The 277,647-nt window shown below is 48.7% G+C and overlaps 3 protein-coding genes and 1 pseudogene across 15 annotated transcripts; 3 read left to right on the forward strand and 1 right to left on the reverse strand.

Annotated features, from left to right (window-relative positions):
* Positions 1-2,049: 2,049 nt before the first annotated feature.
* Positions 2,050-60,167, forward strand: LOC149370682 (uncharacterized). 5 transcript variants are annotated; one of them, XM_089562816.1, is made up of 24 exons: positions 2,051-2,189; positions 2,519-2,660; positions 2,758-2,876; positions 7,122-7,227; positions 7,451-7,556; positions 11,171-11,285; positions 13,606-13,617; positions 13,888-14,018; positions 21,135-21,477; positions 27,551-28,324; positions 30,933-31,220; positions 32,056-32,132; positions 33,093-33,223; positions 35,760-35,817; positions 36,429-36,575; positions 36,945-37,115; positions 38,723-38,818; positions 39,550-39,662; positions 44,915-45,143; positions 46,351-46,470; positions 49,040-49,144; positions 51,337-51,453; positions 53,898-54,059; positions 57,851-60,167. In XM_089562816.1, exons 3-23 carry the CDS (start codon positions 2,783-2,785, stop codon positions 54,009-54,011), a joined length of 3,447 nt encoding a protein of 1,148 aa, XP_089418942.1. In that variant the 5' UTR covers positions 2,051-2,189; positions 2,519-2,660; positions 2,758-2,782; the 3' UTR covers positions 54,012-54,059; positions 57,851-60,167. The 5 variants fall into 5 exon arrangements, with proteins under 5 accessions (XP_089418946.1, XP_089418942.1, XP_089418939.1 ...); XM_089562813.1 differs by having other exon boundaries at positions 2,519-2,647; XM_089562820.1 differs by lacking the exon at positions 2,519-2,660 and having other exon boundaries at positions 2,050-2,189.
* Positions 2,067-241,363, forward strand: LOC149370683 (tudor domain-containing protein 7A-like). Of its 6 annotated transcripts, none has more exons than XM_089562860.1 (24): positions 2,067-2,189; positions 159,226-159,370; positions 159,468-159,587; positions 167,690-167,795; positions 168,019-168,124; positions 173,919-174,033; positions 175,003-175,014; positions 175,290-175,420; positions 182,653-182,968; positions 186,846-187,610; positions 191,438-191,725; positions 192,558-192,634; positions 197,005-197,135; positions 204,243-204,300; positions 205,794-205,940; positions 206,312-206,482; positions 211,912-212,007; positions 212,770-212,882; positions 216,554-216,782; positions 218,189-218,308; positions 234,093-234,197; positions 237,467-237,583; positions 239,962-240,123; positions 241,234-241,363. In XM_089562860.1, exons 3-23 carry the CDS (start codon positions 159,494-159,496, stop codon positions 240,073-240,075), a joined length of 3,411 nt encoding a protein of 1,136 aa, XP_089418986.1. In that variant the 5' UTR covers positions 2,067-2,189; positions 159,226-159,370; positions 159,468-159,493; the 3' UTR covers positions 240,076-240,123; positions 241,234-241,363. The 6 variants fall into 6 exon arrangements, 5 of the variants coding, with proteins under 5 accessions (XP_089418986.1, XP_089418990.1, XP_089418977.1 ...); XM_089562864.1 differs by lacking the exon at positions 2,067-2,189 and adding an exon at positions 158,353-158,890 and having other exon boundaries at positions 159,226-159,357; XM_089562851.1 differs by lacking the exon at positions 2,067-2,189 and adding an exon at positions 158,354-158,890.
* Positions 75,998-134,397, reverse strand: LOC149370684 (uncharacterized). Of its 4 annotated transcripts, none has more exons than XM_089562800.1 (23): positions 133,948-134,397; positions 133,476-133,620; positions 133,260-133,378; positions 124,001-124,106; positions 123,668-123,773; positions 121,254-121,368; positions 118,462-118,592; positions 111,103-111,445; positions 108,774-109,751; positions 102,634-102,921; positions 101,711-101,787; positions 100,619-100,749; positions 98,006-98,063; positions 97,249-97,395; positions 96,707-96,871; positions 92,350-92,445; positions 91,493-91,605; positions 88,391-88,619; positions 87,050-87,169; positions 85,949-86,053; positions 83,861-83,977; positions 81,286-81,446; positions 75,998-77,552 (listed from the first exon to the last, which is right to left on the reverse strand). In XM_089562800.1, the coding sequence occupies exons 3-22, from the start codon at positions 133,363-133,365 to the stop codon at positions 81,333-81,335; spliced, it is 3,645 nt and encodes a 1,214-aa protein (XP_089418926.1). In that variant the 5' UTR covers positions 133,366-133,378; positions 133,476-133,620; positions 133,948-134,397; the 3' UTR covers positions 75,998-77,552; positions 81,286-81,332. The 4 variants fall into 4 exon arrangements, with proteins under 4 accessions (XP_089418926.1, XP_089418920.1, XP_089418911.1 ...); XM_089562794.1 differs by having other exon boundaries at positions 96,707-96,877; positions 133,489-133,620; positions 133,948-134,396; XM_089562785.1 differs by having other exon boundaries at positions 96,707-96,877; positions 133,948-134,396.
* A 32,859-nt stretch (positions 241,364-274,222) lies between the features above and the next one.
* On the forward strand, positions 274,223-275,017 carry LOC149370685 (very long chain fatty acid elongase AAEL008004 pseudogene; annotated as a pseudogene).
* Positions 275,018-277,647: the final 2,630 nt, after the last annotated feature.

Genomic DNA, 277,647 nt, shown 5'->3' on the forward strand with positions numbered 1-277,647 from the left:
ACAGGCGAAGCTTAACATGTTAACCACACATCAGTAACACACGCAGACAGCCAATGGACGCGTCATTCGCTGGCAGCACTTGATTCATCATTCACAACCACATTCTTAATGTACGCTCCCTTGCCGCACATGCCAAGGACGTACACCACGATCACATTCTGCGCCATTCCTCTGTACTTTGCTTTGCTGAAACCTGGATGGATCCCGAAGAGCCTCTCGAAATCACAGATTTCCTATACTGCTGTGGTGCTCGCAGAGACCACAACAGAGCGGCGGGAGTCGCTATCTACTTGCGCACAGGTCTCTCTGCAATACCAGTCGAAATGCTTGGCACGTCACATGAAGTTGTCGAACTGTGCGCCGCAAAGTTGCCCAACGGCTTGCTGGTAGTAGCTGCCTACTTCGCCCCTACCGCACTCACGAAAGACGTCGTGCACTTCCTGCAACTCGCATTAACCGTCCATCGATCCACACCGATGTTAGTAGTGGGGGACTTTAATGTTGACATAAAGACAAACAGCAATTTCCTAACACTTATGCGGGAGAACATCCCGTTCCTCTCGCTCGTAACGCGTCCCACGGCTGTGACAACCTCGCGATGCACTTGTATAGATCTCGTCTTTGAGAATCAAGCATTGGTGTACCAAGTCGAACATATATCAGTCTATTTCTCCGACCACAAAGCTTCCTTCATGACTGTCAAGAACTGTTAGTGGAGTCTTTGTTAAAGGAATACGTGTGAAAAATAAAAAAAAAATTCTGTGATAGCGCGCATACATGTGTTGCTCGATTTCTTTGCCTCAATCTATCGAAAAGGTGAAACAGCTTATTTGCTGCGCTCAAATTTCGCATTAGGAAGTAACGTAATCGTCGGTAATTTTTTTTTTTTTTTCGACGCGCGGTGCCAACTGCGACGTCGTCGACGGCTTTTCGACCAAACGAGCAGTGTACGCGCTGTCGCATAAAACAAACGGTTTATAAGTTTGGAACGCTAATTGGAGAGAGCATTTAGCAGGGCATCCTTTCAGATGCAGAAATGAATTTGTGAAAAAGGGAGCGAATTCAGTCACAGAATTTTTTAGAACCTTGGTTGGTTTATTGGGGTTTAACGTCCCTAAGCGACTGAGGCTATGAGAGACGCCGTAGTGAAGGGCTCCGGAAGTTTCGACCACCCGGGGTTGTTTAGCTGTCATCGCATAGTACACGGGCTTCTAGAATTTCGCCTCCATCGAATTTCGACCGCCACTGCCAGGATCGAACCCGCGTCTCTCGGGTCAGCAGCCGAGTGCCATATAATCATTTGAGGCACCGCGGCGGACCATATCTGTGCAGATAAAAGGTTAGGAGAGGAATCCAGAAACACCTCGCATATATTGACGTGAAAGGTGCAGGACAGTGGGACAGTGCGGAAACCATCGATTCCGCTCATAAAATGCCGGAAGAGTAGTGCATCAGTCCATAAAGAAGGCGCCCGTAAAGGAACTACGGAATTAAGACGACGCGAGGAAGCCTGCCGCTCATTCATTGATATTGTGGCCAGGAACCCACACAAGCTAATTTCACAGATATGAGCAGGCACGGGATAAAAAAACTGGCGACGCAAAATCCAAAGTCAATGCAGCACAAACTGAAAAAGCGTCCGCCATTATACATAATCACGTGCTGAAGACTGCCGCGTCCATGGCCGCGTCCATGGAGGAAACCGCGTCCAAGTAGAAAGTTGGGCTATATAGTTGGTTGCTAGTACTATTATGAGACATTCCAGCGGCTAAAAAGAAGGCGTTCGTCCTGTCTCGTCTACCTTCGTCCCTTCTTTTTCGCCGCTGGAATGTCTCACAATAGTCCAAGCGTCTGATGCCGCGTCTCCTGTCAATGGCGAATTTTTATTTTTTTTTCTTTCCATGCATGTTCCTCATCTTTCCACGAGGGGGATTGGCTAGTTTCGTTTTCGATTGCGTTGGCTTGCACGTGCTCACGGCACGCGCACGCGCACGGGTCAAAAGAAGGAAGGGTCGCAGCCAGCCAGCCAGTCTGTTCCATTCTCTTCGAAAAGGTAGGCGGTCTGCGGCTGTGCACCATGGAACCTTCTAGTTCTGTCATGTCGTGAATTTAAGGGCTGGTTAGCGCTTTGCTCTTTTCCTCCCTGTAATTGAAGACAACTTCTCGTCCACTGTTGTGGTGAAGAAACGGTGAGTGCGTCTATATTTTTTGCGGTAGCGGCGATTTATGTCCAAAAGAACGTTTCACTGGTGGGGTCTTTCTCCCGCCGAAAGTTTCTTTTTTGCCAGTGGTGCGGCGTCTCAGTTTTTGGCTCAGGATATGTGCAGCACTGTGTGGATATCTAATTTTTTCCTGTTTTTCTGGTAGAAATAGCCGTTTGGCAATGACAGCCTACTCGTTCTGTGCTGCCCCTGAGCTCTCCCCGTGGAACGCCGCTCGCTGTTCTGTCATTTTGCTATGTGAACTTGAGACACCGTTCTGTAACAAGTGTGCGCTGACTTGTCGGTTTGCTTTTCAGGTGTGTTTTTGCTGCAGTAATTTTAGCCGATACTTGTCGGAGGGGGCCAAGCTACTGGTGAACGCTTCCCTGGCCGCGTTCGAACTAGTTCGAACACTTTCTGCGTGCAGCTTCGGCAGACCGTCCCCGGTAAAACTTGCACGTGTGTTCGAATAGTGTTCTAATTGCTTTTATATTCTCTTATTGCTTTTTCTCGTCTTTAATACTGTCTTGGTTTTTGTGTTCTTATGTCTTGGCAGCATGGGACGCTGATTGCACGGCGGCATGGGGGACGATTCCCTCAATGAAGAAGTAGGGACCATCCTTCGGTCCATTCTCACAAGTGAGAAGTTGGGAATACTATTGCGCCGGCTCGACGGTAAGCGTCCACGAGGTTTTTGCACTGAAGTAAAATTGTGCCGTTTGCGTCTTTCTGAGCAGTCGCTGTCGGGGACCGTTCGATTCGTGGCGTCGCGGTGATTTCGAACATTTTGTTCAGCTTACTTGACACGCTTGCGTGCGCTCTTGCAGAGGCTTGAAAGTTCTGAATTTAAGGCATCCTTGAATGACGGCGCAAAAGACGCCGACTTGAGACGCGCTCGCGTACGGTCCTTCTGACTGCGGCCAATGTCGAGTTTTCACGTACTGCATACGACATATCTTATTTGTCAAAACCTTTTCGGGGAGTTTCTTTTTTTTTTCATTTCATTTCATCTTTGCTTGCTTATCTGCAGTTGGCGCATACAGTTTAGTCTTGGTCATGCAGTGGTTCATTGTGGCAGGCTGTTGATAACAGTACAGGAAGTGATTTCTTTTTTGTTTTGTTGCTGTCTGGGCTCTGTGGATTGTGTATCTGAAGGTGAAAAAGATAATATACAGTGTAAATGAAAGCTTGCAGTGTTGTGTGTGCGTTTGCGGCTTTCATACTTTTTTGATCAGTTCATGGAAGCTAATAGGGGCCTGTTGGCTTGCATATAGTGTACTGCTTGGCTTGAAGCCAGCCTGTCTTGCTTTCTTGTCAGTACACTTGTCGAGCGCTATTCAGCACTTGGTGTGGCCACACCTAGACTACTCATAGTAGTCCATTTTGGTGGCTAGGTTGCTCTGACATTCGGCTGTTAATCCCAAGATCACAGAATCGAATTCTGGCTGCTGCGGCTGTGTTTTGATGGAGGTGAAGTGCAAAAATATCCTGTTGCGTGTGATGTCAGCGCAATAAATATCCCACAGATAACCTACATTAATCCAGAGCCCTCCACCACGGCGTCATTGCCCATGTGTTGCTTCGGAGTGTTATATCTGATATGCCGACCACTTTTGTCAGCATAAGTGTGTAATTAATTTGCAACTGTTGCGGGGCTTGTGCTTGTAATTCAGGCGACTAAAATAAAGACATTACATTCATAGCTGTTTGCTTCTTTCATTTTAGCAGTGTAGTTAGTTTCAAATGCCGTTTAACCACGCTACCCTTTCATTTAAAGGCTAGCTGAATAGGTTTTCGAATTCACCGAGCTTAAAGGGTTTGAATTCTCAAAGCTTTCCACCTTCCCTTCAAGGAAATGCAGTGAGTCTCTTCAATTCATCAACTTGACTGCCGCCGTGGTGGCTCAGTGGTTATAGCGCTCTGCTTCTGACCCGAAAGGCGTGGGTTTGATCCCGGCCGTGGTGGTCAAATTGTGTTGGAGGCGAAATCCTAGAGGCCAGTCTACTGTGTGATGTCAGCCAACATGCAGCTTTGAGACTTTATGTTGGCTGACGTACCATATGACGTATCATCTCTCTTAAGCCCCACGTCCGCACAAACTTGTTAGGGTACTCTCTTCTACTTACCATCTCTTAATAGAACAGCCTGTCAGACAAGCTGCCTATCAGTGGTCATGCGTCATTCATCAATTCACTCCATGTAGTACAGCCACCGCTGTGGCTCAGTGGTTATGGCGCTCAGCTGCTGACCCGTAAGACGTGGGTCCGATCCCAGTTGCTGCGGTCGCAATTCGATCGAGGCGAAATTCTAGAGGACCCGTGTACTGTGCGATGTCATTGCACGTTAAAGAACCCCAAGTGGTCGAAATTTCCGGAGCCCTTCACTACGGTGTCCCTCGTAGCCTTAGTCGCATTGGGACGTTAAGCCCTCATAAACCACTTCATGAAGCACATGAAGCTCATGAGGGTTTTTTGGCGCAAATACAAGCTGAAATTTCAGACAGGCTAATGCAATCATTTTGTTGACCTAATGTGAAAGGTTCTAGCTGTAGTACATAGGATTGGTTTTAATTGGGTTTAACGTCCCAAAGCGACTGAGGCTATGAGAGACGCCGTAGTGAAGGGCTCCGGAAATTTCGACCATCTGGGGTTCTTTAACGTGCACTGACATCGCACAGTACATGGGCCTCTAGAATTTCGCCTTCATCGAAATTCGACCGCCGCGGCCGGGATCGAACCCGCGTCTTTCGGGTCAGCAGCCGAGTACCGTAGCCACTGAGCAACCACGGTGGGTGTGTAGTACATAGATGGTTTGATACTCGGTGCTTGGTAATTGTGCACCCATATTGGTATGCAAGGCACACCTCTTCTGTTGAAAATGGCTGCTGAGTGGTGGTGCCTGTAGGTCTGCAAACTTGGTTCCTTAAGCTAATTAGAATATAACCTCAATATCAGTGCTATGGTCAGTGCTGTGATAATAGCTATGTCTGCAACCAACTATATGCATTTGCTTAGTTTAATGTATCGGGTACCCTTTAAGGGCATTCTATGTATGTGTAAACATTGTGGGCTCTTTTGACATTTGCTGCCGCGGTGGCTCGGTGTTTTTGGGGCTAGACTGCTGACCAGAAAGACTCAGGTTTGATTTGGTCGTGGTGGTTGCATTTTGATGGAGGTGACATGCTAGAGGCCCGTGTACTGTGCGATGTCAGTGCATGTTAAAAGAACCCCAGGTGGTCAAAATTACCCGGAGCCCTCCAGTACGACGCTCCTCATAGCCTCAGTCGCTTTGGGACATTAAGCCACATAGAACCAAACCCTGTTGACGCCTATGAAAAGCTCCTTGCTAGTTAATCAAAATTTAACTTCTCTATAAATGGAACTTTCACAGCCTGTGAGGGAAGGGTTTTACGGTGTCCTGTCACCACCTCTTGAAAGGACTGTGAGGAGGAACTGAAGTCTGCCTTTGTCGATAGATCACTGCGTTCTAATGCCAAGGACATTGCTTTCACCAAAAACAGCATTTTTTTTAAGCTATAAAAGGTAAAAAGAAAAAATGAGATTGAGGTATTGCCACCGCTGGCTCTGTCTGCAAGCAAACATCCCTGATGCTAGGTCACGTGGCCATCCATTTCCAAACGGTGGTCACCGCGTCTTGATGCCATAATTTCGAATGGAGTGGAGGGAGAATTTTAAAATCGCAATCTTCTCTGGAATAAATGTCTTGCTGCTGGACAGACATAGGAAGATCCATAGAGTCAATTTTCACTATGAAATAAAGTTGAATGGGGTTTTTATCATTGTGCCTTCCAAGGAGCCATCAATTGAAATTTGAAAGAATTCCATCTAGCTTTGGTACTGGTACTCGCTGAAAGCTGTTCATATCGTACCCGCACATTTTTGTCGGGGTTGCCGTTCTCCACAACTCTTGTGAGTGCCTCCTTTACCAGATGCCCGCTTCACCATCTGTACAGAGGCTGCCGTTCTTTCTGTTCCTCCTCTCCTTGGGAATGGTATTGAGTGGCGCATGCAACAGAGGGTTACATTCTGTATTGTATACAGAATTCAGCGCAAAAAAAAAACGGACAAGGGACGAAGTAAAGGACACGGAGACGTTCACGAGCGCTCGTGAATGTCTGTGTCCCTTACTTCGTCCCTTGTCCGTTTTTTTTTGCGCTGAGTTCTATATAACATGCTTCACCAACAAGCCCGGCAGCTTGCTCTCCTGAAGTACATTCTGTAGCCTGCAAGGTTATCTGATATTTCGGTTAGCATAGTACTGTTGCCACTGGTTTAGCTGCAGCCAGACATTCCATGTAAAGCAAGAGCATGTGCCATGAAAAACATGTTTTTCTTTTCCTCCGAGTTGAAAAAAAAAAACTGGAAAAAAAAGTTTATGCTGAGCTTGCTGCCAAGCGCCCCAAACGAGAACAAGAGACGTCGACATCAAGTCCTTGTTTGTGTGTGCTCGTGCGTGGTCACAAAGAAAAAGAAACGGCAACTCTGCCACCAGGCTGTGGTTTTATGCTGAGAATTTTTGCACGCGGGGCAGATGTGGAGGTATTATTCAGGGCATGTTGCTGGCATCCAGTAAGAGCCATTGGGGCCCGCATGCATCAGTGTTGCATGCGCACAGTGGCCGTCGTAAGGGGCAGCTTGTGCCTATTTGTCGCCGTCAATGTAATTCACTTAATTCAAACGGCACTTATTAGCTTTTGACCTGCACACAATCGGACTGTGTTCGACTGCACAAAACAAACCGCAAGGGTGCGGAGGCTGGGAGGAGACAGTGTTGTCTTGGCGCCTGTGTGGTCCTCCTGTCTTCTGGCATTTGTCGCACCCATGGCTTAATGGTTACCTTGCTTTGCCATAGTTTAATTAGCGGGTGCCTGTATGTCCTCCCTTTCCTTTATTTTTCTAGGCGAGTACCGGATGCTGACTGGCTCACACATCCCATACCAGAAGCTGGGATTTAGTACGTTGGAGGCATACCTAAAGAGTATCCCTGATGTGGCTAGATTTAGCAGGTGAGCTGATATGCTTTGTGCCCTTACGTTTAGCCTCCCTCTCTTGGCTGGGCAGCTTGTGGCCTTGCTCAGAAATTGGGGGGGGATTGATGTCTGTGTCTTTAGACAGTGGTCCGAGTGGCATGGTATAAGGATTGCTTTTGTGAGATGCTGGGTGTTTTTTCAGTCGGCACGTTTCCCTTTAAAAGGACTACAGACGCGTTCTTGCGCATTCTTTTTGCAGGAATGTGGAGGGAGAAATTGTGGTGCTCGCAGTGGCGAGCGAGTCAACCGCCCATGTAGCGCAAATGGTGCAGGGTCAGAAGACGACAAAGCCTAAGCCCGTCGTGGTGAGTGACTCCACCCCTTTCCAGCGGTCGAGATGCCTGTGTATCTCAATGCCTGTATTCCTGTGTGCAGAGAATAATGGTGTTTTCTGCATGACTGCGAATGCGATGTACCTCACGTAATTGGCTTGTGCATTTCTAGAAAGTACCTCTAAGGAGAGAGTCAAGGAATTATCTCGCGTTTAAGTCCAGTTATTACTGATATTGGCGAACCGTGAAATTTATTCAGAAGCAGCGAGCACTGCTTTCGGGTTCTTTTCATGCATCGGTTTTGATTGTGCAGTAATCTTTAATTTATTTTTATGTTGAATTTATATTATTTTGTGCTTGAGGAAAAAAAGCTTATTTATTGGGGCAACAAGTGAAGAGGAAATTACTATAAAGAACTATTAGTGGCCTTGTTTTCAGACAGTCTCTGTTGTACTGACCTATGTTAAGGTTGAGCTTGGTAATGGTAATTTACTAGGCACATGCAGATAATTTCGAATATTTGGTACAATGGTGTAGTATTTGATATCGATTTGATCCAGATGTTTCTTATTCGAAATCTCTCAAGTATTCCTCTCGAGCGAATAACATGTCTGGGACTTTTGCTGCGTGCTGTTACCTCCTCCGGGATGGCGCCTTGGCACGTGCGCAACCAAAGCCGCGACCACGTCACGTGCTTGTGCTCCCGTGCGTATGCCCTAGCTGGTCTGCGCACGGTTGCGCAGACAGATGCAAGCATGCTCGCCTGTATCTTTGAGGGGTTTGCGGCCGTGCTACCTACCTGCAGTGCGCACGTGCCCTAACCAGAACAAAATTTTGAAAGCCAGAGTAGCGGACGGGTTTATTACGTGAATGCTTCAGTTGTGCGAGATTTTCAAGTATACAACGGTTTCATTCTGTCTCCTGAAAGTCGTACAAAATATAAACGCATGTAAGGGCCGCACCCCGTTTTCTCGAAGAAAATGTTTAAAAAAAAAATCGGTTTAAGGGCTGTACCCGAACTTTCCATGACCCACGCGGGAATCGCCTCTAAATGCATGCGCCGTGGCCTCTGCGATCAGCTCCAGTTGCGAGAAACGGTGCGTTTGATCACGGAGGCCGCGCATGCGCACAGGAGCTTCCTAGTGCCATCCACAGATGGTGCCTGATGCCGCGTGTCATCATCATTGCCAACTTTTTCCTCTGCCGCGAGCTTCCGCTATCCACATTGGCATCAGTATCACCAGCTCCAGCTTTTTTTTGGCGCATTTGCGTGTTAGTTCGCCGCAGTTGCTACTTCGTGTGCTGCCGCCGAGTTTTAGAGTGATGCATTGGCAGTTTTAGCGTGATGGGCAAGTACCTTAATAGCTACACGGCTGGGAGCTAGCGCTCGAACACGGCAAGTGTACAGCGGGAAGGAAATTCGACGTTGCCAAGAAGTGCGTCCAGTGATGGTGCAACCAAAAGGATGCATTGAGAAACACAAGCTGCGAAAAGCGCGCTTTCCGAGGCAAGCCGGATGAGTTTCTTGATCTGGAAGAAGAGCTGCTCTGCTATGTGATGGATCATGTCGCTTCAGGTGTGCCACAGGGTTCAGTTTTGGGCCCCCTTCTTTTCTTAGTGTATGTTAACGACCTCCCTAAATGTGTTATCCCTATTAATTTGTTCGCAGACGACTGCGTCATTTATTGCGAAATAACTGGCCCTACCGATGTTTCTGTCTTACAAACTGACCTTAATAGCATAGCTGAATGGTGCGACACGTGGGCCATGGATTTAAATGTTAAAAAAATGTAAGGTCATGCGAGTGTCGCGCAGTAATATCATCCCTGCTTGCTATGTATTAAATAACATACCTTTGGATCAGACTTCTTATAAATACTTGTGTGTGCATATAAATAATAATCTTAGCTGGCAGCAACATATTGATTACATTAACAGTAGTTATCGCATGCTTGGATACTTGCGTCGCAACTTTTCTAAGGCTCCTGTTTCTTAACTAATTATGTACAAGACACTAGTTCGTTCTAAATTAGAATATGCTTCTGCAATTTGGCACCCTGGTTTGGCGCACCTAACATCCTAACTAGAGATGGTTCAGAATAATTCAGCACGTTTTATTCTTTCCAATTATAACCGCACAAGCAGCATCACTTCTATGAAACTAACACTGTCACTGCCGTCTCTTGAGATACGGAGGAAAGTGTCGCGTCTTTGCCTTTTTAAAAAAAATTTATCATCATAGTCACCTGAAGCATGCATTCATTGCTCAGCCATCTTATCGCTCGTCATGCATCGACCACCCTTGTAAAGTAAACGTCATCACTTGCAAGACCAACAACGCCCTTTATCATTCGTTTCTTCCTCGTACATCGGCAGAGTGGAATCGCCTTCCGTCTGACATCGCGTTAATAAAGCATCATGACTTATTTCATACAACACTTTCAAGGTACCTTAAAGCTGATTCTTGAGATCTCTCCTAGCATCCAGTTGTCTTGTCATGTTCCTTGTTTTTCTATGTGTGTACCTGTTCCGTTTACGGTTGTTTCATCTGCTGTGCTACTGTATACTTTTGCCGTTTATTTCCGTATTCAGTTAATACTCCTAACATGTATTTTTCTTTCTTTATTTATGTGCTTCTATTTGCTGTTCTGTATTAGCCTTTTCGTTTGGTTTACGTTTTATTGTGCTCTGTTATTCTCGCTATATAATGTATGTAACACTCTCCTCTGTAATGCTTTTGCGCTTGAGGGTAATAAAATGAAATGAAAGTGCGGAGCAACGGCTACGCATTGACAGTGGACATGCGTGCTGCGGCTTCTTGTGGGATGAGCGTGCACCAGAGCACAGCACCAGCTTGGAGCCGAGTACTCTGCGAGTGACGACTAATCGTGGAATAAATGCAGCTCATTCCCCGATTGGTGTTTTTGTTTAAAAAAAAAAGTGCGGTCCTTGCACGTGTTTATATGGTAATTGAGATTCTACTGCCTGTGAAGGAAGCCTGCAGTCAGTGTGGGGTGGTGTTCGGCTGGCCTGCTTTCTCTTACGAAGGCCTTGTGGAAAAATTGTCGCAGCCTCTGTAGCGGCTGATAAGGTGGAACCTTGCAGAAGCTGGCATAGATTGCAAAAAATGTGATGCTTTCCTTGTTCTAAGCTGGATGGGTACTTGCTTTAAAGCGCTATAGCGCAACCAAGCTGTTGCTAGCTATGCAAGCACCCAGCCAGGAGGCTCTACTGGCTGGTGTATTGCCTCATCTTGAAGGTGCGAAAGAGGAACTTGTGGGAGTGAGTCGGTATTCAGTGATGCTTTCTAATGGCATAGCGTGTTAAAATGCTGCAGCGATTGGCTTCAGAGGCAGCAAAAACTGTCCATCAGCGGCCTGTACGTGAAGATGTTTCCCAGTCCCCAGCTTGTTTAGCAAGAATTTCGAGTACAAAGTAGTGGAACTTTTCTGGGCTGCTCAGTAGCATAGGCTTCTGTTGAAAAGCGCTTTGCTTTACATGTGACTTGCGTAGTATTCTGGCTGCTCCTTTTGCTGCTATCTTTTGTGGCTAGGAACAGAACTGACAGTTGTTGCAATAGCGTGCTTGGCGGGTCATTGACGAATGCATTCAGAGATAGGTTATGGTTACTTTTGCTTGTCTTCCAGCGGAAAACGTACCGGCGACCAATATCTCAGCCACATTTTGGGTACCGGCCCAACAACCTCCTCGCCTCCTTGGCAAGAAATACAAATAGGCCACCAGCACCATACACATCTGGAGGCAAGTCCCTCACCTTCATTCGTCACCCTTCTCACCCTTTCACATCACTCACTGTAGTTCAGCGGGAGGTGCTACCCAATGGGCACCGAACTCCCCTGGACGTCCTATGGACATTCAGGATGTCCGAAGGATGTCCAGGAGAGGTTCAGTGCCAATTGGGTACGTCTGATTTGTTTGAACTCCTTTGAAATCCATGCTTTCTTACTTTTTTAGGTGAGAGCGTGCCAGATTAGTTACATTTGATTCCTGTTGTTGTTTTACCCACGTATGTCCACTATTAGGAGCAGTATTGTACTGTTGTACAGTCGAACCTCGTTATAACGAACACGGATACAACGAATTATCGGATATAACGAAGTGAAAGAAAAGTTTGGTTGGACATGCTTTATTTCTATGGGAGTTCTATCTGTATAACGAAACGAAAAATTCAAAATTTGACACTGTATCGGTTATAACGAAGCAGTTTTTGTATTCACGGGGCTCAAAATGCTCAAACAAGTAGGAAAAAAAACGCTAAATTTTGATCTTTTGAAGCGCGCGCACCTAAAATGTGTTTGAATCACCCGCGCTTCCGCACGCAACGCCATCTAGGGAGAGCGAATGAATCTAGCATCAGTGGCTGCCTAGCACGTGACTGGCACGTGATCGAACCGACGCCCGCTCCCCGGCCACCCCCGCCGTCGCAATTTCCGACCCGCGCCCCGCGCGCGCTATCTCTGCAGTTCAATCTGTAGTTTCGCTTGAAACGAAGATAAAGATATTCAGGGCAGAACACAAGCACAAGGCAGAAGATTGCAAACGCCCACTCTGCAGGCGCTGTGAAGAATGACAGCAAGACAGGATGTTGAAGATGCCTTGTTAACCTGCCTGTGTCTGGTGCCGCCCTTCAAATGAAGGCGAGAAGTCTCACTTCCGTCTGAGGCCACAATGACTTTCATGCAAGCAGTGGCTGGCTGCAGCGATTTAATGACCGCCATCGGATTGTTTGCCACGTCATGTCTGGCGAAGAAGCAGCCGTTGGCGCCGAGAACTGCGAGAAGTAGGCAGAAAGCTTCCGCATGCAACTGGGAGGCAAGCGGACAATTTTGGCGAGACGACATGGCGTCGGCTGGCGGTTCCGAACGTTATGTTCGAGGAATTCATCTGTGCAGATGACAACTTGGCTGTGGCGCCCGAACTGACCGACCAAGAAATTGCTGATCAGGTGGTTTCTGCAGATGATGCTAGAAACAGCGATGCATGTGAAGATGGCGAAGTGCGAGCTCTCAGCAGCGGCGAGGCCGCTGACATGGCCAGGAAGTTCAGGGGGTACCTCGGGAACCTACCTGTGGCCAAATCAGCTGGCATCGGGAAAGCTCTGCTCTGTGTTGATTTCGTCGAGAACTATAACCTGTCAAACAGTGTGAAGTGCCGCCAAACGAAGATTACGTCGTTTTTTAAATAACATAGTTTTCGCACCTGGCCAGCAGCCCGATTTGTGAGTTTCCTCTTGCTTTCCAGTGCGAAATGCAAGGCGAGGTTTCATATGCTTATACCACGCGTTAAATTCAAAGATAGTGCATTTTTTCAACCCTGTGCTGTCCATCTTAAAGTACTCTTTACTTGGGTTTATTAGCGACCTTTTCTGCGGGAATTTGAGTGCATACTTTTATAACGAATATTGGATATCACGAACGAATTTCCGCGCAAAATGCGACTTCGTTATAACGAGGTTGGACTGTATATAATGTGTAGCTGTGGATGACTATTTTAAATGAGCGACGTTCATTGAGAAACCGCAGTAAGCTGTAATTAATGAGAACCATTCAGGATGCTGTTACTTGTATACTTCTGTGGCATAGCCTACTGAGGAGCTTGCTGGGAATGGTTTGGGGTTAAATAACCTGAGTGTGCTCATTTAAAGGGACAGGGAGGACAAATTTCAGCTGGCCTGTACTGTTGGGGTCCTGCATCTTAATCGCGAAGAGACCGCTCTTGCCGAAAGCAGTTTATAAGCTAGAAAAGACTGAAAAAAGCTCTTTGCAGGATGGACTCTCTCCAGCACCTTCTTACTGCTGCTCCTCTAACACGGGATGTCCGTTAAATCGGAGAGGAGTGGCTGTTTAAAATTAATTCCTTTCTCTCTGCAAAGGCAGTCATTCTGTTTGGAGTGGTGGGACCTTTCCCATTCAGTTTCATGAGAGGGATTCCTGAACAGCGTCTTGAATTTTCCTCTATCTCGGCAAGGGCGCTCATCTTGTGTGAAACCATGTCACTTTTTGCAAAAGCCTCTTTTCTGCCTTCTCATTTTCTCTTTTCCTGCCAACAACAAACCCAACAGGGTATCGCATCCGTGAGTATCGCAGTCTGTTTCTATTCTCGTAACCTGTTAACTCAAAAAAGCACTAGTTAATCTGTGTGCACTCTTGACATTTGTGGTTGCTTTTGTAATTTTTCTGCAGCTAATAAAATCAGTCTGCCCTATCATTGGTTGCAAATAAGGATCTGTATAGAGGAAAGTCTTGCTGTGTTTACAGTCGCTGACCAGTTTTTTGGTGTTAGTCGCTTGTATGCCGTAAAACCTGAGTGAACAACAATTTCCTTGCTTTCTTCTTCCCTCCAGAGAGGCGGCGTTCTGGATACGAGGTCTACCGGCCGCCAGCTCAGAGGGGCGTTACAACTAGCCACACTAGACAGCCTGCCCCCGTAAACAAAGCAGCGACTGTCCAAAACGCAGGGACATCCTCTAAGAATGTGAGTGACGTGCTACTTTTCTTGGGCTTGCTTGAAGTTTGGTCACAGGGGCCGAGCACTAATGTAGAGCAGTGAATTCACGTTGCGCTTTAGAGGAGGTGCTAAGGTTGACCAAGAAAATGCGAGGACAAGTGTGTCTGAGCAACCACAGAAGCCTGTCTCATTTGGAAGCGCATCTCATTTGGAAAATACATCTGGAAGTATACCGTGTTTACTTGAATGTAATGCGAGGGTCGACTTTTCGGGTGTGAAAAGGGGGAAAAAAACAAGATCGTAACGAAAGGGTAGACTGCAGGCGTGTGACGGAAAAACAGAAAGAACACGAATGTGACGCGAGGTACCGGCCTTTCTTGTGCCCCTGAAAGCCCTTCCGCAGGCTGTTGCAGTTAAACAATTCCTCGTGATGTTTCCTCCATCCTCTGATCATCGATTCGTTGACGTCCAGACATATTGGAGCTGCTGAATTTTCGACTGTCTCAGCAAGCAGAATAGCGTTGCTTTTGAAGCCAGCTGTATACTGAACGCGCGAGCATGCTATTTTGCCATTTGCATTCCTATTATTAACGTCCTTAGCGTTTGGAGGCATCTTGACCGCATACACGCCCGGCGCAAAGACGCTGGCGCGGTTGCAGGCACAGAGACTGACGGCGGGCGCGCGCCGCCTCATCCCTGGCGTGACGTGGAGGCCTCCGCCGGGCGACATCCGACGGCGCGATATGAGGCCCCATCTGCAGCCGGTGTGCCTCATCACGTGACGTCACATCATGTGATCTCACTTCAAGGTCAATGGGTGGCCACCGCCGGGAGGCGACCGACGGCGCGATATGAGGCCCCATCTGCAGCCGGTGTGACGTCATCACGTGACGTCACATCATGTGATCTCACTTCAAGGTCAATGGGTAGCCACCGCCGGGAGGCGACTGACGGCGCGATATGAGGCCCCATCTGCAGCCGGTGTGACGTCATCACGTGACGTCATGTCACGTGACCTACTTGAAGGTCACTTGAAGGTCAATGGTGGCCACCGCCGGGCGTCGCGCGAAGGCCCGAAACCTACGTTAATATGCTTCGCATAAAAAGTGAACAAACCACTGGAGCTGCTGCTCCATGCGCTGCTGCCTGTCCGTTAGCCACGTGGCCATGTTTTTGCATCAGTTGTAAGGATTAACAGACAGGTGGAGGTGGGATCGCTCCTTTGCTGGCGTCTTGGCGGCGATCGCACGTGCTCGGTGCCTCTGAGATTGCTGATTTCTTTTTGCAATCACGGAGGCCACACAACCTTGCTTGTGAGCATTCGTCAAGAGATGGCGCCCTCTCATCGCGCCAGTTAAAGCCCCTCAATGAAACAAAAGTAGCGAAAAGCTTTGACCTTTCCGACACTCCTCCTCTCCTAGCGCGCCGCCGGGAAATCGAGCCTCTCATTGGCTGAGGCGCCATGGTCACGTGTTAGCGCGCGCTTTTTGGCTCCGCAGGAGACGCCGGCGCCATTGCCGGGGCTTCGTTTCCTCTTGCAACACAGCTTTGGCGGGAGCGTTTTCCCAGCTTCGATGGTGTCTACGCGCTGCGGCGACGATGAGCTTTTGTTGCGCTTGCGGGTGCAACAGCCGAGGAGGCAGTGGGAAAGGTTGTTCGTCATTCCGTCCGCAAAAAGCACTGCGGCTCGCCGAAAGGTTTGGCTGCGTAGGATCGGCCGGGAAAGCATTGATAATGAGCTGGATCCCTGTCTTCACGATGCGAGTGCCACTCTTTAGATGTCAGTCGCGTTTTTTTTTTTCTCGGAGGATTTCGTGTGAAGCGCGAGTGACTGCAGTCTTTCTTCGCACTTAATGCCGTCTGGCATGGTTGTAGATGGATTCGTTCGCTCGTGGGCTACGAAAGCCTTGCTTTTCGTTGTCTTAGCCCCGCCGTTCACGCTGCTGGCTCTGCTAGGCTCTGCAGGCGTAGCTTTGATGTAGCACGCGTTACGTGGCGTATTCGTGCTTGATGTCGGACTCGTTCACGGGCTCGACTCAGAACTTGCGCTTCATTTTGTTTGAAGTCTGCTGTTTATGCTGCTCGCGGTGCAGGTCTAGCTAGCTTTTGTGTTGCGCGCATCGCTGGACATATTTGTTTTGTTGCAGTTGGACTCCTTCGCGCACGAACTCGATTCCAAAGGGGCGGTTCTTGCTGTTGAAGCCCCCGCTGTTCATGCTGCTACAGTCGTGGCAGGTCAACAATTCCAATGTATATGATGATTCCAATGAACATCAGAATATCCAACAGATTGACGTCTTCCCATGAGCCGTCACGCCGAATTTGCTGAAGATCTTCATCCATGCATACTTATTAGTGTTTCCGCACACGGTCTTCATCATTTCCGCCGTGAAGAGTATAAAAAAAAAAGTCGAGAAGTCGAGCGAATCTCCGAGCGCCGCTCAACAGCGATGTGCCGATATGGACACCTAGCTGAAGTCTTGGTTGAAAAACGCGACGCGACCTTAAGCATTTGGCAAACTGTTTTCGTCATACGTTGTCAAGACCCTGAAGCACAAAAATAAACCACTGTCATCAATTACAAACCGTATGCACCGCAGAAAACACACAGCGAACGAAAACGGAACTTATATGCAAGTACGCGCTGACGTTCCAGGCCCCCGAGGCGAAATCTCGCTGTCGAAACCGAAATCCGACGTTTGTACATTGTTGCCCGACTAATAACCTCTGCTTTCATCGCAAAAAACGAAACCGAAACCGGCCGACGTGCTCGGTGTCAGCTTTCGCTTTCGAGGAGCGCGCGGCGACGCGGACGTCATTTTCTCCGGCTGGCTGCTGTGGCCGTTCAAAGTTTTGTTTTTCACGGCGCCCCCTCATGTCAAAACACTGAAACCAACGCTGCAATCGAAAGAGCAGTTGTTGTGCTCGCTAACTAGATGGCGTAGCACGTCCACGACGCTCCAAAATTAGCTTTTTTGCGCGGGCGATTTGAATCGATCATATGCGAACGATGGCCTATGGCACGGTAGCGAAAGAGTTAAAATGCTCTGTGCAGTTTATGGCCACGACCGCTGGTCAGGGACTATTGCAGATACCGTCGTAAGATGCAAAATAAGATACCGGAGCCAACTGTCATGTCGTGCTTGAAGTAACACTCAGAAGCATGACTATCCAGCTAGCACAAGATTGCTTCTCTACGCTGCGGTAGTTTTTGAGCATACAGAAAAGGCAAGCTGGAGTATTGAGCTTCAGGTCGCTAGTACAGTGCAATCTACCACGGCGCTATTCTTTGTTGTGGAACAAGCAGTTCCAGTTGCGCTGAGTGGCAGTGTAGTTGATGCTTAGTGCTGACTGGCCGTATTAACACTGTGGACGCGTCGGAAACTAAGGAACGAGTAGGAAGATTTGTATGTGTTTTCCAGGGGCTGGGAGAAATTGCATTGCCTACCACATGGAACTGAAACCCGAAGCTCGAGGTGCCGTCAGGCCAGCGAAGTGAAACTAATCAAATCTGTGTTTATTTCGCTTTGTACAAGGCACGAAGCTGGAGCAGCCGCAAAATTCTACTGCTGCCAACAATTTCACCATGCAACTGCGCCAGCTCATGACAGCAGCATAGGCCCAATTTGAACAGTCTTATTAAGCACAGATGTGGTTTACAAGAAAGAAAGCATTCGGCACAAAAGTCGCTAGTATGGCTGGACTGCACCGCTGCTCGAGCAAAGCATGGCTGGAAATGTAGAACCAAGTGCCCTGCATCCATATTGCTGCCGTTGCGGCGAGCTGAACGTCAAGGCCTGCTACTCAGGAGCAACAAAAATGGTCCTTCTTCCAGCCAAGCGACTGGAAATTCTCCACTTGCTGCACACCGCACATGGTGAAGAAAAAATGGAGGTAACAGCCAGAGAAGCAATGTTTGGCCCTGAACGAATGCAGACATCTCGGCTCTAAGTCATGTGCAGCATGTGAAAAATAATAGTGCAGGAACACTGGCGAGCCACGCGATGCCAGTTCTGCCACGGCAAGTCGTTGGGCTTGACATTTTCGACCACGATGACGCCTTGCCTAATCCTCGTGGATTCCTACTCGTTCTTTTTAGAGGTTCAAACACTATGTCAACGAACAACAGCAGCAGTAAACGGTGCGTGCATGCTCGTCTTCGTGACTCAGGAATGCAGGCTAAGCTTTGTAGTGACAATGGCTCGCCTTTCAACGACACATGCTTCTAGTCTTTTGCTGCGCAGCTTAGAATTGCCATGTGGAGAGTTGGGAGGGAGCAAAATATGTTTATTATCAGACAAGAGGCCACTTACTTGACACCGCTAGGGTACGCGTTAACACGACAGTGCGGACACTTGCATCTTTTTTTTTTTTGAAGGGAAAGAAAAATGAGGTAAAAAATAAAAGTTAGCATGTCAGGGACCTAATACTGCAGTCTCCCTGATAGGGGATAATGTGGTGCTGTACGTAGACGGTTACTTTCTACGAAGGGTGTCCTCAGGTTGTAAGATCTGCCATCTGGTCACGCTGGGACACCAACTGCAGAAACGGTCTCTTCCGGTTAGGGCCCAGGTGGCATTTCTTTGGAACTGAGATACTGTCTGTTGTCCTCTGCAGCTGTTGTCCGCTGTCTGTAAGTAGGGTGTACGAATGAAGTATGCTTGCACCTGTACCACCACAGCTGGAGGCCATGCTTGCTCGTCCGGTTGTAGGCGATCCGCTGCTTTTCTGTTGTCATGGAGGCGATTGCGCACGGATTGCGCAGTCCGCGGCTCAAAGTGCTGGGGGGAACCGGCCATTGCACCCTTAGCAGTCTGTCTACCTTTGAATGGGCGACTGCAGTTGCTCGTCCCTTGGCATGTTTCACTACTCCAGCAGGTCCCTGCAAAATTCAATGGTTGCGAAAGGGAACTTCATCAGCAGCTTTTTTGCCTCCTGCTCTGCGCTCTGTCATACTGTACCACGAGGATAGTATGGGCATCAGCAATTCCGAACTGCGCAGAAAGACCGGAAGCGTGTGCTGTTCAGTGGTGGGCCATTACTACTGCACAGTTTTGCTGGGATTCTATGAGTTATGAAGACAAGCATGCACATATTGTTTACCGCTGCCGCTGTTGTTTGACAGTTTTTGAACCTCTAGAACAAGTAGAAATCTACGACGACTGACTACATGAGTCGGGTCATCATGGTGGCAAATATCAAGCCCGACAACTTGCCATAGCAGGCCTGGTATCTCGTTGCTCAGCAATAGGCAGTCCAGTGTTCCTGCGCATGTACTTTTCGCATGCTGCACATGACTTACCTAGAGCTGACTGCATTCATTCTGGGCCAAAACATAACCTCTCTGGCTCTCATCTTAATTTTTTTTTATTTGGTATTGGCGGTGTGTAGCAAGCAGAGAATTTCCGGTTGCTTTTGCAGGAGGAATGACTACCATATAAACGTGTGTAAGGTCCGCACCCTGTTTCTCAAAGGAAATGTTGAAAAAGATCTAAGGGCTGCACCCAAGCTTTCCACGACGCACATACGAATACCGTATAAGCGCATGTAAGGGCCCCAGTTTTTTTTTCCAGATTCGAGGGCCAATTTTCGGGGTGCGGCCCATACACCTGATGTGCGGAAAAAAGAATGTAACAATGCACCAATCAGGGAATGAGCGCCATATATATTCCAAGTTCAGTCGTCACTCGCGGAATATTTAGACTCTGAGCTGGTGCTGTGCTCTGATGCATGCTCATCCCGAAAGAAGCCGTGCAGCATGTCTGCTGTCAACACGTAGCCATTGTTCCGCAATTCCATCACATAGCAGAGGAGCCCTTCTTCCTGTTCGGGAAACTCTCATGGCTTGCCTCGGAAAGCATGCTTTTTGCAGCTTGTTTCTCAATGCATCCTTTTGGTTGCATCATCATCGGATGCACTTCTCGGCCATGTCGAATTTCCTGCCCGCAGCACACTTGCCGTGTTCGAGAGCTAACTCTAGCAGTGTAGCTATTAAGGTGTTTGCCCATCGTGTTAAAACTGCAACGGTGGCAGCACGCGAAAGTTGCAACTACTGCGAACTAAGACGCTAATACGCCAAAAAAAGCTGGAGCTGGCGATACTGATGCTGATGTGGATAGCGGGAGCTCGCGGCGGAGGAAAAAGTTGGTGATGATGATGATGACCCGCGGCCTCAGACACCATCTGTGGATGGCAGTTGGAAGCTCCTGTGCACGTGCACGCCCTCTGCAATCAAACACACAGTTTCTCGCAGCTGGAGCTGATCGCAGAGGCCACGGCGCGTGCATTTAGAGGCTATTCCCACGTGGTTCTTGTAAAGTTCGGGTGCAGTTCTTACACGGATATTTTCGTTTTTTAAACATTTCCTTTCGGAAAAAGGGTGCGGCAATTACATGCGTTTATACGGTGTAGGACTTTCAGGAGACCGCATGAAACCGTTGTCCACAGATGGTGCCCGAGGCCACGGGTCATCATCATTGTCAACTTTTTCCTCTGCTGCGAGCTCCCGCTGTCCATATTGGCCTCGGTATCACCAGCTCTAGCTTTTTGTAGGCAGAGTAGTTTCGGTAGCATGTTAGTTCATAGTTGTTCATATGTTAGTTCGTAGTTAGTTCGTATTCCTTTTGGTGTACCTCCCTTTAATCTCATTCATGTCACTTCTAGTAAACCAAACAGCTAACGCTCATTACTTCGTCTTCCAGACGGTAACGGCGTTTTTTTTTTTTCAACCGATCGCAAAGTGGCGCTGACAAATGGATATGTTAGTGACAAAAACTTCATTACGAAGTTATTCATGGTGAGAAAAACATGCAGTTCCTTATGGTTGTGTTTGTGGTGGTGGCACTTGCATGATGTCAACTCTGCTGGGGCACAGCCCTTCTGGAGTCGAAATGTGGCCCATGTAGTGAACTCTAGGCTGCAGGAAATAGCGCTTGTTGTCTTCATTGACAGCAAAGCCAGCAAATTTGTCACTTTTCTCTCGCAACTGACTGTAAAAGGGGCACCCTTTTTTTTTTTTGTCATCCTGCGGTCATTGCACTATAGCTGAATTTTCCTTGCAGCCAAATTACCGGTCTTTTTTTTTTCTTTCTCGGACAAATGCAGCCAGCTTTAGACCTTACGCTGCTCTCATTTCCATTGCAGCCAGCCTACAGTGCCTTTGCACCCGAGCAACGCCACCTGTCCAGGTATGAGGCCCCTCCTCGGTTCCAGAAGACCGAGGCTCCCCACCGGTTCCAGAAGTCCGCAGGCACCGTGAGCAGCCACAAAGCCAATCCCAGCACTAGCGGGCGGCACGAGGAAACCAAGCCCAAGGCCGCGTCCTCCGTTGCGGAGCAGCCGTCGGTCAGTGAAAGCCCCAAGCCGTCGGAGGGCAGCAGTAAAAGTGGCTGGGGCGGGCTTAGCAACAGCTGGGTGCCTTGCGTTACGAGAACGGTGAAAAGTGCTGCCGAGCATTGGGAGTTCGACGTCGGTGGAGGAGACACAGGTATGCACCACCTTGCACTCTCTCTCTCTTGCTTGTAGCCGCGCTTGCAAACACAGCGAGTGGAGTAGTTAAACTGGTTCGCTTCGCACTGGGCTGTTGTTTCAGCATGCGACATGAAGAGCTTTAGCAGGTCGTGACATTGCGTAGCTCCTCTGGCCACAGTGAAACCTCGTTAGCTCCATCTCTGTTAGTTCTGAAATGTGAGCAATGCAGACTGCTGGCATGCTGCCATCCAGCGCCCACGGTCTGTGGCGTTTGAGCACCTCTGGGTTCATGGTGGTTAGGTAATTTTGCTGTGGTTTGGGGACTGTTCAGTAACTAATCTTTCGGATGATTCATACTTTTTCTTAATTAGCTGGGTTTTACTATACATTTACACGCTCGCAGAAATGGCAACGCATTTATTGTTTCACAAACACTGAAATGTAGCGACAGGTTTGGGTGCTTGCACCGGAAATGTTACCTTCACCATTGAGTTGTTGCTCGTTTTGATCGTTAAAAGTGGGTCTTTCTTTAGTGCTTGCGGGAAAACCAATAACTTGCTTTGCTTCAAGTAGTTGATTTGGCGAATGGCGGGCTGACTATGTCCTTTGTATGAGTTGCTGGAACTGTTGCATCTTGCTGGTCTGTTCAGTTGCGTTAGCTGTGATTGGAATGCTGCGGCGACCCGCGCCATTTCATTAAAGGGACCCTGAAAAGCTCTTTGCCAAGGTTAGCAAAAGCCCAGGAGAGATCGGTATTCCATCACTTGTCGCCGCGCCGCAAAAATTGTTAAGCGATCTCCATCAGCACCGAAGATATCGCCGATTAAAAATGATGTTCCTCCTCTCCCCCACATACCACCCTCAACTCATACACGCGGGGCTCGCTCCGATAAAAAAAAAGAAAAGACTGGCCGATGCTCCGCCCATGCATACGTCAAGCAATGGCGCTCTGCTTGTTTACTTCCGGTGGTCGTAGACACAGGTGCGAAAGTGAGTGCGATTCACTGCGGTGCGCTGTTGCGAACGGCGTCGCAACGTCCGATCGCAGCTCGTTGCCTGCGTGCAACTTGCTAGGTGTCAACGACGAGCCGCGCGCGGCAGACGCAACGATGGGAAGCGGGAGCCAAAGCGAGCGCGGAGAGCGGCAGCGTCGTGATGACGTACAGCGTGCTCCTCAGGGCGCTCGGGGCCGAGCCACGCCGGGCCAGCCTGCCAGCGTTGATGCCGGCCGCCGGCGAGTGAAAAACGCGCTAGTATTGTTTGTTCACGTTTATAGCAAGCCCTGGAATAGATGCATGTCAAAAATGCATCACTCTGACGGTCGTTGGCCAATACCGAGCTGATCGTAAAAGTGATGAATGCGATACTAGCAAATTTCATCCCATAGCTAGCCGCTTTGGTGCTGCTGCGGCGCTTCGCCTGCCGCCTGCTAGCTCCGTTGCTGAAGGCGTCGTGGAAATCGAGTATATATTCTATTATGGGACGAGTTCGCAGTAAAGCGATGTGAAGAGTAGGCCTTTTGATATAGCGCAAGCGACTTCTGAAGCGCTTGCTTCAATGCGAAACCATTAGGCCTAGCGACGACTAGGGCAGCCTGGGACCAGCGCGCAGTTCGTCGCCCGGCGTTGCCGCAGTCGGTGTCGTTGCCGAAAGATCCACTTTTGAACAGACATGTTGTCGTTGCTCGAATCTAGGAAGCATCATCTCTTGTAGAATGGCTGTTTCGGCCGGCGTCAAAAAATGAGCTCAAGAGTGTCCTTGACGTAAATAATAAACCCTAGGCCAAGAAATGTGAAAATTGTGTCATTTTTGAGGATCGCTGACCAATACTGAGCTGCTGGTAAAGGTAACAACTGTGATACGAGCAAATTTCTGGCCACAACCGCCTTGCAGCTGCGCTGGCCTGACGTTGGGGTCCGGCTCGCCTGGCGCCCGCTCGCTTCGAGGGCTGAAGGCGTCACGGAAAGTGACCATACTATTACTTTATTGTGAGATGATGCTGTTGACTGTAAAGCGATGTGTAGAGTAAGCCTTTTATTATAGCTCAGGTGACTTCCGAAGCGCCGGCCGCTGCGGCTTCATCGCGAAACGAGCTATAGGCCTAGCGACGACCACTGCAGCCAGGCAGCAGCAGAGCTCGTCGCTCGGAGAGCCCGCGAGCGGTGCCGTTGCCGATAGCTCCCAACATAAGCAGGCATGCTTTGTCGCTGCTCGAGTATAGCTGGCAGTCTTTCTGATGACGATCGGTGCGGCGCGCCGTCGAAGTTTTCGCACATGTGTCTCCTGATTGCTGCTCGAACGGCATGGATCCGGAGCTCGAAGCGCGGCTGCGTGCAGCCACCGCTGAGATGAGCTTCGAGCCTTTCAGTACACGCCATACCGAGACCCACAGGGCGACGACAGCAGCGATGTATATAATTCTAGTACACTATAGCAGCGACTCGTCGGCGCAGAAGGAAACTCGCAAAGGCGGGCGCCAAGATTTCACGAGAACACATGCTTTTGTGAGCAGACGGATTTCCTTCTTTACCGGAAGTACCACATTAATTTCAAGAAATGCGCTGGATTCTTACCTCTGTATACGTGTGTTTTAAAAAATAATAAGCAATCAATAAAATAGTATTTCAAGGAGCATCAGTGCTCAGTTTCAAATGAAATATTGCAAAAATTGCGCGTGACGTCATTTGGCAGAGCCAATGAGAAGGGTCGCCCAGTCCATGGCCAAGGCTGCCCAGTTTACGTCATGTGGTAGGGGCGGGTAAAAACGCGCAGTGAGGTGTCGCCCTAATCGGCTGTGAGCGGCAAGTTTGAAAAATTGTTTGTAAATTATTGGTCCCACGCGCAGCTTTCTGAATCAGACTAGAATACTCGCAGAGACCACCTCTACAGAGTTGTTGCATTAAAATATGATTGAAGAAACCATTTCAGGGTCCCTTTAAGCCTGCTACATGCAGCTAGGAGTCGGTGGTGTTTGATGAAATTGCGCCAATGCTGGGCCAAAATGCCATTCCAGCAACCACGAAATGTGGCGAATCTGAGGTGGCCGCAGGTTACCACTTATTATGCACGAGCATGACTCTGGTTTCTTCTCTCGATGTGCGGCAGGAAAGATGACCCTGGGAGTCTAGCTTCGCCCCCTTTCACTTGCTAGCCCTTTCTATCTACTGCTAGTACATGGGCCGCCGCGGTGGCTCAGCGGTTTTTTGTGCTCGGCTGCTGACCCAAAAGACGCGGGTTCGATCCCGGCCGCGGCGGCTAGAATTTCTTTGGAGGAGAAATTCTAGAGGCTCTTGTACTGTGCGATGTCAGTGCACGTTAAAGAACCCCAGGTGGTCGAAATTTCCGGAGCCCTCCACTACGGCGTCTCTCATAGCCTTAGTCGCTTTGGGACGTTAAACCCCGTAAACCAACCAACCAGCTAGTACATGGCGTGCATGCTTTTTGCACATCTGCCTCGATGATGCTGGCAATATTGTCTGAAACGAGCACAACGCAAGGACTTGCAAAAAAAAAAAGAAACAAAAAACAAACCAAATTTCTTCTGAAGCGCCTTATACAGCGTTGAATTTTACGCTTGTCAGTCTCTCACCATCATCACGAGTCCCATAGGGTATGACCGCAAATAGCGCACCTTGGTTGATAGCCATATTTCATGGAGCTCATTCACACTTGGGTAAATTTTTCTTCAGTGACGAGGTTTCTATAAAATGTGTTTAGCTTTCCTTTGTAGCCATGTGACGGACCGTGGATGGATGCTGAAGGGTAATTATTCCCTTAACTGGCACTGTCAATTCCGAGCTTCCGGTTTGCTTGCTCAGAACCACCACGTAATTTGGACTTTCGGGGCAGAAAATGTGTTTGTAATAACAGGATAGGTTTGTATAAATAGGCGCATTCCTGCTGCAGCACCGTAGTAGTACTATTGATGCAGACTGCCCTTGCTCATCGTAGAACGATCGCTGTGTCTGGCAGGCTGTTCATTCTTTGCAGCTTTCCGTAATTGACCTCCTCCAATCACAGCAGGTTTGAGGGGGCCAATTAAGAGGGGATGCGGCTTTCAAAAAACATCAGAAGCAGAGTTGCAGACGGACAACCCTTGTCACACGGGCGTGTAACCTGCGGTTACGCCGCTAAACGCGGTTATCGCGAATAGAGCTCTGCGATCTCGGCTTACGTCTTTAACAGAGAAGGTAGTGTGCGAAAAGCGCACCAGCTGGCCCGCTTCAAGAACGTACTTTCTTCACACTAAGTCACGTTCCAAGAGCAACGCATCAAAATAGGCAGTGTGTATAGTGCTGCCGTCGGCGACAGCGCTTTTATGCAGCCTTCGATGTCGTCTGATGGCGCAGCAACAGCGTACAACAGCAACATCCCGCAGTGCTCAAGCTACGCATTTTATCGCCGTTACGCCGAAAAATGTCCGGTCCAGACATATGGAAAGTACGATCATCGTTGGCTAGGCTCAAAATCGTCGACAAAGTGCAGCGGCAAGTTTGGTGTGCGATCATTATTAAATACGGTATATCCCAAAAGATTTCCCCTGAAAACAGCTCAAACGTGACGTTAACAAGTATTTTTTGTGATCGTAGGTAGCAAAGAATTGGCTGCGATCTTCGTGCAAATTCCAGTTTTCTCAAAAGTGCATTTTGACCAGACTGCCCTGCTTGCAAAAGGATACAATGACAGTGGCTTCATGGATTGGCATGCGGTTTGTTGCATTGTGTTCCTGGATAAATTGTTTATGTAATATCGTTCCTGTACGTCTCAATTACTTTCTTATTTTTTGTCTGTCACTAATTTGACATGATTGTAATGAGCGCATATGCAAGCATGGATATAATGTTCTGTGTAGAAGATACTGAGGTTGATAAATATATTTGGAGAATGTCATTGCATAAACCTTTGCTGTGGCTACAATTTAAGAGTGACTTTAGGCTCCTGCCAAGCTTTGTTGTCAGTCCAGGCTTTCTGCAAGCTTGTATCAATGACGCACATGAAAGTTTGTCAAAACTATTCAAGATATCTGAGTGAAAATTTGTAGTTATTCATTTAGTGCACTTTCCAATAAGCGTGCCAGATTTCGTCGCTATACACTAAAGAATAAAAAATTTGCCTCTGAAAGCCACATTCCCCCCCTAACACCATGATGCTAGATTGCAGTCTTGTCAAAATTTTTAAATCTCTCGGGCTTTATTTTAAGCTTAAAAAAAAAAGAACAGTGCTAAAGTGAAAGTGAAGAAAGCTGAAGTGGGCATTTGTCAACATTATCTGCAGCTTTCTGTAATAAAATTTTGCACCAAATTTAACGAAACAAAGGTTATCTAATTGTCTGCTCGGGTGATGTTACCAGGCATCTGATGATGTTACTGATGATGATGTTACCAGGCAGGTGATGTTACCAGGCAGGGTGAGCTACCAGGCATCTAGCCTGTCGGCACCGTAGTCCGTCACCTGAACAGCAGAGTAGCAGTGATGGGTATAGAGTACTTGTCCGGTGCCTGCTTTGTTTTGTCAGGTCCAATCCTTGCTGTTGTGGTCATGGTTGGATGGAGGTGAAATGCAGAGGGTGCCCGTGTGCATTGTCAGCGCATGTGGAAGGGGCTGCGAAACACTGCTAGAAGGGACGCCGGCTATACATCAGGTGGATCCTTTGTCATGCAGATGCAGACTCAAAAAGAATTGCAGGAATCAGCACATAGGAACTGGAGTTATTCAATGAGGAAATTTAAAAATACAAGCAAACAAAATGCTGCCCTCAACTCTATTTTGGCGGGGCTTCCCATTTCGCTCTCCCAATGACCGCATTGGGAGGGGACCTATCAAAGCAGCCTGTCTGAGCATGTCGCAAAAGTTTGCACATCATTGTTGCCTGTTCGCTCTAACTCATTATTGCCAAGGCTGGCAGCTTCGTTTCCATGGTTACAACAACTATGTGGACGCCCAGCTGTTGGGTGCACGCGCGCTTGCTCGTTGCAAAGTGAAGCTGTGAGGTGCATAGACCGGAGGTGAACACAGTTGCGCCATGTGTGTTTCGTGGTGGGCTGCGTGGGAAAGGCGGCGTTAGCGGTGACCACAACTTTCTTGCCCAGGGGACTCCCGTTGGAGCACTCCTGGACCATCAGCGGCAGCCGCACAGAGTGGCTGTGGGGAGCCAGCCCAGCCAGTGGCAACAGTCACGGCTGCCAAGAGCCTGGGCAGCACTCGGGCACCAGAGCCGCCTGCAGTGCCACCTACGCCGGCTGTCACACCACTAAGGCCAGCTGTCACATCCAAGCCAAGCAGGCCCACAGTAGAGCCGGTCCAGCATCGCTTCGACCCTTTTAGGCAGCCCTTGAAACTTGACTTGATCCCATCGTCCTCAATGCTGGAGGAAACGGCCAGCACAGTTCCTGTCCCTGTGGCTTCTACTTCGGCAGCCCCTGTGACTCGTACTTCAGCAGCCCCTGTGACTCGTACTTCAGCAGCCCCTGTGGCTTCTACTTCAACAGCCCCTGTGACTCCTCCTACACCTGTTTCCAGGGAACTCGGTATCTCATTGCGGTCATCAACGTCTTCTATCACGACGACAGCTGCCTCCCAGGAGCTCGGCATTACGTTGCATTCTCTTAAAGCTGCTGCTGACAGGGCGCTAGCCCACTCTACCTCGCAACAAGTCCACATGTCAGCCACACTGCCTGCCCTTGTGGCAGCTCCCTCTGTTTCCAGGGAACTTGGCATCGCGTTGCAGTCCCTCACATCTGCTCCGAAGTCATTGACTATCTCTACTATCTCTCCCTCTCTGCCGGTTCATGTGTCCGCTACAGCACCTGTGAACCAGTCGACACTGATGCCTTCTCCTTCGGGCCCTGTGAGAAAGTCGCCAAGTGAGTGTCGATATCCGCCGCCAGGTCGGCCGTGTTGCTTTAGCACGCTGGCTATGGCAAACTCGGGCTCTGTTTTTAACTCTCTTTTAGTGGTTGGCTTGACAGTGTGCCAATTCTCAACTGCAGTATGATGACTTGTGCCTTGAGCAAGTCACCTGGTTGTGGCTGGATTCTTACTTTGGATGTTGTAAATGTACAGAATGGCCAGGAGTAGTGGAATTTCTTTACTGAATTGGACAGTTCATGGCTGTAGATATGTTACTGTGAGCACATCCAGATGTGCTTGCCATTTGGCATTTGACATTGTTGCTGCTATTTTTGGAGGTGGGCACTATCCTGAAGCAATGTGTCGTTTTGAGTGTAAAGAGTGATGGGTAATAAGCTGCCGAAACATCACCCTGCATTCCATTTAGTATTAGCTTTCAACTCTGCCAAAGCTGGCATGCTTACGTGGGCTGCTATGTTTGCACCTAAATGGTAGGCAGCCAACAGGGTGAAATAGTTAACTGCAAAGTCTATCAAGTTAGGAGGAGCAATAGTTGCACCCGACTACCATGGCAAAGCTTGTTAGCTCGTGACAATGTCTATGCATTGCGAGTTGCGGCGTTTAGCATTTCGTTTTAAAACAGAACCTCACTGTTGCGGTTTTCATGGAACCGTGAACAAAGCAGCCTTGTAGCTTAGTAGCCGAATTCAGCGCGTGGAAAAACTTCTACATCATTGTCTACCGCTCATGCTTATTGGGAATTTGAGAGGCTTTGTGGCTCTCGCGAGCAGCTGTGGTGGAAGAGTCGGTGGCGAAAAGAGTGCGAGTGGAACAGGTGCAGGGGAAGCATGCGTGCCACTCTGCTTTAGAGGCTGCCGCTTCATTTGTGATGTACCATGCGGCAATGCTGTCAGAGTTGTTATGTAGCAGCCAAGTTTGTATAGTATTGATTTCCATGGGAGTTAGAGCAGGACTGGCTGCAGAACCCAGGAACTAACATTGGGGTTCTACTGTATGCTCGGATATATTTTTATCGCAGCCCACACCGAGGCTTCGACAAGTCCGGCTCAAAGTTCGGGGTGCGCCTATTACGCGGGGTAAAATTTCCGGAAATTTTCCGACTCGCAACATTGAACATACCGCATAAACGCACTCGTGTAAGGGCCGCACCCCGTTTTCCCAAGGAAAATATAAAAAAAAAATCCGTGTAAGGGCCGCACCGAAACTTTCCACGACCCTCGCGGGAATAGCCTTCGAAATGCACGCGCAGAGGCCTCCGCGATCAGCTCCGGCTGCGCGCAACGGACGCTAGATCGCGGAGGCCACACGCGCTCAGGAGTTTCCAGACGCCGCCCGCGGAGGGCGCCCGAGGCCAAGCTCATCGTTTTCCTCCGCCGCGAGCGCTCGCAATCTTCGCCATCATCACCAGCTCCAGTTTTTTTTTTTTTTTGTTGCTGTCAAGTGCCGGGATCTGCGGTAGCGCGTTAGTTCATCGTGGTTTGTGGCTTTGCCGCTGAGCGTTGCTGTTTTAGCTCGACAGGCAAGCACCTTAATAGCTACACGGCTGGGAGTTTGCTCTCGAGCACGGCAAGTGTGTGGCAGGTTGGAAATTCGACGTGGCCGAGAAGTGCGGCAGTTGCGACTGTGGCGTGCCTAAATTTTCATACGCGACTCAAGGCGGCGAGGTTTTCGCGGGCCTAAGTAGGGAATGTTTCCGGCTGGAGATATAGCTTTCCAAACAGACGTTTAAAGTGAGCATCCCTGAAAACTGTGTGCGGCTGTTCCACGCGATGTCGTATGTGCTGTGGGTCCGCAGCAGCTGCGACGGCAGCAGCACCAGTGAGGATAGTAGTCAGGTCAGCAAAAACTTTGTTAAAATAAAGATTGGGGGGCGGGCGGCGTCGAGGCGTCGGCTTGCAATCGTATAAATACACGATTGATCACTGTGCCGAGTTCGGGGTGCGCCTATTATGCGAGTGCGCCTATTATGCGAGTGCGCCTATTATGCGAGTGCGCCTATTATGCGAGTGCGCCTATTATGCGAGTGCGCCTATTATGCGAGTGCGCCTATTATGCGAGTGCGCCTATTATGCGAGTAAATACGGTAGTCGCCTGAAAGCAGCTGCTAGCAGTGGCCACGATTCAGCTTTCTGCTTGCAATACTAGGTTGTTGAGAGCCTTCATTGCACTGTTTAGAGGCCACTCTATTTTCTTTTGGGCTTGTTTCATTAGTCCGTGCTCTATACGTGCCACAACCAAGCACTTCGCAGCGTGAAGCTGGTGTGAAACATTGGCAGTGTGTCAGTCTCTGCAGCACAGGTGCAAGCGCAACAAAACTGGCACAGTATGTCAAGGCCCAGCGGTGTTGGCTTTTGGCTTGGCACCATGAAAACAAATGCCCCCTGGGCTGGAGGTTCATTCTTCCTTGGTGGCTTGCAGCAGTTGCTTCTGGATGCAGCAAAAATGCGGCTTGGCTCCGTTGCAAGTGTTTCGGTTGCTCACGGCACTTGGCGCACGGGCCATTGAAAAGTAGTCGCATGCTCTGCCGCACCAGCTTCAGCATAGTCTTGGTGCCAGCGTTGCTGCTCCCCCCTCTCACGATTCTTCCCCGTGCCATGCCAGCATCTGCAGACGCGCTGCAGCCGAGCCGACGGAGTTCGATTGAGCCGGACCCGCTGACGCCCAACTGCCAGCTGGTTCTGGCGTATGCGCGCCGCGAGGGCCTTCAGCACATGTACAGCACCATGCAGCACCGGAGCCAGCACAAGAAGGGCCCCCTGGTGTGGCTGGCCGTGCTGCATCTGGGGGACCAGAGGTTTGTGTCATATCCCGAGGAGACGGCCACACCCGAGGAGGCCAAGGAGATCGCAGCTGCGCGGGCTGTGGTGGAGCTTCGACTGCACCCTCAAGGTGGGTGGTCTGGGCAGTCTTTTCGGGGGAGAAGTGGCTTATTGAGAAGGGGTTCTTTGTGAACAATAACAGTAAACCTCTTTTCAACCAGGTAATGTGGGTACTATTGGGGGACGCTCACGTGGTGTGTACCGTGTGTGTTACAGGCCACTGCCATGCCACTTATCAGCAGCACCTGCTTTTGAGGTGGGCATGTAGGAGACCATTTTATCTTGTGGCATGTTTGTTGGGTCATTTCAATCCATGGTGCTCCTGCTTGGCAAAGATGCCGAGGGGCGCTGTGCACCCTCTTTTGCTCCCAGCCAGGTAACATGGCGTAAACAAGGTGCATATTGAGACTCTAGTAGGTGTGGGACTTCGCGTCATGGAATTCAAACCATCGTCGCTGTGCGGAAGGAACCCCTTTAGAAATCGGCACCCTAAAGGTGGTAAAGTGCACAAGCAGTTCGCTTTGCAGCAGTCAAGCGCCTCTAGCATGGGAGCGTCACCCAGCCGCTTAAACACCATCATATCGTAGCAAGGCTTCTGCTTTTGTCTATTTCTGTGTTTTTTGAATGTACAGTGGAAACTCATCGATACATTCCTTGTTCATATGCACAGAATTTAACCCAACTCGGTGAAAACCTGCAGTTGCCAGGCACCCACTTCACTTGCGATTCATGCTTGCCCTGCCACTTGCTTGTGCAAGTGTTTAGTAGGTATAGCGAGGCTTTGTGAGCTGCTGCTGGCAGGTATTTCAGTTTGAGGTGGTAATGCTTGCTACTTTCATCACTGGTGCTGCGCTGTGCGATTGGATGGTGTCATGTACAGTCATTTGCTTCCATGTCCTGCGCAGCTGCTGCACAAGTCTACCCAGTCACACCGGCCTCGTCTGCTGAGGAGGTGGCCGCCCTGGTGAACAATATAGCAAGTGTAAGTGTGGTGGTCCACAAAGCTAAGAGTAGTACTTGTAATTATATAACGGATTTCAGCACTGGCTTGCATACGAGTTGTTTCCTCTTGAAACTTGTCAACAGCCTCCTTGCCCCGCTCTTCTTGCCCTACAGAGTAGGCTTCTTGTGGGGAGGTCTCTGATTGATTGGGGCCCAGTGCATCTCTAATGCACATCGTGAGACGTTTTCTGAACCTGATGTGGTGGCTTGGTGGATAACTTGGTCGAGTTGTAGTTCCTGAAATGCAGTAGGCCATGTGCACATTTAAGAGCCCCGTCATCATCTTCAGCCTAACTACCATATTTACTAGCGTAATTTGTGCACTTATTTTATTCTTTAATGATTCAAAAAGGGGATGCCCAAGTTAGCAAAAATTTTGTGAACACGTCCTAAAGAACGCTACGAAGGTCATAACGTGCAGTTCATATTGTATATTGCTTCCGGGCAAAAAAAGTTGACTCCAGATATGACTCATACCCCCTCCCGCCCCGCCCTATTGCGCAGCTCAAGGCAATAAACATGTGACAATACAATCGCGAAGCCAGCAGTCGAAGACGAATGGCTGGCTGAATAGGAGCAAACCGAGCAGTGGACTGTACGGTAGTTTCGGAGTCCGGCACGCGCACAATTGTTCTTAGGAGAATAGCGACCGCCAGTGCTAGCGAGCCGGGTACACTGCACGCAGTTTGTCCCCTCGCCACTCTCAGGTTTTGCAACTGCACGTAGCGAGGCGGCTGCGCAGATCTTCCCAAGGCTGCCTTTTGAGCTTTTTTTTATAAACCCTGTTAAAGAATTAAGGGTGCGCAAATTACGAGAGTGCATATGGTAATCTCTCCACATCAGGACGTAGGCCTCTCTCTCCCTTGCCCCTCTAATTAACCCTTTCTGTGCAAGCTTTTGCGTATAATCCAGACATTCAATGCCACTCTCTCTCCTGCAGTTGGTAATTGCCAAGCCGATGGGGATTCTGAAAGAAGGCGTCGGAATCCTGTATGAACAGACGTTTGGGGAGCAGCTGCCTGCGGGATGGTTTGAGCACGTCGCCAATTCAGGGCGTGTCCAGATTGAGAGGTGCGTTTCCGGTGGTGGTGTGTGCCAGTCTGTGTGGCATGGACTGTTGTCTGTTGTGCCCTTTTGTCAGACTGCAGGTGAATGCCCTGAGAAAGAGACGAGTGTGGTGTGAAGGTCTGATGTCATGTGCGAAACATGGGCACCAGTGCTTGGGGTCACGATTCGTACCTGCGTCTCACAGGGAAGGCATCCGACATTAAATGCCGTGGGACAGTAAATGAGTCTCACTGAGCAGATTGTAAGTGAAATGCAAAGTAGCCATTGTCAATTTAGCTTGGGCACTAAATTCGAATTGGTACTTGCTCAGTGAACAAACTGTGGTAGAGTGGTTTAGGTTCATAAATGTTAATGCAGCTTCTAAAAGCAATAAATTCGAATTGGTACTTGCTCAGTGAACAAACTGTGGTAGAGTGTGTTTTAGGTTCATAAATGTTAATGCAGCTTCTAAAAGCACTAAATTCGAATTGGTACTTGCTCAGTGAACAAACTGTGGTAGAGTGTGTTTTAGGTTCATAAATGTTAATGCAGCTTCTAAAAGCACTTTCGCTTCCTGTGCCTGATGACATGCTAGTGTTGGCAGCTTCAAATGAAAATCGTTATGGCTTTGGTACTGTCGTAATGACTGTTCTCGTAGCTTTGGGCATGTGCTAAGCCAGACTTGTTAAATGCCTCGCCATGACTAAGATGACTTGTAAAGCTTCAGTGATTGTGAAAGTGCAGTATGGTCGAAACAGTGGCCGGGTCTTTCTGTGCTGGCTGAGTGTGTCCGTGGAATACAAAAACCAACGTGGTCATCATTCAACGGTGGAAGTGCTAGCAATGCCTCTAATGCTTGTCATGTTGGAATGGCTGTTAAAGGCGTGGGTGAAGGGATCTGCAACACAGCTATGTATAAATTGGGGAGAATTTGTTAGATGTGTTTGGTGAGGCTATACCCGATGGGTGCAAGCTGTACTTGTGAAGAGACAAAGCGTTTGGCAAACTATTTTTCAAATTGCCAATCTCAGCTCATGAAGCTTGTGTTTTCATGTTCATGGCATAGCTGCGATTTTTTTGTGTTGACTAAGGAAGGTTTGTTGTGACATGAATACTGAGATATTTGCAAGATGATGGTATTGTAGCTGGATAATTCAGCGAGTAGGTTTCAGCAGGAGTTGATGTGATTGTTGCATGTTAAGTAAAATCTCGTTACAAGAGACATGGTTACTAGAGAGACTTGGTTATAACAGACATTTGAAAGTGGTTTGGTTGGCTTTCCTATATTTGCCGCGTTAACATCATCGCATACAAGAGACATGGTTGCAAGAGACGCTCTGTTACTAAGGGCAACTGTTTTTGGGTCTGTAAATTCTTCACTATTTAGAAGACACCCATGCAACGCGGCCGACATTGTACCAACTCGTATGCGCTGCAGTTTTCATTTCCTTGCCTCGATTCATGTCACACATCACGTAGTTGAGATTACTGTCTCGCTGCACCAAAATTGCTATATCACAGACTGTCCTCATTGAGAGATCGTGAACTTCCTCCTCAGCTACTTCACTGTTACAGCCCCGACGATGTATTCAACGCGAATGAACTTATTTAATCCAACTCCGCAGTGTTTTTAGAATTTTTGGTGACGAGAGACCTTGGTTATAAGACAACCTGTCTCGAGTCCCTTGAGTGTCTCTTGTAGCGAGGTCTTACACAGCTATTTGTTCATGAAGTAGGGCAGGAAGTTTAGCCGTCAATTTTTGTTCCCCCGCTTAATACCTTAGTGCATCCACTACAGTTAAACCTGGATGTAACGAACCTCCGTATATGGAACTCCTCGATATTACAATGTTTCTCAATTCGCCAACGCAGCCCCCATTGAAGCGCGTGTATTTGAGACCTCCATGTGACGAGGGTGTTGCGGCAGTTGACTCTGATATCAAGAAGTGGCTACGCCATCTATATGTTAAGTAGTGCTCAGTTACTCGGCATTTGGTAGAACCACGCGAATGTTTCGCGACTGTAGAGCACAAACTGACATGCGAGGAACGCCGATCACAACGAGCGACCGTAGTTGACACAACGCAATGTGCTCCAGCGCCGTCGGTGCATCTCCGGCGCTTTCTCTTTTAAAACGCCGTACAACGTGTCATTACGACAGTTCACGCTCAGGAGCAGTGAAAAATGATAGGGCAAAGCAAATAAAACGACGGAGAGAGGGAACATGCTGGTAGAAAGAAGCACATGCCTCCTCAGTCGGTCGTCGGCGGTGGTGCAGCGGCACGCGTTCTCTAGCCCAGCCGTGGCATTGCGCGAGTCGCGGTGGAGGTGGCGATCCCGAACGTTTCTCCGTGTTTATGATATTGAGTGATGCTGTTTTCTGTTGGTTTCCGTTCTGCAGTGTTCTTTCAACTCTTCTCGCGAAAACTGCCTGTAATGAAAACGTGGATGTAACGAAAAACTTTTTTCAATTCCGTTACAACCAGGATTAACTGTACATGCCGTAGCGCACACCTGTGCAGCAATTTTCTTTGCTTATGATTTCCATTACCGCATCCAGAGGACACCACCTCATCCTTTACCCATTGGATGACGTCAACCGGAGTTGTCCCGCCCAGGTAACTGACCACCTGTTCTGTGTAGACTACTGAAGTGTCATGACTTGTTTTCTGATGGCTGGCTGAGCTGAACCATTTCATTGAATGAGGAACACGATGACAGGTTGTCAGATAGGTACTAACCGTATAAAATCGTGTGAGGGCCGCACTCTTTTATTTAAATTCTGGCGTTAAATTTGAAGGTGCAGCCAATCTGTTTTATATTTGAAACAGGGGATGCGGCCATTGCAAGAGATCATATGGTCGTCTCACCATTTTTGTGCTTTGCTGGTTGCTGGTAAAGGGAGCTTGCCGATAAAACAGGTTCACACTTTATTGTTCTGCAAATCTCATTACCTCGCTGTGGACTACTGCTGCCCCCGGAGATTTAATGCATGCTCTTACTTCCTGGTGATGTTGGCTTGGTGCCTGTGTGCATGTTTTAATGCTGGTGTTAGAGCAGAGATAGGCCACTTGTTCTTGTGTGTATTTGCTGATGGCATTAACGGGAAGTGCGTTTGCTGTAGCTTAATGGGAGTCACCACGCAGGGCGGTGTACCATTAGGTGCATGCTTGTGTGTCCTGGGCACCACCGGATCGAGATGACTTCGTATCTCTGAAAATTTCCGCAGAATGGTGACGGCGTGCTGAGCGACCTCAGCAGCAGCTCTGCAAGCAGCTCTACAGGGGAGCCAGGCACAGCCGCCGACTATGTCGACGTGTTTGTGACCTGTGTCACGAGTACCGACAGCGTGTTCTTCAGGTTCGTCGACTACGACGTAAGTGCAACTTGGAGTTCTCTCTGTAGTACGTGATGTTGATCTGAGCTGTACGTAACTTGGCCGAAAAGGGTTGCCGCGAGCTTTATTTTGCAATAAATGTAAAGGACTGGGTGGTGGTTTGTGTTGCTATGTACTGAAGGTGCAGTTTGGCCTTCAGGCCTGCTTGCTCGTCATGTGAAGGTGTTACTTTTACCCCAAGCTTGCATCTTGCAGTGTGCTTGAGAAAGACTTGTGTGTGGTGTGTTCACACGTGATGTGCAGGCATCGCCACTGGCGTGGCAGTGTTTTGTCTTGCAAAGGTCAACTGACAGCCAGTCGGTGTCGCAAAGAGCATGTGCATTTTGTTAATCTGCCGTTCTTGGACAGGCGCAGTACAACCAGCTTCTTGACGACATGGCTGCCTTCTACAATGGCCCCGCGGGAGCAACAGTCATCCGAGGCGCCGTCGAAGTTGGTGAGGGGAAGCTGTACGCCGCATTGCACGAGGGGCGCTGGCTGCGAGCGCAGGCTGTTGCTCTGCACGACGAAGGACAGAGGGTGAGAGAGCTTCTCTTGGGCGGCTTGGCTGCTCTTCTCTGTTGTTCCTTAAAGATGTGCTGAAGTCAGGGGCCAGGGCGGCTTACTGTCGTCCATTGGTTTGAGTGGCTTGCATGTTGTGCTGCTATCAGCAACTGTCCCTCAGCATGCTGCAATGCGCTGGCTTCCCCTCTGTAGCGTGATCTCACCGCTGCGTTGATAGCAAAGGCGTTGACTCTACTGCCCACTTTGTTGGTAGCTTGGTGAATTTACAGTGGGACATGAGGAGAGTCCATTTAGGCAATGGGGGTGGGGGCAAGGTTTGTGTGGTGAGCGCCCCCCCCCTCAGTCTCTTCCTCAAGATTGCGGCTACAATCGCCTTAACAATTTGATTGCAAGCCCAAAGCAGATGTGTTTTCTTCGTCGGCTGTGTTTCATATGGGCTGTGCCACTGCATTCCGGTTCCTTTTGTTATAATTAATGGCTTGGCTTGTGTTACGAAGGCTGCTCTGCAGTAAAATGATAGAGAAGGCTTAAGTTTTAATTCTTGATCAGTACACTGAAATTTTCGTTGCTTACCTCTGAGCGCCATTTATTGAAATGTTTCTCTGGTTTTGCTACTTTTAGTCACTGAGCGCTTACTACCTTTCTGCAGCAAATTGATGCAAGGAAGCTTGTTAGCATATGTGCAGCTGCAGTGCGGTTGGAAGTTGGTTTGTTCACACGAGCGCCGTGCGTCAAGAAGACAAAAAAAAAGAAGGCAGCTATTTTTTCTGCTAATAGGCTTGGGCAACATGCTTGTAGCCTTCAGTTATAAAAGTGTCGCTGGGCGTCAATGTTAGTGTAGGAGCTCGTCAGTAAGTAAGACTGACCATTGCTATGTGTCGGTTGTAAAGGGGTTCAACTGGATTTAGAATATGCACAAAGAGGAAAAGTGCCCGCTGAAGATATCAAAATTGTGACTTAATAATGTTGCTGAGACCCGCTTCCCCTTTAGTTTTTCATGTTTCTTATTTTGTGAAGTGGCTGTGCAGTTCTCATCATCATTGCTCATGCTCGCTAGTGGCCCTCAGTTTACAAGCCAGCTGTGTTGGCCTTACTAGCCCAAAGCAGACATGGCGTCCCATGTTGGAGATAAATATTGCTATAAGTCTACAAGAACGTGTCATTCCTTCCTGGAAGCGGCACTTGATTGCTTTCGAAAACATTCCCAGGACCGATAGTGATTGGACATACTGGAGCATATTGCCACACTGCTGGCACTCTGCCGGCGCCACCTGGTGGCCGAACCTTGGCTCCAGGCGCGTGGCCACGCGTCGTCTTCGTTCGGCATGAGCTCGGCAGTTCGGCGGGCTTCGTCCTAGGAAACGCTGTGCTTCCCGCTTTTCTGCTGCGTGTGTCGGTGACATTTGGGTGGTTTCGTAGTTTAACTGAAAAAATAAAGTATTTGAAAGTGATGTTCACTCAAGCGGCATTTTCCTGCACTACAAGACATCCTTTACTGTTTTTTTTTTTTTGCATAGCTGGCTTGTCGTGAGCGAAAAATGTGGTCCTGGCGTTTTTTTTAAACAGGGCAGCGCTTAAATGAGTGTTGGACTGGTTGACATTCCGCTCATCTGGGCTTGCAGGTCGAGTGTTATTTTGTTGACGACGGCATCACCAGCTTCCTCACCCCAGGAGCCCTCTTGGAGTTGGATGATGCCTTTACCTCTCTTGCTTATCAGGTGAGGGTAATGAACGTGGTGACAGTGTCTTCTCTCGGCGAGTCGAGCCCAAAGGGGACCGAAAATATGTTCGAATGTTGCAATTTACAAGAGCCTTTACAAACCTTTTGCAGTTCGCAGGACCAAAGCATCAGTTGTATTGTTGTATTGACTGGGTTGCAGGGAAAGGCTTTGGTTCTGCCCTTGAAGGGCTTTTGGGGTTCCCCTGGCACTCAAGTATACATGCATACCTCAACCCTTGCCCTTTCTTTTACCTACTTTATTTTGGGGCTGACTGTTTTGAAATGGCTCATAGCAAACTGTTGCAGTGTACAGCCAGTCATTGAATTTGGGCATTTGTTGAGGGGCCATGCAGCTCTGTGTATGTTAAACAGAAAGGGATAGAAGCCAGGAGGGTTGCCTAAGGTCAGAAAAGATTCAGAACGCCTGGCATGTAACAAGCTTTATTACGTGACACCTTTTCGTGTTTGACTTGTCGAATTTTCAGTTAGGATGTTTAACTACAGTTGGAGCATCTGGCGGTCAAACATACCTGGTGTGGCTATTGCAGCTAAGCAGATTAAGAGACCGACTGCATGTTGTTCTGCGAATTTACTGTTTGTCTACTTAAACGATGTGCTCCATGGGCTAGCTCCGAGAGGCCGACCTTTGTGTGAGAGTGGGATTTTGTGCTGACGTGGGTAGTGGTGGAAAGTTTTGACATTTCGCCATGTTCTCTTTGTTGCTTGCAGGCCATTCCATGCCAACTTGACGGGCTTGTTGAGTACGCAGACTGCGACGGTGTGGCTGACATTGTCAGTGATGTGCTCCTGGGAAAATCTCTGGTTGCGGAGATCATAAATATGTGAGTCAGGGACTGTGGGCAATATGCATTTGTGCATGTGTTTGATATGTTATTTACATAGACATGTGACCTCTGTGTGCCGCGATAGCTTAAAAAAAAAAAAATCAATCTCTACTGTTGTGGTGTTTGCTGTTAAGTTTCTAGAAGTAATTGGATTGTGGGATGCACTGTGTGCTGTTGTCTTTATGGCGAGGAGGAAAGGGGTGTGGGGGGGGGAGAGAATAAGGTCTTGGACCAAAAATATTTATCAATGGCTGCACTGTTCATTCAGCGAACATGCATTTTTTTTTGTGTGTGTGGAGATTCCAAATTATGCTATTTAATGCCTAGACCTGTGCGAATATTCGATGATTTCAAATATTCGGTCAAATAACAAAGTATTAGATATTTGATTCGATCCGAATGTTTGGCATTCGAAATCTCGAAGTATTCGTCTCGAGCGAATAATGTTTCTGGACTGCTTGCTTCGCGTCGTTTCAGTTTAATCTACCGTCCTCCGGGATTGCACCGCGGTGCACACAGGCCTACGTATTAATGCTAAGCAAGTCCTTGTGCAGTTATGCAGTGTGTTGTGTAACATTTTTGTCACGAGCTTTTGAAATTTTGCAGCAGGGAACTTGATTATTAGTATGCTGCATGTTTTACCTTGTACAGTAAAAGCTCGTTAATTCGAAATCGCTTAATTAGAACCGCCGGTTAATTCGTACTGATGCCCGGGTCCCTGCAAAGCCCTATGTATATCAATGGGCCAGAACGCCCGATAATTCGAACGTACCGGTACTCAAGTCGGTTAATTCGAACTAGGAGCCGGCAGCCGACATTGCATCTCGTAAATAGAAGTCGCCTCGTAACGAGTACAATGCATTGAAATGTTTTTGTTTTTTTTTAATATGAACAGCGATGAGAATAAATAAGCCAGCGCGCATTTTTGCGCGCACGAGGCGAGCCGCCAATTTCCTTGCTGGAGCCTCCGGCGTTGTTGTTGTTGCGACTGAGGGAAGGATGAAAAGGAAAGTGCACGGGCCTGCCGATTGGCTCAGGCCGAGCGATCACCGCTGCCGCGTGCAGATAGAGGAGAGTTCAAAGATAAGAGGAAAGAAAGAAAAGAAAAGACGCACGTACGCCGCAGCGGACGCTGGCTGAAAAAACAGATAAGCGGCCGAAGCCGCGCTCGCTCATTGCTCGCTGCACACCACTCTCCGGCGCATGCTGTAGCTGGTTTCAGCAAGCCGTTTCAGGTTTTCGTTGCGCTGAGGCGGCTGCGATCGGTGGAATGCACGAGTAGTCTTGTCGCATTTTGCATCAGCTTGCTCGTTTGTGTGGTGTCTCGCCGCTGACGTCTCATCGACTGTGCCGATCATGGCGAGCCGTGGAAAATACTCGGCAAAGGATTTAAAGACTAAAGTTGAAATATTGCAGGCGGTCGAACGTGGTCTCTTAACGAAGACAGCGATTGCCGAGAAGTATGGCATCAAAAAAGCACGTTGTCTACCTACATCAAGAACAAGGACTCTATCATCGATGCTTACCAAAAGGAGATTGAGCCCTCGCAGAAAAGACTTAGGACGTCAGCTCACCCCGAGATGGAGACTGCTGTCATTACGTGGATAAAGGATGTTCGCAGCAGGAATATTCCATTAAGTGGACCCATAATTGCTGCGAATGCAGCGGACTTCGCCGACCAAATGGGCATCAGCGACTTCAATGCATCGGAAGGCTGGCTGTCTCGTTTTAAGGCCCGCCACGGGCTGACGTTTAAGAACGTCTGCGGAGAGGCAGCCGCAATCGACAAAGAAAGCTGCGAAAATTGGGTCTCAGGTGAATTGAAGGAGTACCTTGCCGATTACCCGCTCAGCGATGTTTTCAATGGTGATGAAACCGCACTTTATTTTAAGTTGCTCCCAAGCAAGACTGTGAGCTATAAAGGTGATACGTGCTCGGGCGGAAAGCGAAGCAAGGAAAGAGTTACCGTGCTAGTGTGCGCGAATGTGACGGGCACGGAACGGTGCCGCTTGCTCGTGATAGGCAAAGCAGCGAAGCCTCGTTGCTTTAAAGGCGTGAAGACTCTCCCTGTTGAGTACACTTCGAACAAGAAGTCGTGGATGACGCGAGCAATATTCACGGACTGGTTGCGCACACTAGACAGAAAGTTCGCGGCACAGAATAGAAATATTCTTTTGTTCGTCGACAACTGTTCGGCGCATTGTGACATCAACGGACTAAAGGCGATTCGTCTGGCATTTTTGCCAAAAAACACTACTGCTGTGCTGCAGCCTATGGACCTCGGGATTATTAAAAATCTAAAGACTCTGTACAGGCGCCACCTCCTAGAGCGGATTCTTGTATGCATGGAAAGCGGGAAGCCGTATGATGTCAACCTGCTCGGAGCTTCCCACATGCTGGCAACATCGTGGAACGCCGTCAAGGCAGACACTATCGCTAACTGTTTCCGCAAGTGTGGCTTCAGTGAAACCACAGAAGCCTGCTGTGTCACAGCCGACTTGGATGTTCAAGTGGATCAAGGTGATTGCTCCATCGTGCTGGACCCTGCCTACTCTGTTTTATCGGAGGGTGTGGACTTCGAGAGCTTTGTCGACGTAGACAACGGCGTGGAGACAACGGGGCCTTTAACTGACGCCGAGATTATCGAGGCTGCGTCCAGTCAGCAGCACGACTCACGCGCGGCGAGCACGCCTGACAGCGACGACGAGTCCGACAAAGAGGACGATCCGTTGCCTCCTCCGAGCGCATGTGAAGCAGCATCGGGACTCGATCTGGCTGCGCGCTATTTCTCCACCGATGAGAATTCGGATGCTGCGCTGGAGATGTTGGGCAAGCTGCAGACAATGCTTCTCGAGTCGCGGCGAAGAAAGCGCAAACAAATGCAAATCACCGATTATTTTTCATGTTGATATGCTTCGATCATTATTCTTTTGTTAATAAACATGTTTTTGAAGCATAAATAGTGTCATATTTCATCATTAAGCCTGACGCTCACGTGGGTACATTTATCATTAGTTCCAGGCGCATAAATTGATTGGATATCTTTATTTCCTTTGGTGTTTGGACTCGCATGATTTTAATACCCGCAATCGCCGACCTCAAAGAGTAGTAGTGCGTATTCCTCGATAACGATCCCAGATATGGCTATTTTGGCTTCGGCCCTAGCAGCCAAATGCAATGGCCATTTTTTTTTTTTTTGCCGCCCGCTCGTTAATTCAAACTCCGCTTAATTCGAACAATTTTTCAGTCCCCCACGAGTTCGAATTAACGAGCTTTTACTGTACAATTAAACCTGGATATGACGAAACTGAAGAGAGTTAGAGATTATTCGTTAAATTCAGGTTTTCGTTACTTGCTGTTTTCGCGAGAAGAGTTGAAAGTGCAGTGCAGAACGCAAACCAAAGTAAGAAATAAATGTAGGTGAAATCACCTTGAAAATGTGTACAGAAAACAGCGTTACTCGATGTCGTAAACGCGGAGAAACGTTTCGGGATCGCCGCTGCTGCCTCTGCCGTGACTCGTGCAACACCGCTACGAGTGGGGTGGGGAAGGCGGGGGTGCCGCGGCTGAGCTAGAGAACACTCACATCCGCGCCACCTGCGTAGTTGCATTTTTTTTAAATTTTTTTTTTTTGCCACGTGCTGTGTGCCAAACCGACCAGACGCGGCGGCGCATAGTTCGAATTATCTGAAGCGGAATGGACTCGCTTTCAAATTAATGGGCTTTTTTATACACAGATCCCTATAGAGCTTGACGGGGCAATTAGTGTAGTTCGAATTGTCCGAAAATTTGAATTATTGAGGTTCGAATTAACGAGCTTTCACTGTATGACATTCCAAAAGAGAAGGCGCCAGAAATGCGCCGACGACACTGGAGCACGGCACGACGTGTCAACTATTATCACTCGTTGCTATCGGCGTTCCTCTCATGTGAGTTCGTGCTTTACCGTCACGAAACTTTCGCGTGGTTCTACCAAATCCTGTGTGGCTCAGAACTGACAGATAGTGTAGCCAATTCATTGCATCAAGGTCAACCACCGCAACACCTTCGCTACATGAAGGTCTAAAATACATGCGCTTCAATGGGAGTGGCGTTGAGGAATTGAGGAACTTTGTAATATCAAGAAGTTCGCTATATGGAGGTTTGCTACATCCAGGTTTAACTGTAGCATTCCATCTGTTCAGGATGGAATGCAAGCAGTTCCTAGTCACAATGGCAAAGAAGGTCCTTGAGAAGATCTCCGTGAGGTTCTAAGCGGTTGGAGGTCTTTCTTTGCTTGACCCGTTTCAAATGTGCTGCACGCCTGATGAGTGCCTGGCAGGCCTGACGAAAGTGTTGGTGCCATGGTCGGGGATGTCATACTGTTTGCTAAGGGAAGCTGAAGGCACAATGTGTGCAATAATCGAAGCAGATTTGTCCATTCGCACTTCAAAAATTTATAATTTCGCAAAGTTTATCGATGCATTACATTCACACCTGGAATATTGATATTCCAAGTGCTGTAAAATTACTAATGAGTGTAAAATGGAAGAGTGGTTTTGATTATTCCACTCTTTACTGACCATACTATGTAGCCATGGATTAAAAACTATTTATTGAGCAGTTTTTTCTTGCACTGAGATACTAATGAATGACTATTTAAAATTATCTTGTGAACAGACTAATTTATGAGAAAGGTAATTGCATAGCTGAAATCGGCATAAAAAACTGAGCATGGTGATATACTTTCTTTAGGATTGGGCTAAAAATAAGGAAAATAGGTCAAAGACCAGTGCCCCCCCCCCCCCCCCCCCCCCCTAAATATACTGTGTCGCAAGGGCCTTGAAAGACTTTGAGTATCCTTGAAATTTTTTTCTGTGTACCCTGTGCGAACCCTGCTTGTGATTTCTTTTAGTTACCTCCAGTATTTGTGTTTTAGTATTTGTGTCACCCCGTTGTGGTGGCTGAGTGGTTACGGCGCTCGGCTGCTGGTCCGAAAGACGCGGGTTCGATCCTGACCGTGGCTGCTGGATTTCGATGGAGGTGAAATTCTAGAGGCCCATGTGCTGTGCGATGTCACTGCACATTGAAGAACCCCAGGGGGTCGAAATTTCCGGAGCCCTTCACTACGGTGTCCCTCATAGCCAGAGTCTCTTTGGGACGTTAAACCTCAATAAACCAATAAACCAACCCAGTATTTGTGTCAGTGACATGAGTGTAGTAGCTGCCTCCTCCTTGCGAACCCTTTCTCGTTCTTTCTGGTGCTGCAGAGAGGAGCCGATGTCCGTCGTCATGCACGACACGTGGGGTGCGGACGACTTGGATCTCAACGATGTCATCTTCCAGCGGCTCACGGGTCCCAAGCTCCCTGAAAAGGGATGCGTGGGCCGCTGCCACCTGAGCCACATCCGAGGGGATGGGCTGATCTGCATCCAGATGTGTGGCCCAGGTCTGAAAGTGCTGAACAAATTCATGAGCGCAGTCAACGAGTACTGCAAGGTGAGGGTTCCATGCGTCTTGGCGCTTTCTAGGACAACCTGCATCTCGCGAGTGGGAGGGTTTCTAGTGTGTCCCACATGCATGCAGCAAGGCAGATTCTGCATTCATTCTGACCTCATTCCTTGCTCATTCATTCATTTGTGATTGGACCTCTTCTACGCGTTTGTCGTGTTCGTTTGTCGTTTGCAGTTGAGCCCCACTGTTGACTTTTTCACGGGACCTCAGAAAAACAAAATTGAGACTATTGTGTCAGCCTATTGTGACATGCTTTCTGTCACGCGTCATAACACAGTATTACACTGACGACAATGTGGAACGCAGGAACGGGCGCCTAAGAGCTGCGTTCTAAAATGTACCAGCGAAAAAACGTAGTAGCCGGAAAGTCCGCTTTAAAAAGCTGAAGAGCGCAGCCATACCTCTTCCATGTTGAAGTTAGGAGTGGACGGCCCTGCACATCCGTGGGGACGAAGCTTGAAAAAACATTGACAGCGTTTTTTCTGTGCTTAACCGACTGGGTGAGGAGAGCTTGCATAGAAATGTGCGTGAGGTGTAAAAAAAAAGAAAAAAGCGGTCCCCAAATGGTGTTGGCAGTTCCGAGCAGAGATCCACTGGCAGATTCTTCTGAACGTCATGCTGGAAATGTGTGTGTGTCGTTGGGTTGTCGGCTCGCAAACGTTTGCCTGCAGCAGCCCACTGTTGAGTTGTTGGGTGCCTGTGCTCCATATCTTGTAGATTTCACCAATGTGTCTGTTTGTCCAAAGCCTCTCTCATAGTCTGAGTCGCTTTGGCGCATTAAACCCCATAAACCAACCAAACCAACCTCTCTGCATTGACCTTGAGTTTGCTCGGGAAGCGCAACCCGAGTCCCGCAAGCCCTACAGGTGGCAGCACCTGCCATCGCAGGGCAATGGCGCATCGCTTCACTGCTGCACCGCTGTGCCAGGAGGGGGGTACGAAGACTCTCCCAGGGATCTATGATTGTCAAGCAGGGAATGACCAATTCCGCTTATATGGGCACTAACCCATTAACGCTACCACATCATATCCTTAGGGCGGAGCTCAAGTCCAATTTTGCCAGATATTTGTCCGGAGCCTGCTTGACCTTGAAAACCGAGCCTCGAACTGAAGCTGAAGTGAAGACCTGACTGTCATTTGGGCTAACCGCACTAAATCGTCTGCCATTTTTTTTCTCTATTAATATTTGCAGGACGCCAGCGAGCCAGTGGACAGGCCTGAGTTTGGCAAAGTCTACGCCTGCCGGTACAGGGCGGACCTCGTGTTCTACAGAGCCGTGCTGGCCGCTCCCGACCCGCTCCCATCTGGCGAGGTATGCTCTGGCACTCCTCTCAGTTGTGGGGTTCCTTGTCACCACTGCCTCTACAGCAGTGTCCGTTCACTTTTCTTGGCTGTTGTGAGAGCCCACAGGGGCTTAATAAAAAGGGGTCGAGCGCACCGAGGACAACTTCATCTGAATTCTGTCCTGGCCTCTGGGATCCGTGCCCAAAAAACTGTCGACGCTTTGCAGTTTACTTGCGGAATCGATTGGTGATGGCAACACGGGTGTAAATTTTTTAAAAGTTTTTCTGCGTTATAAAAGCCCAGTTTTCAGTGCAAATGGAGTCTGTTTTTGGAGTGCAGCAGTCGATCAATGCACTTTCCTTTTGGCACGGATCTCGTAGGCACGGATCTCTGCACTGCCCTCTACTTGATTATGTATGTCTCCAGTGTTCCTTTAACCGTGGTGCATTGCGGGGTGCAATTTATTTCTGGAAACCTTAGTGTCGGTGACAGGGTCACAGCTGCTGTGAATGGCGGGTGTGGTACGAATTCATAAAACTAGCTGGAGTGCATCGTGTACAACATGGAGAATTCCTAAACTTCAGGCATCTCGCGCTCATGTGCCTTATACACAGGTTCTTGATCTCAAAATGGCAAATCTATACTCAGTTTCACACGCAGTAGGCAACACTGCCAAAGCTGGCACGTCTGTTCATGCAGGTTCAGTCCACACCCAAAAAATGGTTTGCCATACGACCAAAGTGAACACAAGCATATTTCACTGCGACAAATCTCGGATACCGTCACTGGCAGCCTCCTGCACTTATTTAACACATTTTAATCCTGCGACTCATTGAGAATTTCAGCAGTAAGGTTGATAGGCGGCGGCGTGATACGCGGCTGGTAGGGCGAATCGCTCAGACTTCATCCGCGCCTAAAAAGTAGTTCACACACAGTGAAAATTATAGCCACAGGCCCTGAATGCTGAGCACCCCATAGCTAGCTATAACCATGATTTTCAGTGCTAGCATTTTGCTTTATTTCGCTCTTTTTCGTCCAAACACAGACTCTTTGAGAAGAACGAATGATGAGAGGCGGAGTAACATGGATTCGCGGATGCACTACTTCCGCAGCCTCCACTGCATTGCCTGCTATGTGGGAAACGGAGTACAGTAAAAGCTCGTTAATTCGAACTTCACGGGACCGGGAAAAAAGTTCGAATTATCCGATGTTCGAATTATCGAATTACGGTATATGTAGGGTATTTACTCGCGTAACGAACCCACTCACATAATGAACCCCCCCCCCCCCCCCCCCCCCCCCCGATTATAAGAATCTGCAAAAAAAAAAAAGCGTCAGTCGTTAATGCTTCCCTCCGTTTGGCACCGTCACGGCCCACAACGCATTTCTTGGCGGCGCGCCAAGATTCTGCGCAGCGATAAGTGATGTTCAGCATCTCGGCGCGCCGCCTGCGCAGCATCTCGGCGCGCCGCCTGCGCAGCGCAGGAGAATGTGCCGTAGTAGATCCTTCATGCGCTTTAAGGTTCCTAAAAGAAATGTTTTGAATGATTTGTAGGTACCTTAATTCCAATTTGAACGCGTGTCTGTCTGTAGCGCGCTTTCTGATTTGCATCCGATTGTTATACGCACGCTACTTCAAATTTCATTTTAAATACAGGACTTGGAAACTTCTAGTCCTTTAACAGAACTGAAATTTGTCACGCTGTGTTCAACGTGTGATAGTCATAGCTGCCTGTGTACCTTACAACCCTGTGAGACGATAAGTAGCTGAATGCATCGCAATCCCATGCTTCAAACCATGGATTTGCTTAGATCCACGTATTAGGCTTGAACATGAGCCCCCCCCTTTTTTTTTTGTAATGTAAATTTCGGGCAGTGCACAAATTTTTCTCAACATGAGATTTGTGTCAGTGTGTTTTGTAGCTGGTGGTTTGGCTGACTCCCTCAGGATCGCAAAACTTAATACAATCCGCATATATCGAGTGATTGTAGCGGCACTCCCGCGGTTACTTGCCGTGCGCGGACACGTGTTGGCTGCACGGCATTGGATGCCTGCTGACAGCATTGGCACCGTGAAACCACATGAAGAAGTAAACGTGGGGTTTGATGGCCTTCAGTCTCTTATTCTTTTACCACTCGACACCACTGTCATGTGGTAAAGGGAGCTTTCGGTGCACAGCTTTGTGTGGTGAAAAACCAACCTGTCTGGCCGAACGAAGCCTGGCAGCAGCCCTCACCTGGTGTGCTTCGCTGCTGATTGGCGCGGCGGAAACCATCTGTATCTTAATTTTAATGAGAGATTATTCTATTTATAGTGTGTTGGCAACAGGATTAGACCTCTTACGACAGGCAGTTAATAATTTGAAAGCACAGTCTGCTGCGGCTGTCATGTGCTAGGCCTAACGAGTGGCACGCTGCCAGCATGCTGGCGGGCGGCGTGGCGCTGCAAGAAGCATGTCACTACTGGTGTGTATGCAGTGTATTCCTGAGTCTGTTTCACCGTCCCCTCAGAGTTCGGCATGTCCGGGACAGACTGTGTATGGCCTGTCATCTCGGACACTGTCCAATTCTTTCCCTTCTCTCTCTCTTGGTTGCAGTTCAAGCTGCGATATGTCGACTTCGGCAACGAGGACCAGGCATACCTGTCCGAGCTGCGAAATGTGGACATTCTGGGCGACTTCCTGGTGCGCCTCCCATACCAGGCATGTTTTCAGCCCATTTCACTACGTCAGCAGTACAGTCTTGGGACCAAAAAGCCGCTGTCTGTGTGCCCAAAAAGCCGCTGTCTGTGTGCCCAAAGCTTTCCAACTTCTTCCACTCCCCACAGTCCAGAAGAGGCTTGTGCGAATATTTGATCGAATAGTAAAAGTAATCAGTATTCAGTTCGATCAGAATGTTTGGTAACATCCATTTGAATCTATGGCAATGCACACTTGCGAATTCTAACACTATGGGCCCCGCACTCCCAACGGGCTTCCAAGGGAGGTCGTGTCAAGATATATGACTGATGCGTTATGTTACCCTAGTGTGGGGTGCAAGATGGGGGGGGGGGTCTACATATAGGTGGCAATATACAGTATTATATTGTACACAATGACCTTTGTATAGCTTTTAGGACGTGTTCAAAAGAATTTTGTCTAAATTGTGCATCCCCTTTTTGAAGGCTTCAAGAAAAAAGTGCGCAAGTTACGGGAGTAAATACAGTAGCTGCTTCGAAATTATTTGAAGAAAAGTGCCAATGTTTGCACAAGCCTACTCCAGAATCCTGCTAAAGCAGCCTTTGCAGTCTGAAAACAGTTGAGTGGAGTAGGGAAAGCAGTAAAGGGCAAACGGATGCAGGACTGGGTAGCTCAAAACACTGATTAGTGAGGGCGTGGTGGTGATGGTGGCTGCTGCTGCTGCTGTGTAAAGAGGCTGTGTGCATTGAAGTAAATACTGCCATTCCTACTGATGTCCATAGCATCAGTGGCATATAAATGGCTGCTAACAGGTGCTTTCGTGAAAAATCCTTAAATTGCGATTTTTTGCACAGTCACAGTAAACTATGGGTCTTCGTAGTAAATTATTTGGTGGTTGTGGGCAAATATCAGTGGGTGATTTGTGTAATTAGTGTCTAATGCATCATTTCAAGTAAAAAAGCTTGGAAGCAAAAAAAAGAACTGCGTCACCGCACATTCCAACATTACGACGCGTGGCAAAAAGAAATCTCTCTCTCTCTCCAGTTTAATGGCCCGAAATGACACTTGAGCAATGAGAGATGTCATAGTGGAGGACTCCAGAGTAATCGCCTTGGGTTGTTTGATGTTATTGCACTGCACACGGGTGCCTTTTGCATTTCTGTGTGATGTCAGCGCATGTTAAAGAACCCGAAATGGTCTAAATTATTAACCTGGAGCCTCCACTGCAGTGTCCCTCATCGCATCTGTGCCACTTTGGGACATTTATTTGTGTTTACTTATTTATTCTGGTTTCCCCACGGCTATGTTGAAAATATGCAGTTATTTATGCTAGAAACGTGCCTTAAATAACAAGTATCAGCAACATAGAGCAAAAGGTCGTTCAAATTTTTGAACTATTATGAGTAAACAAAAAGTGATGTACACTGCGATCAGCAAGTAGTCAGGTTGAGATTATAGCCTGTTTCATTGCTCAAAAAAATTCTGCAATAACCTGCCTTTTTCCATTAGGCGTGAACATAACGAAACACCCCCTCGTCACGTTCAGAACTGAGGATTAGGCGGGTGGCATTTAGTGCATCCCAGCTTGTCCGTGCGAAAACCAAAATAATGTTCAACAATCTTGCAAGGGAACAGCAGTTCACAGTTGGTAGCGAGGTGCTGGAAGTGGTAAGGGAATACGTCTACTCTTCTAAAGACACGTCTACTAAAGATAATTTGTCTAGGGCAGGCAGTGGCCGCTAATCCGCATCATGAGATGGAAATAACCAGAAGAATAAGAATTGGGTGGACCGTATATAGCAGGCTCTCTGCTCTTCAGGTAAACTGTCATTCGTGGTCAAAGTATACAACAGCTGTATTTTACCGGTACTCACCTATGGGGCAGAAACGTGGAGGCTAACAAAGAGGGTTTAGCTTAAGTTAAGGACAACGCAGCAAGCCATGGAAAGAAAAATGATAGGTGTAGCGTTAAGAGACCGGAAGTGGGCGGAGTGGTCGAGGGAACAAACGCGGGTCAGTGACATCCTAGTTGAAATCAAGAGGAAGAAATGTGCTTGGGCAGGGCATGTAATGCGAAGGCAAGATAACGGCTGGTCCTTAGGAGTGGATTACAAGAGAAGGAAAGCATAGCAGGGGCTGCTGTTAACCTGGGGGTCCACTACACTACTAATGTGCACCTTGTGTGGTCCTAACCGTTCACTGTTGTGCGTGTCCAGGCGCTGCTGTGCCGGCTACGCAACTTGTCCCCTGAAGACTGCTTCCGCTGGTCCGACAGGACGTCAACAGCTCTGCTGGACATCGTTGGCCCTGATAACCCGGAGCTCCTCATCAGGGTGAGTGGCACACAGCTTGGACTACGTGTTGTACTTGCACCTGACAAGCATGCGCACACTTTTGCTTTTTCTGCCATGCGTGGCACGAGCAACGGCGAATGTGCACTGTGTTGAAACTGTGTGGAGGTGGCACTGCAAAAAATGCCGAGGTGGCAAAAGCTACTGGAGTCGGCTGATCCCTGGAATGAAGCATTTATGTGTGGACTGTGTAGTCAAATGAGCCATTTCTTGGAATTTTTCGCGTGCCTCGTGAATTTCGTCATAATGGGGCTGAACTCTTTCCTTACCGGGATGAAATGACCGATTTTGTATGTTTTAAAATAAAACGCTGCGCGCATGACACTGCAGCTTATTAATTACACTTCTGAACTAAAAAAAAGCCGGAGTTGTGTGTGCACAACTTTTAGAAAATTTAATGGTTCAATATGCTGGTAACTAAAAAAAAAAACAAGCAATACAAAAGTAAGCCACTGCACTGAGGCTGATGTTCATCACAATAAAAGAGTAAAATATACAAGATGTTGCACATGTTCCTAGCTACCATTCTTGTGATTTTCACCTGCGTACATAATATACTGCACTTTTCAAGCTTTTCAAGTTGGGGAATATGACTGCTGTGCCACTAGGGAAAGCAGTCTCGTGATGATCTGGAATGTGCTGCACATTACATTGTTTCAAGTTCTGTTGTTGTCTTTTTTTTTTTATATAGCATAGATTGCAGTTCCTCCTTTTCTCCATTCTTTTTCTTTTTTTTTTCTGTGGGTAGCTGGGTTCTATGGGTGAAAAGGTGGCACGGCCTTCTGTGACATCATCATAATAGAGCTGCTGGCACATTTGGTGAACTATATCTTGGCAGCACGTTTTGAAGGTAGCGAAATATTTTTGAAAAGCATCCTTTGCTGCGAAAGTTTTGCAGTGGTAGCGATGGCTCTTGTCATCGAACATACACACATGCCTGACATTCTTGGAGAGAAACTTTGAAAATTGGTAAGTTGCAACATACTGTTGTGGAAATATTGAAGTGGTGGTCCATTCTTCCTATATTTCCGTCAATCGCGGCAGACAGTCAAGACTGCTACCATCAATTGCGTTCCCCACTGATGGTTTAAGGCAGAGGCATTGATAGAAAAAAAAAAGAATATACAAAACTGCCATCGGATGATCTGCGGATATATTGATTGTTATTGCGAAATCTTGCATTTTACGGAGAACTTGCATTTTTGAGATTGAAATCGCTGATAAACACGCTTCTGTGCAGAATTGTTGGGTTTCAGGTTTTGTCCCCAGCTGCCGTAGCAGCCCCGTTCGATTCGAGTGGTGTGCAGGAAAGAACAGTTTGCGTTGCAAGAATTCTTCTGTGCACTCTGAGAAGCTGCTCACTGCACAGTACTGATCCACCGCCCTCCATTACAAGGTGTCCAACGGCCAGGTGCTGCCTTTGGGCTTGGAAATGCAAATACTTTGTTGCTGTAGTTGCCGTTGGAGTAAAAGCTCGTTAATTCGACACTGACGAATTATCCGAGTGTCGAAATATCGAATGAACAACAAAAAACAATGTTTGCCGCAACAGGACATAGCTTTATTTGGCAAAGAAATCTGTTATCGTCGCCTGCTTTTTCGAGCGAATTTGAACGACTACGATAGCTCGCCAGGTGCTCCGCGGCACACGCACCATCAGGGATTTGTTCACAGAAGTCCTCCCGCACGGACAAGGCTTCTGCGGCTTCTTTCACCGTGCACTTCGGCATTTGGGGCAACTGCTCGCAGTCGTCACCTTCTGACGAATCATCGTTGTCGGCGCCTGTCACTTCAATTATTTCATCCTCGGTCAGCTGACAGGACACAAAGGCGAGGTGCGCAGGCACTGCACGCTACCCATTCGAAAGCAGCGCTGTAAACACGCTGGTAAAGCGTGCATTTACCAAAAAAGTCACCGCCTTACGGTTGAATAACTGCGATCGTAGTAGCGAAAACACTCAGAAACGACGACACACTCCAAAACGAGACTTGCTGTCCATAGGGTTAAGTGGACGACACCAACACGACTGCTGCGACACAACATAGCACAAAGAAAGATGCCGGCCGCTTCGGCCACCGCTAACCTTGCTTCCGTCGCCCTCTCTTGCGCTGCTGATGACGATGACCATACGGATGGCCTATCAGCCGTACAGTAGCGCCGCTCGTGGCAGTGTTTTTTTTTTCTTTTTGCTCTCGGCGCACCGGCTTGGCGGGCTGCGGAGTGAAGTCGAATTAACCGACGCACAGCAAAATTTGTTTGAAATAACGAGAGTTTCGCCCCATAGACTCCTATGTATAATTGTGGGGACCTTGCGTGCGCGTCGAATTGTCCGATTTTCCGAATTAACGGGGGTCGAATTTCCGAGCTTTCACTGTGCATGCTGAATGTAACTATGCCCTTTGTACCATGTGTGCTCTTTTTCCAGGTCACTGACCCAGCCACAGAGAGCCAACCCGCTGTCGTGGAACTGTTCAAGCGACACCCGGAGACCAGGCACCTGACCTGCATAAATTCGGAACTCTCTCGTGTGGCTCCTTAAATCTGAGTGTCCGTGTCGCACTCCGGTAGGAAAGGGCGGAGCTGTGTGGTAAGTGTATCTGATTTAAAACCTTTTGCAATGGGTTTGGTAGCCTCGTTTGTAACCTAGATGAACAGCCACGTGGAGTAATCAGTTTTTCTTGTCATCCTCTCAACGCTGCTCAAAAACTCGCAGGACTTTCTTTGAATAAAATTTGAAGGGACCCCATTTATCAGAAGTTTCGTCTGCAAAAAGAGAGAGCGGAATGGACCAATATGAGCTCAGACTTCACTGCGAAAGAGTAAAAAAAAAATGTGGATTTTTTTGACAAGTTACTGCAAATTAAAGAAAAGGTATAATTGTAAATCGGATGACACTTTTTCCACCTGTAAAATACAGTCGAATTGGCCACTCAGCTGTGAAGAAAAAAATTGCCATTTCTTTGCTTTAAAAGCTTTGGGTCGATGGTTGTACTTGAGGGGCAGTGCAGAAAGAGTTCTGAACCTTACTGAAAGCTCCTTAGTAGGGGTTAGCAAATTTTTGAACATGAAATGTTTGTTTGCTGTGAAAACTTGGGAAAACGTGATTAGGCAAATGCCTTTTCTTTAGATTTAAGCAAAACTAGACTGACAAGACCACCCCTAAAGAAGTTGCTTGCACAGAGATGTATGCTGCATGACTGACAGCACAGCAGTGTGCAACATATGTAGTGTGGTCATGCAAGTGACAAAATGAAACCCATCAACTCATGAGTGGAACTGAAAAATAAAAAAACATGGGTAGCAAGAACCGGCATATCACAATTAATTGAAATTACCAGGCAGCTGGAGCTCGAGCTTGAAGAGTTGAAATCAACAGAAAGAGTGCCGTGGGTGCGGGCACTGAGTGTGAAACACAGTATGGCAGGATAATAGAAAAACCCACGTGCTTTCACATTGTGATTTAATGTTAGCACCGCCACGGTGACTCAGTGGTTACGGCACTCGGCTGCTGACCCGAAGGACGCGGGTTCGATCCCGGCTGCGGCAGTCTAATTTCGATGGAGGCGAAATTCTAGAGGTCCTTGTACTGTGCGATGTCTGTGCACGTTAAAGAACCCCCGGTGGTCAAAATTTCCGGAGCCCTTCACTAGTTTATCCCTCATAGCCTGGGTCAATTTGGGACGTTAAACCCCATAAGCCGCGTTCGAAGCGGTTGGTAGGGCATATTGTTTTCATCAATTGTGGTGTGTGGAGAAGCCCACTTGTGGAGTTCTGCATGAGGTCGAAGCCTTGCAGCGTCTGACTGTGACCAGCCCACACGGCACAAGACAGATTAGAAAAGGGATGCCTTTGTACTATTTTGCGAGGAGGGTTTGAAGTTGATCTTAGGATAATTGGCCGCATGTTGTGGTTTTTACCACTGTCCGATTTATGAAAGTTTGCAGTGTATAGTCGCTGCCCAGTCTTAGAAACTTTTCTAAGTAGTATTCATTTTTCGGATTGTGCGAGAACCAAATAACTGACATGTTCATTTCGTATTGGCAATTCCAAATATTTGCACACCTCTACAGTGCAGTATTTACTCTGCCGATTCTGCTTGCACTACATATCAAAACCAGAGAAAAACCACAAATGGAAACCATAGAGCAATGACCCGTACCGCGATGGCCCTGAGCTTGCCCTGTTAGGTGCAGTTTCAGTTGTATTTTGTAGTTTCATTTACTCCATGGGGGAAAGTTTGGTTTCGTTTAACGAGATTTTTTGCATTGCCTTAATAAACTATAAACTTCAGACCAGGGGTTCTCAAAACTTTTTGCCTCAAGTCAAGGAACTCCAACAGTCTTCACTCTGTGCCAAGGGCCCTTGCCTCACCCATCATCTTCACTCATCACAAGCGTCACAACTGCTCTGCGTTTGTTGGGAATGGATCCTCTGTGCTTGTTTTGCTGCTTCATTCACTTTTGTGAATATTTTTGTGTTCTTCCCTTCAGCAGTTTTTATTCAATGCCCATCCCTCACTCATCCTCAGGCCTCAAGCCCCAAAACAAGAGTGCAGAAAACTATGTCTCTAGACAAATGTTCCCTAGTGTTCGCGCATTCGACTGCCTGGGCTAGACACGGAATCACGTGACGTCTCATCAGGCTTCATTGGCTGTCTGCAGCTTCCGGCTTGTGTCAGCATAATTTGGAGTTTTTTTTTCTTTGAGGGAACGATAGCTTTACTGACCTAGTCAAGCCAGTGCCGCAATTTGACCTTCAAGTGGAGGAGGAGGAGGGGTGGTGGTGTGGGCTCATGCCTTCTTTTCTTCCCTCCCCTTAAGCTGTTCGGACGTCCACCAAGAGGACAGTTACTGTGCCATTTCCTTTCCTCATAAACCAAACCAAACAAAACAACTGGGCTGCTGGAATTCATTTCGTTTGTTGGCGTTGGTGTTCCACGTTGTCTGAAAGGAAAGGCTGGTTGGTTGGCTGTTTATGGGGTTTAACGTCCCAAAGCGACTCAGTCTATGTGGGACGCCGTAGTGGAGGGCTCCGGAAATTTCGACCAACTGGGGCTCTTTAACGTGCACTGACATACTGACATCTCACAGTACACGGGCCTCTAGAATTTCTCCTCCAAAGAAATCCAACCGCCACGGCCGGGATCGAACCCGCACCTTTCGGGTCAGCAGCCGAGCACCATAAACACTGAGTTACCACGCACAGCTGGCTCCCTGGGTCAGTGGACACCTCAATCTCGTTTTCACGGAAGTGGACTTTGGTGTCCACCTGGAGAAAGCTGCTTTCACTCAATGTTTCGTGCTTAGCAGTGCTAACCTCTAACAACTTTTTTTTTTTTTTTTTTTTTGTAGTTGTGAAAGATATTGGATTTCCGGTGCAAATGGGCTTACTGCCAGCAAAACTTTGCCTCAGAGCCGCCGAAGCCATCAAAATGTCCGTCAAAAGTGCGCGTTAAGACGTGCACGCTTTTTGTTCTCTTGGCTGGGTTAGCTCAGTGGTACAGCCCGCAATTCCATTCGCCGCACACACAATTACACGTAGCATGCGTCACCTTGTGCTCCATACCCCTTGCATACCACCTGGCCAGCATTTTAATCGTGCGTCCACCGGTGAGGCAGTATCTTGGCAGGCTGCGCCAAGACACTGGGGACATGCCAGTATGGGTGCTTACGGAACGAACAAAAGCAGACCGCGGAACTCAGTTTGAGAACCCCTGTCTTCGACTAGTGCTCCATTGAAGCGGTTTTATTTAATCTATTTACGCTTATAGAGATCCTACTGTTTGGTGCTTTGTTCTAGTGTACAGTGATGCTCAGAATGGTTTGAAGAAATAGACAGTATAGTGCACGCAATCTGTGTTAGCTGGACTTGGCATGTTTTCTTTTCACCCTGGCGAGTATGAACCGAGTAAACCAAAAACCTCTGAGACGTCTAGCTAGACGTCTCTGAGAGGTTTTTGGTTTGCTGGGAATAAACAGAATTTGTGCAGAAAACCTTTTATCTCTTGTGGAGCAATTGAAAGAGCAAAGATTTCTAAAGTCCCGGCAGGTTTACAAAAGTTGCTCTGTTCTCATGCATCAGTTTTGGTGACGTTGCCCACAGTAGGGAGCTTTGATTTTGGCACGATTCCTGTCCATGCAAATTTGTTGCAGTTGCATTTGGACGCCATGGCCGACAGTGGCAGTGTACGATACTGGTTTGCACTGGGTCATTCAAAAAATGACACTTGTACTGCAAGACTGACATAGGTGTTGTCACATTGCACAGAATATGACATGTTGGGCTGTTTTACACAGGCTAACCTCTCTGGTAACCAGCACGTTGTGACAGTGGAATGTCTCCTGAAAACGGATCTCTTACGTTCTCTGTTATTTTCAGGTGGTTCCAGCAGGTCCTGAATGCTGAATGGACAGATAAAAGGACTACCCCAGCTTCAGCAACTAGGGCATTTTTCAAATTGCTCTGTGGCATTTTTTTTTTTTTTTCTGAAGCTGCGTGCAGGTTCCTTTGCTTCCATGGGCAGTTCTTACTATCTACTGTAACATTTTTTTTTGTAATTGTTGTAAATATATTTCTATGTTGAATTGTGTGTGTATGTATGCATCACCTGCATTCACAGCTAGTGGCTGGACATGTTTGACTTCTTCGAGACTCTGTACTGGCTTCCTATCCATTTGTTTTCATTGTTATATTCTGGTTGCCATAGTTTTTTTGTCTCCCCTGTGATGCACTTGCGCTCTTCTGTAGTGTGATTGTAGTTCTGTAGTAATATTGTTATATTGACTTTGCCATATTGTTCTGGGGTGTGTTGACAACTTGTTTTTCAGGGCATAAGGAACAGACCTTGTGATATGTGCACTTGTTTCACAGGCTTGCCAAAGTGATATGTTAGTCATTCCGTACCTATGCTATATATTGCTTTAGCAGCCCAGAGTTATGTGAAGCATACAGTTGGTAAGCTTTTTTTTCCCTCTTGTTGGCTTTTTTAACCGCACTCTAGTACAAAAAAGCTGTCACAAACACCTCATTTAAGCAATGCTTGTCACCTTTTGTTTTTATTTGTGCAAATATTGGACATTGCTATTGTCATTTGCCTTTGTGCACTTTGTATAGTCTATTTGTTGCTTTTAGCACTTCCTTACTCATTGCAAGTTATGGCAGCCATGCTGAAAGTACTCAGTGTTTCATTCTCGCTAGGTGTCCTGAGTAGTGAAACTTCAGCTTTAATTGAAACTATATAAAGTATTGCCATACCATGTCAAGGTAGGTGAAACTGATATATAACAGTAATGCTTATATTTATTTTGAGTATGTGCAAATCTCTCCACTGGGCATTAGTGTACAGGGCTACGCAAAGTGAGAGGCAAGAGCACTGTGAACAGATGTAAATTCAAAAAACCCAGGAACAATGCAGCTATAACCAGTAACAAACACGGGAAATGCTGTGCAAGTCATGAAAAAGTTAAAATGGAGAGCAGTCAGTAGCTTGTGGTGCATGGTACAATGATTCAATTCACTTTATTCACCAGATATTTCTGGATGGTTTCCTGGATAAAAGCTGCTAACGCAGCTTGACGAAGTCCAGGAAACCAATACAAGGCAAAGTGCACAGCTTGTGACAACTAGTTTTAAGCCATCAGTAACTATAAATGATATAACAATAAATGGTAAAAACAAAGCATAGAACAGAGGCAGTAATATAAAAATGTCATGAAACTCCTAGCTGTACAGAGAAAAAAAAACGTAAGAACAAAGGCTACTGAAGATGGCACACAGCTAAACAATGCAGCAAATAATGACAATGGTATTAATGGTACACAATTATTTACAACGTTACAAAGTAGTTCCGTAGTTCCTTTCTTTTATAGCCAGTGGTGGTTTAAAATGCGTTCAAGGTACATGGAAGGTTATGAGCTAAAGACTGTAATTTATAGTTGGTACGAAAAAATGGTAGGGCCCATACATCCTGATTTCGTGTGTGCATTAAAGCCTGACATAAGCAGGCCAAAGTAGATAAATGATTTTTGACATGGGTAGCGGGAAAAATACAAGCGGAAACTGGTATAGGTTATCTACGTGGATGATGGAATGTGCTTGGAAGGCTTTGTTTATTGGACTCGATTTTTCAAGATTTGCAACATGACGCAGAATTCTCTTTTGTATTATGAACAATTTGTTCATGTTAGTCTTTGTAGTTGTTGCCCATACTAAACTGCAATAATTTAAATGTGATTGGAACAATGCATAATAAATTCTGATTTTACATTTTAGAGGCAAAGTGTCATGGCATTGCGACAACGCACCTGTAACTGAGGAAAGTTTTTTGCTGAGCTGTTCAATATGGTCATCCCAAGTCAAGTGAGCCAGGCAACACAGCAAATCTTCCAAGACATTGCAACCACTGCAAAGACTGCACCGCTCTGTTCCATAATGTCAATCATCGGCCACGGCAAAACAGATATAACGAGAAATCTTGGAAGCTTTTAAAATCAAGCAGTTAGGAACTGAATGCGGCAGCGACAGCTCTGTCAGGTTCACGGCAAAAGAGTACAATTTCATGAATGGGGCATAGCTTGCCACATGCAATCTTGCTCGCTTAATCAATTTGGTGTTGTTTTGTTAACGTTCATGGTTGCTCGCGCGCATGTGCGACCTGTTCTGATGTTGGTGAAGTAAAAGAATTTTCATTTGTGTTTCCAGCGTTGTCCTGTGTACTTCTCCACCTTGTGAATGCGTACTTTTCGTTGGTTTTCTACACACCCCTAATGCTTTGTTTGCTGACAATATCAATAACCTCAGTTAGTAATCATCAGTTAGTCCCCGTAAATGTGTTTTAAGAGCGGCTGGAAAGCTGTCATCTAATGAAACTGTTGAGTTTCGGAGGCTGTTTCATGTGCGTATTGTGCATGGGAAAAAAGTTGTTTTAAATAGAGATGTCCGACAGGCAATTTCGTGTTTTGAGGCTGTGGTCTCTTCTACGGGGAATGTATGTGGGAGGTGAGAGAGAGAGAGAGAAAACTTTTATTGCTCTTTCAAGAGAAGACTAATCTGAAGAAGGTACGATGGAGCTGTAGGAAATCTCATCCTAAGTGCTTTTTTAACGTGCTGACACTGCTGTGACAATCAGAAGTGTTTAAAGCAAAACGGATTCTGTATTGCTCCCAGTTTCTTGATAAGGATTTTAGTAGCTGGATCCCACACTACCGTAGCATACTCTGAAATTGAGCGCACATTTCAGATATACAGAACTACTTTCACGTCACTACTAGGTACATTGTGAAAATTTCTTTAGAATAGTTGAGTGCGTGACCAGTCTTTATTGCTATGTAATCGACATGCTTGTTCTGGGTTAAATTATGGGAAAATAAACTCTTGGGTACTTAACATCCTAATATGTGGCTATTTGATGACTATTTAAAACTTAACTATTTGAGATGTTTATCTTTTTTTCGGCTAAAACGAAGGTGGCTGCATTTTTTAGGATTTAGTTATATTCCGTTTACGGTCTGTATGTATCTTCATTTTCTATAATTCGATATAGTATGCAATTATCTGCATATAGTCTAATCTTAGAAGTTACACCCAAACTGATATCAATTATAAAATTTCGGAAAAGAAATGGTCTTAGCACAGACCCCTGCGGTACACCAGATGTTGATGACTTTTTGACTGCGGTTGTGGAGATAGTCAGATGTTGACTTTTTGACTGCGGTTGTGGAGATAGTCTTTTACCCAGTGTAAGATGTTGTAAGGCAAACCAAGGCAAGAAAGCTAAACAGCAGTAAATGGGACACCTTTTCAAAAGCCTTCTGAAAGTCCAGCAGTACGCAGTCAACCTGTTTACTTATAATCAACAGAGAAAAAAAATGTCGTGAAAATTCAACAAGTTGGGTCGCACATGGCAATCCAGCTCTGATGTCATGTTGAAAGCTGATAAAAAATTGGTGATCCTGCTAATGATGAAATTAAGAGTAAAGGATGTGCTCGAGAGACTTGCAACACACGCTGGTTAGTGGTATGCTGGCCTGTAGTTTTCAACTTGGCATTGAGGACCATTTTTGTGTACTGACACAATATTCACTATTTTCCATTCGTCAAGCACAGAGCACTTGAAGATAATGACACGCTAAACAGGACAATAAATTTGGCTGTAATGGGGCACACATTTTAAGCACGTGACATGGAATGTTGGGACCAGTGGCTGAATTAGCTTTTAATTCCTGTAGGAGTTTTAGGACATCTTCGTTAGAAATAATTATATCTGACATACTATCAAGGCAATAGGGGATCGGCCTGGCTGTGGTCTCATCAGTAGGTGCAGAAAACATGGACCTAAAGTAATTATTCAAGTGATTAGCTTTTTCTGTATCGTCAGAAATTAGACCTTCAGGAAATGAGATCGGAGCTTGGAGCTGTCTTTGCCAGTGGATTTTACAGATTTCCATATTTCTTTTGGATTACGTTTCAGCTTGTGACTTGCAAGGCCTTGAAGGCATTCTTGGCGTGTTTTATCTTTAGTATGAGTGTTCTTCCTAACTCGTCTAATTGACCATATGTTTTGCGATCCTTTGTGCTAATGTACCGTCGGAAAAGGCGGCCTCTTTGATTCAGCAGGCGCTTTATTTCGGGAGTGAACCATGGTTTGTTAGTATGTCTTTGTCTGCACAATAAGAATTTGGATAGCGCGTGTTTGTCGATTAGAGAAAGTTATTCGTAAACAGCACCCATAGCTCATTAATGTCAGAAGTATTAGAGTAGTCTAGAAACTCCAATAAAGTTCTCAATAAAGTTTTTTCTCTCTCTCTAGAAACTCTTCGTAGAAAGCCCCAAGGCAGTGCGTAATTAAACCATAATTACCTTTCTCAAAAAAGAACACTTTACGTGGCAAGGCTTTAATCGGTGATCAGCACCAGCGTGAAATTTGTGCCAATACAGCATCATGATCACTAATACCGGGCATGGGTAAGATGGATCCCACCAGCCTATCAGAGTTTGAGAATATCGGGTAAAGTGTGGAAACACTGCCACCGCATTGTCGTTTTGGAAAATTCACAAACTGATGATAAAGGCTGTTGGCAGTGTTCATATTACTAAATTCATTTGAGAGGGCACGGCGAGAGGACAAAATGCAAGGAAGGCATATTAAAATCACCACAAAGTATGTAATCTGTCGTCGGACTTGGAAGGCACGTGAGAGGGAAATAAAACTCTGGACTGCTACAACTAGGGCTACAATAGCTAGAATGCGCCAAATGCAATATGTGTGGCATCATGCGGACTCATTTGGCACCACACAGTTTCATAGTCAATATTTGAGCTATCTATTAAAGCTGGAAGTAGCACGTGGACTGCTCTGAAATTGAACCGAACAAACCAGCTTGAGGGCGCAGACTGATTATCTCAGCACAGTGCATTTATTAAAGATCTGGTTGAATCATAATCTCCTAGAAACCAGGGCCAAATCCATGAGATGGGTTCGCTTTGGAACCAGCTTGTGCATTCAGCCCCAGGTTCATTCTAGAAACCAGGAAGAGGAATTTGCAAGAAAAGAAGTTAACTTTTGTGCTGCTATGGAATAGTTATTCCCTGCTTATGCATAATCAGTACCCCACATGTAATGGCGGGAGCTCCGGCCACACAGCATGTTTAATACTGCGCAGTCAGTGGTCCTTTGAGCTCACATATACAAGGAGAGACGTGGGCCTGGGACTTCACAAGCAAAACAAAATTAGCAGTACAGACCCAAATTTCCAACACACCCTATGGGTGGACAGCTGAGAGAACGTCGGCTGAAGTGTGGTAAACGCATAGATTAATATGGTGTCACTGGTGTCGCAGTACCCTTTCTGAGCTGGATGTGGCGCGTCGACCACCTGCGGAGGAAGCTTTGCTCACCAAGGGTAAAGAGTTGGCTATCTAGGTTAGGTTAGGTTAGGTAGCCCCACAAAAGCACTGAGACGTGCTAGCATCGGGAACATGAGCCGACGGGCTGCCGCGAGTGTACGGCCGCGTTCCTATTCTATCAAAGAATCAGGCCGATGGATCGCATGGAGTCGCTCGAACGACGGAGCCGAGCATCGTAACCACTGAGCCAATGCGGTGGTTGGTGGTGAAAACATTTATTAGGAAGGGACAGAAGGTATGTTTGGAGCAGCCTGTAAGAGACCGATCCTTACAAGCACTAGCCAGTGGCGGTGGCTGCCGCCTGGGCGCGCCTGAAGGCTTACAGTAACTCTACTCTGCAGGGCAGGCAGCTGCCGTTAAAGGAGGGGGTCAAAATTGTTTAGTGCTGCCGGGCACAGCAATGCATTGGTGAGAAGGCGGAGAAGGAGCCGCTCAGCCACCTTCTTGAGGCTTAACATGGGCGAGGATAAAGATGTTTGATAGTAGGTTGTAACATCTTCGAACGTGTAGACCGGATTAAAATCGGGTTCCTGATGGGGTGGGGAGGAGAAAACAGCCCGGTGAGAGAGCGCGCGGGCGGCTGAGTCTGCTGCCTCGTTTTTTACATTAACCCCTGATGAGCAGGGGCCCATATAAGGAATGTGCGGGGTCCGTATCCCGCATGCAATTTTGGTAGAGTCGATAGGCTAGGTAGGGAGTGCAGCCTTGTTCAACATTCCAACAGGCCCCTCGCGAGTCAGTGATTATGTATTCTGATTCGGAATGTGAGGCCGCGAGAGCAGATCTCTTTTCCTTGCGTTGCAATGCGGGCTCTGAAGGTGAGGTCGTTAACTGTGTTGCTGTTGTGAACTACCGCGACCGTGTACCATCCCCGGTGGTGAGGGTCGGAGGCGTCCACGTAGTATACACCTGTTTTGTTGCCATAATGTCGGGCTAAGGCTTCCGCTCGTGCCAAGCGCCGACCATGTGGTCTTCGTGCGACATGTTGGTTGGAAGAGGTCGCACATGAAGGGCGCGTCTCCACAGTTCTGGGATGTGAAACCTGTCTTCCATGGGAGTGGTGTGTTGGATATGGAGTCGAGCAAGAAGGTGGCGACCCGACTCCGTTTGTGACAAGCGCGTGTACTGGTTTGTAAGGTGCGCCTCCTGGAGCTCCCGGAAAGTATATTCACCACCCCAAGGGCCATAAGCCGGCTGTTTGAAGTAGTGATGGGGAGGTTAAGGGCACGTTTAACAATTTAGCGATGGATGACCAGGGCATCCTCCTCTTGTTTCCGTAGGTGGAGTTAAGGAGTCGAATAGAAAATTCGACTGGTTACACGAAGGCATTGGTCAGCCGCAAGGCATCCTTGTAACTTCGTAACCCCCGGCGTTGTTGGAAACCCAACGGACCATGTGTCCCACCTGGTCCCCCACCTTACGGAGTTCAGCCAGTGTAGTGTCTGGCCGTCTGTGTTTGTGGATGTAGAGTCCGAGTACCCGTTCCTTATCAGTTTCGCGTATGGGACCACTCTCAAGAGAAAGAGATATTTTAGTTGCGCACTTTTGTGAGCGGCGGAGGTGCAAAAATTCTGATTTTTGAGGGGAACATTGGAGACCGCAGCGGCGGGAGTAGCAGTCTACTGTACGGTGGAAGAGTATATTCTTCCACCGTGGTCTACTATATCGTCGCCGCTGTTTGCAGGCTGGTTTCAATGTCCCCTGTGCTTCTCCGCGTGGCCCACAGAGTGATGTCATCGGCATACAGGGCGTGCTGCACGCTGCGATACCACCCAGCCCAATAAAAAATATAAAAAGAACGAATTGCGTAGCAAGACAGCAATGTATTCGCTTGTCATAACCGAACACAAAGGTTAACAGCTCAAGGTGTTTTTAAGTGAATAAAATAAAGTCCTCCAGAAACAGAAATGAGCGTCCTGCCAATTTTCTGGGCTGCCATCCCTCGCCTCCTGTTGTCGCAGTCACTGAAACGGACAGCCGTTGATTCCCCTTTGAAGGGTCAAAAATAATTATCCATTTGTTTTATGAATCTTCATTCGCAGCCATGCGGTGATGAATTAAAAATTGGCAGTGGCTTAGCTTAGCTATGACAGCATATACGTAGCGAAAGCGAGCGCTGCAGCGACGATGGATGGATGGAAAAAACTTTATTGTTAATAAATTGGTGTTCTTGACCCTTACGGGTCGGCGCCGTGGTCGATCCTTGGTCCAGGATGCCGCACTTGACTGCTGCCATCGTGGCTCGGCGCACAAGGAATCGTTGCACTTCCTCGTCCTCGCTGGCCAGCAAGTGCTCCCACTGCATCACACTCGGGTTGTTTATTCTTGGCTCTAAGTCTGCCTTAGGGCAGGTCCATGTGACATGTTCTGGTGTAGGTTTACCCTGACACCACGGATATTCGTCTGAGTATTGTGTAGGGAAAATCTTGTATAGTTTGTGAAGGTGTGGTTAGGTACCGGTTTGTAGTCTGCGCCAGTCTACCGCCTCCTCTTTGGTGAGTGCTGTGTATGTGAGTGCGTGGCAAGAGATGGCGCCACCATCCCAGTGCCTGTGTGTGCGTGTATAGAGTGCGTGGCACAAGATGGCGCCACCGCCCCGAGCGCCCCAGCAAGTGCTGTGTGTGTACGGCCAGACGCCGGCCCTGTGTAACGTGTAACCCATGTGAATAAAGATTGCTGTTACGTTATCCAAAACACAACTGGCGACGAGCATGGGATAGCGGGGACCCGGACGCAAGCAAATACATCGCATCGTGATGCACGCAGGTCGTGCGAAGACATGTCGCATTGTGATGCACGCAGGCAAGTGAACTTGCGCCAGTAGCCAGTGAAGTGAAGCACGCTTCGTTCCCGCGCAAACATGGCGACGTTTGGTCGAGTCGAAGAATATGACAACAAAGAGCCGTGATTGTCATACACTGAACGGCTGGATGCGTTCTTCAATGCAAATGGCATCGAAGACGACGATAAGAAAAAGTGGGTATTTTTGTCGACGGTCGGCACAAGCACGTACGCGACGCTCCGTAGTTTGCTAGCGCCCGAAAAGCCTAAAGAAAAGAAGTTTACTGAACTCATGGCTATTCTCAACAGCCACTTCAGCCCCGCTCCATCGGAAATAGCCGAAAGTTATCGCTTCCACACCAGAGTACAGCTCGAGAATGAAAGCGTCGCGGTGTTCGTCGCCGAGCTCCGGCAAATGGCGGAACGCTGCAACTTCGGTACGGCGCTGAACCGCATGCTGAGAGACAGACTTGTGTGTGGAATTCGTGAGAGAGCCGTGCAGCAACGGTTGTTAGTTGAGAAGAGCCTCACCCTAGATAAAGCGCTTGAGATTGTTATAGAACGGCAGAGGCGGCAGAACTCAACGCAAACGAGCTGCGAAAGGGCCACGCGGACATACCGACTTCCCCAGTTCAAGAAGGCTCAGCGAATTATGTCAAGCACAAGAAAGAGCACCTGCAAGGGCTCGGTGGCCAAAAAGGGCAAGACCCGAAGCCTAAAGGCAAAATCAAAACCGGACGCCAAGAGAAGTCCAGGCCGTGTGTACGCTGCGGATCCCGTGATCACAGGCCCCCGGAATGCAAGCACATCAACACAAGGTGTTACAAGTGCGACAAAGTAGGTCACCTGGCGAGCTGCTGTTTGTCTGGTGCTGAGAAAGGGAAGAAGCTGAGCGCAACTGCAGTGAATGCAGTACAGTCGACCGAGAAGCCACCTGAGTACTACCTGCATTCTTTGCGTGCACAGTCACCCCTGAAGCCAATCACAGTGACATTCATAGTCAATGGAGTGCCACTGGAAATGGAGTTGGATTCAGGTTCTCCCGTTTCGTTAATCTCAAAAGATACTTACCGGCAGCACCAAGGTGTTTTGCCGCAGCTTTCACGACCAGACATCAAGCTGAACTGCATACGTGGAACAATACCAGTGCAGGGAACGCTGGCGGTTGACGTATGTCTTGGCAAGACTACATGTCAGCAGACACTGCTTGTAGTAGCCTAGAGCCCTAACCTGTGCGGCAGGGATTGGCTTACAGCATTTGAGCTGTTACCACACCAAGTAAATGCAACACAGCTCGAAAGCACCACTGAAGGCAAAGTGAAAGAAATGCTGCAGGAGTTTGAAGAGATCTTCAGACCAGTCTGCGGGACACTGAAAGGACCACCGGTGCATATCAACGTTCGACCCGATGCACAGCCACGATACTTCAGACCTCGCACGGTACCCTACGCACTTCGGGCCAAGGTTGAAAATGAACTTCAGCGTCTAGAACGTGAAAACATCATCACACCAGTGGACCATTCTGAGTGGGCTTCGCCGATTGTACCAGTACTCAAAGCAGTTGGCCAAAGTGTCAGGATTTGTGGAGACTATAAGATCGGTGTGAATCCAGCAGTGGTAACGACACAGTACCTATTGCCAAAAGTTGAAGACATATTCGCATCCTTGCAAGGCGGAGTCAAGTTTTCCAAGTTGGATTTCCGCGAAGCTTACTATCAGGTGCCTGTTGATGAAGAAACCAGTAAGCTACTGGTCATCAACACACACAAGGGTCTCTTTGCTTACAACCGTCTGGCATTTGGTGTTTCATCAGCACCTGCCCTCTTCCAGAAAAGAATGGAAGAAACCCTTCGTGACATCCCAGGTACATCAGTCTACTTAAACGATGTTTTGGTGACAGGAAGAACTGACGCAGAGCACCTTCAGAATCTGCGTAAAGTTCTGCAACGAGTCAAAGAGTCAGGGTTGAAGCTCAAATAAGAAAAGTGAGTTTTTCAAACCATCTCTCATTTACTTGGGCCACGAGATCAATGCCACTGGTCTTCAACTATCAAAGAAAAACACAGAAGCCATCATTGAAGCGCCCGAGCCCAAGGACGTTGGTGAGCTGAGATCCTTCATTGGTCTCCTGTCATACTACGGAAAGTTTCTGCCGAACCTGTCCACACTACTAGCACCGTTGTATGCACTGCTTCACAAGAACAGTCACTGGAGGTGGACAGATGAAGAACGAAAAGCTTTTGTCAAAAGCAAGGAAGCCATCATGGAGGCAAAAGTGTTGGCACACTATGACCCATCTAAGGAGCTCGTGCTAGCTCGTGCTAGCCTGTGACACTTCGCCGTATGGTGTAGGTGCGGTGCTTTCACATCGTGATAAAGGGGTTGAATTCCCACTAGCATTCGCATCTTGAACTCTCACACCTGCGGAGCGAAACTACTCACATCTGGAAAAGGAGGCACTAGCCATTATATTTGGTGTCACACGCTTCAGAGACTAGTTGCTATGTTGCAGCTTTATCCTCATCACTGATCACAAGCCACTGGTCGGCATCTTCCGTGAAGATAAAGCAATTCCAGCCATGACTGCTTCACGTATCCAGCGTTGGGCACTCACACTTGGTGCCTACACGTACACTATTGAGCACCGACCTGGACGTCTCAATGGAAATGCAGATGCCATGAGCAGGCTACCACTGGCAGTGCTCTTTGCTGATCCACCTGAACCACCAGAGCTGGTGAATTCAGTCTCAAGCATGGAAAAGCTGACAGTGTCGGTGAAGCAGCTTCAGCACTACACGAGTTGTGATCAAGCCCTAAGCCAAGTGCTGCTGTGGGTCAAGGACGGATGGCCACAAAGCACCCCAGACAAAGCCCTACAGCCATTCTGGCAAAGACGTGATGAGCTGAACACGTACGTATAGAAATCTCTTGTACTGGGGTAACCGAATGGTGGTGCCTACTCCTGCCCAGAAGCATATCTTGGAACTGCTACATGAAACGCACCAGGGAATGGTTGTCATGAAAGGCATGGCAAGGTCTTTGTTTTGGTGGCCTGGTATGGATGCTGAAATCGAAAAGTGTGCTCGACAGTGTACACAGTGTCTGCAGAATTCTCCAATGCCAGCAAAGACTGAACCAGTGTCATGGCCTGAGCCAAGTGAATGCTGGGAACGTGTGCACCTGGACTATGCCGGACCATTTGAAGGTAAAATGCTCCTTGTACTTGTAGACGCCAAGTCAAAGTGGCTTGAAGTTATCATCATGCCAAGTGCAATAGCGGAAAACACTGTAGAGCATTTGAGGGATATTTTTGCACGGTTTGGGCTGCCAAGGTGCATTGTAACAGACAATGGAACCCAATTTACTGGCCAAGCTTTCCAGGCATTCCTTTCGGAAAATGGCATTAAACACCTACGGACAGCTCCTTTCCATCCGGCATCAAATGGTTTGGCTGAGCGAGCAGTTCGAACTGTAAAGGACGGCCTCAAGAAAACCACGGGTGGAGATCTCGAGCTCCGGCTAGCGAGATGGCTGCTTATGTACCGTAGAGCACCCCGCCCAAATGGAACGTCACCATCTGAGCTGATGTCAGCATACCCAATGAAAGCGAAGCTGGATCTTTGCATTCCTAGAAGGGAGGAAGAGAGTGCACCCGAGCAGTTGCTGACAGAATCCAAGAGGCATTGCGGAGAGACGAAAAAGGGACCCAAATACAAGAAAGGTGAGGTTGCAGTTCGCAATTTCGGCAGAGGAGCTAAATGGTGGTTGGGCGAAGTTGATGAAACGAATGGAACTTCGATGGTAACGGTTTCAACCCCTCAAGGGAAAGTTCGCCGTCACAACAGCCAAGTGAAAAAGCACTTGGCCACTCCAGCATCAAGTGCAGCGGGTTCACCTGCAAGCACCGAGGAAGACGTAGCCGGCACCGCAAGCACCTTGGAGGCTGCGGCGATGCCATCTGTGAGACGTTCAACTAGAACTGTTCGCAAGCCCCTACGTTACCGATAACCTTCTTAAGGAAGGAGGAGTGCTGTGTATGTGTATTGAGTGCGTGGCAAGAGATTGCGCCACCATCCCAGCGCCTGTGTGTGCGTGTATAGAGTGCGTGGCACAAGATGGCGCCACCGCCCCGAGTGCCCCAGCAAGTGCTGTGTGTGTATGGCCAGACGCCGGCCCTGTGTAACGTGTAACCCATGTGAATAAAGATTGCTGTTACGTTATCCAAAACACAACAGTGAGCCTTTTGTGTGGGGCTGGGTAGCGTTTCCGCTGACCCCTGTAATGATCGAGTATATCTGAGTACATGGGGGTAACTGGGTCAAAGGTGCCTGTGGTGCAAAGTCCTGAGTCTGCTCGGTTGACGTACCCTCGAGATAACTCGTCTGCTGCCACGTTGCCCCTCATCCCCTCATGTCCGGGAACCCACACTATACTATGTTTAGTGTTTTTGTCTTCTCGTCGTGTGTAGAATATGATTGGAGATGATTGAATATGATTGAGTTAACCAGGGTCTTTTGTTGCAAATTCCTCTTCCTGGTTTCTAGAGTGAACCTGGGGCCAAATACACAAGCCAGTTCCAAAGCAAATCCATCTCATGGCTTTGGCCCTGGTTTCTAGGATATTATGACTCAACAAGATCTCTAATAAATGCAGTGCTGAGAACATCAGCCTGCGCCCTCAAGTTGGCTTGTTCGGTTTAATTTCCGAGCAGTCCACGTGCTACTTCCAGCTTTAGCTCAAATATTGACTGCGAAAGTGTGGTGCTGAGTGAGCCTGCATGATGCCACACATACTGCATTTGGCGCATTCTATCGTAGCCCCAGGTGTAGCAGTCCAGAAAGTTTTATTTCTCTCTTGTGCCCTCCGAAGTCAGACAACTGATTACGTACTTGACGGTGATTTTATTATCCCTTCCATGCGTTGGTTTCCGGCCCACATGGGCAGTGACGTGTCGGAACGCGGAAACGTGAACCACAACGAGACGGCCAACTCGGCCGCGCGAGGACTAACCAACCGCGCGGCTGAAAGCACGGCCGAGTCCTGGTCGCGGCGCAGTGCCAAGGACAAGATGACCACCTTCAACGAAATAGTGAAATGGTACAGACTGAACAGACAGACTATGCCGCCACCTCACCCGGGGCTTACCCGGAAGGAGGCAGTGTTATATAGACAGTTACAGACGGGGTCCCTGCTCACCCCGGTGCTAGCTAAGCACGTGTGTCCGAGTGTGCACGCGAGCGACATATGCAGACTGTGCGCGAAGGAGAGAGCCACCACGGCTCACATCCTTTGGGACTGTAGCGTAAATCCTCGCGAAGCCAGCGAGAAGACGACGATCCCGCCGCAGCTAGAGGCTGCAACGAGGAGCTGTGATCAAAATACAACTCAAGGCCGTCCAGCAGATCTCGGCAGCTCTCGAGAGGCAGCGACCGAGCGAAACCGAGGAGAGGGGGGCGGCACCCCCAGGAAGGGGGCGGCGGCCCTCTCGAACCCGCGGAAGTAGCGAGGGACGTAAAAAGACCTCAAGGAGCACAACGCACGAGATTGACGTAGTGGCCGCGTCGCGGTAAAAGCTTGTCCTCCCTGCTTGGAGGGAGCTAACTGACTCTGCAGGCTTTCTAAATAAAAGTTGTTCTCTCTCTCCATGCGTTGGGTGCACAGGTCACCCCTTTTTGTCCTCTCGTTGCACCCTCTCAAATGAATTCAGTGATATGATCACAGCTGCCAACAGCCTTTATCAGTTTGTGAACTTTCCCACAAGACGATGCAGTGGCAACGTTTCCACACTTGACCTGATATTCTCAAGAAGAACTCTAGTTTGGGCTAGTTGGTTCATGATTCAACAGGAAAACGGCGCAAAAGACGTGGACAAAAGAGACAAACACGACAGGACCAGCGCCAACTTACAACTGAATTTTATTTCGCACCAAACCGCTATGCACCATCGTTTCGGAAAGGGGGACGTGGCAACGTCTTGTCAGTAGCTACCTTCAAACCCACCTTGGACGCCTGGTAGGCAAGGACCCTTTTCTTGTGCGCAGTTCGTGCGAGGTGCAAAACCACCTGGAGTCTTTGCCCCCCCAAGCACTACACAGGGTTTTCCATCGACATTGAAGAGCTGTTTTATTCCGTTCCCCATCAAGGACTTTTAAAGGCTGTCAGGGAAACCATCCAGTCCACCGGCAAAGTCCCTTTTCAAAATGCAGCAGGAGTAAGCGTTGACAATTTCATTTATTTGTTAGAATTTTACCTAAGTTCGACTGCTGTTTTGTTTGATGGAAAATTCTTTGTTCAGAAGAAGGGAATATGCATTGGCTCGTCTGTAGCTCCCGCCCTTTGTGATATTTTTCTCTCCATTGTAGGAGCCGACATCAGATGCCACCTTGTTGATCCACACGTAGTTTCTGTACATAGGTATGTTGACGATTTCTTGGTTATCCTTAAAGACACTTCTGAGCATGAGCTAGACGCTGCGGTCGCAAGGACTATGTCCGTGTTTTCAGAACACAGCCAAGGCCTCAGTTTTGCAAAGATGGCTTGTGTTGGATGTATAATCCGCGTTCAAAGAAAGGTTTGCTCCCCTTTGACAGTGCTCATTCGAAGCTTGTGAAGCGGGCAATTGTTTCGAACTCCTTGCAAGCGTATTTGAACAAATCATGCCCCCATATGGTCTCGTCCAGTTTCAGTGCTCAAGTTCAGCGGTTAAAAGAAGCAGGATATCCCTCTTGTATGGTTACTTCCGTGTGTGAAGCCATACTGCAGAAGCTGAAGCAAGGTCCTAAAAGCAAAGATCCAGTTTCACGCAACCGTGTGGCAGTAATACCGTATATCCACAAGGTTTCACACAACCTTAAAAAAGTAGCAGGCAGACATAATGTTCAGGTCGCATTCTCAGCCCCCTGCAAACTTTCTAAGCTTTGCGCAATGACTAACGGGAAAAAACAACCGGCTTGTACTATGAAACATCAAAACAAGTTCACACGGTGCAGGACGCGGGTTGTTTACCAGGCTCAGCTACATTGGCCAAACTGGTCGATGTTTTAATGAGCGTGCCAGCGAGCACTGCCGGAATCTGCGGAATAACGAAGGAAGCTTCCTAGTGGATCATTGCAAAGCCTGCAGGGGTTGCCGTCCGGAGTTCGAGGAAACTATTTTTTTGAGGAGTGGGAAGGACAGATTTGAGAGAGAGGTGGTCGAAGCCTTTTACATCAGGAAAGAAGGGAGCAGATGCGTCAGCAAGCCATCCATTACGCTTAGCAACGAGGAGTACACTTTTCTAGAAAGTTTTCTGTAGGCTCTTCGTTTTGTTTTGTTGTGCATGCTCTTTCCTTTGGCATTGGTTGCAATTTTTGAACATTTTTTGACGATGTGCGGTTTTTGTTCTCGTTTTTTACACCTTTGACGCTGACCTTGGCCTGAGCTCCGCATTCATCCTTTTTCATGTTTCTTGTTGGTCATCGGTTATCATTCATATGGCTGCTGGTTGTTTGTTTCCAATTTTTTGCTCGTTTTTATACCTTTGACGCCGACTTTGGTCTCAGCTTCGCGTCCATATTTTTTCTGGTTGGTCATCGGTTATCATTCATGTGGCTGCTGGTTTTTCGTTTCCAATTTTAAGGTTTGCACCCTTCATCCATTTCAACCTTTTTTTACCTTTGACACTGCTTTGGTCTTAACGCTCCATTCTTCACCTTTTTTTCCACGTTTCTTGTTGGTCATCTCGTATCACTCAAGAGTGTGTATCGTTTTTGGTGTTTAAGAGTTGCTTGGCCATGACCGTTTTAGTGTTGTTTGCTATACTTTTGTTGGGTTTTTTTAGCCATGATAGTATGTTACGTGGGTGCTATCGCGCTTCATGTGTTAGATATCTTAGTGCACTATCTTTTCTACGGCCTGTGCATGATCACACGGATGTTAGGGCGTGTTGGCCTACATAAAGGCGGGTTTGGTGCGAAATAAAATTCAGTTGTAAGTTGGCGCTGGTCCTGTCGTGTTTGTCTCTTTTGTCCACGTCTTTTGCGCCGTTTTCCTGTTGAATCTGATATTCTCAGCTCTGCCCGATATTCTCTACTTAACACTGATATGCTGGTGGGATCCATCTTACCCATGCCTGGTATTGACCGTGATGCTTGCTGTACTGGCACAAATTTCCCACTGGCGCTAGTCACCGATTGTAGCCTTGCCGCGTAAAGTGTTGTTTTTTGAGAGAGGTAATTATATGTAGTTTAATTAAGCACTGCCTTGAGGCCTTCTACGAAGTTTCTAAACTACTCTAATACTTCTGATATTAATGAGCTATGGGTGCTGTTTAAGAACAAACTACTTCCTCTAATCGACAAACACGTGCCATCCAAATTCATATCATGCAGACAAAGACATACTAACAAACCATAGTTCACTCCTTAAATAAAGCACCTGCTGAAACAAAGAGGCCGCCTTTTTCGACGGTACATTAGCACAAAGGATGACGAAACATATAGCCAATTAGAGGAGTTAGGAAGAACAATCATACTAAAGATAAAACACGCCAAGGATGTCTTCAGTGCCTTTCTAATTCACAAGCTGAAACGTAACCCAACAGAAATATGGTAATCTGTAAAATCCACTGGCAAAGACAGCTCCAAGCTCCGATCTCATATCCGGAAGGTCTAATTTCTGACGATACAGAAAAAGCTAATCACAAGAACAACTACTTTAGATCGATGTTTTCTGCACCTACTGATTACAGCACAGCCGGGCCGATCCCCTATTGCCTTGATAGTATGGTTTGGTTTGGTTTATGGGGTTTAACGTCCCAAAGCGACTAAGGCTATGAGAGACGCCGTAGTGGAGGGTTCCGGAAATTTCGACCACCTGGGGTTCTTTAACGTGCACTGACATCGCACAGTACACGGGCCTCTAGAATTTCTCCTCCGAAGAAATTCAACCGCCGCACAGTATGTCAGATATAATTGTTTCTTTTGAAGCTGTCCTAAAACTTCTAGAGGAATTAAAAGCTAATTCAGCCACTGGTCCTGAAAACATTCCATATCATGTGCTTAAAATGTGTGCCCCCGTTACAGCCAAATTTATTGTTGTCCTGTTTAGCGTGTCATTATCTTCAAGTGCTCTCTGCCTGACGAATGGAAAGTAGTGAATATTGTGTCGGTACACAAAAATGGTCCTCAATGCCAAGTTGAAAACTGCAGGCCAGTATCGCTAACCAGCGTGTGTTGCAAGTCTCTCGAGCACATTCTTTACTCTTCTATATTTCATCATTTGCAGGATCACCAATTTGTCAATTTTCAACATGACTTCACAGTTGGATTGCAATGTACGACCCAACTTGTTGAATTTTCACATTTTTTTTCCCTTGTGATTATGTAAACAGGCTGACTGCGTACTGCTGGACTTTCAGAAGGCTTTTGACAAGGTGTCCCACTCTTTGCTGCTGCTTAAACTTTCTTGCCTTGGTGTGCCTTACATCATCTTACACTGGGCAAAGGACTACCTCCACGACCGCCGTCAAAAAGTCATCATCAATGGCGAAGAGTTACACTGTGTACTGATGACATCTGGTGTACCGCAGGGGTTCGTGCTAGGACCACTTCCTTTCTTAATTTTTATAAATGATATCGGTTTGGGTATAACTTCTAATCAGACTATATGCAGATCGCGTACTGTATCGAAATATAGAAAATGAAATAGATACTCTACAAACAGACCTTAACCGGATCATAGCATGGTGCTGTAAATGGAATATGACTAAATCCTAAAAAATGCAGCCATCTTCGTTTTAGCCGAAAAAAAGATAAGCATCTCGAATAGTTACGTTTTAAATAGTCATCAAATAGCCTCATATTAGGATGTTAAGTACCTAGGAGTTTATTTTCCCATAATTTAACCCAGAACAAGCATGTCGATACATAGCAATATAGGCTGGTCGCATACTTACGTATTGTAAAGAAATTTTTGTAATGTAACAAGTGACGTGAAAGTAGTTCTGTATATCTCAAATGTGCGCTCAAATTCAGAATACGCAACAGTCATGTGGGATCAAGCTACTGAAATCCTTATCGATTAACTGGGAGCAATACAGAATCCCGCAGCCCGTTTCGCTTTTGAACACTTATGATTGTCACAGCAGTGTCAGCACGTTAAAAAAGCACTTAATATGGGATTCCCTACAGCTCCATTGTACCTTCTTCAGATTAGTCTTCACCTCCCACATACATTCCCCGTAGAAGAGACCACAGCCTCAAAACACACGACATTGCCTGTCGGACATCTCTATTTAAAACGACTTGTTTCCCATGCACAATAAGCACATGAAACAACCTCCGAAACTCAATAGTTTCATTAGATGACAGCTTTCCAGCCGCTCTTAAAACACAATTAAGGGGACTAACCGCTGAATCATTGTACCATGCACCACAAGCTATTGACTGCTCTCCATTTTAACTTTTTCATGACTTGCACAGCATTTCCAAAGTGTTTGTTACTGGTTATAGCTGCACTGTTCCTGGGTCTTTTGAATGGATTTACATCTGTTCAGTGCTTTTGCCTTTCACTTTGCGTACCCCTGTACACTGATGCCCAGTGGAGAGATATGTACGTACTCAGAATAAATATAAGCATTACTGTTATATATCACTTTCACCTACCTTGACATTGTATGGCAATACTTTATACAGTTAAAATTCAAGCTGAAGTTTCACTACTCAGGACACCTAGTGAGAATGAAACACTTAGTACTTTCAGCATGGCTGCCATAACTTGGAATGAGTAAGGAAGTGCTAAAAGCAACAAATAGACTATACAAAGTGCACAAAGGCAAATGACAATAGCAATGTCCAATATTTGCACAAACAAAGAAAAGGTGACACACATGGCTTAAATGAGGTGTTTGTGACATAGCTTTTTTTTTTTGTGAAACATGTCCAGCCATAGGCTGTGAATCCAGGTGATGCACACATACAAACAAAATTCAACACAGAAATATCATTACAACAATTACAAAAAAAATCATCTTACATCAAAGATAAGCACTGCCCATGGAAACAGAGGAACCTGCGTGCAGCTCCAGAAAAAAACAAAGAAAAGGTGACAAACATTGCTAAAATGAGGTGTTTGTGACATAGCTTTTTTTTGTGAAACATGTCCAGCCATAGGCTGTGAATCCAGGTGATGCACACATACAAACAAAATTCAACACAGAAATATCATTACAACAATTACAAAAAAAATCATCTTACATCAAAGATAAGCACTGCCCATGGAAACAGAGGAACCTGCGTGCAGCTTCAGAAAAAAAAAAAAAAAAAATGCCACACAGCAATTTGAAAATGCCCTAGTTGCTGAAGCTGGGGTAGTCCTTTTATCTGTCCATTCGGCAGGCAGGACATGCTGGAACCACCTGAAAATAACACAGAACGTAAGAGATCCGTTTTCAGAAGACATTCTACTGTCACAACATGCTGGTTACCAGAGAGGTTAGCCTGTGTAAAACAGCCCAACATGTCACATTCTGTGCAATGTGACAACACCTATGTCAGTCTTGCAATACAAGTGTCATTTTTTGAAAGACCCAGTACAAACTAGTATCGCACACTGCCACTGTCGGCCATGGCGTCCAAATGCAACTGCAACAAATTTGCATGGACAGGAAACTTGCCAAAATCAAAGCTCCCTACTGTGGGCCAACGTCACCAAAACTGATGCACGAGAACAGAGCAACTTTTGTAAACCTGCCGGGAATTTAGAAATCTTTGCTCTTTCAATTGCTCCACAAGAGATAAAAGGTTTGCTGCACAAATTCTGTTCATTCCCAGCAAACCAAAAACCTCTCAGAGATGTCTAGCTAGACGTCTCAGAGGTTTTTGGTTTACTGGGTTCATACTTGCCAGGGTGAAAAGAAAACAGATGCCAAGTCCGGCTAACACAGACAATATAGTGCACGCAATCTATTTCTTCAAACCATTCTGAGCATCACTGTGCACTAGAACAAAGCACCAAACAGTAGGATCTCTATAAGCGGAAATAGAAGTAGAACCACCACTTCAATGGAGCTCTAGTCGAAGACTGGGGTTTTCAAACTGAGTTCCGCAGTCAGCTTTTGTTGATGTTCCGTGAGCACCCATACTGGCATGTCCCCAGTGTCTTGGCGCAGCCTGCCAAGATACTGCCTCACCGGTGGACGCACGATTAAAATGCTGGCCAGGTGGTATGCAAAGGGTATGGAGCACAAGGTGACGCGTGCTACGTGCAATCGCTCGTGCGGCGAATGGAACTGCGGGCTGCACCACCGAGATAACCCAGCCAAGAGAACAAAGAGCGTGTGTGTCTTAACGCGCACTTTTGACGGGCATTTTAATGGCTTCGGGAGCTCAGAGGCAAGGTTTTGCTGGCAGTAAGACCATTTGCACCAGAAATCCAATATCTTTCACAACTACAAAAAAAAAAAAAAGTTGCTAGAGGGTAGCACTGCTAAGCACGAAACGTTGAGTGAAAGCAGCTTTCTGCAGGTGGACATCAATGTCCACTTACGTGAAAACGAGATTGAGGTGTCCACTGACCCAGGGAGCCAGTTGCGCGCGGTGGTTGTGTTTATGGTGCTCGGCTGCTGGCCCGAAAGTCGCGGGTTCGATCCCGGCCGCGGGGGCCGAAATTCGACGAAGGCAAAATTCTGGAGGCCCGTGTTCTGTGCGATGTCAGTGCAGGTTAAAGAACCCCAGGTGGTCGAAATTTCCGGAGCCCTCCACTACGGCGTCCCTCATAGCCTGAGTCGCTTTGGGACGTTAAACCCCATAATCCAACCAACCAACCAGCCTTTCCTTTCAGACAATGTTGAACACCAACGCCAACAAACCAAATGAATTCCGGCGGCCCAGTTGTTTGGTTTGGTTTGGTTTATGAGGAAAGGAAATGGCACAGTAACTGTCCTCTTGGTGGACGTCCGAACAGCTTAAGGGGAGGGGAGAAAAGAGGGCATGAGCCCACACCACCACCCCTCCTGCTCCACTTGAAGGTCAAATTGCGGCACTGGCTTGACTAGGTCAGTAAAGCTATCGTTCCCTCAAAGAAAAAAAAACTCCAAATTATGCTGACACAAGCCGGAAGCTGCAGATAGCCAATGAAGCCTGATGAGACGTCACGTGCTTCCGTGTCTAGCCCAGCCAGTCGAATGCGCGAACACGAGGGAACATTTGTCTAGAGACATAGTTTTCTGCACTCTTGTTTTGGGGCTTGAGGCCTGAGGATGAGTGAGGGATGGGCATTGAATAAAAAACTGCTGAAGGGTATTCACAAAAGGGAACGAAGCAGCAAAAAAAAGCACAGCGGATCCGTTCCCAACAAACGCAGAGCAGTTGTGACGCTTGTGATGAGTGAATGTGATGGGTGAGGCAAGGGCCCTTGGCACACAGTGAAGACTGTTGGAGTTCCTTGAGGCAAAAAGTTTGAGAACCCGTGGTCTGAAGTTTATAGTTTATTAAGGCAATGCAAAAGTCTCGTTAAACGAAACCAAACTTTCCCCCCATGGAGTAAATGAAACTACAAAATACAACTGAAACTGCACCGCAAAAGGGCAAGCTCAGGGCCATCGCGGTACGGGTCATTGCTCTATGGTTTCCATTTGTGGTTTTTCTCTGGTTTTGATATGTAGTGCAAGCAGAATCGGCAGAGTAAATAGTAAAAAGTAGAGGTGTGCCAATGTTCGGAATTGCCAATACGAAATGAGCATGTCTGTTTTTTGGTTCTCGTACAATCCGAAAAACGAATACTATTAGAAAAGTTTCAAAGATTTGGCAGCGACTAAATACCGCAAACTTTCATAAATCGGACCGTGGTAAAAACCGCAACATTCGGCCAATTATCCGAAGATCAACTTCAAACCCCCCGCCCGCAAAATAATACAAAAGCACCCCTTTTCTAATCTGTCGTGTGGGCTGGTCACAGTCAGACGCTGCAAGGCTTTAGACCTTATGCAGAATTCCACAAGTGGGCTTCTCCACACGCCACAAGCAATGAAAACAATATGTCCAACCAGCCGCTTCGAACGCGGCTTATGGGGTTTAATGTCCCGAATTGAGCCAGGCTATGAGGGATAAACTAGTGAAGGGCTCTGGAAATTTCGACCATCTGGGGTTCTTTAACTGCACAGACACTGCACAGTACAAGGACCTTCTAGAATTTTGCCTCCATCGAAATTAGACAGCTGCAGCCGGGATTGAACCCGCGTCCTTCGGGTCAGCAGCCGAGTGCCGTAACCACTGAGTCACTGCGGCGGTGCTAACATTAAATCACAATGTGAAAGCACGTGGGTTTTTCTATTATCCTGCCATACTGTGTTCCATACTGAGTGCCCACACCCACGGCACTCTTTCTGTTGCTTTCAACTCTTGAAGCGTGAGCTCCAGCTGGCTGGTAATTTCGATTAATTGTGATATGTAGGTTTTTGCTACCCATGTTTTTTTATTTTTCAGCTCCACTCACGAGTTCATGGGTTTCATTTTGTCACTTGCGTGATCACACTACATATGTTGCACACACCTGTGCTGTCAATCATGCAGTATACATTTCTGTGCATGAGACTTCTTTTTTGGCGGTCTTGGCAAAGAAAAGGCACTTGCCTAATTACCTTTTCCCGAGTTTTTCACCCCAAACAAACATTTCATGTTCAAAAATTTTATTACTTGCGCACCCCTACTAAGGAGCTTTGAGTAAGAGCAATGTTCAGAACTCTTTCTGCACTGCCACTCAAGTACAACCATCGGCCCAAAGCTAAAGCAAAGAAATGGCAATTTTTTTTTCTTCACAGCTGAGTGGCCTATTCCACTGTATTTTATAGGTGGATTTTACAATTATACCTTTTCTTTAATTTGCAGTAACTTGTCAAAAAAATCCACATTTTTTTTTTTGTACTCTTTCGCAGTGAAGTCTGCGCTCATATTGGTCCATTCCGCGCTCTCTCTTTTTAGATGCAACTTCTGATAAATGGGTCCCTTCAAATTTTATTCAAGGAAAGTCTGAGTTTTTGAGCCACGTTGAGATGATGACAAGAAAAACTGATTACTCCACGTGGCCGTTCATCTACATACGAACGAGGCAACCAAACCCATTGCAAAAGGTTTTAAATCAGACACACTTACCACACAGCTCAGCCCTTTCCTACCGGAGTGCAACACAGACACTCAGACTAGGGAGCCACACGAGAGAGTTCCAAATTTATGCAGGTCAGGCGCCTGGTCTCCGGGTGTCGCTTGAAGAGCTCCACGACAGCGGGTTGGCCGTCCGTGGCTGGGTCAGTGACCTGCAGAAAGAGCACACGTGGTACAAAGGGCATAGTTACATTCAGCATGTACAGTGAAAGCTCGTTAATTCGACCCCCGTTAATTCGGAAAATCGGATCATTCGACGCACACGCAAGGTCCCCGCAATTATACATAGAAGTTTATGGGGCGAAACTCTCGTTAATTCAAACAAATTTTAGCGTGCGTCGGTTTTATAATTCAACTTCATTCCGCAGCCGCCAAGCCGGTGCGCCAAGAGCAAAAAGAAAAAAAAAAAAACACTACCGCGAGTGGCGCTACTGTACAGCTGATAGGCCATCCATATGGTCATCTTCATCAGCAGCATGAGAGAGGGCGAGGGAAGCACGGTTAGCGGCGGCCGAAGCGGCCGGCATCTTTCTTTGTGGTATGTTGCATCGCAGCAGTCGTGTTGGTGTAAGGCGGTGCCGTTTTTGGTAATTGCACGCTTTGCCAGCGTGTTTACTCAGCTGCTTTCGAGTGGGTAGTGCGCAGTGCCTGCGCACCTGGCCTTTGTGTCCTGTCAGCTGACCGAGGATGAAATAATTGAAGAAGTGGCAGGCGCTGCCAACAACGATTCGTCAGAAGGTGACGATTGTGAGCAGTTGTCCCAAATGTCGAAGTGCACGGTGAAAGAAGCTGCAGAAGCCTTGTCCAAGCGGGAGGACTTCTGTGAACAAATCCCCGACGGTGCGTGTGCCGCGCAGCACCTGGCAGCTGTTAGAGCTATCATAGTCGTTCAAATTCACTCAAAAAAGCAGGAGACGATAACAGATTTCTTTGCCAAATAAAGGTACGTCCTGTTGCGGCAAAAATTGTTTTTTGTTGGTCATTCGCTATTTCGACACTCGGATAATTTGATGTTTCGTCGCGGTCCCGTCAGTGTTGAATTAACGAGCTTTTACTCCCATGGCAACTACAGCAACAAAATATTTGCATTTCCAAGCCCAAAGGCAGCACCTGGCCGTTGGACACCTTGTAATGGAGGGCGGTGGATCAGTACTGTGTAGTGAGCAGCTTCTCAGAGTGCACAGAAAAATTCTTGCAACGCAACTGTTCTTTCCTGCACACCACTCGAATCGAACGGGGCTGCTACGGCAGCTGAGGAAGAAACCTGAAACCCAACAATTTTGCACAGAAGCATTTTTGAGAGGAAAATCGCTGATGAACGCGCAAGTTTTCCGTAAAATGCAAGATTTCGCAGTAACAATCAATATATCCGCAGATCATCCAACAGCAGTCTTGTATCTTTTTTTTTGTTTCTATTAACGTTTTTGCTATCGTCAATTGTGTTCCCCATTGATAGTTTAAGGCAGTGTTAACTGTTCGCTGCGATTGACAGAAACTCCATATCAGAAACATTTTGCTACATATCAAAGGAATGAACAATTACCTTGAATATTTACAGAAGAGTATCTTACAATTTTCAAAGTTTTTGTCCAAGAATGTAGGGCATGTGTATGTTCCAATGACAGAGTCGTAGCTACTGCAGCAAAGGATGCTTTTCAAAAATATTTAGCTGCCTTCAAAACATGCTGCCAAGATATACTTCACGAAATGCGCCAGCAGTTTTATTGTGATGATGTCAAGGAAGACTGTGCCATCTTTTCATCCATAGAACCCATTCGCTAACCACTGGAAAAAAAAATGGAGAAAACCAGGAACTGCAATCTCTGCGCTAAAAAAAAAAACAGAACTTTGAACAAGTGTAATGTGCGGCACATTCCAGGTCATCTCCACTGCAGGTCCTCATGAGACTGCTTTCTCTAGTAGCACAGCAGTCACATTTTTACCTTGAAAGAAGGCCTCGGAAAGTGCAGTGTATTACGTACGCCGCTGAAAATCGGAATGGTAGCTAAGAACATTTGCAACGTCTTGTATATCTTACTCTTTTTTTTTTGTAATCAACTTCACCCTCAGTGCAATGGCTTATTTTTGTTCTGCTCGTATTTTTTCTCATTACCAGCAAACTTCACCATTAAATTTTAGAAAAGTTGTGCACACACAACTCTGTCTTATTTTAGTTTTGAGGTAAAATCAATAGGCTGCAGTTTCATGCGCGCACAGTTTTATTTTAAAACACACAAAATAGGTCATTTCATCGCGGTAAGTTAAGAGTTGAGCCCCATTATAACGAAATTCACGAGACACGAGGAAAGAGTTGAGCTCCATTATGACGAAATTCACGAGAAACGAAAAATTGCAAGAAATGACCTATTTCACTACACAGTCCACAAAAAATGCTTCATTCCAAGTATCAGCCAACCACAGTAGCTTTTGCAGCCTCGGCATTATTGCAATGCCACTTCCACACAGTTTCAACACAGTGCACATTCGCCATTGCTCGTGCCACACCTGGCAGAAAAAGCAAAAGTGTGCGCAAGCTTGTGAGCTGTCCAAGTTATGTGCCACTCACCCTGATGAGGAGCTCAGGGTTATCAGAGCCAACGATGTCCACCAGGGCTGTTGACGTCCTGTCGGACCAGCGGAAGCCATCCTCGGGGGACAAGTTGCGTAGCCGGCACAGCAGCGCCTGGACACACACACACACACACACACAACAGTGAACGGTTAGGACCACACAAGGTGTATATTAGTAGTGTAGTGGACTCCCAGCTTAACAGCACCCCCTGTTACAGTTGCCTTCTCTTGGAATCCACCCTTAAGGACCAGCGGTTATCTTGCCTTCGCATTACATGCCCTGCCCAAGCCCACTTCTTCCCCTTGATTTCGACTAGGATGTCCTCAACCCATGTTTGTTCACTAACCCACTCCCTTAACGTTACACCCATCACTTTTCTTTCCATAGCTCGCTGCGTTGTCCTTAACTTTAGCTGAACCCCTTTGTTAGCCTCCACGTTTCTACCACATAGGTGAGTACCGGTAGGATACAGCTGTTGTATACTTTTCTCTTGAGGGATGCTGGTAAAGTGCCATTCATGATCTCAGAGAACCGGCCATATACGTTCCATCCCATTCTTCTAGTTATTTCCCTCCCGTGATCCAGATCAGCGGTCACTACCTGCCTTAGACGTATTATCTTTAGTAGACTTATTCCCTTACCACATCCAGCACCGCGCTACCAATTGTGAACTGCTATAAAGCACAAATAAATGTCCCTAAGTGGCACACATGCTATGAGCAACACAGCAGTGGAGGCTCCAGGTTCATTTAGAGCACTTGGGGTTCTTTAACATGCACTGACATCATACCGATATGCAAAAAGCCAACTGTGTGCAGTGCAATAACATCAAATATCCCTAGGTGATTAATCTGAAGTCCTCCACTATGGCATCTCTCATTGCTCAAGTGTCATTTCGGGACACTAAACTGGAGAGTGAGATTTGTTTTCGCCACATCACCCTTAATGTTGGAATGTGCGGTGACGCAGTTCCTTTTTTTTTTTTTTGCTTCCAAGATTTCTTACTTGAAATGATGCATTAGACACTAATATACACAAATCACCCACTGATATTTGCCCACAACCACCAAATAATTTACAACGAAGACCCATAGTTTACTGTGACTGTGCAAAAAAATCGCAATTTAAGGATTTTTCACGAAAGCACCTGTTAGCGGCCATTTATATGTATGCCACTGATGCTATGGACATCAGTAGGAACGGCAGTATTTACTTATATAAATACAATGCGAGATGGAGGTTTGAGAACTCAGAACAATCTCTCACTAAACACGATCTATTCGTGCCTAGCATAGGCCGAGGGTCTTCCAAAGAAACGCATGCTGCACGTTCAGGACAGAAGCAGCGGATATGCAGACGCTATTTACAAAGCAATGCTTCAGACAAGCAACTACAGAGCAAATAAACTACAATACTTCAATGCACGCAGCCTCTTTACACAGCAGCAGCAGCAGCCACCACCACGCCCTCACTACTCAGTGTTTCGAGCTATCCAGTCCTGCATCCGTTTGCCCTTTACTGCTTTCCCTACTCCACTCAACTGTTTTCAGTCTGGCAAGGCTGCTTTAGCAGGATTCTGGAGTAGGCTTGTGCAAACATTGGCACTTTTCTTCAAATAATGTCGAAGCAACTACTGTATTTACTCTCGTAACTTGCGCACTTTTTTCTTTAAGCCTTCAAAAAGGGGATGCACAAACTACACAAAATTGGCTGTGTGACAACCGTCGATCTGCATTGAGTTCAATGAGCATTGACTCAATGAGGATCGAAAGTGCCCGTGTGACAGGGGTATAACATAACGCATCAGTCATATACTCTGACACGACCTCCCATGGAAGCCGTTGGGAGTGCGGGGCCCATAGCATTAAGTGTGCAACGCCATAGATTCAACTGGATGTTGGCCATTTACCAAACATTCTGATCGAACTGAATACTGATTACTTTTACTATTCGATCGAATATTCGCACAAGCCTCTTCTGGACTGTGGGGAGTGGAAGAAGTTGGAAAGCTTTGGGCACACAGACAGCGGCTTTTTGGTCACAAGACTACTGCTGACGTAGTAAAACGGGCTGAAAACATGCCTGGTATGGGAGGCGCACCAGGAAGTCGCCTAGAATGTCTACGTTTCGCAGCTCGGACAGGTACGCCTGGTCCTTGTTGCCGAAGTCGACATATCGCAGCTTGAACTGCAACCAAGAGAGAGAGAAGGGAAAGAATTGGACAGTGTCCGAGATGACAGGCCATACACAGTCTGTTCCGGACATGCCGAACTCTGGAGGGACGGTGAAACAGACTCGGGAATACACTGCATACACACCAGTAGTGGCATGCTTCTTGCAGCGCCACTCGATAGGCCTAGCACATGACAGCCACAGCAGACTGTACTTTCAAATTATTAACTGCCTGTCGTAAGAGGTCTAATCCTGTTGCCAGCACACTAGAAGTAGAATAAACTCTCATTTACAGACGGTTTCCGCAGCACCAATCAGCAGTGAAGCACACATGGCGAGGGCTGCTGCTAGGCTTCGTTCGGCCAGACAGGTTGGTTTCTCACCACACAAAGCTGTGCACCGAAAGTTCCCTTTACCCCATGACAGCAGTGTCGCGTGGTAAAATAATACGAGAGACTAAAGGCCATCAAACCCCACGTTTACTTCTTCATGTGGTTTCACAGTGCCAATGCTGTCAGCAGGCATCCAATGCCGTGCAGCCAACACGTATCCACGCGCAGCAAGTAACCGCGGGAGTGCCGCTACAATCACTCGATATATGCGGATTGTATTAAGTTTTGCAATCCTGAGGGCGTCAGCCAAACCACCAGCTACAAAAGTGATCCGTGCGAAAAGGAAAGTGCATCGATCGATTACCGCACTGCAAAAACAAAGACTCCATTTTCACTGAAAACTGGGCTTTTATAACACAGAAAACCCTTTAAAAAATTTACACCCGTGTTGCCATCACCAATCGATTCTGCAAGTAAACTGCAAAGCATGGACAGTTTTTTGGGCACGGATCCCAGAGGCCAGGACAGAATGCAGATCAAGTTGTCCTCTGTGCGCTCGACCCCTTTTTATAAAGCCCCTGTGGGCTCTCACAACAGCCAAGAAAAGTGAACGGACACTGCTGTAAAGGCAGTGGTGACAAGGAACCCCAGAACTGAGAGGAGTGCAAGAAGAGCATACCTCGCCAGATGGAAGCGGGTCGGGAGCGGCCAGCACGGCTCTGTAGAACACGAGGTCCGCCCTGTACCGGCAGGCGTAGACTTTGCCAAACTCAGGCCTGTCCACTGGCTCGCTGGCATCCTGCAAATTAATATTAGAGAGAGAGAAAAAAAAAATGGCAGACGATTTAGTGCGGTTAGCCCAAATGAGAGTCAGGTCTTCACTTCAGCTTCAGTTCGAGGCTCGGTTTTCAAGGTCAAGCAGGCTCCGGACAAATATCTGGCAAAATTGGACTTGAGTTCCGCCCTAAGGGTATGATGTGGTAGTGTTAATGGGTTAGTGCCCATACAAGCGGAATTGGTCATTCCCTGCTTTACATTCATAGATCCCTGGGAGAGTCTTCGTACCCCTCCTGGCACAGTGGTGCAGCGGTGAAGCGATGCGCCACTGCCCTGCGATGGCAGGTGCTGCCACCTGTAGGGCTCGCGGGACTCGGGTTGCTCTTCCCGAGCAAACTCAAGTCAATGCAGAGAGGTTGGTTTGGTTTGGTTTATGGGGTTTAATGCGCCAAAGCGACTCAGACTATGAGAGAGGCTTTGGACAGACAGGCACAGTGGTGAAATGAACAAGATATGGAGCACAGGCACCCAACAACTGAACAGTGGGCTGCTGCAGGCAAACGTTTGCAAGCCGACAACCCAACGACACACACAAACACACACATTTCCAGCATGACGTTCAGAAGAATGTGCCAGTGGGTCTCTTCTCGGAACTGCCAACACCATTTGGGGACCGCTTTTTTCTTTTTTTTACACCTCACGCACATTTCTATGCAAGCTCTCCTCACCCAGTTGGTTAAGCACGGAAAAAACGCTGTCAATGTTTCTTCAAGCTTCGTCCCCACGGATGTGCAGGGTCGTCCACTCGTAACTTGAACATGCAAGAGGTATGGCTGCGCTCTTCAGCTTTTTCAAGCGGACTTTCCGGCTACTACGTTTTTTCGCTGGTACATTTTACAGTGCAGCTCTTAGGCGCCCGTTCCTGCGTTCCACATCGTCGTCAGTGTAATACTGTGTTATGACGCGTGACAGAAAGCATGTCACAATAGGCTGACACAATAGTCTCAATTTTGTTTTTCTGAGGTCCCGTGAATAACTCAACAGTGGGGTTCAACTGCAAACAACAAACGAACACGACAAACGCGTAGAAGAGGTCCAATCACAAATGAATGAATGAGCAAGGAATGAGGTCAGAATGAATACAGAATCTGCCTTGCTGCATGCATGTGGGACACACCAGAAACCCTCCCACTCGCGAGATGCAGGTTGTCCTAGAAAGCGCCAAGACGCATGGAACCCTCACCTTGCAGTACTCGTTGACTGCGCTCATGAATTTGTTTAGCACTTTCAGACCTGGGCCACACATCTGGATGCAGATTAGTCCATCCCCTTGGATGTCGCTCAGGTGGCAGCGGCCCACGCATCCCTTTTCAGGGAGCTTGGGACCCGTGAGCCGCTGGAAGATGACATCGTTGAGATCCACGTCGTCCGCACCCCAAGTGTCGTGCATGACGACGGACATCGGCTCCTCTCTGCAGCACCAGAAAGAACAAGAAAGGGTTCGCAAGGAGGAGGAGGCAGCTACTACACTCACGTCACTGATACAAATACTGGATCGGTTTACTGGTTTATTTGGGCTTAACGTCCCAAAGCGACTCAGGCTATGAGAGACGCCGTAGTGAGGGGCTCCGGAAATTTCGACCCCCTGGGGTTCTTTAACGTGCACTGACATTGCACAGTACACCACAAGCCTCTAGAATATCGCCTCCAAAGAAATTCGGCCGCCGTGGCCAGGATCGAACCCGCGTCTTTCGGACTAGCAGCAGAGCGCCGTAACCACTCGGCCACTGCGGCGGGGTGATACAAATACTAAAACAAATACTGGAGGTAACTAAAAAAAAACGCAAGCAGGGTTCACACAGGGCACGCAGAAAAAAATTTCAAGCATATTCAAGGTCTTTCAAGGCCCTTCCAGAAGTTTTTCAAGGACCTACTACACAGCACTATTTCGTAGTTTTGCGACACAGTATATTTAAGGCGCGGGGGACACTAGTCTTACACCCATTTTCCTTATTTTTAGTCCAATCCGAATGAAACTATATCACCATGCTCAGTTCTTTATGCCAATTTAAACTATGAAATTACCTTTCTCATAAATGAGTGTTCACAAGATAATTTTAATTAGACATTCATTAGTGCCTCTGTGCAAAAAAAACTGCTCAATAAAAAATCGTTTTTAATCCATGGCTACATAGTATGGTCAGTAAAGAGTGGAATAATCAAAACCACTCTTCCATTTTACCCTCATTAGTAATTTTACAGCACTTGGAATATCAATATTCAAGGCGTGAATGTAATGCATCGATAAACTTTGCGAAATTATAAATTTTGAAGTGAGAATGGACAAATCTGCTTCGATTATTGCACACATTGTGCTTTCAGCTTCCCTTAGCAAACAGTATGACCTCTCTATTTGTCCTAGATGTTGAGATACTGACATACTAAGACAGCCAGATGTCCAAAATTTTCATGCCATTAAACTGTCTGCTCCTGCATAAATTCAGCCCACACGATGATCTGAATTTAATATTACGGTCAAAATGCTGATTTCTTGAAGGAAAAAATTGGTGCAGTTGGAAAATAATAGCTGGAGATTCCACAAATGTCACTTTTTGAAACCCAATTTTTTGGTCATTTTTTGGTCTCAAAGACCAGTGTCCCCCCCTATATTTAAGGAAAATATATAACCATCACGTTTATTGCACTTAGTAACTGCACTCAATGAATGGCCAATGCGTGCCAAGGAAAGGTCCAGGAGACCTCCTGAAGGTTTGCCTCAATGTCTGTTCAGATTCAGCTATTCTTCAGCCTTGGACTTTGCCGCTTTTCTCATGGAGTTTTTTTTATTATGAAAGAGGTCGTTAGCTGTTCCCGCCTTTTTCAGCATAGTCATCTGCTGATGCAGACAGGTCACTAAACAACGGCTTCGAGGGTCTTCCTTTTTTTTTCGTTGAGACTGTCACGCTGGTCTTCAGCGCAGAGCCACTCTGACTGCTTAACATGTTCTTGTTCCTGCTTCCTCTGGGCTTCCAGGTAAGCAATATAATGACGCCTTGCAGCTAATACAGCCTTCCTCATGTCTTCAGTGACGGCAATTTTCCACTGCATCACACACAATTCGTTGCGAAATGCAAGACAGGCCTTTCAAGTTGCTAAAAAAAAAAAAATGCACCTCTGCATAGCTAGAGGCTGCGCACGTCCTAAACGGGGACAGATGATGGAACCAGATAAAACAGTGGAAAAGCGGGTAAAGCCTAAATGGCGTCATCACCAGCGCGGCGGCCGGCGGCGGCGGAGGGTAGGGGTTGGCGGCCGCGGTGGCGGCTGCCTACTCTCTTCCACGCAACCCCCGAAACTCTCAACTAAATACTCGCTAATTCAAGCCCTGTTAATTCGGAAATACGGATAAGTACTGTCGGCGCGGTCCCAGCCAACACCCGTGAAAGGCTATGACTTCGGACGGCGATACAAATTACGTGCGAAAAACTTTTCTTTGCAAGTGTTGTCCATCTTTCCACCTATCAGTCGCGAACGGAAGCACGCGGTCAGCCGTGATCATGACGCCGGCTTTTAGCATCCTTCGCTGCAAAAGGCATTTTCTGCTATCGCGCATTCCAATGATCGAGTGGCAGTAGACTGCGTCTGCCCCAATCGCCCATTCGCATTGGCGTTCGGCTGCTGATCCCAAGGTCTCAGGTTATTCGATGCTGGCCTTGATAAGGCAAAGGGAACGTATACTCAAAACAAGGCTAGCAACCGGACAAGCGCTGGCACTCTGCCAAGATCACTTCCCCCCTTGCTTGAGTCCAATACGTAGGCCTGTGTGCATCGCGGTGCAATCCCGGAAAACGGTAGACTAAACTGAAACGACGCGAAGCAAGCAGTCCAGAAACATTATACGCTCGAGACGAATACTTCGAGGTTTCGAATGCCAAACATTCGGATCGAATCAAATATCAAATACTTTGTTGTTTGACCGAATATTTGAAATCATCGAATATTCGCACAGGTGGAAGTAGGTATTAAAAGGCATAATTTGGAATCTCCACACACACACAAAAAAAATGCACGTTCGCTGAATGAACAGTGCAGCCATTGATAAATATTTTTGGTCCAAGACTTTATTCTCCCCCCCCCCCCCCCCCCTTTCCTCCTCGCCATAAAGACAACAACACACAGTGCATCCCACAATCTAATTACATCTAGAAACTTAACAGCAAACACCACAACAGTAGAGATTGCTTTTTTTTTTTAAAAGCTATCGCGGCACACAGAGGTCACATGTCTATGTAAATAACATACAAACACATGCACAAATGCACATTGCCCACAGTCCCTGGCTCACATATTTATGATCTCCGCCACCAGAGACTTTCCCAGGAGCAGATCACTGACAATGTCAGCAACACCGTCGCAGTCTGCGTACTCAACAAGCCCGTCAAGTTGGCATGGAATGGCCTGCAAGCAACAAAGAGAACATGGCGAAATGTCAAAACTTTCCACCACCACCCACGTCAGCACAAAATCCCACTCTCACACAAAGGTCGGCCTCTCGGAGCTGGCCCATGGAGCACATCGTTTAAGTAGACAAACAGTAAATTCGCAGAACAACATGCAGTTGGCCTCTTAATCTGTTTAGCAGCAATAGAAACACCAGGTATGTTTGACCGCCAGATGCTCCAACTGTAGTTAAACATGCTAACCGAAAATTCGACAACAAGTCAAACATGAAAGGGTGTCCCGTAAATAAAGCTTGTTACATGCCAGGCGTTCTGAACTTTTTTTGACCTTAGGCAACCCCAACGTATTCCTGGCTTCTATCCCTTTCTGTTTAACATACACAGAGCTGCATGGCCCCTCAACAAATGCCTAAATTCAATGACTGGCTGCACACTGCAACAGTTTACTATGAGCCATTTCAAAACAGTCAGCCTCAAAATAAAGTAGGTAAAGGAAAGGCAAGGGTTGAGGTATGCATGTATACTTGAGGGGAACCCAAAAAGCCCTTCAAGGGCAGAGCCAAAGCCTTTCCCTGCAACCCAGTCTGATGCATGCAATACAGCTGATGCTTTGGTCCTGCAAACTCAAAATTGCAACCAAATTGCAGCAAATTGCAGCCTTGCAACATTCAAACATATTTTCGGTCTCCTTTGGGCTCGACTCGCCGAGAGAAGACACTGTCACCACGTTCATTACCCTCACCTGATAAGCAAGAGAGGTAAAGGCATCATCCAACTCCAAGAGGGCTCCTGGGGTGAGGAAGCTGGTGATGCCGTCATCAACAAAATGACACTCAACCTGCAAGCCCAGGTGAGCGGAATGTCAACCAGTCCAACACTCATTTAAGCGCTGCCCTGTTTAAAAAAAACGCCAGGACCACATTTTTCGCTCACGACAAGCCAGCTATGCAAAAAAAAAAAAAAAAAAAAAACAGTAAAGGATGTCTTGTAGTGCAGGAAAATGCTGCTTGAGTGAACATCACTTTCAAATACTTTATTTTTTCAGTTAAACTACGAAACCGCCCATTGAAATGCTCCAGTATGTCCAATCACTATCGGTCCTGGGAATGTTTTCGAAAGCAATCAAGTGCCGCTTCCAGGAAGGAATGACACGTTCTTGTAGACTTATAGCAATATTTATCTCCAACATGGGACGCCATGTCTGCTTTGAGCTAGTAAGGCCATGGTTAAAGAATACAGCGCGAAAAGACACGGACAAACGAAGAAGTGGACAGGACTGGCGCTGACTTCAAACGGTACAATTTTCCTTTTGAGAAAGAAGGAGAGGATCCTAGCCTTGCAAGTAGAGATCGCGATAAGATTCACGCATGTTATGGCGGCATCTTGCTTGCTCGAGGTAGATAGAAAAGAGCCCATTGTAGAAGAAATCTGATGAACTAAAGTGGCTGTTTGGGCTTGTTGGTCAATGCTCACGGTTAAAGAATGCAGCGCGAAAAGACACGGACAAACGAAGAAGTGGACAGGACTGGCGCTGACTTCAAACGGTACAATTTTCCTTTTGAGAAAGAAGGAGAGGATCCTAGCCTTGCAAGTAGAGATCGCGATAAGATTCACGCAGGTTATGGCGGCATCTTGCTTGCTCGAGGTAGATAGAAAAGAGCCCATTGTAGAAGAAATCTGATGAACTAAAGTGGCTGTTTGGGCTTGTTGGTCAATGCTCATGGTTAAAGAATGCAGCGCGAAAAGACACGGACAAACGAAGAAGTGGACAGGACTGGCGCTGACTTCAAACGGTACAATTTTCCTTTTGAGAAAGAAGGAGAGGATCCTAGCATTGCAAGTAGAGATCGCGATAAGATTCACGCAGGTTATGGCGGCATCTTGCTTGCTCGAGGTAGATAGAAAAGAGCCCATTGTAGAAGAAATCTGATGAACTAAAGTGGCTGTTTGGGCTTGTTGGTCAATGCTCACGGTTAAAGAATGCAGCGCGAAAAGACACGGACAAACGAAGAAGTGGACAGGACTGGCGCTGACTTCAAACGGTACAATTTTCCTTTTGAGAAAGAAGGAGAGGATCCTAGCCTTGCAAGTAGAGATCGCGATAAGATTCACGCAGGTTATGGCGGCATCTTGCTTGCTCGAGGTAGATAGAAAAGAGCCCATTGTAGAAGAAATCTGATGAACTAAAGTGGCTGTTTGGGCTTGTTGGTCAATGCTCACGGTTAAAGAATGCAGCGCGAAAAGACACGGACAAACGAAGAAGTGGACAGGACTGGCGCTGACTTCAAACGGTACAATTTCCCTTTTGAGAAAGAAGGAGAGGATCCTAGCCTTGCAAGTAGAGATCGCGATAAGATTCACGCAGGTTATGGCGGCATCTTGCTTGCTCGAGGTAGATAGAAAAGAGCCCATTGTAGAAGAAATCTGATGAACTAAAGTGGCTGTTTGGGCTTGTTGGTCAATGCTCACGGTTAAAGAATGCAGCGCGAAAAGACACGGACAAACGAAGAAGTGGACAGGACTGGCGCTGACTTCAAACGGTACAATTTTCCTTTTGAGAAAGAAGGAGAGGATCCTAGCCTTGCAAGTAGAGATCGCGATAAGATTCACGCAGGTTATGGCGGCATCTTGCTTGCTCGAGGTAGATAGAAAAGAGCCCATTGTAGAAGAAATCTGATGAACTAAAGTGGCTGTTTGGGCTTGTTGGTCAATGCTCACGGTTAAAGAATGCAGCGCGAAAAGACACGGACAAACGAAGAAGTGGACAGGACTGGCGCTGACTTCAAACGGTACAATTTCCCTTTTGAGAAAGAAGGAGAGGATCCTAGCCTTGCAAGTAGAGATCGCGATAAGATTCACGCAAGTGGCGGCATCTTGCTTGCTCGAGGTAGATAGAAAAGAACCCATTGTAGAAGAAATCTGATGAACTAAAGTGGCTGTTTGGGCTTGTTGGTCAATGCTCACGGTTAAAGAATGCAGCGCGAAAAGACACGGACAAACGAAGAAGTGGACAGGACTGGCGCTGACTTCAAACGGTACAATTTTCCTTTTGAGAAAGAAGGAGAGGATCCTAGCCTTGCAAGTAGAGATCGCGATAAGATTCACGCAAGTTGTGGCGGCATCTTGCTTGCTCGAGGTAGATAGAAAAGAGCCCATTGTAGAAGAAATCTGATGAACTAAAGTGGCTGTTTGGGCTTGTTGGTCAATGAAGTCAGCACCAGTGCTGTGCACTTCATTTGTCCGTGTCTTTTCGCGCTGCATTCTTTAACCATGATCATTGACCAACAAGCCCAAACAGCCACTTTAGTAAGGCCAACACAGCTGGCTTGTAAACTGAGGGCCACTAGCGGGCATGAGCAATGATGATGAGAACTGCACAGCCAATTCACAAAACAACAAGAAACATGAAAAACTAAAGGGGAAGCGGGTCTCAAACGTTATTAAGTCACAATTTTGAAATCTTCAGTGGGCACTTTTTCTCTTTGTGCATATTCTAAATCCAGTTGAACCCCTTTACAACCGACACATAACAAGGGTCAGTCTTACTTACTGACGAGCTCCTACACTAACATTGACGCCCAGCGACACTTTTATAACTGAAGGCTACAAGCATGTTGCCCAAGCCTATTAGCAGCAAAAATAGCTGCCTTCTTTTTTTGTCTTCTTGACGCACGGCGCTCGTGTGAACAGACCAACTTCCAACCGCATTGCAGCTGCGCATATGCTAACAAGCTTCCTTGCATCAATTTGCTGCAGAAAGGTAGTAAGCGCTCAGTAACTAAAAGTAGCAAAACCAGAGAAATATTTCAATAAATCGCGCTCAGAGGTAAGCAACGAAAATTTCAGTGTACTGATCAAGGATTAAAATTTAAGCCTTCTCTAGCATTTTACTGCAGAGCAGCCTTCGTAGCACAAACCAAGCCATTAATTATAACTAAAGGAACCGCAATGCAGTGGCACAGCCCATATGAAACACAGCCGACGAAGAAGAACACATCTGCTTTGGGCTTGCAATCAAATTGTTAAAGGAGCTGCGAAACACTGCTTGGGGGGATACCGGCTATACTTCAGGTGGGGTCTTTATGTCACACAGATGCTGATTTAAAAAGAATTACAGGAATCGATGCACAGGAACGGGAGTTATTCAGTGAAGAAATTTGAAAATACAAGCAAACAAAACGCTGCCCTCAACTCAATTTTGGCGGGGCTTCCCACTCCTATTTCGCTCTCCCAATGACGGCACCTGGCGCAACCAATCAAAACAGCCAGCCAGAGCATGTCGCGGAAGTTTGTACTCCATGGTTGCCTGCTATCTGTAACTCGTTCTTGCTGAGACTGGCAGTCGTTTCCATGCCAGAGCGCCCCTGGTGGTGTATTTTTATTTTACTTGCTTTGCAGGGCTTTTATCTAAGACAAACAAGTTGTTTTTGTTGATATAGTATAAAACGCAGACAGGTGACAAAATGTGTCTATTTATTCACACAATTTGCAGTGTATTTACTGTTTGTCCGATCATCAAGCTCGCGCCAGGTGATGTCATATCCGCTGCTAAAAACCCACCACTGTGTGGCGACACCATCAGAGCCATGAAGTTGTTTTTGGGAGGACATTAAAATATAAAAAAACGGAATATATGCGGTATTACCGACGCTAATAGCACCATTAGAACTCACTGTATGCAATCAACAGGCAAAACAGTTAACTAAGATTGTGTTTCTGGGCCCCTTTAAAGCGATTGCAGCCGCAATCTTGAGGAAGAGATTGGGGGGGGGGGGGGGGGGGGGGCTTCCAAGGCTTGCCCCCACCCCCCTTCCCGTTGCCTAAATGGACTCTCCTCGTGTCCCACTGTAAATTCACCAAGCTACCAACAAAGTGGGCAGTGGAGTCGACGCCTTTCCTATCAACGCAGTGGTGAGATCACGCTACAGAGGGGAAGCCAGCGCATTGCAGCACGCTGAGGGACAGTTGCTGATAGCAGCGCAACATGCGAGCCACTCAAACCAATGGACGACAGAAAGCCGCCCTGGCCACTGACTTCAGCACATCTTTAAGGAACAACAGAGAAGAGCAGCCAAGCCGCCCAAGAGAAGCTCTCTCACCCTCTGTCCTTCGTCGTGCAGAGCAACAGCCTGCGCTCGCAGCCAGCGCCCCTCGTGCAATGCGGCATACAGCTTCCCCTCACCAACTTCGACGGCGCCTCGGATGACTGTTGCTCCCGCGGGGCCATTGTAGAAGGCAGCCATGTCGTCAAGAAGCTGGTTGTACTGCGTCTGTCCAAGAACGGCAGATTAACAAAATTCACATGCTCGTTGCGACACCGACTGGCTGTCAGTTGACCTTTGCAAGACAAAACACTGCCACGCCAGTGGCGATGCCTGCACATCACGTGTGAACACACCACACACAAGTCTTTCTCAAGCACACTGCAAGATGCAAGCTTGGGGTAAAAGTAACACACCTTCACATGACGAGCAAGCAGGGCCGAAGGCCAAACTGCACCTTCAGTACATAGCAACCCAAACCACCACCCAGTCCTTTATATTTATCGCAAAATAAAGCTCGCGGCAACCCTTTTCGGCCAAGTCACGCACAGCTGAGATCAACATCACGTACTACAGAGAGAACTCCAAGATGCACTTACGTCGTAGTCGACGAACCTGAAGAACACGCTGTCGGTACTTGTGACACAGGTCACAAACACGTCGACATAGTCGGCGGCTGTGCCTGGCTCCCCTGTAGAGCTGCTTGTAGAGCTGATGCTGATGTCACTCAGCACGGCGTCACCATTCTGCGGAAATTTTCAGAGATACGAAGTCATCTCGATCCGGTGGTGCCCAGAACACACAACCATGCACCTAATGGTACACCGCCCTGCGTGGTGACTCCCATTAAGCTACAGCAAACGCACTTCCCGTTAATGCCATCAGCAAATACACACAAGAACAAGTGGCCTATCTTTGCTCTAACACCAGCATTAAAACATGCACACAGGCACCAAGCCAACATCACCAGGAAGTAAGAGCATGCATTAAATCTCCGGGGGCAGCAGTAGTCCGCAGCGAGGTAATGAGATTTGCAGAACAATAACGTGTGAACCTGTTTTATCGGCAAACTCCCTTTACCAAAAACCAGCAAAGCACAAAAATCGGGAGATGACCATATAATCTCTTGCAATGGCCGCATCCCCTGTTTCAAATATAAAACAGATTGGCTGCACCTTCAAATTTAACGCCCGAATTTAAATAAAAGAGTGCGGCCCTCACACTATTTTATACGGTTATTACCTATCTGACAACCTGTCATCGTGTTCATCATTCGATGAAATGGTTCAGCTCAGCCAGCCATCAGAAAACAAGTCATGACACTTCAGTAGTCTACACAGAACAGGTGGTCAGTACCTGAGTGGGAGAACTCCGGTCGACGTCATCCAATGGGTAAAGGATCAGGTGGTGTCCTCTGGAAGCGGTAATGGAAATCATAAGCAAAGAAAATTGCTGCACAGGTGTGCGCTACGGCATGCACAGTTAATCCTGGTTGTAACAGAATTGAAAAAAGTTTTACGTTACATCCAGGTTTTCATTACAGGCAGTTTTCGCGAGAAGAGTCGAAAGAACACTGCAGAATGGAAACCAAAGTAAGAAATAAATGTAGGTGAAATCACCTTGGAAATGTGCACAGAAAACAGCATTACTCGATATCATAAACACGGAGAAACGTTCGGGATCGCCACCTCCACCGCGACTCGCGCAATGCCACGGCTGGGCTAGAGAACGCGTGCCGCTGCACCACCGCCGACGACCGACTGAGGAGGCATGTGCTTCTTTCTACCAGCATGTTCCCTCTCTGCGTCGTTTTATTTGCTTTGCCCTATCATTTTTCGCTGCTCCTGAGCGTGAACGGTCGTAATGACACGTTGTACGACGTTTTAAAAGAGAAAGCGCCGGAGATGCACCAACGGCGCTGCGGCACATTGCATTGTGTCAACTACGGTCGCTCGTTGTGATCGGCGTTCCTCGCATGTCAGTTTGTGCTTTATAGTCACGAAACATTCTCGTGGTTTTGCCAAGTGTCGAGTAACTGAGCACTACCTAACATATAGATGGCGTAGCCACTTCTTAATATCAGAGTCAACTGCCGCAACACCCTCGTCACATGGAGGTCTCAAATACACGCGCTTCAGTGGGTTCTGCATTGGCGAATTGAGAAACATTGTAATATCGAGGAGTTCGATATACAGAGGTTCGTTACATCCAGGTTTAACTGTAGTGGATGCACTAAGGTATTAAGCGAGGGAACAAAAATTCACTGCTAAACTTCCTGCCCTACTTCATGAACAAATAGCAGTGTAAAACCTCGCTGCAAGAGACACTCAAGGGACTCGAGAAAGGTTCTTATAACCAAGGTCTCTTGGCACCAAAAATTCTAAAAACACTGCGGAGTTGGATTAAATAAGTTCATTCGCGTTGAATACATCATCGGGGCTGTAACAGTGAAGTAGCTGAGGAGGAAGTTCACGATCTCTCGATGAGGACACAGTCTGTGATATGGCAATTTTGGTGCAGCGAGACAGTAAACTCAATTATGCGATGTGTAACATGAATCGAGGCAACGGAAAGAAAAGTGCAGCGCATACGAGTTGGTACGATGTCCGCCGCGTTGCGTGGGTTGTGTCCCTTCTAAGTAGTGAAGAATTTACTCCAGAGACCCAAAAGTTGCCCTTAGTAACCGAGCGTCTCTTGCAACCATGTCTCTTGTATGTGATGATGTTAACGCGGCAAATATAGGAAAGCCAACCAAACCACTTTCAAATGTCTCTTATAACCAAGTCTCTCTAGTAACCATGTCTCTTGTAACGAGATTTTACTTAACATGCAACAAACAATCACATCAACTTCTGCTGAAACCTACTCGCCGAATGATCCAGCTACAATGCCATCATCTTGCAAATATCTCAGTATTCATGTCACAACAAACCTTCCTTAGTCAACACAAAAAAAAATCGCAGCTATGCCATGAACATGAAAACACAAGCTTCATGAGCTGAGATTGGCAATTTGAAAAACAGCTTGCCGAACGCTTTGTTCATTCACAAGCAGAGATTGCATCTCACCTGGTATAGCCTCACCAAACACGCCTAACAAATTCTTCCCAATGTATACATAGCTGTGTTGCAGATCCCTTCACCCACGCCTTTAACAGCCATTCCAACATGACAAGCATTAGAGGCATTGCTAGCACTTCCACCATTGGATGATGACCACGTTGGTTTTTGTATTCCACAGACACACTCAGCCAGCACAGAAAGACCCGGCCACTGTTTCGACCATACTGCACTTTCACAATCACTGAAGCTTTACAAGTCATCTTAGTCATGGCGAGGCATTTAACACGTCTGGCTTAGCACATGCCCAAAGCTACGAGAACAGTCTTTACGACAGTACCAAAGCCATAATGATATTCATTTGGTTTGGTTTATTGGTTTGGTTTATGGGGTTTAACGTCCCAAAGCGACTAAGGCTATGAGAGACGCCGTAGTGGAGGGCTCCGGAAATTTCGACCACCTGGGGTTCTTTAATGTGCACTGACATCGCACAGTTTGAAGCTGCTGACTGCCAACACTAGAATGTCATCAGGCACAGGAAGCGAAAGTGCTTTTAGAAGCGGCATTAACATTTATGAACCTAAAACACACTACCACAGTTTGTTCACTGAGCAAGTACCAATTCGAATTTAGTGCCCAAGCTAAATTGACAATGGCTACTTTGCATTTCACTTACAATCTGCTCAGTGACACTCATTTACTGTCCCACGGCATTTAATGTCGGATGCCTTCCCAGTGGGACGCAGGTACAAATCGTGACCCCAAGCACTGGTGCCCATGTTTCGCACATGACATCAGACCTTGACACCACACTCGTCTCTCAGGGCATTCAGCGGCAGTCTGACAAAAGGGCACAACAGACAACAGTCTATGCCACACAGACTGGCACACACCACCACCGGAAACGCACCTCTCTATCTGGACACGCCCTGAATTGGCGACGTGCTCGAACCATCCCAAAGGCAGCTGCTCCCCAAACGTCTGTTCATACAGGATTCCGACGCCTTCTTTCAGAATCCCCGTCGGCTTGGCAATTACCAACTGCAGGAGAGACAGTGGCATTGAATGTCTGGATTATACGCAAAAGCTTGCACACAGGAAAGGGTTAATTAGAGGGGCAAGGGAGAGAGAGGCATATGTCCTGATGTGGAGAGATTACCATATGCACTCGCGTAATTTGCGCACCCCTAATTCTTTAACAGGGTTTATAAAAAAAAGCTCAAAAGGCAGCCTTGGGAAGATCTGCGCAGCCACCTCGCTACGTGCAGCTGCAAAACCTGAGAGTGGCGAGGGGACAAACTGTGTGCCGTGTACCCGGATCGCTAGCACTGGCGGTCGTTTTTCTCTGAAGAACAGTTGCACGCAGGCCGGACTCCGAAACTACCATACAGTCCGCTGCTCGGTTTGCTCCTATTCAGCCAGCCATTCGTCTCCGACTGCTGGCTTCGCGATTGTATTGTCGCATGTTTATTGCCTTGAGCTGCGCAATAGGGCGGGACGGGAGGGGGTATGAGTCATATCTGGAGTCTTTTTTTGCCCGGAAGCAATATACAATATGAACTGCACGTTATGACCTTCGTAGCGTTCTTTAGGACGTGTTCACAAAATTTTTGCGTAACTTGGGCATCCCCTTTTTGAAGCATTAAAGAATAAAATAAGTGCGCAAATTACGCGAGTAAATATGGTAGTTAGGCTGAAGATGATGACGGGGCTCTTAAATGTGCACATGGCCTATTGCATTTCAGGAACTACAACTCGACCAAGTCATCCACCAAGCCACCACATCAGGTTCAGAAAACGTCTCACGATGTGCATTAGAGATGCACTGGGCCCCAATCAATCAGAGACCTCCCCACAAGAAGCCTACACTGTAGGGCAAGAAGAGTGGGGCAAGGAGGCTGTTGACAAGTTTCAAGAGGAAACAACTCGTATGCAAGCCAGTGCTGAAATCCGTTATATAATTACAAGTACTACTCTTAGCTTTGTGGACCACCACACTTACACTTGCTATATTGTTCACCAGGGCGGCCACCTCCTCAGCAGACGAGGCCGGTGTGACTGGGTAGACTTGTGCAGCAGCTGCGCAGGACATGGAAGCAAATGACTGTACACGGCACCATCCAATCGCGCAGCGCAGCACCAGTGATGAAAGTAGCAAGCATCACCACCTCAAACTGAAATACCTGCCAGCAGCAGCTCACAAAGCCTCGCTATACATACTGAACACTTGCACAAGCAAGTGGCAGGGCAAGCATCAATCGCAAGTGAAGTGGGTGCCTGGCAACTGCAGGTTTTCACCGAGTTGGGTTCAATTCTGTGCATATGAACAAGGAATGTATCGACGAGTTTCCACTGTACATTCAAAAAACACAGAAATAGACAAGAGCAGAAGCCTTGCTACGATATGGTGGTACAGTAACTGTTTAGGCGGCTGGGTGACGCTCACATGCTAGAGGCGCTTGATTGCTGCAAAGCGAACTGCTTGTGCACTTTACCACGTTTAGGGTGCAGATTTCTAAAGGGGTTCCTTCCGCACAGCGACGATGGTTTGAATTCCATGACGCGAAGTCCCACACCTACTAGGGTCACAATATGCACCTTGTTTACGCCATGTTACCTGGCTGGGAGCAAAAGAGGGTGCACAGCGCCCCTCGGCATCTTTGCCAAGCAGGAGCACCATGGATTGAAATGATCCAACAAACATGCCACAAGATAAAAATGGTCGCCTACATGCCCACCTCAAAAGCAGGTGCTGCTGGTAAGTGGCATGGCAGTGGCCTGTAACCCACATGGTAGACACCACATGAGCTTCCCCCAATAGTACCCACATTACCTGGTTGAAAAGAGGTTTACAGTTATTGTTCACAAAGAGCCCCTTCTCAATAAGCCACATTTCCCCCCCAAAAGACCGCCCAGACCACCCACCTTGAGGGTGCAGCCGAAGCTCCGCCACAGCCCGCGCAGCTGCGATCTCCTTGGCCTCCTCGGGTGTGGCCGTCTCCTCGGGATATGACACAAACCTCTGGTCCCCCAGCAGCAGCACGGCCAGCCAAACCAGGGGGCCCTTCTTGTGCTGGCTCTGGTGCTGCATGGTGCTGTACATGTGGTGAAGGCCCTCGCGGCGCGCATACGCCAGAACCAGCTGGCAGTTGGGCGTCAGCGGGTCCAGCTCAATCGAACTCCGTCGGCTCGGCTGTAGCGCGTCTGCAGATGCTGGCATGGCACGGGGAAGAATCGTGAGAGGGGGCAGCAACACTGGCACCAAGACTGTGCTGAAGCTGGTGCGGCAGAGCATGCGACTACTTTTCAATGGCCCGTGCGCCTAGTGCAGTGAGCAACCGAAACACTTTGAACGGAGCCAAGCCGCATTTTTGCTGCATCCAGAAGCAACTGCTGCAAGCCACCATGAAAGAATGTGAACCTCCAGCCCAGGGGGCATTTGTTTTCATGGTGCCAAGCCAAAAGCCAACACCGCTGGGCCTTGACATACTGTGCTAGTTTTGTCGTGCTTGCACCTTCGCTGCAGAGACTGACACACTGCCAATGTTTCACACCAGCTTCACGCTGCGAAGTGCTTGGTTGTGGCACGTATAGAGCACGGACTAATGAAACAAGCCCAAAAGACAATAGAGTGGCCTCTAAACAGTGCAATGAAGGCCCTGAACAACCTAGTATTGCAAGCAGAAAGCTGAATCGTGGCCATTGCTAGCAGCTGCTTTCAGGCGACTACCGTATTTACTCGCATAATAGGCGCACTCTCATAATAGGCGCACCCCCAGTTCGGTCGCGAAAAATCAGATTTTTTTTTATTTCTGCGCATAATAGGCGCACCCCGAACTTGGCACTGATCAATGGTGTATTTATACGATTGCAAGCCGACGCCTCGACGCCGCCCGCCCCCCAAACATTATTTTAAAGGGATGCTGAAAGGTTTCCCAAAAAAATTGAGTGAAGAGATACACTTTACAGTTTTCCACCCTCGGAATTCGAATTTCTCATCGAAATTAGGCAAAAGAAAGCGCAAACCTATTTTATTTTGGCGAAAAGTGTCGCAGCAGCCTCGAGCCAGCTCGCGCGCCTCGTTGCCGCCTGTGATTGGCTGGGCGCCTCGTGACGTAAACACTGGCGTTGGCTCGGTGAGCCCGGCTCGGTCGCCGCCGATGTAGTACATGAAGCGCGGTGCGCGGTGTTCCGATTGTTGGTTTGATGCTTATATCACGATGGAACACATTGAAGATTACCAGCAGGATCTTGGCGTCATCCCCTACATGTACGAACCAATCGCAAAGAGCAAACCGCTCCAAGGAAGCAACGATGCTGGCGCAAGCGGTGCTTTTGGCTTGAACGAAAGCGAAGCGTCAGCATCTCCACGTGTTGGAAATGTCCATTGGTAAGCATACTTTTCTAGCCAAACTTCATTCAGAGATACAATAAATTAATTTTGAAGCGAGCAAATGTAGTATAGCACTGCTCCACGAAATTTTCCTAATGCAATGTAAGCGGGACGCGATCGTCGGCATTGTTGTCTTGCCGCTTGTCGGTGCTGCCGCAAATCTGCTTGTAATCCACACAGACCATTAACAAGCGCAAGAAGTTATCAGGCTCATTTTGCACGCAAATTTTATGCTGGCATCGCTTCATGGTCGCTGCGTGGCGGCTCGGTTCATAACACACGCGAAAGACAGAAGTTCGCGGCGCTTTGCGGCAGAACTCGTCGAGGTGACAAACGTGCGCCTTCCGTTCTGCGTGCCAAGATGGGATCTGGCAGTAAATTGAAATCCTTGTTCAGGCGAGTTGCTTCATACTGCAAGCCCTTGTAGGAATATCTCCATCCGTTTGCGGCCGCCTTTATCGCGCTGTTCTCGATGGCCTCGTGCTGCAACCAAGCAGGCCGAATCGCAAGGCTGGCTGTAGCACACGTGGCGCACAATTATATAATATTATTATTAATGTATGAAGCCATGCTGCACTCAGCAATTTTTTACGACTACATGTGTTATTATAAACGTATTCCTGGCAGAACACTTTACTGGTATTGGCTGCATTAGAACTTGAACAGACTTGTCAGCCTTGTCATCACTTTTAGAAAAGTTCGATGGCAGGGTCCTCAGCAGCATCGGCCAGTGGCATTCGACTTGTTGCACAGTCCTGATTTGTATTGCCGTTTGGTGTGGATTCTTGACTGCCTGGTGGTGTGCAGCCTCCAGGTGTGATGTCATTTTCCATGCACTCTTCATTTGCACTATCGTCCGGTGCGCAGTCTTGATCTTGCAGCAGTTCAGCAAGAAACTGAAAGGCATAAGCCACATGATGTTATTGTTCCAAACAGAACAAAAGTGTGCTTCAGTATGAGTAAAATCTGCTGGTTTATTAAATAAACCATTTTGTTGATTGGCGAGCTCCGTGCGAAGTGAGATCATTTATTATATACCAGGTGTTCCTTTAGAAGGTCCAAAATTTATTTTAAAAAATGGGTAACTAACCTTGTATTAATTTTATACATGGGGCTATATTGGGGGATACGGCAGACACCAGTAATAGGCAGAAGGCTTCCATTAGCTCACTAAAATGCATATCTTAATTAAATTTTTATTTTCATATTTTGTATTTCATATGTTGTATTTGCCGATTTGGAGCACCTCCTGCAAATACTATAGCCAAGCAAAAAAGATCACTTTAAAAACCCTGACAGGCCACTTCAAGCGCTAACACAGAAACAGCGGCCGCGTCCGACGTAGATCGCTCAAAAAAAAAGTGTGCGCTTTGGGGCCAGACTGCAAGCGCCATGACTGCGCACATTGGGCGCTGACGAGGCTGCTATCAGCCAGGCCCCAGGCGAAACTAAATTCAAAACGAAACGCCGCGCGCCCGTATACCAGAAACATGTACAAACAGTTTTCTCGGCGCTCCGACCACGAAGAAAAATGTGCCGCGTACTACTCCCTATGTTCTCGCCACTGAGGGCTACGCATGAATCCTAGAATATCCGAGCTCCAACATAATTGAGTAAAGAGTCTGCATATAACGTCTTTTCACGTGCTCGCTTACCGAACGAAATTCTCTGCTCACGCGCGGCGCGCAGTCTCTGGTTGTGAGGCGCACTTCGCGTCGCTCCACCTCTTGCAGTATTAATAGCAGTTAAACGATTTTTACTCAGCCAAACAATTTAGGGCCGAGTTCTGATATGAGTAATGCTGTACGAGATACATGATGCATGCCTGCAAGCATAACAGCTAAGCACTTATTTTGTAAGCTGCAGTTTGCTGCCGTCCTGACATTCTCATTCCAGCGCCGTTCATCTCACTACTACCGGAAGTCTTGCATCCACGAAATTACGCGCCATACACTACACAGAACACCGGTTCGCGCAGTCAAATTCTCATAGAGTTAATACACAAATTCTTACCTCGAGCTTCCTCCTTTTCGCGAAAGCTGGCCTCGGTGGTGGTGACGAGCTCCTGTGCGCGAAGACAGACGGTATTGCGCCGGGTTTCAGTCCAGCTGACTTTGTTGACAGGCCCAATGAACGCATTATCGACAGGCTATGGTTATAGTCTTCATCACGAAAGTGGTCAGAGCATAGCACTGTAGTCTTTGAGGGCTTTAAATCCCTTCGCTTCACAGCAGCGACCAACCTCGCGGAAAGCTTCTTATTTTGCGGGAAATTATGAAAGACCACATCGTCGCGGCCGCTGGTGTTAGTGCAGCCGAAGGCTGCGCAGAACGCCGGCATGATGGTCCACCGCTTCACTCGATGCTGCCCACGTTTCTGTACGTCACCACAAACATAAAAAAGCACAAATACAGGAACACACGGCAGATCGAAGCAGTTTACGATGGCACGCACGCAGAAACAAGCACGGTCGCGGAGGCTGCGTGGCGACGGAACACCAATGTTTACGTCACCACCCCACGGTTTCGGGTTTCGGCTCGCATCGTCAGGGTCATCAGCAGCGCTCGGCGGACAGCGGGGGGCGGAGCTACCGCGCAATTTTAAACGGCGATTACGTCGCTCCTAAGTGATTAATCTGCAAAAAAATTTCACCCGCATGATTTTTAAGGTTCCCACATCCATACGTGAGCATCTTAATGAATTCAAAAATCTCTTCAGCTTCCCTTTAACAAAGTTTTTGCTGAACTGACTACTAGTCCTCACTAGTGCTGCTGCCATCGCAGCTGCTGCGGATCCACAGCACATATGACATCGCGTGGAACAGCTGCACACAGTTTTCAGGGATGCTCACTTTAAACGTCTGTTTGGAAAGCTTCATCTCCAGCCGGAAACATTCCCTACTTAGGCCCGCGAAAACCTCGCCGCCTCGAGTCGCGTACGAAAATTTAGGCATGCCACAGTCGCAACTGCCACACTTCTCGGCCCCGTCGAATTTCCAACTTGCCACACGCTTGCCGTGCTCGAGATTAAACTCCCAGCCGTGTAGCTATTAAGGTGCTTGCCCGTCGAGCTAAAACAGCAACGCTCAGCGGCAAAGCCACAAACCACAATGAACTAATGCGCTACCGCAGATCCCGGGCACTTGACAGCAACAAAAAAAAAATCTGGAGCTGGTGATGATGACGAAGATAGCGAACGCTTGCGGCGGAGGAAAACGATGAGCTTGGCCTCGGGTGCCCTCCGCGGGCGGCGTCTGGAAACTCCCGAGCGCGTGTGGCCTCCGCGATCTAGCGTCCGTTGCGCGCAGCCAGACCTGATCACGGAGGGCTCGGCACGTGCATTTCGAAGGCTATTCCAGCGAGGGTCGTGGAAAGTTTCGGTGCGGCCCTTAAACGGATTTTTTTTAAATATATTTTATTTGGGAAAACGGGGTGCGGCCCGTACACGAGTGCATTTATGCGGTATGTTCAATGTTGCGAGTCGAAAAATTTCCGGAAATTTTACCCCGCGTAATAGGCGCACCCCGAACTTTGAGCCGGACTTTCTAGAAAAAAAGTGCACCTATTATGAGAGTAAATACGGTACATGCCCCATTTTTGACTCTTGGCATGCCCCTCTCGCATATCACATCTACTTGTCGAAGCCTTGGTGCGGGCTGCGATAAAAATATATCCGAGCATACAGTAGAACCCCAATGTTTGTTCCTGGGTTCTGCAGCCAGTCCTGCTCTAGCTCCCATGGAAATCAATACTATACAAACTTGGCTGCTACGTCACAACTCTGACAGCATTGCCGCATGGTACATCACAAATGAAGCGGCAGCCTCTAAAGCAGTGTGGCACGCATGCTGCCCCTGCACCTGTTCCACTCGCACTCTTTTCGCCACTGACTTCCATCACAGCTGCTCGCGAGAGCCACAAAGCCTCTCAAATTCCCGATAAGCACGAGCGGTAGACAATGATGTAGAAGTTTTTCCACGCGCTGAATTCGGCTACTAAGCTACAAGGCTGCTTTGTTCACGGTTCCATGAAAACCGCAACAGTGAGGTTCTGTTTTAAAACGAAATGCTAAATGCCGCAACTCGCAATACATAGACATTGTCACGAGCAAACACGCTTTGCCATGGTAGTCCGGTGCAACTATTGCTCCTCCTAATTTGATCGACTTTTCAGTTCACTATTTCACCCTGTTGGCTGCCTACCATTTAGGTGCAAACATAGCAGCACACGTAAGCATGCCAGCTTTGGCAGAGTTGCAAGCTAAGTACTAAATGGAATGCAGGGTGATGTTCGGACAGCTTATTAACCTTCACTCTTAACACTTAAATGGACACATTGCTTCAGGATAGTGGCCACCTCCAAAAATAGCAGCAACAATGTCGAATGCCAAATGGCAAGCACATCTGGATGTGCTCACAGTCACATATCTACAGCCTCGAACTCTCCAATTCAGTTAAGAAAGTCCACTACTCCTGGCCACTCTGTACATTTACAACATCCAAAGTAAGAATCCAGCCACAACCAGGTGACTTGCTCAAGGCACAAGTCATCATTTGAGAATTGGCACACTGTCAAGCCGACCACTAAAAGAGAGTTAGAAACAGAGCCCAGCTTTGCCATAGCCAGCGTGCTAAAGCAACACGGCCGACTTGCAGGTGGATATCGACACTCACTTGGTGACTTTCTCACAGGGCCCGAAGGAGAAGGCATCAGTGTCGACTGGTTCACAGGTGCTGTAGCGGACACGTGAACCGGCAGAGAGGGAGAGATAGTAGAGATAGTCAATGACTTCGGAGCAGATGTGAGGGACTGCAACGCGATGCCAAGTTCCCTGGAAACAGAGGGAGCTGCCACAAGGGCAGGCAGTGTGGCTGACATGTGGACTTGTTGCAAGGCAGAGTGGGCTAGCGCCCTGTCAGCAGCAGCTTTAAGAGAATGCAACGTAATGCCGAGCTCCTGGGAAGCAGCTGGCATTGTGGTAGAAGACGTTGATGACCGCAATGAGATACCGAGTTCCCTGGAAACAGGGGTAGGAGGAGTCACAGGGGCTGTTGAAGTAGAAGCCACAAGGGCTGCCAAAGTACGAGTCACAGGGGCTGCCAAAGTACGAGTCACAGGGGCTGCCAAAGTACGAGTCACAGGGGCTGCCAAAGTACGAGTCACAGGGGCTGCCAAAGTACGAGTCACAGGGGCTGCCAAAGTACGAGTCACAGGGGCTGCCAAAGTACGAGTCACAGGGGCTGCCAAAGTACGAGTCACAGGGGCTGCCGAAGTACGAGTCACAGGGGCTGCCGAAGTACGAGTCACAGGGGCTGCCGAAGTAGAAGCCACAGGGACAGGAACTGTGCTGGCCGTTTCCTCCAGCATTGAGGACGATGGGATCAAGTCAAGTTTCAAGGGCTGCCTAAAAGGGTCGAAGCGATGCTGGACCGGCTCTACTGTGGGCCTGCTTGGCTTGGATGTGACAGCTGGCCTCAGTGGTGTGACAGCCGGCGTAGGTGGCGCTGTAGGTGGCGCTGCAGGCGGCTCTGGTGCCCGAGTGCTGCCCAGGCTCTTGGCAGCCGTGACTGTTGCCACTGGCTGGGCTGGCTCCCCACAGCCACTCTGTGCGGCTGCCGCTGATGGTCCAGGAGTGCTCCAACGGGAGTCCCCTGGGCAAGAATGTTGTGGTCACCGCTAACGCTGCCTTTCCCACGCAGCCCACCACGAAACACACATGGCGCAACTGTGTTCACCTCCGGTCTATGCACCTCACAGCTTCACTTTGCAACGAGCAAGCGCGCGCGCGCACCCCACAGCTGGGTGTCCACATGGTTGTTGTAACCATGGAAACGAAGCTGCCAGCCTTGGCAAGAATGAGTCAGAGCGAACAGCTCCATGAAATATGGCTATCAACCAAGGTGCGCTATTTGCGGTCATACCCTATGGGACTGGTGATGATGGTGAGCGACTCTGACAAGCGTAAAATTCAACGCTGTATAAGGCGCTTCAGAAGAAATTTGTTTTGTTTATTTTTTTTGCATGTCCATGCGTTGTGCTCGTTTCGGACAATATTGCCAGCATCGTCGAGGCAGATGTGCAAAAAGCATGCACGCCATGTACCAGCAGTAGATAGAAAGGGCTAGCAAGTGAAACGGGGTGAAGCTAGACTCCCTGGGTCATCTTTCCTGCCGCACATCGAGAGAAGAAACCAGAGTCATGCTCGCGCACTGTCAACGGTAACCTGCAGCCACCTCAGATTCGCCACATTTCGTGGTTGCTGGAATGGCATTTTGGCCCAGCATTGGCGCAATTTCATCAAACACCACCGACTTCTAGCTGCATGTAGCAGGCTTAATGAAATGGCGCGGGTCGCTGCAGCATTCCAACCCCTGCTAACGCCACTGAACAGACCAGCAAGATGCAACAGTTCCAGCAACTCATACAAAAGACATAGTCAGCCTGCCATTCGCCAAATCAACTACTTGAAGGAAAGCAAGTTATTGGTTTTCCCGCAAGCACTAAAGAAAGACCCACTTTTAACGATCAAAACGAGCAACAACTCAATGGTGAAGGTAACATTTCCGGTGCAAGCTACATTTCAGTGTTTGTGAAACAATAAATGCGTTGCCATTTCTGTGAGCGTGTAAATGTATAGTAAAACCTAGCTAATTAAGAAAAAGTACGAATCATCCGAAAGATTAGTTACTGAACAGTCCCCAAACCACAGCTAAATTACCTAACCACCATGAACCCAGAGGTGCTCAAACGCCACAGACCGTGGGCGCTGGATGGCAGCATGCCAGCAGTCTGCATTGCTCACATTTCAGAACTAACAGAGATGGAGCTAACGAGGTTTCACTGTGGCCAGAGGAGCTACGCAATGTCACGAGCTGCTAAAGCTCTTCATGTCGCATGCTGAAACAACAGCCCAGTGCGAAGCGAACCAGTACAACTACTGCACTCGCTGTGTTTGCAAGCGCGGCTACAAACGAGAGAGAGAGAGTGCAAGGTGGCGCATACCTGTGTCTCCTCCACCGACGTCGAACTCCCAATGCTCGGCAGCACTTTTCACCGTTCTCGTAACGCAAGGCACCCAGCTGTTGCTAAGCCCGCCCCAGCCACTTTTACTGCTGCCCTCCGACGGCTTGGGGCTTTCACTGACCGACGGCTGCTCCGCAACGGAGGACGCGGCCTTGGGTTTGGTTTCCTCATGCCGCCCGCTAGTGCTGGGATTGGCTTTGTGGCCGCTAACGGTGCCTGCAGTCTTCTGGAACCGGTGGGGAGCATCGGTCTTCTGGAACCGAGGAGGGGCCTCATACCTGGACTGGTGGCGTTGCTCGGGTGCAAAGGCACTGTAGGCTGGCTGCAATGGAAATGAGAGGCCAGTGTAGGGGATAAAGCAGTCAGCATTTGTCCGAGAAAGAAAAAAAAAGACCGGTAATTCGGCTGCAAGGAAAATTCAGCTATAGTGCAATGACCACACAATGAGAAAAAAAAGGATGCCCCTTTTAGGGTCCGTTGCGAGAGAAAAGTGACAAATTTGCTGGCTTTGCTGTCAATGAAGACAACAGGTGCAATCTCCTGCAGCCTAGAGTTCACTACATGGGCCACATTTCGACTCCAGAAGGGCTGTGCCACAGCAGAGTTGACATCATGCAAGTGCCACCACCACAAACAAAACCATAAGGAACTGCATGTTTTTCTCACCATGAATAACTTCGTAATGCAGTTTTTGTCACTAACATATCCATTTGTCAGCGCCACTTTGCGCTCGGTTGAAAAAAAAAAAAACGCCGTTACCGTCTGGAAGACGAAGTAACGAGCGTTAGCTGTTTATTTTACTAGAAGTGATATGAATGAGATTAAAGGGAGGTACACCAACAGGAATACGAACTAACTACGAACTAACACATGAACAACTATGAACTAACATGCTACCGAAACTACTGCGCCTACAGAAAGCTAGAGCTGGTGATACCGAGGCCAATATGGACAGCGGGAGCTCGCAGCGGAGGAAAAAGTTGACGATGATGATGACCCGTGGCCTCGGGCACCATCTGTGGACAATGGTTTCATGCGGTCTCCTGAAAGTCGTACACCGTATAAACGCATGTAAGGGCCGCAGCCCGTTTTCCCAAAGGAAATGTTTAAAAAAAAATATCCCTGTAAGGATTGCACTCGAACTTTACAAGAACCACGTGGGAATAGCCTCTAAATGCACGCGCCGTGGCCTCCGCGATCAGCTCCAGCTGCGAGAAACGGTGTGTTTGATTGCGGAGGCCGTGCACATGCACAGGAGCTTCCAACTGCCATCCACAGATGGCGCCTGAGGCCGCGGGTCATCATCATCATCATCGCCAACTTTTTCCTCCCCCGCGAGCTCCCGCTATCCACATCAGCATCAGTATCGCCAGCTCCAGCTGTTTTTGGCGTATTAGCGTCTTAGTTCGCAGTAGGTGCAACTTTCGCGTGCTGCCACCGAGCGTTGCAGTTTTAGCACGATGGGCATACACCTTAATAGCTACACTGCTAGAGTTAGCTCTCGAACACGGCAAGCGTGCTGCGGGCAGGAAATTCGACATGGCCGAGAAGTGCATCCGATGATGATGCAACCAAAAGGATGCATTTGGAAAGCATGCTTTTTGCAGCTTGTTTCTGAGGCAAGCCGTGAGAGTTTCCCAAACAGGAAGAAGGGCTCCTCTGCTACGTGATGGAATTGCGGAACAATGGCTACGTGTTGACAGCAGACATGCTGCACGGCTTCTTTCGGGATGAGCATGCATCAGAGCACAGCACCAGCTCAGAGAGAGAATATTGCGCGAGTGACGACTGAACTTGGAATATATATGGCGCTCATTCCCTGATTGGTGCATTGTTACATTTTTTTTCCGCACATCAGGTGTATGGGCCGCACCCCGAAAATTGGCCCTCGAATCTGGAATAAAAAGTGGGCCCTCGCATGCGCTTATACGGTATTCGCACGTGCGTCGTGGAAAGCTTGGGTGCAGCCCTTACATGAATTTTTTTTTCAACATTTCCTTTGAGAAACAGGGTGCGGACCTTACACACATTTATATGGCAGTCATTCGTCCTGCAAAAGCAACCGGAAATTCTCTGCTTGCTACACACCGCCAATGGCAAAAAAAAAAAAAAAAAAGTAAGATGAGAGCCAGAGAGGTTATGTTTTGGCCCAGAATGAACGCAGTCAGCTCTAGGTTAAGTCATGTGCAGCATGCGAAAAGTACATGCGCAGGAACACTGGACTGCCTATTGCTGAGCAACGAGATAGCAGGCCTGCTATGGCAAGTTGTCGGGCTTGATATTTTCCACCATGATGACCAGACTCATGTAGTAAGTCGTCGTAGATTTCTACTTGTTCTCGAGGTTCAAAAACTGTCAAACAACAGTGGCAGCGGTAAACAATATGTGCATGCTGGTAAACAATATGTGCATAACTCAAAATCCCAGCAAAACTGTGCAGTAATAATGGCCCACCACTGAACAGCACATGCTTCCGGTCTTGCTGCGCTGTTCGGAATCGCTCATGCCCATACTATCCTCGTGGTACAGTATGACAGAGCGCAGAGCAGGAGGCAAAAAAGCTGCTGATGAAGTTCCCTTTCGCAACCATGGAATTTTGCAGGGACCTGCTGGAGTAGTGAAACATGCCAAGGGACGAGCAACTGCAGTCACCCATTCAAAGGTAGACAGACTGCTAAGGGTGCAATGGCCGGTTCCCCCCAGCACTTTGAGCCGCGGACTGCGCAATCCGTGCGCAATCGCCTCCATGACAACAGAAAAGCAGCGGATCACCTACAACTGGACGAGCAAGCATGGCCTCCAGCTGTGGTGGTACAGGTGCAAGCATACTTCATTCGTACACCCTACTTACAGACAGAGGACAACAGCTGCAGAGGACAACAGACAGTATCTCAGTTCCAAAGAAATGCCACCTGGGCCCTAACCGGAAGAGACAGTTTCTGCAGTCGGTGTCCCAGCGTGACCAGATGGCAGATCTTACAACCTGAGGACACCCTTCGTAGAAAGTAACCGTCTGCGTACAGCACCGCATTATCCGCTACCAGGGAGACTGCAGTATTAGGTCCCTGACATGCTAACTTTTATTTTTTACCTCATTTTTCTTTCCCTTAAAAAAAAAAAAAAGATGAAAGTATCCGCACTGTCGTGTTAACGCGTACCCTAGCGGTGTCAAGTAAGCGGCGTTGTGTCTGATAATAAACACATTTTGCTCCCTCCCAACTCTCCACATGGCAATTCTAAGCTGCGCAGCAAAAGACTGGAAGCATGTGTCGTTGAAAGGAGAGCCATTGTCACTACAAAGCTTAGCCTGCATTCCTGAGTCACGAAGACGAGCATGCACGCACTGTTTACTGCTGCTGTTGTTCGTTGACATAGTGTTTGAACCTCTAAAAAGAACGAGTAGGAATCCAGGAGGATTAGGTAAGACGTCATCGGGGTCGAAAATGTCAAGCCCAACGACTTGCCGTGGCAGAACTGGCATCGCGTGGCTCGCCAGTGTTCCTGCACCATTTATTTTTCACACGCTGCACATGACTAAGCTAGAGCCGAGATGTCTGCGTTCATTCTGGGCCAAACATAGCCTCTCTGGCTGTTAATCACATTTTTTCTTCACCATGAGCGGTGTGCAGCAAGAGGAGAATTTCCGGTCGCTTGGCTGCGGGAAGGACCACTTGGTTGCTCCTGAGTAGCAGGCCTTAACGTTCAGCTGGCCGCAACGGCAGCAATATGGATGCAGGGCACTTGGTTCTACATTTCCAGCCATGCTGTGCTTGAGCAGCGGTGCAGTTCAGCCGTACTAGCGACTATCGTGCCGAACGCTTCCTTTCTTACAAAACGCATTTGTGCTTTTGTTTCGTGAATGATACTGATGAAATTGGGCCTATGCCGCCATCATGAGCTGGCGCAGCTGCATGGTCAAATTGTTCGCAGCAGTAGAGTTTTGCGGCTGCTCCAGCTTCGTGCCTTGTACAAAGCGAAATAAACACCGATTTGATTAGTTTCACTTCGCTGGCCTGATGGCATCTCGAGCTTCGCGTTTTAGTTCCATGTGGTAGGCAATGCAATTTCTCCCAGCCCCTGGAAAACATATCCAAATCTTCCTACTCGTTCTTTAGTTTCCGACGCGTCCACAGTGTTAATACGGCCAGTCAGCAATAAGCATCAACTACACTGCCACTCAACGCAACTGGAACTGCTTGTTCCGCAACAAAGAATAGCGCCGTGGTAGATTGCACTGTACTAGCGACCTGAAGCTCAATACTCCAGCTTGCCTTTTCTGTATGCTCAAAAACTACCGCAGCGTAGAGAAGCAATCTTGTGCTAGCTGGATAGTCATGCTTCTGAGCGTTACTTCAAGCACGACACGACAGTTGGCTCCGGTATCTTATTTTGCATCCTATGACGGTATCTGCAATAGTCCCTGACCAGCGGTCGTGGCCATAAACTGCACAGAGCATTTTAAGGAAACAACCCTTGTCCTGTGCTATTTCGACGCATTTTATCTTGCATCCTTGACCCTTCAGTCTAGCTTCTTGCAGTCTCGCTTCCGTTGATGGCACCCGTGCGCAGTGCTTTCGGCCACCACACTTCTTGCAGCATCTGCCTCGTGCAGGGCACTTCGCTTTTCCATGTTCCATGAAAAAAGCAGTTTGGATGGTGAAAGTTTGCATAGATGGCGAAATGTTAGCTCTGATGGAATTTGAGTTTACAAAGGAAAATAGTGGAATGGGGCGGGGAGAAGCAACTCATTTGCATTCAACACTGCATAGAAAGAGCTGAAGAACATTCCAGCTGCTCATAGGCTTCATGTGCATCTTGCTGTCACGTTTTTGTGCGAAAAGTTCCCACAGTTAGTAGCACACCAGTAAGAGGCTAGCAGCACGGTCTGCCACAAAGCAAGCACAGTCAAACCTCATTATAGCAAACAGATAAATTTGTAAAACAGTTCGTTACAGCCAAAATTTGTAAAACGACATTTCACCAAAAACTCGAGCCGGAGAAGCGTAATTTAGCCAGTGAAAGGTCAGCAACTGGGAAGGACCTTCGATGGAAAAGAGTGAATCGCAGAGACTGTGGAGGCTGCAGAAAAGAGTGCCAGAGATCAGTTACGGTGACTTCGCTGCACGTATCGCTAGGATGCCGCGACAGCAAGTCAAGCGCCAACTAGGTTGGCTTCCCCACATTACAGCGGTGTTGTGCAAAAAAATGATCACCAGAATGAAAGCTAGTGCCGTTATCGCCCTCTCCGTGACAAGGGACGCAAGCTTGGAATGGCTACCTGAAGACTACAACAGACCATGACGCTGGTTCCAGGGGTACTATTGATTGGTGTGAATCTAGAAAGTATATGCTGAGAAAACTCCTCAAATTCCTCCGCATATAAAGCAGAAAAATTTGAGACCCAATAATAGGGAACATTCAAAATTCTGCAAGTGCGCTTTCCCACATAACTATGTTGCAAAGACAAGATGTCAGACTTCTCTATAAAAAAAATGAAACAGCTACAGGACAGGCGCTAAGGGTGTGGATAGAATGCAATAGACATTCTTTAGAAGAATCGAACAGAAAACTAGTCCTTCTTGCTTTGTTTCAGCTGGAAACTCATGGTCAGCCATAGTGCTTTGGCCACCATAGTTACGCTGGATAGCGCACCTGCAGAATTTTGAATATGCCTTGTTAGCCTCAGCCATTTTGCTCCACTCAAACTATTTACTCCGTTTTGCTCGACTTACACCAGCGGAAACAACATCCCACCCGCCGAAGCCACTCGCCAGTGCTTATGGCAACATCGCTCTCACTATCAAGAGGCATCGGCACACTGCGAGTGAAACAACCACTGATTGCTCCACTGCTCAGAATGAACAAACAAATGATTCTTCCAAACTAAATTACCACTGGGCTAGGTGGTGAAAACTGTGCCTAAAAGAAAGCCCTCAACATAAAGAAAAACTTCCAAGACAGACAACAGAGGTGCTAATGTGTCTCCATAGCCTATCTTCAAACTTTCATTTCTTATGTAGATGAGGCTACAGCGTCTATCATCTTGTAGACGCCATCAGTTTTCGAACAATCATGGCGTCCCAGCAATTCAGATGTCACAGCAGTTACACGGCAGCTGTGACCAAAATTATCGACAAAAAATTTCATTTTTCATATTCAGCAAAATTACCGTACTTACTCGAATGCAACGAGACTTTTTTTACCAAAAGTAGAAAGGAAATGTCAACCCTTCCGTTACGATCGAATACTATGTTTAAAAACGCTAAGGGCACCAAACACGCACTATTAAAATCATGTAATGTGTCAAACGTGTGCATTGATCATCCTGTTCTTCGAAATTGTGCACTCCAACTCTCCAGTCAAGCAGTACGCGAACCATGGATCACTATTACTAGGACAAAGCGCCAACCTAGTTGCAAACGCAAAAAAAAAGACCACGCCAGTGAGAACAAGCCAACAAGAGTCACCGTCAGCTAGAGTCACTTGCACGATGAGAGGGCGCCATCTCTTGAGGAATGCTCGCAACCTTTAGCGAGGTTGTGTGGCCTTCGTGATCGCAAGAAGAAATCAGCAATCTCTGAGGCACCGAGCGCGTGCGATCGCCGCCAAGACGCCAGCTAAGGAGCGATCCCACCTCCATCTGTCTGTTAACCCTTGCAACTGATGCAGAAGAAAAATGGCCACGTGGCTAACGCACAGGCAGCAGCGCATGGAGCAACGGCGAAAGCGCTTTGTTTTCTTTCTCGTGTTTGGTGGGAGCGTGTGTTGGTGTGCGTTCCATGCTTCGAGACGTTGGCCTGTCGCCAACAAACGGTTGAGCGTGTCTTCAAACAGAATGGCGTGCTCGCGCGTTCAGTATACAGCTGGCTACAAAAGCAACGCTATTCTGCTCGCTGAGAAAGTCTGAAATTCAGCAGCTCCAATATGTCTGGACGTCAACAAATCGATGATCAGAGGATGGAGGAAACATCGCGAGGAATTGTTTAACTGCAACAGCCTGCGAAAGGGCTTTCGGGGGCCCAAGAAAGGCCGGTACCTCGCGTCACATTCGGGTTCTTTCTGTTTTTCTGTCACACGCCTGCAGTCTACCCTCGCGTTACAATCATGATCGCGTTACATTCGAGTAAACACAGTATACTTCCAGATGCATTTTCCAAATGACATGCGCTTCCAAATGAGACAGGCTTCTGTGGTTGCTCAGACACACTTGTCGTCGCATTTTCTTGGTCAACCTTAGCACCTCCTCTAAAGCGCAACGTGAATTCAATGCGCTGCATTAGTGCTCGGCCCCTGTGACCAAACTTGAAGCAAGCCCGAGAAAGGCAGCACGTCACTCACATTCTTAGAGGATGTCCCTGCGTTTTGGACAGCCGCTTCCTTGTTTACGGGGGCAGGGTGTCTAGTGTGGCTAGTTGTAAAGCCCCTCTGAGCTGGCGTCCGGTAGACCTCATATCCAGAGCGCCGCCTCTCTGGAGGGAAGAAAGAAAGCGAAGAAATTGTTGCTGTTCACTCAGGTTTTTACGGCATACAAGCGACTAACACCAAAAAATTGGTCGGCGACTGTAAACACAGCAAGACTTTCCTCTATACAGATCCTTACTTGCAACCAATGATAGGGCAGACTGATTTTATTAGCTGCAGAAAAATTACAAAAGCAACCACAAATGTCAAGAGTGCACACAGAGCAACTAGTGCTTTTTTTGAGTTAACGGGTTACGAAAATAGAAACAGACTACGATACTCACGGATGCAATACCCTGTTGGTTTTTTTTTGTTGTTGTTTTGTTACTTTCCACAAAGTTGTTGGCAGGAAAAGAGAAAATGAGAAGACAGAAAGGAGGCTTTTGCAAAAAGTGACACGGTTTCACACAAGATGAGCACCCTTGCCGAGATAGAGGAAAATTTAAGACGCTGTTCAGGAATCCCTCTCATGAAACTGAATGGGAAAGGTCCCACCACTCCAAACAGAATGACTGCCTTTGCAGAGAGAAAGGAATTAATTTTAAACAGCCACTCCTCTCCGATTTAAGGGCACAGGGTAAGCCCTATACTTCCCATGCATTTTAGGCCATGTTGAGGTACATATTTCTCGCCAACTAATAGGTGTACCCTGGTAATATATATATCATTTTGTTCCACATTTTGCGCTCTTTTTACTGAACTAGAATAATTGAAATGTGTTGAACATTTTATTTTTAATGAAATTTCTAACTGTAGTACATAAATTTCGGCTTTCTTTTCACATTTGAAAATTCATAACGGAAAAACTACTAAGTGAAATTGCTTAATTCTAGTTCAGTAGTTGCCAACACTTATGTAGATGGTTGCAAAAGGAAATCAGCTGTCTGTCTTGAAAGACATTGGAAATAATGGTACCTTTGTAAGAAAAAACACTGTTTTGAGATAATTGAGCCTAAAGTGAAAAAAGATGTGAAAAACAATTTTTTATTCGCGCAAACACATTCATAGCCATTGGTTTAATAGACCCCTACTTCGTAGTCACTGTCGCAGTCAATATTTAGCGCTTGGGCTTGTAATTTTGTTTGCCGGGCCTCTTTTGTCAGCGGTCGTGGTGCTCGGTCTACAAAGTACATACGCTTGTGGTCAGCTTCCCTCAGCCACTCGATGGTGCGGCGCCCTGGGTTCAATCCACACGCCTTTAAAACGTTGGCCCCTGCGATGCTACCATCATTAAATGAAATAACAACGTCCAGTGCTGCCATCCAAAGGGTCTGAAGCCTAACAAACGCTCGCTTTGTCAGAATTTCGGTGAGCTCAACCCTTCCACTGCACTGTCTACACACAAAACTCTAATTGCGGCACAAATGCCGTCCATGTTCAATAAGGCATATTCGCTGCTGCTCTGTAGCACATCCTTTTCCTTGAAGCACACAGAAAATCTTGAAAGCTTCGATGTCGAGGAGGTGGCGCGTTTCGCGTTCGGCGTATCATTAGGGCATGGACATCCTTTTGATTTTGCACGATGAGTGTAACGGTTACCGTGAAATTCGCGCCTGCCGAAGGCCTTCTTTGCTCTAGGCATCTCATCAACAACAACCAACACCGGCACAAAGTACAATACTCATCGGCAAGGAAAGGACTCGTACGCAGCTGCATGAAAGTTGCAGAAACGTGGAAAAAACGTGTGCAGCGTCTGAGGATTATCTTGGCTAAAAAAGAGAGCTGAACAATAGTTGGCAAACAATCTTTTATATGTAGCTGATTTCAGACAAGCTTTCAAATCAGGTGGTGGACGTTTTGGTTGAAAAAATTGGCGATAAACGCCGAGGATATCCGGAAAGGGGGCGTGGCCGGTGACTACTTGGTTTCGGAAAAAGCGTTTTTCAGCCCGAAATATGGCTTTCTGAGGAAACTGCGATCATGGAACATGTGTAGAAAGAATGGAGCTTCTCAACTTGCAAAAGAAAAAAAAACTTTTTTTTTTCTAATTTTACCTTACCCTGTGCCCTTAACGGACATCCCGTGTTAGAGGAGCAGCAGTAAGAAGGTGCAGCAGAGAGAGTCCATCCTGCAAAGAGCTTTTTCCGGTCTTTTCTAGCTTATAAACTGCTTTCGGCAACAGCGGTCTCTTCGCGATTAGTATGCAGGACCCCAACAGTACAGGCCAGCTCAAATTTGTCCTCCCTGTCCCTTTAAATGAGCACACACAGGTTATTTAACCCCAAACCATTCCCAGCAAGCTCCTCAGTAGGCTATGCCACAAAAGTATACAAGTAACAGCATCCTGAATGGTTCTCAGTACAGCTTACTGCGGTTTCTCAATGCATGTCGCTCATTTAAAATAGTCATCCACAGCTACACATTATATACAACAGTACAATACTGCTCCTAATAGTGGACATATGTGGGTAAAACAACAACAGGAATCAAATGTAACTAAGCTGGCACGCTCTCACCTAAAAAAGTAAGAAAGCATGAATTTCAAAGGAGTTCAAACAAATCAGACGTACCCAATTGGCACTGAACCTCTCCTGGACAGCCTTCGGACGTCCTGAATGTCCATAGGACGTCCAGGGGAGTTCGGTGCCCATTGGGTAGCACCTCCAGCTGAACTACAGTGAGTGATGTGAAAGGGGGAGAAGGGTGACGAATGAAGGTGAGGGACTTGCCTCCAGATGTGTATGGTGCTGGTGGCTTATTTGTATTTTTTGCCAAGGAGGCGAGGAAGTTGTTGGGCCGGTACCCAACATGTGGCTGAGATATTGGTCGCCGGTACGTTTTCCGCTGGAAGACAAGCAAAAGCAACCATAACCAATCTCTGAATGCATTCGTCAATGACCCGCCAAGCACGCTATTGCAACAACTCTGGCAGTTCTGTTCCTAGCCACGAAAAATAGCAGCAAAAGGAGCAGCCGGAATACTACGCAAGTCACATGTAAAGCAAAGCGCTTTTCAACAGAAGCCAATGCTACTCAGCAGCCCAGAAAAGTTCCACAACTTAGTACTCGAAATTCTTGCTAAACAAGCTGGGGACTGGGAAACATCTTGTTCTCGTACAGGCCGCTGATGGACAATTTTTGCTGCCTCTGAAGCCAATCACTGCAGCATTTTAACACGCTATGGCATTAAAAAGCATCACTGAATACTGACTCACTCCCACAAGTTCCTCTTTTGCTCCTTCAAGATGAGGCAATACACCACCCAGTAGAGCCTCCTGGCTGAGTGCTTGCACAGCTAGCAACAGTCAGCAGCTTGGTTGCACTATAGCGCTTTAAAGCAAGCGCCCATCCAGCTTAGAACAAGGAAAGCATCACATTTTTTGCAATCTACACCAGCTTCTGCAAGGTTCCACTTTATCAGCCGCTATAGAGGCTGCGACAATGTTTGTCCACAAGTCCTTTGTAAGAGAAAGCAGGCCAGCCGAACACCGCCCCACATTTGACTGCAGGCTTCCTTCACATGCAGTAGAATCTCAATTACCATATAAACACGTGTAAGGGTGCACTTTTTTTTTAAGCAAGAACACCAATCGGGGAATGAGCTACATTTATTCTACGATTAGTTGTCACTCAGAGTATTCGACTCCAAGCTGGTGCTGTGCTCTGGTGCATGCTCATCCCACAAGAAGCCGCTGCACGCATGTCCACCGTCAATGCGTAGCCGTTGCTCCGCACTTCCATCACACAGAGCAGCTCTTCTTCCAGTTCAAGAAACTGATCTGGCTTGCCTCGGAAAGCGCGCTTTTTGCAGCTTGTGTTTCTCAATGCATCCTTTTGGTTGCACCATCACTGGATGCACTTCTTGGCCACGCCAAATTTACTTCCCGTTGTACGCTTGCCGTGTTCGAGCACTAGCTCCAGAGATGTAGCTATTAAGGTGCTTGCCCATCGTGCCGAAACTGCAACGCTCGGCGGCAGCATGCGAACGTAGCAACTACGGCACACTAACACGCTAATACGCCAAAAAAAGCTCGAGCTGGCGATACTGATGGCAATGTGGATAGCGAGAGCTCGCGGCAGGAAAAAGTTGGCAATTAAGACAATCCACGGCCTCAGGCGCCATCTGTGGACGACACTTGGCAGCTCCTGTGCGCATCCGTAGCCTCCACGATCAAACGCACAGTTTCTCGTAGCCGGAGCTGATCGCAGAGGCCAAGGCGCGTGCATTTAGAGGCTGCTCCTGCGTGGTTCACGGAAAGTTCGGGTGCAGCCCTTACACGGATATTTTTTTTTCTTTAAACATTTCCTTTGAGAAAACGGAGTGCGGCCCTTACATGCGCTTATACGGTGTATGACTTTCACGAGACAGTGTGAAACCGTTGTATACTTGAAAATCTCGCACAACTGAAGCATTTGAGCAATAAACACGTCCGCTACTCTGGCTTTCAAAACTTTGTTCTGGTAATGGCCTGTGCGCACTGCGGGTAGGTAGCATGGCCGCAAACCCTGGAAGATACAGGTGAGCATGCTTGCATCTGTTGCAACCGAAACCACACGCAGCAAGAGTCCCAGACATGTTAGTCGCTCGAGACGAATACTTAGGAGATTTCGAATAAGAAACATCTAGATCAAATATATATCAAATACTACACTATTGTACCAAATATTCGAAATTATCTACATGTGCCTACTAAAATACCATTACCAAAATCAACCTTAACATAGTTCAGTACAACAGAGACTGTCTTAAAAAAAGGCCACTAATAGTTTATAGAAATTGCCTCTTCACTTGTGGCCCTAATAAATGTGCATTTTTTTCTCAAGCACAAAATATAAAATCAACATAAAAATAAATTAAAAACTACTGCACATTCAAAACAGATGCATAAAAAGAACCAGAAAGCAGTGCTCGCTGCTTCTGAATAAATTTCACGATTCACCAATATCAGTAATAACTGGATTTAAACGCGGGATAATTCCTTGGCTCTCTCCTTAGAGGTGCTTTCTAGAAATGCACAAGCCAATTACGTGAGGTACATCGCACTCGCAGTCATGCAGAAAACACCATTAATCTCTGCACACAGGAATACAGGCATTGAGATACACAGGCATCTCGACCGCTGGAAAGGGGTGGAGTCACTCACCACGACGGGCTTAGGCTTGGTCGTCTTCTGACCCTGCACCATTTGCGCGACATGGGCGGTTGACTCGCTCGCCACTGCGAGCACCACAATTTCTCCCTCCACATTCCTGCAAAAAGAATGCGCAAGAACGCGTCTGTAGACCTTTTAAAGGGAAACGTGCCGACTGAAAAAACACCCAGCCTCTCACAAAAGCAATCCTTAAACCATGCCACTCGGACCACTGTCTAAAGACACAGGCATCAAACCCCCACCCCCCAATTTCTGAGCAAGGCCACAAGCTGCCCAGCCAAAAGAGGGAGGCTAAACGTAAGGGCACAAAACAAGTCAGCTCACCTGCTAAACCGAGCCACATCAGGGATGCTCTTCAGGTATGCCTCCAACGTACTAAATCCCAGCTTCTGGTATGGGATGTGTGTGCCAGTCAGCGTCCGGTACTCGCCTAGAAAAATAAAGGCAAGGAAGGAAGTACAGGCACCCGCTAATTAAACTATGGCAAAGCAAGGTAACCCTTAAGCCATACGTGCGACAAATGCCAGAAGACGGGAGGACCACACAAGCGCCAAGACGACACTGTCTCCTCCCATCCTCTACACCACTGCGGTTTGTTTTGTGCAGTCGAACACAGTCCGATTGTGTGCAGGTCAAAAGTTAATAAGTGAAGTTTGTAATACTACTACTACTACTCGGTCACTGCTTAACTCTTTCGCTACTGCGCCATAGGCCATCGTTCGCATATGATCGATTCAAATCGCCCGCGCAAAAAAGCTCATTTTGGAGCGTCCCGGACGTGCTCCACCATCTAGTTAGCGAGCTCAACAACAGCTCTTTCGATTGCAGCCTTGGTTTCAGTGTTTTGACATGAGGGGGCGCCGTGAAAAATAAAACTTTGAACGGCCGCAGCAGCATAGGGTTAATGGAACCAACTCTAGAGGGAAAGCTGCCCATTGAGCCCATGCATTCCAGTGGGCAACGCATGAACGCAGCCATCACACAACGGTTTGCGTGTGTTGCCAGCTGTTTTGTCACTTTCTAAATCTGGGCAAAGAACAGAGTTGGAACCTGGCAACGTAGTCCGTGGGAAGATGGCGGTATGCAGAGTAGCTCTCGACTGCTCTAAACTGCTGTAAACAACGGCAAAATCGTCGCGTTTGGATCGTTTTCAATGGTATGCAGTGCCACATACCGACCGTCATTTCATATAGGTGGCTTGCGACTTCTGAATTGTTATTTGAAGGCAAGTACCGCGATTGTGGCGCGCTTGGAGTGCATTTCGTCTGTAGAGCGCAAGGGATTTTGCACGTCCTCTGTTGTCGAGTGCAAAAATACACGTCGGAAATTTGCTTTGGCCCCAAAACGACGAACACAATTCGTAAAAGAACCGAATGCCCAAGGTAAATGGAGCAACGGCTCTGGCTGGTTTGTTTTGAATGTTTAGGTTAAATGTCGACGGTTTGTTGGAGTGCCGTGGGCCTCTCGCATTTTTTTTTTATCTGTCTCCTTCGCCGAGGAAGACTGTGCCGTGTATTTGCTGGCGCGGGACGAGCTCATAATGGGATTTTTCGTACGCAGCAACGCTCAGAGCATCACGAACGAGTGAAACAAGGTGGAGGCAGAAATGCATGAAACGGCATGTACCGCTCGAGAAACCTTCGTTTCATGTCAAGCATTGTGCGCATTAAATTCTGGCTGCTTGGTTGGTTGTTGTGGTGGGTTTTTGTTCTTATTTGTGTTTGCGTTGGTTTTTTTAGGTTTATGACTGCTCTTGCTTCTAATGTAAGACACTGCTTTTTTGCTGAGATATTTTTTATTCCTCTGTTTGGTTTCAAACCCATTTACGAGAAGCTAGTTCAGCAAGTACTTTATACGCACGGGATAAGAAGGGTCCTGCGATTACATGTATGCTGTCTTGTTTTCATGCCGATTTCCTGCCACTGACAGTGTTCAGAGCGATAATGCGCTGTATCACATGCTTGAGCTGATGATCATAAGTGTGCCTCTTTTCCGTCTAATAAACAGTTGGTAGAGTGCCCATGTGTTGTCCTTCTTGTGCCGTTGTCGTTGCGCGGACGTTCATTTCAACAGTGTTACCTTTAATTACGGCATGCATTAGTTCTGAAAAACGTAATAAAAACGCATTTAAGCAAGAACACCTACATCCTTTATAAGTAGCACCAATTAGTACTCTGTTAAGCAGATTGAGGCAATGGCGTTAAGAAAGCCGAATGCCGTGAAAATGTAAACGGCAGTAAGTTGGGTTTAGTTTATTCGGGTTTAACGTCGCAAAGCGACTCAGGCTATGAGGGACGCCGTAGTGAAGAGCTCCGGAAATTTCGACCACCTGGGGTTCTTTAATGTGCACTGACAACGCACAGCACACGGGGCTCTAGAATTTCGCCTCCATCGAAATTCAGCCGCCGCGGCCGGGATCGAACCCGCGTCTTTCGGGTCAGCTGCCGAGCGCCTAACTACTGAGTCACCGCGACGGGGCTAAATGGTAGCAAGGTTAATTCGCTTGGTGTCATCCGCCTTTAAAGAGAGTTCCGAGAGCGAGAGATTTTCGTTCACACGCTTTGCAGAACACAGTTGTCGCGAAATGTGCATATGTATCACTTCCCACGTTTACTCACAAATGATGCAAAATGCCCGATCCTTTTGGAGCTTTGGCTTGCATCAACGCACGAAGGTTGCTTCGCGGTGCACAAGAGCGCGAGTGACTCTTTGTCGCATGCAGCTCCTTGCATTAAGTGTCTTGATCCCACAGCTCAAGCAATTTGAAATCAGATTCGAAAGCAGAAGTTTAAAACCGAAACTCCGAGAGCGTTCACTCAGTTTACTCGTGAATATGTTCACAATCGTCCGATATTAAAAGAAATGGCCACAATCAGTATGCTAAAGATTACAAAAAGTGTTTAAAACATTGAAAATACAAGTAAGAATGACAGAGTTATTTTCTCTACAGCAGTTTTCCGAATTCAAGTTCAAACTTCACCCATCCTTGACTTTGCGAGAAAAAACTGTGCTGGCCACAATAATGTGTTGTAAGATGGCTTCCAAGACTTACATGCGTGGACCCCTTTGCTAGCTCAGCTTTACCCCCCTGCGCAGCAGCGTCAGCCGGAGAAAATGGCGTCCGCATCGCCGCGCGCTCCTCGAAAGCGAAAGCTGACACCGAGCACGTCTGCCGGTTTCGGTTTCGTTTTTTGCGACGAAAGCAGCGGTTATTAGTCGGGCAACAATGTACAAACATCTGATTTCGGTTTCGACAGCGAGACTTCGCCTCGGGAGCCTTGAAAGTCGGCGCGTACTTGCATGCAAGTTCTGTTTTCGTTCGCTGTGTGTTTTCTGCGGTGCATACGGTTTGTAATTGAGGACAGTGGTTTATTTTTGTGCTTCAGGGTCTTCACAACATATGGCGAAGACAGTTTGCCAAATGCTCAAGGTCGCGTCGCGTTTTTCAACCAAGACGACAGCTAGGTTCCCATATCGGCACATCGCTGCGGAGCGGCGCTCGGAGATTCGCTCGACCTCTCGACTTTTTTTTTTATGCTCTTCACGGCGGAAATGATGAATACCGTGTGCGGAAACACTAATAAGTATGCACGGATGAAGATTTTGAGCCAGCAAACATACGATCGGCGTGACGGCTCATGGGAAGAAGTGAATCTGTTGGAGATGCTGATATTCATTGGAATCATCATATACATTGGAATTGTTGACCTGCCACGACTATATCTCTACTGAAATACGAGAATAATCTATTCTGGCCCTCTGCCATCAAAAATGATTTCTCAAAATTGGTTTTTCGCTTTTTTGTTTGTTTTTTGCACGTAACGGCCCCGGATGATTCAGTGGCGACAGCATCTATTGGAAAGACTTGAAAAGTGTCCTGGCTTTTGAACCACGTCGATAAAATTTATTTCATCGATCCTGATGTTTTAGAGCTTGCCTAAAATGCAAAATTTTATCAGCTGGCTTTTAGGGAGCAGCTCATTCAAGAAATCTTCAACTATGATGAGGGAAAAGAAGTCCACGCCCCCAATCCTCCCGTAGAATCCATTCAACACCAACCGAAAAAAATGAAAAAAAGAAGAAACTGCAAGCTTGGCTATCAGAGAACAAGGGAGGAACAAAAATAAAACCTTATGTGAAGCACCTGTCAGTCTACCTCTGCTTCACATCTTCACGCCTGATTGCTCTTCACAGTGGCACCACAGTCATGACCCCTGACTTGACAGGCCATGGAATATGCAGTAATTTTTTCTCATAGCTGAAACTGTGAATAATGACAGCTATAAACAAGTGCAACAGTTTGTATATTCTAGTTTTTCTCTAATGAAGTTCTGGCTTAGTGCAGCCAGTAATTTGTTTTTCCGATACACTTTCTTTTTATGTTTTTAGCAAATTTCACAAATAAATACATTTACTTTTGCACACACAACTCATCTGTTTGGTTCATTCAGACGTGTAACTAATAAGCTACAATTTCATATATTGCAATATGTGCTAGGTGTGTTAGTTCATGTGAAAAAATTTTTTCTTTCAGTACACTCCAAATCCTCCATTTTTCCGCGGTAGCGAAAGAGTTAAACACACAGCATTACCAGCCTAGTTATTTACACCCACTGCAAAGCAAAGGCCTTTCACAGTGCCATTTAAACTTTCTCAATTCTTTTCCTACCGCGCCTAATGCGCATCGTTAGCACGCAAACGATCATTTCTTGCCCCGATTTCAGAACCTTCTGCGTTGCTAATGACCACGCAGCAGATATAGCTTGTAGGCAAGGAACCAAAGTTTTGTTTCCGATGTAGTTTTTTTTTGTCCCACAAGGGGGCACTTTCCAACGCGCTGCAAAGAAATGAAGACGCGGACCTGCACTCATTGCCCGCCGTGTTGCCCGCAGATGACACCTTAGCCTCTTGACTTCGGAGCCTTCCGCGTTGCTTACAGGCACAATGCGCATCTCATCTGGCTTGTAGCCGGAGAACTGAAGTTTTGCTTCCGGTAGTTTTTTTTTCCCCCTACAAAATGGCATTTGAAGGCGCTCCGAAGATGCAGTACCATCAAAGTTGCTTGGCAGCCTACACAGGTGCACCACGCGCTCTAAACATAGCAAATCTCAGGGCTCCAATTCGTATGCGAGTGATTTAATCAACCTGTACAACAACAACGAGTCTGAAGATGTAGCAAGATGCTGCAGGTGATTCAGTTTCCACATCAGTGATGATGGAAACCAGCCTGAACCACAGGCAGCAGCGCTCAGACGCACAACTGTATGGTTTCCAGGTATTGTTTTGTAGCAAGAATATTATTCAAGATAGAGCCGATTTTTTTTTTTTTTGCAGATAGTCGCCAATAGAGTAACAAACATTTTGCACATTTCAGAAAATTTTTAACAATATTTTTTCTTTTTAAATACAAGTGTGTCTTTGGAAGCTTTGTTCAATTTTTTTCCCGAAATCTCGTTTTTAGCAACTAGAATTTTTTGTTGCAGCATGCAATTTGTTGTTTAAACTTATAAGAATACAAAGCACCTTTATTCAGCTCTGTTTATAGGTATTGCAATAAATATTGAATGCAATAAAAAAAATGTTCTGAAACCTTCAGAAAATGTTCATTTTCCCCATGGTACGGAAAGAGTTAACTGCTATCACCAGTGCTCACAATAAGGATAAGCAAAATTCTAATTACACTGACGGCGACAAATAGGCACAAGCTGCCCCTTACGACGGCCACTGTGCGCATGCAACACTGATGCATGTGGGCCCCAATGGCTCTTACTGGATGCCAGCAACATGCCCTGAATGACACCTCCACATCTGCCCTGCGTGCAAAAATTCTCAGCATAAAACCACAGCCTGGTGGCACAGTTGCCGTTTCTTTTTCTTTGTGACCACGCACGAGCACACACAAACAAGGACTTGATGTCGACATCTCTTGTTCTCGTTTGGGGCGCTTGGCAGCAAGCTCAGCATAAACATTTCTTTTCCTGCTTTTTTTTTCAACTCAAAGAGGAAAAGAGAAATGCGCGTTTTTCACGGCACATGCTCTTGCTTCACATGGAATGTCTGGCTGCAGCCAAACCAGTAACAACGGTACTATGCTAACCGAAATATCAGACAACCTCGCAGGCTACAGAATGTACTTCAGGAGAGCAAGGTGCCGGGCTTGTTGGTGAAGCATGTTATATAGAACTCAGCGCAAAAAAAAAACGGACAAGGGACAAAGTAAGGGACACAGAGACATTCACGAGTGCTCGTGAACGTCTGTGTCCCTTACTTCGTCCCTTGTTCGTTTTTTTTTTGCGCTGAGTTCTATATAACATGCAGAATGTAACCCTCTGTTGCATGCGCCACTCAATTCCATTCACAAGAAGAGGAGGAAAAAAAGAACGGCAGCCTCTGTCCAATTTATGAAGCGGGCGTCTAGTAAATGTGCGGGTACGATATGAATAGCTTTCAGCGAGTACCAGTACCAATGCCAGATGCAATTTTTTCAAATTTCAATTGATGGCTCCTTTGAAGGTACACTGACAAAAACACCACCCAACTTTATTTCAGAGTGAAAATTGATTCTATGGATCTTCCTATGTCTGTCCAGCAGCAAGACATTTATTCCAGAGAAGATTGCGATTTTAAAATTCTCCCTCCACTCCATTCAAAACTATGGCATCAAGACGCGGTGACCACCGTTTGGAAATGGATGGCCACGTGGCCTGGCATCAGGGAAGTTTGCCCACAAACAGAGCCAGCGTTGGCAATACCTCAATCTCATTTCTTCTTTTTACCTTTTATAGCTAAAAAAGAAAAAAAAGCTCTGTTTTTGGTGAAAGCAATGTGCTTGGCATTAGAACGCAGTAATCTATCAACAAAGGCAAACTTCAGTTCATCCTCGCTATCCTTTCAAGAGGTGGTGACAGGACACCGTAAAACTCGTCCCACACAGGCTGTGAACGTTCCATTTATAGAGAAGTTAAATTTTGATTAACTAGCAAGGAGCTTTTCATAGGCGTCAACAGGGTTTGGTTCTATGTGGCTTAATGTCCCAAAGCGACTAAGGCTATGAGGAGCGTCGTACTGGAGGGCTCCGGGTAATTTTGACCACCTGGGGTTTTTTTTTACTGTGCACTGACATCGCACAGCACACGGGCCTCTAGCATGTCACCTCCATCAAAATGCAACCACCACGACCAAATCAAACCTGAGTCTTTCTGGTCAGCAGTCTAGCCCCAAAAACACCGAGCCACCGCGGCAGCAAATGTCAAAAGAGCCCACAATGTTTACACATACAGAGAACGCCCTTAAAGGGTTCCCGATACATTAAACTAAGCAAATGCATATATGTAGTTGGTTACAGACGTAGCTATTATCACAGCACTGACCATAGCACTGATATTGAGGTTATATTCTAATTAGCTTGAGGAACCAAGTTTGCAGACCTACAGGCACCACCACTCAGCAGCCATTTTCAACAGAAGAGGTGTGCCTTGCATACCAATATGGGTGCACGATTACCAAGCACCGAGTATCAAACCATCTTCTATGTACTACACACCCGCCGCGGTGGCTCAGTGGCTACGGTACTCTGCTGCTGACCCGAAAGACGCGGGTTCGATCCGGCCACCGCGGCCGAATTTCAATGGAGGCGAAATTCTAGAGGCCCGTGTACTGTGCGATGTCAGTGCACGTTAAGAACCCCAGGTGGTCGAAATTTGCGGAGCCCGTCACTATGGCATCCCTCATAGCCTGAGTCGCTTTGAGACGTTAAACCCTAATAAACCAATCCTACGTACTACAGCTAGAACCTTTCACACTAGGTCAACAAAACGATTGCATTAGCCTGTCTGAAATTTCAGCTTGTATTTGCGCCAAAAAACCCTCATGTGCTTCATGAAGTGTTTTATGGGGGCTTAACGTCCCAATGCGACTAAGGCTACGAGGGACACCGTAGTGAAGGGCTCTGGAAATTTCAACCACGTGGGGTTCTTTGACGTGCACTGACATCGCACAGTACATGAGTCCTCTAGAATTTCGCCTCGATCGAAATGCGACCACAACAACTGGGATCGGACCCACGTCTTTCGGGTCAGCAGCTGAGCGCCATAACCACTGAGCCACAGCGGTGGCTGTACTACATGGAGTGAATTGATGAATGACGCATGACCACTGATAGGCAGGTTGTTTGACAGGCTGTGCTATTAAGAGATGGTAAGTAGCAGAGAGTAACCTAACAAGTCTGTGCGTACGTGGGGCTTAAGAGATATTGATACGTCATATGGTACGTCAGCCAACAAGCAGCCTCAAAGCTGCATGTTGGCTGACATCACACAGTAGACTGGCCTCTAGAATTTCGCCTCTATCGAAATTAGACCACCAGAGCCGGGATCAAACTTGCGCCTTCCGGGTTAAGAAGCAAAGCGCTATAACCACTGAGCCACCACGGCGGCAGTAAAGTTAGCTCGGTGAATTTGAATACCTATTCAGCTAGCCTTTAAATGAAAGGGTAGCGTACTTAACGGCATTTCAAACTAACTACACTGCTAAAATGAAAGAAGCAAACAGCTATGAATGTAATGGCTTTACTTTTAGTCACATGAATTACAAACACAAGCCCAGCAACAGTTGCAAATTAATTACACACTTATGCCAACTTTTGTCGGCATATCAGATATAACGCTCCAAAGCAACACGTGGGCAATGACACCGTGGTGGAGGACTCTGGATTAATATAGATTATCTGGGGGATATTTATTGCACTGACATCGCACGTAACAGGATATTTTTGGACTTCACCTCCATCAAAACACAGCCGCAGCAGCCGGAATTCGATTCTGTGATCTTGGGATTAACAGCCAAATGTCAGAGCGACCTAGCCACCAAAATGGGCAACTACGAGTAGTTTAGGTGTGACCACACCAGTGGCGAATAGTGCTTGACTAGTATACTGACCGGAAAGCAAGACAGGCTGGCTTCAAGCCAAGCAGTACACTATATGCAAGCCAACAGGCCCCTATTAGCTTCCACGAACTGATCAAAAAAGTATGAAAGCCGCAAAGGCACACAGAACACTGCAAGCTTTTGTTTACACTGTATATTATGTATCTTTTTCGCCTTCAGATACACAATCCACAGAGCCCAGACAGGAACAAAAAAAGAAATCACTTCCTGTACTGATATCAACAGCCTGCCACAATGAACCACTGCATGACCAAGACTAAACTCGCCCCTATCCGCCAACTGCAGATAAGCAAGGAAAGAGGGAATGAAATGAAAAAAAAAAAAAAACTCCCCGAAAAGGTTTTGACAAATAAGATATGTCGTATGCAGTACGTGAAAACTCGACATTGGCCGCAGTCAGAAGGACCGTACGCGAGCGCGTCTCAAGTCGGCGTCTTTTGCGCCGTCATTCAACGATGCATTCAATTCAGAAATTTCAAGCCTCTGCAAGAGCGCTCGCAAGCGTGTCAAGTAAGCTGAACAAAATCTTCGAAATCACCGCGACGCCACGAATCGAACAGTCCCCGACAGCGACTGCTCAGAAAGACGCAAACGGCTCAATGCTACTTCACTGCAAAAACCTCGTGTGGACGCTTACCGTCGAGCCGGCGCAGAAGAATGCCTAACTTTTCGCTCGTCAGAATGGACCGGAGTATGGTCCCGACTTCTTCATTGAGGGAATCGTCCCCCATGCCTCCCTGCATTCAGCGTCCCATGCTGCCAAGACATAAGAACACAAAAACCAAGATGGTATTAAAGACGAGAAAAAGCAGTAAGAGAATATAAAAGCAATTAGAACGCTATTCGAACACACGTGCAAGTTTCACCGGGGACGGTCTGCCGAAGCTGCCCGCAGAAAGTGTTCGAACCACAGTTCGAACGCGGCCAGGGAAGCGTTCACCAGTAGCTTGGCTCCCTCCGACAAGTATCGGCTAAAAATTACTGCAGCAAAAAGACACCTGAAAAGTAAACCGACAAGTCAGCGCACACTTAACGGTGTTTCAAGTTCACATAGCAAAATGACAGAACAGCGAGCGGCGTTCCACGGGGAGAGCTCAGGGGCAGCACAGAACGAGTAGGCTAAAGTCATTGCCAAACGGCTATTTCTACCAGAAAAAAAAAGGAAAAAATTAGATATCCACACAGTGCTGCACATATCCTGAGCCAAAAACTGAGACTCCGCACCACTGGCAAAAAAGAAACTTTCGGCGGGAGAAAGACCCCACCAGTGAAACATTCTTTTGGCCATAAATCGCCGCTACTGCAAAAAATATAGACGCACTCACCGTTTTTTCACCACAACAGTGGACGAGAAGTTGTCTTCAATTACAGGGAGGAAAAGAGCAAAGCGCTAACCAGCCCTTAAATTCATGACATGACAGAACTAGAAGGTTCCATGGGGCACAGCCGCAGACCGCCTACCTTTTAGAAGAGAATGGAACAGACTGGCTGGCTGGCTGCGACCCTTCCTTCTTTTGAACCGTGCGCGTGCCGTGAGCACGTGCAAGCTAACGCAATCGAAAACGAAACTAGCCAATCCCCCTCGTGGAAAGATGAGGAACAGGCATGGAAAGAAAAAAAAAAGAAAAATTCGCCATTGACAGGAGACGCGGCATCAGACGCTTGGACTATTGTGAGACATTCCAGCGGCGAAAAAGAAGGGACGAAGGTAGACGAGACAGGACGAACGCCTTCTTTTTAGCCGCTGGACGCGGTTTCATCCATGCGCGACCATCTCCATGGACGCGGCAGTCCTCAGCACGCATAGAGTTTCTTACTATTAAGAAACTCTAGTAAGAAACTCTAGTAAGTAGTAGTAAGAAACTCTATGTCAGCACGTGATTATGTACAATGGCGGACGCTTTTTCAGTTTGTGCTGCATTAACATTGGATTTTGCGTCGCCAGTTTTTTTATCCCGTGCCTGCTCATATCTGTGAAATTAGCTTGTGTGGGCTCCTGGCCACAATATCAATGAATGAGCGGCAGGCTTCCTCGCGTCTTCTTAAAGGGGTTGTGAAAAAAAAAATGAAGCTGCCCGGTTTTAATTTTTACTGCTTCCATAAACATTAGACATGCTGATTCCGAAATATTTCGACTCAATATTGAGTCTGCATTTAATAAAGCCCGTTCGAAATCGCTGCCTTTTTGTGCTCATGAAACAACCATGCGCCGCTTTCGGCTGGCACACGCACTGCCCGGCTACGTCATTTTAAGATCTTCAGAAACGTAGAGATATCTTCAACTTTCGTTTGCCCTAAAATAATAGTTTTATGAGAAATTCAGAAAGTTAAACAAGGGTTTTCAATTATTTGCACGCGTATTTGCACTCTGTTAAACTCCAGCGCGTGGTCATACATCAATCACTGACCTGAGACCAGTTTCGGTTTCGGTTCTGCTTCTCCATCTTCCTTGGTTTCAGTATCAGCGGCTCGACATAGCCTTGCTTACGTGAACCTATCTAGGTGGTGTTCCTTGACAGCGGTGGTTTGAGTCAGAGAATCGAGCTGAGCAAGGCCAGCCCATCTCGACGACTCTCTGTTTACATGAACTCGATACGAACGCGTCAGCTATCGCGGCGCGCATCGGCTCCGCGCTTCTGTTCTTTGCTGCAGAAAAATATATTCCAGAAGCGTGAAGAGGCCGGGGTTAGGCATAATTTGCAGATGGGACTGCGAGTCAACCCGCCCCTTGCGATAGAGATGAAGACTCGAGTCCACGCGGGTTCGGAGGTTCACAGTCGGGGCTCCCGCAGGCAGAAGTGTCGAGGGCTCTCGGCATGACTGCTACTTGCCGGGCGGCGTGTTTCCGTTTGCTAGCCGCTGCAGACAAGCCCAATGTTGGCCACGCCCGTTCCCGACAAGTGCAATGTTGCCAGAACAGACGCTGCAGCCAAGTTAGAGTCATATAGTTAATATGGTTAGAGTGTACTAGAACCATGACTAGAACTCTAGCCAAGTTCAGTGTTGCCCACGCCCGTTCCCGACAAATGCAATGTTGCCAAGGTGTTGTCTGCTGTTGCCATGACGCCCAAACAGACGCCCCGCTGGGTGAATGCTAGGGAGCATGGAGGAAGGAAAAAAAGAGGCATGGAGGAAGGAAAAAAAGAGGAGAGGCCGTTTCCACACAGCACCCTGAGAGAAAAGTGCGGAGGAAATCACGTGGTTTTTTCTCGATTGGGAGGCCATCTTACTCCGGCAGCTTAGCAACGGCGTCATAGTTGCTGTTTACAAACCAGGCGATAGCAGACGGCCGCGGCGTAGCATTTGAGGTGCGGTGTAGGCGTGCTTTCCTCAACTGCTCGAGTTTGTTTTTGATCGTGCTCACAGGCTGACGTTGGCGCCGTTCACTCATATCTCAGGTGGAATTCGCTGCAAAACTCTCATTGTTGCGTGCATTGATTTCAACGTGCTCGGCGACCACGATCGCACGGGCATTTCGTCTACTGCGTCACTGCTCGGAGCCGTCGGGAGACCGCCGCTGCATTCGCGCTGTTCGTTCACCAGTGATTCAATACGGCGTGCGCTAGAGCGGTCGTCGGCGCATTGTGCGGACGTTTCGCGTCCTGTACGTGCAGTGTGTGTGTGCCATTCGCGCTCCCGTTTACATCGGCAGTGAAACCTCGTTGCTACCTATGCGTGTTCTTGCAACGCTCCAGCGATTGTCACTGACGTCGGTATAACTGTCATTTTTGTTTTTCGACGATTGCGCTTGTTTGAGCGGCGGGGGCCATGACATGGGCGGAGAGCGATATTGTAAAGGAAGCAGCTGCGCTCGCTTTGCTCTTAGTACACAGAAACTTTGTTACATGCCCGTTTGAAGCGTGTAACGTTTGAAGCGTCTAGCGAGCTATTTGCCTCTGGGACGTGCCGGGCTCAAGTGTATTCGTTCGTATTGTAGCTTGCAACGCGAAATCGAACACCGGAGTACGAAAAACTGCGGCAGTCCCTCAGTGGTTGTTGTTGTTGTTCTAGCCTACGACAGAATGGCACATACCCACTCTGGGGGATCGGCCAAGAATCGGGTGGTAAAGGTTGGTATTCACCTGTACGTAGTAAAGGCAAAAGTAAAGCACACGGGAGAGGAACACCGAAGCTTATAATCTCCACCGTCAGAAAAAAAAAAAAACGTAGCCAAAAGTGGCGACGGGTACTGCATGTCAAGATGCGTCACCGCAGTAATTGAAAGCGGAGGTCACTTCCCGCGCTTGCAGGAGTTGAGATAAGCATTTTTCCCGGCTGCAACTAATTGTGACCTGGGCCGAGCAGTTGGAGACGGCACGAATACGACGCAGTACGAAGCAGTAACTGGAAGTAGCCGCCTGTCTGGCACGGGTATTTCCGCTTTATTAACTTTTCCGCTGACGAACACCAGCATAGGGCACCCTAAACCGGCAAGCAGCCAAGCGCCACTCGCGCGGGGGCCTGCGCCCATGCGGTAGCACGCTCCTTCGTTGGCTTTGAAACGCGCGCGCAATCGGCGCGGCGGCGAAATGTAAACAGAAGCCCGCCGGAGTAAGATGGCGCCGAGCTTGTTTCCGGCTTCACAAAATGTCACGTGACGGCCTCTCCTCTCTTTTTCCTTCCTCCATGAAAAGAGGAGAGGCCGTCATGTGACATCATAGAGTTTCTTACTACTACCTAGAGGGAAAGCTGGCGGCGCTGCACTTCAGCCAACATGGACGCTCAAAACATCATGGGGCGGTGAGCTACTTGTTGCGGCACAGTCGTAGTTTTTCGGGAACACAGAGTGGCAGTACTAAGGCGTTTCATTCCGAAAACGTAGTTCGTGTGTGCGCAGACGACTTTCGCGCGAACGCAGTGTGCAAAAGCCATAGTAGTGAAGACGCGACGACACACGACGCCAATAAAAGGTTTTACTCTTCCGAAATGCCATTAAAAAACCTCTTAAAGTATCTAAGCAACAACATTTTTTTTGAAAACATATTTACTTTTAAAAGTGCGCCTGTTAATTACGAAATATTAGTTTTTTTAGTGTTAATCACTTGGCCAATAGGAAAGCTAGTCATGTCTTATTTTAGGCAAACTTTGCACTTAAATGCTTTTCTGCTCGTTTGTTGCAATCATTAGACAAGATATTGAATGTTAGGGCGTTTGTAGCTATCAAACAGCTTTATTTTTTTTATTATTTTTTGGCCAAAAGTTACAGTTCCGCAACAAGTAGCTCACCGCCCCATGATGCTTTGAGCGCCCATGGTGGCTGAGGTGGTCACGTGGGGTCTCCATGCAAACTCCCATAGACGGCTTGCCAGCTTTCCCTCTAGGTAATAGTAAGAAACTCTATGTGTGACATTTTGTGAAGCCGGAAACAAGCTCGGCGCCATCTTACTCCGGCGGGCTTCTGTTTACATTTCGCCGCCGCGCCGACTGCGCGCGCGTTTCAAAGCCAACAAAGGAGCGTGCTACCGCATGGGCGCAGGCCCCCGCGCGAGTGGCGCTTGGCTTCTTGCCGGTTTAGGGTGCCCTATGTTGGTGTTCGTCAGCGGAAAAGTTAATAAAGCGGAAATACCCGTGTCAGACAGGCGGCTACTTCCAGTTACTGCTTCGTACTGCGTCGTACAATGCTGCCATGCATGACCACACCCCACCTTAGAGTTCAACCTGCCTTTTATTGCAGCTCTTGTCGCTGAATGTTGCAGTCTGCCTCCATTGTGTATGTTTTGGAAGCTGGCAGTGTCAACAGTGCCTTCTGTTGCAGCAGTGAGGATTAGAAAAATTCTGCAGTATTTTTTTGTTGGTGTTGAATACCATACTTATCTTCATTGCATGTTTTCGTGCGGCTGGCCATGCACGGAATGCTTTCTCATACAGCAGTGAGGATGGGCAAATATACTAATAAGTTTGAGTTCTTGACCCTGAATACAAAATGTAGTATCATAACGTGTTGTAATGGTGGTCGTGCCAACAATGACTTTTGATTCACAACTCCAAAAGCCATTCATAGAGGCGACAGAAACGGAGAGGGCCAAAGTGCATAAGTAGACGGCAGGGGAGGATTTATGGATGGGGGGTGGGGGAGGGGGGGCGTCGCTTCCCTCCAAAAGACTGAAATTTTACATAGGACAACCATTCTGAACACCTTTTTCTCAATTAAAAAATTTCAGAAAATATACGTTTAAAATGTGACTGTCCCCTCCGTAAATCCACCCTTTGTAGCATGGCAACATCGCATATGTTTCACATCCACAGATCTAGTATTGTGCATAATATATATGACCGTAGCTTTTCAGACTTCTAGAAGTTTAGGAGTGGCTGCAGTATAAGTTTCATGGTGTTGTGCCTCATTTCAATGCTGTGTTTCATATTTAATGTGCAGAGCTGCAGCTGTACGCTCCGCTTTTCTCTACTTGGTGAAATACTAGCTTGTAATGTCACTGCATAGTAGCACACTTTACTTGTGATCAACAATAGAGGCAATGAAAGTCGATCAGTTGTACGTAATAAATGCATCAAATTATTTTTCTTTAACATATAACCACAGGACCTTTTGCTGGGCTAGTTGGTGTGACATTATATGTTCAGGAAAGTAAAAACAGCATAAATTTTACACAAACCACTCAGAAAGATGGACAGGACGGGCGCGTCCGTCTTTCTGTGTGGTTTGTGTAAAATTTAGAGCTGTTTTTACTTTCCTGAACATACCACCACAAGCATTAATGAAATTCAGCGCACATGCGGATCCTCATTTCACCACGTACTTTTTACGACAAATAACACTATCACAGGACATGGGCACAATAAACGCATGTGAGAAAAGGCCTCCAAATTCAGTTAGAGCTTCGCCTTTTTCGCACTTCTTGACCATGACATCAGGTAGAAAAGCAATTGCAAACCTGCTACAGGAAACCGGTATAAACATAGCGCGTGTCCAAAAGCACAGAATTGGCCACGATATTGATACATGCATTCGAAGAGAGAGAAGTAGTGCATGCACTAGAAGAGAAAGAAGTTAGTTGGCTCTCGCTCGCGCCCTCGGACCACTGAGGGACCGCCGCAGTTTTTCGTACTCCGGTGTTCGATTTCGCGTTGCACGCTACAATATGAACGAATACACTTGAGTCCGGCACGTCCCAGAGGCAAATAGCTCGCTAGACGCTTCAAACGTTACACGCTTCAAGCGGGCATGTAACAAAGTTTCTGTATACTAAGAGCAAAGCGAGCGGAGCTGCTTCCTTTACAATATCGCTCTCCGCCCATGTCATGGCCCCCGCCGCTCAAACAAGCGCAATCGTCGAAAAACGAAAATGACAGTTATACCGACGTCAGTGACAATCGCTGGAGCGTTGCAAGAACACGCACAGGTATACCAACGAGGTTTCACTGCCGATGTAAACGGGAGCGCGAATGGCACACACACACACTGCACGTACAGGACGCGAAACGTCCCGACGACCGCTCTAGCGCACGCCGTATTGAATCACTGGTGAACGAACAGCGCGAATGCAGCGGCGGTCTCCTGACGGCTCCGAGCAGTGACGCAGTAGACGAAATGCCCGTGCGATCGTGGTCGCCTAGCACGTTGAAATCAATGCACGCAACAACGAGAGTTTTGCGGCGAATTCCACCTGAGATATGAGTGAACGGCGCCAACGTCAGCCTGTGAGCACGATCAAAAACAAACTCGAGCAGTTGAGGAAAGCACGCCTACGCCGCACCTCAAATGCTACGCCGCGGCCGTCTGCTATCACCCGGTTTGTAAACAGCAACTACGACGCCGTTGCTAAGCTGCCGGAGTAAGATGGCCTCTTAATCGAGAAAAAACCACGTGATTTCCTCCACACTTTTCTCCCAGGGTGCTGTGTGGAAAGGCCCTCTCCTCTTTTTTTCCTTCCTCCATGCTAGGGAGCATGCTAGGGAGCCATGCTAGGGAGCCTATCATGTTGCGCGCCACCGTCTTTTTACATGTCGGCTCTCTAGTGAATGCAGAAATGCAGCGCCGCGTCTTTCCTGGCCTGCATTTGTGCGAAAATTATCGGTGAGTGGTTCAGCGGTAGTGCGAGATTCCTGTCCTTTCAAGCCAGGTATATTTTCGTGGTTTACTGCAAAAATTGTCCTGACAGCCCGTACTCATTGTGCCCATTCTTCGTCTTAGGTTGTGGCACAATTTTTTCAAATTGCTGAATCGTCAAACTCATATCTATCTCACACCTCTCATGAAAGCTGCAGTTACGGATGACGTTGTCGCAAAACTGAAGCTGGAGTCAGGTAAGCTAGGACAGTGCATTGGGCTGTAAGATCATTTCCTTTATACATTGTTGCAAACAGTTTCATGATGGCATATACCTGTTGTCTTATCCTATATTGGACACATGAATGATGAAACACCCACACAAAGTACTAGTGTTAAACGGTTCCGAGTGCAATCAGTAGGCGCTAGTAATATTGCACCCACTGCTCTGTGTGTAATCTGAAATGGATGTGGCAGCCACATATTTTCTGCAATCTGTGATTTTGTTGGTAGGTCCTAAGAATAGATGATAGTGCTTCTGAAAGTGCAAGCTTCTCTCATTTAGTGACCAGCTTTCCATGCTTGGTATATGTGCTTGCTCCTTTTCTCCAATGCATAATGACTCTTTTGGTGTAAATCGTACCTTGATGGAAACAGCGCTGCTAGCGATTTTTTAGAAAATCTACAGCTTCTACATTGACACCTTGTTCCTCAATTTAATAATGAAAAAGTTAGCTAATTATGCTGAACTAATTAATTAACTTTGACGAACGAAAAAAAAATGGCTGTGGCTCAACTTGGTTAAGCCGGGAAATCGCGAAAGCAATACCCATGGCTACGCCCTCGCTCACATGATAGTCGTGCTGTTGTGGTGCTTGTGTGAAACTTGTTGTATACCTTGGTGCTGCTGTGGTGATCACTTGGCTATTCTATGTACAACTAGTAGTGACCTGACAGGCTGAGAAGGCAGGAGCGAGAGGTATTAGAGAGAAGCCGGAGTGGGACGCGGGACATCGCCCGTCTTTATTGGGCACTTAGAGTGCAGGTGTCATATTTCATGCAAGCAACGAGGAACTTTAGCGGCTAAACTGGTGAAAGGCGAAAGCCTGAGTGCTGCATTCTGCTACGCGATTGTTCACTGCACATTTTGTTGGTACATTAATTAACTGCCAATTAATGACGCTTAAGCTTCGCCTTTAGGAGTGGAACGCGACAGCGTGTTGTAGCGCTGCCACGGAGTCCAAAGAACGCCACCACCTGTTCGGCGGTGGTGGTGGTGGTGAAGAGCATTTATTTAGTAATTTACAGAGAGGTGCTCGGGGAGAGGCCCCTAATGGGTCTCCCCCTTACAATACTAGGCGGAGTCCCTCATTCCGGGATCCCGTTGGTCGAGACCGCTACACAAGTCCGCCGAACCAGGGCCTGTTGGGCCGATAGTTCCTGGCAGCTGAGCAGGGCCGCCTCCCAGTCCTCTCGGGTAGGGGAAGGGGTGATTGGGGGGAGAGAAGGATTTTTTCTGCATGCCCAAACCATGTGAAAGGTGTCGGCCACCTCCCCACAGAATGAGCAGCGGCCGTCAAAAGAAGGATTAAAGTGCTTGAGAACCGCCGGGCACAGCAGGGTGTTTGTAAAGAGCCTGAGGAGAATTCGTTCGCCAGCTTTACCCAGTCCATTCATAGGAACCGGGTAGCGCCGGCGTTCGGCTCGATAGTGCTCAGTATTTCTTTAAAAGAAAGGAGAGGGCTGTGATCTGGGCTAAGCTCCTCCCAAGGGACGCCTGGTGCCCGGTGAGTGAGTGCGCGGGCTGCCTCATGGGCGGCTTCGTTACCTGGCATGCCTTGGTGGCCGGGGACCCATATGATTGAGCGATGAGTTGGATCGCCGTCGCGAGTACTGCGGTGTAAGATTTCTTGAGCGAGTGGAGTGATCCAACCGAACTCAAAGTTACGACAGGCTCCGCGAGAGTCTGTTAGAATGAGTTTAGAGTCGGGATGGGAGGCTGCGAGGGCGATCGCCACCTCCTCCGCATGCGTTGAATTGGGTGCTCTGAACGAGAGGCCGTCCACCTGTTTTCCCTCGTGGATGACTGCAGCCGTGTACCATTCCACCCTGGAGCGGTAGGGTCCCGCAATGTCGACGTAAAAGACGTGTTTTTTTGAGCCATAGTGGCGGTGCAGGGCATTCGCCCGCGCCTGGCGCCGGCCATTATGGTCCTCCTTGTTCATCTTAGTCGGAAGGGGTCGAACGTAGAGGGCGCTTCTCCACAGTTCTGGCACTCGAACCCGTTCCATGGTATGGTGATCATGTCTGATATGTAACCGGTCCAAGAGGCGGCGACCGGACGCGGTCTGGGCGAGACGCGTGTATTGGTTAACGAGATGCGCCTCGCGGAGTTCTCGATAGGTGTTCACCACCCCCAACGCGAGGAGTCGCGCGTTGGAAGTGGATATCGGGAGGTCGAGGGCTCTCTTGAAAATTTTGCGGAGTACAACCTCCAAGTGATCTTCGTCATGTTTCCGTAAGCGGAGGTAAGGAGTCGAGTACAATACTCGACTAGTTACGAAGGCATGTGCGAGCCGCATCGCATCCTTACTTCGCAACCCTCCTCGCTTGTTGGAAACGCGGCGAACCATTCGGCCCACCTGGTCGCCGACTTTGCGGAGTTTGGCAAGAGTTGTGTCTGCCTTACGATGTTGATTAATGAAGAGACCGAGTATTCGTAGCTCCTTCGCTTCACGGATGGGGCCGCTTGCGAGAGAAAGCTGAACGGAGATTTTGCATTTCGGAGAAGATCGAATATGCACAAATTCAGACTTGGACGGGGAGCACTGGAGGCCGCAGTACGTGGCATAGTGGTCAACTATATATGCTCGCCGCTGCTTGCAGGCATTCCTCCATCTCTCCTATGTTTCCCGTAGTGGCCCAGATGGTGTTGTCATCGGCGTACAGCGCATGCTGAACACCGCCGACAGCCGCCAGCTGTGCCGGGAGGTACATCATAGCAATGTTAAAGAGAAGCGGGGACAGCACAGCGCCTTGTGGTGTGCCCCGCGTTCCCATCTCAAACGGGCTGTACTCGGTCTCTTGTACACGTATATAGGCCAAGCGGTCTGTTAAGAAATCTTTGATGTAATTGAATGTACGAGGACCACAGTTGGTCTCACTAAGGTTCTTTAGTATGACGCCGTGTTTCACATTGTCAAACGCACCCTTGAGATCGAGTGCTAGGACTATTTTGTCGTTTTGTGGGTGTTCTATGGGTTCGAGAACCTCGTGATGAAGCTGTAAGAGGATGTCTTGTGCGGACTTACTGGGTCGGAAACCGAACATGGTGTCGGAAAAGGAGCTCTTGCTCTCGAGATATTCTGAGAGGCGGTCACGGACCATCGTTTCCATCAGTTTTCCTACGCATGAAGTGAGGGAGATGGGCCGGAGGTTGTCTGTGTTTACCGGTTTCCCCGCCTTTGGGATAAAGGTTACCAATGATGTCTTCCAATCCGGGGGCAACGAAGTGTCCCCGGTCCAAATGGCGTTAATATATTCGAGTAGGGTTTCGTATGCCCGATCAGGAAGGTTCGCCAATAACTTGACTGTGACCTTATCCCTCCCGGGCGCCGTCCCCCTGCGCATTTTGGCAAGAGCCGCGAGAAGGTCGTGAAGCTGGAAAAGTTGATCCAGTTCCGGATTATCGCAGCCTGCATACGAATAATCCTGCCCGCGCGGGTCTTGATCCTGATTGAGGTATTGTGAGCGCAAGGTGTTCGCTAGCTGCTTCGTGTTTCCTTGAAAGTTGTGTATCGCGCGATTGATGTGTTTCTGGGTCTCCGAGCGTGTTTGTGTGGGGTCTATAAGACTCCTGAAGAGCCGCCAAGTGTTGCGGCTGGACATCTGCCTTGCTGCGCTGTTGCATCGATCTACCCAGTTAGTGTCTGCGAGCTGGGCAGCGGTGCGTTGCCCTTCGAACGCAACGCTTTTTGAGGAAAGGAAATGGTCTGTAATTCTCTGTCATCTCGGTGGACACCTGAGCCGCACCGTACAGGAAGGGAGGAAGTGTGAGTGAAAGAAGAAAGAGGGGCCGTAATGAACAAAATGAAAATTGTATTTGAGGAAAGGAAATTACTCATTAACTGTCTCACATATCTCAGTAGACACTAGTCGAAAATTGTATTTGAGGAAAGGAAGTTGCGCAGTAACTGTCTCCCATATTTCGGTGGACACCAGTCAAATTTCGCGCGCGGTGACGTCACGACCTGTTGGGTCAATCTGAAACGCGGGCAAATACGCCTTGCTCGTCGGTGAATTGGTTTTTGAGGAAAGGAAATGTATCTGTCTCTCATATATCGGTGGACACCTAAACCTCGCCGTAACGGGAAGGGAGGAAGATGGGAGTGAACGAAGACACCGTATTCACTAGACGCACCTTTGTTCATTCCAAACCATCGAGCTCCTGTTCGCATTGTACTTGGAGCCACTTTGCATAAGTGTTATAAACAGTAGAGCTGTCAATGGTTTCCGAATAATGGGCCACGAACTGAAGGTATTGGCTTATGCAGATGACCTTGCGTTTTTTTGTACTGATCCAAGCATCGATGAGGTTATTCGTTTAACGGAGGACTTTGGTTCGGTGTCAGGAAGTCGGATTAATCGCTCTAAGAGTTGCGGCCTTTGGTTTGGTAGCTGGGGTACGACACCTGCTGAATATGCTGGTATAACATGGACATGCAGGCCACCAAACTACCTTGGCGTCCCTTTGAGTGCCTATAAGCATAGCGCACATTACTGGAAAGACCGCGTGTCAACTCTTCAGCGCTATGCTCAAACGTTTGACCCCCATGGCCTCTCAATTTTTGGCAGGGCGACCGGCTGTAATCTGTTTCTCGCCACTAAAATATATTATGTACTGCAAATTATTCATTGCGCAAGACTTCCTATCCTGCGTTTTCACAAGGTTTTCGCTACTTTTGTGTGGGATTCGTCTTTTGAATCCATGAGGCGTGATAACCTTTTTCGGCCTGTAAGCGCTGGTGGCCTTGGTCTAGTTCACCTGTATGTCCGACAGATAGTGTCACGTTTCATGTTTTTCCGTGACACTGCCCACCCAATAGTACGTTCATTCCTGCAAACAAATTTAGTTCATGCTTTACCCAACCTCATTGTGTCTTCCAATGTTTGTGACCGTCCGTGTTTGTGGGGCATAATGCAAGAGGTGTATTTGGCTGTCCGTTTCCTACTTGTTCGGTTGGTTGGTTTATGGGGTTTAACGTCCCAAAGCGACTAAGGCTATGAGAGACGCCGTAGTGGAGGGCTCCGGAAATTTCGACCGCCTGGGGTTCTTTAACGTGCACCTACTTGTTCGTTTTTCTCCTGAGTTCCTTTTTTTAGTGTCGAGGAAAAAGTTGTATAAGGATTTGATTAGTATGCTCTCCGCCCATGTACCGCTTTCTGTATTTTGGTTTACCTGGGCATGACGTACTCAAAAGAGTATGTAAGATGCCAGTCTCGCCGTGTACAAAGACCTTTTTCTTTAAGTTACACACCAGTACGTTGCCCGTTAGAACATGGTTAGAGAAAAAGGGCATTTTTGTGTCTACCGTTAAAGGGGTGGAGACACCAAATTTGTGGTTCGCGCGTTCTTAGTTTCAAACGTTTCTTATGGCTCCAGGAAGCATGATACACACTCTGAGATTCATATATTCACAGTGAATAATTTATTATCGCATTTTTAGGTGAACGATTTTATGTTTCGGTTTCGGAGCGCTGAGTTGGACAGTGACGTCACAGAGGGGGAAGATCAACTACTTCGCTTGGTCACGTGGGTCCACAAAAGTTGTGACGCACCTACTGCTGCATCGTCTGCTTTCTCACACACGTGCTGACCAGCGCATGAAAAAAACAACAGCATGTCTAGTACCAGCAGCTCGGATTCTGACGGATCTGAATCCAATGAGTGAGGACAACGACTTTTTTTTTATCGCAAGCTAATATCGCCTTCGCGGGTTCGCGTGAGGATGCGAAGCACTTTGCAAAATGCCAGTAAGCATCGCTGCGCCCACAACCGGTGCCACACTTCGCCGCCGTGCAGCAGTACCTGAGCGCTGCTTGGGATGCTGTACAAGTATCACAAGAACAGACAAAATCGCCTTGTGATCAGAACTGCCAGCTATACTCGAGCAGCGACAAAGCATGCCTGCTTATGTTGGGAGCTTTCGGCAACGGCACCGCTCGCGGGCGCTCCGGGCGACGAGCTCTGCTGCTGCCTGGCTGCCGTGGTCGTCGCTAGGCCTGTAGCCTGTTTCGCAAGCGGCCGGCGCTTCGGAAGTCGCCTGCACTATAATAAAAGGCCTACTTTTCACAAATAGCTGTGGTGTTAACAGAATCATCTCACAATAAAATAATAGTATGGTCAATCTCCTCGACGCCTTCGGCAGCGGAGCTAGCGGGCGCCAGGCGAGCCGGACCCCAACGTCGAGCCAGCGGCTGCTGCGAGGCGGTTCTGGCAAGAAAATTGCTCATATCACCGTTGTTACCTCTACCAGCAGTTCAGTATTGGTCAGCGATCCTCAAAAATGACTCTTTTTTCACATTTCTTGTACCATGGTTTATTATTTACGTCAAGAACACTCCTTAGCTCGCTTTTATGACGTCGGCAGACGGTATCCAGGCTGGCCGAATTCTGTCCGCAGCCAAAATTGATCGCAAGATCACCTTAATTTGGGTCCCAGCACACACATCCGTCCCCGGTAACGAGGCGGCCCATATGTTAGCCCGAGATCTCTACTTCCGGGTAACTGTAGAGCCGCCCGACCCCCAGGGGATGGACGAACGTTTGCAAACGTACGCGGAAATCGCCGTGCACTACAGGTTAGGCAGGCGTCTAATGCCACCACCAGATCCAAACTTAACCAATACAGAGGCCATCGCCTGGCGACGATTACAGGCCGGAAATTTCGTTAACCCTGTCTGGTTATTTCAAACCACGTTAGACGATAAAAAAGGTGACAAATGCAAGACCTGCGGAGCGAGGGGGACCCTCGATCATATAATTTGGCAATGCCCTGGATCCCCGGGTGCTGAGGACAATATTAAGAGTAGAGAAGCCTGGGAGGCCCTTCTGCGAAGCGAGGTCCCCGCCGACCAGAAACGAGCTGTCCGCCTGGCGGCTGAAGCCGCGAAGAGACAATGTATCTTCGCCAGTCTTTAGTCGCGGAGGTCCCGTCCCCCGTCCCCTAGGCCTGCGTGCCAGGGACGGGGAGGAGGGGGCCTCCTACATCGGTGGAAATAAAAGTTGTTATCATCATCCAGGCTGGCCGACCGGCTGGCAGGCACGGCGTACTTCACGTCCGCACAAAACAGCCATGCTACCAGTAAGGATGCTTCCTAGATTCGAGATACGACAGCATGGCTGTACTAAAAGTGGATCTTTCGGCAACGACACTGCCTGCGGCAACGCCGGGCGACGACCTGCGCGCTGGTCCCAGACTGCCCTAGTCGTCGCTAGGCCTAAGCTGGTTTCACATCCGACTCCGCAGCTGAGGGCGCTTCGGGACTGGCCAGCGCTCAGAAACGTGCTCCGCTCGGCACCCCTTTACTGTGAACTCGTCCCACAATAAAAGATATGTTCGATTTCCACGACGTCTTCAGCAACAGAGCTAGCAGACGGCAGGCGAACCGCACCAAGTAGCAGCCGCGCAAAACTGGCTATGGGATGAAATTTGCTTGCATCGCAGTCATCACTTCTATCAGGAACTCGGTATTTGCCAACGATCGTCAGAAACGATGCATTTTTGATATTCATATATCCCAGGGTTTGCTATGAGCGTGAACAAACAATACTGTCGCGTTCTTCGGATGCCGGTGGTCGGCACGAAGACTGGCGCAGGCCGCCCGGCTCCAAGGAGTGCGCCCTATTTCATCATGACGCTGCCGCTCTCCGGGCTCGCATTGGCTGCCGCTTCCCGTCGTTGCGTTTGTCGCGAGCGGCTCGCCGTTGACATCTAGCAGGCCGGACGCAGGCGACGAGCTGCAATCGGACGCTGCGACGCTGTTCGCAACGGCGCGCCGCAAACCGAGCGAGTGGCGGTTAGCAGCAAATGCGGCTCGCTGGTGCGTCGACTGCGCTCATGCGGCTGTGCCCAGCTCATCATACGTCACTGTATTTTGGTATGACGTCACTAAAACTTAATTTGTTTACCCCCTTGTGACGTCAGCGTTGATGGCGCTAGCGATGGGTCTAGATCGTGAGAGTGAGCATTTAGGTAATCTTTGGAACCGAATTAAAATAGTTTTTAAACGTTTGTTGCGTCCAACACCTGGCTGTGAGTGCCCTTGAATACATAGGAATCCCATAGCAGGCTTTTTATAGCTTCAAAATTTGGTGTCTCCACCCCTTTAATTGCCGCCTTTGTGATGAACCAGAAACAATTGAGCATTGTTTCATCAGTTGCAAAGATGCAGTACTCTTCTGGGATATCCTGCAACGCACTTTTAAAAAAAGAATTCATCTGACTCCACATTCTGTTCGCTATCTCACTGCGCTGCCATTTGTTGATGAGCCCCTGGACATGTTCTTTCTGATTGGACTGCACAGCCTCTGGAAAACCCGCATGATGGACAGACACTGTGAACCTGTTGTGTCTACAAAGGATCACTTCAGTCGAATGGTTGTTCATCTAAGAGACGTGTATGCCCAGACTGAGTACGAACCGGAGTGGCACTCACTATTAGTGATGTGCTCTGCATTGCCCCTTTTCTAGTGCATGGTCTTTTCAATATGTATTGTTCAACACTGTTTTCATAATGGCTTGTATATAGTTCATCTACATAGAACATTACATCACTGTAATAAATACCATGTTGAAGAAAAAAAAAGCTGGCATGGCGGAGTGGTAGCGTGCTCGACTCGCACTCCGGAGACCGGGGTTCGATTCCCAAGCTCGGCCAATTTCTTACTCGGTTTTACTTATGTATCTGGTCGTACTAGAAAGGTTAATTATACTAATTGGTTAAGTAAGCAATTAACTAAACTCAGGCAAACTGACTTGGAACATCACTATAGATCACTTTAATTGGTTGCATGGTTAGTAGCCAAAGTACAATTGGCCCCTTTTGAAATTCGCGCACTGTGACGTCACGACCGTTTCGACCAATTGAAAAGCGTGACATTTCTGTCGACAGCTCCTGCTTACAACGATGAGCCATTAAAGGCTTCCGCCTTAAAAGCGCGCTTCGATCGCGGAGGCCACGCCGTGGTGGCACCATAGAGTAACCTAGAAGTAAAGAGCGGACACTCGGGCCCTTTCGCGGCCGAGTTCGGCGCTTCCCCGTTTCCGCCAGATGGCACTGAACGTGCAAATAAAAAAAAAAGAAAAAGAGTATGGTCTTGGCATGTCTTGGCTTCCTTCTGCGGAGTGACTGATGCGCTCATTGTCACCCTGACAGAATGCACGTATAGGTTCACTGCCGCTTGCCAAGCGCACGCGATGCGTGGCATAACGCCTTTGCGGCTTGTGGGTGACGTGTTTTGCTGCGGCGTCCAGGCAAGCGATCAAAGCCAAACGCTTTTGACGAGCGTCGAAACCTGGATAATCGTTGCGTGCTCCGTAATCGTCACGCTGGTGGCCAGCTGCTCAGCTGGGCAATGTGACACCGCCTCTTCCGCGAGAGGGGAGAACGCACAAGACGCAATGAAAGTATCGCCTCGCATCTCTGAGGCCAGTGCGTTTCCCCGGGTCCGCTAGGTGCGCTGTGCACAAAAGTCGGCCGCTGGGGCCTACGGGAGTGTCCGCTCTTTACTTCTATATTACTCTATGGTGGCACCGCCGCGGCTTGCGACGGCGCGAGTCGGTCGCCCTTCTCTTCGGCGTGACGTCACAAAGCACCTGTTGCGCTCCTAGCGGAGAGCGCAGGCTTAGGCGCCGGTGGTGGTGGCACCGCCGCGCCACGCCAAAGGCTGAAAGTGCAAGTAGTAAAGCTTTCGCTTTAAAAGGCACAACGAGAACTGACTACCTAAAAATAGCGTTGGTGGTCGGCACTCGTCGTGTCTTCGTTCTCGTGTCGGGTGTCGCGCTGAAGCGTCGCGGCGTTCAGCAGTTTATTTTTCCCGCCAAGCAGCACGTGACGCTGACGTCACGAATATGACGTCACTAAAACACGTGACTTCGACGTCGCGTTTATGTCTTAATTATGACGTCACTTTTTAGTTCACGCATTTCGAAGACGTTGCTGGCTGCGCACCACAAGCCGCCATGTTTTGAACGCATGGGCTTCTATGCAGCCTACGCTACCATAGTACATCTACCTTTTCGCCGCTTCGAATTCCTGCAGGCTCTTAGTAAGTTTATGCTGCACGAAACGCTGAATCGTATGACACAATCCGGAACATTCTGCGGCAAACGGTTGGCATGATACGATTTTTGTAGCGTGAGCTACACTGGCCGAGGTTGAGCAGTTTCGCGTGGCTCCTGGAGAGCCGTGTTGCGCATGCGCGAGGAGCAGTGACGTCACACGGCGCACAGCTGATGTGCCATGAATGATCTTGTGTGAACGGCGACAGCAGTCGCCGTCGTGTACTTGTTTCATAGCTTGTTTGTACCGAGCGACACTATAGTCGCTGCCTTTGTTGTTTTTATGCGAAGCATACTAAAATAGCCCTACCCAGCTCCTCGAGCGCGGCGGTGTCGTTACCATTGACCTTTCGTGACCTCCATGTCATACCACGTGATGCGTGACGTCACAGCAGATGAAAAACGGGGGCCCAACTCGCGCCGTCGCGCGAGGCGTCGTGACCAAGGATGACCACGTGGTGCGTGACGTCACAACAGATGAGAAACGGGGGCCCAGCTCGCGCCGTCGCGCGAGGCGTCGCGACCAATCTGTTTCCTGCTTCTGCCGCTAGGTGCGCTGTAGTGAACACGTGATGCTCGAGCGGCGGTATACAAGGGGGTGCGCCTTCCTCTGCTAGGCGTGGGGGAGTATCTGTTCTCGCTTCGGCGAGCGCGGCTTCGGCCGCTTCTTTTTGAGCAGCGACCGCTCCGGCGGACGCAGTTGTTGCTGCGACGCGCGTCTTTTCTCTCCTTTACTTCTTTTCTCTGATCATTTAACTCTCCTCTATCTGCACGTGGCAGCGGTGGTGGCTTGGCTCGAGCCAGTAGCAGGCCCGTGCAATTTCCTCTTCATCCTTCTCTCAGTCACAACAACAACAACAACACTGCTAGGCGTACACGGGATAGAGATGCCTCCTGGAGACAGGGCTGCTCGTTGGAATGAGAAGCAAAAGTTGCGGCGTGCTACAGAGACTGATGAAGAGCGTGAAGAACGTCTAGCCAAGCACCGTGCTCGATATGCAACTCGGCGACAATATGATTCGCATCTGACTAGGCTTAAGCTAAGCCTCAGCCATTTTTGTCTTTGTGAGGGACTATGGTCCCTTTGTATGAATAATGGGTCCAATAAACTTCTCTTCAAAGCCATCGCCGCGCGCGCTCGCCTTCCTTTGCTTAAAATGATCGGAGTGTAAAACGTTGACAACGCCAATGCCAACGAACACAATGAACGCCGACGGCCTATGGCTCTAGCGCCGCGTTTCTGCTACAACCTTGTCAATGGCTGCAGCCCACATATCTCTCTCTCCATGTCTCTCGCTCATCACCCCACATAAGCACGATACCCGCCGCGGTGGCTCAGTGATAAGGCGCTCGTCACCGAGCCGGAGTACCCACGGGTTCGAACCCGACCGCGGCGGCCGCGTTTCGATGGAGGCAAAACGCAAGAGGCGCCCGTGTGCTGTGCGAAATTATTCCGGAGACCTCCACTGCGGCACCTCTTTCTCTTCATGGTGAAAGCAGCGCGGGAAAAACGAACGGACGACGAAAGACACAACACAAGCACTGACTCGCAACTGATTTTTAATGGAAGAAAACGTCCTTTAAATGCTTTCCTAATCAGGAAAACATCAAAAGTGAAAGACCACAACCAAAAATCCTGATCATACAAGACGGTGACAATTCCCGGTCCAATGATTCTTCATGCAATCTTGCCCGTCATTGGAAGGAAGGTTGTTGTTGTGACTGAGAGAAGGATGAAAAGGAAATTGCACGGGCCTGCCTACTGGCTCGAGCCGAGCCACCACCGCTGCCACGTGCAGGCAGAGGAGAGTTAAAAGATCAGAGGAAAGAGAAGAAGGAAAGGAAAGACGCGCGTCGCAGCAACAACTGCGTCCGCCCGAGGACATCATCATCATCATCAACTGCGTCCGCCGGAGCGGACGCTGCTCAAAAAACAGATAAGCGGCCGAAGCCGCGCTCGCCGAAGCGAGTACTTGGGAGGAAGGCACACACACTCCTCCCGTCATCCTCGCCAGGCATAAAGATCGATTAACACGTGAAATTATAGAGGCATTTCATAATCACGATAACAGTGGCGGGTGATCAGCGATCCTTCCATCGCTCTCAAAGATAAAGAGCTCTCCTATTTATCCGGAAAAGATATCTAACTGTCTCACGCGCATGCGCCACGGAGATGGTGTGTGCGTCTTGTCACCGTCTTGTATGATCAGGATTTTTATGCGAAGCATACGAAAATAGCCCAACCCAGCTCCTCGAGCGCGGCGGTGTCGTTACCATTGACCTTTCGTGACCTCCATGTCATACCACGTGATGCGTGACGTCACAGCAGATGAAAAACGGGGGCCCAACCAATACCTCCTAGAAAGACTTTCTAGGAGGTATTGGCCCAACTCGCGCCGTCGCGCGAGGCGTCGTGACCAAGGATGACCACGTGGTGCGTGACGTCACAGCAGATGAGAAACTGGGGCCCAGCTCGCGCCGTCGCGACCAAGGAGAACCACGTGATGCGTGACGTAACGACATAGGAGAAACGGGGCCCCAGCTCGCGCCGTCGCGCGAGGCGTCGCGACCAATGTGTTTCCTGCTTCTGCCGCTAGGTGCGCTGTAGTGAACACGTGATGCTGGAGCGGCGGTATACAAGGGGGTGCGCCTGCCTCTGCTAGGCGGGCGAGCGCGGCTTCGGCCGCTTATCTGATTTTTTCAGCAGCGTCCGCTCCGGCGGACGCAGTTGTTGCTGCGACGCGCGTCTTTTCTTGCCTTTTTCTCTTTCCTCTGATCTCTTACCTCTCCTCTATCTGCACGTTGGCAGCGGTGGTGGCTTGGCTAGAGCCAGTAGCAGGCCCGTGCAATTTCCTTTTCATCCTTCTCTCAGTCACAACAACAACAACAACTCTGCTAGGCGTACACGGGATAGAGATGCCTCCTGGAGACAGGGCTGCTCGTTGGAATGAGAAGCAAAAGTTGCGGCGTGCTACAGAGACTGATGAAGAGCGTGAAGAACGTCTAGCCAAGCGGCGTGCTCGATATGCAACTCGGCGACAATATGCTTCGCATCTGACTAGGCTTAACCTAAGCTAAGCCTCAGCCATTTTTGGTTGTGTTCTTTCACTTGTGATGTTTTCCTGATTAGGAAAGCATTTAAAGGACGTTTTCTTCCATTAAAAATCAGTTGCGAGTCAGCGCTTGTGTTGTCTCTTTCGTCGTCCGTTCGTTTTTCCCGCGCTGTTTTCACCATGAATCATTACCAACTAGCCCAAATCGCAGCCTTAATTAACCTCTTTCTTCTTTCACTCCTACCTTCCTCCCTTCCATTACGGCGCGGTTCAGGTACCTGTCCGCCGAGCTATGTACGTGAGACAGATACTGTGCCATTTCCTTTCCTCAAAAAACCAATTTACCAATTTAATTTTACGATTCAGGCGTCTACTGACCGAGGGAGCCATTATGCGCACTTCCTTTCCTTGAAATGATCGGAGTGTAACGCCAACGCCAATGAACACATGCAACGAACGCAGCGCGCATTTCTGACACAACGCTGCCAATGCCGACGCATGCAGCGCACACATACCTGTCACTACCGCCACTTAGCTTAAAGCACGGTTGAGGTGTCCACTATTCCAAGAGGGCAGTGATGCACCTTCCCTCTGGTACAGGTGTCCACCGAGTTGTGGACGCCTCGCCCTCACCTCCTTGCATAGCAGAGCTAAGCCACTGCCAATTTTTTTCCGACGCGCGGTGCCAACTGCGACGTCGTCGACGGCTTTTCGACGAACGCTGTCGCGCAAAACAAACGGATTATAAATTTGGAACGCTATTTAAGGAAGCGGAGGGAGCGGAATGTCTGCATTTAGCAGGGGATCGTTTCAGATGCAGAAATGAATTTGTGAAAAAGGGAGCGAATTCAGTCACAGAATTTTTTAGAAGGAATTCCCAGCAAAAGTTTTCGGAGGGAGACGAAACAGCCATAGGATCGACAGGAAGAAATGATCCAAGGTTTGGTTTCACCGCAGAATCGACACATATATGGCTGAGGGAGAGAAGCCAGATCTGGTTAGTTTATTGGTTTATTGGAGTTCAACGTCCCAAAGCGACTCAGGCTATGAGGGACGCCGTAGTGAAGGGCTCCGGAAGTTTCGACCACCTGGGGTTGTTTAGCTTTCATCCCACAGTACACGGCGCTTCTAGAACTTCGCCTCCATCGAATTTCGACCGCCACTGCCGGGATCGAACCCGCGTCTCTCGGGTCAGCAGCCAAGCGCCATATACAGTCTAGCCCGGTATAACGAAGTCGGCGGGAATCAGAAATCACTTCGCTATATCCGCTGTTTCGTAATATGCGGACTACGAAAAAAAAATGCAAACATCGGCATACCGATTCATTGCCGCTGAAAGAAGTCGTCCAGCCGCCGCGGTGGCTCAGTGGTTATGGTGCTCGGCTGCTGACCCGAAAGACGCGGGTTCGATCCCGGCCGCGGCGGTTGAATTTCTTTGGAGGAGAAATTCTAGAGGCGCGTGTACTGTGCGATGTCAGTGCACGTTAAAGAACCCCAGGTGGTCGAAATTTCCGGAACCCTCCACTACGGCGTCTCTCATAGCCTTAGTCGCTTTGGGACGTTAAACCTCATAAACCAAACCAAACCAAACCGAAAGAAGTCGTCCAGCGTCCCCTGAACACGTTTCGCGAGTGCGGACTTCAGGATTGCGGCTTCCATACCATCCAACTGCGAACCAAAGATCTGGTCGAACTCCGGACTCCCGAGGTACATCCGTAGCGTGTCAACAGCTGCGATGGCCGCTGCGGAGGTGACCGGCTTAGGGGCACAACTAGCATCGTCGCATTCGCTGTCGGAGGCGCTCTCCGCCAAGGTCTCTTCCATGACACTCCCGGCAACTTCTTTAGTCGTTAAGGCCTCGGTGGCAACAAGGTCTTCGTCGGCGAAAACGAAGTCCATGTGGCTTAGACCCGCAGGCACAAGGTTCAAGTCGCTAGCGGAATCCCAAAGCTGCTCCAAGCAGGCCGTCACGGCGGCAGCATCAGCGGTTGCAGCGACGTCAGTCGCGGTAGCTTCGTCCCCAGCAGGCGCCGCCTCCGCGCTGCTGCTTCGGGAGAAGCCGGCTTTCTCGAAGCAATGGGCGATGGTCAGGTGCTTCACATCCCTCCAGGCTCCGCTTGCGAAGAAAATCGCCTTTACCAAAGGCACCTTCATGCCGACCACGTTGTCGGCAGTGTGAACATCAATCAGGAGGCGCTCGATCACCATAGGCTGCAGCTTGGCGGTAGTGTTTGGGGGCAGGAACAAAACCTCTACAGCGCTCAAGTGTGCTTTGACGTGATGCGCACTGCAGTTGTCAAGCAACATCAGCACCTTGCGCTTCTTACGGACCATCTCCTTGTCGAAGTCGGCAAGCCACTTGCCAAAAATGTCTCGCGTCATCCATGCTTTCTTATTGTTCACATACGTCACTGGCATAGACAGCACCTTGGCGAAACCGCGTGGTTTCTTTGCCTTTCCAATGACCAACAGGTCTCGCTCATCAGAACCATCCATGTTCGCGCAGATTAGCACGGTAACACGGTTTTTGCTGTCTTTTCCTCCCACGCACTTGTCTGTCTTGGCCGCGAGAGTATTTGATGGCAGCAGTTGGAAAAATAGTCCAGTTTCATCTGCATTGTAGATGTCCTTGTCGGAATACGCAAGGATACGATCGCGGTGCTTGGCCATCCACTGCTGGAGCGACTCCTGGTCAACGGACGCGGCCTCCCCGACGATGTTTTTACATGCGATGTTGTGCCTGTCCTTGAATCTCTGGAGCCACCCATTTCCTGGCTGGAAGTCTTCATGCCCGAGGACGAAGCCTTCGCCAGAATGATGGGTCCACTGAGCAGAATGTTCTTCGATCGCGCGTCCACGAACCACTTGTAAAGCGCGGCTTCTACGTCGCCGTAAGTGGCGCATCGGATCCTCTTTCGGTCCCTGCTGCCAGCGTCGGCGTCGAGAACGGCGTCGATCTTGCTACCATTCTTGATTATTGTTGAAAGCGTGGACTGTGCAATGTCAAACTTCCGTGCGATAGCACTCTTTTTGACGTTTCGACGCACTTCGTCCAAAATGGCGCGCTTCGTCTTCAAAGACAGCACCTTTCTCTTCCCCGTCGAAGTGCTGGGGCTCGCGAGGCTCGACATTGCAGAGAAATGGAGTCAGTTCCGAGAAAGGGGACAGCTAAGTAGGTCCGCTGAGGCGAAGCGGTCACAAAAAAGAAGCGGAACAAGACAGGAAACCGTGATGGCGTCAATGCGGGCAGAAAACAAGTGACAATGGCGTCACGCGCGATCTCAGTAGCGTTCGCCGTGCTCCCAACCTGGAACAGTGCGACACTGCGCTCAGTTGTCCGTTCACCAGCTAGATCAAGTCGAATAACTCTGTCCTTATAAACAGCATACAACGATCCGCGATAACGATAAAAATGAGCCACGCTTTCAACATGCACAATGCTGCCGCGCTTTCTCCCTGCCTTGCGCACCGCGGCACCGACATAAAACAAAGCGCGCGCTGCCACATCTCCTGCAGACTGCAGTCCCAGCCGTGGCGCCGACTGCCTGGGAGAAATAGAGAACCACGATTGGCCAAGACGGCCGCTCTCTGCGACGTCATCGAAAAAAAAAAAATCGCCTCTGTTCTTTTTTACATTTTTCCCCTGCGCGGCGTGCTCTACCGCTCTACGCCGTGACGCCGTTCAAGGACGGCGCAACACGTGACCAGCGTGCCATGCGATGCAGTGAAGCAACCTTTCGCTCCGCAGGAGAGCAGACGACGCCACGAAAGGACGCCGTGAGGCGAATTTTGCTCTTATTTTCGCGGAAAAAATCGCCTCAAGGACGAAAAAATGTGTTGATTGGCAGATTATTTTTCGGTTGGTATTAAATCTTTTCGTTATATCCACTGACGCGCTCTTATTTACTTCGTTAAAACCGGACCCAAAATGTATTGAAAATGCAAAAATGGGAATGGGAAATTGAAATCCCTTCGTTATAACCACTATTTCGCTATAAGTGGCTTCGTTATAAACGGGCTAGACTGTATAATCACTGAGGCACCGCGGCGGACGAGATCTATGCAGATAAAAGTTTAGGAGAGGAACACCTCGCATTGACATGAAATGTGCAGGACAGTGGGACAGTGCGGAAACCATCGATTCCACTTATAAATGCTGGAAGAGCAGTGCATCAGTCCATAAAGCTCATTCATTGATATTACACTATGGCCAGGAACCCACACAAGCTAATTTCACAGATACGAGCAGGCACGTGATAAAAAAAAACTGGCGACGCAAAATCTAATGTCAATGCAGCAAAAACTGAAAAAGTGTCCGCCATTATATATAATCACGTGCTGAGGACTGCCGCGTCCATGGAGGAAAGCGCGTCCCAGCGTCTGATGCCGCGTCTCCTGTCGGTGGCGATTTTTTTTTTTCCATGCGTGCTCATCTTTCCACGAGGGGGATTGGCAAGGGTTTGGTGAGCAATGCCAAATAAATGAGTGAGCAGACACTTCATTGTACGTGCGAGGCATACACAACGTATTCAAAAATAGCTGGGAGGCTTGCGATCTTCGTTTTTAGGGTAGTAAGATTTTGTTTCTGCCTACAAAAGCGAATATCAGACCACCGACGATGACGTAGTTTCGTTTTCGATTGCGTTGGCTTGCACGTGCGCACGGCACGCGCACGCGCACGGGTCAAAAGAAGGAAGGGTCGCAGCCAGGCAGCCAGTCTGTTCCATTCTCTTCGAAAAGGTAGGCGGTCTGCGGCTGTGCACCATGGAACCTTCTAGTTCTGTCATGTCATGAATTTAAGGGCTGATTAGCGCTTTGCTCTTTTCCTCCCTGTAATTAACTTCGACACGGTTCTGGTGAAGAAACGGTGAGTGCATCGTCTATATTTTTTGCGGTAGTGGCGATTTATGTCCAAAAGAACGTTTCACTGGCGGGGTCTTTCTCCCGCCGAAAGTTTCTTTTTTGCCAGTGGTGCGGCGTCTCAGTTTTTGGCTCAGGATATGTGCAGCACTGTGTGGATATCAAAATTTTTCCTTTTTTCCCGGTAGAGATAGCCGTTTGGCAATGACTTTAGCCTACTCGCTCTGTGCTGCCCCTGAGCTCTCCCCGTGGAACGCCGCTCGCTGTTCTGTCATTTTGCTATGCGAACTTGAGACACCGTTCTGTAACAAGTGTGCGCTGACTTGTCGGTTTGCTTTTCAGGTGTGTTTTTCCTGCAGTAATTTTTAGCCGATACTTGTCGGAGGGAGCCAAGCTACTGGTGAACGCTTCCCTGGCCGCGTTCGAACTTTAGTTCGAACACTTTCTGCGGGCAACTTCGGCAGACCGTCCCCGGTAAAACTTGCAAGTGTGTTCGAATAGTGTTCTAATTACTTTTATATTCTCTTACTGCTTTTTCTCGTCTTTAATACCGTCTTGGTTTTTGTGTTCTTATGTCTTGGCAGCGTGGGACGCTGAAAGCACGGCGGCAATGGGGAACGATTCCCTCAATGAAGAAGTGGGGACCATTGTTCGGTCCATTCTTACGAGTGAGAAGTCGGGGATTCTTTTGCGCCGGCTCGACGGTAAGCGTCCACACGAGGTTTTTGCACTGAAGTAAAATTGAGCCGTTTGCGTCTTTCTGAGCACTCGCTGTCGGGACTGTTTGATTCGTGGCGTCGCGGTAATTTCGAAGATTTTGTTCAGCTTACTTGACACGCTTGCGAGCGCTCTTGCAGAGGCTTGAAAGTTCTGAATTGAATGCATCGTTGAATGACGGCGCAAAAGACGCCGACTTGAGACGCGCTCGCGTACGGTCCTTCTGACTGCGGCCAATGTCGAGTTTTCACGTACTGCATACGACATATCTTATTTGTCAAAACCTTTTCGGGGAGTTTTTTTTTTTTCATTTCATTTCCCCTTTGCTTGTTTGTCTGCAGTTGGCGGATAGGGGCGATTTTTGTCTCGGTCATGCAGTGGTTCATTGTGGCAGGCTGTTGATAACAGTACAGGAAGTGATTTCTTTCTTTTTTGTTGCTGTCTGAGCTCTGTGGATTGTGTATCTGAAGGTGAAAAAGATAATATACAGCGTAAACGAAAGCTTGCAGTGTTGTGTGTGCCTTTGCGGCTTTCATACTTTTTTGATCAGTTCGTGGAAGCTAATTAATAGTGGCCTGTTGGCTTGCATATAGTGTACTGCTTGGCTTGAAGCCAGCCTGTCTTGCTTTCCGGTCAGTATACTAGTCAAGCGCTATTCACCACTGGTGTGGTCACACCTAGACTACTCGCAGTTGCCCATTTTGGTGGCTAGGTCGCTGTGACATTCGGCTGTTAATCCCAAGATCGCAGAATCGAATTCCGGCTGCTGCGGCTGTGTTTTGATGGAGGTGAAGTGCAAAAATAACCTGTTACGTGCGATGTCAGCGTAATAAATATCCCCCAGATAACCAGATAAGTGTGTAATCAATTTGCAACTGTTGCTAGGCTTGTGTTTGTAATTCAGGTGACTAAAAGTAAAGCCATTACATTCATAGCTGTTTGCTACTTTCATTTTAGCAGTGTAGTTAGTTTGAAGTACCGTTAAGCACGCTACCCTTTCATTTAAGCACTTTTTCTGAAAATCGGGCTGGCAGCGGCATCCTATAGTTTTTCATGCTGTATACTGGAATATTGCATCCAAATAAGGCAAAAACAAGCGCGAATTGCCTTTTTTAGGCGAAATATGCGGCCTGTGCCGCGGGGCACGCCGCGCGGCGCGCCACAGCCCGTAATTGGTCAAGAGAGGTCGTGACGTCACTTTGAGGACTGGAGAAGCTGCGGATGCGGATCCGGCGCTGCGTTGAGGGCAGATCGCAGCTTTCCGTGTCGTTGTAAAAGCGAATACGGCGACTATTTTTTTTTACTGACCACCGAAGTAAAGGATACTACAGTTTGCTCATTCCACGTATCGCCTGAAACCAAAAGACACAAGCAAAAAATTCTATGCCTAGCACAAGCATACGCCAGCGTCAAAGACGCGATACAGACCATGCGTAAAAGGTGCCAGCACATCATAGGCTCGTATTCTCGGAAAGGAAGGGGTGCGAACAATACTCAAGTCAATTACCACCACCGGACGCCTCCTGGCTCGCCCGGAAGAGCGTCATCCTAAAGAAAAGGCCCAAAGCACTGTGTAAATCCTGTTCTCATTACCCGGCGTTGCAGGTTGGGGCAAGAAAGTATTTCAAGCGAACGATGAAGGAGCACAAAGTTGGTGTCAAAATTAGCGAAGCGCAGTGGCCAAGCACTGCGAGGCATGTGACCACAAGATAGTGACGCAATCATGGTGCGCTGGAAACCAAGCCAAATACGCGCACAAATACGCTTCACTCCTGGCGCGTTCAGCAAATGCCAGAAAATATTAATCGCTGCCTTCCTAGATTTGCAGTTTAGGTTCAGTGAAGTAGTTGCCAACTATATGTGTGTTTAAAAGCCAAGCTAGCTGCAACTCGCCCGCTGCCACAACTTGATGAAGAAACCGAGTAAGGTTGCGGTGTTTTTTTGCAAAAACTCGGTTGGCATTCATTTCTCTCATAAATTTGCATCCGAAATCAACATCGAACGCTTTCATATTAATTGCTTAGCTAGGATTAAACGAGATGCCGCATATGAAGAGCTTTGATGCTTGCTTGCTTTGCTTTATTGTGCTTTGCTCTGCTTGCTTGCTTGCTTGCTTGGACACGTCGAACCGAGTATAAAATCACTAACCGAGCCTTGCTGAGCACGTCTCAGGTGGTCTGGCCGCACCTAAGCTGAGGAGAGCGAGACATGCTTAAGCCTCTATAAGGTTTCTTCAGGGGCTAAGTGAGCATGTTTCTACTTTTAAAAGAGGCGCTTCTTCGGAATGGTGACACGCCTCTTATGCGCGAGGAAATCGATGGAACTGTGTCATGGTTCAGCCGCGCCTTTTCGACAGAAATCTCCAGAGATCACACTAGGACAAGCTCTGCCTGTAGCAGCTCTTACGAAAGTGTTTCGAGCAGAGTAAGCTTGCTTTAGTCGGCTTGAATTCTTCGTCACAGCAGCGAGCGGTTGTGCTGCGAGCTTGTGGTATTGCGGAAAACAGTGGAAGACGACACAGTCGCGGCCGTAGTTGTTCGTGGACACGAACGCAGAGTAGTACCTGTTGAATCTGATTCTCAAGATCGGCTGACACGTTTTGTACGTCGCAACGCACGCAGTACGAGGAACGACGCATGCAGCACGAGAAACAACGCGCGCTGAAAGCGCGCTCGGGTGCGCCGAAGCATCCCCGGCTCCTCAACATGACGTCACGCTGGCCGACATGGACGAGGTTTCCCTCTCCGCTGTTCCCCTCTCCTGCGCTTGCGCGGGGCGCGGGAAATTTGAACATCGCGTTTTTAATTGGTGATTGCGCCACTGTTTTAGCCAAAATCGAAAAAATAATTTCACAGACGTGATCAGCAATGACACTACTTCAAAACCCTAGAAGGTTAGCTGATTCGAAAACCGCCTCAGTATCCCTTTAAAGGCTAGCTGAATAGGTTTTCGAATTAACACCGAGCTTAAAGGTTTCGAATTCTCAAAGCTTTCCACCTTCCCTTCAAGAAAATGCAGTGAGTCTCTTCAATTCATTCTTTACTGCCGCCGTGGTGGCTCAGTGGTTATAGCGCTCTGCTTCTGACCCGAAAGGCGTGGGTTTCATCCCGGCCGTGGTGGTCGAATTTCGATAGAGGCGAAATTCTAGAGGCCAGTCTACTGTGCGATGTCAGGCAACATGCAGCTTTGAGACTGCATGTTGGCTGACTTACCATATGACGTATCATATCTATTAAGCCCCACGTAAGTACAGACTTGTTAGGGTACTCTCTTCTACTTACCATCTCTTAATAGAACGGCCTGTCAAACAAGCTGCCTATCAGTGGTCATGCGTCATTCATCAATTCACTCCATGTAGTACAGCCGCCGCTGTGGCTCAGTGGTTATGGCGCTCAGCTGCTGACCCGAAAGACGCGGGTCCGATCCCAGTTGCTGCGGTCTCATTTCGATTGGGGCGAAATTCTAGAGACCCGTGTACTCTGCGATGTCAGTGCACGTCAAAGAACCCCACGTGGTTGAAATTTCCAGGGCCCTTCACTACGGTGTCCCTCATAGCCTTAGTCGCATTGGGACGTTAAGCCCCCATAAACCACTTCATGAAGCACATGAAGCTCATGAGGGTTTTTTGGCGCAAATAAAAGCTGAAATGTCAGACAGGCTAATGCAATCGTTTTGTTGACCTAGTGTGAAAGGTTCTAGCTATAGTACATAGGATTGGTTTAGTAGGGTTTAACGTCTTAAAGCGGTTCAGGTTATGAGGGACGCTGTAGTGAAGGGCTCTGGAAATTTCGACCACCTGGGGTTCTTTAACGTGCACTGACATCGCACAGTACACGGGCATCTAGAATTTCACCTTCATCGAAATTCGGCCGCCGCGGTAGGATCGAACCCGCATCCTTCGGGCCAGTAGCAGAGTGCCGTAGCCACTGAGCCACAGCGGCGGGTGTGTAGTACATAGATGGTTTGATACTCGGTGCTTGGTAATCGTGCACCCATATGTTTATGCAAGGCATACATCGTCTGTTGAAAATGGCTGCTGAGTGGTGGTGCCTGTAGGTCTGCAAACTTGGTTCCTCAAGCTAATTAGAATATAACCTCAATATCAGTGATATGGTCAGTGCTGTGATAATAGCCATGTCTGCAACCAGCTATATTCATTTGCTTAGTTTAATGTGTCAGGAACCCTTTAAGGGCGTTCTCTGTATGTGTAAACTTTGTGGGCCCTTTTGACATTTGCTGCCGCGGTGGCTCAGTGTTTTTGGGGCTAGACTGCTGACCAGAAAGACTCAGGTTTGATCCGGTCGTGGTGGTTGCATTTTGATGGACGTGACATGCTAGAGGCCCGTGTGCTGTGCGATGTCAGTGCACAGTAAAAAAACCCCAGGTGGTCAAAATTCCCCGGAGCCCTTCACTACGGCGCTCCTCATAGCCTCAGTCGCTTTCGGACATTAAGCCACAAAGAACCAAACCCTGTTGACACCTATGAAAAGCTCCTTACTAGTTAATCAGAATCGGTCTAACTTCTCTATAAATGGAACTTTCACAGCATGTGTGGGTGTCACAAAATTCGGCGTATTTTTGAAACAAAGAAAACACCGCCGCGCGCACGGCGTCTAACGGGCGCGAGCCGAACGGGGGAGAAGGAAGACCCCCGCTGAGCGCGTGACTCTCTCCCCTCCACCACCGCTCACCGACACGGCGTGCGCCGAGGGAATGAGTCATCCATGCCGAAGATTTCTCTGGAACATCCGAGTTGCTTCTACAGCTGACGGGGGGAAAAGGGCGTAGCCTTGCGTGCACTAAGACACGTCCCCCTCGCCCGTCGGCGACGGCGCCACGCCAGAACACGCTCGAATTTTCGAGATGCGACCCCCGACCTCTGACCAATGGGGACGCGCGGCCGGTGAGAAGAGGGAAGGGAGACAGCACTGCCGATGCTGCGTGTATGTGCGCGCCTACTCTGGCGCGTAGAACAAACAGACGTGGAAGCGAGCCTATAAAAAAGGGCGTTGACCGATATCAGTCAGTCCGGACCGCCGTTTAAGCCTCATCGAAGCGCGCCCGTTCGACTCCCGGGAAAACACCACTCGGCCAGCATCGGACCAACGAGGCAACGTTCGCCAGTCTGCGGTACGGCATCATCGTGGACCTCTGGTCGTCGGACTGCTGCAGTGCCCGGTGAACAAATTGTGTTTTGTTTGTTTTGTTTGTCTCTTGTGTTAGTGCACTTAAGGTGCAATATTGCCTTTGTACTGTAGTCTTTCTCTCGAGTTTAACTCTGCACGAGTTGCTTTGTTTGGTTAATCACTCTGTATGTGTTTGCACTAGTGATTGTGAAATCCTCTGTATCGTCTCATCGCTGTATAAACCTTGTTTTGTTTTGTAAACCTTTGGCTCCGACCCATTCTCTGGCTTGCGACCAGCGAAAGCTGGGCACCGAACGCCCAAAAACCTCTTGTCACTTGGTAGTTGGTCTCCGCTGAGCTTGCCACGCTGAGTCGAGGGCATCTCCTTTGAGTCCGAGACTGCTACCCATACACGCTCTAAGGGTGTCTGGGAACTTCACGCGTAAACGTGCGCGAAGTGTGGGTGACAGTGGGACGGGTGTTACGATGTCCTGTCACCACCTCTTGAAAGGATAGTGAGGATGAACTGAAGTTTGCCTTTGTCGATAGATTACTGCGTTCTAATGCCAAGCACATTGCTTTCACCAAAAACGGACCTGTTTTTTTTTAGGTATAAAAGGTAAAAAGAAAAAATGAGGTTGAGGTATTGCCACCGCTGGCTCTGTCTGCAAGCAAACATCCCTGATGCCAGGTCACGTGGCCATCCATTTCCAAACGGTGGTCACCGCGTCTTGATGCCATGATTTTGAATGGAGTGGAGGGAGAATTTTAAAATCGCAATCTTCTCCGGAATAAATGTCTTGCTGCTGGACAGACATAGGAAGATCCATAGAAACAATTTTCACTCCGAAATAAAGTTGGGTGGGGTTTTTCTCAGTGTACCTTCAAAGGAGCCATCAATTTAAATTTGAAAGAATTGCATCTGGCGTTGGTACTGGTACTCGCTGAGAGCTATTCATATCATACCCGCACATTTTTGTCGGGGTTTCCACTCTCCAAAACTCTTGTGCGTGCCTCCTTTACTAGACGCCCGTTTCATCATCTGGACAGAGGCTGCCGTTCTTTTTTTTTTCCTCCTCTTCTTGGGAATGGAATTGAGTGGCGCATGCGACAGAGGGTAACATTCTGTATGTTATATGGAATTCAGCGCAAAAAAAAAAAAAACGAACAAGGGACGAAGTAAGGGACACAGACGTTCACGAGCGCTCGTGAATGTCTCTGTGTCCCTTACTTTGTCCCTTGTCCGTTTTTTTTTTGCGCTGAGTTCTATATAACATGCTTCACCAACTAGCCCGGCAGCTTGCTCTCTTGAAGTACATTCTGTAGCCTGCGAGGTTATCTGATATTTCGGTTAGCATAGTACCGTTGTTACTGGTTTGGCTGCAGCCAGACATTCCATGTGAAGCAAGAGCATGTGCCGTGAAAAACGCGCATTTCTCTTTTCCTCTTTGAGTTGAAAAAAAAAAAAACAGGAAAAAAAATGTTTATGCTGAGCTTGCTGCCAAGCGCCTCAAACGAGAACAAGAGACGTCGACATCAAGTCCTTGTTTGTGTGTGCTCGTGCGTGGTCACAAAGGAAAAGAAACGGCAACTCTGCCACCAGGCTGTGGTTTTATTCTGAGAATTTTTGCACGCGGGGCAGATGTGGAGGTGTTATTCAGGGCATGTTGCTGGCATCCAGTAAGAGCCATTGGGGCCCGCATGCATCAGTGTTGCATGCGCACAGTGGCCGTCGTAAGGGGCAGCTTGTGCCTATTTGTCGCCGTCAATGTAATTAGAATTTTGCTTATCCTTATTGTGAGCACTGGTGATAGCAGTTAAGAGAGTGTGTTTAACCCTTTCAGGCACTTTGTACACAATTGTGTAAGCAGCAAATGTACAGCTTTTTCTGCGAAACTGGAGCACTTAATAGTGATCTCATTATTTCAGTGAAATTGAGTACACTTCTTGTTGCAAATAAGTTTTTTTTTGTGCCATGTAGCGAATGCAGTAAATAATATTTCACATAAGAGTTATCTAGGTAGCACTTTGTCCGCCGTTTGTGTGCAGACAGATTTTGCCGCGAGTGAAAACATTGATTGTTTTTACTCAATTTCAAGCGTAATGTGCATCTTCGAAACAAAGTGATTCCACGATCCCTAGGGTGTTTACCTGACACACGAGAACATTTCGGTTTGGTTTATGGGGTTTAACGTCCCAAAGCGACTAAGGCTATGAGAGACGCCGTAGTGGAGGGCTCCGGAAATTTCGACCACCTGGGGTTCTTTAACGTGCACTGCCATCGCACAGTACACGGGCCTCTTGAATTTCTTCTCCAAAGAAATTCAACCGCCGCGGCCGGGATCGAACCCGCGTCTTTCGGGTCAGCAGCCGAGCACCGTAACCACTGAGCCACCGCGGCGGCTCGAGAACATTTCGATGTTACTATTTACAAATCTGACACTTTGTGCGGAATTCTCCACATCGTTGTAAAAACTTACCTGCTGGTCTTTCAAATCTGACACTTTGTGCGGAATTCTCCACATCGTTGTAAAAACTTACCTGCTGGTCTTTCACGCTCGAAAACTAAATTTCCTTTCTTGAGGCCTGGATATATTACTTAGGTGAAAAAAAATAATTGATTCCAGTGAAAACAAAAAATGGCGCCTGAAAGGGTTAAATGGCACTGTGAAAGGCCTTTGCTTTGCAGTGGGTATAAATAGCTGTGTGTTTAAGCAGTGACCGAGTAGTAGTATTACGAACTTCACTTATTAGCTTTTGACCTGCACACAATCGGACTGTGTTAGAGTGCACGAAACAAACCGCAAGGGTGCGGAGGTTGGGAGGAGACAGTGTCGTCTTGGCGCCTGTGTGGTCCTCCTGTATTTTGGCATTTGTCGCACCCATGGCTTAATGGTTACCTTGCTTTGCCATAGTTTAATTAGCGGGTGCCTGTACTTCCTTCCTTGCCTTTATTTTTCTAGACGAGTACCGGACGCAGACTGGCACACACATCCCATACCAGAAGCTGGGATTTAGTACGTTGGAGGCATACCTAAAGAGTATCCCTGATGTGGCTAGATTTAGCAGGTGAGCTGATATGCTTTGTGCCCTTATGTTTAGCCTCCCTCTTTTGGCTGGGGAGCTTGTGGCCTTGCTCAGAAATTGGGGGAGGTTTGATGGCTGTGTCTTTAGACAGTGGTCCGAGTGGCATGGTTTAAGGATTGCTTTTGTGAGAGGCTGGGTGTTTTTTCAGTCGGCACATTTCCCTTTAAAAGGACTACAGACGCGTTCTTGCACATTCTTTTTGCAGGAATGTGGAGGGAGAAATTGTGGTGCTCGCAGTGGCGAGCGAGTCAACCGCCCATGTCGCGCAAATGGTGCAGGGTCAGAAGACGACAAAGCCTAAGACCGTCGTGGTGAGTGACTCCACCCCTTTCCAGCGGTCGAGATGCCTGTGTATCTCAATGCCTGTATTCCTGTGTGCAGAGAATAATGGTGTTTTCTGCATGACTGCGAATGCGATGTACCTCACGTAATTGGCTTGTGCATTTCTAGAAAGTACCTCTAAGGAGAGAGCCAAGGAATTATCCCACGTTTAAATCCAGTTATTACTGATATTGGTGAATCGTGAAATTTATTCAGAAGCAGCGAGCACTGCTTTCTGGTTCTTTTCCTGCATCGGTTTTGATTGTGCAGTGATCTTTAATTTATTTTTATGTTGATGTTATAATATTTTGTGCTTGAGAAAAAAATGCACATTTATTGGGGCCACAAGTGAAGAGGCAATTTCTATAAACTATTAGTGGCCTTTTTTTAAGACAGTCTCTGTTGAACTGAACTATGTTAAGGTTGAGCTTGGTAATGGTAATTTGGTAGGCACATGCAGATAATTTCGAGTATTTGGTACAATGGTGTAGTATTTGATATAGATTTGATCCAGATGTTTCTTGTTCGAAATCTCTCAAGTATTCCTCTCGAGCGAATAACATGTCTGGGACTTTTGCTGCGTGCTGTTACCTCCTCCGGGATGGCGCCTTGGCACGTGCGCAACCAAAGCCGCGACCACGTCACGTGCTTGTGCTCCCGTGCGTATGCCCTGGCTGGTCTGCGCACGGTTGCGCAAACAGATCCAAGCATGCTGACCTGTGTCTTTGAGGGGTCTGCGGCCGTGCTACCTACCCGCAGTGCGCACAGGCCATTACCAGAACAAATTTTTGAAAGCCAGAGTAGCAGACATGTTTATTACTCAAATGCTTCAGTTGGGCGAGATTTTCAAGTATACAACGGTTTCACACGGTCTCGTGAAAGTCATACACCGTATAAGCGCATGTAAGGGCCCCACCCCGTTTTCTCGAAGGAAATGTTAAAAAAAAAATCAGTGTAAGGACTGTACCTGAACTTTTCATGCCCCACGTGGGAATCTCCTCTAAATGCATGCGCCGTGGCCTCTGCGATCAGCTCCGATTGTGAGAAACTGTGCGTTTGATCGCGGAGGCCGCGCATGTGCACAGAAGCTTCCAATTGCCGTCCACAGATGGCGCCTGAGGCCGTGGGTCTCACTAGTCTGACTGACTAGTCTTAACTGGGAACTGACTAGAACTGACTAGTCTTAACTGGGAAAAGGCGGAAGCGAATATTCCTAAAACCACATCCGCAGGGATAGACGAAATTCCAATTAAGCTGATTAATGAACTTGGCCCAAGAAGCAAGGACGCGCTGATAAAAGCATTGGAGGCAGTCATAACAAATCAGCAAATTCCGCACAGCTGGAGACAGAGTAAAATGAATTTGATTTATAAAGGGAAAGGAGATAAGATGAACATAAAATCCTTCCGTCCGATTACGATAACATCTGTTATGTACAGGCTGGCAATGCAGGCGGTGACATTAAAAATGCAGTCATGGGTAGAAGGGAATAGGATACTCGGAGAACTTCAGAATGGGTTCAGAAGGGGTAGGCGGTTAGATGATAGCCTGTTCGTGCTTACCCAATGCATAGAAATAGCTAAGGCGGAAAATAGACCTCTGTTTATAGCCTTTCTAGACATAAGCGGTGCATACGATAACGTGAACAGGGAACTCCTGTGGAGCATATTGAAAGATTTAGGTATTGGTGATGAGGTAATTGATTTTCTACAGGAAATCTACCGAGATAAGGAAGTTGAAATTACATGGGAAGGGAAAAAAAGTACCACAACTGTAGGGGTGCACAAAGGATTAAGGCAAGGTTGCCCTCTATCACCGCTGCTGTTCATGCTTTACGTGATAAATATGGAAAGAAGGCTAGAAGAAAGTAATATGGGTTATAATCTATCGTACAGATTAGGCGGAAATGTAGTTGAGCAGCGACTCCCGGGTTTAATGTATGCGGACGATATTGTACTGTTAGCAGATAGCCAGGAAGATTTACAAACTTTGGTTAATTGCTGTGGAGACGAAGGAGACGCTCTAGGATTCAGTTTTAGCGCAACTAAATCAGGTGTGATGATTTTTAACGATACAACTGATCAGGTGCTTACAATACAAGGCCACGAAATACCCAAAGTGGCCGAATACAAATACCTCGGGATATGGCTAAACGAAGGGCAGATATACACGGAAAAGCATGAACAGGCTCTTAGGGCAAAAGGACGAAGAGACGCCGGGATAATGAAACATAGGGCATTATGGGGGTACAACAAATATGAAGTACTAAGAGGTATTTGGAAAGGAATAATGGTGCCGGGACTTACTTTCGGCAATGCGGTTCTGTGCTTAAGGGCAGAAGTTCAGTCGAGATTAGACGTAAATCAGAGAGCTGTTGGAAGATTAGCACTAGGTGCCCACGGCAAAACCACAAACGAGGCAGTACAGGGGGATATGGGCTGGGCATCGTTCGAGGCACGGGAAGCTAAGAGTAAAATACTATATGAAGAACGCCTGAGGAAATTGGACGATAACAGATGGGCAGCTAAGGTATTTAAATATTTATACAGAAAGAACGTTGACTCACAGTGGCGGAAAAGAACTAGAAAACTAACCAGTAAGTATGCCGGTGATGAGGACGGAGAAAGAAAGGGCATTAAACGACAGGTTAAAAACGCGGAAGTTAAAAATTGGATGAATTCAATGGAAAAGAAACATAGTGTAGAACTATATCGATTCTGGAAAAGGCAGATCAGGAAAGAATTTTTCTATGATAACTCAAGAGGCAGTGCCCTACTTTTTGAAGCTAGATCAGGGTGTCTTAGAACGCGCAGCTACAAAAAGAAATTTAACGAAGATGACACATGTGCAGTGTGTGGTAGATCTGTGGAAACAATTGAACACCTCATAATCAAATGTGATGGTATCCATCCGGATGTCGATGCAGGCACAGTCACTCTTTCTGAGGCCCTAGGGTTTAAAGATAACAATGGTCATGTAAATAAATCTGCAGTGGAAGTCAGCAAAAAGCGATTGGAGGATTGGTGGCTGAAAAGCAGAGATGTGGCATAAGGTTAGAATAGTAGGAAACCGTAGGCAAAGTTGATGGAGAATCTTAATGAGAATTGCCAACACAGTAAACAAAAAAAAATAATAAATAAAGAAAAGCTGAGCATGGTGGCAATTGCCACCACCCCGTTTCAAAGGGGGCACTCCTATCCATCCATCCATCCATCCATCATCATTGCCAACTTTTTCCTCCGCCGCGAGCTTCCGCTATCCACATTGGCATCAGTATTGCCAGCTCCAGCTTTTTTTTGGCGTATTAGCGTGTTAGTTCGCTGTAGTTGCTACTTTCGCATGCTGCCGACGAGTTTTAGAGTGATGGGCAAGTACCTTAAAGGTGCAGTGAAGAGGAATCTGAACTCTTCTTTTTGCCACGGGAACACAATCTACACGTTCCGAGCATTCTTAAAAACCTCGGTTTATTGCCCTGTGTGGCCGATTTCCCTAATTAAATCGAATTAACGTCCGGCTCCCGCCTTTTTTTTTTTTAATTCTCCCTGTGCGGTGGGCGGAGTCGACCAACGCGTGAAGTGCCTTTCACCCAGGCCCGTGGCGGCTTGCCGCTCTGCCATCGGCGAAGTAATACGTAGTAATCCGTAAAAGCAAATAGTCCGCGCGTATTTTTATATCTGCGGGCTTATTTTCTGCCTATATTATCTGCGAATGAACCTATTTATTCACGGAAACATAAAAAACAAAATAAAGCTAAAGCAAAGCCTCCACGGAGCTGGCTGAAAGGCACTCCACACGTTCATCGACTCTGCCCACCGTACGGGGAGAATTCAAAAAATAAAGGCGGGAGCCGGATGTTAATTCAATCTAATTAGGGAAATCGGCCACACAGGGCAATACGTCGAGGTTCCTAAGAATGCTGGGAACGTGTAGACAGAGTTCCCGCGGCACAAAGATGAGTTCAGATTTCTCTTCAGTGCACCTTTAATAGCTACACGGCTGGGAGCTCGCGCTCGAACACGGCAAGGGTACGGCGGGAAGGAAATTTGACGTGGCCAAGAAGTGCGTCCAGTGATGGCGCAACCAAAAGGATGCATTGAGAAACACAGGCTGCGAAAAGCGCGCTTTCCGAGGCAAGCCAGATGGGTTTCTTGAACTGGAAGAAGAACTGCTCTGTGTGATGGAAGTGCGGAGCAACGGCTACGCATTGACAGTGGATATGCGTGCGGGGGCTTCTTGTAGGATGAGCGTGCGCCAGAGCACAGCACCAGCTTGGTGTCGAATACTCTGCGAGTGACGACTAATCGTAGAATAAATGCAGCTCATTCCCCGATTGGTGTTTTTGCTTAAAAAAAAAAAGTGCGGCCCTTACACGTGTTTATATTTTAATTGAGATTCTGCTGCATGGAAGGAAGCCAACAGTTAATGTGGGGTGGTGTTCGGCTGGCCTGCTTTCTCATACTAAGGCCTTGTGGAAAAACATTGGCCATTGTATCGCAGCCTCTATACAGTTGAGCCCCTTTAAAGGGACACACACCAGGGAGCAGTTTGTGTCTCTTATATGAGAGGTCTCTTATAAGCAGGGTACCATATTTTTTTTTGTAACTAGCCCGTATTTCGTATTTAGGCCCCCTGCGGCTAAAAATTGCAAAAAAGAAGGCCATAGCATGTTGTAGCGAAAGCTTTATTACGTCATTTTCAAGAGCACTTACTTGGTGGGCCCCCACACGCTTCATGACGACACCCCACAGCTTTCTCAAATTCTTTTGGTGCTGAAATAATCGTCAATGTTGGTCTCCTTGAGAGCTATGTTGACACTGTTCTTCAGTACTGCTTGTTCAAGCTTGGAAACTAAGCCAAGAACTTCATGGCCGCTAGGCCAAAGCTGACCTACAGTGTTTGCTGAAATAATAATAAATATTGGTTGCGCAAGTATGTGTCCCCTTTGTTGTCACAGTGGATGTAACTGCAGTTAAGGACTGATGGTACAGCACCTGAAGCTAAATGTCTGTTACAAGCGAGATTCAGTACCAAAATTCAAAGATAACTTGTCCTTTACAACCGGTTGTCTGCTATATCCGGTGTCTGTTACAAAAGAGGTCCGATTAAGGACACATATGGGCCAGTCAAGCTTGTGGGTGCACAGTGTCTCTTATACCCGATTGTCTGTTACATCCATGTCTCTTATAACGGGGTTCAACTGTAGTGGCTGATAAGGTGGAACCTTGCAGAAGCTGGTGTAGATTGCAAAAAATGTGATGCTTTCCTTGTTCTAAGCTGGATGGGTACTTGTTTTAAAGCGCTATAGCGCAACCAAGCTGTTGCTAGCTGTGCAGGCACCCAGCCAGGAGGCTCTACTGGGTGGTGTGAAGCCACGTCTTGAAGGAGCAAAAGAGGAACTTGTGGGATTGAGTCAGTATTCAGTGATGCTTTCTAATGCCGTAGCGTGTTAAAATGCTGCAGTGATTGGCTTCAGAGCATGGTGCAGCAAAATCTGCCCATCAGCGGCCGCCTGTACGTGAACAAGATGTTTCCCAGTGCCCAGCTTGTTTAGCAAGAATTTCGAGTACTAAGTTGTGGAACTTTTCTGGGCTGCTCAGTAACGTAGGCTTCTGTAGAAAAGCACTTTGCTTTACATGTGACTTGCGTAGTATTCTGGCTGCTCCTTTTGCTGCAATCTTTCGTGGCTAGGAACAGAACTGACAGAGTTGTTGCAATAGCGTGCTTGGCGGGTCATTGACGAATGCATTCAGAGATTGGTTATGGTTGCTTTTCCTTGTTTTCCAGCGGAAAACGTACCGGCGACCAATATCTCAGCTACATGTTGGGTACCGGCCCAACAACATCCTCGGCACCTTGGCAAGAAATACAAATAAGCCACCAGCACCATACACATCTGGAGGCAAGTCCCTCACCTTCATTCGTCGCCCTTCTCCCACTTTCACATCATTCACTGTAGTTCAGCGGGAGGTGCTACCCAACGGGCACTGAAACTCCCCTGGACGTCCTATGGACATTCAGGACGTCCATGGACATTCAGGACGTCCTACGGACATTTAGGACGTCCTCCAAGAGAGGTTCAGTGCCAATTGAGTACGTCTGATTTGTTTGAACTCCTTTGAAATCCATGCTTTCTTTCTCTTTTTAGTAAGAGCGTGCCAGCTTAGTTTACATTTATGATTTCTCTGTTGTTGTTTTACCCACATATGTCCACTATTAGGAGCTGTATTGTACTGTTGTATATAATGTGTAGCTGTGGGTGACTATTTTAAATGAGCGACGTGCGTTGAAAAACCGCAGTAAGCTGTAATGAAAACCATTCAGGATGCTGTTACTTGTATACTTCTGTGGCATAGCCTACTGAGGAGCTTGCTGGGAATGGTTTGGGGTTAAATAACCTGAGTGTGCTCATTTAAAGGGACAGGGAGGACAAATTTGAGCTGGCCTGTACTGTTGGGGTCCTGCATCTTAATCGCGACGAGACTGCTCTTGCCGAAAGCAGTTTATAAGCTAGGAAAGACTGGAAAAAGCTCTTTGCAGGATGAACTCTCTCTGCTGCACCTTCTTACTGCTGCTCCTCTAACACGGGATGTCCGTTAAGTCGGAGAGGAGTGGCTGTTTAAAATTAATTCCTTTCTCTCTGCAAAGGCAGTCATTCCGTTTGGAGTGGTGGGACCTTTCCCATTCAGTTTCATGAGAGGGATTCCTGAACGGCGTTTTGAATTTTCCTCTATCTCGGCAAGGGCGCTCATCTTGTGTGAAACCATGTCACTATTTGCAAAAGCCTCCTTTCTGCCTTCTCATTTTCTCTTTTCCTGCCAACAACTTTGTGGAAAGTAACAAAACAACAACAACAAAAAAAACCCAACAGGGTATCGCATCCGTGAGTATCGCAGTCTGTTTCTATTCTCGTAACCCGTTAACTCAAAAAAAGCACTAGTTGCTCTATGTGCACTTTTGACATTTGTGGTTGCTTTTGTAATTTTTCTGCAGCTAATAAGATCAGTCTGCCCTATCATTGGTTGCAAATAAGGATCTGTATAAAGGAAAGTCTTGCTGTGTTTACAGTCGCCGACCAATTTTTTGGTGTTAGTCGCTTGTATGCCGTAAAACCTAAGTGAACAGCAACAATTTCTTCGCTTTCTTTCTTCCCTCCAGAGAGGCGGCGTTCTGGATACGAGGTCTACCTGACGCCAGCTCAGAGGGGCGTTACAACTAGTCACACTAGACAGCCTGCCCCCGTAAACAAAGCAGCGACTGTCCAAAACGCAGGGACATCCTCTAAGAATGTGAGTGACGTGCTACTTTTCTTGGGCTTGCTTGAAGTTTGGTCACAGGGGCCGAGCACTAATGCAGGGCAGTGAATTGACGTTGTGCTTAGAGGAGGTGCTAAGGTTGACCAAGAAAATGCGAGGACAAGTGTGTCTGAGCAACCACAGAAGCCTGTCTCATTTGGAAGCGCATCTCATTCGAAAAATACATCTGGGAGTATACCGTATTTACTTGAATGTAACGCGAAGGCTGACTTTTTGGGTGTGAAAAGGGGAAAAAAAAACAAGATTGTAACGCGAGGATAGAATGCAGGCGTGTGACGGAAAAACAGAAAGAACCCGAATGTGACGCGAGGTACCGGCCTTTCTTGGGCCCCCGAAAGCCCTTTCGCCGGCTTTCGCAGTTAAACAATTCCTCGCGATGTTTCCTCCATCCTCTGATCATCGATTCGTTGACGTCCGTACATATTGCAGCTGCTGAATTTGAGTCTTTCTCAGCGAGCAGAATAGCGTTACGTTTGAAGCCTGCTGTATACTGAACGCGCGAGCACGCCATTCCGTTTGAAGACACGCTCGACCGTTTGATGGGGACAGGCCAACATCTCGAAGCACGGAATGCACACCAACACACGCTCCCACCAAACACGAGAAAGAAAACAAAGCGCTGGCGCCGTTGCTCCATGCGGTGCTGCCTGTGCGTTAGCCACGTGGCCATGTTTCTTCTGCATCAGTTTGAAGGATTAACAGACAGATAGATGGAGGTGGGATCGCGCCTTTGCTGGCGTCTTGGCGGCGATCGCACGCGCTCAGTGCCTCAGAGATTGCTAATTTTTCTTGCGATCATGAAGGCCACACAACCTTGCTAAAGGTTGCGAGCATTTGTCAAGAGATGGCGCCCTCTCATCACGCCAGTGACTCTACCTGGTGTCGACTCTTGTTGGCTTGTTCTCACTGGCGTCGTTTCTTTTTTTTTTTTTGTTTGCGACTAGGTTGGCGCTTTGTCCTAGTAGTTGGGACCCATGGTTCGCGTACTGGTTGCCCGGAGAGTTGGAGTACACAATTTCGAAAGAACAGGCTGATCAATGCACACGTTTGACACATTAAATTATTTTAATAGTGCGTGTTTGGTGCCCTTAGCGTTTTTAAACCTAGTATTCGATTGTAACACAAGGGTTGACATTTCCTTTCTACTTTTGGTAAAAAAAAGACTCGTTCCATTTGAGTAAATGTGGTAATTTTGCTCAATAGGAAAAAGGAATTTTTTTGTCGATAATTTTGGTCACAGCTGCCGTGTAACTGCTGTGACATCTGAATTGCTGGGACGCCATGATTGTTCTAAAACTGATGGCGTCTACAAGATGATAGACGCTGTAGCCTCATCTGCATAACAAATGAAAGTTTGAAGATAGGCTATGGAGACACATTAGCACCTCTGTTGTCTGTCTTGGAAGTTTTTCTTAATGTTGAGTGCTTTCTTTTAGGCACAGTTTTCACCACCTAGCCCAGTAGTAATTTAGTTTGGAAGAATAATTTGTTTGTTCATTCTGAGCAGTGGAACAATCAGTGGTTGTTTCACTCGCATGCGCCGATGCCTCTTGATAGTGAGAGCGATGTTGCCATAAGCACTGGCGAGTGGGATGTTGTTTCCGCTGGTGTAAGTCGAGCAAAATGGAGTAAATAGTTTGAGTGGAGCAAATAAAATGGATAAGGCTAAAAAGGGATATTCAAAATTCCGCAGGTGCGCTTTCCCGCGTAACTATGGTGGTCAAAGCACTATGGCTGACCATGCGTTTCCAGCTGAAACAAAGCAAGAAGGACTAGTTTTCTGCTTGATTCTTCTAAAGAATGTCTATTGCATTCTATCCACACCCTTAGCGCCTGTCCTGTAGCTCTTTCATTTTTTTTTATAGAGAAGTCTGCCTTCTTGTCTTTGCAACATTGTTATGTGAGAAAGCGCACTTGCAGAATTTTGAATGTCCCCTATTATTGGGTCGCAAACTTTTCCGCTTTATATGTGGAGGAATGTGAGAAATTTCCTCAGCCTATACTTTCTAGATGCACACCAGTCAATAGTGCCCCCGGAACCAGCGTCATGGTCTGTTGTAGTCTTCAGGTAGCCATTCCAAGCTCGCGTCGCCTGTCATAGAGTTGGCGAAAACTGCGCTAGCTTTCATTCTGGTGATCATTTTTTTTGCACAACACCGCTTTAATGTGGGGAAGCGAACCTAGTTGGCGTTGGACTTGCCGTCGCTACATCCTAGCGATCCGTGCAGCGAAGTCACCGTAACTGACCTCTGGCACTTTTCTGCAGCCTCCACAATCGCTGTGATTCACTCTTTTCCATCGAAGGTCCTTCCCAATTGCTGACCTTTCACTGGCTCAATTACGCTTCGCCGGCTTGAGTTTTTGGTGAAGTGTCATTTACGAATTTTGGCTGTCACGAACTGTTTTACAAATTTATCTGTTTGCTATAATGAGGTTTGAATGTGCTTGCTTTGTGGCAGACCGTGCTGATAACCTGTGGGAACTGCGGGAACTTTTCGCACAAAAACGTGACAGCAAGATGCACATGAAGCCCATGAGCAGCTGGAATGTTCTCCAGCTCTTTCTATGCAGTTTTGAATGCGAATGAGTTGGTTCCCCCCGCCCTATTCCACTATTTTCATTTGTAAATTCAAATTCCATCAGAGCTAACATTTCGCCATCCAAACTATGCAAACTTTCACCATCCAAACTGCTTTTTCTTGGAACATGGTAAAGAAAAGTGCCCTGCGCAAGGCAAATGCTGCAAGAAGTGGGATGGCCGAAACCACTTCGCGTGCGGGTGTCATCAACGGAAGCTAGACTGCAAGAAGCTAGACTGAAGGGCCAAGGATGCAAGATAAAATGGGCTGAATTAGCACAGGACAAGGGTTATTTCCTTGAAACGCTCAGTCAATGCAATTTATGGCCATGACTGCTGGTCAGGGACTGTTGACGTCACATGTATCGTCATAAGATGTAAAATAAGATACCGGAGCTAACTGTCGTGTCATGCTTGAAGTGACGCTCAGAAACATAACTACAGAGCTAGCACAAGATTGCTGCTCTACGCTGTGGTAGTTTTTCGAGCATACAGAAAAGGCAAGCTGGAATATTGAGCTTCAGGTCGCTAGTACAGTGCAGTCTACCACGGCGCTATTCTTTGTTGTGGAACAAGCAGTTCCTGTTACGCTGAGTGGCAGCGTAGTTGAGCTTAGTGCTGATTTGGCCGTATTAACACTGTGGACGCCTCGGAAACTACGGAAGGAATAGGAAGATTTGGATGTGTTTTCCAGTGGCTGGGAGAAATCAATTGTCTACCACATGGAACTGAAACCCGAAGGTCGAGGTGCCGTCATGCCAGCGAGGTGAACCGAATCAAATCAGTGTTTATTTCTCTTTGTACAAGGCACGATGCTGGAGCAGCCGCAATATGCTACTGCTGCCAACAATTTGACCATGCGACTGCGCCAGCTCATGATGGCGCAGTTTGTTTTGTGAGTCTCATTCACAAAAGAAAACCACAAATGCGTTTTGCAAGAGGGAAAGCATTCGGCACGAAAGTCGCTAGTACGGCTGAACCGTACTGCTGCTCAAGCACAGCATGGTTGGAAATGAAGAACCAAGTGCCCTGCATCTATATTGCTGCCGTCGCGGCGAGCCGAACGCTGAGGCCTGCTACTCAGGAGCTACAAAATGGCCCTTCCTGCAGCCAAGCGACCGGAAATTCTCCTCTTGCTGCACACCGCTCATGGTGAAGAAAAAATGGAGGTAACTGCCAGAGAGGCAATGTTTGGCCCAGAATGAACGCAGACATCTCAGCTGTAGCTAAGTCATGTGCAGCGTGAGAAAAATAAAAGTGCAGGAACACTGGTGAGCCACGTGATGCCATGGCAAGTCACTGGGCTTCTTATTTTCCACCACAATGACCAGTCTTATCTAATCCTCGTGGATTCCTACTTGTTCTTTTTTAGATGTTCAAACACTGTCAACCAACAACAGTAGCAGTAAATAGTGCGTGCATGCTCGTCTTCGTGACTCATGGAGTGCAGGCAAAGCTTTGTAGTGATAACGGCTCGTCTTTCAACAGCACATGCTTCCAGTCTTTTGCTGCACAGCTTAGAATTGCCATGTGGACTGTTGGGAGAGAGCAAAATATGTTTATCATCAGACAAAAGGCCGCTTACTTGATACCGCTAGGGGTACACGTTAACATGACAGTGCGCACACTTACATGTTTTCTTTTTCGAAGGGAAAGAAAAATGAGGTAAAAAGAAAAATTAACATGTCGGAGACTTAATACTGCAGTCTCTCCGGTAGGGGATAATGTGGTGCTCTATGCAGACGGTTACTTTCTACGAAGGGTGTCCTCAGGTTGTAAGATCTGCCATCTGGTCACGCTGGGATACCGACTGCAAAAACTGTCTCTTCAGTTGAGGACCCAGGTGGCATTTTTTTGAAACAGAGATACTGTCTCGTGCGTTGCAGCTGTTGTCCAGAAGATGCATCCGATGATTTGGAAAGACGAAGACGGGGTGGCAGTGCTCTTGCGAATTTTGCCAGTGCTACGCTTTTGTGTGCTTCGCCGACCTGATTCCAGACTGTTGCCGTCGCCGTTCCCGTCGCCCCAGTACCTCGTAATAAACCCCCCGTTACTTTCCACTGTCTGTAAGTAGGGTGTACGAATGAGGTATGCCTGCACCTTGTACAACCACAGCTGGAGGCCATGCTTGTCCGTCCGGTTGTAGGCGAGCCGCTGCTTTTCTGTTGTCATGGAGGCGATCGCGCGGTCCGCGGCTCAAAGTGCTGGGGGAGAACCGGCAATTGCATCCTTGTTTGCCGAGCAATCTACCTTTGAATGGGCGACTTCTGTTGCTCGTCCCTTGGCATGTTTCGGTATTCCAGCAGGTCTCTGGGAAATTCAGTGTTTGCGAAAGGGCACTTCATCAGCTTTTTCGCCTCCTGCTCTGCACGCTCTGCCGTACTGTACCAGGTCGAAAGTATGGGCATGAGGGATTCCGAACTGCGCAGAAAGACCAGAAGCATGCGCTGTTCACTGGTGGGTCATTATTACTGCACAGCTTTGCTGGGATTCCATGAGTCGCGAAGATGAGCACTCACATATTGTTTACCGCTGCCACTGTTGTTTGACAGTTCTTGAACCTCTAAAAGAACAAGTAGAAATGTGCGAGGACTAGGTGTCTGGTCATCATGATAGAAAACATCAAGCCCGACAACTTGCCAAAGCAGGCCTGGTATCTCGTAGCTCAGCATAGGCAGTATAGTGTTCCTGCGCATGTACTCTTCACATGCTGCACGTGACTTAGCTAGAGTTGAATGCGTTCATTCTGGGCCAAAACATTACCTCTCTGGCTCTCATCTTACTTTTTTATTCTCCATGTGCGGTGTGTAGCAAGCAGAGAATTTCTGGTTGCTTGGCAGGAAAAATGACTATACCATATAAACTTGTGTAAGGTACGCATCCTTTGATTTGAAGCAGCACAAGGCCGAAAGCCAAAGAAGAGAGCAGAGAAAGAAACGGACGACACAGCGCCGTTTCCTTCTCTGCTCTCTTCTTTGGCTTTCGGCCTTGCGCTGCTTCAAATCAAACAATGAATAACCAACTCGCCCATCAGCTTGTGCGTACGCATCCTGTTTCCCCCAAGGGAAATATTGAAAAAAAAATTCGTATAAGGGCCGCACCCAAACATGACCTACGTGGGAATACCGTGGAAACGCAAGTAAGGGCCCCTCCTTTTTTTTTGTTTCAGATTCGAGGGCCAATTTTGGGGTGCGGCCTATATACGCGATGTGCGAAAAAAGTAAAAACACACTGATCGGGGAATGAGTGGCAGTTATTCTAATTTCAGTCACTCGCAGAGTGTTTCGACTCTGAGCTGGTGCTGTGCTCTGATGCACACACACTCATTCCAAAAGAAGCCACGCAGCATGTCCGCTGTCAACGTGTAACCATTGTTCCGCAATTCTGTCACATAGCAGAGGAGCTCTTCCAGTCCAGGAAACTCGTATGGCTTGCCTCGTAAAGCTTGTCATGTTCGAGAGCTAACTCCCTCCTTGTAGCTATTGAGATGTTTGCCCATCGTGCTAAAACTGCAACGCTCTTCGTCAGCACGCGAAAATTGCAACTATAGCGAACTAACACGCTAATACGCCAAAAAGCTGGAGCTGGCGATACTGACGCTGATGTGGATAGTGGGACCTCGCAGTGGAGGAAAAAGTTGGCGATGATGATGACCCGCGGCCTCAGGCGCCTTCTGTGGACGGCAATTGGAAGCTCCTGTGTGTGTGCGCGGCCTTCGCAATCAAATGCACCGTTTCTCGCAGCTGGAGCTGATCGCGGAGACCACGGCGCGTGCATTTAGAGGCTATTCCCGCGTGGTTCATGGAAAGTTCGGGTGCAGCCCTTGCACGGATATTTTTTTTAAAACATTTCCTTCGGGAAAATGGGTGCGGCCCATACACGGTTGCGGCCCGTACATGCGTTTATACGATGCAAGACTTTCGGGAGACCACGTGAAACCATTGTCAACGGATGGCGCCTGAGGCCGTGGGCCATCTTTTTCCTCCACCGCGAGCTCTCGCTATCCATATTAGCATCAGTATCACCAGCTCCAGCTTTTTGTAGGCACAGTAGTTTCGGTAGCATGTTAGTTCATAGTGGTTCATATGTTAGTTTGTAGTTCGTATTCCTATTGGTGTACCTCCCTTTAATCTCATTCATGTCACTTCTAGTAAACCAAACAGCTAACGCTTGTTACTTCGTCTTCCAGACGGTAACGGAGTTTTTTTTTCAACCGATCGCAAAGTGGCGCTGACAAATGGATATGTTAGTGACAAAAACTGCATTACGAAGTTGTTCATGGTGAGAAAAACATGCCGTTCCTTATGGTTTTGTTTGTGGTGGTGGCACTTGCATGATGTCAACTCTGCTGGGGCACAGCCCTTCTGGAGTCGAAATGTGGCCCATGTAGTGAACTCTAGGCTGCAGGAAATAGCGCTTGTTGTCTTCATTGACAGCAAAGCCAGCAAATTTGTCACTTTTCTCTCGCAACGGACCCTAAAAGGGACATCCTTTTTTTTTTCTCATCGTGCAGTCATTGCACTGTAGCTGAATTTTCCTTGCAGCCGAATTACCGGTCTTTTTTTTTCTTTCCCGGACAAATGCAGCCCGCTTTATCCCCTACACTGGCCTCTCATTTCCATTGCAGCCAACCTACAGTGCCTTTGCACCCGAGCAACGCCACCAGTCCAGGTATGAGGCCCCTCCTCGGTTCCAGAAGACCGAAGGCACCGTTAGCGGCCACAAAGCCAATCCCAGCACTAGCGGGCGGCACGAGGAAACCAAGCCCAAGACCGCGTCCTCCGTTGCGGAGCAGCCGTCGGTCAGTGAAAGCCCCAAACCATCGGAGGGCAGCAGTAAAAGTGGCTGGGGCGGTCTTAGCAACAGCTGGGTGCCTTGCGTTACGAGAACGGTGAAAAGTGCTGCCGAGCATTGGGAGTTCGACGTCGGTGGAGGAGACACAGGTATGCGCCACCTTGCATTCTCTTTCTTTGTAGCCGCGCTTGCAAACACAGCGAGTGGAGTAGTTGTACTGGTTCCTGGTTCGCTTCTCACTGGGCTGTTGTTTCAGCACGCGACATGAAGATCTTTAGCAGGTCGTGACATTGCGTAGCTCCTCAGGCCACAGTGAAACCTCGTTAGCTCCATCTCTGTTAGTTCTGAAATGTGAGCAATGCAGACTGCTGGCATGCTGCCATCCAGCGCCCATGGTCTGTGGCGTTTGAGCACCTCTGGGTTCATGGTGGTTAGGTAATTTGGCTGTGGTTTGGGGACTGTTCAGTAACTAATCTTTCGGATGATTCGTACTTTTTCTTAATTAGCTAGGTTTTACTATACATTTACACGCTCGCAGAAATGGCAACGCATTTGTTTCACAAACACTGAAATGTAGCGACAGGTTTGGGTGCGTGCACCTGAAATGTTACCTTCACCATTGAGTTGCTGCTCGTTTTGATCGTTAAAAGTGGGTCTTTGTTTAGTGCTTACGGGAAAACCAATAACTTGCTTTGCTTCAAGTAGTTGATTTGGCGAATGGCGGGCTGATTATGTTCTTTGTATGAGTTGCTGGAACTGTTGCATCTTGCTGGTCTGTTTAGTTGCGTTAGCAGTGGTTGGAATGCTACAGCGACCCGCGCCATTTCATTAAGCCTGCTACATGCAGCTAGAAGTCGGTGGTGTTTGATGAAATTGCGTCAATGCTGGGCCAAAATGCCATTCCAGCAACCACGAAATGTGGCGAATCTGAGGTGGCCGCAGGTAACCATTGAAAGTGCACGGGCATGACTCTGGTTTCTTCTCTCAGTGTGCGGCAGGAAAGATGACCCAGGGAGTCTAGCTTCGCCCCGTTTCACTTGCTAGCCCTTTCTATCTACTGCTAGTACATGGCGTGCATGCTTTTTTGCACATGTGCCTCGACGATGCTGGCAATATTGTCCGAAACGAGCACAACGCATGGACATGCAAAAAAAAGCAAAAAACAACAAATTTCTTCTGAAGCGCCTTATACAGCGTTGAATTTTAGGCTTGTCAGAGTCGCTCACCATCATCACCAGTCTCATAGGGTATGACCGCAAATAAGCGCACCTAGGTTGATAGCCATATTTCATGGAGCTCATTCACACCTTGGTAAATTTTTCTTCAATGACGAGGTTTCTGTAAAATGTGTTTAGCTTTCCTTTGTAGCCATATGACGGAGCGTGGATGGATGCTGAAGAGTAATTATTCCCTTAACTGGCGCCGTCGATTCCGAGCTTACGGTTTGCCTGCCCAGAACCACCACGTAATTCGGACTTTCGGGGCTGAAAATATTTGTATTAGCAGGATAGATTTTTATAAATAGACGCATTCCTGCTGCAGCACCGTAGTAATTCTATCGAAGCAGAATGCCCGTGCTCATTGCAGAACGATTGCTGTGTCTGGCAGGCTGTTCATTCATTGCAGCTTTCTGTAATTGACGTCCTCCAATCACAGGAGGTTTGAGGGTGCCAATTAAGAGGGGATGCGGCTTTCAAAAAATATCAGAAGCAGAGAGTTGGAGGCAGACAACCCTTGTCACACGGGCGTGTTACCCGCGGTTACTCCACTAAACACGGTTATCGTGAACAGAGCTCTGCGATCTCTGCTTACGTCGTTAACAGAGAAGGTAGAGTGCGAAAAGCGGACGAGCTGGCCCGCTTCAAGAAAGCACTTTCTTCGCACTAAGTCACGTTCCAAGAGCAACGCATCAAAATAGGCAGTGTGTAAGTGCTGCGTGACAGCGCTTTTATGCAGCCTTCGATCTCGTCCGATGGCGCAGCAACGTCCCGCAGCGCTCAAGCTACGCATTTTACCGCCGTTACGCTGAAAAATGTCCGGTCCCTGCCGTATCGTTGATGTGCTTAGGTGACACGTTCGCAACGCTCGGAGCACTGTAATCCGTGCGCGTACAGCAATGGTGCCGCCTGCGAGCGCGGCGGACGACGGCGCTCCATACTCCCTAGTTGTCGCTAGGCCTAACTTGTTTCGCATCGAAGCCACAGTGGACAGCGCTTTTGAATTGACCAATGCTATAATGAATGCTCTACATATGGCGCTGCCTTACTGACAACCTAATTGTTTCGTATTGTTTCATCTGTCAGACAGATGGAAAGTGCTATCATCGTCGGCTGGGCTCGAAATCGTCGACAAATTGCACCGGCAAGTTCAGGGTGCAATCATTATGCGGGGAATAACAAAAATTGAATTTTGCCAACAAAATTCGGGGGTGCGATCATTACGCGAGTGCGATCATTGTGCGAGTAAATACGGTATATCCCAGAAGATTTTCCCTGAAAACAGCCCAAACGTGACGTTAACAAGTATTTTTTGTGATCGTAGGTAGCAAAGAATTGGCTGCGATCTCCGTGCAAATTCCAGTTTTCTGAAAAGTGCATTTTGACCAGACTGCCCGGCTTGCAGGAAGGATACAATGACAGTGGCTTCATGGATTGTCATGCGGTTTGTTGCATTGTGTTCCTGGATAAATTGTTTATGTAATATCGTTACTGTACGTCTGAATTACTTTCTTATTTTTTGTCTGTCACTAATTTGACATGATTGTAATGAGTGCATATGCAAGCATGGATATAATATTTTGTGTAGAAGATACCGAGGTTGGTAAATATATTTGGAGAATGTCATTGCATAAACCTTTTGCTTTGGCTACAATTCAGAGCGACTCTAGGCTCCCGCAAAACTGTCAGTCCAGGCTTTCTGCAAGCTTGTAGCAATGACGCACATGAAAGTTTGTCAAAACTATTGGAGATGTATGAGTGAGAATTTGTACTTATTCATTTAGTGCACTTTCCAATAAGCCTGCCAGATTTCGTCGCTCTACACCAAAGAATAAAAAATTTGCTCCGAAAGCCGCATCCCCCCCCCCCCCCCCCCAACACCGTGATGCTGGATTGCAGTTGCATGACAATTTTTAAATCTGTCGGGTTTTATTTTAAGCTTTAAAAAAAAACAGTGCTAAAGCCAAACTGAAGAACTGGGCATTTGTCAGCATTATCTGCAGCTTTCACAAATAAAATTTTGCACCAAATTTAACGAAACAAAGGTTATCTAATTGTCTGCTCGGGTGATGTTGCCGATTTCGTCACGAGCGTTTTTCACCGTCGCAGCTACCAGCAGAGTAGCAGTGATGGGCATACAGTACTTGTCCAGTGCTTGTTTTGTTTTGTCAGGTTCAATCCTGGCCATTTGGATGGAGGAGAAATGGGAGGGGCATTCGTGTGCTGTGTGCGTTGTCAGCGCATGTTAAAGGGGCTGCGAAACACTGCTAGATGGGATGCCGGCTATACTTCAGGTGGATTCTTTTTCACGCAGATACAAGCAAACAAAATGCTGCCTTCAACTCTATTTTGGCGGGGCCACTGCCATTTCGCTCTCCCAATGACTGCATTGGGAGGGGACCAATCAAAGCAGCCTATCTGAGCACGTCTCGGAAGTTTGCACTCCATGGTTGCCTGTTCGCTCTAACTCGTTCTTGCCAAGGCTGGCAGCTTCGTTTCCGTGGATACAACAACCATGTGGACGCCCAGCTGTGGCCAATCAAAGCAGTATGTCTGAGCACGTCGCGGAAGTTTGCACATCATTGTAGCCTGTTCGCTCTAACTCATTCTCGCCAAGGCTGGCAGCTTCGTTTCCATGGTTAGAACAACCATGTGGACGCCCAGCTGTGGGGTGCGCACGCGCTTGTTCGTTGCAGAGTGAAGCTGTGAGGTGCATAGACCGGAGGTGAACACAGTTGTGCCATGTGTGTTTCGTGGTGGGCTGTGTGGGAAAGGCGGCGTTAGCGGTGACCACAACATTCTTGCCCAGGGGACTCCCGTTGGAGCACTCCTGGACCATCAGCGGCAGCCGCACAGAGTGGCTGTGGGGAGCCAGCCCAGCCAGTGGCAACAGTCACGGCTGCCAAGAGACTGGGCAGCACTCGGGCACCAGAGACGCCTGCAGCGCCACCTACGCCGGCTGTCACACCAGTCGTCACATCCAAGCCAAGCATGCCCACAGTAGAGCCGGTCCAGCATCGCTTCAACCCTTTTAGGCAACCCTTGCAACTTGACTTGATCCCATCGTCCTCAATGCTGGAGGTAACCGCCAGCACAGTTCCTGTCCCTGTGGCGTCTACTTCAGCAGCCCCTGTCGCTTCTACTTCGGCAGCCCCTGTGGCTTCTACTTCGGCAGCCCCTGTGGCTTCTACTTCGGCAGCCCCTGTGACTCCTCCTACCCCTGTTTCCAGGGAACTCGGTATCTCATTGCGGTCATCAACATCTTCTACCACGACTCCAGCCGCCTCCCAGGAGCTCGGCATTACGTTGCATTCTCTTAAAGCTGCTGTTGACAGGGCGCTAGCCCACTTTACCTCGCAACAAGTCCACGTGTCAGCCACCCTGCCTGCCCTTGTGGCAGCTCCCTCCGTTTCCAGGGAACTTGGCATCGCGTTGCAGTCCCTCACATCTGCTCCAAAGTCATTGACTATCTCTACTATCTCTCCCTCTCTGCCGGTTCATGTGTCCGCTACAGCACCTGTGAACCAGTCGACACTGACGCCTTCTCCTTCGGGCCCTGTGAGAAAGTCGCCAAGTGAGTGTCGATATCCGCCGCCAGGTCGGCCGTGTTGCTTTAGCACGCTGGCTATGGCAAAGCCGGGATCTGTTTTTAACTCTCTTTTAGTAGTTGGCTTGACAGTGTGCCAATTCTCAACTGCAGTATGATGACTTGTGCCTTGAGCAAGTCGCCTGGTTATGGCTGGATTCTGACTTTGGCTGTTGTAAATGTACAGAGTGGCCAGGAGTAGTGGAATTTCTTAACTGAATTGGACAGTTCATGGCTGTAGATATGTGACTGAGCACATCCAGATGTGCTTGCCATTTGGCATTTGACATTGTTGCTGCTATTTTTGGAGGTGTGCACTGTCCTGAAGCAATGTGTCGTTAATCTAAGTGTTAAGAGTGAAGGTTAATAAGCTGTCGGAACATCACCCTGCATTCCATTTAGTACTCAGCTTGCAACTCTGCCAAAGCTGGCATGCTTACATGTGCTGCTATGTTTGCACTTAAATGGTAGGCAGCCAACAGGGTGAAATAGCGAACTGAAAATTCGATCAAATTAGGAGGAGCAATAGTTGCACCGGACTACCATGGCAAAGCGTGTTTGCTCGTGACAATGTCTATGCATTGCGAGTCGGCGTTTAGCATTTCGTTTTAAAACAGAACGTCACTGTTACGGTTTTCATGGAACCGTGACCAAAGCAGCCTTACAGCTTAGTAGCCGAATTCAGTTCGGAAAACTTCTACATCATTGTCTACCGCTCGTGCTTATCGGGAATTCGAGAGGCTTTGTGGCTCTCTCGAGCAGCTGTGATGGAAGTCAGTGGCGAAAAGAGTTATAGTGGAACCGGTGCAGGGGCAGCATGCGTGCCACACTGCTTTAGAGGCTGCCGCTTCATTTGTGATGTACCATGCGGCAATGCTGTCAGAGTTGTTATGTAGCAGCCAAGTTTGTATAGTATTGATTTCCATGGGAGCTAGAGCAGGACTGGCTGCAGCACTCAGGAACTAACATTGGGGTTCTACTGCATGCTCGGATATATTGCCACGTATCATTGTAGTGTTTGTTCGTTCACGCTCAAGGCTGCAGGAAAGGGCTGTTATCATTTTTGTTCGTGACGCGAGAAGCGACCAGTCTAATCTCGATTAATCGCAGCCATGAAAGGCTGCATCTAGGTTTTTCCAGATTGCTGTAGATGATCTTGTCCTGCTACCTGGAAGTTTCCTTGCCGGCTTTAAATTGAGCGATGCCGCGAGCAGCGGACAGTCGTAGTTCGACGACCGAGGAGCACGTTTGTTGCTTACGCCGCCGCCGAGTGATTCAGTTATTTTGCGGGCGCAAGTCAGCCCAAATAAAGAGCTTCGTTTCCAAGACTGGCTGGTGTCTTCCTGACCACTGGACTGCCGTCACTACAACGTGACATCTGGTGGAGGTGCTGGGTAGCCTTCCAGGTACCGGACAACCCCTGCAAGTCGTGACACCAGCCCTTTGAGTTATTCGCCGCAAGACCTGACTCCAGTCTACCACGCAGCCTCTGGAGCCTCCAGCCATGACTTACGCCGCAGCACTGCGCCGTCCTGTACCTCGACGACGGGACCCAAGCCCCTATCGCCCTTAGCCAGCTGCGCTGGAGCGCAGCCTTCTCGCCCCAACTCGCCCGTCCTACGAGCGTCGTACACGCACGAGGAAAAGCGTCGAGTGGAGAACACCCGACCAGCGCCGCCCACAATGCTTCCACTGCGGAGAAGCCGGTCACATTCTCCGGTACTGCCCATACAGGAGAATGGGCATCCGAGCGTTCCCTTACGACGCCCCACGACCCCGACCGGGCCAGCGAGCAGCCGAAATCGAGGATTTTTTTTTGCGTCGGGAAGGATACTCATCGCCGAGCCGCCTGTCGCGTTCTCCGTCGCCATCGTCACCGCGCTAAGTATCTCCTAGCCGAGGCTACGCAGTGCGTGGACGCTTCCCCAGCCCGCGAAGGTTAAACTGAATAAAGCAGCCTCTGGAGGTGAGGTTGCTTCTGAGCGCAAGAACTGAGATCCTCCATCGACGAAAACAGAAGACCATGCCCCCTACGACGACGACGACCCCTACGACAACGACGACCCCTACGACAACGACGACCCCTACGACAACGACGACCCCTACGACAACGACGACCCCTACGACAACGACGACCCCTGCGAAGACGACGACCCCTGCGAAGACGACGATTCCTGCGAAGACGACGATTCCTGCGAAGACGACGATTCCTGCGAAGACGACGATTCCTGCGAAGACGACGATTCCTGCGAAGACGACGATTCCTGCGAAGACGACGATTCCTGCGAAGACGACGATTCCTGCGAAGACGACGATTCCTGCGAAGACGACGATCCCTACGACGATCCCTACGACGATCCCTACGACGATCCCTACGACGATCCCTACGACGATCCCTACGACGATCCCTACGACGATCCCTACGACGATCCCTACGACGATCCCTACGACGAGATCTACGACAACCGCGACGACAACCGCGACGAGATCTACGACGAGATCTACGACGATCCCTACGACGATCCCTACGACGATCCCTACGACGATCCCTACGACGATCCCTACGACGATCCCTACGACAACCGCGACGAGATCTACGACGATCCCTACGACGATCCCTACGACGATCCCTACGACGATCCCTACGACGATCCCTACGACAACCGCGACGAGATCTACGACAACACCGACGACGACGATGACACGGCCAGACTAGAAGCTCTTAGCGCTGCCCTTAAACCTTATTATGGACACTAAAGGACTCGAAGTTTGCATTCTCCGTGTTTAATTTCATTTTAAAGCATCGAGACGATGCTTCTTTGGAAGGGGGGTAATGCCACGTATCATTGTAGTGTTTGTTCGTTCACGCTCAAGGCTGCAGGAAAGGGCTGTTATCATTTTTGTTCGTGACGCGAGAAGCGACCAGTCTAATCTCGATTAATCGCAGCCATGAAAGGCTGCATCTAGGTTTTTCCAGATTACTGTAGATGATCTTGTCCTGCTACCTGGAAGTTTCCTTGCCGGCTTTAAATTGAGCGATGCCGCGAGCAGCGGACAGTCGTAGTTCGACGACCGAGGAGCACGTTTGTTGCTTACGCCGCCGCCGAGTGATTCAGTTATTTTGCGGGCGCAAGTCAGCCCAAATAAAGAGCTTCGTTTCCAAGACTGGCTGGTGTCTTCCTGACCACTGGACTGCCGTCACTACAACGTGACAATATTTTTATCGCAGCCCGCACCTAGGCTTCGACAAGTAGATGTTATATGCGAGAGGGGCACGCCAAGAGTCAAAAATGGGGCATATAGTCGCCTGAAAGCAGCTGCTAGCAATGGCCACGATTCAGCTTTCTGCTTGCAATACTAGGTTGTTCAGGGCCTTCATTGCACTGTTTAGAGGGCACTCTATCGTTTTTTGGGCTTGTTTCATTAGTCCGTGCTCTATACGTGCCACAACCAAGCACTTCGCAGCGTGAAGCTCGTGTGAAACGTTGACAGTGTGTCAGTCTCTGCAGCGAAGGTGCAAGCACGACAAAACTAGCACAGTATGTGAAGTCCCAGCAGTGCTGGCTTTTGGTTTGGCACCATGAAAACAAATGCGCTTGGGCTGGAGGTTCACATTCTTCCTTGGTTGCTTGCAGCAGTTGCTTATGGATGCAGCAGAAATGCGGCTTGGCTCCGTTCTAAGTGTTTCGGTTGCTCACGGCACTTGGCGCACGGGCCTTTGAAAAGTAGTCGCATGCTCTGCTGCACCAGCTTCAGCACAGTCTTGGTGCCAGTGTTGCTGCCCCCTCTCACGATTCTTCCCCGTGCCATGCTAGCATCCGCAGACACGCTGCAGCCGAGCCGACGGAGTTCGATTGAGCCGGACCCGCTGACGCCCAACTGCCAGCTGGTTCTGGCGTATGCTCGCCGCGAGGGCCTTCAGCACATTTACAGCACCATGCAGCGCCGGAGCCAGCACAAGAAGGGCCCCCTGGTGTGGCTGGCCGTGCTGCGGCTGGGGGACCAGAGGTTTTTGTCATATCCCGAGGAGACGGCCACACCCGAGGAGGCCAAGGAGATCGCAGCTGCGCGGGCTGTGGCGGAGCTTCGGCTGCACCCAGAAGGTGGGTGGCCTGGCGGTCTTTTGGGGGGGAAAAGTGGCTTATTGAGAAGGGGCTCTTTGTGAACAATAACTGTAAACCTCTTTTCAACCAGGTAATGTGGGTACTATTGGGGGAAGCTCACTTGGTGTGTGTACCATGTGGGTTACAGGCCACTGCCATGCCACTTACCAGCAGCACCTGCTTTTGAGGTGGACATGTAGGCGACCATTTTTATCTTGTGGCATGTTTGTTGGATCATTTCAATCCATGGTGCTCCTGTTTGGCGGAGATGCCAGGGGGCACTGTGCACCTTCTTTTGTTCCCAGCCAGGTAACATGGCGTAAACACTCTAGTAGGTGTGGGACTTTGCGTCATGGAATTAAAACCATCGTCGCTGTGCGGAAGGAACCCTCTAAAAACTGACACCATAAAAGGTGGAAAACTGCACAAGCAGTTCCCTTTGCAGCAGTCAGGCGCCTCTAGCATATGAGCGTCACCCAGCCGCCTAAACAGTTACTGCACCACCATATCGTAGCAAGGCTTCTGCTCTTCTCTATTCCTGTGTTTTTTTAATGTACAGTAGAAACTCGTCGATACATTCCTTGCTCAAATGCACAGAATTGAACCCAACTCAGTGAAAATCTGCAGTTGCCAGGCACCCACTTCACTTGCGATTCATGCTTGCCCTGCCACTTGCTTGTGCAAGCGTTTATTATGTATAGCGAGGCTTTGTGAGCTGCTGCTGGCAGGTATTTTAGTTTGAGGTGGTAATGCTTGCTACTTTCATCACTGGTGCTGCGCTGCGCGATTGGATGGTGCCGTGTACAGTCATTTGCTTCCATGTCCTGCGCAGCTGCTGCACAAGTCTACCCAGTCACACCGGCCTCGTCTGCTGAGGAGGTGGCCGCCCTGGTGAACAATATAGCAAGTGTAAGTGTGGTGGTCCACAAAGCTGAGAGTAGCACTTGTAATTATATAACGGATTTCAGCACTGGCTTGCGTACGAGTTGTTTCCTCTTGAAACTAGTCAAAAGCCTCCTTGCCCCGCTCTTGCCCTACAGTGTAGGCTTTTTGTGGGGAGGTCTCTGACTGATTGGGGCCCAGTGCATCTAATACACATAGGGAGATGTTTTCTGAACCTAATGTGGTGGCTTGGTGGATTAATTTTGACTACTGAGCTTGAGGTCGACGCCTAGGCAGTAGCGATGCAAAACTATCGGTAGTTGAGGCACTATCGAACTATCGATGGTAAAAAAGACTATCGATAGTACTATCGATAGTTAATATTTTCGATAGTACTGTCGATAGCCATATCGATACTTGTTATATATGGTACTATCGATTCTATGAAATCAACCACGTGTACCCACTGCATCCTAAACTTGGTTTCTCGAGTGTGTGCATGGTATGGAGGTGATGTAATGAAGTGAAGTAGCAGTCACTGACCATAGTCGAAAAAAGAAAGACGTTTCGAAACCCGTACGGGTTTCTTGTTCACAGTGAGCAGGACAAGAGCGGTGGCGAATTTATATCCGGAGAATGTGACGTAAAGATCGGGCGTAGATGCCTGGCATGGGGCCAGCGTTCTTGTTTAATGTTGCTTGTGTTGTCTGGATGAATAGCGATTCCAGCAGAAGGCGCGTCGTCAGGTTTCTCTCCTTAGATAAGATGGAGGCATTGCCCCAGTCAATCTGGTGGCCAGTGTCGTGAGCATGACCCGCCAGCGCATTTGTGGCATGCTTTTCGTTTTTCACATCACGTTGGTGGTCCTTTATGCGTCTTGAGAACTTCCCTGTCTCACCGATGTAGGCATGATTGCAGTTCAGGCACGGTATTTTGTAGACGACTCCTGGAAACTGCTCATTTGGTAGTCGGTCTTTCACATTCATTAGCTGATTCCGCAGCTTGCTGACAGGCATGTGGGCCACGCGCAAGTCGTATTTTGAGAACACACGAGACAGCGCTTCGCTGATACCAGGCATGTATGGAATGCCTGCTCGTGTTCGATACGTCCTACAATCAGTGGTAGCTGGATGTGCAGCTCGTTCTTGTATCTTTGATATGAAGCGGCTCGGATAACCGTTGGCTGACAGTTCTTCGTGCACTCTTTTTAACTCCTTTTCTAGATCTTCTTGGCCTTTGCAGACACGTGTCGCACGTTTGGTCAGTGATGTGACGACGGAGGCTTTGTGCGCAACTGGATGATTTGAATGAAAATTTAAGTACTGGGCTGTGTGCGTAGGTTTTCTGTACACCGAGAACGAAAGGCGATTGTCCCTCCGCTCGACCAGGACATCCAAGAAGGGAAGGCGGTTTTCTTGCTCAAACTCGGCCGTGAACTTCAAGCTTGGTTCGACACTGTTTAGTTCATGTAGAAACCGCGACGCGTCCTCTTTCCTTAATATGCAAAAACAGTCGTCGACATACCGGTAGAAGACCTTGGGTGCTGGAGTGAAAGCATTCAATACCTTGTCCTCTAGTGCTTCCATGACGAGGTTTGCTGTGGTGACCGATATGGAAGCGCCCATCGCAGTGCCTTGGGTCTGTCTGTAGAATTTTGAATTAAAGGAAAAATACGTATTGCTTAGGCAGAGCCGTAGCAGTGTGCTCAGCTCTGGAACGTCGAAAGGCGTACGACTTGCCAGATTGCAGTCCTTCTCCAACGCTTCCTCGCACGTGGAAACGGCTAGGTCAACCGGGACACTGGTGAAGAGTGCCGTGACGTCGAAAGAGACCATTACGTCCTCTGCGTCCAATTCCAAGTCATGCAGTTTCTGAACAAAATTTGAAGAATTCCCAATGTACGTCCTAGTCTTTCCGGATAAAGGGCTGAACACTTCGTGGAGGTACCCCGAAAGTCGATACAGTGGCGACCTTGTGAAGTCCACTATCGGGCGTAGGGGCACTCCAGGCTTGTGGATCTTCGGTAGACCGTATATAGCAGGAGCCGAACCATTCGTGCATAGGAGGCGGTAGTAAAGTTTCTTGTTATCCGGGGGCACGAGCTTAAATAGGTCCGCCAGCAGTTCTTATAATTTCGTTTGCAATCTGGCCGTAGGATCGCGTGGTACAGACAAGTAGGTGCCGTCGTTCAGCAAACCGATCATCTTGTCATTGTATTCACTGCGGTTGAGCAGGACGGTAGCATTCCCTTTGTCTGCCGGTAAGATGGCGATCTCCGGGTTCCTTCTGAGGTCGCGTATGGCTCGTTTCTCAGCCACAGAGAAGAGGGGCTTATGCCGCCACTTCGAGAGAACGCCAATGGCGCGAGTGCGGGCTTCATCTCGGACGTTCATAGGTAGCAGGCTTACCGCACGCTCAACCGCACAGATTACCTTTTTCTTTTCTGGTGGGCGATCTGTATTAAAGTTCAAACCGCGGCAAAGGACAGAGGTTTCTGCTGCGCTTGGCTTGTAGGAGGAGAGGTTCACCAAAACCTGTCTTTTGTTCTCTTTTCTTGGAATCCGAAGAGCATCAATCTTCTTCTCATGCGATGCCTTGCAATGCCGTTCTCTTACCGCTGCCGTGTAGTTGGCGTGCAGTTGTACGTCCGGAAAGCGCTCGTCCGGAAAGCAACGTGATGTGAAAAACGAAAAGCATGCCACAAATGCGCTGGCGGGTCATGCTCACGACACTGGCCACCAGATTGACTGGGGCAATGCCTCCATCTTATCTAAGGAGAGAAACCTGACGACGCGCCTTCTGCTGGAATCGCTATTCATGCAGACAACACAAGCAACATTAAACAAGAACGCTGGCCCCATGCCAGGCATCTACGCCCGATCTTTACGTCACATTCTCCGGATATAAATTCGCCACCGCTCTTGTCCTGCTCACTGTGAACAAGAAACCCGTACGGGTTTCGAAACGTCTTTCTTTTTTCGACTATGGTCAGTGACTGCTACTTCACTTCATTACATCACCATGCCTGACCAGACGGATTTCCGTCGAACTCTTGACGGTATGGAGGTGATGGTATGAGTAACTGACAGGAATCGCCCGTTTACACGGCCTACGCGTCAGCGAGCTCTACGTTAGCGTGCAAATGTCCTAGCTGCGAAGCATGAGTGTGAAAAGCATTTCTGCAGTGGTTACGTCAGCAAGAGAACATCTGCAGTGCGCGATAGTGTCCTGTAAGGCAGCACAACTTTTGCTACTTTTTCTTTCGTCGGATGCAGTTCCAGGCATTTTTCTGAACTGCGCCAGTGTACGTTAAAGAACCATAGCTGGTCGAAATTTACTCGGAGACCTCCACTACGGCATCCCTCATAGCTTGAGTCTATTTGGGACGTCAAACCTCATGAGACCATGAAGCCAATCAGGTATCTCAAATGTTTTGGTTATATCGCTGGCCAACAAATGCATAATATCAATATTTCTACTATCCATAGTCTTTCCATCGATAGTTCCACTATCGGATAGTAGACTATCGATAGTCTATCAATAGTAGCACTATAGATAGTTCTTTTACTCTATTGATAGTTTCAAATCAACTATCGATACTATCAATCGTAATTTTTTCTATGGTTTTGCATCGCTGCTAGGCAGTCTCATTCTTACAGAGTTGTAGTTCCTGAAATGCAACAGGCCATTTACTGTGCTTTTCAGTGCACATTTAAGTGCCCAGTCATCATCATCAGCCCAACTTTACTCATATCCATATTTACTCGCGTAATTTGCGCACTTATTTTATTCTTTAATGATTCAAAAAGGGGGTGCATAAGTTACGCAAAAATTTTGTGAACACGCCCTAAAGAACGCTACAAAGGTCATAACGTGCAGTTCATATTGCATATTGCTTCCGGGCGAAAAAAGCTGACTCCAGATATGACGCATACCCCCTCCCGCCCCGCCCTATGCGCAGCTCAAGGCAATAAACATGCGACAATACAATCGCGAAGCCAGCAGTCCGAGACGAATGGCTGGCTGAATAGGAGCAAACCGAACAGCATACTGTATGGTAGTTTTGGATTCCGGCACACGCACAACAGTTCTTCGGAGAAAAGCGACCGGCAGTGCTAGCGATCCGGGTACACGGCACGCAGTTTGTCCCCTCGCCACTCCCAGGTTTCGCAGCTGCTCGTAGCGAGGCAGCTGCGCAGATCTTCCCAAGGCTGCCTTTAAACTTTTTTTTATAAACCCTGTTAAAGAATTAGGGGTGTGCAAATTACGCGAGTGCATACGGTGATCTATCCACATCAGGACATAGGCCTCTCTCCCTTACCCCTCTAATTAACCCTGTCCTGTGTGCAAGCTTTTGCGCATAATCCAGACATTCAATGCCACTATCTCTCCTGCAGATGGTAATTGGCAAGCCCACAGGGATTCTGAAGGAAGGCGTTGGACCCCTGTATGAACAGACCTTTGGGGAGCAGCTGCCTGCGGGATGGTTTGAGCACGTCGCCAATTCAGGGCGTGTCCAGATTGAGAGGTGCGTTTTCGGTGGTGGTGTGTGCCAGTCTGTGGCACGGACTGTTGTCTGTTGTGCCGTTTTGTCAGACTGCCGCTGAATGCCCTGAGAATGCCCTGAGTGTGGTGTGAAGGTCGGATGTCATGTGAGAAACATGGAGGAGTGCTTGGGGGTCATGATTTCTACCTATGTCCCACAGTGAAGGCATCTGACATTAAATGCCGTGGGACAATAAATGAGTCTCACTGAGCAGATTGTAAGTGAAATGCAAAGTAGCCATTGTCAATATAGCTTGGGCATAACTAAATTCGAAGGGGTATTTATTTGCTCAGTGAACTAACTGTGGTGGAGGGTGTTTTAGGTTCATAAATGTTAATGCAGCTTCTAAAAGCACTTTCGCTTCCTGTGCCTGATGACATGCTAGTGTTGGCAGTCAGCAGCTTCAAATGAAGATCATTTTGGGTTTGGTATTGTCGGAAAGACTGTTCTTGTAGCTTTGGGCATGTGCTAAGCCAGACGTGTGAAATGCCTCGCCATGACTAAAATGACGTGTGAAGCTTCAGTGATTGTAAAGGGCAGTATGGTCGAAACAGTGCCAGGGTCTTTCTGTGCTGGCTGAGTTAGTCCTTGGAATACAAAAACCAATGTCGTCATCATCCAACGGTGGAAGTGCTAGCAGTGCCTCTAATGCTTGTCATGTTGGAATGCCTGTTAAAGGCGTGGGTGAAGGGATCTGCAGCACGGCTATGTATAAATTGGGGAGAATTTGTTAGATGTGTTTGGTGAGGCTATACCCGATGGGTGCAAGCTGTACTTGTGAAGAGACAAAGCGTTTGGCAAACTATTTTTCAAATTGCCAATCTCAGCTCATGAAGCTTGTGTTTTCATGTTCATGGCACAGCTGCGGTTTTTTTTTTGTGTTGACTGAGGAAGGTTTGTTGTGACATGAATACTGAGATATTTGCAAGATGATGACATTGTAACTGGATGATCAGCGAGTAGGTTTCTGTAGAAGTTGATGTGATTGTTTGTTGCATGTTAAGTAAAATCTCGTTACAAGAGACATGGTTACTAGAGAGACTTGGTTATAAGAGACATTTGAAAGTGGTTTGGTTGGCTTTCCTATATTTGCCGCGTTAACATCATCACATACAAGAGACATGGTTGCAAGAGACGCTCGGTTATTAAGGACAACTGTTTTTGGGTCTGTAAATTCTTCACTATTTAGAAGAGACACACCCATGCAACGCGGCCGACATTGTACCAACTCGTATGCGCTGCACTTTTCATTTCCTTGCCTCGATTCATGTCACGCATCACGTAGTTGAGATTACTGTCTCGCTGCACCAAAATTGCGATATCACAGACTGTGTCCTCATTGAGAGATCGTGAACTTCCTCCTCAGCTACTTCACTGTTACAGCCCCGATGATGTATTCAACGCGAATGAACTTATTTAATCCAACTCCGCAGTGTTTTTAGAATTTTTATTGACGAGAGACCTTGGTTATAAGACACCTTTCTCGAGTCCCTTGAGTGTCTGTTGCAGCGAGGTTTTACACTGCTATTTGTTCATGAAGTAGGGCAGGAAGTTTAGCAGTGAATTTTTTTCCCGCGCTTTATACCTTAGTGCATCCACTACAGTTAAACCTGGATGTAACGAACCTCCGTATATCGAACTCCTCGATATTACAATGTTTCTCAATTCGCCAACGCAGCCCCCATTGAAGCGCGTGTATTTGAGATTTCCATGTGACGAGGGTGTTGCGGCGGTTGACTGATATCAAGAAGTGGCTACGCCATCTATATGTTAAGTAGTGCTCAGTTACTCGGCATTTGGTAGAACCACGCGAATGTTTCGCGACTGTAGAGCACAAACTGACATGCGAGGAACGCAGATCACAGCGAGCGACCGTAGTTGACACAACGCAATGTGCTGCAGCGCCGTTGGTGCATCTCCGGCGCTTTCTCTTTTAAAACGTCGTACAACGTGTCATTACGACCGTTCACGCTCAGGAGCAGCGAAAAATGATAGGGCAAAGCAAATAAAACGGCGGAGAGAGGGAACATGCTGGTAGAAAGAAGCACATGCCTCCTCAGTCGGTCTTCGTCGGTGGTGCAGCGGCACGCGTTCTCTAGCCCAGCCGTGGCGTTGCGCGAGTCGCGGTGGAGGTGGCGATCCCGAACGTTTCTCCGTGTTTATGATATTGTCACGGACGCCGGTAGGACGTTCTATCCCTGGCAGAACAGTACCTGGCGAGCACACTGGGCAGAGCGCAGCCGGCAGGCCCTAGCACCGAGCAGAAGAGGACGAAGTCCGGCGCGCGACAAAGGTCGAATACAGACCGCACGGGGGCGCCGGTAGAGTGATGTCTAAACTAAGTGCGGCATTGCCCCTCCCCTCTTTGAAAGGCATCGATTCGATGCCCTCAAGTGAGGGGGAGCCACGTGTGGGTGTTAACAGAATCCCAGGCACTGAACGTGGTGAGAGTTGTCCTAGCGGGCATGGTATGGCTTGAGTCTTGCGACGTGCACAATTTCGGATGTCTGCGGGCGTCTGGAAGAACGAACACTCCCTTGCGGGCGCACTTCATTCGTAACGTCGCTGAGTTTGCGGAGTACCTCGTAGGGGCCGAAGTAACGGCGCAAAAGCTTCTCGGAGCGACCGCGCAGACGGATGGGGCTCCAAACCCACACTTGATCGCCAGGCTGGAAAATGACTTCGCGGTGACGGAGGTTATAGCGGTGAGCATCGACTTCTTGCCGCACGCAGGTTCGTTGCCGAGCCAGCCGGCGGGCAGCCTCTGCATGGCGAACGAATGCATCAGCGTCGGCAACGGATGGGCGTGCAATATCGGGCAACAACATCGTGTCCAACATAGTCACGACTTCACGACCGTGTACCAAACGAAATGGCGTGAACCCCGTCGTCTCTTGAAGGGCAGTATTGTAGGCAAACGTGACGTACGGAAGGATTTCGTCCCAGTTCTTATGGTCATCGTCGACGTACATAGAAATCATATCAGCGATAGTCTTATTGAGGCGCTCGGTTAGGCCGTTGGTTTGAGGATGGTAAGCTGTGGTCTTCCGATGACTTGTGCCACTGAGCCGCATAACTTCCTGAGTAAGCTTGGACGTGAACGCTGTGCCTCGGTCAGTTGAAATAACATAAGGGGCGCCATGGCGGAGGACTATGCTGATGATGAAAAAGTCAGCAATTTCAGCAGCAGTGCCGCGGGGAAGGGCTTTCGTCTCACAATACCGGGTGAGGTAGTCGGTGGCAACCACAATATACCGGTTACCCAATGATGACGTGGGAAATGGGCCCAGTAAGTCCATGCCGACTTGGTGGAAAGGAATTCTCGGTGGAGCAATGGGTTGGAGCAAGCCAGCCGGCTTGAAAGGTGGTTTCTTCCGACGTTGACACTCGCGGCAAGTGCGTACATAACGCTTGGCAGCCGCGGAAAGCCTGGGCCAGTAATAACAGTGACGAACTCGTGCCATCGTTCGAGAAAATCCGAGGTGGCCGGAAGGAAGCTCGTCGTGGCATGCCTGCAAAACGTCAGTGCGGAGCGACGTTCGAACCACGAGCAGGTAACCAGAGTCCGTCGGGCCGTAATTTCGTTTGTAGAGGACGCCATCTCGCAAGCAAAACGACAAGCCACGCGCGAATAGACGAGGCGGTAACGAGGCGGTACCCTCAAGATAATCGATGAGTGGCCGCAATTCCGTGTCGTCCCTCTGTTGTTGAGCGAGGGCGGACGTGGTCAGAGCACCAATAAATAGAGGGTCATCTTCGAGGTCATCAGAGCTGGACGGGATAGGAGCACGGGACAAGCAGTCTGCATCGCTGTGTTTGTTGCCCGACTTGTAGACAACTGTTACATCAAATTCTTGCAAGCGAAGGCTCCAACGAGCTAGCCGGCCCGAGGGGTCTTTAAGATTCGCGAGCCAACACAGTGAGTGGTGGTCACTCACGACCCGAAACGGGCGACCATACAAGTAGGGCCGGAACTTCGTTATCGCCCACACAGCAGCTAGGCACTCCTTTTCAGTGGTTGAGTAATTCGCCTCGGACCGAGACAGCGTGCGGCTGCCGTAAGCAGTCACGCGCTCAACACCATCTTGCCACTGGACGAGGACTGCACCAAGGCCAATGTTGCTGGAATCGGTGTGAAGTTCTGTATCCGCCTCCTCGTCAAAATGGGCAAGAATGGGCGTTGTTTGTAGGCGTTTGCGGAGCTTTTCGAAGGCGTCCTGCTGTTCCTGTGCCCAGACGAAAGGCTGATCGTCTTTTGTCAGCCGTGTGAGAGGCTCAGCCAGCCTAGAGAAGTCTTGCACGAAGCGTCTGTAATATGCGCAGAGGCCAAGAAACCGGCGCACAGCTCGCTTATCAGTAGGAGTCGGAACGCAGCTAACAGCGGCCGTCTTGTCGGGGTCGGGGCTGACACCCTCGGGTGTCACAACATGGCCCAAAAACTTCAGCCGTTGGTACGCGAAGTGGCATTTTTCGGGTTTTAGAGATAGACCGGCTGATCGGATTGCCGTCAATACTGCACTCAAGCGTTTGAGATGTTCTTCGTAGGTCGCAGAGAAAATAACCACATCATCAAGATAGACGAGACACGACTGCCATTTGAGGCCAACCAGGACAGTGTCCATCATTCTTTGAAAGGTGGCAGGAGCGGTACACAGGCCAAAGGGGAGCACCTTGAACTCGTACAAACCGTCGGGGGTTATGAACGCGGTCTTTTCACGGTCACGTTCATCGACTTCGATCTGCCAGTACCCACTGCGTAGATCAAGAGAGGAAAAGTATCGGGCATGACGCAGGCGATCGAACGAGTCATCAATTCGGGGCAACGGATAAACGTCCTTTTTAGTAATCTTGTTGAGGCGACGATAGTCGACGCAGAATCGGAGAGTGCCATCCTTCATGTCGACCAGCACAACGGGCGAAGCCCACGGGCTTGTTGACGGCTGGATGACCTCGTCGCGGAGCATTTCCTCAACCTGTTTCCGAATCACCTCCCGTTCTTTCGCAGACACTCGATTTGGGTGGTGTTGTATAGGCCTCTCGCCTTCATCCACTACAATGCGGTGTTTAGCGACCGATGTTTGCCGAACTTTAGAAGCGGTCGCAAAGCAGTCACGAAAAGAGTCGAGGATCATGTGGAGGCGGTGTTTCTGATCGGTGGTTAGGTCGGGGTTCACGTCAGTCATAACGAGGGCGTCAGACGTCGATGATTGGGTATCGTTGAGGGACAAGGCGCAGTGGGAGACTGAGTCACTAATTTCATCACTAATGCCGCACTTAGTTTAGACATCACTCTACCGGCGCCCCCGTGCGGTCTGTCTTCGACCTTTGTCGCACGCCGGACTTCGTCCTCTTCTGCTCGGTGCTAGGGCCTGCCGGCTGCGCTCTGCCCAGTGTGCTCGCCAGGTACTGTTCTGCCAGGGATAGAACGTCCTACCGGCGTCCGTGACATTTTTGGTGCAGCTGCTGGGTACGATCTATGTACGAAGAGGTCCCAGGAACCTCCAGCGCTCAGCCACACCCCCTGGACACGACACCTGTCTACAAGTCAAGCCGCCGCTTGAAAGGCTTAGCCCCCGAGTACAATCCCCTCACCGCGCCATCCCGCAAGATGACCTCTACGGTGGCCAGCCAGACCTTCCAGCAATCTGAGTTCGCCACCGCTGCTTCTTCATTCGCCTCGTACGCCCGCGTCGTTTCATGGTGACAAGTTCGAGGATGTGGAGGACTGGTTGGACGGGTATGACAGGGTCGCTGAATTTAATCTGTGGGACGAGGACCGCAAGCTTCAGAACGTCTACTTTGCCCTCCAGGACGCCGCCAAGACGTGGTTCGAAAACCACGAGTCCGCCATCCACACCTGGCAAGACTTCCGGCGCCAGTTGCTGGATACGTTCAGCAGCAACGAACGGAGGGAGCGTGCTGAATTGGCCCTGCAATCGAGAGCGCAGCAGCCAAACGAGAGCTTGGCGATGTTCGTGGAGGATATGACTCGGCTTTTTAACCGCGCTGATCCTTCGATGTCGGAAGCCAAGAAGGTGCGCCATTTGATGCGGGGAGTGAAGGAGCAATTGTTCGCTGGGCTCGTGCGCGATCCTCCGGCCACAGTCGCCGATTTTGCAAAGGAAGCGGTAGGCATGGAGCGCGCCCTGCAGCAGCGGTTTGCGCACTACGGCCGTCCGTCAAACATCACTGCTGTGGAGTGCCACATGCCGAGGCCCGGGGATGAGAACACCTCCCTCCGAGAGCTCATCAGGAGCATCGTTCGCGAAGAGCTGCAGAAGCTTCGCTCTGTGGAGCAGCCTCCTAGTGTCACCGCCATCTCGGAGGCTGTCCGTGACGAGATACGCCGCACGGTGCAGCCCACTCCACATCCGCAACCGCCAGCGCCCTATGTGATGACATACAGCGAGGCATTGCGACGTCCTGCGCCACCACCGCCGGCGTTCTACTCTCCTGCCCCTACCGCGCCGTCCCGCCGATTCCCGTATACGACAGCGCTGCCAGACGACCGCCCGCCCGTCACGAAGGCAAACTTGTGGCGAACGCCGAACAACAGGCCCCTGTGCTTCCACTGCGGCGAAGCAGGCCACATCCGTCGTCACTGCCCGTACCGCCGGATTGGCCTGCGCGGCTTTTCGCCAGACGCACCACTGCCACGCTATGGTGAACGACCCTGCGAGATCGATCAGTACCTAGCGGCCAACGTCCCACCTGCACCCACTGCCCAACGTCAGTCCAGGTCACCGTCGCCTCGACGGTTTTCTTCACCAGGCCGCCAGTCCTACGTCCGGCAGTCCTCCAGCCCGCGCCGGTAGAGTGATGTCTAAACTAAGTGCGGCATTATCGAGTAATGCTGTTTTCTGTACACATTTCCAAGGTTATTTCACCTACATTTATTTCTTACTTTGGTTTCCGTTCTGCAGTGTTCTTTCGACCCTTCTCGCGAAAACTGCATGTATTGAAAACCTGGATGTAACGAAAAATCTTGGACTTCTTTCAATTCCGTTACAACCAGGATTTACTGTACATGCCATAGCGCACACCTGTGCAGCAATTTTCTTTGCTTATGATTTCCATTACCGCATCCAGAGGACACCACCTCATCCTTTACCCATTGGATGACGTCAACCGGAGTTCTCCCACCCAGGTAACTGAACACCTGTTCTGTGTAGACTACTGAAGTGTCATGACTTGTTTTCTGATGGCTGGCTGAGCTGAACCATTTCATCAAATGAGGAACACGATGACAGGTTGTCAGATAGGTAATAAAACCGTATAAAATCATGTGAGGGGCGCACTCTTTTATTTAAGTTTGAAGGTGCAGCCAATCTGTTTTATATTTGAAACAGAGGATGCGGCCATTGCAAGAGCTCATAGGGTAATCTCCCCATTTCGGTGCTCTGCTGGTTTTTGGTAAAGGGAGCTTGCCGATAAAACAGGTTCACACTTTATTGTTCTGCGAATCTCATTACCTCGCTGCGGACTACTGCTGCCCCCGGAGATTTAATGCATGCTCTTACTTCCTGGTGATGTCGGCTTGGTGCCTGTGTGCATGTTTTAATGCTGGTGTTAGAGCAGAGATAGGCCACTTGTTCTCGTATGTATTTGCTGACGGCGTTAACGTGAAGTGCGTTTGCTGTAGTTTAAGGGGGGACCCTGGTCTTGAAAAAGAAAATATTAATGAAGTCAGTTATGAAATTTTCAGGCCACATGTATTTTTGTGCGGTGATTCTAGATATGTCATTTAATTTCATGTAAAAGTTCCTTGAGCACTTGTGCAATTTTTATGCTAGTACTTTGGGAAAAGTTTTGCAGAAAATTAGCTGCAGGAAACTCGCTGAAATGCATGCCATTGGGTTCTCGTGACACCAAGGAATGCAATAACGGTAAAATTATCATCCTGGCTATCATAGAACTAGAGTTAGAGTTTTGAAGTTGTCACTTCAGAAATGAGAAGAAAAGTGTGTATTCCTGTTTCTGAAGTGGCAGCTTCAGTACCCTATAACTCAAGTTATATGCCGCCGCGGTGGCTCAGTGGCTATGGTGCTCGGCTGCTGACCCGGAAGACGCGGGTTCGATCCCGGCCGCGGCGGTTGAATTTCTTTGGAGGAGAAATTCTAGAGGCCCGTGTACTGTGCGATGTCAGTGCACGTTAAAGAACCCCAGGTGGTCGAAATTTCCGGAGCCCTCCACTACGGCGTCTCTCATAGCCTTAGTCGCTTTGGGACGTTAAACCCCATAAACCAAACCAAACCAAACTCAAGTTATATGATAGCCAGGATGATAATTTTATTCTTATTGCATTCCTTGGTGTCAAGAAAACCCAATGGCATGCATTTCAGCAAGTTTACTGCAACAAATTTTCTTCAAAACTTTTCCCAAAATACTTGCATAAAAATTGCACAAGTGCTCAAGGAATTTTTGCACGAAATTAAATGACATATCCAAAATCAGCACACAAAAATGCATGTGGCCTAGAAATGTCACTACTATATCTAGATTAATAAAATTTTCTTTTCAAGACCAGGGTCCCCCCTTAATGGGAGTCACCGTGCAGGGCGGTGTACCATTAGGTGCATGCTTGTGTGTCCTGGGCACCACCAGATCGAGGTGACTTCGTATCTCTGAAAATTTCCGCAGAATGGTGACGGCGTGCTGAGCGACCTCAGCAGCAGCTCTGTAAGCAGCTCTACAGGAGAGCCAGGCATAACCGCCGGCTATGTCGACGTGTTCGTGACCTGTGTCACGAGTACCAACAGCGTGTTCTTCAGATTTGTGGACTACGACGTAAGTGCAACTTGGAGTTCTCTCTGTAGTACGTGATGTTGATCTGAGGTTTACGTGACTTGGCCGAAAAGGGTTGCCGCGTGCTTTATTTTGCGATAAATGTAGAGGACTGGGTGGGGGTTCGGGTTGCTAGGCACCGAAGGTGCAGTTTGGCCTTCAGGGCTGCTTGCTCGTCATGTGAAGGTGTGTTATTTGTACCCCAAGCTTGCATCTTGCAGTGTGCTTGAGAAAGACTTGTGTGTGGTGTGTTCACACGCGATGTGCAGGCGTCACAACTGGCGTGGCAGTGTTTTGTCTTGCAAAGGTCAACTGACAGCCAGTCGGTGTCGCAAAGAGCATGTGCATTTTGTTAATGTGCCGTTCTTGGACAGGCGCAGTACAACGAGCTTGTGGAAGACATGGCTGCCTTCTACAATGGCCCCGCGGGGGCAGCAGTCATCCGATGCGCCGTCGAAGTTGGTGAGGGGAAGCTGTACGCCGCATTGCACGAGGGGCGCTGGCTGCGAGCGGAGGCTGTTGCTCTGCACGACGGAGGACAGAGGGTGAGAGAGCTTCTCTTGGGCGGCTTGGCTGCTCTTCTCTGTTGTTCTTCTCTCTTGTTCCTTAAAGATGTGCTGAACTCAGTGGCCAGAGCGGCTTTCTGTCGTCCATTAGTTTGAGTGGCTCGCATGTTGCGCTGCTATCAGCAACTGTCCCTCAGCATGCTGCAATGCGCTGGCTTCCCCTCTGTAGCGTGATCTCACCGCTGCGTTGATAGCAAAGGCGTTGACTCTACTGTCCACTTTGTTGGTAGCTTGGTGAATTTACAGCGGGACATGAGGAGAGTCCATTTAGGCAACAGGGGAAGCGGGGTGGGGGCAAGGTTTGTGAGGTGAGCCCCCCCCCCCCCCCCCCCTCAATCTCTTCCTCAAGATTGCGGCTGCAATCGCCTTAACAATTTGATTGCAAGCCCAAAGCAGATGTGTTCTTCTTCGTCGGCTGTGTTTCATATGGGCTGTGCCACTGCATTCCGGTTCCTTTAGTTATAATTAATGGCTTGGTTTGTGCTACGAAGGCTGCTCTGCAGTAAAATGATAGAGAAGGCTTAAATTTTAATCCTTGATCAGTACACTGAAATTTTCGTTGCTCACCTCTGAGCGCCATTTATTGAAATGTTTCTCTGGTTTTGCTACTTTTAGTTACTGAGCGCTTACTACCTTTCTGCAGCAAATTGATGCAAGGAAGCTTGTTAGCATACGAGGTCTGTTAGAAAAGTATCCGACCTTTGGCCGAAGAAAAAAAAAACTGGCATAACTGGAGCGTTAGAAACCTAATAACCTTCAATGTAGTCTCTTTGGGACTCTATATACATCTCCCAGCGGTGCTGCCATTGTTGGAAGTATTCCGAAAAGGCCCTTTTCGGAATGAAATTTAGCTCTGCTGTCGTTGCAGCCATAATGTCCGTTCTTTTCTGAAATTGCGCTCCTTTCAATGGCCTCTTGATTTTAGGAAACAGCCAGAAGTCGTAGGGGGACATATCAGGAGAGTAAGGAGCCTGTTGAACTACAGGAGTCTGGTTCTTCGCCAGAAAAGTCGGAATCAAATGCGAGGAATGTGCAGGAGCAATGCCGCGAGGGATGCGCCAATTTCTTGTTGACCTCAATTCCGGTCTCTTGCGCCGCACAACACCACGTAGGCGATGGAGGACATCCCTGTAGTACTCTTTAGTCATTCTTTGATCCTGTGGGGTGCGTACTCGTGGTGTGCCACACAGAGGGAGTCAAAAAAGCAGTCAGCATCACTTTGACATTGCTGCGCACTTGGCGGGCCTTCTTTGATCTTGGTGACGTGGAATGCGTCCTCTGTGACGACTGGAATTTGGTTTCCGGGTCGTACCCGTACACCCAAGACTCGTCACTAGTGATTACGGCTTCGGTGAAGTCAGGATAACTGTTTGTGGAATCCAGCATCTCCTGTGGGACTTCAACACGAAGCTGCTTTTTCTCCACCGTCAGCAGCTTCGGCACGAATTTCGCTGCCACTCTCTCCATGGCCAAATCTTCGGTGATAATGGAATGTGCAGAAAAATTGCTGATGTCCACCTCTTCCGCAATTTCTCAGATAGTCACACAACAGTCCCGCATCATCACAGCGTTCACTTCGGCAATTACCTGGTCATATCGGCATGTTGATGGCCGACCGGAGCATGGCTCTCTCCACAGATGTGCGGCCGTCTTTAAACCAGTTGCACCACTGCTTAATCTGTGTGCTGCTCATAGCGTCGTCACCGAAAGCCGTGTGAACATTTCTAATGGTTTCCACTTGGCTATCGCCAAGTTTCTGGCAAAATTTGATGCATTAGCGCTGCTCCTGTCACACTGCCATTTTGCTTGCACTAAAAAACCGACGAGAGCACTGCGCACTACCTCATTCAAACGCTACTTCCCAGCGACTGACGCTATCGGCAGGCGGGAAAAAATTCGTGCATGCGCACGAGGGTTCAAGGTCGGCTGCTGTAAGCGCGTTTGTTTCATATCCAACAGGTGTTAGCAAAATAAAAAAAAAAACGTCGGATACTTTTCTAACAGACCTCGTATGTGCAGCTGCAGTGCGGTTGGAAGTTGGTCTGTTCACACGAGCGCCGTGCGTCAAGAAGACAAAAAAAGAAGGCAGCTATTTTTGCTGCTAATAGGCTTGGGCAACATGCTTGTAGCCTTCAGTTATAAAAGTGTCGCTGGGCGTCAATGTTAGTGTAGGAGCTCGTCAGTAAGTAAGACTGACCATTGCTATGTGTCGGTTGTAAAGGGGTTCAACTGGATTTGGAATATGCACAAAGAGAAAAAGTGCCCGCTGAAGATTTCAAAATTGTGACTTAATTAATAACGTTTGAGACCCGCTTCCCCTTTAGTTTTTCATGTTTCTTGTTGTTTTGTGAATTGGCTGTGCAGTTCTCATCATCATTGCTCATGCCCGCTAGTGGCCCTCAGTTTACAAGCCATCTGTGTTGGCCTTACTAAAGTGGCTATTTGGGCTTGTTAGTCAATGCTCATGGTTAAAGAATGCAGCGCGAAAAGACACGGACAAACGAAGAAGTGGACAGGACTGGCGCTGACTTCAAACGGTACAATTTTCCTTTTGAGAAAGAAGGAGAGGATCCTAGCCTTGCAAGTAGAGATCGCGATAAGATTCACGCAGGTTATGGCGGCATCTTGCTTGCTCGAGGTAGATAGAAAAGAGCCCATTGTAGAAGAAATCTGATGAACTAAAGTGGCTGTTTGGGCTTGTTGGTCAATGATCATGGTTAAAGAATGCAGCGCGAAAAGACACAGACAAAGGAAGAAGTGGACAGGACTGGCGCTGACTTCAAACGGTACAATTTTCCTTTTGAGAAAGAAGGAGCCCAAGCAACCACCGATATCCTTCGGACGGCCGACAGAGGTCTGTTTCGGATGTTCTGTACGTCCGCTGAACATCCGCAAACAGCCGGTAGACGTCCCTCGGCCGTCCGAAAGGTGGCCAAAGGTATACGGTTCGCCCGCCGACGGACGCCCAGTTGAGTACGTCCATTGGCGGATCTTTCCCGAATATTCGCATATATGGTGCATGCGCGCTTTTTACACTCCGCGCGATGCAATAAAACCAAAAACAATTTGATGCATAGCACGCATATTTTATTTTGGTTGATGATACATCAGCAGAGAAATGGGTTATATTCAGAAAATTTCTTAAATGTGACTCTTCAATGTGGCAAGCTTGAGACACACATCCGTAATCTTCCCACCCACAGGATTTCTGAAATAAAAAAGAACGCGGCAAACATCAGCCATGTGAAACAAATGGCACAATGCAGGAGCCCAAGTAAAAACATTGGAACCAATTAATAGAAGTGCTTAATGCTGCAAGCATAACAGACAATGCACTTTAACAAACACCTCAAAGTATAAGGCAATAACAGCTCTCACTTTTCCACACCATATTTCACAGTGTATCTGTTCTTTATTTATTCTCATGGGCCTTAGGGCACTAACCTGCGCAGCACTGTATGTACGCGACTGTGCACAGAAAGCCGCAAAGCTTCCGTTGCGAACCACTGCGAACTACACGTGCTCCCTATGGCCTGCCTTTCGCGCGTTGTCACTCTTTATATAGGCACAGTGAACCTAGCGATGCCTTAAAAATTAACATGACGCGAAAATACTCCGTCAAGCCGCGCGAGTTGAGGGCTCCCGCAGCTGTGTGATATGTAGGGTCCCGAAAGTGTGAGAACAGCACACACTTGTGGAAGCCATCTCCTCGCGCTTACTGCTCCCACTGTCCTGTGAACAAATGTTATATGAGCATGCTGCACTGTCTTAGAAGCAAGTTCCAAGAAGTGTACTGGATACATACCTTCGTAGGCAATCACATGTGCACTAAGCCTTCTTTAAACCAAGGTCGACGCAGTACGGGATTCCGATGTTCCAGAAGAGCTTCGGGCGCTTCCCGTATCTTTCGAATTGCTTAAGTTACATACTACTTTCGTCCACAGACCGAACAAAGCCACACATTATAATAATAGAGCTATAAAGCTCTGCGCGACAACACTACGCGACAAATCAACAAAGCGCTACGGAGCCGTACTGATGGATTGGATTGGACTGACCGCGAACTGACATCTATGATGATGGTGATAGCAGAATGCACGGCAGTTTTGATTGTTACGAATGGTTTCAATGGCAAGTTTAGCTAGCAAAACGGTGGACATGTCGCACAACTGCACTAATTTGGAGAAGTTTTATAAATATAAAACTAGTCATTGAGTTCTTGCAAAATTCTGCAACACCTGCTTCTCCTCTTAGATAAATTGAGCTCGTTGGCGGCCAATTTACAAACATCTTCGCGTCAAACCCTCCAACTGATGCAAATAAAACAGTATAAATACACGAAAGACGCGAATTTTCTTTGAAATAAAAAACGTCCATACTCATGGCCTGGGAGAATACTCGGCCTTACATCCTTCGGACGTACACCTCGTCTCTCATGCGGATATACAAAATTGGACACTGCCCGTACGTCCGGCGGATGTACGAATACGGATATCCGAAATAGGATTGTGTTCGTACGTCCGATGGACGTCCGATCTCGGCAAAGGACGTTCGGATCTAGCTCGTACGTCCGACGGATATCTGTGGTTGCTTGGGAGAGGATCCTGGCCTTGCAAGTAGAGATCGCGATAAGATTCACGCAGGTTATGGCGGCATCTTGCTTGCTCGAGGTAGATAGAAAAGAGCCCAATGTAGAAGAAATCTGATGAACTGAAGTGGCTGTTTGGGCTTGTTGGTCAATGCTCATGGTTAAAGAATGTAGCGCGAAAAGACACGGACAAATGAAGTGGACAGCACTGGTGCTGACTTCATTGACCAACAAGCCCAAACAGCCACTTTAGTTCATCAGATTTCTTCTACATTGGGCTCTTTTCTATCTACCTCGAGCAAGCAAGATGCCGCCATAACCTGCGTGAATCTTATCGCGATCTCTACTTGCAAGGCCAGGATCCTCTCCTTCTTTCTCAAAAGGAAAATTGTACCGTTTGAAGTCAGCGCCAGTCCTGTCCACTTCTTCGTTTGTCCGTGTCTTTTCGCGTTGTATTCTTTAACCATGGCCTACTAGCTCAAAGCAGACATGGCGTCCCATGTTGGAGATAAATATTGCTATAAGTCTACAAGAACGTGCCATTCCTTCCTGGAAGCGGCACTTGATTGCTTTCGAAAACATTCCCAGGACCGATAGTGATTGGACATACTGGAACATTTCAGTGGGCGGTTTCGTAGTTTAACTGTGTGATGTTCACTCAAGCGGCATTTTCGTGCACACAAGACATCCTTCTGCTTCTTTTTTTTTTGCATAGCTGGCTTGTCGTGAGCGAAAAATGTGGTCCTGGTGTTTATCTTAAACAGGGCAGCGCTTAAATGAGTGTTGGACTGGTTGACATTCCGCTCATTTGGACTTGCAGGTCGAGTGTTATTTTGTTGATGACGGCATCACCAGCTTCCTCACCCCAGGAGCCCTCTTGGAGTTGGATGATGCCTTTACCTCTCTTGCTTATCAGGTGAGGGTAATGAACGTGGTGACAGTGTCTTCTCTCGGCGAGTCGAGCCCAAAGGGGAACGAAAATAGGTTCGGATGTTGCAAGGCTGCAATTTGCTGCAATTTGGTTGCAATTTTCAAACCTTTTCTTCAGTTCGCAGGTCCAAAGCATCAGCTGTATTGCATGCATCAGACTGGGTTGCAGGGAAAGGCTTTGGTTCTGCCCTTGATGGGCTTTTGGGGTTCCCCTGGCACTCAAGTATACATGCATACCTCAACCCTTGCTTTTACTTTACCTACTTTATTTTGGGGCTGACTGTTTTGAAATGGCTCATAGTAAACTGTTGCAGTGTACAGCCAGTCATTGAATTTGGGCATTTGTTGAGGGCCATGCAGCTCGGTGTATGTTAAACAGAAAGGGATAGAAGCGAGGAAGACGTTGGGGTTGCCTAAGGCCAAAAAAGATTCAGAACACCTGGCATGTAACAAGCTTTATTTACGTGACACCCTTTCGTGTTTGACTTGTTGTCGGATTTTCAGTTAGGATGTTTAACTACAGTTGGAGCATCTGGCGGTCAAACATACCTGGTGTGGCTATTGCTGCTAAACAGATTAAGAGACCAACTGCATGTTGTTCTGCGAATTTACTGTTTGTCTACTTAAACGATGTGCTCCATGGGCTAGCTCCGAGAGGCCGACCTTTGTGTGAGAGTGGGATTTTGTGCTGACGTGGGTAGTGGTGGAAAGTTTTGACATTTCGCCATGTTCTCTTTGTTGCTTGCAGGCCATTCCATGCCAACTTGACGGGCTTGTTGAGTACGCAAGCTGCGACGGTGTTGCTGACATTGTCAGTGATGTGCTCCTGGGAAAAACTCTGGTGGCGGAGATCATAAATATGTGAGCCAGGGGCTGTGGGCAATGTGCATTTGTGCATGTGTTTGTATGTTATTTACATAGACATGTGACCTCTGTGTGCCGCGATAGCTTTAAAAAAATCAATCTCTACTGTTGTGGTGTTTGCTGTTAAGTTTCTAGAAGTAATTGGATTGTGGGATGCACTGTGTGCTGTTGTCTTTATGGCGAGGAGGAAAGGGGGGGGGGAGAATAAGGTCTTGGACCAAAAATATTTATCAATGGCTGCACTGTTCATTCAGCGAACATGCATTTTTTTTGTGGAAATTCCAAATTAGGCCATTAGGTCAACAATGTGCCCCCCTGAATTTTTGTATCCCACCGACGGCATGTGGCCGCCTTGTGTGAACGTTCCTTTCAATTAACCTCTACACAAAGAACGATTAGGGTACTGATTTTACATTTTGATTAACTCCGCCACAAAAACATTCCCCTGTACTTTTAATGCCTAGACCTGTGCGAATATTCGATGATTTCAAATATTCGGTCAAATAACAAAGTATTCGATATTTGATTCGATCCGAATGTTTGGCATTCGAAATCTCGAAGTATTCGTCTCGAGCGAATGTTTCTGGACCGCTTGCTTCGTGTGGTTTCAGTTTAGTCTACCGTCCTCCGGGATTGCACCGCGGTGCACACAGGCCTACGTATTAATGCTAAGCAAGTCCTTGTGCAGTTATGCAGTGTGTTGTGTAACATTTTTGTCACGAGATTTTGAAATTTTGCAGCAGGGAACTTGATTATTAGTATGCTGCATGTTTTACCTTGTACAATTAAACCTGGATATGACGAAACTGAAGAGAGTTAGAGATTATTCGTTAAATTCAGGTTTTCATTACTTGCTGTTTTCGCAAGAAGAGTTGAAAGTACACTTCAGAACGCAAACCAAAGTAAGAAATAAATGTAGGTGCAATCACCTTGAAAATGTGTACAGAAAACAGCGTTACTCGATGTCGTAAACGCGGAGAAACGTTTCGGGATCGCCGCTGCCACCTCCGCCCTGACTTGTGCAACACCGCTACGAGTGGGGTGGGGAAGGCGGGGGTGCCGCGGCTGATAGAGAACGCGCGCTTCCGCACCACCTCCGTAGATAGACCGCAGAGGAATCAGCTTGTACCCGCATGCTCCCTCTCTTGGTCTTATCCTCGCTGCTGCTCCAGGAAACGGGCTGTTCACCTTGCACCGCTGATGCTCTCCGCTGCTCCAGCTCTGACGCACTATAGTGCCTAGCTCTGACGCACTATAGTGCCTAGAATATACTGGCACGGTAGCTATCGGCGCCGTAATTACGCGAGCGTGCACGTCACGGTGATGGCCGCGCACTGCTGGTGTCACTTCCTTTTCGCTATGCCCTATTATTTTTTGCTGCTTTTGAGCATGAACTACAACAGTTGTAATGCCGTGTGGTACTATGACATTCCAAAAGAGAAGGCGCCGGAAACGCGCCGACGACACTGGAGCACGGCACGACGTGCCAACTATTATCGCTCGTTGCTATCGGCGTTCCTCTCATGCGAGTTCATGCTTTACCGTCACGAAACTTTCGCGTGGTTCTACCAAATCCTGAGTGGCTCAGAACTGACAGATAGATAGTGTAGCCAATTCATTGCATCAAGGTCAACCACCGCAACACCTTCGCTACATGAAGGTCTGAAATACATGCGCTTCAATGGGAGCGGCGTTGAGGAATTGAGGAACTTTGTAATATCAAGAAGTTCGCTATATGGAGGTTTGCTACATCCAGGTTTAACTGTAGCATTCCATCTTTTCAGGATGGAATGCAAGCACTTCCTAGTCACAATGGCAAAGAAGGTCCTTGAGTAGTGCCCCTTGAGGTTCTAAGCGGTTGGAGGTCTTTCTTTGCTTGACCCGTTTCAAATGTACTGCACGCCTGATGAGTGCCTGGCAGGCCTGAAGAAAGTGTTGGTGCCATGGTCAGGGAACTGTTGAGAGGATTCAGTGTAGACACAGATCTGTGTAGAGAACTTGAAAGGCCTGTCTTGCATCTCGCAACGAATTGTATGTGATGCAGTGGAAAATTGCCGTCACTGAAGACATGAGGAAGGCTGTATTAGCTGCAAGGCGCCATTATATTGCTTACCTGGAAGCCCAGAGGAAGCAGGAACAAGAACATGTTAAGCAGTCAGAGTGGCTCTGCGCTGAAGACCAGCGTGACAGTCTCAACGAAAAAAAAAAGGAAGACCCTCAAAGCAGTTGTTTAGTGACCTGTCTGCATCAGCAGATGACTATGCTGAAAAAGGCGGGAACAGCTAACGACCTCTTTCATAATAATAAAAAAAAAACTCTATGAGAAAAGCGGCAAAGTCCAAGGCTGAAGAATAGCTGAATCTGAACAGACATTGAGGCAAACCTTCAGGAGGTCTCTTGGACCTTTCCTTGGCACGCATTGGCCATTCATTGAGTGCAATTACTAAGTGCAATAAACGTGATGGTTATATATTTTCCTTAAATATAGGGGGGACACTGGTCTTTGAGACCAGAAAATGACCAAAAAATTGGGTTTCAAAAGTGACATTTGTGGAATCTCCAGCTATTATTTTCCAACTGCACCAATTTTTTCCTTCAAGAAATCAGCATTTTGACCGTAATATTAAATTGAGATCGTCGTGTGGGCTGAATTTATGCAGGAGCAGACAATTTAATGGCAAGAAAATTTTGACATCTGGCTGTCTTAGTATGTCTATCTCAAAATCTAGGACAGATAGAGATGTCATACTGTTTGCTAAGGGAAGCTGAAGGCACAATGTGTGCAGTAATCGAAGCAGATTTGTCCATTCGTACTTTGAAAAAATTATAAGTTCGTATGCATTACATTCATGCCTTGAATATTGATATTCCAAGTGCTGTAAAGTTACTCATGAGGGTAAAATGGAAGAGTGCTTTTGATTATTCCACTCTTTACTCACCATACTATGTAGCCATGGATTAAAAATGATTTTTTATTGAGCAGTTTTTTTTGCACCAAGGTACTAATGAATGTATAATTAAAATTATCTTGTGAACACTCATTTATGGGAAAGGTAATTTCATATTTGAAATCGGCATAAAAAACTGAGCATGGTGATGTAGCTTTATTAGGATTGGACTAAAAGTAAGGAAAATGGGTCTAAGACCTGCGCCCCCCCCCCCCCCCCCCCCCTTAAATATACTGTGTCGTAAAACTAAGAAATAGAGCTGTGTAGTAGGTCCTTGAAAAACTTCTGGAAGGGCCTTGAAAGACCTTGAATATCCTTGAAATTTTTTGCTGCGTGCCCTGTGTGAACCCTGCTTGCGTTTTTTTGTTACCTCCAGTATTTGTGTTTAGTATTTGTGTCACCCCGCCGCGGTGGCTGAGTGGTTCCGGCGCTCGGCTGCTGGCCAGAAAGACACGGGTTCGAACCTGACCGTGGCGGCTGGATTTCGATGGAGGCGAAATTCTAGGGGCCCGTGTACTGTGCGATGTCACTGCACATTGAAGAACCCCAGGTGGTCGAAATTTCCGGAGCCCCTCACTACGGCGTCTCTCATAGCCTTAGTCGCTTTGGGACGTTAAACCCCAATAAACCAGTAAACCAATCCAGTATTTGTACTAGTGACATGAGTGTAGTAGCTGCCTCCTCCTTGCGAACCCTTTCTTGTTCTTTCTGGTGCTGCAGAGAGGAGCCGATGTCCGTCGTCATGCACGACACTTGGGGTGCGGACGACGTGGATCTCAACGATGTCATCTTCCAGCGGCTCACGGGTCCCAAGCTCCCTGAAAAGGGATGCCTGGGCCGCTGCCACCTGAGCCACATCCGAGGGGATGGACTAATCTGCATCCAGATGTGTGGCCCAAGTCTGAAAGTGCTAAACAAATTCATGAGCGCAGTCAACGAGGCCTGCAAGGTGAGCGTTCCGTGCGTCTTGGCGCTTTCTAGGACAACCTGCATCTCGGGAGTGGCAAGGTTTCTAGTGTGTGCCACTGTTGAGTTTTCCGCAGGACCTCACAAAAACAAAATTGAGACTGTTGTGACAGCCTGTAATGCAAAATTCACACGCCACCTGCACCGTTACACTGCTAGCCACCCTACGGGATCTTCCTGTGCCAGCCACCCTCCACAGCTTTCACTGTTGCAGGTGGAGTTTCATTGTGCTGCTGCCTGCCGACATGCTTTCTGTCACGCGTCATAACACAGTATTACACTGACGACAGTGTGGAACGCAGGAACGGGCGCCTAAGAGCGGCGTTCTAAAATGTACCAGCGAAAAAACGTAGTAGCCGGAAAGTCCGCTTGAAAAAGCTGAAGAGCGCAGCCATACCTCTTGCATGTTCAAGTTAGGAGTGGCGACCCTCGATATCCATGGGGACAAAGCTTGAAGAAACATTGACAGCGTTTTTTCTGTGCTTAACCGGCTGGGTCAGGAGAGCTTGCATAGAAATGTGCGTGAGGTGTAAAAAAAAAGAAAAAAACGGTCCCCAAATGGCGTTGGCAGTCCCGAGAAGAGATCCACTTGCAGATTCTTCTGAACGTCATGCTGGAAATTGTGTGTGTGTGTGTGTGTGTGTGTGCGCGCGTGTGCGCGTGTGTGCGTGCGTGTGTGCGTGCGTGCGTGTGTGCGTGCGTGTGTGCGCGTGTGCGCGTGTGCGCGTGCGCGTGCGCGTGTGCGTGTGTGTGCGCGTGTGTGTGCACGCGTGTGCGTGTGTGCACGCGTGTGCGTGTGTGCGCGCGTGTGCGTGCGTGCGCGTGTGTGTGCGTGCGCGTGTGTTGTCGGCTCGCTAACGTTTGCCTGTAGGAGCCCACTGTTGAGTTGTTGGGTGCCTGTGCTCCATATCTTGTAGATTTCGGCAATGTGCCTGTCTGTCCAAAGCCTCTCTCATAGTCTGAGTGGCTTTGGCACGTTAAACCCCATAAACCAACCAAACCAACCTCTCTGCGTTGACCTTGAGTTTGCTTGGGAAGAGCAACCCGAGTCCCGCAAGCCCTACAGGTGGCAGCACCTGCCATCGCAGGGCAGTGGCGCATCGCTTCACCGCTGCACCACTGTGCCAGGAGGGGTACGAAGACTCTCCCAGGGATCTATGATTGTAAAGCAGGGAATGACCAATTCCGCTTATATGGGCACTAACCCATTAACGCTACCACATCATGGCCTTAGGGCGAAGCTCAAGTCCAATTTTGCCAGATATTTGTCCGGAGCCTGCTTGACCTTGAAAACCGAGCCTCGAACTGAAGCTGAAGTGAAGACCTGACTGTCATTTGGGCTAACCGCACTAAATCATGTGTCATTTTTTTTCTCTCTAATATTTGCAGGATGCCAGCGAGCCAGTGGACAGGCCTGAGTTTGGCAAAGTCTACGCCTGCCGGTACAGGGCGGACCTCGTGTTCTACAGAGCCGTGCTGGCCTCTCCCGACCCGCTCCCATCTGGCGAGGTACGCTCCTCTGGCACACTCCTCTCAGTGGTGGGGTTCCTTGTCACCACTGCCTCTACAGCAGTGTCCGTTCACTTTTCTTGGCTGTTGTGAGAGCCCCCAGGGGCTTAATAAAAAGGGGTCGAGCGCACCGAGGACAACTTCATCTGAATTCTGTCCTGGCCTCTGGGATCCGCGCAAAAAAAACTGTCGACGCTTTGCAGTTTACTTGCGGAATCGATTGGTGATGGCAACACGGGTGTAAATTTTTAAAAAGTTTTTCTGCGTTATAAAAGCCCAGTTTTCAGTGCAAATGGAGTCTTTGTTTTTGGATTGCGGTAATCTATCGATGCACTTTCCTTTTGGTACGGATCTCGGAGGCCAGGCGGCACTGCATTACTTGATTATGTATGTCTCCAGTGATCCTTTAACAGTGGTGCATTGCGTGGTGCAATTCATTTCTGGAAACCTTGGTGTCAGTGACAGGGTCACAGCTGATGTGAATTGCAGGTATGGTACGAATTCATAAAATTCCCTGGAGTGCATCGTGTACAGCATGGAGAATTTCTAAATCGCAGACATCTTGCGCACATGTGCCTTATACACAGGTTCTTAATCTCAAAACGACAAATCTATACTCCGTTTCACACAAAGCAGATAACTCTGCCAAGCTGGCACGTCTGTTCATGCAGGTAAAGTCCGCGCCCAGAAAAAATAGTTCGCCATGCGACCAAAGTGAACACAAGCATATTTCATTGCGACAAATCTCTGATACTATGCTGCTACTCACCGACAATTCGAGAAGCAAGGTTGCCGCCGCGGTGGCTCAGCGGTTATGGTGCTCGGCTGCTGACCCGAAAGACGCCGGTTCGATCTCGGCCGCGGCGGCTGAATTTCTTTGGAGGAGAAATTCTTGAGGCCCGTGTACTGTGCGATGTCAGTGCACGTTAAAGAACCCCAGGTGGTCGAAATTTCCGGAGCCCTCCACTACGGCGTCTCTCATAGCCTTAGTCGCTTTGGGACGTTAAACCCCATAAACCAAACCAAACCAAACCAAACCAAACCATATGGCAGCGAGCTCATAACTTCCTGTTGCGCAAAACTTGAAATATCTAAGGAAAAGGCATTTTACCCAGTTTTTTAAGCATGAAATGCTTTTAGCTCCCGTTGTCGGCAGTATGGTGACGTCACGCCGAGACCGAGAGCCATCATCCGGGCACTGAAATCCACTCATCCGGGCACTGAAATCCAGTCATCCGGGCACTGAATTCCAGTAATCCGGGCTCTGAAACGAGAACATCCGGGCACCGTACGAGATTTAACGAGATTTAACGAGACTCTCTAAGCCCTCCTAAGCGACCGGCATGCAAGCGCCGGTTGGTCTCCAAAGGAGTCACAAAAAATAACTGCTGCCAGTGCCTTCTCAATGTTTATCAAGATATCAGTCGCTGTGCGTTTGATAATGCACGGAATTATAAGTTCCGATTTCTAATAACGCGTGGAAAAAGCACATAAATGCCACGATACACTTCGTTGTCATACGTGATCTCTTAGGGGCTTCGCGCATCGAAGCAAAGCCGCGCAGGCGCACAGGGGCCCCGGGGAGAAGCGCTGCGTTCAAAGGGCAAGGCATCGCGCCGAACGGGTGGTGGCGTTCCTCCCTTCCATTACGGTGCGGTTCGGGTGTCCACCGAGATGGCAGAGAATTACTCCACCATTTCCTTTCCTCAAAAAACCTTGCGTTCAAATGGCAAAGCATCGCGCTGAACGGGTGGTGGCGTTCCTCCCTTCCTGTACGGTGCGGTTCGGGTGTCCACCGAGATGACATTAGGCCCGTAAACATTTCATGCTTACTGTTACTCTCGGTTACGGGAGAGGCAGAGATTTTTTGTTCACCGCAACACCACACACACGCGTACATCACAGGCGCTTGCGCGCTACAGGTTCCATGGCGTTGCAATGGTTGGCACTCGCGCAAAACATGACGCGCAGAGGTCCGAAGTGGTCGATAAGGGTTGAACCCACCCTCGCGCCCACAGGGGCGAAACCGTCGTGTTATCATTAGGATCGCGTTCGAACCATTTGACGCCTCCAAAGGTTTCGTCTGTCTGTCCTTTTTTGGCCGCTAGGGGGCCGATTAGTACAGACGCACCCCACATCGGCTCCGCACAAAGACAGCGGAATTGGCCAATCACCAGCATCATCGGCCCAAATTTCACCATCCACTGATCTACGAATGTGAGTGCCGCACACCATCAATTTTTGGCCCGACTACGCCATTTTTCGGGCACCCACGGCCCTTTCTTTGTGACTTCTTCGCCTGAGCTAGGCCTTGCTCCGCTGGGAGCTAGGCCTACTGCGTCGGACGCTTCCGCCACCAACACCATCATGGAGGTGCAGGTGCAGGGAGAGGTTCTTAACCCCCACGACTACGACCCAAGGGACTGGACGCACATTCTTAGTGTGCCTGCCCGCTCCAAGGACGTCCTTTCACCATCCCGAAGCCAGGAGGCCGCAGCCTCTGCTACCGGTGCCCCAAGTCTGCGCGCCTTGACAAGTCAGCGCACCTGCAAGCAACGCGCACAGCTGCGCAGCGTTCGCGGCAGCAGCCGCCGCTTCCTGCTGCAGACTACAAGGTCGTGTTCAGATCACGAGGCGGGCTGCAGCTGGACCTGCTTCCACCCCGACAACTACGGGAAGCCATCCTTCAAGCGGCGTCTTAGCTACACGAACCAACGCGTACCCAAATCAGGGTACACCCCGTAAACAATACGTGCACCGCAAGCACGCCCATAAAAGCTGACGCGCTTGCCCTGGTTAGCGTAACCAGCATCAAAAACCAAGGCAAGGACTTCGCCGTCGCAGCTTACATAGCCCCGCCGGATGGAGCGGTACGCGGAGTCATCTCCAATGCTTATTGGAATGAGACCCCGACAGAGCTCCTGCAAGACCTGATCACCGGCAACCCAGACCCCCTCATCATGGACGCCCGCCGAATGGGCTCCACGCGTTCCATCCTAATCACTTTCCGAGCTGGACCTGTCCCACGCGCCGTTCTTTATGGAGGAGCCCTCCACAGGTGCACACCCTATCGAGGGCATATAGACGCCTGCACGAACTGCCGCGTCCCTGGTCACCGGGCAGATGTGTGTGTCCACCCAAGATCCCATAAGTGCCCCCGCTGTGGGCAGTCCCACCCAAAGGAAGATGTGCCCTCATGCACCCCCAGCTGCATTCTCTGCGGAGGCCCTCATATGACCGGCACCGGGAACTGCAAGGGACGGGGCCGCAAACTAGCGTCGCCGAAGAACGCTCTCTCTCCTCCGGATACATCGCGGCTTTCCCGCTGCGATCAACCAGGCACAGCCAGCAGACGCAGCTCGACGGCTTCCCGGTCGTCTTCTACAAGCCGGCAGAATGGCAGCAAGAACGCCACGTGTCTCACCTGGGCAGACCGCGTTTCCGGCAAAACCGCCCGTCAACCCCCACCGCCCCAGTCCTCCCAGGCAGACCCGAGAGACCAGGAACTCAAGGCCTTGCGTGACGAGGTAAGCCGCCTTTCCTCCCTCCTAAGCACCCCCGCCCCCTCCATGCCCCCTCAACCCGCACCCCCTGTCATTAATTCGAGCTCATCATCCACAGACACTTCGAGCACCCATCCTGCACTGAAACAGCGCACCACAGACGCCACACCCCCTCCCGTGCCCCCAGAAATAGACGGTAAATTAGCAGCACTCGAAGCAAAATTTGACCACAAACTAAAAGAGCTAGACGCCCGCCTCGAGGTCAGATTCAATCACCTTGCCGCCACCCTCACCGAAAAACTTGAGCAGCGCATGGACGCTATGCTTACCAAGATGATGGGGCTCTTGGAACATAATCTTACCCATCGCTTCACCCAACTTCAAACCCCCTCCACTCCCCCCATCCTACCTCCGCAAGCACAAAACACCTTTCCTGAGCCACACATACCATAGAGTTTCTTACTATTACCTAGAGGGAAAGCTGGCGGCGCTGCACTTCAGCCAACATGGACGCCCAAAGCATCATGGGGCGGTGAGCTACTTGTTGCGGCACAGTCGTAATTTTTTGGGAACATGGAGTGGCACTACTAAGACGTTTCATTCTGAAAACGCTGTTCGTGTGTGCGCAGACGACTTTCGCGCGAACGCAGTGGGCAAAACTCATAGTAGTGAAACCGCGACGACACACGACGCCAATAAAAGGTTTAACTTTTCCGAAATGCCATTAAAAAACCTCTTATAGCATTTAAGCAACAAAATATTTTTTGAAAACATATTTACTTTTAAAATTGCGCCTGTTAATTACGAAATATTAGTTTTTATAGTGTTCACTGCTTGGCCAATAGGAGAGCGAGTCGTCTCTTATTTTGGGCAAACTTTGCACTTAAATGCTTTTCTGCTCGTTTGTTGCAATCATTAGACAAGATATTGAATGTTAGGACGTTTGTAGTTATCAAACAGCTTTATTTTTCTATTATTTTTTGGCCAAAAGTTGCAGTTCCGCAACAAGTAGCTCACCGCCCCATGATGCTTTGAGCGCCCATGGTGGCTGAGGTGGTCACGTGGGGTCTCCATGCAAACTCCCATAGAGGGGTCGCCAGCTTTCCCTCTAGGTAATAGTAAGAAACTCTATGACACATACCAATTGACACCCGTCTTACTACCCTCCTCAATCCCCCCACCATCCAATATGGCGGGGGGGAACACTAATTATCTCCCCATTATAACTTCGAACTGCCGCGGCTTCCGGGCAAAGCGCGCACCTCTGCAACTTCTTCCCACCATCACACCCACGCCCCACATACTTCTTCTCCAGGAGACTGCACACCGAGCAACCCTCCCCAGCTACACATCTACACACTCGGATACCACTAACACACCCAGCGCGTCCACACTCATCCACCGCAGCCTCACCTACAAAACTCATCACATTACGTCTGAGACGCCCTGCGTGATCACGGAACTTATACATCACACACATTCACTTCCTTCTGTATTTATAGCAAACATATACCACCCCCCGTCCCTGCCGATGGCCCCGCTAGAATCACTTCTGCGAAAGCTACACCATCTAGCAGGGAAACATCCCCTACTCATCGGTGGGGACTTCAACAGTCAGCATACTGACTGGGGATACACAACCACGACACATCGAGGTCGCAGGCTCTGGCTGCTCCTGCAGAACCTCCAACTCACTGTGCACAACACGTTTCAGACGCCTACGCGGATCGGCAACAGTGTCTGCATGGACACCAGTCCGGACCTGACGCTGAGCCGCTGTATCCGCGGCGTTACCTGGAACAGGACACAACATACACTGGGCAGTGATCATTACATTATACAAATCACTGTCCCATACAAACCACCCCGTCACGCAAATATGACACACGAACTCATTAACTGGGATGCCTTTCGCGCTGCACGCACCGCCCTCCCAGACACTCCCATCGCAGACATCGATGCATGGGTGCAATCACTCAAGCATGACGTTCACCACAACACGCGACACATTGAAACTACAACCGAAATACCGACCCTTGACACACGCCTAGCCCACCTCTGGGAGGCTTATCACAGCATCCTGGAGCGCTGGAAAGGCAACAAAGACAACAGAACGCTTAAAAAGCGGCTGGCCGCGCTGCAGACACAAATCCAACAGCACTCTGAGGAGCTCTGTCGATCCAACTGGGGACAGATATGTGACGGCATCGCCGGAAACCTGTCCAGCAAACGTGCATGGCAACTCCTCCGACACCTCATTGACCCCACACGCACCAAATCAGCAGCACAGCACCGCGTGACAAGCCTCACACATGAACACATTGACGATCCCGACACCCTTTTAGACACACTTCAAACCATGTACACATCTCAAGGCGGCCCCACACCTCTACCCCACTACACAGGACAACCAAATCCCACACTCGACACCGACATCACGGAGACGGAAGTCAGAGCGGCCCTCCTGATTCTCCGCGCCAACTCCGCACCTGGTGCAGACCAAATCACAAACTCCATGCTCCGTAATCTGGATGACCGATCGATCACCCACATTACGAAATACTTCAACCAGTGCTGGAGGGAGGGTAACCTCCCGCAGTCCTGGCGCCACGTGAAGGTAATATTTATACCAAAACCCAACAAACCACTCACCATTGAAAACCTTCGCCCGATTTCGCTAACCGCATGCCTCGGGAAGCTCCTCGAGCATGTTGTGTTAGCGAGACTCACAAGTCACATGGCGGACAACAATCTCTACCCGCATAGCATGGTGGGATTCCGCCCTCATCTATCCGCACATGATGCCATGCTGCAACTCACACGCGACCTTTTTGACCCGCTTCTTCCAGGTCACACCAAGGCAGTCTTAGCTTTGGATCTCTCCAAAGCTTTTGATCGCATTGAACATCAGGCGATCATGACTGCTCTATCCCCATTGAATGTGGGTGTGCGTACGTACGCCTACATTCAAGCATTCCTGACTGACCGCACGGCTGAGATACACTTCGGCCCTCTGTCTTCCCCCTCCTACACACTTCAGAGTATCGGCACCCCTCAAGGGTCCATCCTTTCCCCCTTTCTCTTTAACATTACCCTCATACCCCTCGCCCAGAAATTGGCAACTATTCCCTACCTCAAGCACACTCTTTATGCCGACGATATCACCCTGTGGACCACCCACGACAGTGACGGCGACATAGAGAACACCTTACAAGAAGCAGCCACCCTCACCCAAAATTACACACGGACCATCGGACTGTCTTGCTCCCCAGAGAAGTCCGAACTGCTCCTCATCCGGCCTAAGAACCGCCGCTGTCCCCGCTCCCCCATTGCCATTGAATTGAATGGTTACCCGGTACCTGAGGTTGGCACCCTCCGTGTATTGGGTCTGCACATCCAGAACGATGGCAAAAACACCACTACCCTCAAGAAACTCAAGCAGGTTGTAGGCGCGATATCGCACCTCATCCGCAGGGTTTCGGGACGTCATACAGGCATGAAGGAGCGCGACCTATGTCGCCTCATTCATGCCTTAGTCCTCAGCCGTGTACTGTACACTACCCCATACTTACAACTATCCAAACATGACATAAACGCTTTGGGTGCTTTGATTCGCAAGGCATTAAAGGTAGCACTTCATCGTCCTCTCAACACACCCACAGACAGATTACTAGGCCTGTGCCTCCACAACACGATCGGGGAACTGGTGGAGGCCCACTGACAGGCCCAATACATCAGGCTCACAAAAACTTCCACAGGTCGGTATATCCTGGACTCCCTGGGAATCAAAATACCGGCCAACGACCCAACCCTCCTCGCCATCCAACGATCCCTTCACCGAGAGCTTCTCATCAGGCCGCTCCCGAGGAATATGCACCCGTCCCACCATGAGCAGCGCCGCAGAGCCCGTGCGAAGGCACTCCATCGAGCGTAGGGCCCCGAGCCGGACGCCGTATGGGTGGACGCTGGCTTCACGGGTGATGAAGCGACAGCAGCTGCGGTGGACTCCTCTTCATCCACCCTCCTCACACTACCTCTCCCTCCAGACACGTCCCCAGAGGCTGCAGAGGAAGCCGCCATTGCACTTGCTATAACCCGCACGGAAGCCCGGTGTATTTAAACTGACTCTAAAACTGCGATTCTAAATTTTGCTCGAGGCCGAGTTCATGTCCCTGCTTTTGACATACTGGACTCGCCCGATGCACCCCCGCCCCGCCAAGTGGAGCTGATATGGGTGCCTGCGCACTACGGGAATCCCGGAAACGAGGCCGCCAACCTTTTAGCCCGAGGTTCTTTAAACCGGGCTCAGGTGGCCTCGGATCGGGGATTCACGAAGGATCGCATGCACTCATTCAGTGAGCTGACCCAGGCATACAGAGCCTCTCGCCAGCTCAACCCCCCGCCCCACCCCTCCCTAGATAACAGACACGCAACACTTTGGCGCAGATTACAAACACATACTCTCCCCTCGCCCCTTACCCTAACCCACTATCATCCCTCCTTCCCCACTCCTGCTTGCGCCCTATGCCCAGAACCCTTCGCTTCTTCCCTCCACATCCTTTCCCTCTGCCCGGCGGACCCTCCCCCGCGGGACCTAGAGAACCTCAAGACCTGGGAGGACTGGGAGACCCTGCTGCGCTCGGAGAACCCGGGCGTGCAGACCATCGCCACCGGCCGTGCTGCCAGTGTTATGAACCTTAGGAACATAAACACTTGAGTGCAGTGGGGTCGTGCGGGGACCCTGGGCCGTGCCCCGAATTCCTTTTAAATTAAAGTTTTTCTCTCTCTCTCTGTCTGTCCTCCAAATACACAACCGCTATGCGATGTCAGTGCACGTTAAAAAATGCCAGGTCGCCGAATTTAATGAAGCCCTCCATTACGGCGTCCCTCATGCCAGAAGTCACTTTGGAACGTAAACTCCATACAAATATAAACTTATAAACAACTCGAACACGTTCAGAACACTACCGTACCTCAGCGCAAGCCATTCGCATTTACTTTCGTCTCTACAGTACTGATGGCACTGCGTTCCAAAGCACATGGCAGTCGTATGAAATGTTTTATAGAGCAGAACGCGATTTTCATCGTGTCCTGTTTTAAACTTTGCATACTTATAATTACTCGTGTATGCATCAGTATCAAAAAGACACTTCACGAAGTCAAAGACGAGAACGCATTCACGAGGTTCGCTTTTTTTTTGTCTAGCTCATTATCTTTGAAGACTTGACTTCAGGAGAATATTGCCACGTATCATTGTAGTGTTTGTTCGTTCACGCTCAAGGCTGCAGGAAAGGGCTGTTATCATTTTTGTTCCTGACGCGAGAAGCGACCGGACTAATCTCGATTGTTCACAGCCATGAACAGCTTCGCCTACGTGTTTCTAGATTACTCTAGATGATCTCGACCTGTTATCTCGAAGTTTCCTAGCCGGCTTTAAATTGAACGATGCCACGAGCAGCGAGCATTCGTAGTTCGACGACTGACGAGCACGTTTGTTGCTTACGCCGCCGCCGAGTGATTCACTTCTTTTTTGGGCGCAAGTCAGCCCAAATAAAGAGCTTCGTTTCCAAAACTGGTTGTTGTCTTCCTGACCGCTGGACTGCCGTCACTACAACGTGACATCTGGTGGAGGTGCTGGGTAGCCTCCCATGTTCCGGACACCCCCTACAAGCCGTGACGCCAGCCCTCTGAGTCATCAACCGCAGGACCTGAGTCCAGTCCACCGCGCTAGCCGACGCCTTCAAGGGGACGCACCAGAGTTCGGAAATCTGCCGGACCCTACCCGGAAGCGGAAGCCAGCCGCAACGTCTACCATGAGCTTGCCCCAGACGACGACTCCAATCATTCTTCACCAGCCCCGGGTGCCACCAACCTTCGACGCTTCGCCTGGCGCCGACCCCGAAGAATGGCTGGAGCAGTTCGACCGTGTGGCTATCTTCAACAACTGGGACGATGCCACGAAACTTAGGTACGTCTTCTTTGTCCTGGAGGGACCAGCAAGAGTCTGGTTTGAGAATGAGGAAGCCAGCCTCGCGAATTGGGAAACCTTCAAAGAGCAGCTTCTCAAGACTTTCACAAACGTCGTGAGAAAGGAGAGAGCCCAGCAGCTGCTACAGTCTCGCATACAACACCCAAACGAGACCGTTGCAGTGTACACTGAGGAGATGAAGCGTCTCTTCCGGCGTGCCGACTCGAACATGAAGGAAGAAGAAAAGGTCAAGCTGCTTATGCGAGGAGTTAAAGAACAACTCTTTGCCGGCCTCGTACGGAACCCACCGAAAACCGTGGCGGAATTCATAGAAGAGGCCTCCACGATGGAAAAAACTCTTGACGCCCGAGCCCGCCAATATGAGCGCCAGCAGCGCGTTTTTTCAGCAAACTGCCTGGACGCCGCTAACAACGATAACCTGCGGGAGGTTATACGCCAAGTTGTACGAGAAGAGCTCCGACGATTGCTGCCAAATGGAACGCAGCCGCAGGTTACATCACTTACTGACGTAATCCGGGACGAGGTTCAACAGGCCTTGGGTGTGACGCCGACACCCACGCAGCCTCTGCAGCCCCCAGCCATGACTTACGCCGCAGCTGTGCGCCGTCCTGCACCTCGACGACGGGACCCAAGCCCCTATCGCCCTCAGCCAGCTGCGTTGGACCGCCGCCCACTCGCCCCAACCCGCCCGTCCTACGAGCGACGCGCGCAGCCGAGGAAATGCGACGAGTGGAGAACTCCCGACCAGCGCCGCCCACTATGCTTCCACTGAGGCGAAGCCGGTCACGTCCTCCGGCACTGCCCATACAGAAGACTGGGCATCCGAGGGTTCTCTTACGACGCTCCACGACCCCGACCCGGCCAGCGACCAGCCGAAATCGAGGAGTTTTTACGTCGGGAAGAATACTCATCGCCGAGCCGCCTATCACGTTCCCCGTCGCCATCGTCCCCGCGCTTTGTATCCCCTAGCCGAGGTTACGCCGTGCGTGGACGCTCCCCCAGCCCCCGAAGGTTAAACTAAATAAAGCAGCCTCTGGAGGTGAGGTTGCTTCTAAGCGCAATGACAAAGATCCTCCATCGACGAGTACTCAAGACCATGCCTCAACTACGACGACAACACCGACGACGACGACACCGAGGACGACGACACCGAGGACGACGACACCGACGACGACGACGCGGCCAGACTTGAAGCTTTTACCGCTGCCCAGTGAAGTAACGTCGCAGTACGCCCACCGCAGCCTCACTACTCGACGAAGCCGAGATCGGACACCGAAGACAACGTACAATACGAGAACGCGAACAAGTGACCTTGAAGTTACGGTCGACGGTCACGCGGTTACTGCCTTGGTGGACACGGGAGCTGACTACTCTGTCATGAGTGGCCCACTCGCTGTCCGACTCAGAAAGGTAACAACAACCTGGGATGGCCCGCTGATCCGCACCGCAGGTGGCAACCTGATTACGCCGTCAGGACGCTGCACCGCGAGAGTTGCTGTAAATGGGAGAACCTATGCGACAACCTTCCTGATCCTACAGCAATGCTCGAGAGACGTGATTTTGGGAATGGACTTCCTGAACGAACATCGGGCGATCATCGACCTTCGATCTAAGTCGATCAAGCTTTCCACGGAAAAAGCCATACCTGTTACGACGGGCGCCACTCATCACGTTGCCTTAAACGTCCTCGATGAAGCATTGAGCGTGCCGCCCCGATCAAGTGTTCTCGTCGGCATAGGTACTGGAGACATCGAAAATGCCGAAGGCGTTATCGAGGGGAACACACAGTTACTACTGGATCGAGGATTGGGCGTCGCGAGGGGAGTCGCCGAAATCCGAAATGGCCAAGCCCAGGTGTTGCTAACCAACTTCACGGAAGAATACCGGCATCTAAACAAAGGTACGACGATCGCTTTCCTCGACGAGCTGGCAGACATCAGAGACGTATTTGCCCTACCCGACCAACCCGCAGAACCATCTGACCAAGGCCATCAACCCACGTTCGACATCAACCCGGCATTACCCCGGAGCAGACAAGACCAAATACGCAGTCTTCTTCAAAGGTACACCGATTGCTTCTCATCAGCATCGAATGTGCGACGAACCCGGCTTGCCAAGCACCGCATTGTCACAGACGAACACGCGCGACCACTGCGACAGAGCCCCTACCGCGTATCGCCGCTAGAACGCCAAGCTATCCGCAAGCAAGTTGAGGAAATGCTTCGTGACGACGTCATACAGCCATCGAGGAGCCCCTGGGCAGCACCGGTCGTCCTAGTGAAAAAGAAAGACGGCAACCTTCGCTTTTGCGTCGATTACCGCCGCCTGAACAACATTACGAAGAAGGATGTCTACCCCCTCCCCCGCATCGACGATACACTGGACCGGCTGTGCAACGCTAAGTACTTCTCATCGATGGACCTGAAGAGCGGCTACTGGCAAATTGAAGTCGACGAAAGAGATCGCGAGAAGACTGCGTTCATCACGCCAGACGGACTCTTAGAGTTCAAGGTGATGCCATTCGGCCTCTGCTCTGCCCCAGCGACGTTCCAGCGAGTAATGGATACGGTGCTCGCAGGCTTGAAGTGGCAGATTTGCCTAGTCTACTTAGATGACGTTGTTGTCTTCTCCTCAAGCTTTGAAGACCACCTCAGAAGGCTTCGGATAGTGCTGGAAACGATCAAGTCTTCAGGCCTGACACTGAAACCAGAGAAATGCCACTTCGCCTATGAGGAGCTGCTGTTCCTTGGTCACGTCGTAAGCAAGGATGGAGTTCGCCCAGACCCCCAGAAGACGGCTGCGATCGCAGAGTTTCCACAGCCTAATGACAAGAAGGCTATACGCAGATTTCTTGGATTGTGCGCTTATTACCGACGATTCGTCAAGAACTTTTCGCGCATCGCTGAACCTTTGACTCACCTTACCAAGGCTGACGTGCCCTTTAAATGGGAAAGGCCACAAGAAGAAGCTTTCAACGAGCTGAAGCGCCGCTTACAGTCCCCTCCTGTGCTCGGGCACTTTGATGAAAACGCCGAAACCGAAGTTCATACCGATGCAAGCGGGGTGGGCTTAGGAGCGGTCCTCGTTCAGAAAAATGGCAGACAGGAGAAAGTTATCGCGTACGCTAGCCGTTCACTGTCGAGAGCCGAAGCCAACTATTCGACGACAGAGAAAGAATGTCTCGCCATTATTTGGGCCACATCCAAATTTCGCCCCTACCTATACGGACGACCATTCAAGGTTGTGAGCGATCACCATGCTCTGTGCTGGCTGGCCAATTTGAAAGATCCCTCCGGCCGCCTTGCTCGTTGGAGCCTGCGTCTTCAAGAATTCGACATAACTGTAGTCTACAAATCTGGCCGCAAGCATTCCGATGCAGACTGCTTGTCACGAGCTCCTGTCGACGCAGCACCCGAAGAGGAAGACGACGACGCTTTCTTAGGACCGGTAAGCGCCAGCAGTTTCGCGCAGCAGCAGCACTCGGATCCTGACTTGCAAAGCCTAGTTGATTATCTGAAAGGCAAGACCGCATCGCCTCCCCGAGGGTTCAAGCGGCAACTGTCGTCCTTCGTCCTTCACAATAATGTCCTCCTGAAGAAGAACTTCGCGCCGAACAGGACAGTGCATCTTCTTGTCGTGCCCAAAAATCTCAGGCAAGAAATTATGCAGGCATGTCATGATGAGCCGACTGCAGGACATCTCGGGATTGCTCGCACGTTGCACCGCATCCAGGAGAAGTACTATTGGCCACGGCTAGCTACCGACGTTTCCCATTACGTGAAAACGTGCCGTGAGTGTCAGCGACGCAAAACGCCTCCGACTAGACCAGCCGGACTCCTGAACCCCATACCACCGCCAACTAAGCCCTTTCAGCAAATAGGGATGGACCTCCTCGGCCCCTTTCCGACCTCTTCATCAGGAAACAAGTGGATCATCGTGGCCACCGACTACATGACCCGCTACGCCGAAGCAAAAGCATTGACTAGTGGTACCGCAACAGAAGTCGCAAAATTTTTTGTCGAACAAATTCTCCTGCGACACGGCGCCCCGGAAGTGCTCAGCACAGACAGAGGAACGGCGTTTACAGCGGAGCTGACGCAAGCCATTTTAAACTACAGCCAGACAAGCCATCGGAGGACCACTGCCTATCATCCACAAACCAACGGACTCACAGAGCGTCTGAACAAGACCATCGCAGACATGCTCTCCATGTACATCGACGCCGAACACAAGACGTGGGACTCCATTCTGCCCTACGTGATCTTCGCTTATAATACTGCCGTCCAGGAGACAACCAGGTTTACCCCATTCCAGCTGGTATACGGCAGGAAGCCCACGACAACACTCGACGCAATGCTCCCGCACGTTTCCGACGAAGACAACCTCGACGTCGCCGCCTACCTTCATCGCGCCGAGGAAGCCCGAAGACTTGCGCGGCTTCGCATTCAAGACCAGCAGCACACCGACGCCCGACGCTACAATCTGCGCCGACGAGACACGCATTACAAGCCAGGTGATCGGGTTTGGATATGGACGCCAGTTCGCCGCCGTGGATTGAGCGAAAAGTTGCTGCGACGCTACTTTGGCCCGTACAGGGTTCTCCGTCGGATCGGTGACCTCGACTATGAAGTCATCCCCGACGCCACGACAGCATCTCAGCGACGCCGCCCACGCCCGGAAGTCGTACATGTCGTACGCCTGAAGCCATATTATGAACGCTAAAGGACTCGAAGTTTCATTTTCCGTGTTTATTTTCATTTTAAAGCATCGAGACGATGCTTCTTTGGAAGGGGGGTAATGCCACGTATCATTGTAGTGTTTGTTCGTTCACGCTCAAGGCTGCAGGAAAGGGCTGTTATCATTTTTGTTCCTGACGCGAGAAGCGACCGGACTAATCTCGATTGTTCACAACCATGAACAGCTTCGCCTACGTGTTTCTAGATTACTCTAGATGATCTCGACCTGTTATCTCGAAGTTTCCTAGCCGGCTTTAAATTGAACGATGCCACGAGCAGCGAGCATTCGTAGTTCGACGACTGACGAGCACGTTTGTTGCTTACGCCGCCGCCGAGTGATTCACTTCTTTTTTGGGCGCAAGTCAGCCCAAATAAAGAGCTTCGTTTCCAAAACTGGTTGTTGTCTTCCTGACCGCTGGACTGCCGTCACTACAACGTGACAATATGCCGTAGCAGATCCTTCATGTGCCTTTAGGTTCCTAAAAGAAATGTAGGTACCTTTACTACAATTCTAATGCGTGCCTGTCCGTAGCGCGGTTTCAGATTTGTATCCGATTGTCATGCGCATGCCACTTCGAATTTCATTTTTGCTGAAAAGCTGTGCCTGAGGATCGTGTGAACAGTACTTGGAAACTTTTAGTCCTGTAACAGAACTGAAATTTGTCACGCTGTGTTCAACGTGTGATAGTCATAGCTGCCTGTGTACCTTAAAACCCTGTGAGGCGATAAGTAGCTGAATGCATCGCAATCCCATGCTTCAAACCGTGGATTTGCTTAGATCCACGTATTAGGCTTGAACATGAGCCCCCCCCCCCCCCCCCCCCCCTTTTTTTGGTAATGCAAATTTCGGGCAGTGCACAAATTTTTCTCGACATGAGATTCGTGTCAGTGTTTTTTGTAGCTGGTGGTTTGGCTGACGCCCTCAGGATTGCAAAACTTAATACAATCCGCATATATCGAGTGATTGTAGCGGCACTCCCGCGGTTACTTGCCGCGTGCGGAGACGTGTTGGCTGCACGGCATTGGATGCCTGCTGACAGCATTGGCACCGTGAAACCACATGAAGAAGTAAACATCGGGTTTGCTAGCCTTCAGTGTCTCATATTCTTTTACCACTCGACACCGCTGTTAGGCGGGAAAGGGAACTTTCGGTGCACAGCTTTGTGTGGTGAGAAACAAACCTGTCTGGCCGAACGAAGCCTGGCAGCAGCTCTCGCCTGGTGTGCTTCGCTGCTGATTGGCGCTGCGGAAACCATCTGTATCTTAATTTTAATGAGAGATTATTCTATTTATAGTGTGCTGGCAACAGGATTGGACCTCTTAAGAAGGCAGTCAATAATTTCAAAGCACAGTCTGCTGCGGCTGCCATGTGCCAGGCCTAGTGAGTCGTGCTGCCAGCATGCTGGTGCTGCAAGAAATGTCACTGGTGTGGGTGCAGTGTATTCTTGAGTTGTTTCACTGTCCCTTCAGAGTTCGGCATGTCCGGAACAGACTGTGTACGGCCTGTCATCTCGGACACTGTCCAATTCTTTCCCTTCTCTGTCTCTTGGTTGCAGTTCAAGCTGCGATATATTGACTTCGGCAACGAGGATCAGGCTTACCCCTCCGAGCTGCGAAACGTGGACATCCTAGGCGACTTCCTGGTGCGCCTCCCATACCAGGCATGTTTTCAGCCCATTTTACTACGTCAGCAGTAGAGTCTTGTGACCAAAAAGCCGCGGTCTGTGTGCCCAAAGCTTTCCAACTTGTTCCACTACGCACAGTCCAGAAGAGGCTTGTGCGAATATTCCGATCGAATAATAAAAGTAATTAATATTCAGTTTGACCAGAATGTTTGGTAAATGGCCAACATCCAGTTGAATCTATGGCGTTGCACACTTAATTCTATGGGCCTCGCACTCCCATCGGGCTCCCAAGGGAGGTCGTGTCAGGATATATGACTGATGCGGCAAGCGATCGAGGGTTGCGAGGGTTGCGAGATTGGGGGGGTGGGGTCTACATGTAGGCAATATACAGTATTATATTGTACACAATGACCTTTGTATAGCTTTTAGGACGTGTTCAAAAGAATTTTGTATAATTTGTGCATCCCCTTTTTGAAGGCTTAAAGAAGAAAGTGCGCAAGTTACGAGAGTAAATACAGTAGTTGCTTCGAAATTATGTGAAGAAAAGTACCAATGTTTGCACAAGTTTACTCCAAAATCCTGCTAAAGCAGCCTTGGCAGACTGAAAACAGTTGAGTGGAGTTGAGAAAGCAGTAAAGGGCAAACGGATGCAGGACTGGGTAGCTCGAAACACCGAGTAGTGAGGGCGTGGTGGTGATGGTGGCTGCTGCTGCTGCTGTGTAAAGAGGCTGTGTGCATTGAAGTAAATACTGCCATTCCTACTGATGTCGATAGCATCAGTAGCATAAAAATGACTGCTGACACATAACTTTGTGAAAAATCCTTAAATTGCGATTTCTTGTGCAGTCGCGCTAAACTATGGGTCTTCGTTGTAAATATATTTAGCGGTTGTAGGCAAATGTCACTAGGTGATCTGTGTATATTAGTGTCTAACGCATCATTTCAAATACAAAGCATGGAAGCAAAAAAAAAAAGTAACTGCGTAACCGCACATTCCAACATTAGGCAAAAAGAAATCTCACTCTCTCCAGTTTAATGCCCCGAAATGACACTTGAGCAATGAGAGATGCCATACTGAAGGACTCCAGAGTAATCGCCTTGGGTTGTTTGATGTTATTGCACTGCACACGGGTGCCTTTTGCATTTCTGTGTAATGTCAGCGCATGTTAAAGAAATCAAAATTATCTAAATTATTAACCTGGAGCCTCCACTGCAGTGTCCCTCATCGCATGTGTGCCACTTTGGGACATTTATTTGTGTTTACTTATTTATTCTGTTTTTGACATGGCTACGTTGAAAATGTGCAGTTATTTATGCTAGAAACGTGCCTTAAATAACAAGTATCAGCAACGTACAGCAAAAGGTCGTTCAAATTTTTGAACTATTATGAGTAAACAAAAAGTGATGTACACTGCGATCAGGAAGTAGTCAGGTTGAGATTAGCCTGTTTTATCTCTCGAAAAAGTTCTGCAATAACCTGCCTTTTTCCATTAGGCGTGAACATAACGAAACACCCCCTCGTCACGTTCAGAACTGAGGATTAGGCGGGTGGCATTTAGTGCATCCCAGCTTGCCCGTGCGAAAAGCAAAATAATGTTCAACAGTCTTGAAAGGGAACTACAGTTCACAGTTGGTAGCGAGGTGCTGGAAGTGGTCAGGGAATACGTCTACTAAAGATAATACGTCTAGGGCAGGCAGTGGCCGCTGATCCGCATCATGAGATGGAAATAACCAGAAGAATAAGAATTGGGTGGAGCGTATATGGCAGGCTCTCTCAGATCACGAATGACAGTTTACCAATATCCCTGAAGAGCAAAGTGTACAACATCTGTATCTTACCGGTATTCACCTTTGGGGCAGGAACGTGGAGGCTAACAAAGAGGGTTCAACTTAAAGGTGCAGTGAAGAGGAATCTGAACTCGTCTTTTTGCCCCGGGAACTCAATCTGCACGTTCCGAGCATTCTTAGGAACTTCGATTTATTGCCCTGTGTGGCCGATTTCCCTAAGTAAATCGAATTACCGTCCGGCTCCCGCCTTATTTTTTTAATTCTCCTCCGTACGGTGGACGGAGTCGACCAACGCACGGAGTGCCTTTCACCCTGCCCCGTTGCGGCTTGCCGCTCTGCCATCGGCGGAGTAATACGTAGTAGTCCGTAGCAGCAAATAGTCCGCGCGTATTTTTATTCCTGCGGGCTATTATCTGCGAATGAAACCTTTTATTCACAGAAACCTAAAAAACAAAAAGCGCAAGCAAAGCCTCCACTGAGCTGGCTGAAAGGCACTCCATGCGTTGGTCGATTCCGCCCACCGAACGGAGGAAAATTCGAAAAAAAAAATGCGGGAGCCGGACGGTAATTCGGTTTAATTAAAGAAATCGGCCACACAGGGCCATAAATCGAAGTTTCTAAGCAAGCTCAGAACGTATAGATCGAGTTCCAGCGGCAAAAGGCGAGTTCAGATTCCTCTTCAGTGCACCTTTAAGTTAAAGACAACGCAGCGAGCTGTGGAAAGAAAAATGATAAGTGTAACATTAAAGGGCAGCTGCAGCACTTTTCTGAGAATCTCGCGATATTCAAGGATTCAACTCTATATAGGATGTAGGTAAAGCATGCCAAGTGTTTTAGCACTAGCATTTAAAATAGTGACGTAATCAACGATTGACATTTGCGCTTCTCCTCAATGCACCAGAGGAGTGCAGAAAAACTCAACGTGACGTCACGGAAGGTATGATTTCAAATTACCGCTGTCATCAGCCACACCCAGCCCTGACACGTTAGACGCTGCCAAACAACTCTCAGCAGGGTTCGCCTTCGGTGGCGTTGCTTTTTTTCCTTCAAAGCAGGCGTTTGTCCGTTGGAAATGTACCGATACCTTCGATGACGTCATCACGCGCCCCCCACTTGGCATTGCGTGCTGCGGAGAAGCTTGAAGGGCGTCTGGATTTTAATCGGCGATTACTTCACTATTTCAAGTGCTAGCCCATAAACGTGGAGGCTAACAAAGGGGTTCAGCTAAAGTTAAGGACAACGCAGCGAGCTATGGAAAGAAAAATGATGGGTGTAACGTTAAGGGAGTGGGTTAGTGAACAAACATGGGTTGAGGACATCCTAGTCGAAATCAAGGGGAAGAAGTGGGCTTGGGCAGGGCATGTAATGCGAAGGCAAGATAACCGCTGGTCCTTAAGGGTGGATTCCAAGAGAAGGCAGGTGTAGCAGGGGCTGCTGTTAAGCTGGGGGTCCACTACACTACTAATATACACCTTGTGTGGTCCTAACCGTTCACTGTTGTGTGTGTGTGTGTCCAGGCGCTGCTGTGCCGGCTACGCAACTTGTCCCCCGAGGACGGCTTCCGCTGGTCCGACAGGACGTCAACAGCCCTGCTGGACATCGTTGGCCCTGATAACCCGGAGCTCCTCATCAGGGTGAGTGGCACACAGCTTGGACTACGTGTTGTGCTTGCAGCTCACAAGCATGAGCACACTTTAGGTTTTTCTGCCAGGTATGGCGCGAGCAACGGCGAATGCACTGTGTTGAAACTGTGTGGAGGTGGCACTGCAAAAAATGCCGAGGTGGCAAAAGCTACTGGAGTTGGCTGATCCCTGGAATGAAGCATTTTTGTGTGGACTGTGTAGTCAAATGAGCCATTTCCTGGAATTTTTCGCATGCTTCGTGAATTTCGTCATAATGGGGCTTAACTTTTTCCTTACCGCGATGAAGTGACCTATTTTGTGTGTTTTAAAATAAAACAGTGCGCATGAGGCTGCAGCTTATTGATTTTACTTCCGAACTAAAATAAAAGACAGAGTTGTGTGTGCACAACTTTTCTAAAATTTAATGGTGAAGTTTGCTGGTAATGAGAAAAATACGAGCAAAACAAAAATAAGCGACTGCTCTGAGGGTGAAGTTGATTACAAAAAAAAAAAAAGAGTAAGATATACAAGACGTTGCAAATGTTCTTAGCTACCATTCTGATTTTCAGGTGCGTACGTAATACACTGCACTTTCCGAGGCCTTCTTTCAAGGTATAAATATGACTACTGTGCTACTAGAGAAAGCAGTCTCTTGAGGACCTGAAGTGGAGATGACCAGGAATGTGCCGCACATTACCCTTGTTCCAAGTTCTGTTTTTTTTTAGCGCAGAGATTGCAGTTCCTGCTTTTCTCCATTTTTTTTTTCAGTGGTTAGCGAATGGGTTTTATGGATGAAAAGGTGGCACAGTCTTCCTTGACATCATCATAATAAAACTGCTGGCGCATTTAGTGAAATATATCTTGGCAGCACGTTTTAAAGGCAGCTAAATATTTTTGAAAAGCATCCTTTGATGCAGTAGCTACGACTCTGTCATTGGAACATACACATGCCCTACATTCTTGGACAAAAAGTTTGAAAATTGTGAGATACTCTTCTGTAAATATTCAAGGTAATTGTTCATTTCTTTGATATGCAGCAAAATGTTTCTGATATGGAGTTTCTGTCAATCGCAGCGAACAGTTAACACTGCCTTAAACTATCAATGGGGAACACAATTGACGATAGCAAAAACGTTAATAGAAACAAAAAAAAAAGATACAAGACTGCTGTTGGATGATCTGCGGATATATTGATTGTTACTGCGAAATCTTGCATTTTACGGAAAACTTGCGCGTTCATCAGCGATTTTCCTCTCAAAAATGCTTCTGTGCAGAATTGTTGGGTTTCAGGTTTTGTCCCCAGCTGCCGTAGCAGCCCCATTCGATTCGAGTGGTGTGCAGGAAAGAACAGTTGCGTTGCAAGAATTTTTCTGTGCACTCCGAGAAGCTGCTCACTACACAATACTGATCCAGCGCCCTCCATTACAAGGTGTCCAACGGCCAGGTGCTGCCTTTGGGCTTGGAAATGCAAATATTTTGTTGCTGTAGTTGCCGTTAGATTAAAAGCTCGTTAATTCGACACTGGCGAGACCGCGAAAAATTGACGAATTATCCGAGTGTCGAAATTTCGAATGACCAACAAAAAACAATGTTTGCCGCAACAGGACATAGCTTTATTTGGAAAAGAAATCTGTTATCGTCGCCTGCTTTTTCGGGCGAATTTGAGCGACTACGATAGCTCTGACAGCTGCCCGGTGCTCCGCGGCACACGCACCGTCAGGTATTTGTTCACAGAAGTCCTCCCGCACGGACAAGGCTTCTGCGGCTTCTTTCACCGTGCACTTTGGCATTTGGGACAACTGCTCACAATCGTCACCCTCTGATGAATCGTCGTTGGCAGCGCCTGCCACTTCTTCAATTATTTCATAGCTGACAGGACACAAAGGCGGGGCGCGCAGGCATTGCGCGCTACCCATTCGAAAGCAGCGCAGTAAACACTCTGGCAAAGCGTGCAATTACCAAAAACGGCACCGCCTTGCACCAACAAGACTGCTGCGATGCAACATACCACAAAGAAAGATGCCGGCCGCTTCGGCCGCCGTTAACCTCGCTTCCCTCGCCCTCTCTCGCGCTGCTGATGACGATGACCATACGGATGGCCTATCAGCTGTACAGTAGCGCTGCTCGTGGTGGTGTTTTTTTTTTCTTTTTGCTCTCGGCGCACCGGCTTGGCGGGCTGCGTAGTGAAGTCGAATTAACCGACGCACGGCAAAATTTGTTCGAATCAACGAGTTTCTCCCCACAGGCTCCTATGTATAATTGTAGGGACCTTGCGTGCGCGTCGAATTGTCCGATTTTCCGAATTAACGGGGGTCGAATTTCCGAGCTTTCACTGTACATGCTAAGTGTAGCTATGCCCGTTGTACCACGTGTGCTCTTTCTTTTTGCAGGTTACTGACCCAGCCACAGAGAGCCAACCCGCTGTCGTGGAACTCTTCAAGCGACACCCGGAGACCAGGCACCTGACCTGCATAAATTCGGAACTCTCTTGTGCGGCTCCTTAAATCTGAGTGTCCGTGTCGCACTCCGGTAGGAAAGGGCTGAGCTGTTTGGTAAGTGTATCTGATTTAAAACCTTTTGCAATGGGTTTGGCAGCCTCGTTTGTACCTAGATGAACGGCCACTTGGAGCAGTGGCCGTTCACCTGCAAAAACCTGCTTTTACTCAATATTCCGTGCTTAGCAGTGCTAACCTCTAGCAATTTTTTTTTGTAATTGTGAAAGGTAGTGGATTTCCGGTGTGCTTGCCAGCAGCGAAAGATCACCTCAGAGCCGCCGAAGCCATCAAAGCTCCCGGAAAAGTGCACATTAAGACACACTTTATTTGTACTCTTGGCTGGGCTAGCTCGGCAGTGCAGCCCGCAATTCCAGTCGTCACACGCACGATTGCACATAGCACGCGTCGCCTTGTGCTCCCTATCCCTTGCATACCACCTTGCCAGGATTTTAATCGTGCGTCTACCGGTGCAGCAGTATCTGCAAGCTGCGCCAAGACACTGGGGACATGTCAGTGTGGGTGCTCGCGGAGTGAACAAAAGCAGCCCGCGGAATCCAGTTTGAGAACCCCTGTCTTCGACTAGTGCTCCATTGAAGTGGTGGTTCTACTTCTATTTCTGCTTATAGAGATCCTACTGTTTGGTCCTTTGTTCTAGTGCACAGTGATGCTCAGAATGGTTTGTAGAAATAGACAATATAGTGCACGCAATCTGTGTTAGCCGGACTTGGCATCTGTTTTCTTTTCACCCTGGCGAGTATGATTGAACAGAATTTGTGCAGCAAACCTTTTATCTTTTGTGGAGCATTTGAAAGAGGAAAGATTTCTAAATTCACGGCAGGTTTACAAAAGTTGGTCTGTTCTCATGCGCCAGTTTTGGTGATGTTCCCCGCAGTAGGGAGCTTGATTTTGGCACGTTTCCTGTCCATGCAAATTTGTTGCAGTTGCATTTGGATGCCATGGTCGACAGTGGCAGTGTGCGACACTAGTTTGTACTGGGTCTTTCAAAAAATGACACTTGTATTGCAAGACTGACTTAGGTGTTGTCACATTGCACAGACTATGACATGTTGGGCTGTTTTACACAGGCTAACCTCTCTGGTAACCAGCACGTCGTGACAGTAGAATGTCTCCTGAAAATGGATCTCTCATGTTCTGTGTTATTTTCAGGTGGTTCCAGCATGTCCTGCCTGCTGAATGGACAGCAACTGGAGCTTGACATTGCTATTGTCATTTGCCTTTGTGCACTTTGTATAGTATATTCATTTGTAGAAATAAAAGCGTTGTCTATCTCTGCTTGCAGGCTGTGGGATGTTTTTTGCTGATGGAAGCTTCAGCAACTAGGACATTTTCAAATTGCTGTAGCATTTTTTTTTCTGGAGCTGCACGCAGGTTTCTTCGTTTTCATGGGCAGTGCTTATCTTTGATGTAACAAGATTTTTTTTGTAATTGTTATGATATTTCTATGTTTAATTTTGTGTGTATGCGTGCATCACCTGGATTCACAGCTAATGGCTGGACATGTTTCACTGCTTCACCCCCGAGACCCTCTGATGGCTTCCTCTCCATTTGTTTTCGTTGTTTTATTTTTTCAGGTTGCCATAGTTTTTTGTCTCCTCTGTGATGCACCTGTGCTATTCTGTAGTGTGATTGCAGTTCTGTGGTAATATTATTTTACAGATTGACTTTGCCATATTGTTCTGGGGTGTTGTGGTAATATTGTTATTTTGCAGATTGACTTTGCCATATTGTTCTGGGGTGTTGTGGTAATATTGTTATTTTACAGATTGACTTTTCCATATTGTTCTGGGGTGTGTCGACAACTTTTTTTTGAGGGTATAAGGAACAGGATGCCAGACCTTGTGATATGTGCACTTCTTGTTTCACAGGCATGCCAAAGTGATTCGTTAGTCATTCTGTACCTATGCTGTGTATAGATATATTGCTTTAGCAACCCAGAGGTATGTGAAGCATACAGCTGGTAAGCTTTTTTTCCCCTCTTGTTGGCTTTTCACCGTACTCAAGTACAAAAAAGCTGTCACAAACACCTCATTTAAGCAATGCTTGTCACCTTTTGTTTTTATTTGTGCAAATATTGGACATTGCTATTGTCATTTGCCTTTGTGCACTTTGTATAGTCTATTCATTTGTGGAAATAAAATATTGTTTATCGCTGCTTTCATGTTGTAGGATGTGTTTCTTGGTTGTTGCTTTTAGCACTTCTTTACTCAGTGCAAGTTATGGCAGCCATGCTGAGAGTACTAAATGTTTCGTTCTCGCTAGGTGTCCTCAGTAGTGAAACTTAGCTTGAATTGTAACAGTGGCGAGCTAGGTAAAATTCTGATATATAATTGTAATGCTTATATTTATTTTGAGTACGTACAAATCTCCCCACTGGGCATTAGTGTATGGGGGTATGCAAAGTGAAAGACATAAGTACTATGAACAGACATAAATTCATTCAAAAGACCCGGGAACACACCACTGCGGTGGCTCAGTGGTTACGGCGCTCGACTGCTGACCCGAAAGACACTGGTCCGGTACCGGCCGCGGCGGCCAAATTTCGATACAAGCGAAATTAGAGGCCTGTGTACTGTGTGATGTCAGTGCACGTTGAACACCAGGTGGTCTCAAATTTCCGAAGCCTTTCACTACGACGTCCCTCATAGCCGGAGTCGCTTTGGGACGTTAAACCCACGTAAACCAAACCAAAAGACACGGGAACAGTGCAGCTATAACCAGTAAGAAACACTTGGGAAATGTTGTAGCTACAAGTCATGAAAAGGTTAAAATGTATAAAGGGAAATAGTAGCATGCAAGAACTCTGAAGTGATAAGGAGAGCAGTCAGTAGCTTATGGTGCATGGCACATTGATTCGTCAGTTAGTCCCCTGTAAATGTGTTTCAAGAGCGGCTGGAAGCTGTCATCTAATGAAACTATTGCAGTTCGGAGGCTGTTCCATTGGCTTATTGTGCATGGGGAAAAAAGTTGATTTAAATACAGATGTCCAACGGGCAATTTTCTGTGTTTTAAGGCTGTGGTGTCTTCTACGGGGAATGCATGTGGGAGGTGCATGGTAAGCGTCAAGTCGTTTAAGAAGACTAATCTAAAGAAGGTACCTTTAACGTGCTGACACCCCTGTGACGATCGCAAGTGTTTAAAATGAAACGTGCTGCACGATTCTGTATCTCTCCCAGTTTCTCGATAAGGATTTTAGTTGCTGGATCCCACACTACGTTTGCGTACTCTAAAATTGAGCACACATTTGAGATATACAGAACTTCTTTCACGTTGCTTGGTACATTACGAAAATTTCTTTAGAATAGTTGAGTATGCGACCAGCCTTCATTGCTATGTTATCGACATGCTTGTTCCAGGTTAAATTATGGGAAAATAAAAACCTAGGTACTTAACATCGTGATATGTGGCTATTTGATGACTTTAAAGTAACTATTCGAGATGTTTATCTTTTTTTTCGGCTCAAACGAGTATGGCAGCATTTTTTAGGATCTAGAGTCATATTCCATTTACAGTACCATGCTATGATCCGGTTAAGGTCTGTTTGTAGAGCGTTTATATCTTCATTTTCTATATTTTGATATAGTACGCAATCATCTGCATAGAGTCATTTTAGAAGTTATACCCAAACCTATATCTATAAAATTTAGGAAAAGAAGTGGTCCTAGCACAGACCCCTGCGGTACACCAGATGTAACCAGTACACAGTGTGAATCTACGCCGTTGACTTTTTGACTGCGGTCGATGTAGTCTTTTGCCCAGTGTAAGATGATGTAATTCAAACCAAGGCAAGAAAGCTTAAAACAGCAGTAGAGTGGGACGCCTTGTCAAAAGACTTCTGAAAGTCCAGCAGTACGCAGTAAACCTGTTTACCATAATCGAAAGAGAAAAAAATGTCATGTGAACATTCAACGAGTTGGGTCGCACATGACAATCGAAATACAAGGACACAGGAATGATGGTTTGGTTTGGTTTATGGGGTTTAACATCCCAAAGCGACTGAGGCTATGAGAGACGCCGTAGTGGAGGGGTCCGGAAATTTCGACCACCTGGGGTTTTTTAACGTGCACTGACATCGCACAGTACATGGGCCTCGAATTTCTCCTCCAAAGAAATTCAACCGCCGCGGCCGGGATCGAACCCGCGTCTTTCGGGCCAGCAGCCGAGCACCATAGCCACTGAGCCACCGCGGCGGCCAGACACAGGAATGAGCTCTTAGCCATCAATACATGACACCAAACTGTGGAAAATACCATTCAGCAAATTCAACATGGCCATATACACAAAGAATAACAACTACTTGCTGTGGCAATGGAACTGCCGGGGGTATCGGCGGAAAAGGCCGATCCTCCAGCAGCTCCTTAAATCTCTGAAGGTCCACCAAGAGGTTATCGCCCTCCAGGAGACTGGAGGCGCATCAAAATTGATTGGTTATCAAGCTTTTAACGCCGCAGGAGACAAACCTAATGTTACCACATTCGTTAGAAGGAACATTACAGCCATTGAGCATGACACGGGAATCCGCCTCATAGAGCACGTCCTCGTCGAACTTATTCCGGCCAAAAAGACCCAACACAGACTTTTCGTTCTGAATATGTATAGCACTCCTAGTGAAAAGAAAGTTAAATTCGACTCACTCTTCAGAAAAGTGATGCGTATCGGCAACAAGCACGCACTGGTTATTCTAGGCGACTTCAATGCCCCCCACCCTGCGTGGGGCTACCCGCGGCCCTGTACGAAGGGGAGAGAGCTATGGCTAGACATACAGCAAATGGGCGTCACCCTGCTCACGGATCCTCTCCCCCCCCCCCCCCCCCAAAAAAAAAAGAATGGGTAACAGCGTGTGCGCTGACACGTCCCCAGGCCTCACCCTGGTGAAGAATGCGGGTACAGCTAATTGGTCCAACTCCTTGCTAAACCTAGGCAGTACCATTACATACTTGTGACGGAAACTGACGTTGGCCCTGCCAAGCGCCAAACGAGCTCCCCGCATATTATCGAATGGGACGCTTTCCGCGACATCGTAACCAGGACGGGAGAAAGGCAGAAATCACAAACATAGAACAATGGGCGGAGGAACTCCGCAGGGATGCTAAGAATGCCACTAAAACGCTCGACGACAATGCGGAACTTGAAGTACTGGACAGCCGCCTTCTTCATATGTGGGAGGCCAAAGCTAGCATGGAAAAGCGATTAAAGAGACAAAAGTGGAATCGCAATCTCAGAAGACGCCTAGTGCGCCACAACAAAGAGATTGAGGCATATGCACTTAGACTCGGCGATCAGAACTGGGAAACAATGTGTGACCAGCTTGAGGGCAACATCGGCCTAGCCAAAACATGGAACCTCCTTCGGCACCTCCTGGATCCAGAAGGTAGTAAAATAACACAGCGACAAAATTTACAGAAATTAGGTTATAAATTTGAAGGTTCGGAGCAGGAACTCCTCGATGCAATTCGTTGTCGATATATAGGCTCCGCCACCAAAACTTCCTTACCGCGCTATGAGGGTAAATCCAACAGCGAACTAGACGAATTCACGAATTCGAGGTTCGAGCAGAAATACTAAAACTGAAAACCAAATCAGCCCCCGGACCCGATGGTGTAACCAACAACATGCTTGGAAACCTAGATGACAAATCTATAACAGTGCTGACCGATTTCATGCAAGAATGCTGGGAGAAGGATGAGATTCCCAAACAGTGGAAAACCGCTAAGGTAATTTTCATACCTAAGCCAGGGAAACCGCTCAATCTATAAAATCTAAGGCCTATATCTCTCACATCTTGCGTTCGAAAACTGATGGAACATGTCATAAAAACGCGACTAAACAATTTCATGGAAGACAACGACTTATACTCCCATTCGATGATAGGTTTTGGATCGCATTTGTACACGCAAGATGTCATGATACAGCTCAAACATGACATATTAGACACTAAGTCGCTCGATGCGAAAGTAATAGTGGGACTTGACCTGACTAAAGCTTTCGATAATGTAAAACACGAGGCGATACTAGAAAACCTGGCTCTTTGAAACGTCGGGGAGCGCACATGCAACTACACTGCCAATTTCCTTTCGTGCAGGATAGCGCGCATCCACTGTGGTGAAAGTCAGTCTCAAGACATACACTTGGGCAGCATAGGCACCCCGCAGGGTTCGGTACTTTCCCCTCTTCTCTTGAACGTGGCCATGATACGGCTCCCGAATAGGCTGGAGGGGATAGATGGCTTGAATTTCTGCATGTATGCGGACGACATCACCATGTGGATGACCCGTGGACACGACGCGCACATCGAAAGTACGTTACAGAAGGCCATAAATGAGGTCGAAAACTATGTAGGCCGTAGGGGCTTGCAATGATGATGATGATGATGATGTCCTCGGGCTGAATGGCACATACCCACGGCGGGGGATAGGCCAGGGTGCATAGCGGATACAAACGCACTCATGTACATGGAATGGAGTATAATTAAATCTAAAATTTGGGACACAGAGCTAGAATTTGTACAATACAAAAAATACGGAGAAAGAAAAGTTGTGAATTCACATTCTAGCAGAGGAATCTACCAGATGAAATTATATAATTGTGAATAGAATCGAACACTGGTTTCAGGGCATATCCCTTGGCGCTTGCCCCGAAGGATAAGAGAATCGGAATAGATAGAGGAAGCCCAAGCCGAGCGAGGGGGATCTCCAAGCAAATTCTACGGAGAGCAGCGAGCCGCCGGCAGGAGAGGAAAAAATGTTCTATAGACTCAATTTCGCCACAAGACTCACATAGGTTGGATATCGAAAGCCCCGATCGGCATAAATAAAGATTAAGCCGCGGTATCCTGCAGCGCAAAAGGGTCATGGACACCTCACATTGCCTCGAACTGCACATCCGCACACTCCAAGGAAATGCCAGGTGTTGAAAATCCGCTGCAGCGAGGAGAGGCTCATGGCTCAAGGTGTGGAAACGCTGGAATCGCTGAAAGCGTGCTAGAGTCAAGTAAATAGTATTTGGGACGAAAGGGACAATAGGACCATCAAGGGCAGACTTTGCTAAGAAATCAGCCCTCTCATTAGAAACAATGCCACAGTGCCCAGGGACCCAGTGAAAGCGAACTTCTGAAACATGTGGAGGAATAAAAAATTGAAGGGAACGGCTCATAGGAGTATCACTCGAGGTTTCGAGCGCTGCCAAAACAGAAAGGTTGTCTGAGAGTATAATAACCCGAGTGATACTGCAGGGAATCCTTATTAAGGCCAACTCAATGGCCAGAAACTCAGCTACAAAAATAGGGGTATGGTCAGGGGCCCGAAATGAGTAGCTCCAATCAAGAGCCCTTGAGTAAATACCAATAGCGGCCTTTTCATTTTGCTGGGAGGCATCTGTATAGACGGCAATATGGTTAGGAAAATTGTCTAGGTACTCCTCTATGAGCCCATTTAACATAATGGCGGGCAGGTTCTTAGCATTCCTTGGGAGGGTGTTGTCAAAGAAGACCGCCGTGTCAGCCCGCCTGTGGTTGACCAGTACTAAAGATCTCCCTGATACAGAAATATTTGACAGCCGGGAGTTAGTGAACACCACCTGAGGGAGCTTATACCGAGGCCAGGGAGTACCAAAGAAGAGAGTTGGGTTCGTTGTAAATATAGGGTTAGCCAATCCAGGAACAGGCTCCAAAGACCTTAAAAATGTCCGCACAGTGATAAGCTCAAACCGGGAATTGAGATCAGGTATCCGCGCCTCCAAGTACAACACAGCATTAGCTACTGATTTAGGCAGACCTAAGCAAAGGCGCAGAGCGCGTCGCTCCATAACAAACAGGGGTTCACGCTTGTACTTTGGGCACCCAGAAAAGAGAACGGAGCCGAATTCAAGGATTGGCCGTACATAGGTCTTATAAAGAAGTAGTAGAGTGTCTCGTCGCATACCGAATTTTTTGTTGCTGATCCTCACCAACCGGCCGAGGGCACGCTCACCCTTAAGCGCAATGCTTCTAATGTGTGGTCGCCAGTCTAAATGCGGGTCATATATTATACCCAAGTATTTTGTTGAATCAACTTGCGGGATGAGGATAGAGTGATACGACAGAGAGATGTAAAGAGGGGTTGCTTGTGGGAAAACAAGGACGGCACACTTGTTCATATTTAAAGTTCACTTTATGCTGTCTAGCCAAACTTCCAGAGCATTTAAATACTCTTGCAGTAATTGGTACAGGATATGAATGTCTTTGGCAGAAGCGAAAAAAGCAATACCATCCGCATACACATAAACTTTGACGCAAGGGTGAATAGGGATATCACGCATTAGTATGTTAAACAATAACGGTGAAAGAACGGAGCCTTGTGGGACACCTCGAGACTGGGCGTATGTTGTAGAAGTTAACGTACCCTTAGAACAAAAGAACGCTCTATTCTTTAAGAACTCTCCTATCCACGCAAATAGGTACAATGGAGGTTGTACATTAGCCAGTTTATGTAGCAAAATGCTGTGTTCAACGCTGTCGTAAGCCTTTGCAATATCTAAAGTAACCAGAGCTGATACCTCATTTTGCCTCATAGCAACCTTAATACGGCTCTCCAAGTCTATGTGCGCGGTCCAAATCGAACACCCCCGGCGAAAGCCAATCTGAGCCTCGCTAAAACCTTGAAGACTCAGAATATGACTCGTGAGGCGGCTGAAGACTACCCGCTCTACAAGCTTAACCAAATTTGATGTGAGAGCAATCGGCCGAATATTGTCGAGATCAAAACCCTTCCCCTGCTCTTTCAGCAGTAAAATAATTTTCGCTGTTTTCCAATTTTGTGGAATCCAGGCCTTTTCCAAAGACCAGTTCACAATCTGCAAGAGGTACGGGGCAAAATCTTGCATTAGGATTTTAAGCATGCCAACTGTTACTCCGTCAATCCCAGGGGCAGCAGATTGCAGGCAATTAACTACGGACACTAAATCCGATACAGATACCTTAGTGAAGTCTCCACCCAAATGAAACGGAGTTGATGGAAAGGTAGTGCGAGCTCGAAAACGCACAGCAAGGCCTTGAGCTATGGACTCTAGTATATCTTTTTCGTCCCGAGGTGGCAATACTTTGGACTGAGAGATGTGAGAAGAAGGCAGCACATGAGTACGTTCCATGAATCTATAAAGAGACTTCCGGTTGACAGGATTAGACAGATAGGTGTTCAGGCTGGCATTGTACTCATCCTTAGCCTTAGATATTGTTCTTTTAAAAGAGGCTGCAAAGAATTTGTAATTTATCCAGTTCTTTGGGCACTGGTTGTGCGTTAGACTCTTCCATGCAGCTTTCCTTCGACGATAGGCTTTTTCGCAGTCCTCATTCCACCAACTGGAAGGAGTCTTATTTACAACGCCTGACCGGACTGTAAAGACTGCTCGCCGAGAGGCGTCTAACACTGAATTTAATACCAGAGGGCCCCCGTCAGATTTATCGGAGGGGGAAACAGACGAGAGGGCCTCACCTAGGAGGTTCTTGAACAGTGTAGTATTTATAAATTTTTGTGGAGAACCAGTCGCCCTGACTGGACTGCAAGCAATAGTGAAAGTGATTGGGGCGTGGTCACTGGACGTACTTCAGTCAACTGTACACCACGAAGATACCGCTGTACCATTAACTGCTAGCGTTAAATCAATAGCTGATCGAGAATTAGCCCTCATGTAAGTTATGGCGCGACTATTGTAACAGCACACGCCGTTTGCTGACATCCAAGACCAAAGTAATTTCCCGCTAAAGTCTGATCTGAAACCCCAAATTACATGATGAGAATTGAAGTCCCCAGCTAGAACTACTCGTCTGCTGATGCGCAGTAACGCATCGAGCTCATCCGTCCTACGGACTCCTGCGGGGAAGTAGATATTTGCCACCGTAACAGGGGCGCACTGCGGAATAATGATTTCAACGGCAAGTATCTCACAATCAGGTCTCATAATTTTGTGAGACACTTTAGCACGATGATAAAGTTTCGTTGAAATCAATGTTAGTAAGCCCCCACCCCTGCCGTTTGGGCGATCATTTCTAAAAACGGAGAAATTTTTAATTGCAAATGGGCGATTAGGATTGAGCCACGACTCCTGTATTAAAATAATGTCTGGACTATGTTTTAGTATAAGCTGCTGTAAATCGGGGAAAGAAGATGATATAGAGCGACAATTCCACTGTAGAACAGATATTCCCGCCATGATTATTGCTTTAAAAACGTAGCCGCAACAGCCTCTTTCAACACATCTGTTTTCTTTGTAATTCCAGGCGAACTTTTCTTAGTCTTACCATGATGATGGTCAGATTTCGATGGAGAAGAGGAAGCACGACGCTTCTGAGATGGAGTAGTCATTTCAACATCTGACTCACAAGCGTTAGAGAGGGGAACTTGGTCAAAGTCATTTACATCCACGGACGTGGAGGTAGAAGGGGTGGTGGGCTGAATAGCAGCAGTGGCAGAGGAGGAAGGACAGGTAGACGAGTTGAGGTTACTTAAAGCCGATGAAGCAGCCTGCGCGGAAATGACCTGGGACAAGGCGTCACTGAGCGTACTGATCATGCGGTCAAGTACGCCAGCAACAGCCTTCTCCACCGCAGCAACAACGGACTTAGTTAAGGCTGCCTCCACATCAGCAGTGGACGTGCGGGCAATACTTGCGTATGAGCACTGCCGTCTGTCAAGGCGGGCGTATGCATCAGCGCGCGAGCACCTGTCACGCTGAATAATGTCCAAGACGTTCTGCTCATCGGCACGCTTGGGGCAGGTGGGGTCGTCAGCTGTGTGATCAGAGTGGCAAAGACAGCAGCTAAGCGACTCAGAAGTGCAAATATCGTGTGCATGATCACCGCCACAAACGCGACAGCGCGTTGCGGACTTGCAAGATTTGGCACTGTGACCGAACCGCCAGCAATTCTTACACTGTAAAGGACGGGGCTGCAGTGGGTCTACACGGTACACAATAGGCCAAACTTTTATCTCGGACGGACAAGAGTACCCTGCGAATGTTGCAATAACCGACTCCGTTGGTGTTCGAGAGCCTCCAGCCTCTCTGCTGCAGCGGTAAACTGAAAAGATGCCAACACCGGCGTCATGAAAGTCTGCAAGAATTTCCCCTGGTGTAGCAGAAGGATCCACACCGCGTATAATTCCTTTTACGCAGGCTAGCTGCTCTGGAATGAATACCTTCACCGGTAGTGAGGCGAAAGAGGTGCACTGCAGCAAATCAGCAACGCAATCCAAGTGTGCCGATTTGCATAGAATTCCTCTCTTGCCAAATGGTCGCACCTCCGAAATCTCAAGATAGTGGCTGGTGGCTGCCTTCAGCTGCTCCTGGATCAATCGAGAGTTTTTTATTTTAATTACTCCATCTCCTACGGGGACCAGCGCCATAGGGATTAGCTTTACACCGTTTTGACTAAAAGATGGTAACGGCAGATTTTCAGCCGGTAAACTGGCGAACCAGGTTACCAGACCTGAGCCCGGCGTAGACATATCCATGGCGGAAAACCTACAAATCCTTCGAACCTACATCCAAAGGGGGAAAGACCTGGCCAAATCCCCCACTCGCGGAACGGCCTCACCAAAATTTGAAGACGGCCAGAAGACGCAGAGGCAGTCCGTGGTAGAAGCAGCTCCAACGGGGAGGAGAGGGAACAGCAGGAACAGAATCATCCCTAACATCAAATTACAAACGCAAGTGGCGGGGGAGATTCCTCATGTTGAAAAGATCATAATTTTAGGAATGATTATACAAAGCAACGGGTATAACGGTGATGCAATATATATATATATATATATATATATATATATATAGGGGTGTCAAAAAAGTGGAAAAATAATAAGGAACACCAGAAGGTAACAATAAAGATCCAAGAATTCAATACAAGTGCTACAAGTAAGGAACACCAAAATATAACTGTAGAACACAATACAAGTAGTAATACGACGGTAAAAAATAAAACAGTGCGTAACGATTAATCAGGAACACCGCAACATCAATGTAACAATGTAACATCAGTAGACCAATGTAACATCAGTAATAGACACAAGATCTTCGGGAAGGTGGTTCCACTCTGTTATTGAGCGCGGGAGAAATGAATTATGAAAGGTATTTGTGTGGCATGCGAAAGATCCAATTTTATGACGATGGTCCACGCGATGTTACACATAAGAGGGCCGGTGGAGTAAAAGATCGTGAAGTGTGTCGTAGTAGTATTTTTATGGGGCAAACAAAGTCGCTGTATCTGACGTCTCAAGGAGAGTGGAGGTAGGTGTAACGTGTTTTTCATGTTAGTTGTGCTGGCAGTACGATGATAATTACTGAGAATGTAAAGAGCAGACTGATTCTGAAGAGCTTCGATGGTTGTTACCAGATGATCAAGGCCGGGATCCCATACAGAAGCAGCATACTCAAGCTTTGAACGGATAAGTGTTTTATAAAATTGTAATTTAAGAGATGAAGAAATGTTCGCGAAATTACGTTTCAGATAGCCTAGAGATCGGTTAGCGTTGCTATTTATATAGTTGATGGGCTGTTCCGATGATAATTTGGATGAAAATAAGACGCCCAAGTATGGAAAACTGTGCGAAACAAACGATTCGACTCATACAGCAGATTGCCAACAGGAGACACGGCATGAAAGAGCAGAATCTCCTACGGCTGGTACAGGCGTTCGTAGTTAGCCGTATCTCGTATGCTGCCCCCTTTCTTGATCTTAAAGTTTCAGAAAAGGAAAAGATAAATGGAATTATCAAGCGGTGCATGAAACAAGCTCTAGGATTGCCCATCCGTACATCCACTCACCGCCTCCTAGAGCCAGGCATGCATAATATCCTGGAAGAAATTACGGAAGCAGTGAGAGCGTCCCAAATCGAACGCTTAGCCGGGACCACAACCGGCAGGGCCATCCTAGAAAAACTCAATCTGAGCCGAGATAGCAGAACAACCGCCAAAGTTGACATGCTCGGAGAAATTCGGGACAATATAGTTGTACCCCCATTACCCAGGAATATGCATCCTATTCAACACTCAGTGCGCCGGGCCAAACGGGCAGAGGCGCTAAAGAAACGCTTCCGCTCCTACAAAGACGAGGACGTGGTCTACGTGGATGCCGCTGATTATGGTAAGAACACGATGACCGTCGCGGTCGTCAATAATAAACAACTCCTCAAAATAAGTGCCTCCATACTCTCGGGTAACCCAGAGACTGCAGAGGAAGCTGCCATAGCACTGGCTTGTGTAGGCACAAAAGGTACAGTCAGGCCGGAATGAAACGCGAGCACGCATATGTGATACATTTCTGCTTTGCAGCGAAATATTCCTTTACAACCTATTTTCGATTATGAATTTCAGTAGGCCCTTTACCCAGACACATGAATCAGGCTAGTTGTGCACTTCAGCTGAAAGTAGGCAGGCAAAATATTTTGTTTTCTTGACACGCTCTGTTCGCGTTTCATTGCGGCCTGACTGTACATCATCAGTGACTCCAAAGTTGCCATATTAAATTTCAGCAGGGGCCGGGTCTCCCCTCTAACGAATACAATTCTAAGCCGTCATGTAATAGACAGGAAAATTACACTAGTCTGGACACCAGCACATGCATCCCTGCCTGGATAATGACACGGCTCACGAGTTCGCCCGAAGCTTTTCCTTCCGGGCGGTCCCGAGCGAGGTGGTCTTTAGAGACAGGGATCGCATGGTGACCTACAGAGAAATTACACAGCACTATCGTTTGCAACGAGCTAGACTTCCTCCAGCGGATAGATCCTTGACCAGATATCAAGCCATCAACTGGCGCCGGTGAAAAACTTACACCTTTCCGAACCCGGCCCTCTGGAGTCTTATGCACCCAGGGCAATTTTCAGACAAATGCGCATACTGCGAACTTAGGGCCACCTTGGACCACATACTATGGGAATGTCCTCATGCTCCCCGGGAGGGACGAGGAATAAACACGAAAGACCAATGGGAGACTTTGCTACTGAGCTCCGACCCGGCGACTCAGTTACAACTCGTCTGACTGGCCGAGGCCGCTGCCGAGAGTCAAGACCTTTCGGCCGTCGTCTAGGCGGGTAGCCCTCTGGATACCCTCTTTCTGTTGGACATTAAAAGTTTTTCTATCCTATCCTATCGACTATCATTTATTCCATTATGTAACCTGCTACGGAGGCTGCCATCTTGAATTCTATCCATGGAATCAGCATAACTCGGAGGCTCGAAACGCGACCACTAGAGCTAAAGCTCCAAAAATAAAAATGGTACTGCCTGTGCCGGGTGGCATCGCACGTCTAGACCTCAGAACCAAGCACGGGTGATCGCGCACTACGCTAGTGGCGAGTAGCTTCCCTGGGTGCCCACAGCGCGTCCAAGGGGTCCTCTCGCCTCGAACACGCAATCATTCACTTAAGGGACGCGCATGGCTGGGTCCGTGCCGCCGCGATGTGAACGCTACGCGCGTGCGCACGTTTCGAGCACTTCCTCGCGTGCCGAGACCGCTGGAAAGGAAAGCAAAAAGGAAAAGGATTAAAGGTATGCGACCCGCTCTTTGTCGTCCACAGAACGTGCGAAGGCAGTACTGAGGAGGGAGAAGGAAAGCTCCTGCTCTCGGCCTGTCAGTGAAATATCAAGGCGAAAGCCTTTAATGTATCATACTGTCTTCCGTTAACAAAGCGTGTCACACGCGTTTAATTAGGGAACTAAAAAGATAGAAAAACAAACCAAAGGTTGCTTCGGAAAGAGGAGGAAATAATGAACCTAGGAGCCAAGTTTCATGACTGTAGATTAATTAGTTCATTAATTATAGGAAAAACTGTCGAAATGGCGTCGAAATAGCGCGGCCGTCGATATATCCACGGAAACAATGTGACGTCACATTCACCGGAAGTCGTCACAGCAAAGTAAAAATTGTGACAGAATGGTCGGATAAACTTCGAATTTGTGTCAAATTAGATGAAAAAATGTCTAATTAAGCGTAATTAACACTTAGGATCCCCGAAAGATGTATGATTTGGGTATCAATATAACCACGGGATCGGTGTGACGTCACATCCACCGGAAGTCGCCACGGCATAGTGTCCTCGGCTTTCGCCTCTCAACACTTTAGTTGCCAAAGTGTCCACACAATTTTTTATAGCCGATCCAGGGTGCAGTGGGTGCATTATCGGCGCGAGTCCACGGTACGGGGGTGCTAAAGCCTTCCAGTTCACTGTACCTTGATTTAGGTGGTACGCGTGCGGCGTGCCACTGCTGCTCAGGCGCGCAAGACGCGATCGGTAAATATGGAGCAATGGGAACAGATGTTCATCGCAAAGTATTATAATAACTGTGTCCTGCTCACACTCTAATATACTGCTGTATGCAAGCAAAACATACGAAAGCACAGGCATGTAAAGGCGGAGCAGTTACCGAAATTAATAATCCAACCCCAGATCCGGAACTGTTAGTGGTTAGAGCGCTCGGCTACTGAGCCGGAGTTCCCGGGTTCGAACTTGGCCGCGTTTCGATGGAGGCGAAAAGCAAAGGCGCCCGTATGCTGTGCGATGTCAGTGATTGGATTGGATTGTAAAACATTTATTGCGTCGAGAGCAGGTTGCGGAGGCACGTACTAGATGGCCGCTAGCCCATTTTTATTTATTTTCAGAGGTACTGCCAGCCTTCGCAGAAGGCCTTTGGCAGGAGTGAGCATACATGGTAAAGGAAGTACAAAAAAGCGCTACACTAGCGGCGACTAGCGATGGCTAGCGGCGACCTCGTTGGCCCGCTCGATTGCCCGCACTTGGATCTTGGGGTCCGAGCTGACCAGCACGGCCTCCCACCGCTCGGGAGAAGGGAGCTGTATTAACTCCGCCGGAGGCGGATCATCTGCGCAATTCCACAGAATGTGGTCGTAGGTGGCCCTTTCACCACATTTATGGCAGTTTGGATCGTACTGGCCAGGGTACATGAGGGCAAACAGAGCCGCCTCTCCAGCCTAAAGTGATGGGTGATGTCATGAAATGAGATTAACCCGTCCCTCGTGAAATTCGGGTCGGAGGGCGCGCTCACTGCCCGGTCGACGAAACCTCGGGCTTGCGCGTGAGCCGCCTCGTTCCCCGGATTAGACGAGTGGGCCGGGACCCAGATCAATTCAACTTCTCTAATTGGAAGGCGGGTGTTTTGAAGGATGCGGAGTGAGGTAGACGTGATACGGCCCCTCGCGAAATTGCGAATGGCTGTTTTGGAGTCGCTGAATATAATATCAGCATGCGTGTTCGCTATAGCTAAGGCTATTGCCGCTTCCTCCGCCGTCTCGGAGGAGGTGGTTTCTATCGACGCGGCCGCCAACGGGGCGCCGTTCCCGTTCACCGCGACCACTGCAAACGCTTTTCTCGGGGTTTGTCGGTATTCCGCTGCGTCCACGTACGCCACGTTGTCGTGTCTGCTGTATTTGGTGTGTAGTGCGCGAGCCCTCGCTGTTCGTCGGCCTTCGTGGTGCGTGGGGTGCATGTTCTTGGGTAGGGGTTTGATCAAAAGAGCTTTCTTGATGTGCGTGGGTAACTGCGTTTTCGAGTCTCTCTCTGGGAGCTGTTCGCACATCTTTAGTCTATATAGGAGGGCCCTTCCTGCGCTCGTACGGGTGAGTCGTCCGAGCTGTGAAACGAGGTGCGCCTCGCACAACTCCGAGAGAGTGTTGTGAACCCCAAGGGCCAGCAACCTCTCCGTGGACGTACTGTGCGGAAGCCCAAGGGGCGCCTTGTAGGCCTGCCGGATTGTAGCTGCGACCTTGTTTCTTTCCACCAGCTGCAGTTGCAGGTAAGGGAGGGAGTAGACGATCCTGCTCAGCACGAAAGCCTGCACAAGTCAACATAGATCTTTCTCTTTCATGCCTCGTTTTTTTGCTGGAGATCCGTCTGATTAGCCGCACAGTCTGATTGACCGTGGCAGTCAGTCTGTTGATTGTTTCGGTGTTTTTGCGATTGTACTGTATGTACTATGGGGTCACTCGCGTGCAGCCGGCCGGGAAGGCGCGTTTCCGTGCCAGCTATGCGCGGGCGTTCCCGTGTCCCCAACCCGTGGCGCAAAGTAACAGCCACGGCGGGTTCGGACGAAGTAGGCAACGAACAGAGTACGCTAGGAAACCGTTTATTTACCTAGCGCAAGGCAAAGCACACTGCGGAAGAATGTTCTATCCGATAATAGATGGTTCAGCAGCTTACCAGGTCGTCGTCGACCGGCGATGGATAATCCGGGGAGGCGCGGGCAGAGCGGGGTCGGCGGGGCAGAGCGGCAGTAGCACCGCCGCGAGAGGCGAGTCTCGAGCGCCCTGCTTCCCGCCCGAGCTCTCCTTAAACCCCTACGACATTGCCTCCCCCTTGAGCAACCGGTTGCAATCAAGAGGGGTCGTTCACCCCGTTCCTAAGACGCCAGAGCGTAGGCGTGACGTCATGTCCGAGCTAGGAGTGAGGAGAATGGCCGGGTGCCCCCTCTCCCCACAACCGGCGGCGCGGGGGCGATGAAGGATTAAAATAAAAACTGGTATGGCGCAAGAAACGGGGACATCATATTTCATCATGAACCAACTCGCCCAAACTAGAGTTTTACTTGGCGATGAAGGATATTTGTATATCCCACATCCTCCCCTCCTTAAGAAGCCTCCCGAACAGAGAAGCGGGCGCAACGTTACTTAATCTTCTCCGCCATCCAGGGATCGAAGTTCTTCGGCTCCCACCGGTACACTTGTTGATGTCCGCGCCACGCCCGCACCGATCAGCTGGTCCGAAGGCTTGGCCACCCGCGAGATGCTGATGTCGACAGGTAGCTTGCTGCCGGCCGCCGTCTTCCGAGTACGCGCGGCTGCGCCGCTCCGGTGAATATGGTCGACCGCCTCCTTGGCCCCGGCTTCGATTGCTTGGAGGCCAGGTCCGTGGCTGCGCCGCTCTGAGGGACTGGGTCAGGTGGCTTCAGAGGCGAGGGCCGCGGCGCTTTCATGGTAGAGGCCGCGGTTGGGCCGCCCTGGCATACTTGATCAGCTGGCGAGGGCCCAGGGTTGAGGTGGTAATGAGGCCACGGCTGCTCATCCGTGTTTGGCTAGCTTGCTCCGGTGCGGTGTGACAGGTGGCAGGGACGCCTGGCTGCAGCAGGGAGGCGGCTTCAGGTCGCGAGCTGGGCGTAGCGGCGGGCCATGGGCGCGGCGCGTTGCCGAAGCTGGATGGTGGCTCTAGATGGTTGGTGGTAGTGACGAACGATGTCGTTCTGGTGCGCCCTGCTTCTTTTCCATCTGCGCTGAAAAAGGTCAACACAGATGTAACCAACTCCCGCAGCGCGTGCTACGTAGCTGTTCGGCCCTCACGAGAGTCATGGGGGTTAACGCAAGTAAGTCTTACGCAACATTGATCGGCATGAGCGGCCCGTACGTTCATGCATCTAACGAGACTGCGTGTCGGCCTGCGCCCTCGCTCTAGTCCGCGCAGGCAGATTTCATTTCTGCCTACGGCGCAAGTTATAGCGGGACGCGGAGTTCGCCGGCTGATCGCAACGCTCGTTTTCCGACTGCGGCGCGGGTCGGGCTGTGTCCTGAACCCACTCATCTCGCTGCACGTAACGTTTCAAGTCGCATACGTGCACCGGTCCGCCTGTCGGTTTCGACCGCAAGTCTTCGAGCGTGTAAACGAGCGAGGAAAGCTTCTCTCGCACGCGAAACGGCCCGATCCATTTCGGCGCCAACGAGGCCGCGAACTGTCTGCTAGCATCGCTCAGAACGTGTTGGCGCCGAAGCACCAGATCGCCCACTTCGTAGTGAACATCCCGGTGCGAGCGGTCGTACTGTGCTTTCTGCTGCGCCCTAGCGGTACTCTGGTTGCGGCGAGCCTTGCGTAAGGCCTCCGTCATCTTAGCGCGCAGCTGCGTCGCGTATTCAGCTCGTGCTGACGAAGCGACTGGCGTCTTCCTGCTGTCCGTTAGAACCCGGTCCATCGGATTTAGCAGCTCTCTACCCAGATTGAGAGAAGACGGTGCATACCCAGTCGAGCGGTTAACGGTCGAACGCAAAGCGAACGCGATCTCCGGCAGATAGGAGTCCCAATCTTTGTGCCTCTCAGAGTACGCGACAAGCATGTGCTTGATGTTGCGGTTGACTCGTTCCGTGGGGTTCGACTGAGCATGATAGGTGGTCGTTTTCTTGTGCTTAATGCCGAGTGCAGCGCACGAATCTACGAACACCTTCACAGTGAAGTAGGACGCGTTGTCCGTTATCAGCTGCTCTGGGAAACCGAACCTGGTGAATACGTCCATCAGCTTCTCCATGATCACTCGTGCCGTCATCTTTCTCAGGGGGAAAAGTTCAACCCACTTGCTGAAGTGATCCGTGACCACCAGTAAGAACTTGTTCCTACTCGGTGTCGTGGGATACGGTCCCATGATGTCACACGCCGCGATTTGCCAGGGAGTCTGGCTGTTAATCGGCTGCATGAGGCCGGGCGGTCGTCCACCCCGGGGCTTCACACTTTGGCACACATGACATGAGCGGGCGTAGCGTGTTACGTCCCTTTTCATGCCAAGCCAGGTAGCAAAGCGACACAACTTAATGTAAGTCTTGGGGCCGCTTGCATGCCCAGCGATGCACGAGTCATGAAAGTAGCGTAACAGTGCCGCTCTTAACACTCGCGGTATCACCACCTTGAACGCCTCGCTTGTGTCGTTCTCGGAGGGGATATACCTCAGCAGGACGCCGTCGGAATCCAGCAGATAAGAATCCATCGCGCTCACAGCACTACCAGCTGTTTCCAAGCGCTCCGCACCGACAGCAAAACCAGCTGTCCCCGTGTGCGCGGCGGACCGGCCACTCGGCTCCCGGAGCCCGTCGAACACTTTTCGACAAAACGAATCCATCTGCTGAGCTTCGAGCAACTCCTTTCTGCTAAACACGATCCCCACGGAACTCTCGTAGTCCACGTGGTTCACGCTCTCGCCTGGGGTCAACGGTCGGTCCGCGTCCCTTACATCGGCTACGGCTGGGGACAGTCCCACACTCTCTCTCTTTGTCGGGTGGTCGGTCGCGTGACCTTCCTCGCTCGGGACAGGCGCTCGCGAGAGTGCGTCAGCCACGGCGTTGTTCTTCCCCTTGCGGTAGCGTACGCTAAAGTCGTAACGCTGCAGCAGCAGGGCCCAACGTGCCAGGCGGCCGCTCGGCTCGCTGAGTCGTCTCAGCCAGGTGAGCGCCATGTGATCCGTCTCGATCACAAATGCCACCCCGTCGACGTAGTAGTCGAACTTCCGCAGAGCAAAAACTATCGCGAGACATTCCTTCTCTGTCACCGAGTATTTCCTCTCTGCCGGCGTCAGTGAGCGGCTCGCGAACGCTACCGGTCGGAAGACGCCTTCATGCTCCTGAAGCAACACTGCTCCTAAGCCCAGGTCGCTTGCGTCGGTTTGAATCACAAACTCCCTGTTTAGGTCGGGTAGCTGCAACTCAGCCGTGTCCGCGAGCACCTTGGTGAGGTTGCGCAGTGCAGCCTCTTACTCGTGAACCCAACTCCAGCGCTCGCCCTTCTTCAAAAGCTTTGTCAAAGGTGCCTGCAGCGCTGCGCAATCCAGGATGAACTGGCGATAAAAGTTCGCCATTCTCAGGAAGCGTCTGAGACCAGCTAGATCTGACGGCGACGGAAACTTAAGCAAAGCCTCGAGTTTATCCTCGCACGGCAGAATGCGGCCTTTGTCGATCGTGAACCCCAACAGTGTTATTCGGGTAGCGGCGATCTGCGCCTTCTTCGGGTTCAAAGTGATTCCCGCGGACCTCAGCCTCTCTAGGATGTCCCTCAAGTGGCGCAGGTGTTCCTCGAACGTTTTCGAGTACACCACGATGTCGTCTAGGTATGCGAGCGCGTGGTGCCACTTCGCATCTCCCAGAACACGGTCCATTAGGCGCTGATAAGTAGCGGGTGCTCCTACCAAGCCAAAAGACATTCTCTTGAATTGGAAAAGACCTCTGTGACAAGTAAACGCAGTCTTCTCCTTATCACGCTCATCCATTTCAACCTGAAAGTATCCGCGGCTAGCATCGAGCGTAGTAAAGTACTTCGCCCCACCTAGGTTGGATACTAGGGAAGAAATGGTTGGTAGAGGGTACGCATCCTTTCTCGTAACCTCGTTCAGTCTGCGGTAGTCCACGCAAAGCCGATATGTATCGTCTTTCTTTGGAACTAAGACTACCGGGAAGCCCCAAGGGCTGTTTGACCTCTCAACAACGCCAGTATCGATAAGTTCGTCTAAGGCGCTGTCTAGTGCTTTTCTCTTAGCCAAGCTGATTGGTCTAGGATTGCACTTCCAAGGCAGTGCATCACCCGTGTCTATTCTGTGCCTTACTAGTGTAGTGAGGCCAGGCCGGTCCGTGAATGTCGCGTTGAATTCGTAGAGGAGAGATGACAAGCGTGCCTTCTCCCTCTCTGATACGCTGTTCACCTCCGACAACAAAGGGTGCATTGACCTCCCTGGCACGGTCAAGCTTTCTACCGCGACAACATTCTCTGTGGGCCCTCTCTCAGCGGCGACTGTCCGCCCGCATGCTTGTTTCCGGGCCGGCGGGGGTGATTTTCCACGGTCTCTCCCCGCTAGCTCCGCGTTCGGAGCCGTAATTGACTGCGAGGCCGCGGGCGCTTTTGCAAAAAGCTTCAAGGCGCCGGTGGTGCGCTCCCGATAGCCTCCGCTGGTTATGTCTATCACAATGCCTGTCTTGGCTAGGAAGTCTCGCCCAAGAATTACGGGAACGGATAAACAGGGAAGATGAACGAGGCGTTGTCGCCGCACGCGTCTTTCCCAGCGAACCACTATCCTAGCTGCACCGCTTGATTGCGCTGTGCCGCTCGCGAGGCGAAAAGTGGTATCGCACTCTCTCAACCGGATTTTGTTCTGGCGGAGATGGTTTAGCACCTCGTCACCGAACAAAGAAGCGCTTGCCCTGTATCGAGTAACGCGGTGAATTTCTTTCGAGCTATCGTTAGCTCGATGAACGGCGCTGGCAAGTCAACAGAACTTCCTACGAGACATGCCAAAGGCGCTAATAAACCGGGTTTCTCTGTGTGCGCCGCGCGGGATCGAAGGTCGATCACCGGCGGCTGTGGCAGTTTCCCGACTGTGTTTGGTCACGGGCGGGGAGGCGGCCACAATCGCGGGCGAAGTGCCCCGGCTGGTCACACCTGTAGCAGCGGTTGCTCGGGCTCCGACGGGCTAGGCGCTGGTCGCCACGTTCCGGTCGGTCGTTTCGATCTCGATCTCGCGGTGCGGACGGTGGGGGCCGCTCGTGCGGCCGCGTGTCGGCCTCGCGATCTCGGCTACAGGTGTTCCGCTCTGCGGCAGCGTGTGCTGTTCGCAGCGCGTAGCTGAATGGGTCCAAAGCGCGGTCGGACAATTCCCAACTCCTCGGAACACGCTCGTCAGCAAACTGTGCTGTCGCTTCAGCTCTAGACGGACTACGCGCTGAGCTGCCATTCCACGCGCAGCGCGGCTCAAGTGACTGCGATGCAGGTGGCGGCGGCCGATACGCTCGCGCAGAGAGGATGTCTCCCTGAATGCGCTTCGCCTCAGCTGCTAGCTCGTCCAGGTCTCTAAACCTGCCTCCTCTCAGGTAGGCCGCGAAAGTCGGGTGCGCTTGTCGTGTGACACGCTCAACTTTCTCCGTGTTTGTGGCGCGAGGGTCAGCGAGGCGATACAGTTCGTCCATCGCTCGGACGTACTCTAACAAAGACTCGTCGGGGTGCTGGGTGCGGAGTTCCAGCTCCCTCTTCAAACGCCACTCGTAGTTTGCGGGGAGGAATTCGTCGCGGAAGCTTGCGCTAAACTCCTCCATTGTCCTCGCTCGGTTGCCGGTTAGTCGGTACCAGCGGGCCACTTGCTCCGTCAAAGAGACAGGCACAACACGCGCGAGCAGTTCGGCGTGTGCAATTCCTGTCGCTTGCTGATAATGCAGCAGACGGTCGAGGTACTCACTAGCCCCTGTTCTGTCATGGTACCCCGTGTAGGTAGGTACGTCTATCCTAAGACGGGGTGCCTGGGCCGGGGCTTGCAAATTGTTTTGCAACATACCCGCTAAGCTCTGCGTAACTTGCTTCGCGTTCTGCAAGAGCACCTCGGATGACTGCGGACTAACGCCCCCGGAGTTGGGCGCAGCCGCTGATGGTGTCGAACAATGAGGCCTAGGCGCCCCATTGTTCGCACCACGGAGCGGCGAGGTGCCCGATGTGGTGCCCTCCGTACCAGGCCTAAGTCCTGCCGACGCGCCCGGGAATGCAACTCGGCTATTCCGCGTGGAACACTCAAGATTTACGCCTTCCAAAGGCAAGTCAAGTAGGGAGCCCTGGCTCTGTGCCGCTAGCTCTGACAGCATGAACAAAGACTGGAAGTCAGGCCTATCAGCTGCCATCCTTTGCTAGCGCGTCGACAGTCGTTCGCTCCAACAAAGTACACTGCTCAATGCCTAGTTCGCCCCACGTTCGGGTGCCAAGATATGGGGTCACTCGCGTGCAGCCGGCCGGGAAGGCGCGCTTCCGTGCCAGCTATGCGCGGGCGTTCTCGTGTCCCCAACCCGTGGCGCAAAGTCACAGCCACGGCGGGTTCGGACGAAGTAGGCAACGAACAGAGTACGCTAGGAAACCGTTTATTTACCTAGCGCAAGGCAAAGCACACTGCGGAAGAATGTTCTATCCGATAATAGATGGTTCAGCAGCTTACCAGGTCGTCGTCGACCGGCGATGGATAATCCGGGGAGGCGCGGGCAGAGCGGGGTCGGCGGGGCAGAGCGGCAGTAGCACCGCCGCGAGAGGCGCCGGCGGTGCCTCTCGCCCTGCTTCCCGCCCGAGCTCTCCTTAAACCCCTACGACATTGCCTCCCCCTTGAGCAACCGGTTGCAATCAAGAGGGGTCGTTCACCCCGTTCCTAAGACGCCAGAGCGTAGGCGTGACGTCACGTCCGAGCTAGGAGTGAGGAGAATGGCCGGGTGCCCCTTCTCCCCACAACCGGCGGCGCGGGGGCGATGAAGGATATTTGTATATCCCACAGTACATGCCGAGTATGCGTATGGTTTGGACCTCCTTGACCGTTAGTCCTTGCACATATACATTGAGAGGGGTCGGTGGGGTCAGGTTTGCGTTTCTACCGCGTGGTTTGGTTCTAAGAACCAGCAGTTCCGATTTCGAGTGCGAGCATTCAAGACCCGGTCCCGACGCGTAAGTTTCAATTATGTCAACTGCCTGCTGCTGGGTATCCTCTATTTGGCCGTCATTCCCAGTGGTTACCCACAGGGTGATGTCGTCCGCGTATAGGGTGTGCTGCAGCCCCGGCAAGGCGGCGAGTTTGGGGGGTAGTGTAATAAGTGCAAGGTTAAAGAGGAAAGCCGAGAGCACCGAGCCTTGTGGCGTGCCTCGGCTGCCAAGAGGAATGGGCTCCGATTTGAGGCCACCTAACACAAGCTCTGCGGTCCGCTCGGATAGGAATGATCGGACGTAATTGAATGTCCGTTCTCCCGGGTCTATTTTAGAGAGGTTCGTGAGAATGGCCTCATGCGAAACGTTATCGAAGGCCTTGTTCAGGTCTAGCCCGAGCACTGCCTTCGTCCCAGTTCCGCGTGGAGGGTCGAGCACCTCCATTTTAAGCTGGAGCATCACGTCCTGCGTGGATAAGCTAGCCCTAAAGCCAAACATTGTGGGAGGAAGTAGGTCGCGATCTTCCGCGTAATTTTGCAGTCGGTTAAGGATGACATGCTCCATAAGTTTTCCGATGCAAGACGTGAAGGAGATGGGCCGCAGATTATCGATCGAGAGTTTCTTTCCCGGTTTGGAGATGAAGGTCACCCGTGCATGCCTCCATTCCTGGGGGATCTCGCCTTCCCTCCAGTAGGTGTTCATTAGGTCTGTCAGAGCCGCGACAGACTTGGGGTCCAGGTTTCTGAGCGTCTTGTTCGACACTCCGTCCAGTCCCGCTGCGGAGTGGTACGGAGCTGACCCAGAGCAAACCAGACCTCGGCGTCCACTATGTCTGCGTCCAGGGTCTCATTGGGGAGGCCCTCGTATGCGGGTAGGGGGTCTGTATGCGACGTGCTCAGGATTTCGCGATGTCAGTGAAAGATCCACAGGTGGTCGAAATTATTCCGGAGCCTTCCACTACGGCACTTCTTTCTCTTTTTCTTCTTTCACTCCCCCTCCCTCCCTTCCCTTACGGCGTGGTTCGAGTGTCCACCGAAATTTGAGACAATTACTGCGCCATTTGCTTTCCTCAAAAACAAATCTTCAGTTTTCGATCAGTGCCATTGGTAAAAGTCATGGAGGAATGAAAGCGTAGAAATGGCTAAGGGGAGGCCCTCGCTAGAATATTATCTAGTTCACTATACCCTCGCTATCCGAGCTGCATTGCAAAAAAAAAAGTTGTAGAGTTTTAACGTAGTTATATCGAGTAGGACGTGCGAAAGCATAGTTTAGTGGTATGTTACACTAATTAAGCTCAGTTATCTTAGTATGCGATGATACGAAGCATGTAAATCGTCAGACACAAACTTTTTTCGCAATAAAGTTTCACACTACGTTGCCGCAATGTCACAAACGCAGTCCTTTCCCTCGCGTTTCTTTCTGTTTTAGAGCGTAGCTCTTTGGCGCTCCTTTTTGCGTTTCGCGGCGTCGCCGTCGCCGTTGTCCGTTGTAACCAGCAGTGGGCACCTTAGTCTCGCTTTAAGCTGCGAAACCAATGGAGCGGGAACTTGGAAAGCAGAGGGAAGGCGCATAAATGCCCTCTTGGAACAGTGGGCACCTCAGTGGTGCTTTAAGCTACATGGCGGTATGAGAGATGAGCGCTGCATGCGTTGGCATTGGCAAAGTTGTGCCAGGAACGCGGCGCTGGAGCCATATATGCCGTGGGCGTTCATTGTGTTCATTGGCTTTGGCGTTAACGTTTTACACTCCGATCATTTTAAGGAAAGGAAGTGCGCATAACTGGCTCCCTGGGTCAGTGGACGCCTGAATCGCGCTTATATGTACGTGGGGTGATGGGAGAGAGATGTGGGTGGAAGGCATTGACAGTGTTGTGCCAGAAACTCGGCGCTGAAGCCATAGGCCGTCGGCGTTCATTGTGTTCGTTGGCGTTGAGAAGGTTTTACTCTCCGATCATTTTAAGGAAGGAAGTGCGCATAACTGGCTCCCTGGGTCAGTGGACGCCTGAATCGCGCTTATAGGTACGCGGGGTGATCAGAGATAGATGTGGGCTGCATGCGTTAGCGCTGACAACGGTGAGCGAACTCTTGCGATCAACCACGAACTGCCACCTACCAGAGTGGCAGGGTGGGTGGGGACTTTAATGTAGATATTTTTATTTTATTTATTTGGAGATACTGTCAATCCTTTTAGGGATCTTTGCAGTAGTGGATGAAGTGCCCGTATACATTTGCTCATAGAACCATACACAAGTTTGTACACAAGAGTATGCGAAGACACTGCAACAAAAAAGAGGCAAGCGCATAAAAAAAAACACTTAGGAAACCATCATTCATGCACTGACGTTATCACAGATTTACACTTATACATAAAAAGCAAAAGGAAGACACATAAGTGATGACATCACATCCTCGTTGTTGACAGTACAGAAATGCTAGCAAGTTCAACAAACTTGTCGATTGAAGACTGCGAAACCACACTCTGATCTAAAGAATTCCACTCACGCACAGCTCGCGGGAAAAACGAAAAACTGTAGGTATTATTGTCACAAAAATATTCTTGGAGTGTGAATTGATGCTTATGACGGGTTTCTCTGCAAAGAAATGTAGGTATCAGGATTTACTTTAATCATATTATGCAAGATAAGGTACAAAAATTTCAGACGTTGTAGCAGCGCACGGCTGGTTAGTGTATGAAGCCCAATCTCGGTCAGCATCTGCGTGGGTGAGTCGGTGCGCTGGTATCTGTTGCAGATAAAACGTGCGGCCTTCCGCTGGACAGCTTCGAGCGTAGATATTTGATTTTGGGCAAACGGAAACCATGCCACGTTCGCATATTCCAAGATCGGGCGAATACACATCACATAAGCCAAAAGTTTGGCTTCCCTCGTAGAGTACCGCAGGGCCCGTTTTAGATACATTAACTTCCGCATCGCTTTGTTTGCCACATAGTCTACATGAGCTGACCAACCCATATCTGATGAGACCACGACGCCCAAGTACTTATACTCAGTGACTGTTTTGAGGATCGTACTGTTACATCCGTACGAAAAACAAAGCTTAGATTTCTTTTTTGTTATAGACATTGACACTGTTTTGCTAAGGTTTATGGCCATTTGCCAGTCCGTGCACCATTGGGCTATCAAACCAAAATCCTTGTTGAGAGCAATTTGGTCTTGCCGGTTCAGAACTTCTCTATACAGGACGCAGTCATCTGCGAATAGTCTTATCTTGGAATCCACCTGACTAGCTATGTCGTTTACAAACAAGAGGAACAGGATAGGCGCTAAAACGGAGCCCTGTGGTACACCCGAGAGGACTGGCATTGTTCGGGAAGTTGGGGCGCCGAACTGAACAAACTGGCGGCGGTCAGATAAGTAGCAGCGGATCCATTGCACAACTGGCCCATCCCCTAGAATATATTTGAGTTTAAGAAGCAATTTTGCATGGCAGATACGGTCAAAGGCTTTTGAAGTACAAACAGGAATTTCTTGCCACTTATGCGGGAGAACACCCTATTCCTTTCGCTCGTAACGCCTCCCACGGCGGTGACAACCTCGCGAAATACTTGCATAGACCTCGTCTTTGAGAACCAGGCATTGGTGCAGCAAGTCGAGCTTATATCCATCTATTTCTCCCCCCACAAAGCTTCCTTCATGACAATCAAGAACTGTTAGTGAAGTGTTTCTTGAAGAAGGAATATGTGTGAAAAATAATAAGTTGTCTGTAATTGTACATACATGTCTTGCTCGAATTCCTTGCCTCAATTTATCGAAAACCTGAAACAGCTGATGAGCTGCACTCAAATTTCGCATTAGGAAGTAACGTAACCGTCTGCAATTTTTTTTTTATACTTGTACGTGAAAGTAAAGTCGTATTCTTGCAAATTATCAGCGAACGTTGCGTTTGCAGCGAGCTTCCTGCGCAACTCATGCGCTCGGCCTCGGTTTATTTGCGGGAAAAAGCGCCAGATTTCTCACTGCTGCAGAGCCTATTGCGAAGGAAGCTTTCCCTAGCTCTCTTGGCTCAGAAGCTCATAAACCGCTTCTGCGGTTCCGCGAAATCTTAATTCATTACTGCGACAGCCACCGCCTCTACCTGGCACCTGTCAAGGGGCTGAGTAAGGCGGAGGAGCGAACTCTGCGGCGCCTGCAGACAGGAACTCTTCTCTGTCCTGCCATCGCCAGACACTTTGATCCGAACATAGATGGGCGCTGCCCGTACTATGGAGAGATCTGCGACTTCTTTCACATGGTGTGGGCATGCACTCAGAATCGCCACCTTTCCCCTTCCCCCACCCCCACCCGAGAGGCATGGGAGACTGTCCTCCTCAACTGCTCTACACTGGAGTCCCAAAGGGCTCTAGTAAAGCGGGCCCGAGACGGGGCCTCGTCGTGCGGTGTCCCGGACTAAGGATACCGACCTTGCAGCGGGGTCTTCTGATCCCAAACTCTCTTTGAGTATTAAAAAAAAGTTGTTCCCCACCAGCATCCCGAGGGTGCCCGCCGAGGAATCTCAGCTTGCGACACAGATTCGGACGCTGCTTTTAGTCCGCTAATTTCCGAAACGGTTTCGTTCCTGTCATTCTTTTGGGAACTATCTGGTTAAGGCTAGAGTGAACCTTTTAAACCGGCGGCGGCTCCCTTTCGTGTTTGGTATGCCCTCTAGGCGTGCGGGCTGCAGTGGTGTGCTGAGCATGATAAATTAGGTAGGTAAGTGTAGATCAGATAGAAGTGGCCTTTTTGGTTTGCTGGCAATTTCTTCACCAGGAATTCTTCTTCATAAACATTCGTTGTTTGACTCAACCAAGAGAGCGTTCTGTGGGAACCTGTAGTGGCTCATAGGCAACTTTTTTTGCGCTGGTCGTTTTGTTTCGGGGCCTATTTCAGGATAGTCGCATGTCTGCATCAAGCATGGCATCTTGTATACTTAACGAAATAACTCGCATCTCTTCATGATGAAAAAGGGGGCGCAAACAAAACGGAGACAATGAAAGAAGACAACAGGACGAGCGCCTTTTTCACAACTTGTTTATTTGGAAGCAAACGGCTTCTTAAATTTCCATTCTTTTTAAATTTCCATAAGGCACACATTATGCATATCATTAACTTTGTGCATAGTGTAAAAGTAACAATAAAAATTCGAGGAGGCACTTAAGCTGCGCCTTGGGGCTATTACGCGGTAGCGTAATGGATTGATTCCCATATATGCGTAAGGTCATTGTCTACTTTACATTCATAGATCTGTGGGAGTCCTCATAGCCCTCTTGGCTCAGTGGTGCAGCGATTAAGAGGTGCGCCACTGCTCTGCGATGGCAGGTGCTCCCAGCGGTGGGCCTTGTGCGGCCGAGGTTGCTCTTCCCGAGCAACCAATCATTAATTAAACGGCCACGTGGCACGGTGGGCAGTCTGCTCACTATCACTGTAGGCAGGTTGTGATGACGTCGCAAGGTCACGTGACGTAGGAGGCCCACCTGCCTTTGAGGTTGCTTTGTGGGGACCACCTGCCAGAGCCTATGCTCGTCATTCTTCGCTCACAAGGCGGGCAATGCCGACACCGGATTTTATGGAGAACGGAGCCTTTATCGCCATCGCGTTAATATGGTGATGTACAACATCCGTCCCACAATACTGACTCTGAATTGGTTAGAGAGAGGTGAAGTTATTTAACGCGCCTTACAATGGGCGTCAACCAAAATGAGGCTGCAGTGGAAAAAAATGAACTTTGGATTACAGGTTCACAAGCCGGATATTTTTAGCTTTGAGCCATTGACGTGGAACGAGCAGCACATGTGCGTTAGCGTTGTTTGACGCGTCGTGGGACACAACTACGACCAGCGGAAGGACGCTGCACAACCAGCACTGGCGTGCTTGGGACACAGTAGCGCCCTCCTCGGGTTGTGTCTGAAAACGTGGTGAAGTGAAGAAAAGGAGAATAAGGAACGTGCCGGGCCGTGCGCACGTGGCGCCTCGGCGCGGCAGATGATGAAAACATTTTTAATTGGACATAAAGTTGGTGGTCGGTCCCATTCTTTTCTCTTCGCGCTTGAGCCTTGCCCACACAAGGGTGACGTATAGGACTACCCAGGGAAAATTGCAGTTGGAACCTACTTGATTTCCACCTGGGTCCAGTTTGACCAGTTCAGTTTCCAAGTGGTTCTAGTTGGAACAGTTGAGCTTCAACTGCTTCTATCGGAACTGCTTCCGCCGCGAAGCGGCAGGCTGTCGGCATTCGCAGCCTCACTAGCCTCACCTCTCCCTACGGAGCCACCACGGAGTGAGCACACTACCCCATTCTAGTTCACTTTAGCCAGAGCACGAAATAAATTTGAGTGCCGCCATTTTGAAAGCGCTGTGGCGCCATCTTTTGAAAAGCGGACTTCCGGGCTGCCATGCGAGGCGACACGACACTATAGCGTCGTTTACACGAACCCGACAGCGGCGGGTCGAGTCAGGGGATCGAGTTGAGCAAGGTCAGCCCAACTCGACGACTGCGTGTTTACATGAACTCTATTTTAGTGAGTCGAGACTGCTTCAACTCCAGCGACACCAAGCTTCAGACAGCGCAAGAGGGAGAGGGCAGTGGCAACCTCCAAGATGGCGGCATGGCACCGCTGTCGCGGAGGCGCGACGGCGCAGGCGAAAAACAGGTTCGCATTTATCCTCTCCCCTCCCGCTAACCCGACTCTTCGACTCCATGCTTTTAGAAAGCCGGGTCAAGCGAGTTAACCTACCCCGAGTTAACGCGACTCGCTCTGCCGCTTATTTTACTCGACCCAACAGCGGTTACATGAACCCGTCAACTGGTTTTTTACCCGACAAGCAAACTCGACTCTACTCTGTCGAGTTCATGTAAACAGGTCTTATGTAAACGCTGCGCGACGTCGTAATTGAATACATAATTTACACTGATCGAGTAAATTATCCTGCGACTTTCGGCGAGGCCGTTGTGTCCACTGGCGATGGGTTTTGCAGGCCCCTTGTCCACCACTGGGGCAAATGCCTCCGGTTAGTGCAAGAACTTCGCATACAATTTTATCCAGCCATCTGTTAGAAGTGCGCTAAGAGATGAGGCGTCGCTCTGAGCCCGAGCCGTTTTGGGACGTTAAACCCCATGAAACCAAACCCAACGATGAGACAGGGCTCAATAACGCAGCGAGCATTGCTACGAACTGTTCTTCTGCATGCCTGCCCTCTGCGTGGTAATGCGCGAATACGTGTACAAATAGCAGATCTGATACGGATCAATCCACTACCTAAAACCCTAGCTTCGAGCCTGGCACTTGTTGCGAGCTACCAATCCCGAAAGTGCGTAGCCGCGATATTACGAAACCCGGGGTATACGATAATTTGGGGATTCCTTATGAAGTGTTACCTACTTAATAGCACATCAGCACTCGAGGTACAAATGCGAGCCGATTCGAACGCCAAAATGGGCTCATGCAACCCCCCCCCACCCCCCCCCCCCCCACTCCAAATTCGTTGGATTGTAACGTTCATACTGCAAGCCACCTCGCTATTTCAGCGCGACCACATAAATCGATGTGGCTAACGAGTGAACACAGATAGCCAACCTCTGTCGCTTCGGGCTGCACGGGCACCGCTGCGGTGCACGCAACCTAGCGGCAGAGCGACTCGCAGCAAGAAAACAGAAACAGCAAGAAACGTCTCCACAAAGGAAACGTTTATTCACCCGTCCCGAATGCTCTGAGCGCACATGCCAGCATGTTCCCGTAGCACGCTCACTGAATGCGATGGCCATGCAGTTGGTCGACCGTTTGAAGCACAGTACTTACTCATGCTTTCGTACTTGCCTCGTATTTCGTTCTATGCACCGCAGCAATACATATATGATACAGGTCGGTATTTTTAATGCCGCCGCGGTGGCTCAGCGGTTATGGTGCTCGGCTGCTGACCCGAAAAACGCGGGTTCGATCCCGGCCGCGGCGGCTAGAATTTTTTTGGAGGAGAAATTCTAGAGGCCCGTGTACTGTGCGATGTCAGTGCACGTTAAAGAACCCCAGGTGGTCGAAATTTCCGGAGCCCTCCACTACGGCGTCTCTCATAGCCTTAGTCGCTTTGGGACGTTAAACCCCAATAAACCAAACCAAACCAAACCATTTTTAACGCCCGATAGGAAACGATAGAGGTTGAACACTCCGCATCGGCAGCGCTTTCGACACATGTCGCGCACATCGCACACAGCGTTCTACAACCCAGCTGCTATTTTTCCTACCGCTGTTAATGCATGCATAGACAACGCAGACAACGCGCCATAGAGACCCTACTGCTTGCGGTGGTTATATGGAAGTTGGTATATATAGTTGGTATATAGAAGACAGTTCGATGGAGTAGAGGTGCTCGTATAACGACTGTAATGTTTTCAGGTGGGATGGTTTTCTCTATCTGGAAGGGTGAATGATGCTTGTACAGCCTTATCCACTCTTCTATATTTTACTCCACTGATATAAATGGAAACGAGAGTGCGTTCTTTGGATGTACATATTCAGCTTATGCTATTCGTATCTGAATATACGTATAGCATTTATTGTGTGTGATGTAGTCATGTCTGCTGGCTTTGATTAACATAAAAACGTAATTTTCAATACCCTTGTAAAACGTTGACTGGCGGCATGCAGAGTGTCTCCCTGCAGTCCTCACAAATCATTTTTCTTTCAGCACAATATAATATGTTGAGTAGTAGAATTATTTCCCACACCGTGTATATTGCGCAACTTAATGGTGAGCTACATCGTGTGCTTATTTTCTGGATGCAAATACTGCCTAGGGCGTAATGGGCCCGATAGGTTTCTGTACAGCTGGATACAATTGGGTCCAATTGGCCGGGTAGCTAAAAACAGAACTGGAACCAGTTGCAAAATCTAATTGAAACCAGTTAAAATATCCAGTCGGTTTCATTTGAAACTTCCACTGTTTTTTTTACTGGGTAGAACCATGACCGTTACTGGCAACCCGTTGAAATGTACTCGCGCCCGCAGGACTCGCACCCTCAGGAAAATAATGTCCGCGGCCCGCCCATTCATTCATTCATTCATTCATTCATTCATTCATTCATTCATTCATTCATTCATTCATTCATTCATTCATTCATTCATTCATTCATTCATTCATTCATTCATTCATTCATTCATTCATTCATTCATTCATTCATTCATCAATATTCCCATCCTCCGTCTACCTTTAGAACCAAGAGCCAGCCCCTCTAAACAAACATACCTTCACTCGTACATTATCATTGATGATGATGATTTCTTCAGGCGTAATGGCGGGGGATTGTCCAGGGTGTTGTTGACCTCATAGAGGGTGCATAGCGGATTGGCAAGGATGGCCTGATTTTCTTCCTCTCTCGACCATCCCTTTCGGCGCAGCCAGAGGAGGGCGCTACAAGCTTTAGACACATCGAGAAAGATGAAGCGTGATCGCGCTGCCAAGAAGCACGCCTTGTCCCGTGCAAACCCGATTCGGCACGTGCCCCTTCGTGAAGAAAAAGAGAACACAACGCCTCGGTTAGCGTGCCTCGGTGGCACGCATCAGAAGTCAGTCAGCAGCCACGGAACAGCAGTGGCTGCTCCCCGATAACCTGTGGTGCGTCACGAATAGAGCAGCCGCAAGCAAGGCGCACCACACGACTGCCTCAACTCCAAGAAGCACGCATGGTGTGTTCCATGGGCGCCCGTTTCAACGACCCTGGACAGACGGTGCCGAGATCTTCGCCGTGCTGATACGTGGCGCCGCTCTAGGACACCGCCGATGTGCAACGACATGTGACGGTAAGCTGACACAGCTGCCCGAGTCACTGAGCGACGCAAAAGACGAAAGGAGCTTGGCACTTTCGGTGACTTGAGAGGCGGAGAAAGGGACAACTTCTCAAGGAACCCCAACGTACAGCCTGTCGCAAGACACGCCCTTGAGAAGTTGGTGGGCCAAATGATCAGAGGTCATTACAAGCGCGACCGAAGTAGCCAGCATGTCGAACCTAATATCCCAGCTACGCAAGGGTCAGCTGTTTCCAGTTCGGGACCCCCGTACCCTGGACTGGAAGCTCGCCGGCAACATTCCCTTCATCACGTCCGTGATCTTGGCCTACATCTACGTCGTCAAGGTGGCCGGGCCCAGGTTCATGAAGGGCCGACCGCCGGTGAAACATCTGCTACCTTTCATCATGGTGCACAACGCGGCAATGGTGATGGTCAACGTGTACTTCTTGTTCGCCATCGGATCTCGGTCGCACTTCGGCGGGGGCCACAGCTTCTTCTGCCAGGGCCTCGACTTCAGCGGCTCCGTTAAAAGCCTCGAGCTAATCGATCTGCTGTGGTGGTACACTCTTGTGCGCGTCATCGACTTCCTGGACACGGTGTTCTTCATCCTCCGCAAGAAGGACTCGCATGTCTCAGTGCTGCATGTGGGCCACCATGTCTTCGTGGTCTTCACCGGCTGGTTCGGCATGACCTACGGACCCGACGGGCAAGCCGTGCTGATGGTTCTGGTCAACACGTTCATACACGTCCTCATGTACACGTACTACTTTGGAACGCTGCTTGGACCACGCTTCCAGCGCTACCTGTGGTGGAAACGGTACTTGACCCAGTTGCAGATCGCCCAGTTCGTCTTCATGCTGCTCCATGCGATGGTACCTGTGTTCGTCGACTGTGGCTATCCTTTGCCGCACGTGCTGGTCATCATGAGCCAGGTGGCCTTCTACTTTTGCATGTTCGTGCGCTTTTACATTCAGGCTTACCGGAAGCGCACCAAGACTGCCTGAACAGCGTTGCAGACCCCGATGAAGCACCACCAAGGCAGAAGCTTGTGTACCTCGACGTCCGCATGTGTTCTCACTGAATACTTTTGACCTGCCAGAAATATAATCACGAGGGCGCGAAGACAAGCTTCCTAACCTTGAGTGCAGCGGAGGCGAACTTAAGGTGAAGTGTGCTCGCGTAGCATCACTGCTACTGCCACAGCCACCGACATGTCTTTTCTTGTCAACACTGCTCATTGTCTGCGTTCTTTGTGGCCTCTTTGAATTTGCCCACGAAGGGGCGTGGCATTTAAAAGGGCCATGGCATTTGAGGAGCTCTGCGCAGAAAGTGTCGTACGGTGGATTTCATCCCTAGAATACTTTTCGCTGGTTAGCACAAAATCTGGTAGCGAACGTCCGTACATAGCCTTTTGCTAACTGATCCCTCTCTAAGTGAATTCCAGGTCACTTCAGTCCATTTAATGCCACTCACTCTAGTGCCCAAGATCAAAAATCTCATGGCAGTGTCTTGTTAATAGCCACGTGTCTTGTTAATAGGTCGAGTTTGAGGATTTTTCTGCAGCTGCTGTACACACTTCTGCCTTGGCACACAAGGTGCTCTTGGGTCACTTTGCGTACAACGAAACAAGACCGTGCAAAATCGCTAGTGTTCAGTCATCGCTCGCTCCACTAACCAGTTCAAGCAAGAAAGTTCACCTAGACCTACCTTGGATTTTCACTGTAAACGTGTGCTTGTCAAGGCTGGCTCGGCTTTATTTCGTGGTCGTAAGACTAGCTCTCTACCGAAAGCGGTATGAAACATGTTCTTTTCACTTTTGAGTGTTGCTCAAGCGGAACTGGAAGTTCTCTTTTCTGTGTATGTGTGCATTTATTCTTTTTATGTCTCATGTTTACGCTTGTACCAAGGAAGACAGGATGGTGCTTTGGAAACAAACGCAAAGGCAACGGTGTTCCCATGGGGAACATTACCAGTGTACTCCAAAGTTGCTCCTTGCTGATGCGGGGTTCAAGTAGTGGTCGCTCTGTGTGGCTAGGTGAAACGCTATCCAGAATGGTCTTTGTACAAGGTCATGACAATAAATTGTGCTCTGGAGCTACTTTCATATGTTTCGGCCGCTACGGTAAGGGCGTATCTTCGCGGATAACGCATATTTCTCCCAGCCCTGCAATAGCGACATCACAAATGAGGAAGAGGGGGAAAATTTTTTTTAAGTATAGTGTGCTTGTTTGTCTTCCTGTGTGGAGCTCTGGACATGTGCTGCCACGATCCTGCAGGCCCGCCCGAGAAGCTGTCGCTGGTCTTGCGGATTCGTGCTGGTCACAGCGGTCTCAAGAAGGGCTCTCAGTCCATGACCCCATTTCCCACCGCAATCTTCTCAGCGCCGGCGTCGGCATCGGCGTCGGCGTCGGTGTCGGCTCAGTGCTTAATATGGCATCTTCCCAAGCGGAAGAGGTGGGAAAGTTTATGGGTGGGATGCAGCCGGGTGGTGTTGTGCAGGCCCAAACGGAATGATATAGTGTACGTCGGTTGTCCTCGCAGCTCTGGCATTTGTCCGAGTAGAGGCTGGTAAAGAACAAGTGTTTGTGATATAGGTTAGGATGCGTGACAGTCTGAAGTTGACTCCGTGCCGCGGCTTCGGCCTTTGTGATTGTTGAGTGCGGTAGTGGCATTGTTCTTCTTTGTGTACGGCAATATTCTGTGATGTGGGTGTAAGTGTGCAGAGCCGCGCAGGCGCCCTCTGCATCTGCGTCCTTCTCCGCTTGCGTCGACAGCTCCCAGAAATGAGCTCTACGAGTTATTGGAGTTTGAAATGAATTGCGTTTTCTTTTACATGCACTTCCGTCAAGCGGCAAGCATAGATAGCCCTTCAGCTGTCATAATAAAAAAAAAAGAGCAGCGAGAGAAGAGAACTTTACTGCGGCAACAGGGCTAGGGTTAATTCTTTGTAACATGTGGTTTTCTTGGCGATGCTGAGATCGACGGGAGCGCAGCAATGGCAACAGTCCCGGTCAGCCAGGTAGGGCAGCATGGAAGAAGGAAAACTTAGCAGAGGTCCTCACTGTCAAAACTGCACGACAAAAATGTGCCGGAAGTCACGCGCTTTGAGTGTCGTCTGCTGCAGTGCCTGCTGCGCATGCGCAAGCGCACTGAGACGGCGGCAAAATTGGGGGGAGGGGGGGGGAACAGAGGGGATCCGGCTTCAAAAAATGTGACGTAACCGCCTCTCCTGAGTTATTTCCTTCCTCCATGTTGGGCCGCCTCTCAGTATGAGCTGTGCGCATCTGCGCAGAAGATGCGCATGAATGCGCATCTTCTTCTTTACGGTGACCCCCTGTCAAATGAGGAGCCTATTGTATCCCGCCGAAGTTTCAGTTTCGTTTTCCCTACGTCCTGTACTATCATCATCAGCACTTCTGACCTCCGGAACCCACGCTCTCTCTTGGAAATTGTTTAGTCTACCCTTAGCTGCCGTCTGCGCCTGTCAAAATGTCAAAATAAGACATTAGGGTTCAGTGGATGTGAAATGCGAAAGGGACCGCTTTGGTTACCGCAATTCAGAAGAAAGAAATTAACGAAACAATTTGTTATTTTGCAGTATGGAGAACTCTAAAGCTTATTGTTTTACTTTGTA

Source organism: Amblyomma mixtum, chromosome 1 (genome assembly GCF_055824585.1).
Source record: "Amblyomma mixtum isolate Tamu chromosome 1, ASM5582458v1, whole genome shotgun sequence".
Lineage (NCBI taxonomy): Eukaryota > Metazoa > Arthropoda > Arachnida > Ixodida > Ixodidae > Amblyomma > Amblyomma mixtum.

Excerpts from the sequence above, each read along its gene's own strand:
- LOC149370682 (XM_089562820.1), top strand. The coding sequence starts at position 2,783 with ATGGGGGACGATTCCCTCAATGAAGAAGTAGGGACCATCCTTCGGTCC. Across the intron at positions 35,818-36,428 it reads ACCGGAGTTGTCCCGCCCAG|AATGGTGACGGCGTGCTGAG; the intron begins GTAACTGACCAC and ends AAATTTCCGCAG. Across the intron at positions 49,145-51,336 it reads TGGTGCGCCTCCCATACCAG|GCGCTGCTGTGCCGGCTACG; the intron begins GCATGTTTTCAG and ends GTGCGTGTCCAG.
- LOC149370684 (XM_089562794.1), bottom strand. The coding sequence starts at position 133,365 with ATGCAGGGAGGCATGGGGGACGATTCCCTCAATGAAGAAGTCGGGACC. Across the intron at positions 121,369-123,667 it reads CCAAGCCTAAGCCCGTCGTG|CGGAAAACGTACCGGCGACC; the intron begins GTGAGTGACTCC and ends CTTGTCTTCCAG. Across the intron at positions 98,064-100,618 it reads GGGCGTGTCCAGATAGAGAG|AGGACACCACCTGATCCTTT; the intron begins GTGCGTTTCCGG and ends TACCGCTTCCAG.
- LOC149370683 (XM_089562860.1), top strand. The coding sequence starts at position 159,494 with ATGGGGAACGATTCCCTCAATGAAGAAGTGGGGACCATTGTTCGGTCC. Across the intron at positions 182,969-186,845 it reads CGTCGGTGGAGGAGACACAG|GGGACTCCCGTTGGAGCACT; the intron begins GTATGCGCCACC and ends ATTCTTGCCCAG. Across the intron at positions 234,198-237,466 it reads TGGTGCGCCTCCCATACCAG|GCGCTGCTGTGCCGGCTACG; the intron begins GCATGTTTTCAG and ends GTGTGTGTCCAG.